General features: G+C 53.1%; 21 protein-coding genes across 46 annotated transcripts; 8 read left to right on the top strand and 13 right to left on the bottom strand.

Moving 5' to 3' along the window:
- Positions 1-1074: 1074 nt before the first annotated feature.
- Positions 1075-29445, bottom strand: PTBP1 (polypyrimidine tract binding protein 1). 5 transcript variants are annotated; one of them, XM_085212065.1, is made up of 15 exons: positions 29308-29442; positions 25925-25955; positions 16245-16320; positions 15172-15344; positions 13856-14002; positions 12370-12540; positions 11457-11567; positions 10937-11111; positions 10276-10365; positions 8849-8994; positions 6173-6206; positions 5551-5643; positions 4760-4976; positions 4426-4503; positions 1075-4040 (listed from the first exon to the last, which is right to left on the bottom strand). In XM_085212065.1, exons 1-15 carry the CDS (start codon positions 29313-29315, stop codon positions 3908-3910), a joined length of 1683 nt encoding a protein of 560 aa, XP_085068191.1. In that variant the 5' UTR covers positions 29316-29442; the 3' UTR covers positions 1075-3907. The 5 variants fall into 5 exon arrangements, with proteins under 5 accessions (XP_085068191.1, XP_010723280.2, XP_085068192.1 ...); XM_010724978.4 differs by having other exon boundaries at positions 10288-10365; positions 29308-29441; XM_085212066.1 differs by lacking the exon at positions 29308-29442 and adding an exon at positions 28947-29074.
- LOC104914691 (uncharacterized protein KIAA1958 homolog) lies at positions 29415-49949 on the top strand. 2 transcript variants are annotated; one of them, XM_010724922.4, is made up of 5 exons: positions 29415-29855; positions 38736-38838; positions 44754-44831; positions 45537-46737; positions 48466-49949. In XM_010724922.4, the coding sequence occupies exons 3-5, from the start codon at positions 44829-44831 to the stop codon at positions 49299-49301; spliced, it is 2040 nt and encodes a 679-aa protein (XP_010723224.1). In that variant the 5' UTR covers positions 29415-29855; positions 38736-38838; positions 44754-44828; the 3' UTR covers positions 49302-49949. The 2 variants fall into 2 exon arrangements, with proteins under 2 accessions (XP_010723224.1, XP_085068190.1); XM_085212064.1 differs by having other exon boundaries at positions 29415-30986.
- Positions 49950-50308: 359 nt separating this feature from the next.
- On the bottom strand, positions 50309-56756 carry MISP (mitotic spindle positioning). 3 transcript variants are annotated; one of them, XM_010724923.4, is made up of 5 exons: positions 56650-56756; positions 51577-53539; positions 51190-51380; positions 51058-51096; positions 50309-50830 (listed from the first exon to the last, which is right to left on the bottom strand). In XM_010724923.4, exons 1-5 carry the CDS (start codon positions 56707-56709, stop codon positions 50744-50746), a joined length of 2340 nt encoding a protein of 779 aa, XP_010723225.1. In that variant the 5' UTR covers positions 56710-56756; the 3' UTR covers positions 50309-50743. The 3 variants fall into 3 exon arrangements, with proteins under 3 accessions (XP_010723225.1, XP_010723226.1, XP_010723227.1); XM_010724924.4 differs by lacking the exon at positions 56650-56756 and adding an exon at positions 56128-56276; XM_010724925.4 differs by lacking the exon at positions 56650-56756 and adding an exon at positions 54863-55013.
- A 492-nt stretch (positions 56757-57248) lies between these two features.
- On the bottom strand, positions 57249-71679 carry PALM (paralemmin). Of its 4 annotated transcripts, none has more exons than XM_085211712.1 (9): positions 71547-71679; positions 64397-64445; positions 63637-63717; positions 63406-63536; positions 62303-62426; positions 62150-62171; positions 61770-61832; positions 60741-60872; positions 57249-59526 (listed from the first exon to the last, which is right to left on the bottom strand). In XM_085211712.1, exons 1-9 carry the CDS (start codon positions 71549-71551, stop codon positions 58973-58975), a joined length of 1161 nt encoding a protein of 386 aa, XP_085067838.1. In that variant the 5' UTR covers positions 71552-71679; the 3' UTR covers positions 57249-58972. The 4 variants fall into 4 exon arrangements, with proteins under 4 accessions (XP_085067838.1, XP_085067837.1, XP_010723222.1 ...); XM_085211711.1 differs by lacking the exon at positions 71547-71679 and adding an exon at positions 71113-71144; XM_010724920.3 differs by lacking the exon at positions 71547-71679 and adding an exon at positions 67469-68127.
- A 290-nt stretch (positions 71680-71969) lies between these two features.
- Positions 71970-74439, top strand: PRSS57 (serine protease 57). The gene is made up of 5 exons (XM_003213251.5): positions 71970-72810; positions 72927-73080; positions 73220-73364; positions 73648-73908; positions 73987-74439. The coding sequence occupies exons 1-5, from the start codon at positions 72756-72758 to the stop codon at positions 74272-74274; spliced, it is 903 nt and encodes a 300-aa protein (XP_003213299.1). The 5' UTR covers positions 71970-72755; the 3' UTR covers positions 74275-74439.
- A 2066-nt stretch (positions 74440-76505) lies between these two features.
- On the bottom strand, positions 76506-84643 carry FSTL3 (follistatin like 3). The gene is made up of 5 exons (XM_085211714.1): positions 84478-84643; positions 81203-81388; positions 78977-79192; positions 77593-77820; positions 76506-77489 (listed from the first exon to the last, which is right to left on the bottom strand). Exons 1-5 carry the CDS (start codon positions 84542-84544, stop codon positions 77437-77439), a joined length of 750 nt encoding a protein of 249 aa, XP_085067840.1. The 5' UTR covers positions 84545-84643; the 3' UTR covers positions 76506-77436.
- A 7346-nt stretch (positions 84644-91989) lies between these two features.
- On the top strand, positions 91990-100890 carry RNF126 (ring finger protein 126). Its single transcript, XM_085211611.1, has 9 exons — positions 91990-92132; positions 95271-95329; positions 97136-97199; positions 97648-97889; positions 98509-98577; positions 98656-98725; positions 98955-99048; positions 99721-99836; positions 100054-100890. The coding sequence occupies exons 1-9, from the start codon at positions 92058-92060 to the stop codon at positions 100201-100203; spliced, it is 939 nt and encodes a 312-aa protein (XP_085067737.1). The 5' UTR covers positions 91990-92057; the 3' UTR covers positions 100204-100890.
- A 2074-nt stretch (positions 100891-102964) lies between these two features.
- Positions 102965-107531, bottom strand: FGF22 (fibroblast growth factor 22). 4 transcript variants are annotated; one of them, XM_085211607.1, is made up of 3 exons: positions 106729-107531; positions 104217-104316; positions 102965-104095 (listed from the first exon to the last, which is right to left on the bottom strand). In XM_085211607.1, the coding sequence occupies exons 1-3, from the start codon at positions 107117-107119 to the stop codon at positions 103615-103617; spliced, it is 972 nt and encodes a 323-aa protein (XP_085067733.1). In that variant the 5' UTR covers positions 107120-107531; the 3' UTR covers positions 102965-103614. The 4 variants fall into 4 exon arrangements, with proteins under 4 accessions (XP_085067733.1, XP_085067734.1, XP_085067735.1 ...); XM_085211608.1 differs by having other exon boundaries at positions 103759-104095; positions 104213-104316; XM_085211609.1 differs by having other exon boundaries at positions 103759-104041; positions 104213-104316.
- A 38-nt stretch (positions 107532-107569) lies between these two features.
- Positions 107570-122040, top strand: POLRMT (RNA polymerase mitochondrial). Of its 2 annotated transcripts, XM_085211605.1 has the most exons (21): positions 107570-107708; positions 107899-107994; positions 108561-109219; positions 109583-109713; positions 111249-111435; positions 111597-111746; positions 111900-112067; positions 112387-112557; positions 112777-113016; positions 113257-114036; positions 114486-114608; positions 116290-116412; positions 117277-117453; positions 117827-117913; positions 118179-118292; positions 118982-119034; positions 119292-119390; positions 119502-119574; positions 120070-120152; positions 120707-120777; positions 121491-122040. In XM_085211605.1, exons 1-21 carry the CDS (start codon positions 107651-107653, stop codon positions 121538-121540), a joined length of 3693 nt encoding a protein of 1230 aa, XP_085067731.1. In that variant the 5' UTR covers positions 107570-107650; the 3' UTR covers positions 121541-122040. The 2 variants fall into 2 exon arrangements, with proteins under 2 accessions (XP_085067731.1, XP_085067732.1); XM_085211606.1 differs by lacking the exon at positions 111597-111746.
- A 478-nt stretch (positions 122041-122518) lies between these two features.
- HCN2 (hyperpolarization activated cyclic nucleotide gated potassium and sodium channel 2) lies at positions 122519-135999 on the bottom strand. The gene is made up of 8 exons (XM_085211738.1): positions 134428-135999; positions 129214-129637; positions 126647-126808; positions 125376-125594; positions 125116-125262; positions 124790-125030; positions 124518-124682; positions 122519-124305 (listed from the first exon to the last, which is right to left on the bottom strand). Exons 1-8 carry the CDS (start codon positions 135039-135041, stop codon positions 123392-123394), a joined length of 2886 nt encoding a protein of 961 aa, XP_085067864.1. The 5' UTR covers positions 135042-135999; the 3' UTR covers positions 122519-123391.
- Positions 136000-137301: 1302 nt separating this feature from the next.
- BSG (basigin (Ok blood group)) lies at positions 137302-148617 on the bottom strand. 2 transcript variants are annotated; one of them, XM_010724931.3, is made up of 9 exons: positions 148461-148557; positions 144708-145055; positions 143026-143185; positions 142046-142134; positions 141429-141556; positions 140956-141229; positions 139046-139070; positions 138676-138739; positions 137302-138234 (listed from the first exon to the last, which is right to left on the bottom strand). In XM_010724931.3, exons 1-8 carry the CDS (start codon positions 148540-148542, stop codon positions 138682-138684), a joined length of 1164 nt encoding a protein of 387 aa, XP_010723233.3. In that variant the 5' UTR covers positions 148543-148557; the 3' UTR covers positions 137302-138234; positions 138676-138681. The 2 variants fall into 2 exon arrangements, with proteins under 2 accessions (XP_010723233.3, XP_085067835.1); XM_085211709.1 differs by lacking the exon at positions 144708-145055 and having other exon boundaries at positions 148461-148617.
- Positions 148618-150785: 2168 nt separating this feature from the next.
- Positions 150786-156629, bottom strand: CDC34 (cell division cycle 34, ubiquitin conjugating enzyme). Its single transcript, XM_003213229.5, has 5 exons — positions 156287-156629; positions 153090-153176; positions 152401-152498; positions 152143-152277; positions 150786-151679 (listed from the first exon to the last, which is right to left on the bottom strand). The coding sequence occupies exons 1-5, from the start codon at positions 156461-156463 to the stop codon at positions 151469-151471; spliced, it is 708 nt and encodes a 235-aa protein (XP_003213277.1). The 5' UTR covers positions 156464-156629; the 3' UTR covers positions 150786-151468.
- Positions 156630-156897: 268 nt separating this feature from the next.
- TPGS1 (tubulin polyglutamylase complex subunit 1) lies at positions 156898-159053 on the bottom strand. Its single transcript, XM_085211471.1, has 2 exons — positions 158562-159053; positions 156898-158379 (listed from the first exon to the last, which is right to left on the bottom strand). The coding sequence occupies exons 1-2, from the start codon at positions 158915-158917 to the stop codon at positions 157848-157850; spliced, it is 888 nt and encodes a 295-aa protein (XP_085067597.1). The 5' UTR covers positions 158918-159053; the 3' UTR covers positions 156898-157847.
- A 148-nt stretch (positions 159054-159201) lies between these two features.
- MADCAM1 (mucosal vascular addressin cell adhesion molecule 1) lies at positions 159202-164905 on the bottom strand. 3 transcript variants are annotated; one of them, XM_085211470.1, is made up of 6 exons: positions 164673-164905; positions 164099-164209; positions 161605-161871; positions 161202-161510; positions 160290-160913; positions 159202-159864 (listed from the first exon to the last, which is right to left on the bottom strand). In XM_085211470.1, the coding sequence occupies exons 1-6, from the start codon at positions 164758-164760 to the stop codon at positions 159740-159742; spliced, it is 1524 nt and encodes a 507-aa protein (XP_085067596.1). In that variant the 5' UTR covers positions 164761-164905; the 3' UTR covers positions 159202-159739. The 3 variants fall into 3 exon arrangements, with proteins under 3 accessions (XP_085067596.1, XP_085067595.1, XP_010723235.1); XM_085211469.1 differs by having other exon boundaries at positions 164099-164818; XM_010724933.4 differs by lacking the exons at positions 164099-164209; positions 164673-164905 and adding an exon at positions 162356-164033.
- Positions 164906-164958: 53 nt separating this feature from the next.
- Positions 164959-176847, bottom strand: LOC100550262 (solute carrier family 71 member 1-like). Its single transcript, XM_003213228.5, has 12 exons — positions 176521-176847; positions 174166-174261; positions 173936-173998; positions 172685-172812; positions 172156-172270; positions 171369-171587; positions 170199-170312; positions 169777-169848; positions 169266-169378; positions 169018-169115; positions 168773-168939; positions 164959-168681 (listed from the first exon to the last, which is right to left on the bottom strand). The coding sequence occupies exons 1-12, from the start codon at positions 176602-176604 to the stop codon at positions 168472-168474; spliced, it is 1479 nt and encodes a 492-aa protein (XP_003213276.3). The 5' UTR covers positions 176605-176847; the 3' UTR covers positions 164959-168471.
- Positions 176848-181318: 4471 nt separating this feature from the next.
- SHC2 (SHC adaptor protein 2) lies at positions 181319-186325 on the top strand. 4 transcript variants are annotated; one of them, XM_085211739.1, is made up of 13 exons: positions 181364-181995; positions 182567-182637; positions 182934-182994; positions 183169-183288; positions 183387-183440; positions 183647-183698; positions 183855-183981; positions 184091-184256; positions 184339-184405; positions 184517-184669; positions 184765-185066; positions 185142-185279; positions 186052-186325. In XM_085211739.1, the coding sequence occupies exons 1-12, from the start codon at positions 181438-181440 to the stop codon at positions 185268-185270; spliced, it is 1860 nt and encodes a 619-aa protein (XP_085067865.1). In that variant the 5' UTR covers positions 181364-181437; the 3' UTR covers positions 185271-185279; positions 186052-186325. The 4 variants fall into 4 exon arrangements, with proteins under 4 accessions (XP_085067867.1, XP_085067866.1, XP_010723236.2 ...); XM_085211741.1 differs by having other exon boundaries at positions 181319-181995; positions 183611-183698; positions 185142-186325; XM_085211740.1 differs by having other exon boundaries at positions 181319-181995; positions 183608-183698; positions 185142-186325.
- Positions 186326-189895: 3570 nt separating this feature from the next.
- On the top strand, positions 189896-193831 carry C2CD4C (C2 calcium dependent domain containing 4C). Of its 2 annotated transcripts, none has more exons than XM_010724937.3 (2): positions 189896-190181; positions 190386-193831. In XM_010724937.3, the coding sequence occupies exon 2, from the start codon at positions 190405-190407 to the stop codon at positions 191644-191646; it is 1242 nt and encodes a 413-aa protein (XP_010723239.1). In that variant the 5' UTR covers positions 189896-190181; positions 190386-190404; the 3' UTR covers positions 191647-193831. The 2 variants fall into 2 exon arrangements, with proteins under 2 accessions (XP_010723239.1, XP_010723238.1); XM_010724936.2 differs by having other exon boundaries at positions 189897-190058.
- Positions 193832-199700: 5869 nt separating this feature from the next.
- MAP2K2 (mitogen-activated protein kinase kinase 2) lies at positions 199701-209440 on the bottom strand. Of its 2 annotated transcripts, none has more exons than XM_010724938.2 (11): positions 209281-209440; positions 208232-208442; positions 206784-206930; positions 206045-206122; positions 205540-205591; positions 205322-205446; positions 203775-203988; positions 203305-203369; positions 203015-203076; positions 202370-202415; positions 199701-201450 (listed from the first exon to the last, which is right to left on the bottom strand). In XM_010724938.2, the coding sequence occupies exons 1-11, from the start codon at positions 209364-209366 to the stop codon at positions 201340-201342; spliced, it is 1197 nt and encodes a 398-aa protein (XP_010723240.1). In that variant the 5' UTR covers positions 209367-209440; the 3' UTR covers positions 199701-201339. The 2 variants fall into 2 exon arrangements, with proteins under 2 accessions (XP_010723240.1, XP_031412990.1); XM_031557130.2 differs by having other exon boundaries at positions 208232-208496; positions 209281-209431.
- A 929-nt stretch (positions 209441-210369) lies between these two features.
- Positions 210370-214791, top strand: CREB3L3 (cAMP responsive element binding protein 3 like 3). Of its 4 annotated transcripts, none has more exons than XM_010724942.4 (10): positions 210370-210553; positions 211643-211770; positions 211876-212131; positions 212360-212475; positions 212805-212987; positions 213068-213174; positions 213267-213335; positions 213450-213534; positions 213882-213978; positions 214057-214791. In XM_010724942.4, the coding sequence occupies exons 1-10, from the start codon at positions 210409-210411 to the stop codon at positions 214401-214403; spliced, it is 1533 nt and encodes a 510-aa protein (XP_010723244.2). In that variant the 5' UTR covers positions 210370-210408; the 3' UTR covers positions 214404-214791. The 4 variants fall into 4 exon arrangements, with proteins under 4 accessions (XP_010723244.2, XP_085067730.1, XP_010723246.2 ...); XM_085211604.1 differs by having other exon boundaries at positions 210372-210553; positions 212859-212987; XM_010724944.4 differs by having other exon boundaries at positions 210373-210553; positions 212889-212987.
- A 386-nt stretch (positions 214792-215177) lies between these two features.
- SIRT6 (sirtuin 6) lies at positions 215178-221515 on the bottom strand. The gene is made up of 8 exons (XM_003213227.5): positions 221356-221515; positions 220518-220645; positions 219980-220162; positions 218375-218434; positions 217729-217824; positions 216804-216884; positions 216326-216449; positions 215178-215635 (listed from the first exon to the last, which is right to left on the bottom strand). The coding sequence occupies exons 1-8, from the start codon at positions 221419-221421 to the stop codon at positions 215300-215302; spliced, it is 1074 nt and encodes a 357-aa protein (XP_003213275.1). The 5' UTR covers positions 221422-221515; the 3' UTR covers positions 215178-215299.
- Positions 221516-223661: 2146 nt separating this feature from the next.
- ANKRD24 (ankyrin repeat domain 24) lies at positions 223662-229851 on the top strand. Its single transcript, XM_031557132.2, has 19 exons — positions 223662-223745; positions 224763-224893; positions 224992-225080; positions 225224-225288; positions 225530-225587; positions 225663-225733; positions 225970-226076; positions 226157-226344; positions 226466-226494; positions 226647-226739; positions 226846-226950; positions 227170-227214; positions 227321-227419; positions 227500-227572; positions 227690-227811; positions 227885-229030; positions 229143-229280; positions 229351-229416; positions 229549-229851. The coding sequence occupies exons 1-19, from the start codon at positions 223677-223679 to the stop codon at positions 229624-229626; spliced, it is 2772 nt and encodes a 923-aa protein (XP_031412992.2). The 5' UTR covers positions 223662-223676; the 3' UTR covers positions 229627-229851.
- The last annotated feature ends 11267 nt before the right edge of the window (positions 229852-241118 follow it).

Genomic DNA, 241118 nt, shown 5'->3' with positions numbered 1-241118 from the left:
GATTTAAGTGGGTGATGTCGATGTGAAAGCAGCCAAAGGACAGCAAACGGCTCCGCGCTTCTGTGAGCTCCCAGCAGCACGGGGCGCTCTGAGTGATGTGCAGTGAGGATGTTACACTGCAGGGCTTGGGGAAGCTGTAACAGGGCAATGCTGAGTGGGGAAAAGGGGCAGCTCCTAAGCCTGCAACCACGGGAAGGGCAGCAGAGCACGCTGCCAGCAAAGCTGCAGGGCTGGGCAGTGAGCAGGAGGCGATAGGAACGCATCCACCCCGCTCCTGGCTGCCTGCACTCACACCGGGGTTTGTCAGTGCCTCGCTACTCCTAAAAGACCTTCAGAAAGGGCTCTTAGCCAAGCCGGACATGCAGGTAGGACAACCCCCCCCCCCCCCCCCTCCCTCCAGGGCAAAAGGCTGAGCTCCTCCCGTCCCAGATGAGCTCTGTGCACCACACAGCTTCGGTGTTCGCAGAACGAGCCCTAGGAACTGAAACAACAGACATGAGAAGAGGAATGAACGTGGCTGCTGACGGTGGGGTCTGGTCTGTGGAAGCAGGCAGCCACAGAGCTGTGACACATCCAAAGCACGAAACTTCAGAGAGCATTACGTCACTGGACTGGAAAGCTGGGTTATTTCATGGATATTAGCTAGAAATATATGGAAAGTTTAGGAACATGAATTAAAAATAAAACAAAAAGAGTTGGAACGGGACAAAGGCAGAGCATCAGTTAAGGCCCTGTAACCCCACACCTCTGAGCGTTGCTTGAGCACCGCAGGGCTGGAGTGGGAGCAGCTCCAGTCCCCACCAGCCCCCATTCAGCATCCTTTGCTCCACACAGAGGTGCCCAGAGGTATGTGAGAGGTCAAAGTTAACACATGAGGCAGCTGGAATTACAACAGAAGGGAGAAAAAAAAATAAAATAAAATAATCAGAAGCAAAATAGGCACAATAAAAGAGAGAGGGAAATCAGAAGCAAAGAATACAGAAGAAATTTATTGAAAGCACAAGTACAGACTGGCCAATAACTGCTTTCTACAATCTGAGCAGTAAATAATGGAGCTACAGAAAGGTACAAAGGTTGTTATAAAATAGTTTTAATTTCTTTTTGCATTACAAACATTCTTTGAAAGAGGCAATGGAATTCTTGATGTTGTGTACGCTTACCCTCCCCACCCCACTTTCCACAATACTGAACCTGTAATAGCTGGTATCAAAATATACAATACATCTGTTCACCATAAAAAAAACTGGGTTTTGCTGCCCCCTCATGTCTTACAACAGGTATAAAAAAATTATAAATATGTACACCCTTTTGTTACTCACATTCTTTACATGCAAACACAGGGATCCAAAGGAAAAACCCACCAACGTCTGGGTTCTGGGGTTACCTCAATTCACTTGCTTGCATTTTGCAAAATACATACACAGCCTGTGGGTCGACCAAATTAACATTTCAAGGCCACCAGACAGGTTTCATTCCAATGAGCCTCTTCCCAGCATCTCGGGTGAGGTGGATTGAATGCATCTGAAAGCTACAGCACAGCTGTTCTGCTCTGGGTTGTGCGTGGATCTGTGGCTGCAGGGCAGGCAGGAGCAGAGCCGCACCAGGAACGCAGCCTCTGCTGCTCCCCTCATTTAGGAAGGGAGACGAGCAAACAGATTCCAGTCAACAGCTACCACCAAGACACCTGGATTTGCACTGCTGAATGCAAGGAAACACGGAGTTCAGAGAGGCAGATTGCCATTCCGTGAACAGGCTCGCTCAGACGGCGAGGTAACTGAAGCCGGCACTGATGGCTGCACGCTCAGCCACAAAATGAAGGCTGGGGGCAGGCAGTGCTACAGATCTCACGCCAGCAACCCAAGCTGAACCCTCACTCAGACTTCACACGCTTCTCCAGCATAATTCACATCCTCAAGAGTTCAGGGAGGAACGAAGAAAAGTTAAGACTTTTCCAAACACTCAGTGCTAGGCAAGTCAGAGCTCCCACGCTGAGCAAGGAAACCGTAACTTGCAACACTAAGACAATTAGAAAACAAAACTTTGGTCCACAATTTGCAGAAAAAAACCCTGAAAAAAAGTACAAGATTCTTGTTATTTTGCATCCAAACAGGTTGCAGGTTAGAGGGAAATGTAAGGCAACGTTGGATTACATGAAATAGAAGGCAGAATGGCCTGGGAAAGAGTTGTAAGCCAGAAAACATAAAGGTTGTTTTATCACTGGGAGAAAACGATCTGCTGCGTTCTACTTATAATGAATTCCCTTCCTATAACTTAATATCTGGGCTTATAGGTTAAAAAAAGTGGAAAAACTTGAGCCTGGTCCTTAAGTTCACAAGCTAATTCCGCTTGGTTTCTCAAACACATTGCTTTAAAAGTCTGCTTAACGTGTTTCACCCATGTCATTACGTCCTCATCCTCAGTCATGACCTCAGCCTGATAACTAAATCACTGCCCTACAGTTTCAATTATAAAACAAACAAAAAAAAGAAAGTACAGTATACAAGGGTAATATCACAAAGGAGTAAATTTAGATTACGTTTATACCATCTTACCATTCTATAAAAAGGTACTTAAACTATTTCTTTTGCATATAAAGAGATTAGAATATTTGGTCAACTGGAAATATTGCTAGGCACAGATGACAGCAACTGCATCAAAAAGTATAATACAAGAATTAAAACAAAAAGCTCAAATGCTGAAGACACGCTATAAGAATGATGGCAGAGCTACACTGGTCTTGTTAATTTCAAATCAGGGGCACAAGGTGACTTGCATGAACACCTTTCTAGATGTGGGATATCCAATAACTCTTCAAATCCTAGCCAAGTATTTAGAGATATATATATACACACACAATTTTGACAAATTCTTACTGATTTGTCTTCACAAATGTCCAGCAGTGGTTAATTTTGTATCTCGATCAATGCTCTTCTTGTGAAGGGCAGAGCCTGTTGGCTCACTACTGACAACGGAATGTGATTTGGTCTTGGGAATGTTTCCCCACCCAGACCCTTCTGCTCGGTCTGAATGTCACACCAGGGATCTTAACTCCCACTTGGAGGTTTGCAGATGGAGATAAACCACAAGCAGATTGGAAAGTGGCACAAAAAACACGTGATACTACGCCATTGAGACAAGTCACAGCAGTGGGATACAACTGCCTGAAGAGTCAAAGCCCAATATTTTCTTTATCCACTCTGCCAGCTTGATTAGTCCTTCCCTACAAGTAGATCTAGTGAGCCAGAACTCATTCATTTCCCCTCCGCTCTCCCATCCGACCTCCACAATTCAGATGTTTTCCCAAAAAGAAGGAAAAGGTTTAAGGCACAGGATAGCAGATGCACAGTTTAGGTAGGATCGATGCAACTTGGTTTTGTGCTAGTTGGGCTGGGAGCTCCTATACAACCATACATTTTGCAAAATCCTGACTCAAAAGGCGCAAAAGTGAATGTACACAGTGGTTTTAGGTCTTTCAAGGCATGGATGGGTAAAGAAAAAAAAAAAGGCATCAATGTGAAACCTGATAAACTTGTTGGGATCTGCTTTTTGGGGGAGAAGGAACAGGAAGGGAGGGGAATTTCCCAGAGCAGGTTCCAAAGTGTAAACTTCAACTTGTGATATTTTATTTGAACAGTCAAGATTGTTACCCATCACCGCAAGGTTAGCAATATGAATTAGATTTAATTTTTTCTCTTTTCTTTTTTTAAAAACCGGTAAACTGATTTCTCTTTAAAAAAATAAAATCTCTGGTCTTTTAAGGTCACTTCAGCTGCATTTTTAAAGTGGCTTTTTTTTTTTTTTTTTTCTGGAATGATGGAAGTTGAAACCCTCGTGTTCAGCCTTTTAAGGTCAAGGCTGAACTCAAGAGGTTAAGTCAAGTCCATTTTGTCTCATGCCTTCCAAAGCTTTAAATGGTGGACTTCGAGAAGGACACACGCAGGTGGTGATTCTCACCCAGGTCATGATTGTGGAGGTCAATGAGGGATTGAATGGCTTCTTCCACAGAGCCCATCTGGATCAGAGCCATTTTACGGTCCTTCCTGACAAGACAGAGATTTAAGTCACATTCAGAACCACTGCACACAGCTTAAGTCAGCAGAAGCTTTATCACCTAGTGCTCAAGGTCAAGCAGAATGTAAACTACCTGGATAAATGCAATACAATGTCTTTTTTTTAAGGGGAAAAGTACACTTATAAGATCAACGTGCTTACCCCAAAATCTCACTCAGCTACCTTAAAGTTTTATCAACCATGCTCTCCATCCAGGGTTGCTCTTGAATTCTTTCTTCCAGATGAGTTGGATTGCTATGTGACAGTGCTGCTCACTGTTCCCTCAGCTTTAGATTTTAATAAATCAGGCAATTCCACCCTTCTCAGTCCGATGTAAGGACAGGATTTAAGAGAGGAAAAAAAACAAACACTTACTGGAAGAATTTGAAGCCTTTGACCATCCCACCATTGCTTGAGAACAACATCTTGAGGTCCTCTTCAGCTATTGAAGGTCTGAAATCAATAATTTTATTTGTTTTTTGTCAAACACATGTCAGACCACAGCACTAGAACAGTTCCCCTCACGCCCTTTGCTGAGTTTCTCTACCAACACAGCACAGCTCCTTGGACTGGAAAGACTACAAAGAATGACAGGAAGACAAGCAAGCTTCTCTCCTGTCAGCAGTTAAAGTCACATTTTACCCCCACACTGAACTTGTGGACACTTCCACACTGAGCACTACAGGAGGTTCCCCACGCTGATACTCACGGAATGTTGGACAGATGAAGAGTGGCAGAAGGAGGAAAGATGTTCTGGAAGTTTTTGGAGCCCGGTTTCTTGAAACGGTGTAAAGGAGAATTGCCATAGTCCTTGGTCAGACCTTGGTCCTCCTGTCCCTCACGAGGGAGCTGCACTGTCTGATGTTTGGACAACGTTATACGGATGGGCTTCCCATGGAGCTTCTGGCCATTCAAATGGCTCATGGCTGCAATGGTGCAACACAGAGCTGAGCACAGTGGCATTTCAGTTCTGTTCAGACGCTTTTATCAAAGCTAGAACCTCATTTTAGTTCTTCCCTAGGCAGGATGCTGCATCTCCCAGGAACACAGTGACAGGCATCACCACTCTGCCTTAGAATCACAGAACCACAGAATGGCCCAGGTTGGAAGGGACCTCAAGGATCACGAAGCTCCAACCCCCTGCCACACGCAGGGCCACCAACCTGCACCTTTAATACCAGCCCAGGCTGCCCAGGGCCCCATCCAGCCTGGCTTTGAACACCTCCAGGGATGGATGGGGCATCCACAGCCTCTCTGGGCAGCTGTTCCAGCAGCTCACCACTCTCATAGGAAAGAATTTGTACTGATAATTCCATTATTTTCCCCCTAGATTATCTGGGGCAAGTTACCCATCGCTTCTTCAGAGCTGCATCAAATCAATGCTACAGATGCAGACGAGCAATTAAGTACACCAGAAGTTGTTTTTGTCTTAAAGAGCAGAAAGCTTTGACCACCCCATGCCTCTTAATGCTATCAGTTGATACATTTAAGCTTGCTTACCAAGCTGAGCCTGGTTTCCATCAGCCATCTGAACCAGGGCATTCTCTTTCTTATTAAATAAAATCTTCACCCTCTGCACATCACCATAGACTCCTTCAGAAAGTGAGGAAACAAAAACAGTCTTAGGGAGGGGTAGGAAGGAAGCCTCATACAACTTAATTTTAGCTAATCAATCCAAGAGCAAAAAACATTCACAATCAGAACTGATCTCATTCCAACCACGTTTTACTTATTCTGCTCTACTTAAGGAAAATTCTTATATAGCAGAATAATAATGGAACAATACATTAAAGAAAAGATACTGGGTTTCAGCAAAAAAAAAAAAAAAAAGCCAAAATCTAACTGCCAGAAGACTGAACAATTTAGCATGCTATCACAATTTAAAACTCTTATAAAAAAAAAGACATGCAAAGCAATAAATCATGCATAACTGAATGTAAAATAAAGGCAAACTAAATTAAATAGCAAACTAAACAACGTAAAAACGAAATTATGCATTCAAAACAAACAAAAAAAAAAGCAAACTGCAAACTGTACATTTCTGAAGTATCCAAAAAAAAAAAAAAGTAAATCTCAAATAAATGAAAAAACAAGGTAATAAAAAGTGTGAATGATAACATACCGAAAAGAATAAAGAGGCATTGGGGTGTAACTCTCTTTAGAGAACAGCAGAGCAAGGCAGCGGAGGGACAGGGAAGAGGTAAGGAATCGAAGGGGAGAGCGAGGTTGCACAAATCGTCCACAACGAGGAAGGGCAGAATCCCCGGAAATGGCGAAATTGGTTGATGGATGATGAAGTTTTCAAGATGGTTAATATTGAAGGGCAGGTTGGTTTCCGAAGAGCAGGGTTTTTTTTTTTTTTGGTTTTGTGTTTTTTTTTGTGTTTTTTTTTTTTTGAAAGGGGAATATATATGTTTTGTTTTTTTTTTTGTTTCAAGCAACAACAGGAAGCAGAAGTACCGTGCAGTCAGTTGGCAAAGAAATTCCGGATCAGGGGAAGAAAAAAAAAATATTCAGGGATGGGGGAGAAAAGAAAAAAGTAGCAAAAAACACAGGTCAGTAAATACATAAGGAAATATGTAGTGTTCCATCAGTCAGATTTATAGAATTCTACATACAATAACTTGTTTACAGAAACAGTTAATAGGTTTTACCTAGTGGAACACAATGATAAAGAAAAGGCATTTTTAACTTCAGATATACAAAGAGGTAAGAGACAGTATCGCAACAGAATGACTTCACGAGCTTTGATACTCAAATTGCAGTGATGTTCCCTAAAATGTCACTGAAACTGTCACTGATTGCTGCCATTTCAGAGGGAACACTTCTTGGATCAAATCAAACAGCTGGAACTGCTCCTCGAGGATTAACGACAAAGGGAAGCAATCTATAATTGCGTATTTAATTGTAAAAAAGTAAAAAGCCAATTCGGATACTAAGCAATGTCATCTGGATGAGCAGCTGCACCACCACCAAAAAAAGCCTGGTAGGAGTGCTGGCTAAAAAAGGAGCTTGGTAGCACTTTACAACCAAGTCTGTTCCCTTCCATCTGTCTCAGGGGGTTGGAGTTGCTGTGCAGGAACCCAGCACTGCTACTACTGATCCAGAAAGGGAAAGCATCTCTGCTCCCACTGACAACTGCATTCCAAGTGAAAGTCGATGCAAGCTGAAGACTTGAGACGGCTTCATCTTGCCATGGAAAGGAAAAAAAGATGGAGTCATTTCAATTTTCATGCTTCTGAGTCAGAAAAAAAGCCTCCCAGCTTATTGCAGAGCAGTCACTCTGGAGAAATACTGTCTCTTAACTAACTGTTTGTGGCACAGGTAAGTTTCTACAACACTGATTATACAGGCAATGGAAAAAGTTTCAGGTATCAGGTCTGTTAGTTCACAGCTTCAGTACAAGTATCAAAGTCTCTCTAGCCCAAAGATAAGCTGGATGGATAGTGAGGAGCTCATAAACACAAGGCATGAAATAACCCAGTATGTGAACAAGGCACACACCCCTCAGATGCCACTCTTGGAGAGCAGCAAACGCATGCAAAGTAAAGAGGGGCAAAAAGCACAGTCTTATCATTGCCATCCAGATAACACAAAGTCATCCCCCAAAAAACCAAGCTGGGCAGCATTACAATGGTTGAGAACAGCAAGGCCAGCTCTTAGAAGTGTTTTGTTTGAGCAAGCATGACACTGGGACTGAGATGACAGCTTCTGGAATGGCAGAAAATACACCTCATCCAAACCAGGGCTGCTTGCAGTCCTCAGCATTATTTTATGCCCTGGAGAAAACAGTACTGGCAGGTGAGGAGTAGTCTGAAATACTGCTCCAATTGGTGCCTCTCACCACAAGTTAAGTGTTTTCTCTTTGATTACTCATCACATCCAGGCTTCTCCTTTGATGCAAAAGAGGTTTTGTGGTTACTCTGCCATCACTGTTAAGTTTCATAGCTTTGCAAAGTAGGATTAAGTTGTGTGTGCAGTCCCACCAGTTAAAGTGTGCTCAGCAGACTGATCACACGCTATCACACACAACAGGAGATGCTACACTTTCAATCCAACACAGAGCCAAAAGCTGACTGGGAATAATTCAAGGTATCAAATTCTTACGATGCAATCTTCTGTTAAAGACTTTTTTGCACATAATTTCCTGCTTTGTTATTAAGGAAACCCAAGCATTTCAACTCACTAAGTCAAATAGAATTGGAAATGTAAACTGTGAGCTGTTAAGGGGTTTAGCTAAGGAAAACCTTCCCGAAATCTTGGAAAGGAAAAATGTGCAAGCACATGGCAGAGGAAATAACTGCACAAGTATGAAGTCAAGCTGGCAGGGGTCCAGACACTATACAGAGCAAAGGTCAGAATGAACTCTGTAGTTCTGAATTAATGTATTAAAAATCTAGAACATGCTAAGGGAAAGAAAGAATGGGTGTGGCTCTTCTGACCCAATGACAATACTACATGGGAATGGCAGAGAGATTCCAAACGAAGGGAGGGAGGGAACAGGTATTGTAGTCTTTGTGGGACAAGAGCAGGCAGGCAGCATCCTCAGCTTTTGACTAAAGAGCAGCAAGGTTTTAATTTGAGACATGGACTTTCTGATTTCCTTTCAGCAACTAGAGTACTGTCTGCTTTGAGATTGAGAGCTGGCAGAGCACATCTGCTTTTCTAACTTTGCCGTTTCCTTTAGGACACAGTAGGGTTTCACTTTGAATGATTTTCAGCATAATCTGCATTCAGAAAGTGAAAGTAGAGGTAACAGGAAGGAGAAAAAAAAAAGTAAAATTAGGACTCCACTAACCTCAGGATTCAGATTGCTAACCAGCAGAACAGAGTTCCCTGCCCCAGCGAGGCCGGGAATGGCAATCCGTCCTGCTGCAGCCGCTGCAGCTGCTGCTGGGATAGCCAAAGGAGCTAGAGCTCCATGAACATTTTGAACTGTCAAGCCTGGAAATTAAAGAATATTAACCAGTGAAGAAGTTAACAGCACGTACTCTAGTGTATCTGCTGCACCAGAAGGGAGAACAGCACACCTTCTGTAACATGCAAGTAACCATTCAAAACACAGTGACTATACTCTAACAGCAACAGAAGCCTCCAGTTCTGGTGCTGCAGGAAATGGTGTCATTTCTCATAGTAATTGCTCTTTGCAGTGCCTGGTGCTCAACAGATGCCTCAGCACGATCTTGTTGACTACAATATTTTGCACGTTTCACAAGAAGCGGAATCAGCACAAAGCCTCAGCTCTGGTGGGGCAGGAAAGGTCTCACAAACGGTGTAATTGGAAGGGTCTTTCCAACCAGTGCATGCCAAAAAATGCTTTGTTCTTTAACCATGCATATAAAAATTATCAGTTATCATGCCACCCTCGGCTAATCTCTTATTGAATGAAGGAACATTAAGGCTTCACTTCTAGGCTGTTCACAGAACACCTGGCCTCACCACATTAAAGCGTCGCCCTTTGGAGGGCTGAAGTTCTAGGAACAACAGTTAGCAATGAATTACATGGGATTATTTCAAGGGACGTGGTTTGCATCCCCATGAGGAAAACATACTAACAAAATATTGGCATTTGGTTTGTGATTGTTCTTTCATTTCATAAGCAAGGAAATCCCACCAAGTTACTGGGAAGTCAGCATACCAAGCTATGTTACGAGAAGTTAAGAACTGTTTATCTGACACTGACAAGTATATTTAGCATCTAAAGCTTAAGTATTTGTCTCATATTTGCATAGGCATGTAAGTAGAAATATTTTGTTATCACCAACGTGAATTTTAAGCTTCAGAACAACTGTAATAATGTAAATTCAGCTCATACTGAATACCAGCTTTACTCAGATCTTATGGGTAAGCAAAGATTCCTTGCTTCTGTTCACTTTTACAGATGTAAAGGTGAGGTTTCCCAAACTCAGCAGCCCCATGAGGAAAAGCTAAATGCAAAAACCTTAACTTACCAATAAATCTCCCAATAGAGTAATATTTAAATACTGTTTTTAGTGTTGCTCCCACTCAATTTTCTTCTTTCCACGTGAATATTGCTTAACCAGAGTAACTACAGCTCCACACTTGGTTGAGATTACATACTGAAAAAATCTTTCCCCTCCACGCCCAAGTGTCAGCATTTAGGACTTAAAGGACTCCACTCCCCCCCAACCCACCACTACTTAGCTTTAAAACATCAAGATGCTTCAGCAACAACCAGAGAACCTATATAAAATTCCAACTTACGAAGTACAGTACCTGCAGCCTGAGGAATTGCAAAGGTGGGAGGAAAGCCAGCTCCTGCATATGGAGAGGCAGGGATTATTCCTGGGGCACCTGGGAAAGAGACACACATTATACACAGATACTCAACAGCAGGAAAACTTTAGGTTTAACCTGTCTTCATCTGTCCTTCTATGTATGAATTGGAAGCTAAACCAGGTCAGAAATGTCTTTAAAGCAACACTGAGTTTCTTCAAGAAATGACAGCAGCATTCCTCGAGCCCTGCTGGGCTGACACTGCCAGCAGAAGGCAGCTGTTGACCAGAATACAAGTTACCAGCTCCCATCACTGTTTACCCATGGTACAGTTTCCAGAAGCATGGGTTACAACACCCCCAAATTACTGCTCAGTCTGTGCTGCAAACAGAACAGCAGATGGCACTCGAAGCACAGACAGCTGCTAAAATCTTTTAAATCCCCACACAAACAGCTTTCACAGCAGCGACACGCAGCCACAAACATATGCCCATGCAAGTATTCTGCACTCAGATTCAGTGATCCCAAAATTCCTCATTCACACTATACTCTAAAATTTTTCACAACCAAACACAATGAATCACATCCTCTTTTCCCCAGCTAAGAGGAGTTGTTACACCTGCCCTGCTCCCACGTTAAGAACTCTCACCAAAAGCAGCTGCCATGGTCTGATCAAGAGGAGGCTGGTTATCCCCAGAAGGTAGGTCTGGTCGTGTGTAATCTCTGCTTTTGTCATTATTATATTTTACATTGAGACTTGTGAGCTTTGAGAAATCTATGCGCAGCGTACAACAGGCATTGTAGATATTCTGTCCATCCAAAGACTGCAAGGAAATCAATCACTTTTTAAATGCAACATGAATTTATATTAAATATCACAAAGAAATCTCTGAGGAGAGAAAGTGCTGCATCACTCCAGGGAGTGCTGCATCTGAAGACAAACAAATAACCTGGGCAGAATTAACACCACTTCCACTCATCCCTTCAATAATTATCCTCGTTACACCACACTGCTCTTGGTGGTGAACTTCCCTCCCACTCACACGTGCAATCTGCCGTTTGGGTGATGCTTTCACAAAACCACATACACACATTTGTCCTAGAATAACAGCAGCAAGGTGAAAAGTTGAAACAACACAGGTATTTAGCACTGCAAGCATAGTACTCACCAGTTTGGCATGCTGAGCACTCATGGGGTCAGCATATTGTAACAGAGCCTGAAATTGGTTGTTCTTCGTGAACGTAATTATTTTCAAGACTGTACCAAATTTGGAAAAAATCTGCAAGATAATATTTGCACATTTTGTCACCTCATCACCAGAACTGAGCATCATACTCATATTTCACATTATCAGAAGCAGAAACAACAAGAACTGTCCTGTCCCCCTGTAAGCTTCCCAACTTGAAAGTAGGCTTTAAACTATGCCACAAGCACTGTTTATCCTACATCATGGCAACTGCCTAGAGAAGAAACAGGGTTAGCTCAGTGCATCTTTAATAAAGTCCTCATTTTAACATCGCTCTGATATGGGAAGATGCATACAGACGTTCACAAACTCAAACATTTTCAGGATTTCAGGGATTTTTACATGCAGTCAAGCTTGCATTTTAAACAAAGATCAAGTTGAGTGACTGCAGTGGAGAGCAAGAACAAGTTTCCAGATAAGTTTCTATTTAAGTGACATAGGTACATGTCAGTTAGTACACTGCAGTAGTTTCCCATGGAGGCTAAGCATCACTGTGGGTGGAGGAAGCAATGTATTAACACCAGACTGCTAAGACCAGTCTTGAAACTGTAACATTTGTCTGCAAATCCAGACCAGGCTGCAATCCCACTACAGCAGGCGAGCAAACCTCTGCAAATCAAGACTGACCAGATTGAAAACAAAACTGAGAGCCTCATGTAGGCATCAAGGCCTCTAGAAAGCAGAAAACTAACAGCTGTGGTCAGAGCTGCTCTTTCCAGAGCCCGCTTTACAGATATAGACATGTGCTGTTACAACTCTAACACTAACAACGTGTAATTCCCTATTTGCCTCTTCCCCTTCCTCCAGTCTTCAAGCTGTGGGGACTTTTTTTTACCTGATGCAGAACATCTAGAGTGACAGGATAGAAGAGATTCTCCACAATGATCCTCAGCACAGGGCTCTGGCCAGCCATCGCCATCCCCGCATCCACAGCTGCAGCAGGGGCTGGCAGTGCCAGGTTTCCTGACTGAACAGAGTTCACTGCTTGCAGAGCTGCTTGGGCACGCTGCAGAACCAAACATCCTGTTAGACTGACACTCCTGCTTGCAAAAATACAATTCAGCTTTTTTTTTTTTTTTTTTTTTGAGTCTCCCCATCTATGTACTACAGAACAACAAGCAGCAATTTATTGTTTCTGGAGCTGAGAATGCAGTATTTCAGCACATTTTAGACATGGGAAATACAAGGTCACCTCAGTCAATCACAGCAATGCAAAACACACTAAATAAAATGCTACTTACACTGCTGTTATCTATACTCTTGCTCAGCACCCACTAATGCTGCAAAGTTACTCCACTGCTCAGAAAAAAGGTAAAACCAGGCTCTTTTGGAATGCAACATCACCTCCAGAACAATACTGAAGCTGACAAAAAACTAACAAGTTCAATGCACAACTGCCATCAGGGTCCAGCAGTGAAAACTGACATGGCAGTTCTGTTGAGTGTCCTTTCTGCACATAACACGTGCATCAAATTGGGCTTCTGTTAGATGCACCAAGCAGTGGCACTTCATCTGCACAGTAAGAGATGCTCTGATGCTGATGAAAGTCAGGCTGAAAAGCGAGGAAGCAAATTGGACGTGTTAGGAAGCCATCCCTGATAAGGAAGTGCAGGTAACCTGAACTTCTTTCCAATGCTCCAGTCCTGAAAGATTGCCAAGAGCAGCTAAGCCAAAAATGGAACTTCCTACTAGGCTGAGCCTGTTTTACACAAACTCTAGACAGCCCAAAGCATTAAGAACCACTGTGTTCAGTGCTGCCTGTTTCAAAGCTAGCACATACCAGCAGCCCTCTCCAGCACTTACAGGTTTTGCCTCCATCAGAGCTTCATTTTACATAAACTTCTTAAACACCAGCAGCATTTTTGAAGCACTCTAAGTCTTTAGAGAGGCACTGTTAGTTTCTAATTAAAGAACGCTAGAGTGCAATTTTTTGTGATCTCACTTATTTTCTCTCCAACATTAAGGAAGTTTTAGCAGCTCATTTAACAGTCGGCTGAAGCTCTGGACAAAAATATCTTTTACCATAGATATTCTTCCATAAGCTAGAAGCTTGGGGTAGAAATCAAGTAGCAAATGGAAAAGTTGCAAGCAAAGGGAAAAAGGTGGTCAGAAGCAGCCATGCTGAAAGACAGCCCATCAGAAGCTAGATGAGAGGCATTTCTATTCAATCAAATTCTCAGGAAACACAACGTGCTCTTTTTAACACTTCCATAGACATAGTTCATCTCAAAACCCTTCCAGGCCTACACCAGCAGCAAAACCACCAGCTGGGAACCGTCTGTCCCTCCCACCTGTGTGACAATGTTAAGAAAGAAACTAACTGCTTGGTTTGGTGAGTTGTCTGTCTTAAGCTCCTTGTGGTTGGAGAACTGGATGTAGATGGGTTGGCTTCGAAGGACTGGAGTGACTGTGGTGTAGTAGTTTACCATGGTGTTGGCTGCCTCCTCTGTATTCATTTCTATGAAAGCCTACACAGAAAGTCAAATCAATCAATTCAGCACATTAGCAAAGCAGCTCACACTAGCAGACATGAATGCTTATCAGTAGCATGTGATTGATGAATTCAGAGGGAGCTTCTAGTTGAAATGAACAGCGTTTAATTTTCACAGCTGCACTCATAGGCCAGACTGACATTAATGCAACGTCCAACTCATCCTAAGATCTTTATGCTGCATATATCTGGGGGACTGGCAATGATAGAAGTGCCTGCTACAACACTGGAGTAGAGCAACAATCCAGACTCTCAACACTTACTACAATAAGCAGCTTTCCATACTTCTGCAAACCTACTCACTGTTTCAGACCTTTGTGGTCTTCTCTATTTCAGAAGAAAACCATAAGGAATTTTAGCAAGTCATCACATTAAGCACAGAGGTTGCTCTGTGCAATGCCCAATCGGAGGAACTGAATTCTACATCCCTTCGTGTCAGATGCCAGTATGTCAGACCACCCCCCTGCTGCCACGTGTAGCACAGCAACCAGATGTAAAAGAATACTGATGGGAAGGTTCAGCCTGCACTGCTATCCCACCAGCAGCTGCATGTGACATCACCAGCCAACGTAATAAACCAATAAGCATTACTTTTGGAGCAGCCCTTCCATGACATCACACTACACATCAGAGGCACGTTTTCATCACTAGGATTAAAGACACTGCAGTTGAAGCAATGATTAAAGTTGGCTTGCTTTTTAACTCCTTAATTTGTACAATTACAGTCACAAAGCTCACACACGCCTTCTGCATTATCCAGTGGTGCTTCAGCTTCACCCAGCTCATTTTTTTTTCCCTATCTGGAAAGGTATCCTTAATATGCAAGGTTACAGTGGTGGTTACTCAACAACCAAACTGGCTGCAGTGAAAAAGGCCAACTCACAGCACTGTTGGCCAAGCCATTTACCTGGCCTGTAATCTACAAGAACAAGCATGATGCTAATTATAAATGACTACCAATAATTACGGACTCAGCCTGAAAATAATATTTTCTACAGCTCATGGGACAGCCACGGAAAAGTAAAACACAGCATGCAGAGGTTATCAATCCAAATGAGTCACAGTTGTTCTGACAACTCCGAGCTGCTTTACTGATGACAAACTCAAGTCTTTGTCAATCTCTGCTGTCACTTGTGGACACGGTACCTGGTTTTTGCCTTTCAGCATCAGAAGGTTGGTGACCTTGCCAAAAGGTAAGCCCAAAGAGATGACCTCAGCCTCCGTGACGTCACTGGGGAGCTTACGGACGTGGATCACTCTGGATGGGACCCCAGCACTTCTGCTGTCCCCTTTGAATTTTTTGCTGTCGTTTCCATTAGCTGTAAATAAAACAAAACAAGCAGCTGCTCATTAGGGTGAGTTTGATGAACAAACACACAATCAGTACTTCTGATGTGCACCTTGTGCTCCCTGTCCACTTACTTCTATTACAGAGAAAATCTATTGTCTAATTTAACCTGAGTCTGAACATAGTTTTACTCCTTTTCAGACTACATGAATGTGAGTGATGGAGCTGAATGTCACTGCAATGGAACACACTCTCCAGTGGCCATTTTGCAGCACGCAGATTCCCAGACACATTTCTACTGCTTAATTCCAATCCCTTATTTCAGATGCTGCTTTATTTCTCTTCACTCCAGCACTCTTAGCAATGAAGCACATTTCATGACGTCCTTCTCAAACAATTATTATAACAATAAATACAACCCAACGTTTTAGATCTGCTGGATTACATCTGTGGCACTATCAGACAGCTGATAGGGTCTGGCAGAGCAAAACCAGGGGCTCAAAAGAGAACAGCAGCTCAAGGTAAGATAATTCAAAGCACTGATGAGCACATTAGGCAAAATTCTGTTCTGGTGGGATCGCTGACCTCTAGATGGTGTCAGACTCCTGGAATAAACAACAGCAGTTTGCTACATATGGCCAAAATAATCCTATGTGAAACACAACTGTGTTTCAAGGACACCAGTTTGCAGCAAAACTTATTTTATGACTGTAAAATCATTAGAACAAATGTTTTGAAGCAAATTTTTTCAGTTTGCAAACAAGGTGCAAGGCAGGAGTTTATTGTTCAGCAGCATCTTACAAAGACCTAGTAAGTATTAGAAATATATATTTTTTAAATGTAAAAATATATATTAAAAACCAAAATCAGACCTCCTGATAGTATCTGCAATATCCATCAATTGCTATTCTTTTCTTATAGGCAGTATTACCTGCAGAAGAGGCGTTGCTGCTCATGATAAAGGGTCCGTTAGTAACACAAGTAGAGAAAAGCTCGTCAGATCCCCGCTGGAAGAGAAAAGAAGAAAGGTAAACTGACAGCATTTCTACTGAAATCCGCTGTTTTCAGAACACCTGAATAGAACAACTGATATTAAGGTGTAGAGAAGCTGAACAGAAGCGCAAGTGAAAATATACTGACAGTCAACCTCATCACCATCAATTAAATATAAGTAAGATCCAATTTGGTAACTGAATAGCACTATCCAACGGCTCTGTTGAGGTAAACGCCAGGAATCTCAGGAGCTGAAGCATTGCTGAGTTGTCTGAAGCCAGTGTTGAGCATTGAGCACACTGATATTCACTGCTTCCTAATAAATATAACCATAGTTCTGATTGGTGTCAGACTGATTTTCATTCTTTAAGGTTAAGCTTGAGCACTGGGAGTTGATCTGAAATAGCAAAGCAGATAGCTAGCATCTATTCATTAGTACGTTTTTAATGCCATTCATTAAGATTAGACCAATTATTTTACTGTGGGCTACCAAGACTAGAGGAAGTCTTAAGCAAAAGGCAATTTGTGACTTGATGATGAGATAAAGATGCCATTCTCCAGTGAAAATGGGATGACAACGTGGAGATATTAAGAAATAGATGGAACTCTCCCCCTCTTCCTCCCCCAAGAAAAAAAAGGGAAAGAAGAAAATGAAGCTCCTTGAAGAAAGCTACTCTAAGATGTAGATAAGTAGAATCACATAGGATGATGTGTATTATCAGACCACAGGGCTGTTTTCCAGCCACAGTCCTCAGAACAGCAGCAGTATCTTCCACAGGGCAATAGCACAGCAACACCTCAGCAAACACTTCAACCAAAGGACTGAGCATTCTGATGCTGAGAAACAAGCACCACAGGTACAAGGTTTGTGACCACATCCTCCCTTGCCTCTGCCAAGACTTCCACACTGAAGTCAACACAGCTACTTGCAGAGTAGAATAGCAAAGCATCTCCCTTTGGTTTTCCAGTGCAGCATCACGTCTTACAGAGCTTATTTAACCAAAACTCCCAAAAGGGCTCCTACCAGAATCACTCTGTCCAAGCAAACTGATACTACACAACTAATAGACATGCATTTATTTATTCTAGGCCTTCTGCTACCTGCAGGCAAGGTGTAATTCCATCTATTCTCACACCTGCACTGCTCTCCCTTCATTCCCTGAGAACAACACCGAGTGGCTCTGAGAGCACTGCACACAACTTCAGCTCATTACAGCATTCCCTGTGAGCCAAATGATCTGAACTGACCAGAACTAATCTAAACTAAGAAGGTTGAAAAAAGGCACCACTATGACAAACATTACATTTCATTACTACTTAGCACAAGCTATACTTAAAATCAGTAAGAATTTCAAACAATTACGCACAGGACCTCAAAGCTCACTGTGAGCACAAGCCAAACAAGTAAATTCAGCACCCAAAAGCAGCTTTTTCTAATTTCCAAATTATTTTACATAGCAGTGTCACAGCAGAAGACCCCAGCAGCAGTAGGAAATAAAGCCCAGCCCTGCCTTCACTCCCACCCAGGCACTCCAATGGAAACTGCCAGGATGCTATTCCTCCCCCACCCAGTATCTGCTGGCACCTGCAGTAACACGACCTGCACAGCAACAGGAGCTCTGCTGGCTGCACTGGGAACAGGTCAGGAAAGTAGGTCACACACGGAGCCCAGCACACTGAATTACAGACAGGAGATTGACTTTTTTCTTCTTCAGATCCTGAATTTCTTGTCTGACTGCTCGGTGCTGCTCTTCAAAGCTGAGCTCGAGGACTTTGATGTACTGAATAGGTGAAATTGGGGCAGGTTCCAATGCCATGCTTCATGTGCTGCTGCTGGTCACCTGCACAGCACTGACCTGGTCCTGCAAAGGCAAGAAGCACCCATGGCAATGTCACCTAACAAACTCATAATGAGCAATGGCCCTTTTAACAGTCGCTGTAATTAGCACTGGGATTTCTGAGCGCAAGCAAGAGGCAAGCTGGTTGTTGCACACCCAGCCCTGGTGGCCCTGCACAGAAGTGCCAGAGAACAAGCTTAGGAGAGAACAGGCCATAGCTGGGGTGACACCAGGCAGTCGGTGCAGGGAAGTCCTCACCAGAAGGAAACCCCACCAGCTGCTGCCTTTTCCTCTGCATTTCTTCCTTCATTGGTGCTGCTGGGACTCTCCTAACTGCAAGTCTCTGTTGGCGGATGCTTTCTGGAATAACTTACTGCCTGAGGTAAACTGAAGACAGAGCTCCATCCATCCGCACTCCATGGTAGGAACATCAGTGGGACTCCCAGCAGCTGCCTTTACAGTTGCAGTGATTGCCAAGAGGTCTTTTATTCTTTAAAACTGTGTTATAAATAAACTCAAATGCCCCATACAAAGCAATGCGTTGCTCCAGACCCAGAAGAAACAAATCAAGTCTGGTTGTTTCAGAAGATGAGCTTCTTGCCAGCACCATCTCCCTTGGGGATTCTGAGCACTACTGAAAAGGCTAGTAACAAAAAGTGCAGATCCTGATCTATTTAATGTTTTTACTCCTTTCTTTCTTTGAGGGCAGAACTATTTGAGCCATAAGGAAGGAAGGAGGTGAGCACACAGCTGTGTGGGTGCTGAGCTGCTGGCCAGCACTCCTCTCTGCCTTTGTATTCCCAAGCACCTGGGAGAAGCCCAGTTGTGCCACACATCAGCCAACTCTTCACATTAAAATCAGCCACCCCACTCACAGATGTTAATTCACACTGACATTTCTGCTCAGCTCATTCTATCGCAGCTGGTATTTTTTACAGAGAGATTAACAGAAACAACACTATGCTAACACAGTAACACTGCTCTGCATAAATCCATCAGCTCAGTTAACAAACCTCTTCCTGTTTACAGGAAAAAAATACCATCTTTAAAGCTGCGTTGCCAAACCTTACCTAGTCCAGGAGAAGGCTGTTTCCAGCACCAGCAGCACCAATTAGACACACTCTGCTGACAGGTAAAGCATTGCCTGGGAGTGTTGCTATGACAGCAACCTCCTTCTGTCCTCAGCACACAGCTATGGAGGGCCTGTTGCTCAAGCTGCATTAAATTAATGCAACACTCCTGCTCCATGTGGGCTCATTATCAATATTTCAGCTCCCTTTCATGAATTAGACAAGGGAAACCTGCTGCAAGGCAGAATGCCAGCGTTCCCTATTTTTCCAGGTTACATTCTCAACCACCCCCCAAACCCTAAGCCACTTTTTGACTTTAAAAGCACATTTTAACAACTAAGTTGCAAGAATTTCAAATTAGCCTCTGCTTTCACAGCTTAAAAACCAATATTTAGCTCATAACACACTAACCACCTGCCTCACTCTCCCTAGGATTACAGCTAAACTTCACCGTGGTTGGGAAGGAAGAAAGGCACACCTAGGAACTCTACAGAAATGTCCAGCTGCCCAACGTAACCCTTTAGCCACTCCATGTCCTGTCATTCATTTCACATTACAACAAACCAACCACATTCTGCCAGTGCAAAACCTTAACATATCCACACAGTGATCAAAGCAAGAACCTAAAGATCAACAGTTGATATTTGTACGTGCTGACAGCCACCAGAAGATAAGTCTTACTGGCAGAAAGCAGCACAAAAATTACTAGAAAAGGAGACAGGGGAAGACACCCATCATGGGAAGGCCAGCACAAGCTACTAGCTGGCCAAGAAGAATATATATATATATATTCAGCATCCCTTTGAACGCCCTCTCCAGCCCTGCAAGTCTGCCCAATCAGCATCTACTTATACTACGTGCTTCCTAAAATCATGCAGATTTTGGACCCTGTAAGAGACCACCATAATAACTTTCACACACAATTACCCAAACCCTTTTTTGCTCTGCTAAAAGTACAGGAGAGTCTCAGAGCACAGAAAGAATTGGGCATCTCCAAAGTGTGTTTCAAAGGCTTCACATGAGCTCAGTCCCAAAGGAGCAGAAGAATGCACACTTTTGAGACTCTAATCTCTCTGCAAAGGAGCTGGTAACGAAAATCCAGTCCAGTGACCTCATTCACACACATTTTTAGTTACATTCCAGTGTTTTCTGCTGAGATTCAAGAGATAGGAATGGAGATAAATTTCAACTACTAGGAAGAATGGTGCAAGTTTTCCTCATCTCCCACAGGAGCCTCAGTCAAAGCAAGGCTCACTTCTACCCCCTATGCTCCTTTTTCCCCTCCTGCCTCCAGTATTCTTTACTTATTTCATGGTAGAGCAGCAAGAAAAATACCAGATTCTTATTTGTGCGTGAAAATACTTCTGGAGAACACATGATAAAAGCACATCCTCCTTCAAAGGAGGAGATTTAAGATTAGTACAGAGCAACTGAGGCCTGCAGCCTGTTTCATGGCTGTGAGGTGAGCCACGGCATTGCACCATGCAGTGGTTCTCAGCTGTAACTGCATCTCCCACAGATGGGACATCATCCAATCAGACCCAAAAACAAGAGCTGGGGGGGAATCCAGCCCACTCAGTGGCTCCTGGCTGATTTTCATGCACTGATTCAAATGCAGAAACCCCTGGAACACCTGCAAGTTAAATCCAGCCACGTGCTACGTGGGCATTAGCACACTTAGATTTCAAGCACTACTTAAAAACTCTGCTCATTTGGGGACACCAAACACCCAGCACCTTTAACTCAGAGTCTTTTAAATTGCTACAGCCCCACTTCTGTCTGGGCCACAGTCAGTGTAATAGCCATCCATAAGAGCCAGCATGCTGAACTTCCCAGTAAGCCTCACGTTGACATACTGGGTCCACACATTTCTCAGCATCCTGGAAACCAGATTTGTTGGTCGTAGCATTGCATACAACTTGGCACTCAGAAAGCCTGTTTTCCTACAGTACAAACTGTCACAACACCTGCTACAATGCCTATGGGAACTCCAATCTATACATACATATGAGACACCAGAAACTTCAGCACGACATTAAGCAACTGCTGCCACAACCCGAGGTGGGATTTGGCAACAGCATGCCTCAGCTCAGGCACACAGCAGCTTTACAAAGCCAGATCCTTCACCCCCTCATCACATCAGCCCCTCCCTGACTTTCTTTCTCAGCCTTAGCTGCTATGGAGACACTTCATGAAACAAACCTGCCCTCTGAGCAAATAAAAGGTGTGGCCATTGCAAATAGCTCTAAAATTCCTAAACGGCAAACGCTGCAGCAATGCAGTCATTCTTGCTTTGTAGGACAGCACACACCCAGGCTTTATGATCCACTGTTCCCAAGTTGAAACTTAACTAGCAGTCAGCCTTGAGCTCCTCTAATCGTTACAGCAGAGCAGACAGGTTCTCCATAAAGCTGAACACAAACACCAGCACACAAACACTGCTGGATGAATCACTTTGGAACAGATGGAAGCGATGAAGGAATATTTGGTGACCTAACCCATAAGCCAGCAAACTGAGCATGCAGGTTCAGAAAGAACCCCACACTAATTCAATCTCTTCCAAATCATTATTGTGTAACAACCAGAAACTGCTTCGGCACAGACCAAGCAATTACACTGAGATTACCACAACACACGCTGAACTAAGAGCAGAGCTTGATGAGTTTTCATGCAAAGCTTAGCAGACAGCTGTAGGAGAGCCCCACGGAGGTAGAAATTAAACTACATTCGCTCTTCCTCACCACGTTTGTCATCACCTCACTAGCAAGTGTGCATCTCCGCCCCTTCCAAGTGCACACAGCTTCAGCTTGTTTCCACATAGTGTTGTGGATGCAGAGTGAAGAACTGCTTTAGGCAGCTCTGACAGCTGATAAGCCTCTGATAACAACCTTGCTTACCACCTGCACTTCAACCCATAGCTTTAAATCCTGCTAATAAAGAATTCAGGCAGTTTCATAACCCACCATTGCTCACTGCTTGCCTCTGCACAGGACAGTCACCTACGAACTGCACACAGGTGCACAAAAGCAGACTTTGCACAGCAGATCACCCAGATGAGATGGAGCACTTCCTCCCCCCCACCGTGTGCTGCAGCCATGTGCCCTACATGTGTGATCACGCCTGTTGCAGGCAGGCCACAAGAGCCAGCTTGTTGCAGCCTCTCACTAAAGCCATAGGAGAGGACTGGAATTTCCTCACAGCATTCTTGGCTCGCTGCCTGAAGCCATAATTACTGTTCCCATGGCAAAAATCCTTGCTTGACCACAAATCACTTCTATGCAAGCAGTCTGTATCACACTCCAGCAAACCCCATTTTAAAAATTAACTTCTCAGATGCCACAAAAGTGTACTGTATTTTTTTTTCCTTGAAGTGTCAGCTTTTGAAGAGAGCTCAATTTAACAGAGAAATAAGGATTGTTCAGCATTTGCAGCAACATTTTTTAATTGAAATGCAACTTTAAAGAATGATGATATATCATAGTTCACACTCTGTCAGTCCTGCTTAGAGACAGTGCCCAGACCAGGCCCAGCACCTTCATGTCCAAGTACTGTGCCCCCATCTAAAGGAGATGCTTCCTTCCTTCCCAGATATTAAATCATGGACAGATGTGAGACTCAAGTCACGTGTTTCCAATCTACAGGACAATCCAGAAGTCCATGCATCAAGAGCCCTGTAACAGAACTGTAATGAGTTTCTAAACAAGTTGACATATTTCAGACTGAAGAGCATGAGGATTTGGAGGAATGGGAATTCCCAGGAATGGCCACAGTTATCACCTAATGGAAACAGGGGCATCAGGCAGCAAGCACTCAGGTATTCAGCCACGAGAACACCTGGGAACTTCAGTTACAGAACATAAATACAACACAGATCTCCGAGTTGTGAACACAGATGTGTGTCAGGATTCATAACACGTGAAAGATGGGAAAAAATCCTACAAAAAGTGCCCATACCCACCTCTAAAACAAGGCAGAGCAAACATACACATTTCTACAAAGCCTTCCATTTCAAAGCTGGACTGTAGTAACCCAGAACATCTTATAGCAGGGAGACAACCAAGAGGTCGTTGTTGTAAATCATTCCTGACAGTTTGCTCAGCAGTGTTTTTGGGTTACAGACACTTTCCCTACTGGTTCAAGAAGTCTCCAGCTTTGGGATATTTCAGTCACACCAAGAACATCTAAAAAGGTGCCCAGTGTTCTGTCATCAACAAAACAGAGAGCTCACAGCTTTCAAGACTCATCTCCTAACGCCTTAAGGAACTTGACAGAATGGTGTTCCTACCTTCTCTGCACATACATAGTAAAAATGAGTCAGTTTACACCCCAGGCCAAGAACACTTTTCCAGGTGAAGCACTCACATCCAGCCTAGGAGCTCAGCCAGCAAGCCTGTGAACACAGCTAGAAACGCTTTATAAAGCCAGCAGATCACTAAACTGCAGCTACACATTACGGTAAGTTATCAAGCAATTACAAGGAACATCTGCTTCTGAATGGGGGAGGAGGGGAAAAAAAAAATCAGTTAATCCTCAAAGCGATTTCAGCGATGCCCCAGGGGTCAGAAAAATGACACCAGAACAACAGAGCTCTATCAATGTCGTTATTGTAGCAGAGAAGACTGAAATGTTTCTGTGATGTTACAGAAACCTTCTGCAGTCCTTCCAACTGCTTTCTGGCAAACCAAAGGAAAGCAGATGGAAATAGAAGCACTAAAGAAGCAACAGCAGCATCACAAAGAGCTGTAGCCAATGAGGTTTAATGGTTACCACTGAGATAAGTGCTCTCAACAAGCAATTGATTACACAACTTGGTGTTGAGCTGCCTGCATCTCACTCCGTGCACACAGCACTAAGAGAAGCCCTCGCTTTGATGTTGCAGACAAGATTTTAACCCACCTACAAGCAAAATCCACAATAAGAATGAAGTGTTACAGTTTACCATTAGACAACACAACTTCTGTTACATAAGCTACACTGACATACTCAGCGACTTGTGCAAGCAATCAGATAACATGGCTGTATCAGAAAATGTTTTTAAGAACTTACCTTTATCAAGATGTTTCAACTTCCCTTTTTGCTCTGAGATCCGATTCAACCATTTCAACCCTCCCCTTCCCTGCCTTAACACACAGCTTCATTTTCAGTGCACTTCTCCACTCTCTGCCCCAGTGCCCAAACAGCACAGAGGCTGTTACAGCTCCATCCTGTGCTAGGAGTGAAAGCACGAGCTCAGGATTTCTCCCAGCCCTCACTGTAACCACCTGACTGCTCTGTGCTCCACAGACAGAACCATGAGGCATGCAATACCACATCCTGAAGCTTTTCAAGATGGACTGAGAAGACTACAATTACAGTTTCAGAAGCTTCTTAGTCACATTTAACTGCGTAGAAGCGTCGCTTAAAGCTGCAGATTAACAGATGCAACATTAATTCCAATTTAGGGGGCTTCAACCTAGATTAATCACATTACTCAGAGTGGTGGTCAAGAGACTGCTTGCTTTACTTTGTGAAGTAGCTATGAACTATTAGCCAGCTGTACTGCCCGTCCTCTAGTTTCCCCTCCTCCTCCTTCAGTGGAAGCTCAGCTCCTTGCAGCAGCTCAGTGCTGGTTGAGAACGCCATGCTGTCACTGTGATTGATTCAGATTTCAGACCATCATACTGCAAAAGTGGAACAACCTTGCCCCTACAAGCTGCTGAAGAGATCTCCTTCATGTTTCACACTCCTCAGAAACCCTGGAGCACTCACACACACACACACACACACACACCAGTGCTTACAGCACTCACATCCAGTTCTGTATTCTCAATATTACAACTATTTGCTTTCTAGGAGCAAATTCTCTCTAATACCTCTCCTCCACTTTGCACAGACCCACCAGAGCTCGCACCACACCAGCTCAGCTCCCTTCCACATCAGCCCTATCTCACACTGCATCACTCCACCAGCTATTTGAGCTGACACATATCTCTGTTCCTTATAATGAAGATAGTAACACAGCCACAAAGCTGCACGATCGTTCCTCTGAAGGCCAACATCCACATCCATGCACTACCAAATAAGAACCAGCAGGGCTGAACTGCCGTGACCCTGATCCCAGAACATTACCTACCATGTTCACTAAGGAAAATAAAAAGCCCTTAATACACCAAGGAGAGCCAATCTGTCCCACACATTCCAGTTCAGCATTTCAGAGGAATGTGCTTTATCCTGTGAACACTGCAGCTATTACCGAGCAGCACAGATAAGGAGGCTCCTGTCAGCACTTTAGTTTCAGGGCTAGGTCTGCACTTTCAAAACCTGAGACTGGAGGGTAAAGGTTATATTTACTGTACTCACAGGAGATAGAAATCAGCAGCTAAATACTCCATTTTGTGGCAGAAGGGGAATTCTAAAGAGAAAGGACCAATTTCTCCATTGAGAACCATTATCTAGCACACATAACAAGCACAGCTTGACATTTTAGCAGGGGAAAAGGGCTGTTCCTAAATGCAATAACATTCTCTTCTGACAGTTGATAATCAATGTCCAAATGCCAAGAGCTAAGTGCTGAGCTATAATAAAAGTTTTAATGCACATGAAACTAAATTACCTTCTGGACATGGTACCAGAAATAACCCCTTCAAGCTCAAGATCTACATTTGGTGAAGCTAAAATTAGGTCAAGATGCTGAGCAGTGTAAAAAGAGAGAAAAAGTGAGAAGTGCCTACCTTTGTACCAACTGTTATATCTTGGACAATGCTGTAGAAAAAAGAAAGAAAAGGATTAAAAAGTTAGATAGGTTTGCCACAAATATCCAGCATAGTTTACAGCAGTAAGAAAAAAAGCAAGTCAAAGTGCACAGTTGTCTTTGCAGGTGAGCCAAGGACAGTTCATACAAAGGAAATTATTAGATGGTGATGGTGGAGACCCGAGACCCAGCAGTCCTAGGAAAATAAAAATGCAGCTCTTCCACTGCCCAGAATGGAACGTGCCCCTTTTTAAGCATAATGCTGTGGGGCTGAAACTGAGAACCCCACGCTGCATAAGTCCTGCATTCTCCCTTCACAGGAATGCAGTGTGATGAGAACGCAGCCTTTGACTAAACCAAGGGCAGAAGTGTCAAGAGTCAGCTCCATCACCAACAGTCACCTCCACCATGCTTAAAAACCTGACACTGGATGGAGTAACCTCCCCTGTTCTTTAAAGAAACTCTCTCTTAACCTTGAAGGAGCAGTCAGCTCAGCATTGAGGACCAGCAGTGCTCAGAGCTATTGGTGCTCACAGCCCAGCTCCACCTGAGCACAGCCAGGCAGCACCCAGCCTAGCACAGTAGAAGGATAAAACAACTCTATCACAGATGCTTAAACTTTTAAGGTGAGAATTTCAGATTAACTGATCAACGTAGACAGTAACATAGCTGCACACCAAGCAACTTGGGCTAGCTCTTGTCAGCAGCACCCATCACTGCCATGAACACCCACAAAGCATCTCCCCTGCTGGAATCAGTCTGTCACACTGCACCCCAGGATCCTTCCAGAGCATCACCACACCTGGATATTATTTCCAGTGGGAGTGCTCAAGGCAGGCAGAGGATTTCAATTACACCCTCACACTGAAGATTTTTACTTATTTTTATAAATAAAATCCAACCCGTGGTAAAGCAGCAACGTAACACAACTGAGATACGAGCACCACTGCATCACCACCCATTTCAGCTCCTATCTTTCAAACAGAATCGCTGACAGAGTCCAAATGTTCAGGGCAGAGGACCCAGCACGGCTAGCTGCAGCCAGGAAGGACACACAGCACTAACAAGAAAGCAGTGCAGTCATTCTTACGACAACATGAAATCTGAAGTATTCAAGAACACCACTCAAACCTCAGCCAATAACAGCAGAAAACTTACAGACTCGTTCTTCCTTCCCTGCCCTTCTGCACCGCTTCATCTTTTAGGGAATTAAATACTGCTCCATCTTATTATTAAGCCATTCCCATCTCACCAGCTCCACAAATGAGCTGTCACGCACGCCCAGGCCAGCTCAGCTCCTCACACTTCCTCCTCCAACCCAACCTGCCATGTCATCACACAGCAGCATTTTGCAGCTGGAGCTGCAGCCTCGCAGGGGTTGGGATTCTCCAGGCTCTGCTCAGGTTCAGATGGTTCTGCTGCACTGCGAGGGCCACCACTAATAAGCTAATCACACCCACCTGTACGTGTCAGCTTCAAGAATCACCCTACAGCAACTACTACATATTCTATGAGTATACGTTCCTACAATTAAAATACATACATTGACCCACGGATTTCAATCATTAAGGTATTTCCAGCGAAGTGCATTACGAAGAAGGAATCTCTCCAGTTTCCAAAACTCTCAGCCTTACCCCCAGCAACTGCTCCTGCTTCCTGTTCCTCCTGCGGGCCTCAGGCACAGGAAATGTTTTACATAAAGTCGCCTTAGCAGGGGACAGCCTTTACAATTATCCAACAGGAAAAGCTTTTACATGCCAAGCACTACTGAGCCCAGAATTGCAACCCATGTGATAAACTACACAGAACTAGCAGCAGCAGCACTGATCTACTTTTTATTAAACACGATATTTTAATTTGTTTCTCCTGCACATTGTATCTTCAGTTGTGTTCTTATCATATAACAAGCTTCAATACGGGATTCATAGTTCACTTTCTAGAAGAGCTGGCAATACAGCCTTTAATGAAGTTACTCTTAACATAAAATGAAATGATTCCTGCGCTAACAGATAAAAGATTAAGTAGCAGGGCAAAACCTGAATCCTTTCCCAAACAGCCCTTCCATACAAACTCCCTGCATGCAGTAAGGATCAACCAGACACCAAACCAGGCATCACTTAAGGTAGGAGAAATCACAGCTCTGCTGGGGGCACACAGTGCCAGCCAGAGGAGCTGCTGAAGCTCCAACAGGGGACAGCTTTCCTGGGGTAAGCAGATCACACGGAGATCCTCCATAGGCCAGGAATAATTCAGACTCGTAACTTAAGAGCTATTACAACATATGCAGCAAAACAGCTTTCCCAACTGCATGTACTGTAAGATACAGTTTCGGGATGTGGTTTTTCTTTTTTATGAAAACAGACATTATTTCAGTGTAAAGAGCAAACCATGTCCCAAACCACATGATGCACGAGGAGCAGCGCTTTGGGCTCACTGTGCTTTAAGGCTCTGGGAGCACAAACTGCTTTTTGGGGGCTCTGGGACAAACTCGGGTCTGGGAAGAACCTGCTGAGCTCAACGCCGCGCTCAGCAAGGAACGAGAATCAGATCAGCAGGAAAACGCAGTTAGCCTTAAAGCAAACATGACTGTAACGGGGAAACCCTCGGAGCAGAACCAGCGGGGCAGAGAGTTCTGTGCCAAAGGATCTGAAAAACGAAAAGCCGAACCCGTGGCTCCGCACCCCCTCCCTCCCCATACATCTCAGAAGGGTTTCGGTTGCCTTTACTTCCACGTAGAGCGTCCCTGCGCCCCCGCATCGCCTCCACGCCCCGCAGTTGCCCACAAACACGGGAAGCCCCGCGCCTTTCCCCGCTGCGGACAATGGCAGTGAATCAGCCGCAAGCGCGCCCCCGCCGCCAGGTGCGCGCTCCCGTCGCCAGGTGCGCCCGCTCCCGCCACTCCCCCCCCCCACACACACGCGCGGGGACGCGCTCCAGCCCCTCACGCCCACGCGGCGCCGCCGGGCCCCCCGCACCCAGCGGGGCGGAGCCGCCGCCCCCACCTCCGGGCACGGAGCGGTGCGGTGCTGAGCGCGGCCTTCCCGAACCCCGCAACCGTGGCGGTGGTTTGAGGGGGGGAGGAGGGACCCTCAGTGCAGTTCTCGCCCCCCAGAGCCGCTCCTCATCCTGTGGTAAAGAACCCCCGCCTCAGCACCCCCGGCTCCGGCTCCTTCCCCTCCTCTCGCGGTCCGACCGCGCCCACGGTGCCCCCTCCCCCCCTCCTCCCGGTACCGCCCCAGCCCCCGGCGCGGTACCACAACTCGATCGCTTCCTTTCGGACCCCGGGAGGGATCACGTAACGCTCTCCGCGGTCCCTTGGAGCGGCTACCGGCGCAGCCCCGCCCGCGCCCGGCCGAGACTCACCCGTCCATTGCACACGGAGGAGACCCGCAGGGAACGGAGTGGAGACGCCGGAATAACAGGAACGAGCCCGACCGCTCCGTGTTATAGACTCACAAAATGGCGGCGCCACCCGGCCCGCCTCACCCGCGCCAGCATCCCATTGGCTACTGGAGATGTCATCTTGATGGACGGGGCGGGGATTGCCCTCCTCCGGAGGTTGGCGCCCTGGCGCTTCTCGATGCGCCTATTGGCTGCGAACGGGGCGAGGGGCGGTTCTCAGCCCCAGTGTGTGGCGCCATTGGATAGGCTCCGGGACACGGCTGGGAGGAGCCATCTTGAGAGCGGGAAGGATGCCGAAATGCCACACGCGTTCGCCATCTTGATTGGGGGCAGGGCATGAAATAACCTCATCGGGAGCCATCTTGAGTACGGGCAAGAGCGCCAACGTGCACATTGTGTTGTCATCTGCGGCGCGGCTCGGCGCCTTGCAGCCTCTTGCGTGGGGAGCGGCTGCCGCCATCTTGGCTACGGGCAGGGAAGCTGTGCGCTGCTGTCAGCCGCCATCTCGAGTAAGGGAGACTTGTTCAATTAGGTTAATTGCTAGTCTGGTGGGGGGCTGATGAAGTTAGACAACACTTAAGAGTTGTTTTTTTCCTTAAAATCTAGGGCAAAATCTGTTTGTTTATTTACGGGTTATGTCTTACTGATAAGGATTATGCAGAGAGGGAGTGCCTGAGGTAAGGCTGTGCTGCCTGAGGCGGCGTTCTCTCAGGTGCAGCTGTGGCAACGTTTGCTGACAGAAACACCTTTTTTCCAGTCAGTGATTACTTAGATAAGTGTGTTTCGTGCTGAATGTGTGTAATTGCTGCATATCTTCCAGAGGCCGAGGTAAAATCTGCACTTTTTCAAAGCTCTAAAAGCAATACCTTTGCAGGTGCTGGGCCAACTACAGCAAGTTTATATGCAATGCAAACATATGGATACATTTGGATTGGATTCTTGGCTCTTTTAAACATAACCATCCACCTCCTCTGCGTGCCAAGAGATGTGGATCCTTTAAAATCACTGAGAAAAAGGAGCAGTTGTGAGCATCCCTCTGGTTCAGGTGGTCCCAGCAGGCTGAGCAGTGCTACCCCACAGCACTCCGACCTGGCAGCCCTGGGCTGCTCCTCTGCTCCTCCTGCTCACACCATGTGGATGAAAAGCTGCGTGTTTCTGTTTAAATATAGCTAATATTTCCTCGCTGGGAATTCTACCAGCTTTATTTATTTTCTTTGCCTCGCTTGTCATAACCCTATCCTTTGACTGCAGCACAAAAATTAATTGTCCCAGGCCTCCCTATGAGTCCCTTGTGTAGCACTGAATCAAATATCTAACGTTAAGTCGACATTGATCTTGGCTTCATTAGCTGCAGCCCTGTTTTGAGTGTTTCTAGGCAACATAATACTGGTCTTGCTGCAGAAAGGATCCCTCATCCTTCATTCGCACACTCACTGCTGTCATTTTTGTGAAAACATTTGTACAGATCTGCCAATCTTGCCTCTGTTATCAGCAGTAAACAAATACATGGATGGAAGCATAGGAGCTGTAACACAGCAGTGTCTGTGGCACCTGCAAAGGTTGGGAAAAGATTTAAAAGTGCAGATGAAACATGGAGTCTTGTCCTTGGGCAGCGCTTCTGCTTAATGTAGTTCTGACAGGTACGAGCATGCCTTCTGTGTTCTCATTTCCTTCTGAACCATACACTAGACAGGTAACTATGGGAAAAAAAAAAAAAAAGAAAGAAAAACATTAAAAATGTGAAGCCAGCTGTAAGCTTTTCTTGAATACGTATTCCTGTGTTGGTTCCTATAGCCCAGAGCCCTGTTTTCTCATAGAGTGGTGGGATGCTTTGCTTGTCAGCTCACTCTTGGCATCATCTGTGACATGCAAGAGCTCCCAGCGAGCTCAGATTTTATCAAGAGCTTCGTTGGGCTCCCAGCCATTTGCCCTTTGCTGCAACAGTAAAGTTCAAAATGGAGAAGAGTTATGTTCTTCCCTATTACTACAGGCGACCAAAGGCCCCTTCTGAAATCCAAGTTATTTTGCTAGGTACTGCATATGAAAGGAGGCTTAGCTTGTGCCACTGATAAGAGATTTACAACTTAGATGAGTCAGAGAAGGGGAAAATGATGGGACTGTGTGATTTGCTTTAGAGTCGTTGAGCTGAGAGCCAGAAAGTTAACCTGATTTGATCAAAGCAGAGCAGGAATTTGATTCCCGTCTCACAAGCCATAACACACTTTCTCCAACTGTGCCTATTTTAAGCTATGTTTCACATGGAAGAGTTTCATTTCATATTATCTAACATTTAATTTTTCTGGTGGCTGTTGAAATTAGTTTATTGCAAGTGCAGATATTCCAGCTGCTTTTCAGATATCTTTGGAAAAGCAAACATGGGTGGATGCCATCAAGGATTTATTATATTTCAAAGACCTCTGGTGCAGTTGTGGCCTAGCTAAAAAAAACTGTTAAAATTTGTGCAAGCTCACTCAGATTTTGTAGCAGAAATGCTGATTATGCAACCTTTTATCATCTTACTGTAATACTTAACAGAAACTCTAGTATCTTTTTTGACACAATGGTAGCAAACTGACTAAGGATGCTATTGTGTAACGCAGCGTTTCTCTGGGCCAAACAGGAAAATGCATTTGAGAACAAGATAATACTTTATGGAAAAAAAATAAAAAAAAAAAATAAAAGAAAAATCAAACAACACCAGTATCTGGGAGAATGACCCGACTGTATCTTTTTGTTTTGAAAAAGAAGCTCACATGAAAATAGCCATGTGAGAAAAGAAAAAAAGAAAAAAAAAAGAAAGAAAAAAGGAGAAGGAAAAAAATATGAATCAACTGCTTTGGTACAATCCAGCACAAGGTCCCACCCTCCCCCAGCTCCAGTTACTCACATGGCCAGAAAGGCCTTGGAGAGACACACCCAGGTTTTTCTCTTTCTAAGCCCTTCCTGCCTACGTTATCTCTCTGAGTTCAATTTACCACGCCGGGAAAGAGAAACCTCTGAAACGAAAAGGACCTTTTTCCTGCCTTTTTTCTTTGTGTTTTTAAATAGCCCTGCAGCCTGTGCTACAGTCACAGGATGCTTTTCTGTGTAACTGTATTCCTTGGCAAACTAGAAAGCTTTTTCCCTCTTCTGCTGACTCTTCGATCCTGCCCTTCTATCAGTGAACTGAAAACAGGAACCCTCCAAAAATGTGGTCTCTGATGAGGAAAATGAACTGTCTGTAGTGTGTATCCTGGATAGTGCTTTTAATGACAAAACATTCTCTTCCTGCACCCTCCTCTCCCTTTTTATTCTCAGTACCTTGCAAACTTCTAAACCAGGAAACACTTTCATTTATAACTGCTATAGTGTAGCCCCAGTGCAATCTGGAGTGGCAGGGGATGTTTCAAATAATTTTGTTTCTTTTTGTTGCTTTTATTTCCTTTAAGCCACTTTCAATTAACACGGCTGTTTTGTTTAAAAGAGTATTTGCAGCTTTAGCAACATCTTGGGATGCCAAGAACATTCTTATGTGCATCATTCACGATGCCACATCACAGCCCTGGAAATGGTTAGGCTGGAGCTAGCAGAGGAAGAGCAATCTCACTGCTGTGTTTATCACACCAAAATAAGACCTGTGTGTCTGCTGATCAGCCAGCCTGAGGAATGGAGAGGAAGGGGAACCAGAAGCACTGCAGGGCAGGAGTTACAAGCTGCACGGGCAGAGAGCTGGGTTACTGGAGGAAGAGGGGTGAGCACACAAGCTGTGTTAACTCAGTGCTAAGGTCGTTTCCTAACTGTAGGCTTTCAGTTTTACCAGCAGCATGCATCATTAGCAAAGGAAGTATTTTTTCCACTGATCCAGAAGAGTTTGGCACTGTAGAATTATCAAAAAGTGGACCAGTTGGTAGGTGATTGATGCATTGTTTTGGAATTGAGCCTAATATATTTTCAATATTAGACAGGAAAAAAAAACGTTTCAAAGCAGCTCGAGCTGCAAAACTGAATGTTGTGTTTGCTGTGCCACACAGCAATTTGATGCTTCCCTTCCAAGGACAGAGATGGATAGCACTTTGCAAGCAATTTTATCTGCACATGAAACTTCTCATTAGTGCTGCCATTTTACAACATGCATCCACCTTTTAACAGCATTGGAACCGTCTGCCCCCTGGAATAGTTTTGTGCTGCAAGTATTTGCATCAAATTAAAATGGTAAGAATAACCAAAAAATCTGAAGTTTTGCATTTCTTCCCTCCTTCCTAATGAATGACAAAATGAGAGACTTATCTGTATGTGTTATGCTGTTGTTATCAGCTCATGTTATTTCAGAACTTCCCTGTCTTCGCTGCTCCTCGCAGATGCTTTCGGGTGACTCATTTCCTGTGAGGGATGAACCAGCCATTTCCTGGCTATTGAGTGCATTGGACTTTTTTATTTCTTCCAGTATGTGTTGGAGTGGATTCACCTCTGGTTTGGTTATACCCCCTCTAACTTACACCAGAACCGCACACAAGATGCTAGAAGCACAGATCAGTTTCCGTCCTGTTTGTGTGCCCATATCATTTCAGCTCTTTCCTCCAACCCGTGTTTCCAATTTCCTGAGCCACTATTTATTCATATTTCCCAGTGTGATTCTAACTGTTGTGGGCAGCTTGATTCAACAGCGTCACCGAGCTAAGAAGAATGTCTGATCATTGTTGTTTTAGATAGGCTGAAGTACCTCAGCTCTGTCATGCACCTTTTTACTGCTCTGTTGTTTTTTTTTTTTATAAATTATTCTTCTAATCTAATTTCCCAAGATTTCATTTGAATATTTAGATTCATTAGCCTGTCATACATTTGTAATTTGGGGGGAAAAAAACCCACACAATAGGGATACAGCCTCTTGAGTCTGAATGTAGCACATGTTGTGGGGATGATCACTGAATAATTCATACCCTTGATGATTTATTCATGCCCAGAAGCTGGATACCTCCACTGCGACTTTCCATCATCTCAAAGAGAATGCAAGTTCCTATTCAATTGTACCAAGCTTAAAAGTACGAGTAGCAGCCCTTGCATTAGCACACAAGGCATGGGATCTTGGGCAAATAGAGCAGGTGTGCATTAAAAACCTCTCCCTCATCTTTTTTCCAAAATGTTTCTGCTCAGCAACAAATGGTAAACTCCTGTCATTCCAGTGCTATGTGTGTCACACTGAGACAGGAACTGAAATACAGGTAGATGTCACTGTGAGTTCTTTAGCAGGGAAGGCTGGTGAATGAGCACTCAAAGCCCTTCTCCAGTGATACACAAACAAAATGTGATGCTGTGGCCATGATGTAGAACAGTCTGAGCGTGGAGGATGGACAAACAGGCCATGGCTGTGTGATTTGATGCAGCAGAGCTGATCCTCTTCTCCACAAGAAAATGCAGTCTTATTTCCCACTGTAACGTTATGGATTCTGAAACAGTTGGTACAGATGCAGTGAGATTGTTCCTCACCTCCTCAGGAAGCCCTGCAGGAAAGCTTGGACACATAGCAGCAGTTCAGACTGATCTCCTTCCAGTGCCATCAAAAATGCACCTTTAGTAAAACAGTGCAGATCTGAGGCTCCTGACCTAGGTGAGGATTCTGCAAGACACTCAAATTCCATTTGTCTAGAAGTAGGAAAGATGATCCCATATTTCAGCAAAGTCTCCAGAGCCACAGGCAAAAATATCCCTAGCTGGCCACTGTGAAATTTCCTAATTGTTCACCCTGTAATCCTGACTTCTTTTGTCCTTGGAATAGGCTCTACATCAGCATAATTAAAAATGTCAAACACGCTTGAGAAACTCTCCAAGTTGCTAAAAATGAATGTGAATTTCCTCTCCACAACCTCGCTTCATCTTTCCCTTACTCTGGCCTCAGCTTTACAAAGTGGTCTGTTTCCAGCCCTTCAGCATAGTTTGCATTCCACTGCCAAGAATGAACATTTATTTATACAAACAACCATCCTTACAAGCACATCTCCCTGTGCTATCCCAGGGCAGTGAGATAAACATAATTTCTGTTCTCTGCTGTGTTGCTGAAGTTCTACTTTTTTTTTTTTTCTTTATTCAGAAGCCTTTTTTTTTTTTTTTAATAAAAGATTGGTGCAGTTCAGTCACCTTCCATGCTACAAATCTGTTCAGAAAGAGACCGGAATACTCTTTTATTTCCTCACAATGATTTTATTTTATTGTGCTCTAATAATGGTGCCAGTTTCCTGATAAACCACACAGGGGGTCTTGATGGCTTGGCAAGCAGGGTTTAAAGAGATCTCACTTGTGTGGGAACTTGGAGGGCTTTGTGTAACTCAGAACTGCAAGTCCAAGTGCCTGCTTTTCTCACTGCTACTTTTAACCTGGTTCTCCCAGCTCCGTTACTGGGCTGCTGCATGGCACTGATTCTTCCATCAGCACAGGTGATGTTGTAAAAGGGATCAGTGGTAAAAGAAACAGCGGCTACCAGGTGAGCAGCGTGGTAACAGACTCCTGTGGCAGGGGAGCCTGAAGCTCATGCATTATTTCTAAAGGCTCTCCATTGCTCACCTGTCAGGCTGAGGTATTGTTCGATGAAATGCTAGCTCATCACCTCTGTCGTCAGGCTGTCTCCCATTGCATCTGCTGTATAAATGGATATAACACAGATGTTAGATGACTCCAGACAAGGGAATTTCAGAGTCTGAGTGCAGTTCATTTAAATGGAAAAGAAAAAAAAAAAAAAAAAGGAGCCCTAAAAGAGATAGAGAGGCACGCAGAGAGCATCTTGAAGATCTCCATTAGATGCATATATCTGCAAACTGTTGCTCACTTACTGTAAGCATGCCAGATTTGTCTGTGCAAGAGCCAGCTTCCCTTCTCAGTTGATGTAATTGTTTGTAACTAGGAGTAATATTTAGATTGATAATGTTTAGAATTACCTCCACCAGGGAATAAGACAGAGTAGTTTTCCAGGGAAATCTCTCATTTGCATTTTGAGGTAAGGGAGAAACAAGTGACCCCAAAAGAACATGAAATAGCCCAAGGGGAGAAATGCAGAGACACAACTCTGTTTTGGAACTGCCAAAACTGTGCTTCCTCTCCCCCTTCCCTCATATTCCTTTTGAGGTCCCAAATGCAGTTTATAGGTGCTTCAGCAGCACAGCTGAATTAAAGCACTTTTTTTCCACATCAGTTCAAGAACAAATATTTCCAAATACATCTGAAAAAGTAATGGGGCTGACATCAGACTGCTGCATGCCTGCCATGAGGCCCGCATTGTCATACAGGCTAATAAAGACATCATTTTCCCAGGGCTTCAGCTCTATTAAGCACAGAGCTCCAAATGATTTCCTACTTGGATCAAAGATGTGTTTGTTTCAGTGCCACTTAAGTTTAAAAGGCAATACTGGGAATGAATGAAATCTCCCCAGTGGCAGCTGCTGAGGTTCAATGGGTTTGTCAGTGCCATAATTATACAGCGGACGTCTTCTGTTTGCTGGCCCATATGTTCCTGGAGGATGTTATGTAATGGAAGCAGCACAGGAAAGCCTTGCTCCCAGAGCTGAGGGGTTTTGTTTTTGTGCTAGAAGGACTTGCTTATGTTTCCAATGGCAAAAAAAATGGAAAGAGATGTTCTGATTTCAAACCAGCGTGGGCCTTATTTGCTCAAAGCAGATGGAAGTGTACAAACAGAAGCAGTCACCTACATCCAGTGTCCTCAAACCAGATGATTTAGCAGGGAGACTGGCTACTAACTTATTATTTATAGCTAGCTAATGTTAGGAGTGGTCACTGTGATCAGTGGTAGAGTTTGGTATGACCCTGGATTCTAAGAATAGATGTGGCTTCTTGTCCTACTCTGCCCCACAGCACTTCTTTCTCACCTTTAGGTCTGGGTGCTGATGAGAAATGTTTGCTCATTAAGTAGCTATCTCCTAGTCTATGTCTCCTATGTCTAGTCGATTGTACACCACATTTTCTGTGTAACAGACATGAGAGTGGACTGAGATCTCCAGGGTGTTAAAACAAGCATCAAAAGAACATTGAGACATGAACCTGCAAAATGTGAAGTCGGGGAGGATCAAGAGAGCTCAAGTTCTCTGTTGCCAAAGAAACAGAGGAACACGATATCCTCTAGCATGTTTAATATTTAATTTGGTAAGATGCTCAGACGCAGGGGCAGTGAATGCAGAGTGCAATGACAACACTGTACCAGCACTGCCTCGTGTCAGCTGGTTTGCAGAACGTTATGCAGCTACCTGTGCCTTCTCTAAACATCATCTCACTGATGTGTGTTCTGTTAGAAACAGAAAAGACTTGAACAGAGGCATATTTGAGGCACTGGAGATCTGTTACTGACTTAATTCCTGCCTTTCATACACTGCAAGCAGCTGAAGTCAACTTGAATTGAGACATTCTCCCTACGGAGCCAAGTATAATTTAGAGGGACAGCTATAGGTGTTTCCTTGCATTAAGGAAGAGGCTTACAAATAAGTATCTAACTTCACTTATTGAGAAAATACTTAATTTCAGCGTGTTACTTCTGCAACAATGTGAAGACAGTTAGCAAGATTTGCCCTGCTGAGCTTTGCCTGAGCACTGAAGTACGCCTGTGGTCAGCAAAGAAGCAAAAAAGGGTATTATGCAAACACAGGAGCAGGGCTGTGGCTGTAACTCACAACCAGGCCTACATCCCCAAAAGCACAGCACAGATAGCTGTTTGAGGAGCCTATTTAGGCTTCGGGAAAGCAACAGCCTAGGTGATTTTCTAAGACATGTTAACTGATGCCTGAGTCACCTGAGAGCATACACAGGAAGATCCAGTAAGAGACAGCTGGCTTTATGGTTATGGGCTTGGAGAGATTTCCAAATTGTTTTTCAGAAGTACCTTTTGTGCACCTGGGACAATTACAGCAGAGAACTCCAGACCTGAACTCACTCATTACCTCATTTTTTTTCCCCTTGAATTTAGAGAATGGACTTAATTGTTTGCTCTTGCTCACCCTTTGGAAAGAGTGTTATCACTGCTGTAGGACAAAGGTTGGCAAGCTCTTGTGGATGCTATGCCAGAGTGTATTTCTCTTTTCCAAATTAGTGGTTGGGTGTGTCAGAGCTGGGTTTTGCTATCTCTCCAGAGGCAAGATGCCATCCATCTGTGGTATTTTTCACCTGTGAGACTCAGCTCCTGCTGAATGCAGCACTCAGGTGGGAGACAGAAACTGGGAGCTGCCGCCTGTTGGGGTGCTTCTCCAGATGATGCTGATGCCAGCTTCTGCCTCAAGATGCCACTCAAGAGTGACTGCAGACTCAGCTCTCAGGGCAGAGAACCTTCTATTTGTTTCTATTCCACACAAGGGATCTTCAAGCTGTTTTAAGATCACTTTTCTAAATAACTGATATGTTCTTTCTCTCTCTTATTCTAGGCTACCCTGTCCTCTAGGTGCTAGTGAGGTCCTTGTCTTCCCTCCCTAGATTGCAGTGCTCCGTGAGAGGCTTCCTGAAGCCACTTGAGAGACCCAGGAGGAGGTAAGGGACACAGTGACACTTCCAAAGACAACAGCAGAAAATTCTGCCAGGGCAAAAGCTCCAGTGGTGGGAAGTCTGCCTCCAGGAGCCACAGCAATTTAGTATCACATCCAAAGCAAACCTTCATAAACACCTGAGGTGTAAAAATGGGAATTAGCTCTTTGCCTGTTGCTAGCAAAACTGACTTCTGCACATACCCCCATACTGAGTCATCACAGATCTGAAGTGCTTCCAAAAAGGTGAAAATCCTCATGTCTGGAAAAGAGTTAAGGTGTCAGCAGTTAAAATCATTCCCTATTGCTACATGTATATACATTTATATATATACATAGGTTAGCGTGTCTCACTGAGAACAATTAGGTCTAATTACAAGTCACGCTTTCACCACAAATACCATTTAATAACAATTTTTCTACCACATTTCATGCAGTGTTTTATGAAGCATTACCCCCTGCTTGTGGTTAGGCAACGTGTGATGCAGAACAGATGAAAAAGTGTTTGGGTTAAGGTCAAATCAAATGCACAGGTCAGTGCTGGGAACTTTGGGTGATGCTCCTTCCAGCCAACAGCACTGCTGATTTCTCTTTAGTTCAGCAGATGTTAGGAAACGTGTCTTTATAACTTTGGCTAAAAAGACAGAAATAGATTAAACTGCAGTGAACGTTAACAACTGAATTGAAGAAGATAAGCAAGTTCCTTTTAGCAGATTGACAAATGGGATGTTAATATTTAATAATAAAAAAAAATAATCGAGGGAACAGACGCTGAAAGCACTGAAGATCCATAACAGCCTTATCGCTGATCCAAGGTCTGCACACGGGGAGGTCGCTGTGCTCAGCTGAGGCAGCACCACCAGTCAGCACTGCACAGCACTGTATTTTTAGCAGCAAGACAGCCGGCTTCCTACGAGGTCAGCACATCCAGGGCTCAGTGCAGAGAATCGTGGAGTCATTTGAGGTGGGAAAGACCTTGGAGATCATCACCTCCAACCGCCAGCCTGACCCACCGCAGCCCAGCACTGCGCCCGACCCTGAGCGCCATTGCTGTCAGCGCCCTTCTTGCCTGCGGGTCAATCAAGCAGGCGGAGCTGTGTTGGTGGGCGGGGCATGTCGATGGGATGGATAGTGTTGATTGGCGGGGCGGCGGCGGTGGGCGGGGACTCGGAGGTGGGCGGGGCGCAAAGCGCATCCCGGCGGGCGAGCGCCCTCTGGCGGGGCCGCGCTGTGAGTCCGCTCCCTGCAGAAGGGGCGGGGAGGAGCGCAGGTAATGGCTGTGTGTGTGCAGACTCCGTGAAATGGTGAGGGTTAGAATCATAGAAGTTACCATAGACGATGACGTTACCACATGACTAGAGAAGCTTGAGCTTCCTGAAAAACACCGCAAAGAGTGAGGCGAACAGCTACAAGAATGAAAAACTGGCATACAAACACCTTCTTGCCAACGGACATCCTCTCCTATTAATTAAGTGAAAGATTATTTTAACACAAACAGCTGCTGGGGAATAAAGCAATTTCCCACAGTCTGCTCCCTGCTGACACAATGAGGTACTCACCCCTAGTGCAGGTCTGGAAGGAAAAAAAAAAGAAAAAAGGAAAAATAAATCAGCCTACATATAGAATAGTTATGGAAAATAACAGCCCCCTCCCCCCTGATGGCACTAATCCTAAGTGTGAGGCTGCTCACAAATGGCAGCACTAACAGGATAAGCAACACAATTGTGATCGATGTTGTAGCATTTTCCACCCAAGTAACAGATTTGCCCAATTTCAAATTCAGCTTTTGCTTTTTTTTTTTTTTCCCCCCTATTTATAGCAGTTCATGTTTTAAAATTAATTTTTTCCTTTACTACATCTGTTTTTAGAGGCTGATTACTGCTTGTTGGAGCAGGCGAGCCACTGCCAGCTGGCTGTAGGCTTTTATTGGCTCTGTTTGAAGAAGACTTGATTTAGAGCTCACAGTTCTGTTACAAGGAGGGCAGCCATGTAATGCAGACCCTCAAGAAAAGACATAATTAGGACTCGGATGAAAAAATGTGTCCAGTTCTTTGGACTAAAATGCTCTTGTTCAAGGAATGTAGTTTACTGTATGCTAACATTTAACATTTAACTCTGAGGGCTGGTACATGCAATCAGATCCGGCCCTCTCTCACAGAGCTGGATGTTGCTTTCTATCAAAATACAGACATGCCACCCTGTAGCAAGTACTAAGCATCTTGGGAACTGCATTTCTGCAAGCAGGGAAGGAGAGGTGGAGCAGAACAGAGCAGAAGAAGTGCTGAGAAGGCTGTGGTACATTGTGGGGAGGAAAGGAACAAACGTGGCAGAGAACAGGAAGAACGATGTGCTGGGAAATGATTAATCCACCCCAAAGGCCCTTGCTAAGAAGTTGTGGGACAAGTTCAATGGTTTTTGGCAGCCACGAGCAATTTCTGCTCCACTCTCGGCCCCCTCCTTGCTCCTTTCAAGCAGACGTGCTCAAGCACAACTTCCTCTCGCTGCTGCCCCAGACGCCCTGTCCCTCCAGCAGTGTCCCTCACCCATTCTCTGCAGCTCTCTGGCAGCCCATCCCCTCCTCTATGCATGTTTTACAGCTGTCCTGTGTCCCTCCACCTCCAATAAGTGTTACTCAAGCAAGCAGGAACAAACAACCCATGCTGGGGGAGGGGGTGGGAGCCAAGTTTAAGAACTGCTGCTCTGTATCCTGTTTTTCAACCAGGATTGTTCCAGTTTCCTGCACTGTCTTATCTAGAGCTGAAAAGCCAAAGCTCTCATATTTACTTGCTTTGTGCGTGCCTCAGCTTTCTAATCTGTGAAGCAGACCTTATGAGACATAAGAGAAACACATCCAGGACTATTACAGGGTGGAGGGACAGGAACAGCGTGGTTAAAGGGCTTCCAGTGTCTATACAATTAAGCTCTTTATTTAGTTCTCCTGCTTGCATAAGCCTGCGTTCGTCACAAGGAGTTTCAGACAACCATCCACATGCTATAATGCTACTATAATGGAGTTCATGGAAATGTAAAAGGGTAAAGTATGGATATTTATGTTAGGTGATTCTGGGTAGCAACCTTGCTAAAGAACTGTTTTTAGAAAGGGCTGAATATTTTCCCCACAACACAAACTAGGCACAGGAAAGTCTTAAATAGGAAGAAGCATTTCAGTGCTTGTAGTCAGCTTTAAGGGCTCCACTGGAATGCTGCAGGCTTCTTCAAAATACCTGACCACATTTTTTTTTAAATACATAGAGAAAATAAGTATATACTGTGTTAACATCTTGAAAGCTTACCATGTGCAGGGCCGTGAGAGAGCAAAACAACTTTTTTTCCCCCCTTTTTTCTTCTGGTGAGCATGAATTCACATAACTGTAGGTTCTATTAATGCAGTGATTTCCCTATGGGTTAAAAGCAAACAAACATTCCCTGCACAGCTTTGGAATTTCCTGCTTTTCTGCACGAAGGTGTGGGTTCTACATACAAACCCCAAGCTCTGAACCCCTTCCCCATACAGAGCCTGTTGTTGTTGGAAGCAGGTAGTGCTGTAAACACATTTTTCTCTTTTTTTTTTATTTCCCCCCTTTTTGCTCAGTTCTAACAGTAAATTCAGTCTTCCTCCACTTTACAGCTTCTTTGGAGGTACTCTCAACCAATGTAAATAAGAAAGCAGGACTGGGCTGAAGAAGTACCCTCATATGATTACCAGAGTTTTTATTTGGACCTAAATCTGAAGAGAAAAAAGGCTTTTTCAGTGAGATCAGGAAAAGGAAGACGTGTGCTTGGAGATAAGGAGAGATAAAAGCATTCCAATTAAGGGCTCTCATGATAGAAATCAAGATGATCATCTGCCAAGTCAGTAACTTCATGGCCTTATGACCACACAGAGCTTCCATTTCTATTACATTTTCCCACACTTTGTAAGTGCCAAAGTGATGCATGGAAATTGTTTGTTTGCCCAAGCTGTCCTGCCCTCTGGGGAGAAGTTACACACACTGAGCTCGAAGATAAAGCTCTAACTTCAGAAAGAGCAGAACAGTTCTCCCAGAGCTTAGTTCAGCTTTCAACAGGCAGAGGAAGGCTGAGGAGCACTGCTGCCCATTCCACTACTTTAAAGCAAGCAGATTTTTGTTAGAAAACTCTTTAAAAATCCTGGCTTTGCATGTTTCACAAGCTTGCATCTGCAAACAGCACTGATAATTTTAGCCCAGAATGCTTTGCTATCAATAGGAAGCCGTAAAAAGGAACACATGGATTGATGCTCATGTAAGAGCAGAAGGGCTTTGCAGAGCTTTGCTGACATGCACCAATTTCACTCCAAGCTGCAGTGGTTCTGCTGCCTGCTGTTCATTCCTTACTGGGATGTAAAGCTGACCTGACAAGAGAGATTTGAGCTGCGCTGCTCTTGCTGAAAGGGACATTCAGTGCCATGGTCCATCACCTGAGCTTAGAGAGAACTTTTCTCTGAGGCTTGTGCTTTGCCTAATCAGGATAAAGAAAACCTATTAATTGTTCTACAGGTGTTTCTTAATGCCTGGTTCAAGAGGACTCCCTCATGCTGAGCAGTTCAGAAGTCCCACCACTTTGATGGCCTTTTGTTTTCCTTCCTCTTAGAACAATCACACTTTTGCCTGAACGCTTTGCATGCTTACTCACTTGGGCTCTGCATTCAGCAAAGCACGTTTTGCTTTGGCATCAGCAGACTGAAGCATTCATTTAAAATTCAGTGTTCCTAAGTGCTGTGCCAGCTTGAGCCGTGGAGCTGGGCTGCTGTGCGGCCCCAGAGCCTGCTGCTTTCTGCAAGTTCTGAATCGACAGAGCAAGGCTTGTGTAAACACACTTCCAGGAGCTCTTCAGCACAGGAATTTGGCCAAGCAGTGGTTTCCCAATCCCTGGGTTTTGTTTGTCAGGACACAAGGGCTGCCCCCACCACGTGGCTCCTGCGTTCCCCAGCCACACTCCTTCCTCCTGGCAGCTGGGCTGGGTGCTGGGCCTCATCCTGGCCTGCCCTGGTTGGGGGAGCACAGCATGGAGTGGGCTGGGTGCTGAGGGATGGAACCTGGATGCTGGCACACAATCGGATACCTGCAGTACAACTGTGCGCCTACAGTCTTTCTCTCAGTTCAACTAACCTGAAATAAATCCCTGCAGACAAACAGCATGTTCACAGCTTACAAAGCAGCCCTACATCTGTCAGCTGGGATGGTTTTCTTCCATCTTCTGCAGCTGGCTTGGAAGAGCAGCACACAGAGCTGGCAACCAGCCCTGGAGGCTCAAGCTCACAGCCTGTAGGGCCAGAGCTGCTCCCACAGCCAGTTCAGACAGGATTCCAGTGCACAGCGCTTTCAGTTGGGCATCTTTTGCTGCCACTTGATGTAAAACTTTTAATTAATAACAGCCTAAGACTAAGCCTGGAGTAAAGGCTGCCATTACAAACGGTGAATTCACGCAGTCTCGGTCACACAGGGCATCGTGAGGCTTCTTGGCTCTGTTGCAGAATCTGTACTGACAGTAAGGTGTGCAACCAACGACTCAGGAATTACAGCATCCTTCCAGACTATTACACAGAAATGTTTCTGCATTTCAGCTTGGAGAAGTTAAGATTACTAGCCATAAAGTGCCAGGGCTGGAAGGAACATCTCCCTTTTGAAATTCTGTCGTTTATATTTTGTTCCAGTTTTTTCTGGTACTCTGTATAGGCAAATCCTCCAAATATTTACATAAGCCAAGCTTTTACATAGAGTTCTTTTGGACTAAATGTGATTGCTTACCTTTGTGAAGATACATGTTCTATGGAAGCATTTATTTTGGGCTGAACATTGGAAAAAAACTAGCAGCATCTGCTAGCCAGATATTTTATATGTGTATGTAAAAATATATTTTCTCTCTCTAAATATACACACACACGTATGATGGTTATTTTAGGTCCTGAGAGAAAAAGAAAGGATATTCTACTGAATTCCACACGAAAGATCACCCAGTGAGATAAGAAACGCCAGCATGGTGAGTATATCTTACAGCATAAATTATACCAAAACCAATTATTTCTAGCAGAATCAGTTACAGCATTAAAATTGCAGAATTTTAGATAGGTGGATGTGAGGTCCATTTTTCAGCTTCTGGAAAGCATCCTCCCAACAACACAACTATGAGCCCCGTTGGCTGCAGGGAGGAGGGAGGCAGAGGAGCTGATTTCTGATACTTCCCCTTGTTGGCTTCCATCAGTGAGTACAGAATTGTTGATAGGTACCAAGTGGCTCAGAGCACACCTCAGACCCACTTCAGTGAGGTGCCTTCCCCTCAGCTGAGCTGCAGTACCTGCTTGGCTGACTCAGCAAGTGTGTTAATCTTAATTGTGCTGAAAATTAAGGACACATGTGAACAGCTCAGCTCAGCTGCAGTATGATAAATTCTTAAGCACAACTACTTGATCAAGGCACAAGCCCACAACTATGCATAAATTGCATTTGTATCAATTATAAACTCACCATTCCAGAACCACACCCACATTACCCTCCAGGTCTTCCAAGAGGACAATTTTTTAAATTATGATTGTTATTTTTAAAGAAAGAACGTACTGTTTTAGAAAGAATCAAGAGAAGGATCACTGATGTGGAATTATTATTCTGTCGGGATGGGGCTGAAAGCAGGACTACCACTTTATGCACGTCCTCTTTCACTTCATTACTTCCAACATGTTTTTTGCAGTTTGAGAGCATCACTGATGAAGGCTGCAGCAATGTCAGCTCGCTTTGCAAGGATCTCTCCAACCTTGTGACCTGGGCACACACACATGGGACTATATGCATTCATATCCCAACCTTGGAAACTGTGCAGAACGTGGGTCAGCCTAGCAAGGAGAATTCTGTTCTGTGGATTTGTGGAGCTGGACACGCCTATCACTGGACGTGTGAAGATTTACACTTTGGAAGCAAAGAAGGGAACGAGGCTGCAGAAAGGAGGAAGAGGCAAACATCCTTTGGGCCTCCGTCACGAGGTGCTGCTATAGGTGAAAAGAGGATCAGGATGGCCTCCTCTTTTGAAAGGGCTAGAAGAGACAGTGCTGCCACAGGATCACATGGCACACCTGCAGGGGGACCTCAGCAAAAAGACACTGTCTGCAAAATACGTAACGAACCACCAGCCAGGCCAAACCAAAGAAACTGCAAATCCATGCAACCTGGCTCTGCAGCAGAGCAGCATTTGTCAATATCCATAAGTGAAATCAGAACAGACCTCCATGAGATGAAGATAGAATACAATGAAGATCTACACATCATCTCTGATGATGAACAGTACGTACTGAATGCAGAAAACCAAGAAGAGAGGGTCAACCAGAATATTCTTTCACAGTCACCACCTGAAGATGTAACTGCTGAGGTAGGTTTGCAGATGTATCGTGATCAGAAGACAGAAATTAACAAGCAGGCAGTCACCTCTACGTCTGGCTTCACCCCCATGACGTCGCCTCCCCCAACTCTCTGCTGTATTCTAAAATCTCCTGGGAGGGATCGGAAGATCCTGGAAAGCAGCTTCTTGAGTCTGGGTCCCCTTAGTCCCACAGTGTTTGTAAGCGAAAATTCAAGAGCGAGGGATTCTGCTGGGTCAGCAACACCAAAAGAAGATTTAGAATTGATTCCTATCTCCAACACCGAAGCAAAAGCCCAGCCAGAGCCACCTGCCCCTGTGATGTTCTTTGAGCTTGAAGCCACAGTAGATGTTCAGCAGCAAATCCACCTGAGCTCTACTGAATGCAGTGTCTCAGGAACCTTGGACTTGAATGGGAATGCCACCGAGGGCCCTGCAGAGGAGAGCAGGCTGTCAGGGTCTGAGCAGGCACCTCGTCCTTCAGCCTCGCTGAGCCCACAAAGCAGGAATGCCAACCAACCTCCCGAATCTTCAAAAACCAGTAAGATGCCCTGGAGCTTTAATCACGGGAGGGTTTGTGGGCATGTTTCACTTTCCCAAGCAATTAAAGGAGGGTGACTTCTTTTAGCTGGCAAAATGTGTATTGTAGCATCGAAATAAATGCATCCTATTTAGGTCATGCCATTTCTACCAAAAGGGACTAAAAATATTCCTACACAGATAATGCCTTTTACTGAGATACCCAGATGTTGACTTGGCTGTAGCTTTAACCCACTTTGAATATCTTGGTCTTTCATTTGGTATCACCATACAGCACGTTGGCTGTACTTAAGACAGAATCCCTGTGAGAAACTGGAACCAGAGATGTGAACTCCGGTCTCACGGAAGGAAAAAAAAGAATGAGGAAGTAACTTTTAAAGCAACAAAACAGAAATTTTGGCTGAAACTCTGGCTTAGCATAGATGTGTGCTACACCGGAGCCTTAATACCAGCTACACATCATTTGATTGAATGATTAAACACCTCAAATAAAATGCAAATGCCCAGGGTTTTAAAGGCATGATAGTGAGCCACAGCATTTGCATTGATAACTATTTGCATGCCTGCAGGTGCTGTTCTGTGTCAATCCATGTAAACTGCTGGCTAGTCAGCTTCATGGTTTGGTTTTCCAGCACCTAGGTGTAAGCACTGAGGCATCCATCTCTTCCCATGGTCTGGTCAATAACAAAACAGAACAGGCAAAACACTGAGACAGCAGCACAGTAGAATCCACCTCCATTCAGTCACAGCATTTTATGATTGCTAAGCACATACAAAATAGCTCAGTGCCAGAAGAAGAATTTCTAGATGTTGGCTTTAGAACCCTTTTTAATCTACCCCTTCTTCAGCCCTGGAAAAATCACAGGTGAGCAGATGGGGCCCTACAGCAATCCAAAGAACTAATTTCTCATGCTATATGGAAGTAGTAGATGTGGTACTGCCATAGCAACTTGAGAAGGACCCCAGCTGGAATCCTGGCATCCCTTTCTTTAAAAATATTATTCATTTTTTCTTCTTCCTTACTGTTCACCCCTAACTTTTGGTCCACGTTTTTATTTCACAGTGAGAGCTTTCCTGCCCTGAAGAGATTTCAGGGCAGAGGAGCACTTTGAAATATGTCTTACATAATGAGGTACAACATTTTGAACACATGAATTGCAGGGCTCTCAGTCCCGAGGCAGATGACAGGATCCACATCCAGGCTGACTCCCATTCATTTGAACAGAGCAGACTTTGGCCCCCGGGGTCACCACGAAATACAAGCCAGAGTAGTTGCAAATTGCTGAAAGCACACCAAGTCCATTTTGGCTTGTTTGAACTTCGTGGCTAATGCTGCAGCAGCAGGAGTGGAGCTGCTGGTTATGACCTCAAAGTCAGCCAGGGCAAAATTCAGTCCCTTACCAACATAAATACAAGCCAGCAATGACAACTACAGTTCCCAATAATTCTCTCCTAATTAAACATGATTCAAAAAGAAAATACCTTACAGTTATCTAGATGGTAGCATGCAGATTCACCATTTAAGTGAGGGAGAGAAGACAGGCTGTCCTTCCACATCCAGATGAGCGCTACAGAGCGGTGTGGGCAAGGCAAAACCAAAGCTCTAAAGGAAAGGCTTTGCGACTGACTGATTTTTAAAAGGAAGGTGAACATTATTCTGCATCTCCTTCTATTTCGCTGATCTCCTTGCTGGCTGTCACTGATCACAGAGCTCTTTCTTATCTTTTAGATGTGCTGAGCAAGAGAAACCGCAATGCTGCCAACATCAAAATTTTCAGAGAGTGGTTGGATGTGCGCTGCCCTTCTGAGACACGTGAGATCCATAAGCTGCCACCCAAAGACCTCGATAATTACCTGGCCTTGTTCTACACGTCTGCAAAGAAGCAGAACGGCACGGATTTCTCCACTGGGTCTTTGCAGTTCTTTCAGAACAGCATAGACAAGTACCTCAAGGAGCACGGTTATGAGTACAGCGTGGTGAAAGGATTTGAATTCAGAGCATCTCAGGAAGCCTTGAAACAGAAGCATCAGCTTCTATCTCAAAGAGAGAGAGAGGAAAAGTGGGCTCTTTTGGAGAACCTGACAGATGAGAACGTGGATAACCTCCGTAAGAAGGGGCTGTTAAGTCAGACCAACCCACAGGGCTTTCTGCACCTGATGTTTGTAAATATCATTAGGGGGTTTGGGGCGAGCACACACAGCCGGGGCCAGAATCTGTACTGGGGACAGCTGGTGCTCAGAAGGGACGTGGCAGGGCTGGAGTACCTGGAGTGGAAGCACGACCTCAATGCAGAGGAAGCTGCAGGGCAATCGGTTCCACATCTCTTTGCCAGACCCAACAACCCCGAAAAATGCCCAGTCCAAGATTATAAGAAGTATGCAGAGAGGAGGCCGGGGGACATGCTGCACGATTACGACCCGCTGTATCTCTCCCCCAGACACATGTACTCCATGTGGGACCAGGTGTGGTACAGCAGGAAATCACTGACCAAGGCCAAAATGGGGAAGATGCTGAAAGTCATTCTCCAGCAAGTCAAAGCGTCTGAAAAGAAGCTCAGGAAATAAAGGCGTCCACTTAATTTCTGTTTGAAAGGAGCGTGTTCTGAAGTTGCATTTGAGAGGTTTTAATAGCAATATTTAGCAAAGGCTGAACGTCCATCTCTTTGGTTTCACCTTAGAACACAATGCCTGCAGGTTTGCATTGCTTTCGTTCCCAGGTGAAGTGAAAATCTGTTATTGTACAAACAGCACTGATCATTCAGTTAGTTAGAAAAGAGGATGTGAAGTTTTCGTGTTTGCAAAAACAAAGTCAGTGTTCTGCAGTGTTATTATGTGATAGAGCAGCTGGCATTAACTGAGATAGGGCTCGTTAGCTGACAACTTCCTCAGCTGTTTAATTGCTATTCGTTCAATACGTTCTCTCCCAGTCCAGGCAAGTTGTTGGATTGAATTGTTGATGCATTCAAATAAAACAGTTTTGCTTGACGTTGTTTGCCTGTTCTCAAACAGCAGAACAAAACAAGGAGATACCGATAGATCAGCCTTTCATTTCCCCTGTGCTGATCTGTTCGGTCCGCACCCCAAAGCTTGCTCATGGGAGGCTGATACCTCCCAAACCAGGTGGCACCATCCATCAGCAGAGCCCTTTCACAATCACACAGGTGTCTCTTGCTTCTCTGGGCTATGAGAAAAAACAAACAAACAAACACACAAAGCCAACAAGCTGGTGGGGGCCGGGGGTCCCTTCCCACCCCCCATGCTGCAGTTCTGTGACTGCCAGGCTTCTTCACCAAAGGAAGTGACTGCTGAAGGCTTCTGCAAAACTGCTTTCTTTTCCCTTTTTTATAGGTGGGATTTCAACACCCCCCCCCCCTCCACTGTCAGTTCTGAGACCGAAAGGGGAAGCAGCAGAAGGGAACTGTGCTGCACCCGCGAGCAAAGTCCAGCAGCACTTTCTGTAAGCTGGAGGGAAGTCCTGCAAAGCTCCTGCCCTGGGGAGCAGTATGGTGTCAATGCGGGCCCCCAGCACTGCTCCAGGTCTGCCAGCTGCCAGACACACAGACTGCACCAAGTGAGAGAGTGCCAACTTTAATAAATTAGCAATATAAACAGCATTAATAATCATCTATCACCGTGCCCCAGCAGATCAATGACTCAATCAGAAGCCTCGGTTTCTCCTCAGTGTTGCACGTCAGCCCCGGGGCTTTCCTGGGTGTTGTCTGAAAGCCTAAAACCACTCCAAAATAAAACATTTATTTTTATAAGCCAGAAACACAGCTTGCAATGAGAAGGACCTTCAATCACCGTATGATTTCTCTCCATCCAGCCGCCTCCTTGCAGAAGTAATTAAAACAGAATGATCAGCCTTTAAATAAAATGATCAACCTCCCCGCCTTTAAATAAAAACAAACTATTGCTTCACCTCAAAGGGAAAAAGGTGAAAGCAAACGCGACGTTGAACGGATCGGATCAGCTGCTGGGATCTGCACAGACCCCCCCTCCCCCATTCAGTCGCTGTCGGTGCTCAGCTGCCCGCTCTCCCAGCGCTGCCCCATAGCGCTCTGGTGCCGCACCACCCGCGTGCTCTCCACCACCTGCGGAAACAGAACACTTTTTTTAAACGAAGAAACCCTTGGTTATTATTATTATTATTATTAATTAGTTGAACAGCCGCCCCGCTTGCAACCAACGCTTCCAGCCCCGCGCTCCGCTGCCCCCCCCCGGCGGCTGCGGGACGAGCAGGGCCGGATTCAGCCCTCAGCCCCGCACCGCATCATGCGGGACAGCCCCCCCCGGACCCCCAGCACAGACAGGGCCGTACCTCCGTGTTGATTCTGTCAATGGGTTCGATGCCCGCGTACTGAGAGAAGAGAGAAACAAAAGTTCAGCGCATCCTGGGAAAAGAGGGAAGCGCGTTTCGCACCACCGGGGCGCTCCCACCCCCACGTCTCACCTTGCCCTCCTCCTTCGTTCTCCTCCTCCTCTCTTCCGACGGGCTGCACCGCAAAGAATCGGGGCCGGAGCTCTCGGAGCAGCTCAGGCGCAGCGGGGTGAAGGACGCGACCAGGCCCAGAACGCCCGACTGCTGCGGGGCCGGGAGCGGCGAGCCGGACACCGAGTAAGTGCCGCTGGTACCCGAGGCGGCTGCGGACAGAGAGGGAGAAAGAGACGCTGCGTGCGGAGCTCCGAGTAGTCCCTCCTTGGCCCTACAGCTGACGGCTCGCTGCCCGCAGCCCCGCACCCCGACGTGCCGTCCTGGCGCTGCGCGACGCGACACTGTGCGCTCCGGTCCCCAAAAGGACACCGTCGGACTCATGAACGGGGTCGGCCCTGCCCTTACCCGAGCTGTGCCTCGAACGGGAGCTCTCCCTGGAGGTGCCGTCCCCGCCGTCCCTCAACCGCCTCCTCCGCTGCTCCTGCAGCTCCTCCTCTCGCTGCAGATCGCTGCGGATCTCCTCCTCGATCAACGCCGAGCGCTGCGGTCTCCACGTGCGCAGGGTGTACTGCTCGTCCCGGCCGTGCTCACCGTCGGGGCTCCGCTCCCGTCTCGCCGCGCTCCGCGTGCCCATAGCGTCGGAGACGGAGATGCGGGGCTGCCAGAAGCTGAGGGCGAAATGCTCCTTGCGCAGGACGGGGCTCGGGGTGGAGCCGGGCAGCTTTCCTCCCGCGGAATCCTCCCTCGCCCTCGTGCCGACGGAAGCGCGCTCGTACGACCAGGGCTCATCCCGGCCCCGTTGGTGCGGAGGGGTCGCAGCGGGGCTGGAGAAGGCTTTCCCGGTGCGGGTGCCGTCGGTAAGGCCGTCTCCGGGGCTCCGAGGTCGCTCGGTCACCCGGCGGCTGGAGGACGGCTGCTGCTCTTCCTGCTCGAAAACCCTCCGGAGCTCGCCCAGCTCCTGCGACGTGCCGCGGTCGTAGAGCCCCGGCAGCCTGCCCTGCCTCCGCAGGTCTTCCTCACGTTTTGTTTCCTTTTCTATTTCCCGCTGGACGTTAAAGGATGCGCGGCCTTTGTCTTTCCCTTTCCTTCCCTGAGCCGGGGCCGCGTTCAGGGACAGCAGCGGTTTGGTCTGGATCTCCACCAGCTCGCTGCTGGACGTGAGCCTCTGCATGCCCCGCTCCTTCCATAGGCTCTCCTCCCTCTCCATTGCCCGCCGGATCTCCCTCTCGATGGGCGTCTCACCGCTGCCCTCCTCTGAGCCCCCAGCATCCTTCACATCTCCGAGGCCATTTGGGACATCACTGCCATTGCTGCTGTATCCAGCACTGTACATCTCCCCCAGCCCCGAGTCCAAGTCGTCCCTGGACGATGCTCTGGCCAGGCCAAGTGCTTTTCCCGTGGGATGTGACACGTTGGTGTTACCCTTCCCACGAGCGTAGCCCTCCTCCTTCCCCGAGGCCTGGTGCTGCACGCTGTACACCGTGTAGATGCTCTGGTCCATCCTGCCTTGTGTGGGCCCTGTGGTGTCACCACGGCCCCTCTCAGCCTTCGTGGTGGTGTCAGGGCTGTGCCACTCCTGCCTGGAGGTTCTGACCGTCACCTCCGGCCTTGGGGACGTGACGTACCCTGGGCTGAACAAAGCACCAGGGCTGCTCTTCTCCAGCATGAGGAACTGCTGCCGTGCAGCCGAAAAGTTGATCTGCTCCCTATCGATGCTCTCTGGGTCCACAGGTGTCACAGCCCGACCCGGGGAGGGTTTATCAAAGCAGATGGCAAAGGTGCCAGGGACGCCGTGGCTTTGCCCACCTGCGGTGATGGAGCTCAGTTCATCCATGGAGCTCCACTTCTCAGCCATGGTGGAGCTCTTCCGCACCACTTGGCCCCGGATCACCTCCCTCCTCTTGTCCTCCAGCTCCTTTGCTTTTTCGGGGGAGATGTTTGGGGGTTGCAGCCTATATGGGTCTGGCTCATCATCCTCGTACAGCTTGGAGGGCTTCCTCTCGCCCCTGTAAGCCCTCAGGTCATACAGGTTCCCTGACCGCACCACCTCCAGCTGGGACTCCCTGTCCGGGGATGGGCTCCACACATTCTTCTCACTCTCCAGGAAATACGAGGGTGACTTCAGCCTGCTTTTCTGCTCGTAGCCATTCTCTTTCTGGCTGCTGTAGTCAAATATATCGTCGTCTCCATCCGTGGATGCATCGTTGTGGTCATATGTGTGTGGGAACTGGAAGACCATGTGCCTGGTGACCCTGTCCATCGCCTGGCCGCTGTCAGCATCCAACACTTTGCTGAGCTCTTCCTGGTGCTGCGTGGGCTCTGCGCTCACCTGGAGGTGTCCGGAGTGCAAAGTGAGATCCTGCTGGCCCTGCGGGTGGAAGAAACATCAGGTGGGGCACAGGGAGCAGCACAGCTCCCCCTGACCCAGAACATCCTCACCCGCAGCGTCGCTGAGCAACGCCCGAAGGCAGACGCCATCACATGAAATAATGATGTTGTAAAAACTGTTTGCTCCGTTGACCCACAAACGGCAGTTTTTGGGCAGCGGTCATTTGTAAAGGGAGCTGCCAACACCCACACCCTGCCCTTAACCCATGGGCTGCCATGGGTACCACTGGGTACGTGGCCTCATGGCTGGGACAGGTGCTGACAACACCGTGCTGGGAATTTCTTGTCCGCTTATAGGAAGGAAACTCCAAATAACTGCAGTTATTGAAACAGTAAAGATAACAAAAATGGTTTCAGGGCTCATAAAAATAGGAGACTTTAACCCATGTGTCACACAAAGGAGTAAACACCTGCCCTGACCTTGGCACTGGTCCTGCTGCCACTAACTGGGCCGGGGCTGGGTGAGAAAGCAGCTGCCAGGGCAGGGCAGGGTGGCACAGATGGGTCCCAGCCCTGCAGCACGCAATGCAGCACGCAATGCAGCACACAATGCAGCACACAATGCAGCACACAGTGCAGCACGCAATGCAGCACGCAATGCAGCACACAGTGCAGCACGCAATGCAGCACACAATGCAGCACACAATGCCTGCCCAGCCCTGTGCTGGGGGACACAAACCCTGGGTGAGCAGCACCTCGTGCCCTCTGCTCTCTGCATGCCTTTGCAGTGCAGTACTCCAGGTCCTGCATTCCACCCCCCTGCCCTGCTGGGGTATTTCTGCCCCTTTTGGGAGGAGTAGAACCTGGGGATGGGCAGCACTGATGCCAACAGGAGCAGTTGGGGCATCAGAGGTGCAGCGCAAACCCAGCTCTGCTGGGAAGGGTCGCTCCTGACTGCTCTGTGCCTCGGCTGAATTCCTGTAACCTCATTAATTCCCTGCCTGTAATTCATTATTGCCGTTTTACAGCCCGTGGTGAACCAGGTAATGAAAACTCACTGCCTGCCCACACCTTATCACGTCAGGAAGGGACGAAAGTCCTCACTGAGGGTGACACAGTAGCACCCAGCTGGCCTGACCCTGGTATGCATCGTACCAACACATCCACGCATCCCAGCATATGGGCACTCCTGCTCCCAGCCCTGCTGCTGTGCTGAGACACACAGGAGCAAGCTGGGGTGCTGCAGTCAGCCCTGCACCTGCACCACACGTAGGATTGGGGTGCACACACACCTCCTGTGCCCACCCTGTGTGAGCTGCCCCTGCCCTCAGCCCTCGCTCCTGCCCCGCCGCGCTGCACTTACAGTCCTGGAGCCATTGGTGTGGGGGTCCCATGCCCTGGGCTGGCTGTGTAGGGTGCCCAGCTGGGCTGTGTGCTCTGGGGAGTGGCTCAGTGGTGCGGGTGCTGCGTGGCCCTGATAAGCTCAGCCAGCCCCGGTGGAGGAATTCCAAGAATTCAGCTGGGCTCATCGCTGGCCCGTGTTCAGCGTCCTGTTCCCAACCCCCCACGCCACCCACAGCCCTGTCCCAGAGCTCCCACGCCTGCAGAGTCGCTTGGATCACAGCACTGACAGCTGATGCACCAGTGCAGCAGTGTGCATTCGTGCACCGACCAGGCATTGCTGCGCTAATGCTCCTGCACACCTTCCTCCGGGCACCATCTGCCTTCCTGCAGCCACAAAAACCCCAACAAGAGGTGGAGTTACAACTTCTCTGCTCCAGCCATGCGCCCTGGCTCTGTGGTTGGCTCAGCCAACCTGGGGTGAATCTCGAGCTGCTCCCCTGGGGCAGGGTGGTGACGTGGGGACACGGCCGCTGTGCCACCAGCATCCCGCTGCTCTGAGCCACGCAGGGCTGGAACTGCAGCAGCCTGGCCCCCTGAGCAGCCCACAGGCTGAGCAAACACACAGGCAGCTCTCACTCTCCTGTTTACACCCCGGGGCCTCTCCCAGCTTGGTGCTCACCATGCCAGCTGCCTGATAACCCCATGTTTGCACAGGTGGGGCTGGGCAGGTGCTGGCATTGGCATGGCAGCCTCGGTGCTCCTGGTCCTGCCATCAGCCCCCCCCCCGACCCTCTTCTTTCCTGGGAACCACATCCCCTGCCAACAGGGAGCCACCCTGTGAGAATACAGGAACATGGGGCCTTCGTGTCCAAAGGCTGAGGGCAGGATTGCAGTGCAGTGGCTGTGGTGATCTCAGTGCCCTGGGGCCCGGCATAGCAGCACTGTCACCATCAGCTCTGTCCTGAGCCCAGCTCCCAGCGCCAGCACCCAGCCTTGCACCAGGCATCATGACTGACCCTGGGTAGTGCCCACTCCGTGCTCTGCTCCTCTCTTTGGGGCAGGATATCCCCATCCTCATCCTGACTGCTCCAGCCTTATTCTCACCAAACAGATCCCATCCATCCCACACAGCCCATCCCTCCCTGCCTGCTGCCCGGGGCCCAAGAGGGGCAGCGGTGCCATACCCCACTGGTCCAGGCTGTGGAACACTTGGAAATCCCATTTACCCCATACAGCCCCGTATCACCCCACAGCTCCCATGGGAGCAGCCCAGCACCCCCTTACCACACAGACGGTGTCGGTGGCACGGCGACCTGCAGCTCTGTGTTTCCGGGAGGGAAAGCAGTGCCTGTTTTACTGTGGGGCTGAGACAAAGTCCACGCCAGCGGCCGCAGAGCACCACACCCTGCAGTGGGCACAGCCGTGTGTGCACAGCCCTGGGGCAGCTCTGCCAGCGGGTTCAGCTGGGCACAGGTCCCAAAGATGCCCTGGGATCTCGGGCATGACCTGATGCCAACGCTGCTCCCTGGATGGAGTGAAATCCATGGGACCCCCACCGGTGCAGAGATGGACAGAGTGGTGTAGCCACACAGTGGTGATCCCCTGGTCCATACCCCAGCACTGTCCCCTTGGGATAACAGGTCCCCTACTGCCACATTCCCATCACTGTGCACGCAGCATCACGCCAGCATCGCTCCCCTCCCAGCATTCCACAGCCCCTCCATCCTCCTCTTCCTCCCCACTCCCCCTGGCAGCTGGCTGGGAATGGAGCAGTGCCACAAAGATGACCAGAGCGCCCACCCTCACCTGCACCCTGGGCTCCAGAGTGGCACAGAGGACCTGCCATGGTGAGGTGTACTTAAACATCTCCACTCCTCCGTGCTGCTGTGGCTCTGGGAACAGCCACCTCTGCGGCAGTGGCAGGGGATGCAGGGAGTGAAGGCTCTGTGCCCAGCTGGCAGGAGGGGAGGGAGCAAGGGGTTGTATCCTGCAGCAGCCCGGCCAACTGCAGCTTTGTCTCCACCCCAGGCAGGCTCAGCCCCTGCACTTTGGGTACATGGAGCACTTGGTGCCAGTGTGAGGACAGGTGGGGATGTCCCACAGCCCTGCTCACAGCTCTGGCCACTCAACACAGCTTCACTGTGCCTGCAGCGTGCTGAGCTGAGGGAAGTGCTGCACAGGGGGAGTGGGGAGACAGGGCCAGATGTGCTGCATAGCCTGCTGATGGATCTTCTCCGTGGCACTTTGTGGGAATGACACGTCCCATCCCCATCATCCCCATCATCACCAATCCCAGCATCCCCGCCTCCATCCCAGTTCCTTCAACCCCCCCAAGCCCAGATGCTGAGCACAGCTGGGGGTGCTCCGGTCTGCTTGCTCCCCAGTCAGAGGCAGAGACAGCGGGCTGGTTATTCACACAGTTTATTTGCTTGGTTCAGGTGTCTTACAAACAACAGGGGGGGGTGGGGGTGGGAAGGGAAACTTCAAACGGCTTCATCACAGGTAAAAAGCACGGGAGCGCAGGAAGTGCACTTCAGCTGAGCTGGGGGGGATGGTGTGGGGCTCTGCAGGCTGGGGCTGGGGCACGGCCAGGTCCTCACTGCTGCTGCCCCCCAGCCCCAGCCCTGCAGGGCCCAGTTCTGCTCCTGCCTGGAGTCAGTGCTGGGCCCAAAGGTGACCGAGGAGCAGTGGGTGCTGAGGGTGGGAGGGGGCCCTAAGTTGGGGTCAGCACCCAGGGAGGGGGTGGAAGGAGGTGACATGCAGCCCCGCTGGGGGCCTGGATCCCCAGGGATGAGTGGGGCAGATCTCCCCAGCACCCCATGCCTAAGTGCTGGAACTGCAGGGCTGTGTCCCTGCTGGTGGCTCCCACAGCAGGCAGCAGAGGCTCTGCTCTTGAGCCCTTGGGGTTCCACCTCTCCTGGAGGCTTTTGGCCAGAACTCAGGGATGTGGAGACAGCTCATAGCACAGCCTTGTGCCCGTCAATAGCTGGTGGAGCATGGGATGCAGCAAGCATCTCATCCTAGGGCCGGTAGTGGGGCTGTCCTGGGGAGCACCCACGGGTTGGACGGGGCTCAGCACCCACAGAGGCCCCCCACCCTTCCTCCTGCCCCAGCAGGTCACAGTGGGGAGGAAACGCTGGTGCTGGTAGTGAGATCCCCGCTGGCGGCTGGGGCGCAGGGCAGGGAGCAGAGCGGTTGCCACAGAGCTGTGACCCCATCCTTCACTGCACCACCGGCACAGAGACAGCACCTGGGGGCACCACAAAAAGCCCAGAGCGAGCTGGGCTGAGGATCTGACAGAGGTGCTGGAAAAATGAACTCTGCAAAGCTGCCAGGGCAGCTTCAGCCATGGCAAGAGGGCACACGGTGCTGAGCCACGTCCCACTGCTGCCGAGCACTGCAGGCAGATTCCAGCTTCCATCCCATCCCTATGGGCTGGGATCTGCAGCTGCCCCACCTCTCGCTGCCAACCCCGCGCCCCTGGGTGGGCAGTGGGCAACCAGACACAGCTGAGCATCCAACACCAGGATGGAGGAACGGCCGTGGAGCAGCGGCGGCGGTGACATCGGTACCTGGTGGTGTCTGTGTGATGGGGGCAGGGATCTTCAGGAGAGCACAGCTGGGTCCAGGCTGGTGCCAGCGCCGGGGGAGCCGTGCCCGGTCCTTGGCCCAGCGTCACAGCGCAGACAACGGCATGGAGCTGGGCTGAAGAAATGAGTGCCAGAAGTGATGAGAGCTGCCACGCAGGGCTGGGTGGGCACGGGCCCTCCTGGCTGCCGCCGTCTTCCGATGGTGGATGGGAAATAGTTGGAGGAAGGAGGGAAGGCTCCCAGGCGTCCCAGCAGGAGAGCGCCAGGGTGGGCAGGGCTGTGGGGAAGGGGCGGCAGGTTGTGGGGAAGGGGAGGGGGGGTCTCTAATAAATATCACACGCAGCACTGGAGGGGTGTGCACGGAGTGGGTGTCGGGCAGGCGGGGCGGAGCCGTGGCCTCGATGCGCTGCCGTTTGGTGAACGCTTTCCAAACACCGCGTTGGATTTCCCCAGTTCTTATGAAAAACAAGAAGGGCGCCGTGTCCGGTCAATAACCCTGTGTCCTGCGGGGAGCGGGCTGGGGGGGCTCGGCGGGGGGCTCACATCACCGTGCAGCATTTGCAGCGCTGCTTCTTCGCGTCCATGTCTGGCTCAGCCTCCTTGGCTTCCATGGTGTTGGTGCCCGGTTTCTGCCCGCTTGGCACTTCGTCCCCCTGCAGCGGGGCGGCCGCCGGCTCCAGCGCGGTGCCGTTGGGCGGTGCGTGGTCCTTGCTCGCCGGCTCCGGCTTGCTCTCGGCGTCCTCGATCACCACCAGCTCGGCTTTGATGGTACCCTCCAACCCCAGCACTTTCTTGGTCTCGTTCTCATCCTCCACGTTCTGGTAGCCCATGAAGATCATGGTGACCGGCTGCTCCCGGCTCGGCTCCGCGCCCTCTGTGGAGTTTTCCCTCGGCTTCGCCTGCAGCCCCGTGATCTCCCTCCGTGGCGTTGCCTTCTGGCTGGATGTGGCACTGCCTGGAGCCTCCCCGCTCGCTGTGGCCTCACCCAGGGTCACCTCATCCGCCTTGTGCAGGAGTTCATCCACCTCGGAGGAGCTGAGCGGCTGCGCCCCGTTCTGCAGAGCTCCATCCTCGGCACTCACCGCGTGCACCACTGCGGGGACAAGAGAAGGATGGTGAGGGGGGGATAGCAGGAGAGGGGCTTGGGGCTTCCCCCCACCACCCCCAGCCCTGGCCCGACGCCTCAGCACTGCCTGAGGAGCTGCTCCCAGCCCTCAGTACCTGTGCAGCTTCAAAACCCAGTGGTGCTGCAGTGTAAGGGATGTGGCAGCGCTCTGCAGCACATCACCACCACCACTGCCAACCCCAGCTGAGCACCCGGCTGCAGTGCATCCCAGTGCCCATGGGAGGACAGAGTCCTGTGCTGCTGGGTGCTCACAGCACTACGAGGCCACGGTGAGGGATGCACCCAGCCCATCACGTTTTCCACTTGACCTGGAGCATCATGTGATGAGCAGTGCAACAGCTGCAGAACCCACTCGGTGGAGCAGTAGATAATAACCAGGAGGATGTGGCACGGCTGGGGTTGCCCTCCGAGGCTGCTCAATGCTGAGTTGATCCCTGGGATTGGGGGGTGCCAGGACCCCAGGCAGTGCAGGGTCTCACTTTGCTGATACAGGTGATGAAGGTGACGGAGGTGATGGAGGTGATGGAGGTGCATCAAGCACTGCGGAGCAGGACTGGCTGTGGTGCTCTGCCACTCGCTTGGGGATGCACTCAGTCCATGGATCACAGGGTTTGCACAGCACCTGGACACGTTCCTCAGCTCTGACGTTGGTCCTCACTGCTGACACAGCTGCCCCTTGGTTCCACCAGCCCCATCTGAGCAGGTTCCCCAGAGCAGGCACCGCTCCCTAATGCTGTGTTTTCTTCCCTAAAGCTGTGTCTTCTCCTCACCCTGGGGACAGGTTCCCTGATGCTAACCTGAGCACTGTGGGGCCACATGGTGCCCCAACAGCTCGGCCCTGTCCCCTTCCCCAGACAGAGGTGCCCATGACAGCAGGATAACACAGTGCTGATGCCCCTTCCCTTGCTGCTGGAATGCACTCCTGGGCCTTCAGATGCGATGAATCCTCTGCTCTCCAGCAGCACAGACTGATGTGCTGCCCCTGGGATGGTGCACGCCATCAGATGGCTCCACACCATGTGGGATGGGGCACAGGACCTTGCCCTACAGAGCCAGCAAGGACAGCAGGAGCTGCTCCAGCCCTTCCTCACCCTGCTGCCCATTGGGATGCTTGGCAGCTGGTCCCTCATCCCCTTCCCTCTGCTCCTGAATCCTGCTGGAGGTGCAGGATGGGGCCGTACCTTTTAGCTCATCCTCGTATACTTTGATCCCTTGCACACAGTGGTTCTGGGGGAGAAGCGTGGTGCTGGACAGGACCTTGGTCTCCCCAGTCACTCTGTCCTTCTCCACCGTGATCTCCACTGAGTACATGGCTGGGACACAAAGAGCACAGTGAGCATTACAGCCCCAGAGCTCCCGAGCAGCAGCGGGTGGGCGCAGCGGTGCGGTGCAGTGCTCAGCGGAGGTAGCAAGGCAGCAGGCTGCAGCGAGGAGGAGTGAAGGCAGAGGCAGATGTGACATCCCAGGTATGGCCCTCCTATGGGGACCCACGAGGCCATCACTGTCCAGGAGCTGCTGGCATCCCCTTACCTCCACAGGTGCTGCCTTCCCCAGGCTGGCACCCACCTTTGCTCCAGGGGGCATTAAGGCAGGTGACCACCATATCCGTCTGTCTGTCCGGCCTGAGTGTGGAGCCAGGCTCGTGCTGGTGGGATGCAGCACTGAAGGTGAGCACTGCGTTTCATGGGACGGCCGTTCCTGGGCATCACTCCTTCAGCTCCCTGCCTGTCCCCATTGTCACCTCGTCCCGGTGATGCTTTGCTCCAAAGATCCAAAGCTGAATTATTTCTCGTCTGAGCCATCGACAGATCTGAGCGAACCCCTCCAGGAGCAGAGCTGGCTGCAGCCCTGTGGCCCCAACTGCTCCCTTTGCCAAGCTCAGGCAGCCCCCCCAGCCCTGGCCCCACATCGCTCTGCTCCCTCGCACCAAGAAGCAGCAAACAGAGCAGGAGGAAAGGATTAAACCAGAGCAGAGACATGGAACAGAGGGAGAAGAGTGGGGACCCCGAACAGCGAACCAGCCGCAGGCTTCCAGCAAAAATGAACCATCTGATGGCAAATAAATGACATTCTCTGCCCCAGGCTCGGAAACTCATCGAGCGGTGGGGATCGTTGGTGGCAGAGGGTGGGCTGTGCATGGAAGGCAGAGAGCTGAGAGGTGCTGCAGGGCGTGAGGAGGGAGCAGTCCTCACGTGGAAGTGGGCACGTACCTGCTTTCATCATATCAGTGCCCTGCACCGCCTTCATGGGGCTGCTGGAGACCTTCTTCTCAGCTGGGAATGGAGAGGAGAAGTGGCAGACTTAGGTGAAATGATGCCCAGCTATCCGTGTGCTCCATGCACCCTGGGATGGATGGGGCCTCTTCCATGTCTACCACCTGGATGGGGTCCCCCAGCCGCAAGACATCATGGGGAGATGGAGATGTGGGGATGGGGATGTGGAGATGGGGATGGATTGAGATGGGGATGTGGGGATGAGGCCGCCCTGCTCCCCTGCCCAGTCCTGCTGGTGCCCACTCCCAACCCAGCACGAGGGTCCTGCTGCCCCAGGAGAGGAAAAAACCACCAATTCAGCATCCAGGGTCGCCTACCTATGGCTGTGCCCAGGGGACTCTGCAAAAGAGAAGAGAGATGACACGAGCTGTGGATACACCACGCATTCACTGTTCTGCACACCCAGCCCCAACCCCTGCCCTGCTTCACCCCCTCCCATCCAGATCCTGCAGGGGAGCAGCTGTGCCCACCTTCTGCACACTGGGGATGTTCTCTGCCTTCTCCTCCTTTGCTGGTGCCACCACCTCAGCCAGGTTCTCCTTGGTGGACGTAGCAGAGCTGCTGTTCTCCAGTGACTCCAACTCCCTCTCCAGCCTGGAGGAAAACCAGGGGATGTGAGGCTGTGCTGGGATCACAGCTGCAGTCCTCAGCTCTGGGGTTGTGTTACTGAGAACACACAGAGCCTCGGAACAGCTCAGCACAGTGCTGTCAGGATGAGGATTCCAGCTCCATCTCCCACCCTGGGCTCTGAACCTCATGGGATTCACCCCTCTCACCAACTTGTGCCAAAACAACCAGACCTGCTGCCACCTTGAAAACGAAACCAAACCCAGCCAAGTGTCCGTCCTGCTGTGACAGTGTGAACATAAACCCTCCATCTGCTGCAGCCCTGCAAGCGTGGCCATGCAGGAGCTCTGCAGGGAGACCAGTCCTGCCCAGCTCCAAACTGGGGACCAGAATCAATGCTGGCAGCGATTGTAGGGAAGGCACAAAATAACCCTCTGCCCCATCAGGCTCTCTGCTTTCTCTCTCCATGTCCCTGTTTCCATGTAAGCAATGCAGCCCTTCAGCTGGACACATCTCCATCACAGCCTTCAGCATCTCTTTCCAGGGGCAAAGCGTGCGCTTGTTGGAACAGCTCTGGACCAGACCTGCATCTGTAGGACCTGACTTTGCTGCGGCCAATCCCACGTAGTGACAAAGCCCAACCCATCACACACAGTGCCAACAACTGGTGGCATGGAGTAGTGCTACTTCACTCAGGTTTTGTGCCCAGATTCGTTAACCCTGTGCAAATTTCCCAGGAAAAACAAGAGTCCATTCCTGACCATCGAGCCCAACCAAGAACCACATTGCTCCCCAGGGACACAGCAGGGACTCTGCAGCTTGGAGCCCATGTGAATCAGTGCACCTCTGTCCACACTGTCCCCTCCCTTTGCTTCACATCACCTCACAAAATGCTCTTTTCCCTCCGAGCCCACAGGAATGCGCTGCACCATTACACCAAAACAAAGGCCCCTTCGTGCCTGAGCCAGCCCTGCAGCGCTGCCGGGCAGTGCAAAGCCTGTTTTACCTCTGGATGGTTTCCTCCAGCTCCTTGGTCTTCACCTCATCCTCCTGCATCTGCTTCTTCATCGCCTCATCCTCCTCAGAGGCAGAGGACGGGGCTCCCTCCAGCAGCCATCTCTCCCGCAGAGCCTTGGACTGGGGGAGCACAGAGGGTCACAGTCTCACCACCCTCCTTGCTGGGGGTCCCGACGCATCCCTGGAACACACCGGGGGTCCCTGGGGGGGTCATCCTCACCTTGAGATGCTGCAGCTGCCGCCGGTCATCCTCCAGCTGCCTCCTTTTGTTCTCAATCTCTGTCTGACGTTTTCGCTTCTCCTGGATGGACACAGAGTCGGGGTCAGTGCAGGGTTGGGGCAGCACTGGAAACTGCTGGGGGGAAACCTCCATCCCAGCACCTCTGGGAGCAGAGAGGGTGCAGAGCATGGGCTGTTCCCTGCCTCTAAATGTCACCTTCCCCCAGACCGGCCCTGCTAAGTGTGAGCCGGGCAGCGAGGGGAAAACAGCCCTAGGCAGTCCCTTTCCTGACCCCCCTCTGCTGCACATCCTGGGTTCGGTCCAGATTGCTTTAGCAAAGTCTGTCCCAGTCCAGGGAAGCGTCACCCGCTCTTTTTCTCTTCTGGCCCAGAACAATTTGCCCTTTGTGAGGCACAGATCGGCCGATAGCGTGTGGGGTTGGGAGCTGGCAGCAGGGGAACTGCTATAGAGAGCAGGGGAGTTGCTATGGGGCAGCAGGGGAGCTGCTATGGGGCACCCATCCCCTGCAGAGCTGCATCACGCACAGCACTCAGCCCTTAGGAGAGGGCACGGGAGACCCTCACGCTCATTTCCTTCCTGCTCAGGGCTCATTAAGGCACCGCTTCATTAATTAACCCGGCTGCCAGTTGTGCCCTCGGTCCCCGAGTGCAGGACCGAGCCCTGGAGGAGCCGCCACTGGGCCGAGGGCATCGCAGGCGTCGCTGTGTTGGTGCCACCCTCTCACCCAGAGGGGACTCACCGCGATGGCCTGCAGCCTCTCCTGCTGCAGCGTGTTGGCCTCCACAGCCCTGCAAGAGAGCAGAGAGAAGATGTGAAGAGCAGTCGCCCACACAGAGAGATGTGGGGAGTGCAGCCGCGTGAATGGGGACATTGTGGAGCCAGACAGCGTGCACAGACAAAGGCCAGGCTCTTCCCTTCTGCTTCCTCTCCTTCCCTCTGCTGCATTGAAGCCGAGCGCTGCCCCAGCACATCTCCTCCTGGCACCTCGATCCTCTTTATGCTCCTTTTTCCTCTGGGGCCACGCACTGCTGACAGCCCACGACAGAAGGGTTGGAGAGGAGCACTACTCCTGGCTGCTTCCACTATTCTGGCTCACACTTTCCATTTCAAGCCTATTCCTTGGCTGCTGACACCTTTCCTGCACAGTGACCTTTCCAGGCTGTGCGCACAGACGTTTGCACAGACAGACACACGGATCACACACACGCGTGGCCCAGCTGTGCTGCCCAGCACCAGCTGCAGCTGCAGGAACCTGCCTGGGGGGACCTGGGGAGGTTTTGATGGGAAGGGAGCAGGCTGGCTGAGTGCCAGATGATGCTAACGAAGCAATTAGCTGTGGTGGTAATTGGGGCAGGAGGCTCAGAGGTGTTGTAAGGCGATGGCTGGTTGTCATTCGTTTCCCAGAGGCTGGGAAGGGGCGGGTGCTTGGAATGGGGTTTGGAGAAAGCAGGGTGAGCTCTGGGGTCCCTGAGCACATGGAGAGTTGCAGAGGCTGCACAACCTAGCAAGGAACTCCAGCCCCGACCCCTGAAGCTGCTCCAGCAGATGATGCTGAGCAGAAGGAGGTGGCAGGGAGAGCTCTTTGGTTTAATTTCCACCGGCGGTGATAAAGTGCGGATCCGTTTTCACACCTCCCAGGAATTTCTGCCCTGGCTGAGAGCGTTGGAGCCAGGTGACCGAGGCTGGGAGGACAGCAGGACACACTGCCTGCAGGTCCTGTCCTGTACACACCCAGCTGGGCCCAAGGGCTTTGCAATGCTCAGTTGAAGGCAGAGCAGACAACCCTGCCCTGTAGCGGTTGCAGCTCAGGGCTGCCGGCTTTGGTGGCCTGAAGCATTCCCAGTTCAACTGGGGTAAATGGGGACAGGGAGGGATGGCAGTGCTGTATCTACAGCATGCAGCAGGGAAAGCCATTGGTGAGGAGCCAGTGCCAGCAGCTCAGGCTGTGAGCTCAGAGCGGACCAGCACAGCACCCAGAGCTCAGGGCCAAGGCACCCCAAGGTGCATTAATGCATCCCACTCCAACCCCCCCTCGGGCGGTGCCGTGCTGAGGCTGTTTCCCTCCTTCCCACCCCAAGCAAAACATTTTCAGGGCGTGCAAATGATTGCCACTTTCCAGAAAGCCCCACAAAAACAACAGGGATGTTTCCTGATGGAAAAGTGGGAAGCGTGATGCCCCACGGTGACCTCCACCCACCACCACCACCTCTATGCTCATGGCTCAGCTCCAGCCCAGCACCACGTGTGCTGTGCATGCAGAGTTCTTGGCAGAGAATGAAACTGAAAGCAAACAAACACGATGGGAAAGGTGCTGCATTAATAGCAGTTATTTTGGGACAGTTTGAGGTGAGGCTGTGATGCTTTGAGCACACGTGCCATCAGCAGCCCCATTGCCATCCCAGTGCTGCACCCACTGGAACATCTGTGAGCCCCCATCCGTGCTCCGTGTGCTGCTCCTCACTCAGGCTGCACTGGTTCTGCCCTGCACCTGCACCAAGCCATCAGGACAACAGCATTGGTTTCAAATTGCAAAACTTGGAGATGGAGTTGTGACAAATTGATGACAAAACAAGACGCCCTGAGCAGGGAGATGTCGGGGCTGCGGAGCAGGCAGGCAGCAGCAATCCCCAGGCCCTGTAACACCCACGTCACGGCTCTAACCCTGCCACAGGCAGCAGCCCAGGAGGTGAAACATTCCCCTTCCCCCTCCAAGACTGAGATCCAGGACTTCAAGTAACCCCTGGGCTCAGGCAGGGGTTGGCTCCGTGCAGACGCTGCGCACAGAGGTTGCAGGGAGGAACTTGCTGGCTCCCCATCGCCCTTCCCCACACTACGGGGGCTGTGGGACCACACTGGCAGCAGCCCATGGCCTCAGGGTGTCCCATGCCAGGGCATCCACCTGTTCCAGGGCCAGGGGTGCCCTCTGAGCCCAGCTTTTCACATCCCAGACTCAGAGGGCTTTGGAATGAAGCCTCTTTCTCTCCTGGATCTCGCACTATTCAACTGATCCAAGCTTTTTCAGCGTTCCTGAAACGTTCTGTTCTGCTTTTCTTCCTCCATCCTCTTTATTTTCCATTATTTGCTAAAGTTTCTGCATTCCCGGGGTGAAAGCCAGAAATCTTCCTGGCCCAGGGAAAGACACAAAACAGGCTGGATGCCCCTCACTGCACCGTATCAGCACCAGACCCCACGCACCCAACCCGGGGCACCTCTCCATCACCCTGAGAGACAGAAAAGGGGCAGAGCCTGAGCCTGGTGCACATGGGGATGGGGTGAAGAGATGGGAGGATGGAAGGGATCCTACAGCCATCACGCTCCGATGGGGGCTGGGGGCTGATCAGAGCCTTAGGGCGGGTTTCGAGGTGGGAACCCACACTCGGATTAAGCCCGAGCAGCTCGGAGTGGCCGCACCTCCCTCCGTTCCCTTCCCGCAGCTCACGGCCGGGCCGGCGGATGCACGGAGCCGGGAGGCGGCTGCCCTGGCAACGTCACCATGGCAACGTTACCATGGCAACGGCGCCATGGCAACGCGGGCGAGACGGCACCCGGCCGGGGGATGCGCGATGCGCTGCGCTGCGCTCCGACCGCCACGACCACGGGACGGAGCCGGGCCGGGATTCGGAACCTGTAAAGCTCCCGGGAGACAGCAGCCACGCCGGTGTGAGCTCCACGTTACGCCGGGATACTACGAAGGGTTGGAAAGGTGACCCCAGTGGCACCGGGTGCACGGTTACCATCCTCCTCGTGAATTACAAAGGCAGAAAAGACACCAAAAAAGATCCCCCCCTCCTCCCCCTCCACTTAATTTCACCAGGTCTCGTGAGCTCCTGCAAATAGATTCATGTTTTTCTGCCCGGTGCGTTCAGGTCTCAGCTCCGCCGATCCCAGGGCAGCTCCTCAAGCTGTTGATGCACTGCGTGGCTGTGGCACGAGAGATGAGGTCGATGGGATGCAGGAGGGACCGAGCCCCAGGAACTCACACCTGCAGCAGCAGCAGCAGCCCTTGGATGAAGCTGCACACCCACATGTAAGCACACACGCACCCCATGCACGCCCCGTGCTCCCTCCCTGGGCTCTCCAGCTCTTTCCAGCCCTGCTGATGCCGCTGTTTCCTCCCATCACAAGGGAAGCCCATGACCTTTTGTCTCCTCCCCGCCTGACATGAAACAATAATGTTTATTTGCCTTCCTCTGTTTTTTTCCCATTAGCTCATCCAAATGTGTGAAGAGCCGTTTCAAGCTGCTCCTCCACCCCCCGACCTCTGCTCCATTCCCACCAGCTCAGCTCGGAGACAGAAGAGAAGGAAGGGAGAGGGCTCATCCCAAGCCAAACTCCATCCTGCAGCCCTGAGAAGATGGGCCCTGGTATAGCTGGTGGCAGCACGGGTGGCAATAGAGGGAGCAGCACTGATTTACACCGCTGTTCCTGTGCCACAAGCCACACCCCAGAGAAATTGGGTCCACAGTGCTGCTGCTGCTGCAGGGAAACTACAACCCCTGCTGATGTGCTGCTGCTCACAGCAGGGTGCAGATCAGAGGGACAGCCCAAGTCCAGCAATGAATGACAGTAGAGGCAAATCCCTCCCAGCAGGCTCAGGAAGGAATGGATAAAGCTTTGCTTGGGAGCAAGCAGCAGAAAGGGGATGTCAGGTCCCCCAGCTGCTTGCTTTGAGCCACACCAGCTCCACTGCCTGCACAGCCCCATCCTGAGTGGCTGCTCTGGGGGGAGATGAGGTGGGAGGAGGAGATGGCAGCCCCAGGCTCCCGAAAAAATGCAGGATGCATTAGAACAAGCAGAGCTGCCTGATTGATTCTTCAGGCTGAGACGTGGGCTGGAAGTGCCAGGAGAAAATGGATCCTCTGAATATTTGATGAACAGAGGCTCAAGGAGGGAGTTTGATTGGAAAATTACAGATCTTTCAAACAATGGTTCAAGTGCCCTCCAAACACTTTGGTTTCCAGCTCCCTTCCAGTTAGAGGAGCAAGGCTCCACGAGGAAACACCCACACGATTTATGAATGAAGCAGAGCTCCCCACACCTGGCAGCACTCAACCCACTGAAGCCGGCAGCCCGGCAGCTCCAGCACCAGCCCAAGGATGTGGAATTCAGGTCCTGCCATCACTGGGGTCACTGTGGCTGCTTCCTCGGTCCTACAAGGCACCCACACTGCCATGAACACCAGGGCACACGAGGCTCTATGGGATACATGGCGACGTGGTTCACGTGCAGAGTTCCTGTCTGGACACCCAGCCCAGAGCTCTGCTCCTGTTCCCAGCCTCCATCCAGCTCCTCTGCACCAGGAAACACCTGCCAAAGCACAGCCAGCACTGCTCCCCACCCCGACAGCAGCTCCAGGGCTGCTGAGGACTCATCCTCATCCCCTGAGACCGGCTTCTGTCTGGGGCCCGAGGGGTTTGCTGCCTCACAGATGGGTGCAAGCAGTAAATACAGACTCAGCTCAGGCTTCCTGAATCCGCCTCTGCCTCCAGCCCTGAGCTTTCCGCCCTCCATCAGACCCCATCCCTCGTGCACGTCCTTTCCCCTGCATGGGGGCAAGTGGCTATTTCTGGCCAGGAACAAGGAATGCCAGCAGCAGTTTCCCAAGGAAACCCACTCTTGCTTCAGTTCCTTCCTCACCTCGTGCACTCCTGGGCTGAACTCTGAGCTCCTGCTCCCCAGGTGCCATTGTGCGGCTGTCTGCAGCCAGGCTTTATGGCTTCCTCCGGGACATTGGGAACAGGGCTTCACTGGGTTTTGCATCTCAACGGAGGTGCGTGGAGGGGAGTGTAGGACCCCGAGTCCCACCCCAAAGGGAGTGCCCCAGGTTACCCTAAGGGCAGAAATATCCCTTCTCCCTCTTTATGAGGCTCCTGTTCAGAGCTGGAGTGATGGAGAGCAGCTGGCTCCCAAGGAGAACAGAAACAGCAAGATGCAAAGATATCAGAAGGAGCTATCAGCAGCCAGAAGTGGAGATGCTAAACCTCCAGCTACTCAACAGCATCACTAGCAGGAGGAGCAGAAGAGACAAGAGCAGCCCTGATGGGACCAGCAGAGCCTTTTGTAAGAACCAGAAGCTTTTAGCCAAACCTCCTTTGGCAGCAGCAGCTCTTGGTGTCCAGCACCCTCCTCCAGATGCTGCCAAAGCCAAGGGAAAGCAAGAGCCAACCCCAGGAACACATTTCCCAGCACACATCAACAACCACAGAGCCAGGCCTATGTCTGGGGAGCCTTTGCCCATGGGACTCCACCGATCCCAGGACTTTCCTAAGTCCCCATCTCAATGACAAGGGTGTGAATTTCGCAGAGCACACCCGACCCTTGGTGAAACCCTGTGCAGGAGCACTGGGGCTGCAGGTCTGTCCATACACCCAGGGAAAAACACGTCAGCATTTCAACCACCACCAACTTTTGCACGTGTATTCCAGCCCAAAATCTCAAGATTCATCTCCATAAAAGCCAAAACCTGAACGACCAGAAGGGGCTGCACCAAAGCTGCCCAAACAGAAACTGTGCATACACTGGCTCTGCTTTGCTGCTCAGCCCCACACTCTCACCTTCAGGGCACATTTCCTTAGCAGGGTCTGTAGTCACGAGAAGGAACAATCTGGTATTTCCAGCACACAAACAAAAGCCCCAACACAGCTCTGAAGGACTCCTTGTCCCCTGCTGACAACCAGCCAGTAGGGTCGATCCTACAGCCTCCAAGTGACAGAGGGGCTCAGCACAGAGGAGCAGAGCTGTCACCTATGCTGTCACCTGGCTGGGAGCTGACCCCCACCCCATTTCCACCCCCCAGGCCCCTATCTGAGCATAGTAAACCAGAGCCCAGCCTTGACAGGAGCAAACAAGCACCCCAAGCCCTCCAACACCCCTATGGGGCTCCCCCAAAGTGGGGCTAAATGGCAGATGGTCTGAGCCTGTTGAGTACTCAGTGCTTCGTTAGCAGGCAGCTGGTTAATCAGCACAGGGCTAGATGCCCACGAGGAGCAGACAGTCGCTGACCCCTGGGTTGGGTTGGATGGGTTCCCCTGGAAAGACCTCAGTGCCAAACCCAGAAGATGCTGGAGGGAAGCAAAGGGAAGCAAAGGGAAACAAAAAGGGCTGCAGAGCCCCGTCCTCAGCTCCGATCTTGCAGGTTCCAACCGTGCAGGGCAGGGCCCCACCGCAGCACACAAAGAAGGTCAGGGAGCATTCCTCAGCTCCCGAGGGTCTCTCCCCAGCACGATGAGGGTTGCAACCCCCGCTCCAAGCCGGGCCCTTCGGCACCGCGTTCAGAGGGAGGGGTCCGCGGGCTCCCAGCCACCCACTCACCCCCAGCTCTACGCGCAGCAGCAACAACAGGTTCAAAACAGAAAAATAAACGCCCTTCCCACCCCATCCCCCCTTCCTCCCCCCCCCCCCCCACCGCCTCCCGCACCGCTGTCGGCAGACGCTCGAGCCCCGCAGCTCTCCTACCCGCTCGGGGCCTCCATCCACGCACCACGGGTGGTTGTTTCGGCGCCCCGCAGTAGGGCAGGAACGGAGGGGGGTTGGGGGGGGGGGTCTAGGAGCTCTATGGGGATCTGAGCAATCGCCATCGGGGGTTCCGCAGCCCCTCGGTGCGGGTTCCAAGCCCGCTGTGCGGGGACGCGCCGTGATTCAGGGCCCCGACCCGCAGCATGGGGGGATGCGAGCCGCACGAGTGGGGTGCGGGATCCCCGCGCCGAGGGGCGATGCGAATCGATGCGAGCGACTCCTCGAACCCCCGTCTACGGGTCCCCGCAGCCCAACCGGGGGGGTCCCGAACCTCGGCACCCGAGGGCCGCCCCCACCTCGGCACTGCGGTGCGCAGCACGGGGAACCCCGAGGCCCGGTGCGGGGGTCCCGCGGGGAACGGCTTCGGTACTCACTCCATTTTCCAGGCTGGTTCCGCTGGGTCGTGCCTGGCGAGGCGTGGCGGAGCGTGGCCGGCAGCCGCCGGCGTCCCGGCGCTCAGGGCCCGGCGGGCGGCGGCATCCCCGGCGGGGCTGCGGGATGCGCAGGGATGTCGGGGCCGCGCCGGTGCTCCCGCCTCCCGCACAGCTCCGTCTGCCGGGCGCGGTCCGCCACTGCCACCGCCCCTCACCCGGCCTCGGGGCGCGGCGCTCCCCGCCCGTCTCTTCTCGTTGCCGCCGCCGCGCCCGTGCGGCCCCGAGGGTGCTTAAAGGGGTGCGGGGGTCCCGATCGGGGGGAGCGCAATGGAGGGGCCGCGGGTGCTGCCCGAACCCCCCCGGGGATGGAGGGCGGAGGCAGGAGGGGTGCCGAAAGCTTTGCTCCCGACATCCGCACCCTGAAGCCGTGAGGGTGCCGACGGCACTCCTCCCCCCCAGCAGGGGGATGCCCGGGTTATTTGCTCCCACTGTCGGCTCCTCCATTTCCCGATGACGGTTGCATTGGGTAAACTCTGGCAAACTGACACAGGAAGCCCAGGACAAGTCACAAACCACGGTGGCATTAAGAAATCTGCCCACCAGTGGCACGAGAGCTCCTTAAATCCAGCTCTGCAGCAGGGGCACCCCGGCTCTCCGACCCCCATCCCTTCAAGCTGGTACCCATGGGGATGCAGAGCAGGGGCAGCAGCTGGTGGGGATGAAAGGCAGCACAGCACGCAGCACCAGGCTGCCGTCAGCCCTGGGGACATCCTGGGAGGTGTCTCTGGGCCACGGCAGGCTCTGTTCTCACTTGCACTCTCTGTGTGATGGGGGATTTCATCCCAGTTAGCTCGAGGCATAAGAGCAACCAGGCACTGGCTGGGAAGCTGCTCTGCTTTCTCTCTTCCTTCTTTCCTAGCAAGCAACGTCTCCTCCACCCCAGGGAAAGCTGCTGGGCAGTGCCACAGGCCAAGCTGCCCCCACAGCTCTGTGACAGCAAAACCAACCCCCCCATCACCCCTTAGCATTGCATATCTCCATCCAAAATGATTGCACAAGGCAGCAATACTGAGAGGAGGAAGCAGAGGGGTACCCGCCGGTGCCCGTACAGCGGCTGTGCCCACAGCACCACCCTGCAGGGTTATTTAACCCCCTCCCCCAGCCTCAGGTGGCCTCACAGGAGGTGGTGGTGGCCCACGCTGCACCAGCATGCTCGCTGCTCTGCTCATCCTCAGCCTGGGGGTCTCTGCGCTGAGTCCAGCAGGTGACGGGAAAGCTGCAGCTGGGGGGGTTGGGAGCAATGCTGGGGACTTTGCGCTCACGGGCAGTGCTGGGTGCCAAAGCCCCCTCCCCCGGTTGGTGACCGCCTGCACCCACCAGGTGCTCACAGCAGTTGGGTCATCGGGGGAAAGGCGGTGGTGCCACACTCGCGACCCTTCATCGCCTCCATCCAGATGGACGGGCAGCACTTCTGTGGGGGCTTCCTGGTGTGGCCCAAGTGGGTGATGACAGCCGCCCACTGCCCCGTTCCCAGGTGAGCGGTTTCCCCTGGGTCCCATTCACATGGATATCCTCACCCTGGAGCAAACCCCCGTTGCTCAGCTCTCTCCCCAAGCTCCCCATCCCCTCTCCCTCTCCGAGGTCTCCCATCCCTCCTCACAGCTCCCCCGTAGGCGCAACCCCTCTGTTCGGGTGGTGCTGGGAGCACACAGCCTGGAGCAGCCCGAGGAGTCCCAGCAGGAGTTCGGTGTCGAGGAATCCATCGCGCATCCCCTCTACAACCATCGGACGGTGGACAACGACATCCGACTGCTCAAGGTGAGCCCCGCGTCCGGTGCCACGGGCCGGGCTGGGGACCGACACTAGGTGTCAGTGTACTCCGGAGAAGCGCTGCACCCGGGATGGATGATGCCCGCACTCCGGGCACCCCCGGCCTCCGGTGCGCACTGGTTCCATTCGGAAAGGCCGGGACATGGGAGCACGCTGGGGGCTTAGTGGGGCAGTGGGAACCGGGCTAGGGGCCCAGGAGTAGCGGGGAGGGGCTCTTCCTTGGGGTCTGTGTGGAAGAGGAAGGGAGCCGTGCCCCCCACTCCGTGCCCAGCTGAACCACACGGCCACGTTGAACGCATTCGTGAAGCGCATCCGCCTGCCCCGGCCACGCATCGACCTGAAACCCGGCACCCTCTGCTCCGTGGTGGGTTGGGGGGACATCTCCAACTACGGTGAGCGGCCCATCCAGCTGATGGAAGCCAACACCACCATCGTCAAGAGGAGCCTGTGTCGGACTCTATGGAAGGGCCGTGTCTCAGGCAACATGCTGTGCGGGGCCAGCCGCAATGCCACGCTGCAGGGCGTCTGTGCGGTGAGTGCCACGCACCCACCCCAACCTTCCCAGCCTTCCTGGCCTGTAAGGATGCTGTTAATCCACTCTCCATCACAGGGTGATTCTGGGGGACCCCTGGTCTTCAAGGGGAAGGTTTATGGTGTCGTCTCGTTCTCTGGGGAGAGATGTGGGGACCGCCGGTACCCCGACATTTACACCAGGATCTCCAACTACATCGACTGGGTGCACCACGTTGTGCTCAGCCACCGCCAGCCCCACGGGCAGAAGAAGCATAAACCGGGCCCAGAGGAGGCAGGGGGGGACCAAGGAGCAGCGGGGTGGGGAAGGCCAGGCCTCCCACGTCCCTCTCCAGCTCCAAGGGCTTTGATGTTCAATGGGAACTGACACCAGGGCTCATCACTCCTGCCTCAGTTTCCCTATGTGCTCCAAGGCGATGCAGGAGGCTGATGGTAGTGAGGAGCTCAGCATCCCCCCGGCTGCACAGAGAACCCCAGTGCCTCACTTCCCCCCTTGCTGCATCACCACTTTCCTTCCTAAATAAAACCTCATTCCCAGACCTCTGTCTGTTTGCTCTCTCTCTACCCATCTCACTTCCACCTCTGATGGGGCCCCGGCCCAGCTCTGGTGTAGGAGAAAACCCACAGACCCTCATCCCCTCTCCACCCCAGCATAAGCTCACCCTGATCCTGCCACAGACTGCAGGAACCCTGCAGGGACAGATTGAGGGACAGACTGAGGGACAGCCTCACCTACTCACAGCGTGCAGAACCCAACCCCAGCTCCCTGCCCCCTATAATCCCACCCTTGGGTGGCTGATCCCAGAAGTGCTGTTTGGGGCCACCCTTGATCCTGCCCTGCCCAAGGCAGCTGCTGCCCACCTCCTGCCTTTTCCAGCTGTCCCTTCTCCTGTCCTGCCCCTGCTGCATGCTGTTGGTGCTGGGAGGATGGACAGTGCCCTCTTGGGATCGTGGGCTTGGTGCTACCCCACAGCCCAGCTTGCCTCATGGGGTTCCATGAATGGAAATGCAGAGAGGAGAGCAGGAGCAGACACTGCTCAGGACCAGGCACTACTGTGAGCCAGGATCTGCACACAGGCACTGCCACCCATGGAGCATCTCAGCAGCCCTCTGACTGGGGCAAACTCCTTATCCTGCCCCATCCCATCCCACGCCTCCCCTTCCCCATCACACCATGGGATCTCCACGTTATGTGAACAGCCACATCCCAAAGCCATCAGCTCCCAGCATACCTGCTCCCACCAGTATAGGCAGATGGGATTGGGATGCTGCTGTAGGGCTCTGACTTTGCACACCTCCCCGGGGATGGGGCCAAGCACTGACCCCAGGGACCCAGGAACGTGTGTGAGCAGCAGTGTGACCTCTGCCAACACACACACAGCCCAGGGCTCTCTCTCAGCTCTGCAGCCACCCTTGGGGACAGCTCAGCCATTCCCTGCTCCCAGCTGTTTGTTTTAGCTGCCAATTGCTGGCACTCTGCAAAGCGTGGCGTGGCACAGGGCATCCCTCAGACAGCGGCGGAGGGCACAAATAGCAGGGCATGGCCAGCATGCTGAGCTGATCCCAGAGAGCAGCCTGCAGCCCTCATGGTCTCCGCAGCAGGAAGCCCAGCAGCGGCTTCGCGGATGCTCAGCAGAGGATGGATGCTGCCAGGCTGCCAGACCCAGGGAACCTCACATACCTGTGGGTCCCTTGGGAGGATGATGCCAGAGCAGGGCTGCCAGCCCCAGGATGTGCACGATGCTGGTGTGTTTGTCCCAGCTCACCCCAGACCACCCAAACATTGTGGGGAGGAGACGACTGACTCACAGAGCCGTTCAGGAAGCTGAAATCTCTTGCTCACTGGTATTGCTGATGTCATTGCTGCAGCCCATGCCTGCTGCACGGCGTGGGTCAGCACCAGAGCTACGAGCTCAGTACTTTGGAGCTGTGAGATGCAGCCACCCCAGCTCCTGCAGACCTGGGCTGCACGGCACCGAGTGCTGCAGAGCCCCATTGAGCACCACGGCTGCTCCCCAACACCCATCCCACAAGCAGGGGCGCAGTGCAGCCGTGCTATCCCTCATCCCCACATACAAGGACACACTGGGGACACAGCAGCACTGCCCTGGGAGCCACCGAAGCCACACTGCAGGCTGCAGCCCAGCTCCCGCGCCTCCGCTTTGCACATCAGGATTCAATTAATGGCAGGAATTGTTTTGTGAAATACCAAACCCTTACGGCACACACTGATATTAGGAACACATTTGATTTGCATTGCTCTTTTTTTTTTTTCTTTCTTTTTTGCCTCTCTCTCCCTTTTCCTTTTTCGCTGCTGCTGCTCACAGACTTGGCTGGGGTGGAAAAACCACGACATAAAGCTGAAACAGATGTGGTGGTGGCCCAGGCGGGTGCAGCCACAGAGCAGGAGCTGAGCTGAGGCTTCACCTGCTACCCTACCAGGCTGAGGCTGCCCTAATTGAGGTTATAAACCCAATTTATTGCAGATCCCTCCAGCCAGCTTCCATTGCAGGTAACAGAGGGGAAAGTGCTCCTCCAATGCAGGGCTGCAGCAGCCTCCTGGGCCACAGAGCAGTGCAACAAAAGCAGAACCACAGCAGCTTTTATTTTCTTTTAATCATAATCCGAATTGTAACACAGTCATAAAATGCTCCTAAATGATACGGAATAGGAAATGTATACGTTCCTATAACGCCTGCCTCAGCAATCAGAACACAATCATACAAAAATAGAAAATAGGGTATTTATATATATTATATATACGGCATTTATATAAAGGCGAGGTGTCAGAGATGAGATGGTATGTACACAGATCACAACGCACACACAAAAATAAGAGAGAGAGGAAGTTAAAATAAATACAGAGGGCATTGAGAGGGAGAGGGGATGCGGGGCTGGGTGTCCCAGCAGCCCTGCAGCCCTTTGCCTTCCATGTGGGTTTGGTCACGGATGGGTAAAGGAGGACAAGCAGCAGCAGTGCTGGGAGTGGGGACAGGAGCACCTCGGGGCGGCTCCAGCGTTGCCTCCAGAAGAGCTGGAAGCTGGGTCTTGGTGGGCTGGGGAGAACCTAAATGCAATCAGTTGCTATAAACCGCAGGAGAAAAACGACATAGAAAAATAGAGATCTATCCATCTCAATTGTGGCGCAGCTCCGCGCTCCGTTCCATGCTGCTGGCAGCTGGGGCTGAGCCCCTCCGGGGAAAGATAAAGAGCAGATTCCCACTCGACCCCGAGGTCCTGGCCAGAAACGTCAGCAGAGTACCAAGAATTCAATCCAAAAATAAATAGGCCCGGGGCGGCCGTCCAAGGACACGTTATGGGGGGGTGCGGCAGTGCAGGCGCTCCCCTGATGCCCGGAGCAGCACAGGGGATGTGAGCAGGCACGGCCAGGAGCCGTCCCTCTGCATCTGCGTAGCATACAGATATAAATAAGGACCTTTTAATCTTAATAAATATCAGGTATATGCTTTGTACAGTATACACATAATGCCCCTGTCTGCCGGCCGCAGCCTCGCGGCGGAGGAAGGATTCACACGTAGTTCTCCTCCGCGTTATCCGTCTCCAGGGAGAACCTGGCCGAGGCTGGAGAAGGGAGGGGAGAAAAGAAGAAAAGGAGTGAATGGGTGTAAAAAAGGGTACGGATCTGCAAAGCCCCATCGATGGCCGCACTCCTGGTCCGGCTCACCTGAGCAGCTCCCGTAGTGCCGCACGCCGATGGAGCGCCCCAGGTGGCACGTGGCCCTGCGCAGGTGGCACGCCGATGGGTAGGTGATGTTGTTGTTGCCACAGAGAGCGTGGTCCAAGCTGGTGGGTTCTGGACATGGAGCGGTCCGGCACATCACACAGTGAGCGCTGCCCGTTTGGTCCACCACGCAGGTGTGGGTGCCGGGACACACCACGCTGGAACAGGATTCTAAAGGGAAGCACGTGAGTCTGCAGCTCAGCGTCTCAGGCGGAGCGAGTTGTGAAGCTCAGCATCCCACTCCCACGGTCACTGCACCCAAGAAGCAATGAGGAAGCAGGGAATCACGCATGCCATGGAGAGCTGACATCCTCACTGCAGTGCCCAAGCTGGCTTGGCTACCAGCACCTGGCCAGGATGAGTGGCCCTATGCCTTAAAGAGGGAGCAGGGCAGACCAGGACCTGGGTTGGGCTCTGAGCCCCATAGGAGAGCAGGGAGCTCATGCACCCCGACCTGTGGGCTCTGCACACCAGCAGTCCTGGGGCACAGCAGACCCCCGGATGCTGTAAACGCAGCTCGAAGCCTTCCCTTCTCCTCCCTCTATTTTCCTGCTGGATTGGAAGGAGACTTGGCATCTGCAACTCCCAGCTTGCAACTCACATTTCTTGCCCCAAATTTTACTGTGCAGTCCAGAGCTTGACAGGCAAAGCATTTCAGAGAGGAGGGCTGGCGAAAATAATCATAATAATTCTGACAGTTCTTGGCAGGGCAGAGGAGGATTACTGCTCTCTTTAACAAAACAACAAAAAAGGGGCTCGATGTTTGGAAGTGACATTTTACGGACTGCTATTCCCCAGCTGCAGCGAAGCTGAATCCCCCATCGTACTGATGAGCTGCTCCAGCATCCCAGGCAGCTCCTTGGCCGCCCAGTTTGAGCTGCCACGGTGCCAGCTCTGCTGCTCCACCCTGCAGTGAGGGCGATGCGGGGCCAGAGAGCTCAGCCGTGAGTTAACCCCAGGCAGGGAGATGCAGGTGGGGGCTGCATTTGGCCCCCGTGCAGAGCAAACCCAGCCTGCAGATCTGTTCCCGTGGGAGAGGAGCAAACTGCAAAGGCGGCTCTGTCTGCACGGCACAGGGCAGGAGCAGCTCCCCAGTGGCTAGGCTAACAGAGAGATCTGGCTGTGCAGGGCAGGAGAGGTGGGGACGGTGACCTGACGTGCTGGCACAACATGACAGAGCAGCGCAGCTTCTCATCATCGCTGCCAAGCTGTGTAATTTGGGGAGCTCATCGCTGTTCGTCCCTTTTTCCCTCCTAGACGCAGCTTGGAAGCAGCGAGAGCCACAGGGCAGGGGATGGGAGCAAAGCAGGGACGCGACAGAACCTACTTTTGCATTTGCCCTGGTACATCACTTCCAGGTCGGGGTGGTCTCTGCACTTGGCTGTCAGCAGGTCGCACTCATCGCGGTAGGTGTAGCCATCAGAGCCGCAGACCTGCAGCTTGCGGGGCAGACTGGAGCAATCAGGGGCACAGGCACACTGGGGCCTCCCGTGCTTCATCTTGCACACCTTGTCGGGGCCGCACACCACCCCCTCACAGCTCTCTGGGGACAGAGGGGAGCACAGGAGCATTACTCACAGCGGCACCCATGTAGCGTTACCTGGAGCTGCCCCTGGGCCCCAGCAGCACGAAGCGCTGCTCGCAGCAGCATCTGGATCTGCTCAGCACTGTGGAGGAGCAGGTCGTTGGCTGCAGCGCAGAGCCATCATCCAACACTTAACCCAGCCAGAGAGCTGGCCCTCAGATCAGCACCAGCTAATTCATTTCTACGGATTTATTTTTTTGGAAGGAAACATTTCTTTTTCTTATGCAATGGAAAAAATCTATCTCTGTAAGGCCCCAGATCCTCCAGAAGGAACTGGGCTTTGCGAGTTGTCTGGGCAATCAAGAGCTCCGCTTTAATCAGACAATACCCAGCCCTGTTTTGCTCCAGGCCTCCGTGACTTGAACACAAGAGCAGGTCACAGCAGAGAGCGGCAGATCCCCCCCATCCCATCCGCTTCCCAGAGAGACAGATGGAAGCATTGTCCCCTGGGTGCCTCCCTGCAGGGACAGCACTGGGCTCAAAGGGACCCTGCAGCCACTGCATCCCTGAGGGCAAAGGACAGGCAGATGACAGCCTGTGGGGGGGGGGTCAGGGTTGGGAGCCCCTCATCTCTGCTTCCAGATGGCCGCAGATGCCACCTGGGGTTAAGGGACCAGGACCCAGCTCCGTCGCACCCAGCAGGAGGGAAGGAAGCCCTCCCCAGCCCGAGCTTCACCCCAGAGCAGGAGGGATTCCTGCAGACAGGGTGTGTGCTGAGAAGATGTCAGCAGGGAGATAAAGAAGGGGGATTTCCCTGCAGCAACCGGGTCACTTCGGGAGACAGCGAGGGGAGGAGGGGAAAGGGGAAATCCCCTGTCTGCTTGGCCCATGTTCCCAGGAGAAATTCCCCGGTGGGAGACGGGCAGTTTCCTGCTTTGCTCTCTGATTTCCATAGCTGGAGCCCGCCCTGAATGGCGCTGAGGGGGGCACAGCATGGCTGGTGCACACTGCAGTGGGGTCCATCTGACCCGTTGCAGGAGCATCCATCCGTGACGGCCCCAGCCCTGGCACCAGGGGGGTTGGAGAGCCATGAATTTCACCTCCCAGCAGAGCCACAGAGCAGCTTCCAGCACCCAGCTGCGGTTTTCCTGGACCAACCACCCCCAGCACCCAACCCTCAGCCTGGGGAGCCCACCCAGGTCCAGACCAACCAGCACAGCTTTCCCATTTTCCTCATGGCCACTTTGTGCTGAGGTCCTGGGCAGCCACAACGCCCATCTGTGGGCTGCTCTGCATACCCCCATCCCTGCTGAGCACCTGCTATGTGTCTCACAGGGCACAGAATCCAACCTCAAGCACTGGGGCTGCATGGGGCTGCAGTGGGACCTCGGAGGCACTGGAAAGAGTTGTTTTCTTAAGAGCTTTTCTCCCCACCCCTCTTTAAGCAAATAACTCAGTGACCTTCCAAAGACCTGCTCCTGATTCCTGTGGTCAGCAGGTCCTCAGTGGGTTCTCACACGACCACGCAAGTGCTGCGAGGGGATCCGTGCCTGTGGCATGTGCCAAAACATCTGGAGGGCCTGGAACTCACAGCTGGAGGGTTTCCATTTTTGGAACTGTCTGTTATATAAAGCCATCTCACACATATGGGAGGGAGGAGGAAGGGGGAGCAAATGGGGAAGAAATGCATCTTCCCGTGAAAAAAAATAATATATATATATATAAAAATAAAAGAAGTTTCCCTCTGATCAGAGCTGGAGAGGGCAGCGGGGTCAGGCAGCCCCAATCATCTGTTGGCTGAACTCAGCCCTGCTACTCATGGCCACAACCACGGCACACAACCCCACTCTGTTACAGCAGAGCTACCTGGGGGCAGGGGCTGCCCCACAAGCCATGCCCCACGGAACACATTTGGGGATGCAGAGAGGCACCGGGAACTGCTGCACTGCCTGCAGCTGTGGGTTCAGTGCCACCCCCAGCACGGACCTCAGCCCCACTCCCGTCCCCATCCCACAGCCCCACACTCACCTTTGCATGGATGGCAGGTCACCAGCCCCAGGAAGCCCAGCAGGCTGATCTTATTGCCTGGGTAGGTGTAATTAGACCAGGCCACGTCCACGTTGCCGTTGGCGCAGCACTCTTCCCATGTCACGCCTGTCTTCAGGATCATGGTGCACTTGGCCTCCTTCCCCTGCTGCAGCCAGCAGATCCCACCTGCAAGGAGGGCAGAGGATGGGGTAGCAGTGCGTGATGCCTGGCAGCAGGCAGACAACATCTCCTTGCAGCTTTTCAGGACCCCCTGCCCAGCACCATCAGCTCCACGGAGGCACCATCCCTGCAGCACACAGCCCCACACACTCTGCCTTTGTGAGCAGGGCACTTGACACAGCCCTTGGGACACAGCCAGCCCAGCGGCATCTGATCCCACTGAGTCAAAAGCCTGTTTGTTCCTTAACCTCATGAGCAAATCATTTATACTATTTTTTTTTTATTTTTTTTTTTTTGTGAGTGATTCCTTTGCAATTTCCGCCTCTGCAAAGCAGCCTCTTCTGACGCTTATTTGGGTTTATGTTCTCATTAGTTACGTTTGAGGTCTGTTAAACGGCTAAAGATGTGCTCAGGGTTGGGGGAAGGGCTGGATCCCACTGCCAGACACCAGCATGGGGTTGGAAGTGCTCTCCTCCAAAGCAAAGGCTCATCCACGGGGCATCAGCACCCCCCACACCACCTCCCCCAGCCCTATTTCGCTTTGGAATTCCACAAGGGAATGCTGGTGTGCTGGTAGCATCTCCCTGCAAGGACCCGAGCCCATCAGGGTGGGCATGGATGGAGCAAACCCCACTGGCCCTGAGCTGTGGGCATCCAGCAGCTCACATCTGGGCACCACGGAGCGCAGCACGATGTCAGCGTGGCCCTGCACCCTCCAGGAATTTGTCCAACGGTTCTTTGAAGCCCAATTTTCCTCCACGATATCCTGCCATCCCAATTCCCCCTACATCACCCAGCTCCCCAGAAGCAGCCACACACCTGCAGCACCTGGAGCTGCAGCAATGCCAACACTGCTGGATGTGGGGTGCTGGCACACAGAGCCGTGTTTGCTGCTATGGGCACCCGCACCAACATCCTCTGCATCCCAGCACCAGCGTGTGGACCCTGCATAAAGTTTGCTGGTTTTTTTTTTTTTTTACTCCTTATGGACTGTGAGAGAAGCAACCTGAACACTGCAAATGGTGCTGCTGTAGGGGAAGCTGGAGGCCAGGCATGGCCTGAGCAGGAGGCAGAGTAGAATGCAGCCCCAGGTCAGGCTCACTCTACTACTGGGTCCGCTCCCACTGTCAGCAGCAGGCAGGAGCTGGGGTGTGCTCATGCCAACAGCACCTGCCCACATGCACACTGCAAGCCTAGAGCTTCCCAAAGCTCTCCTTGGTTTTTCCATGGCTCATGGGTGCCTGACGCCCACGGGGAGAGACCTCCAGGGAAGAGCCGGCACGGAGCCAGGAGCTGCACTGAAACAGCCCAGGAAATTCCCATCACGCGATGCATGCTGCGCCAGGAAAGTGGGAGCGTGGTAGCAAAGCCAGACCCTGCCTGGTCCCATGGTCCCCAGTGAAACCCAGCAGCCTCCTGGTGCCTCCAGAGCCCAGGAGATAGTATGAAGTCTGATAGCATCCCAGCAGGGATCTTTGGCCACTTCAGTTGCAGAATCATTGCCAACAGAAAGTGAGCTGGCTGCTCGTATGCTTTTAAGAAAAACCAACAAAATATGAAAATGTGAAGCCTCCCTTGGATGCCATGCACTGGAACCTCCTGCCTTCACCCCAGCACTGTGGCTCCAATATTCCCTCATTGCATGGCAGCCGCATGGTGCCCCAGCAACAATAGGCAGGAGGGCTCCAGGCTGTGCTGTGAACACATCTGGGAGCACACAGCTATGCAGCAGGGGTTGGCTCAGGACCTGGCACTCCAGTGCTCACAGGGAACCGCAGGGAGGCTGAGCAAGAGGACAGCTGTGACACGTGCAAGCAGGAGCTGCTTTCACACTTCCACAGGGCTGGGTCCCACTGACACAGGAGCATCTTCCCCAGACCCTGCAGCTCCCAGCTTCTGCTCCATCCCCATGCACGTACCCACATACTCAAAGCAGCAGACAGAAGTGGGACGTGCCCCACGATGTGTGGGGGCTCTCCAGTCACCCCATCCTCTGGGTTTCCCTGGCACCTTGGCTGTATCACTTGCCATGCTCTTACCTGCAGCAGTCTGCAGGACATGGGCTCAAGCCAGAGGTAGCACAGAGCGCTCACACCTGGGGCTTCTCAGTGTTTGAATGGGACCTTGTGAAGCAGGGAGAGAAAATCCCACGCTGTGGGGCAATGCTGCCCGTGATTCTGAGGGCTGCAGCACCCCTGGGCATCTCATAAGAGCCCCTCTGTCTTCTGGGGCACCTCAGCGCAGTGCTGTCCGGGGAGTGCTGCTCCCTGCCCATGCTGGCAGTGTGTGATGGAGACAAACGTGATCGTGCGGAGGAGAAGATGGAAACTCCAGCAGTGCTGCAGAAGCGGTGCTGGCAGGCAGCAGCCTCTGCTGAGCACAGCAGGGCTGAGAAGGGCTGGGAAGGATGACTGGAGCCCAGGGGTCTCAACTAACCCGGGCACTCTGTGGTTTCCCCACATGGCTACGGCCACCAAGCTGCCTGGATGCCAACGAGTGCCCGTACACGCTGCCAGCACAGTCATCTGAACAGGGAGGGGTTGGAGCTGGAAACTCCACACCCAACCCATGAACTGGCCGTGGCTCTCAGTCCTTCTCAACTTAGCGGAGCGGTTTGCACAGCTCGATGCACCACGAGCAGTGAGATCCTCTGCGGGACCCTCTGCAGGACGGGCAGCTCCAGCGGCTGCATTCACCTCCAGCACCGTGCTGGAACCAGGAAAGCGGGTCGATGCACGGTACCACCCCGGTACAGCTGTGTCAGCGGGGTCACGCTGCCCAGCCGGGCACTCACTGCCCGCTGTTGTGCCCCACAACCGACGCTGACAGAGGCGAACAGGACGGAGAGGATCCGAACCGACAGCAGAGCCCCGCTCCCGGTCCAAGTTCAGCACCAGCCCTCAGCCGGCACCGGCGAGCTCGGGACGGACCGGAGCAAAGCGGAGGACAAGCCGGTAACGGCGCCGGGACTCGAGGCCGTCCCTGCCCCCGCCCCAGGCACCTGCCGGCAGGACGGGACGGGACGGGACGGGGCGCGGCTCGTCAGCTCCCGTCGGGCGCGGCTGCCCCGTTCCCCCCGCCCCGAGCTCTCTTACCGTGAGCGGCGTCGCCGCCGGCGAGGCTGCAGAGGACGAGCAGGCAAAGAGCCAGCCGGAGCGGCATGGCCGGGCCGGGCCGGGCCGGGCGGCGGCGGGACGGGACGCGACCGGGACGCTCCGGGACCTGTTGGCTGTGAGGCGGCGGCGGGGGCCGGCGGCGTTATAAAGCGACGGGGCGGCGTGAATCACCGGGCGGGGCGGCGGGCGGGACGGGGGGGGACGGGGCGGCGGGGAGGGAGCGGGGAAAGGGGGGGAGCGGGGAGTACGGGGTGAGGGGTGATGGCGTGATGGCGTGGGGGGAACGGGTCCGTGTGTCCCTGTGTCTGTGTGTCCCTGTGTCCACGGCTGGACCGCCCCGGCTGGAGATGCAGAGGGAGCAGTGGCACAGCCAGCTTTTGGGGTACCCCCGGGGACAGGGAGCTGAGGAGCATACAAGAGGCAGAAGGAGAGAGTTTTGCATGGGGAGATCCCGATGAATTGGTTGCTGCTGGGGGAGGGGGGGTACCCACTTGCCTGACCCTGTACCCCTGCAGCCAGAGTGAGCCCCTTGATCCCATCTGGACCCTCAGAACCCTGCTGGGTCTGTGCTACGTGGCTCCTTTCAGCTTTCCTTCCCAAGCAGCTGTGCACTCCACAGCCTGGCATCACCCACGCTGCGCCATTAGGGAAACTGAGGCATTGTCAGGTCCCTCTTCCTCTGGCAGCAGCAGCACTTGTCAGAACAAACTGCACAGTGTGGAAGCAAAGGAGAAGGTCTGGGGCGGTTGTACCCCCATAACACACACTTTCACTGAGGGTGGGGGTCCTTACCAACATCATGGTCTCCTGCCCGGTGCCATCATGCCAACAACATGTTGGGGTACAGCCAGAGTCCTCAACCATCAGCCCAGAGCAGAGAGCCAGGCCATGGGGTCCCTCCTGTCTCACTCCTTCTCGTTGCTGCTCCAGGGGCCTTTTCCAGCCTGTGAACCTCCCTGTCCCTCCACACTGTGCAGCTGAGGGGAACACGTTACCCTTTGCACTGGCCTCAGCTGAGGTCATGTTTTCAACAGATCTGGCCTGGCTCTTTCAAGAGAAGGGGCCCCATACGGATGGCCCTGGGGAGCTCGCACCACCCCTCTGCTCCGGCAGCGGCCGCCTCGCTCCGAGCTGATGCCAGCACAGCATGAGAAGATCACTCTGGTGCAGGATCTGGCTGGATGCAGTTTGGGTCCAGCAAGACACAGAACAGCAGTGGCCACATGGCCAGAGAGGGGTGTGATGCCAGCAGGACCACAGGCAGGGCGATTGTGTCTGCTGCCACTACCCTGTCCCTCCCTGCCAGGGAATGGGAATGGGGAGCTGCCAGCTCTCCACCGAGGTCAGTCTCCTCTCTCTTCTCCCTCTGCACCCCCAGGGAGTGCAGAATTGGGTTTGGCTTTGGTATAAGCTGTAGAGCATCGCTGAAGAAGCCCTTGGGGCCTGAAGTGCCACGTTGCCTGTGAGCAGAGTGTGTGCTGTGGGGCACGGCAAGGCGCCTGCTGTCCCAGAGGAGGATGGAGGGGCCTGGGAGCCCAGGGAGCACAGGTTTGCAGCATGGTGCCGGCCTCAGGCTGAGCAGCTGTCCCTGCCTCGATCCCATCTGTGTGCTCCCAGCATGTGCCATCCGCTGCAAGCAATTGCCCATGTAAGGACAGAGGGCCAGGGAGCCAAATCCCTGAGCTGGATTCGATAAGAGCGGGCAGTGATGCACTTGCTCACATGTTCATGGATGTCAGAGAAGCTTCACAGAGGCCAAGAAGGGATTTTCCCTGGCTGAGAGCAGCATTGCACAACCGGAGTGTCTGGCAGGGATGGGGTCGTACCTCTCTCCAAGCCGCCACATCTGGATGGAGCAGCACAGCTGGGCTCTGCACTCTGGCTGTGGACAGAAGGAGCTGGAGGCCAGGAGGGGAGCAATTCAGGCCCCTTCCTCCTTCACTGAGTGACAAAGGGCAGCACTGTGCCAAGGGCTCAGGATCCCCCCGTGCTCTGCTATCCAGGAAGCACTGCTGGTTGTAAGGAGACGGTCTTGGGGAGGGGGCCAGAGCTGGTTCTCAAGCAGCACCGGGAGCAGAACCCACCTGAGCAGTCTGCTGCAAGCTGGGGGGGTCCCACTGCATCCCCTGCTGCACCCACCAGTGGGGCAGGTGGCAGTTGTGAGCCAGCAGGTCGGCACTGGAATGGCAAAGGGAGAGAAAGGAAGGCTGGGAACCATGGGAGAAAGCTGCCCTGCTGCAGCACTGGGGCAGGTTTAGGGCTCCGCTGCTCTCCTGGAGCTCAGCTCCTTGTAGATTGGGAGCCAAAGCCATCGGCCCACACGTGGGGCTCGGGGGCGGCGGGCAGAGCTGGGACAAAGGAGCTCTTTGCAGCCGCAGTGAATGGCAGCCTCGTATCTGACCTTTTCTGTCTGGGTGTTGGTATTGTTCTGGGTCAGGAGGTTCCCGTTACGCTTTGGTCTGCAGTGAGATTTCAGGCTGAGGTTCAAGAGGCAGCTATGGCTCTGTTCTCTTGAACTGCCGGGATCCTTTAAGGAGGGAATCTCGCCTCTCTCATCAGTTCAGGCTAATTAAACTCTGCTAAACCGATTAGAGCTGCAATTTACAAGCAGACAGTCAGTTGAGAAGTGTTTCTTCCAGAGCCCAGGGTCAGGGCACAGAGGTTTCATATTGACCCTGTGGGTGTAGCTGGGCGGTTTTGGACAAGTCCAGCGGGGTTCCAGATGCTGATTCCCCCATGAAGCATAGCAGGAGGCCCCAGCAGCCCACTGCCCTCCCTGCTGCAGCAGCACTTGTGCAAGCAGCACCACCCGTGTGTACCCTCAGGATAGGGTTGTTGGGGTGCTGGGGCTGACTGGCTGCCTGCTGAGCACCGGATTGCAGCAGGGCCAGGGCAAAGCTTGACCCCAGCCTCAGTTTCCCTCCCTGCAAAGCCAGATGAGTTGCTGGGTGCTGCCCCAGGGGGCTGGATTTTCTCTGCTGTGTCTGCATAGCCAGGCAAACCAGGGAGTTATGTATTGCTCACAGCTGCATCACCGGCGCTGGGGAGAGAGCACAGGGCTGAATGCTCTGTGCTTCGATGCCTGGTTGGCACACTCCACCCCCAGCTCTGACATGCAGCTTCGCCCTGTGCCCGGGGCAGCAGCGTCACCTCTCCAAGCCTCAGTTTCCCCATCTGCTGCGGCAAGATAATGTTCCTCTGCTTGATCCTGCACTATCTCACAGGAAGGTTGCATTAGCAGTTAGCTAATGGCTACAAGGAGCTTTGAAGATGAAAAGCCGTGAACAAATGCCAAGAAGTGCTGAGCTGGATGCTCCTCACCTCAGTAATCGTTTCATGTTACTGGGACACTTCCACTTCTGCAAAATGAGAGGGAAGGGTGGGAGCCTGCGTGCGGGGAGGGGCGCGGGGTGCCTGGCTTCCCAAGACCTGCCCCTGCAGATCTGATCACCGCTCGTATTCTCATCACATGCAGATCGTCCTGCCCTTCCGCCAGCCTGACCTGCTGCTCCCAGCTCTGCTCCCTGCTGCAGCATCCTTGGTGTGCTGCACAGAGCCCTGCGTGCTGCTCCCAAGCACCTCACCACCCAGCCTCGTCTCGCAGCCCCCAGCCCGCCTTGCTGCTCTTTGCCACCGCCTCACACTGGTCTTTGGTGTGTCATAAAAGCACTCCTATCACAGGCAATTTGATTTAATTATTCGGGTAAGAATTCACAAGGCACTGTGTCAAATGTTTAATTAAAACCTCAATCTATGCTGCTGCCTGCACCCCACAGTGCGCGCTGGCAGCGATGCGCTCGGCACACTCTCTGGCTGCAGTTGGATGTGAGCTGTCTGCTCCAGCTTTGTAACCCCAGGAGCTCTGCCCTGGCTTGGAATGCCAAGAGATGGACCCATTCTGCTTTCTCATTGTGCCCAGCGTTGCTCCGAAGCACAGCAGAGCTGCTGGGAGCATCCTGCAGGGCAGCACCCACAGCTCTGCACCCACAGTTGGTGCCTCGGTGCTCTTCACGGCTTTGTCCTGATGCCTCTTTTCTTCCAGCAGGGGAAGAAAAGGAGCAGGGTTGGAACTGAATTGGCTTTAGGGCCTCTTCCAGCACCAGCTATTCTGTGATTCTGTGGGAGGTGGAAGAGGGAGCGTGGGGGGAGCAGGCAGAGGGGAGGCAGTTGGGGCGTCCCGGGGCCCCACACAGCCAACGAGAAGGGGCTGTGTGCGACGGAGTGCGTTTCCCTCTGAGTGAAAGAACAGATGTCTCTTGTCTATGGCTTGCAGTTGGCTCTGGTTTTCATCTCCCCTGTCTATGCACACGCAGATTTATAGCTGCCTTAATTAGTTCCTTACAAAACAATCTAGTTGCCCCGCATGTCTGTCTGAGCCCCGGGAGGTGCAGCGGGCAGGAGGCCAGGGCAACGTGGGGTGGCACAGCCGTTCAGCAGCCCTGGCTGCGTGCATGAGCTCAGGTCACCTGCTGGGGCCAGGGGATGCTCCTGACACAGCCCTGCACGGCCCCATGAGCACAAAGGGCTTCACCTCCTGCTGCATGCAGGGGATGCCTCTGTGATGAAGCAGGGCAGGCGAACACTCAGCTGCATGCACGCACAAAGCCACCTGTGCACATGTGCAGCTTACACGCTTTGCTCTCTCCATGCCTTAACCTGCACAGCCTGGCCGTGCTGTCCCCAGGTCCCCATGCATGGAGCTGCACGGTGATGCTTCTCTGAGCACCTTTCACGGGCACGCCGTGTAAACAAGCCATGACTCAGCTGCCCGTGTGGTTTCCCCAGTGGAAATGCTTCGTCCGCCGCTGTGGAAAGAGCAAAGATTGCCTGCAGGGAAGAGCCGACAGCTCCATAAAACGTCACGGAGCCGTGCGGGTCTGAATGGGGTGCAGGGGAGATGGTTGGGGTGAACGCTTCCCAGCCCTGAAGCTGAAACTGAGAGGTGTGCGTGCATTGCAGGCAGCTGAGGGCAGAGCCACTGCGGGTCCCACACCTCCCGCAGAGCCCCATCCACCCCACAGCTCCCTTCAGACAAAAAAACTGACTGCTTACATAGCCCAGGCTCGCAGTTAGTAGAAAAACATGTTTTTCGCATTAAAATTTCCCTTGAAAAACAATGGTTTAAATTAAGCATAGGAGAAGAAAAGCAAAGAATCAAAAAAAGGGGGTGGGGGTGAGGGAGGCAAAAAATATTTTTAAAAAGGGAAATTTGAGGTGGAGCTCAGAAGCAGTCCCCTGGGAGCTGCAGCTTTCCCCCATCCCAAGGAGCTCCTGGAAGCAGGTGGGGTCCCCAGTGTGCAGCACTGAATGTGGTTGGAGGAGATGCTGGAGGCTGCGGTGCAGAGCTCAGCCCCAGACGGGCCAGAAAGGGTGAGGTGAGGGGATGCAAATCGTCTGATCTGTCTGTGAGGGAATTCAAAAGGAGGCCGATTCAAATCCGTCGTGACACGAATGGGTTGGGGCTGGCAGACGATCCCTGTGGTGGTTGTTAACAAATCTCGCCGCTTTCCTTTGAGTGGCCTCCAATATATTAATTAAAATAAGCAATTATACACCATCTGGGTGGAGAGGAGCAGGGAGACCAGCTGCACCAGTTCTTCTCCCTTGGCAGGAAGGGTGCAGGAAGGCATTGAGGCTTTGGGGAGATCTATGAGAGCACGGCCGGGCTGTGCACACAGCTGCCTGCAGGTCTCCAGACTGACACAGCTGGGTGAGGAGAGCTGGGCAGCAGGGATCGCCTTCCAGCAACCACTTTGTATAAGAAGACAGGGGCCCAGAGGCTACGTCCTTATAGAAAATGACCTGCCCATGTCACGGGAGAGGTGGGAGTAGAGAGGGAAACCGAGCGCAAAGCAGCCCAGGATCTGCTGGTTTGTGCTGCTTGCCCTTTCCAAAAGGTCCACATCCATCCCCAGTGATGGGGAATGCTGTGAGCAGGAGACCCTCCTCCCCCCCACCCCCCAAACAACAGGAGATGGGGCAGGCAGAGAGGGAGTGCCAGGGGAAACACGTCTGCTCGGTGCAACGTCTGTGCAGAACAACAGCCACATGTCTGGGCTTTATCTCAGCGCAGCACATCTCGTGTCAGCAAATCCCTCAGTCACAGGGTTTTATCCACGGCCTGCAGTTTGTTAATTAGAAAAGTTCCTGCCTGCAGGGCACGCTCATGCCCAGAGAGACCCTGGTGCTGGGGATCCTCACCCTTCTGACACCTTCAGTGCGACGGGCACAGGACCCAGCACCACGCACACATGGATGCATACACAGACACACACATAAGCACGCACATGTGTGCACACACACAGAGCCCAAGGCAGCCCCCCAGCAGCCCCTGGCACGCTGGCACCGCTGGAATTAAGTAATGTCTCAGGAGGTGAGCTCATCACCAACACCCACAGCTGGGCACTGTGAGTGGCAGCAGAGGTGGCCGCAGGCCCTGCCCAGCCCCACCAGGTACCCTGGGAACGTGGCACCACATCTGTGCTGGCTGAGGAACGCGCCCTGCCCTGAGGCCTGCTCCCATGTGAAACCCAGCCTTCCTCCTCTTCTTCCTCCTGACAGTGGCATCACGTTCTTTGCATCTGCTGCAAAGGCTCCTGTCAGACTTGTGGAGTGGCTGCCAGCTCCGTGCCATTTGTCCCCACTCCTGAACCCTGCAGGTCTTAATGTGAGGCTGATGCACTCCCAGGTGCCTGGGAATCCAGATCCCTATTTTGGGGTCACAGAGGGACACTCATCCCCACCACCACTGTGCCCCATCCCATCCCATCCCATCCCATCCCATCCCATCCCATCCCATCCCATGCAGCCCATCCATCCCAACCCACCCACCCCCACCCCACCCCACCCCACCCACCCCATCCCATCCCACCCCATCCCATCCCATCTCACCCCACCCCACCCCACTCCATTCCACCCCAACCCAACCCATCCCACCCCACCTATTCCTCCCATCTCCCCTCATTCCCCCCCCAGCAGCACTCTGCTCTGCTGATGCAGACTCTGGAGGTGCCACCTCCTCCCTCATCACTGCTCTGCAGCACCGTGAGAAAGCCGCCCCACCGCTGCCTTTGGGGTGACTCAAATCCTCTCTGAGCAGACCCAGCTCCCTCCAGGCGATGGGGTGGGGGTAGGGCCGATATTTAAAAGAATATGCTTTTTTTTTTTTTTTTTTTCCACGGGAAAACCGCTTTGCTCTCTTTTTGATGGGCTCAGTCTCTCCCCAGGTCTTTTTTTTTTTTTTTTAATAAGGAAATTATTCGGCTTTTGAGTAATTGTTAGTCTTTATTAAAGTAATTATTAGGCTTTATTACCGAGATGAAAAGCACAGATCTGGAATGGGAACGGGGACGGAAGCGCGCCTACGGCTCCGCGTGCCGCACAGCGCCACTGGCCCCGCCTCCCCGTAAGCCACGCCCCTCAAAAAAGCCACGCCCCTCCTCCTCAGCACCGCCCACTTCGTGCGTTTCTGCCGCCGTCTCTTTTTGTCCCTTCTCGGCCACCTTCCCCTCCTCCGTACGTCGCCGGGCGGGGCGGGGCGGCGCGGGGGGGGTGGGAAGATGGCGGAGGCTTCCCCGCAGCCGGGCCGCTTCTTCTGCCACTGCTGTTCGGCCGAAATCGCTCCCCGCCTGCCCGTGAGTGTGAGGAGGCGCGGGTGCCGCCGTGACGGGGTCGGGAGAACCGTGGGACGACGCTGGGGCGGGCAGAAACCCCGCGGGGCGGACACGTGGGGATGAGGCCTGGGGGGGCCGGGCCGGGGCCGAAGGGGCGGTGGGGGCTGCGGCGATTGGGGGCCGCTGAGCGGGAGGGGAAGAGGGAGGGGGAGGCCGCGGAGCCGGGCGGGCCTGAGGAGCACCGCCGCCTTCCCGCGTTCCTTCCTCTTCCTCCTCGCTTCGTCCCTAAAGGCCCGGCCGCCCCCCGCCGTCCTTCGGCTCTGCGTTGGGCCCGCTGAGCTGAGCGAGGCTTCGGGTTGTGCCGCTTCGCTCGGAGCCTCTCGGGGCTCTGCCGGGTTTCTAGCGGAGACACGGGCCGGTCAGTGCCGTGACGCTGAGGCGGGGGCGGCGGGAGGCCGGGGCGGGCGGGAGCTGAGCTGTGCACGGAGCCCGGCGCTGCTGCCGGCGTGGAACCGCTTCACAAAGCGGGCTGCTCGGCTGCCAGATATTGGCTTTGATTCGAAGATCCTTCTGGCTTTGATTCTGGGTCTTACCGAATATATTCTGAACCATTCCGTAGCGTCTCGTCAGAATAAGGCGTCGCTTTTTGTTTTTTTTTTTTTAATCATTCACTGCGTTCTAAAAGTCGCCGCCCTCGTGCTTGCATGCATTTATTTACCGTGGCTGCTTCGACTGGGTGAGTTTGGGTTGGAAAAGTGCTGTGTCTTTTGCTCTCTCTTAGTGCTTAGGTGACGGTGGGCCTTGGTGGCAATTGAGCAAAATGTGTTTGAGTCTGAAGACAAAGCTGCTGATAACGCTCCTGCTGAGCAAACAGCCCAGCTGGAGAGAAAGTGGCTCAGGAGCTGAAAGGCTGTAATCCAGGAGCAGGAGTCGCTTCTTTGTGTTCCAGTCGTCTGTGTTGGTTTTGGGCCAGCAGAGTGCATCTAGTAGCGAGCATCAGGCTGTGGCAGGGAGCTGACAGCTTCTTTCATTGATGCAGATCTTATGATGGGTCAACAGGCTTGTTTCAGGATCAGAGTTTGCTGGTTTTACTTCCCGATTGCAGACCTCGCTGCTGAAGGTAGCATAGCATGAAGTGGGGAAGGATTCATTCAAACAACCTGAGAAACAATGAGCTGTGACATTTGTGCTGTTCCAGCTGCAAAGGAATTTGCTGATCTCTACATTCGGAGTCTGTAAACAAAGAGAAAACAAACCCATGCAACTCCCTTATATGGGAGAGGTGAGAGCATTGCATGGCTGACTTCTTAAGTGTGTCGAGTGTAATAATTTATCCTGATGATGTATGGGTGAAACGTAAACCAGAATGAGGTTATTGCAGGCATAATTGATGTGTTTTCCTGTAGAGTGTGCAGGAGTTCCTGTATGCTGGTGATCTGATGCAGAAATGCTCTTGAAATCAAACATTGTGCAAATTCTCTAGATGGAGTTATTTCACAATTGTCTGCCCGGAGGGGGGAGCAGCAGCTTCTCTGTCTTGGAACTGGAAGATGTCTGCTGCTTCCTTATCTTGCTAAGCAGACAGAAACAGGGCTGAGTGGATCTCTGGCCCTGCTGCATTTTGCTTGGGTTTTATCTTTTTTTCTCTCTTCTGTCTCTGATGCCTTGAGGAGCAAAGCCCACACAGCTGTCAGCCTCTCCTCCTCCTGGGAATCTTTGTGCCTTGGGTCAGTTCGGATGCAGCAGTGGCAAAGGTGTGAAGTTTCTACATGAGGCACTGTGTCTCCCAGGTCCTGTGCCATGGCAGCCCTGATCCAGGCTCAGTTTGGGGCTGGGTGCAGCATCTGTCACTTCCTCTTGTGACTCAGTGGTGTTCTGTGGTGTCACTTCTTCTCATGTGGCTGCCTTGTGCTGAACAGCCCAATGATTCCTTTAGTGAGCTGAAGTGCTCTGGGCTCCTTTTGGCTGCAAGTGTGCTCACAAAGTATAAATGAGTATAAATTCCTTGCACCGAGAATTGAGAGGGGGAGGGGGGGGAAAAGTGACTGTAGCAAACTCTTGAAGAATCTTGCTCTGAATACACAGGCTGTTTATTCTGTCACATTCAGTCTTCAGTATTAAAAGCCACAAGGGTGGCAGTAGTTCTCTGTAATGAGCGTGGGAGTGTGACATTCTGGTATTGTGTGCTGCAGAATGACCCACTTGTGTCTCCTCGAGCTCTGAGTGCTGGGAACCCCAGACAACATCAGCCATAGCTTTCCATTAAGCTCTTCCTAAGTGAGAAGGATGCTGTAATTAGCCTGATTCCCTCATCTCATTCATTAGGATGCTTTAACCTTCTGGGGGTGGTGGGGGGAAGCCCCACAAACACACAGATAATTAAAGGGCAGTGTTTTAGTGCTGACCTTCTGGGAAAGCTGGTGGGTTGGCTTTCACTTCGCTCTGAACTGCATCACATGTTACCTCATGTTTTGTCTGTACTGGGGATCAATTAGTATTATCCACATCTTATATAAATCCAAGTTCAAAGCAGGTTCAGGCTTCACAGTTTCCCTTCCTGTTGGTGTGATGGGTGGTTTGGGGGTCCTTCTGGCTCTGCATTCTCTGCTTGCCATCTGTGCCAAGTCACAGTGCTAGTGGATGCACTTCTTAATATAGTTTTCAGAGTAGCTCTGTTCTATCTGTATTGGCCAAACTGTTTTTTTACCCTTAAAATAAAATTAAATGGGATTTAAAACTGGGTTACAGAAGTGCTCAAGCCAGGTGGTGAGAGGAGTTCTTCTGTCTATGCCCAATTACTCGGTCAAGTGTCTTAATTTGGGCAAAATTCCATTCCTAACAAGTACAGGGTAGGCTGTTTGGGTTTTTTAACATTCTGCTGTAAGACTGGTGTGATCTAGGAGAATTTCAGACTGACTGCCTCTCTGATCTGGTTATTTCTGCAGTAAAAGTGAGCTGTGGTGTCACCACAGGGCAGACATACAACATATTGCATCTAATCCACAAAATAAAGCTGCCACTTTAAAATGCTGCAGGATGGCTTTCCTGAGGAGATGTGGTGGGCTCCTGGGGGCTGTCATGCCAGATGATGTTCTCTGTATCACAGTATTGGTTTTGCCAACTGCTTGCTTTTCTCATTCACTGTTTCTTCTCCTGTAGGACTACATTTGCCCACGGTGTGAATCTGGTTTTATTGAAGAACTTCCTGAAGAGCCAAGGTAATGTGCTGCTCTCAGAGGCTGTTATTAGGGTGCATTCAATCTACTCTGCTCTTTTTCTAGGTAAAAGATCCTACACAGGTTTTAGTTCTTCTGGCCAATGTTTGGCCTATCTTTCTTTACTATGGTTATATAGTGCTTAATATGCATAGCCTGCATCTGCAGGTAAATGAGCAGTGGTGAAGGGCAGCAGGAGGAATGTGTTGATTCAAAACAAACAGGAAAAGGTGTCAGAGTCTTTCCTCATGGCATGTGATAGCTCTTAACTGCTTTGAGTCATCAGGGCAGAGATAACATGAAAAGGATATTAAGATGCTTGAATGCATCCAGAGGAGGGTGGTGAAGGGCTGGCAGGCATGTGCTGTGAGGAGAGGCTGAGCATGCCTGGGTTGTCAAGCCTGGAGGAAAAAAGGCTGAGAAGCAACCTGACATCTCTCTGCAGCTGGGGAAGTGCTGAGGGAGGCCTGTTCCCTGCTCACCAACAGTGGGATGCACGGGAGCAGCACAGAGATGTGCTGGGGAAGTTCAGATGGAGCATCAGACAAAATTTCTTTGCTGAATTGGGTTTCCTAGAGGTGTTGCTGGTGCCCTGTGCCTGTCAGTGTTTAAGAGGCACCTGGTCAGTGCATTCAATAGTGGGCCCTAACTTTAGGTTAGCCCTGAAGAGGTCTGGCAGCTGGACTTGATGATCTTTGTAGGCCCTTTGCAATTGTATTCCAGCTGTCCAAGAAGAAGAATCTGCAAAATGGGGACTGTATGTAACGTGGTTTGAAGTGCTAGTAGCACTACGCCTTGACTGAGGCTTTGGACTCTGCACTGAAGCAGCTCAGATCTGTATTCACATGTCTTACTGATGACTGAGTAGTGGCACTGCTCTCTGGCAGTGTCAGAATAGGCAAGAGTAAAAGTGTTTGAATGTTTCAGATGCATTTACCAGTTGTCAGACTGAACAGCACAGAGTCAGGCTGGCACACAGACAGACACACAGACAGCTTGGGATGCGTCTTAGATGCATTCTTAGAGATGGCAGGGGGGTGGTCTTCACAGACTGAGGTTTTTGTACTGAGAAGGTGATATTTTGTCTCACTGCACCAACCCAGAGGTGGAAAATCAACCCTGGGTAATCCTTCCTATGTTGGTGACTGGCTGTGGCCTTGGAGAGTCTCTTAATTGCTGAACCTTTTGGGTTTTGTTAACTGTAATGTTGAAGCATAGGCCTGGATACTGAGTAGTAAACCTTCTTGCAGCAATCCAAAAGCAGAAGCCTGGTGGCATTAAGAGTTTTTCCCATTTGGTCACATGGTTCTGCAATAGAGAAGTTCCTTTGATTCAGGATTAGACTTAAGCACATCTGGGTCATAGTGGTCAGGGTTTGTACCTTAAATCTTCTCCTCTTGTTACCCCAGGGAACCAGCTGACTTGTTGGAGGTGGATTGTGCAGGGAATCTTTGCTTGGTGGATCAGTCACTTTTCCATAACTTCATCAAACTGGAATCTAAAAGGGTGGGGAAAGATGGATAATGATGTGAGTGATGAGGGTTGCAGAGAGTGAAAAATGAGAATTCTTAGGGAAAAGGAGAAAATGAGCATCTGAGGGCAGACTGATTTCTGTAGGTCCAGAGCAGAAGGGCGGCTGAGTTGACCTCTGTGGCTCCTTTCAGCTCTGACTAACTTCCTGTGTGCTGCTATGAGCAGCTTTGCTGTTTGCTCATCGTGTCAAATTCATGTCCCTCGATTCCCTCTGCTGGGAAAATCTTTTCACAGCACCCTTATGATACTTACCAATGCTTTTTTTTTCCTCCTCAGGAACACCGAGAATGAAACTAGTTCCTCTGCATCAACCAGTGATCAGAATAGGCATCCTTTTGAGGTAAGTCCTCTCTCTCTCTTCAGAGGTTTTCTTTCTTGCTATTGAATCCGTGTGTCTTTCCATTAGTGTATTGTTTAAATGTTCCCTAGATTTTGACTAAATATGGGGGAGGAAGTATTAATGGCATCGACATGCTGCTCCTGAAATCTCTGCACATAATATTTTTGATAGGACCATCACCTGTAGCTTGTTGTTGTTGAGAGGGGGGTTAAGCTGGGGTTTAGAGAGCTGGCTGGGTGTGTTGCTGTGCAGTAACGTGCAGCAGCTACAGAGAAACCAGGGAAGTCTGAGTTTCTGTGCTCCCTCAACTACTTCTGAGCGTGCACTGAGCACCTGTATCAACCGAGGGCTCTAAAAACAAATCATTTTTGAGAGGCTGGGTGAAGACCACAAAGTTGATCTATTCCTGTTCTCATCGCAATCTGCTCTCGAATTCTCTCCCTTCCAGAACGTGGATCAGCACTTGTTCACTTTGCCTCAGGGCTATGGCCAGTTTGCCTTTGGGATTTTCGATGATGGCTTTGAGATTCCATTTGGGTCCAATGTGCAGTCAGAAGATAACAGAGACTCTGAGAACAGGAGGGAAAGAGAGCATCAGTCCCGGCACCGGTACGGTGCGAGGCAGCCCCGGGCTCGTCTCGCCACACGGCGTGCTGCTGGCAGGCACGAGGGTGTTCCCACACTGGAGGGGTAAGAACAGCTGTTGGGGTTCTTGTGCAGAAAACCTTGGTTGTTTTTCACTGATGAGTTCACCACAAATCATCCTTTGTCTCTTCTTCTTCTGTTTAAGTGTAAGGCTGCTCATAGGTACAGCTGTGTGGTGAGTGTCCTGCGTGCCTGCCCAGCTCTGTCCTCTGTGAGCTCATGCTTTTGGATTGTCAGGCTTCTGCTCAGCCTGCAGCGCTCTTGCCTTGAGTTTTAGGGGCTTTTCTAACTGAGCACAGCAGCCTAAGCTGCAGTGAGGCTGGGAGGTTTGACCCTTCAGCACACATTGAGAAAGCATTTCCTGGTCATCTCTGGGTATTGTGAAAACATCTTATTCATTGTGAGGAAAAATGAGACTCCAGAGAACGAGACTGCAGTTTCTTTAAAAGTATCCTGGAAAGACTTTTCCTGTCTTTGTCAGAAATCATTCCATCTGGATAAAGCATTCAGTCTTTTCTTTGTCAATGAATAACCAGTTTATTATTTTCCTCTCATTCTCTCTGGTGATGTGACAGCATTTAGCCACTCCTTCCATGTCAGACTTCTGAACTAGGAGCTAGCAGATACAGATTCTTGTTTAATCCTGATTTTTCTTGTCTTTCAGAATCATTCAGCAGCTGGTCAATGGTATTATTGCACCTACAACAATACCAAACTTAGGACTCGGTCCTTGGTGAGTTGAAGTTCAGCTGATCCTTCTGAGGTTGCTCATACTTCTGCCTGAATTTAATTCTTGTTCTTATTCTTAAAGGGGAGTCTTGCATTCAAATCCAATGGACTATGCCTGGGGTGCTAACGGCCTGGATGCAATTATTACACAGGTAAAATGAGCACTATAATGAAGCCTCAGGTCCTCTTGGGTAGTGCTTGCTAAATTGTCAGCACCCATTGTGCTGCAGCAGGAACAAACCACTGAAGGTGTAGAAATGGGAGATGAGGTCCATAGTGCAGGGGATGCTGGATTCAGGTGCCCTAGTTTGGTAAATGAACAGATCCCGTGTGCTGCTGAGTTCACATCTTTCTGCCTTCTGTGGCCTATTGTTTTTTCAGTTACTAAATCAGTTTGAAAACACTGGACCACCGCCAGCAGACAAAGAAAAGATCCAGGCCCTCCCCACGGTACAGATCACACAGGAACACGTAGGTGTGTATATCTCCTCCAGCGAACTGTTCACAAAGAGGTCTGTGAAAATTCTGTTTAAACGCTTTCTTGTGATTTTAATTTTGTCTGCTAGTACCTTCGAGGCCTAAAACATCCCAGAATGGGGAGAAAGCTGAATTATTGCACTCTGCTATACTCGTGCAATGGAAAGGGCAGAGTAGACTGGTTGAATTTGCCCTGGGGAGGCAAACTGTCTGTTCCAAAGAATTCAGTGTGAATAGAGTTGAAAAAGCACATGCACAGTGATGGGCAGGGCTGCAGCTCCGTGCTGGGATGTGCTGACAGCTCAGCCAGGCTTTACTGTAAGCTGGGTTGAGAATTTGTTGGTTGGAGAGATGCAAATCAAACACTGGATGCTTTGTTACAGGTACGTGTAGATGCATCTGTTCATTGAACATGTTTTGTACAGTAGTACTGTGAGGAAGGGAACAGTGATGCAAACCCAGGACAGTGGAAAGGGGAGTGATGGTGGTAGGGACTGCTGAGCAGCAAGCTTTCCCCTTGCAGAGGTGAAGCAGGGAAGGGGACAGAAGCCACGAGAGCTGTTGGGAAGGGAAAAGGGAGAAGGCGATGGGATCACCTTTTGAGGGTGATCAGGTACTTTGTTTTCTGCTTTATTCTTCAGCTGTGTTTTGCTTTCCATTTACAATACAGATTCTGGCTTAGAGTGCCCTGTGTGTAAAGAAGACTATACAGTTGGGGAAAATGTCCGACAGCTACCTTGCAATCACCTATTCCATAACAGCTGTATAGTCCCTTGGCTGGAGCAGGTTAGTGCCTTCTGTGTGGGTCTCTTGGGTTTTGTAGCACTTGGATGTTTTCTGGTGGTACTGTTCTGCTCTGAAAATGTTTTTTACACCCTCATGATGAAGCCTGAACATGAACAGGAATGTAATCTTAGCCTTTTCCTTGAGAATTGCTCTTGTATTGTTTATAATCCAGCTTTCCTTATTTTTTGTTGTTGTTTTTTTTGTCTGCTCTCCATAGCATGACACATGTCCTGTGTGCCGGAAGAGCCTAAGTGGACAAAACACTGCTACAAACCCCCCTGGACTCACAGGGATGAACTTCTCATCATCATCCTCCTCCTCTTCTTCCAGCTCACCAAGTAACGAAAACTCATCGAACAACTCATGAATCTTAATCCAACCCTCTGTCCCTGGGGCCCTGTCCATTCTCTTTCTTCCCTCCCCGGCCAACATAAGCAGCAAAAGGGGCTTCCAGAGCAGAGCAAGGGGAGGGTAGCAAGGGGGAAGCAGCACCCCCAGAATTCCCTTTTGAGTTCTGAAGACGCGGAGACTCTGGATCCTTCAGAGATGAGAAGCCTCAAGTTCTGTCATGGGGAAAGAGCTCTGTCTGTTAATAAAATTCATCCCTTTGCCACGTGGACTTTTAACAATTGCAGTGAAGGGCTGCAGTGCTCCACAGATGGGAAACCTAAGGCACTGAGCTAGTGGTTGCAATTCTGAATGGAAAGGTTGTTCATAAGGTTTTGAATTTGAGATTTTTTTTTTAATTGCTTTTCCTCCTCCTCCTCCTCCCCTTAGATACTATCTCTTCTGCTTTGGAGATTGAAATCTTAAAAATGAAAGCATAATGATACTGCCTCCCTCCCAGGATCTTCATCTGGGGAGGGCAAATAGTTGTCACTGAGCAAATGAACTCTTGAAACAGACCCCATTATCCTTCCCTTCCCCCCCCCCCCATCTCGAGTCCCATTTATTTTTCTTTACAACCTTACCCTTCTGATACTCAACACTGAAAGGGGGTTTTTATAATTTTAAATTATTACTGCTGTTTAAATAAATGGACGTTTCAGCTCAATGAGACGTTATGCATGATTTGAGGAAAACTACAGGGTAAGGTCTCCAGAGACTGCTGTGCTGAGCAGCCTGGTTTCATCCAAGGGCAGGCTGGGCTTGTCCGAGCCCTCCTGGCATGCTGAGTGCAGGTATGCTGGGAGCTCCAGGCTTCAACGTGGCCAACACCCCTCCGTGCATTGCCAGCCTGTGGGTTGTTGAGGGGCTGGCTGCAGGATTGCAACTTAAAAAGCATACTTGCCTGGTCCTTTTTGTATTTTTTACATCTCCCTGTTGCAGTTCTGAACAGACTTTTCCACTGTTAACATCAGGACTGGGCGTGCGTCAGTGCAAGGACCAGCCACATCTCATTGTGATCAAATAATATACAGGAAAAACAAGATTTTGGAGAGAGAGAGAGAGAGAGAGAAAAAAAATGTATTTCAAAGTTACTTAAAATACAGCTGATTAAAAAAGGAGAGAGAGACAAAATACCTGGGTGTGTTTGACAGTTTGTGCATTGGAGAATGAGAAGAATGTGACTGGAGGTGGCAGTGACCTTCCTGGGCTGAGGTGGGGACAAATCAGGCTCCTTGCTGCATGTCACCTTGCAGTGCTGGCAGGAGAAAGGAAGCAGTGAGCAGCACTGGGCTGCATGAGGTGTGAGCTGCTGCCTCTTCTGTTGCAGGGATTTGAGGCAGACAGTGGATCTTCCTCACCCTGGTGTTGATGGAGGTGTTGTGCACACCACTCCGTGCATCAGGTGATGTGTGGTCTTGTTTTCCACACCCATGCTATTCTGGGATAGATGCATATCCATAGGACTGGGTCTCCTGGTGGCTGTGGGCTGTCTCCTGGGGAGGCTGCAGCCTTCATCACCTTGTAGGATTGCTCAGGTGAGGCTATGGCAGCATCACAGACCACCTGTGGGAAGCAGCCCTGCAATGAGAGTGGGATGCGTGCGTGGGAGGGTTTGTACATCCACAGCTGGTCGTGTGCTCCTGGCAAATGCAAGGCAAAGTGCATTAGGGTAAAGCTTATTGGTGGTCTCTGATGCTTTTAGGGGTGCGTCCTGGGCTGGGTGAGTATCCGTGGTCTCTGAGGCCAGGAGGCAGCATAGGGGGCTCAGGGGTCTGACCTAAATGCAGTCCTGGACTTCCACTCTCCTGCTGGGTCCAGATGGCACTGAGCATAGCAAGAGCTGGGCCAGCTTTGCCAAGGGCAGCCCAGCCCTGTGCAGTGCCAGCTGCAGGCAGCTCCCCCTGCCCCACGCAGCTGTCTGCTGGTGACCCAGCTGTCCCAACGCCTACCTGAAGCTCTTACACTTGTTTGTCTCTTTGATGACTCAAAAGAAGAAGCTCAGATGTGGCTGATGGGAGCACAGCAGGAAAAGGCTGGGGCTGAGACGTGGAGGAGCTGCTGACCCTGCAGGGACAGCCGGACTCTGCCCTGCTGGTGTCACAGAATGGGCACACGGTGGCAGAACCGTGGAGCAAATCAGTGAGGATCCAGCACTGAGTGGAAGCTTCCTAAGAAGGGCTGTATCTCCCTATGGGAGGGGGAAGGTGTTGTGTGACGTTTCTTGAAGCGTTTCAGAATAAAAAGGAAGGTTTGTTGGAGGAAACATCAGTACCATTTGCCAAAGCTGTTGGGGGCTGGCAGTGAGGAGGCACGGCAGGCACTGAGCCATTGCCCTGGAATGTTTCTGTCATTGGCTCTGCCAGCTCAACCAGGCTGCAGCTGCTTTGATCTCGCAGGCGGATGCCTCTGGGACAAGGGTTTATCTCAGGACTGGTATATCAGGGTAAGAGCTCATCCTGTGCCAGAGGTCGAGCCAGGAGCTTCTGCTGCTGGAATCCCAGGCTCAGGAGCAGGTGGTGACAGAGGGATCCCAGAGGCAGGGAGGGAAGGGTCCTGATGCAGTTTGTGCCCACGTGTGAGGTGTTCGAGGTGGGCTTCGAATGGGTGAAGTGAAGCATATGGGTGCTGCAGCTCCTGGGCTTGGGGTCTGGTGCCCACTGCAGTCCCAGCAGTTGCTGCAGTGGTTGCTCCCTCCTGCCTGGGAGCTGGTTTGGTAAGAAATGGAACGAGTTTGGTGGTTGTCTGATGTGACACGGTGACCACGCTGCGGTGCCTCTCACAGTGAGGCTCAGCAGGCACTGCAGGAACGTGCTGGGAGGAACAGGCGCTATTTCTGGCCATGGTGATGCTCTTATAGTCACCTCCCAGTACCCAGCTCCATCCCCATCTGCTGGGAGGGAGCAGAGTGGGGCCACAGCCTCAGAACCACAGGGGATGCTCATCTGGGATGCAGCTGTGCCATTCCCTTATTTCACCTCGTGCACCTTCACCCCGCAGCAGCCTGACATCCAGGGTTCTCCCCTCCCACAGCCATTTCCTCCCATTCCATCCCTGAAACAGCACTTTTGTCCTACGGTTAGACTGGGGGCTGAGCAACGTCCTTGCCCACACACTGTGTGTGGGCTGGGAAGAGAAGGGAGGATGCCAAGGTCTGTATCTCCCAGGGCAGCACCTCGAGGCTGAAGGAGCCCACGAGCACCAGCATCGCACTGCCACGACTTGCTGCCCCTTGCCACGAACACAGCTTTAATTTCCACGAGTGCTCAGACACCAATCAAACACAGCCCCAGCATCTCCCAGCCCTGCAGCCACTCTCCCCTCGTAGAGATGCTGTCAGCAGGGCAGGAAGCCAGGATAGCATCGGCTCCATCCATGGTGGGTGAGTGCCTCAGGTTGGACACGTGGAGGGACACCGAGCAGAGCCCCAGCATGGCTCTGCACGCTGAGTCTGGACCTTTTGCCATCCACATCCATCCTCCACAATGCAGTTCAAAAACAAAACAATAAATAGCAACATATATATATAGATATGTACATATATAAAATAGCCTTTTTTTTTTTTTCTTTTTCTCCCCATTTTTTCTTTTCCTACGGAGTGTCCAGGAGCCACACTGCAGGGCTCAGTTGACGAGCATGGGGAGGAAGTGGGTGGAGAGGTGCTGCCGGCGCGTCTTGCCCCCTCGCCGTGGCCTCCCTTTGCTATTGAGAGAGAGGAACATGGGGCGGCCCCGGTGCCGCCAGCGCAGCGAGGCGTAGGTGTTGTAGCCATTCTCCTCAATGCGTTCCGTGAACTTGCAGTTGGGGCTGAACTCCTTCTGGCAGAGGAGGGAAGGGGGTGAGCAGGGTGAGGGCTCCGCGGGTGCCGTCCCCTATGGGGAGTAGGGGGAGCAAGCATGGGTACCAGCCCCGGTGGGGTGCAGGATCTCCCCGTTCTGGCTCTGCCCCGCATCTCCAATGGCAGCCATGGGATGCAGAGCCTGACCTACCGACCCGTAGAGCTTCCCCTGTTTGTTCATGGCCAGGTAGAAGCCGGTGTGCACCGCCCGGATGGCCACAACGCCGACGCGCACAGACCGGATCTCGACGATGCCTGCGGGGCGGGGAAGTGCTGCTGTGAGATAGGCCACCTCCTGGAAGGACCCTTCCCCCGCTGCCCACAAAGTGTCACCATGGAGGGACAGCACCATCGAGCCCACAAAGTGCCACCGTGGAACCTCACCCGGTGCAGGAGCCGGGCAGATGGACAGCTGGATGGATGGATGGATGGATGGATGCTGTCCCAATGGAGGGATGGTGGGGAGCAAGGATTGCATGTTAGAGGAGAACCCTATCTTCCAGGAGGGTTTGCCCTTTATTCCCATCCTCCCTTGTGCCCAGCTGCCCCTGGGAGCAGAGCTCTGCTGGAATAAGGCCAAGCTGCAGCTCCGCGTGCCTGGAACCAACTGTCAGCCTTTGCCCCCTGCTCACTTCATGGTTGTTCTCCCTGAATCAGCAGCTGATCCTCTGCCCAACACACGCTGTGAAGCCCCAGGGATCCAGCCCAGCTCCTAGACCACTCATCCCATTGCTGGGGGTGCTGCCCGTGCTCACTAGTGCTGCTTGCCTGGTTGGGACCAGCGTGGATATGGGGACCTGGGTGGGGATTGCAGGATGCAGCAGCCCTGGGCTTGGCCCCACAGCAAGGACTCGACTAAAGGTGCGTGTACCCAGCCCGTGGATCTCGGTCAGAGCCGCTAATGGGAAAGGCATGTGGTCAGACCAGGTGGATTTTAGCATGGAAACACCCAGAGCAGTGCCAGGAACTCTCTGGATTCTTCCTCCCTCTCTTCCTCTGCACCAGCCTTCAGCCTGACCCCATCCCTGTTGTATGTGGGGAGCCCTACAGAGGCTCTGGGTGGCTCACAGCACAGCCTCTGGGTAGGGTCTTCTGCAAGATCTCACCCACCCACTGCAGGCTGAGGCATCCATTGGGCCACTGTGATGCTGTTGGGAGAGGATGGGGCTGGATATGGCACGAGGACAAGCTGAGTGCTGTGCAGAGCTCAGTGCTGAGTGCTACAGGATGATACCGAGGGGGGATGTTCAGCCCAGCCACCAGTACACGTGCTGTGGTCCAGCATGTCCCAGCACAGCAAAGCCATTAACAGGCAGCTGTGGGGAAAGGTTGAGAAAATGCCTGCAAATCCATCTCAGTTTATCGCTGTCTGGAGCTGCTGCTATTTATACCAAAGGACTTTTGCTTCTCTAAAAATAACCCTACTTTGCTATTCCTCAGTGCTCAGTAGAGCAGAGCCACGCTTTGCTGATGGGTACCCAGAGAAATGCTCAGCTCCATGCAGGCTGTGATGGGGCCATCAGGAAGCAGCCCTCAGCCCCTCATAGGGTTCCAGGCCAGCCCTGGACTGGGTGTGGGGCACAAAGAGAGAAAGCCCTATTCCAGCCCCTTGTAGGGCTGGGCTGGTGGCTGCCAGGAGAGCTGGGGAGCAGAACCCAAGCCCAACCCAGGCACAGGTTATCTGCAGCTCCAATAACCAGAGTGAGCCTGATGTGACAGCCTGGAGCCTGCCAGGCCCTATTGCCACACGGCCAAGGGAAGGCGTGGGGGAGCTGGCAGCATGCCTGGTTGGGCTCCCAGCAGCTCTTGGTACCACAACAGGGCTCTCCATGAGCAGCTGTCCCAGTTGGGCCGGGCTCCTTCCCACTGTAGGTGGGTGACATCCTCTCTGATGTGAGACAGAGGTGGGCTGTGCTTTTGGGTCACACGTCATCACTGGTGTTATCCCAACTGAATCTCTATTTGCAGGGCTTGGACTGTATTAGGCTGAGCACCACCGTGCAGACCCCAGGCACCTCACAGGGACCTGCACTGCTCCTAAACTGCCTCCAGCAATTCTGACTGCAAGAAATCATGGGATACTCTGTGGTTTCCTCCACTTATGTACCCTGGGAGAGCATCACCCCTGAGTCCCCTCCAGCCCTCCTCCTCCTCAGCCCTTCTCCTTCCCAAGACACTGATGGGAATGATGGGGATGGATCCCCCAGGTCCACTCTGGATGAGGATGACCTCAAATGCAGATAGTTATCTGCTGATGGTAACAAATGGGGAGATGAGCGACCCCCAGGTCTCCACTGACGCTGGGCACTGTTGGCAAAGTGACACCGTGTCCCTTGAGGTCAGTGGTGTCAGTTCACCTGCTGACTCTGGGCTGAAAGGGAACCAGCAGCCGTTCCAGCTTGAGCCCCCGGAGCAGCGTGGTCCGGTAGCTTTGGACAGGGCTGTCCCCCAACCAACTCCAGGCCGCGGGATCCATGGCACTGCCCACAGAGGATACAGGGCAGCCCCTGACCCCGCTCTAACGCGGCGAGGTTGGAAAACAGCGGTAGAACGGGACCCAGCTCTCCCCGATCCGCCGCGCCGTCGGGGCTCGGCTCCGGGACCCATTGAGAAGAGGGCGGTCCCGGTCCCGGTCCCGGCACGCGTCCCGGCCCCGACCCCACTCACTGCCCGGCCGCTCCCTGCAGCGCGTCCCCTCCACTCCGCCGCCGCCGTCGATGCTCAGGAAGAAGCGGGTGGCGGAGAAGAGCCGCCGGCAGCGCACATCGCCTTCCAGATGCCCGTAGCTGCGGGGGGGCCGCCGGCCGCCCCAAACGGAGCTGTCCGGTCCCGGCCCCGCCAGCACGGCGAGCGCCCCAGCGAGGCAGGCGGCGAGAGCGGCGGGACCCCCGCGTCTCATGGCGGCGGCCGCCGGGCGGGCGGTGGGGCACAGCGAGTGGCTGCGAGGCTCCGGGCCATGGCCGCGGCCACCGGCGAGCGGCACCGACGGCGCGGGCGGCAGCAGCGGCGGTGAATGGGCGGGGCGAGGCGGGGCAGAGAGGCGGGGTCTCTCATTCATAAATCCGTGCGAGTGGGGAGGGAACCCGACGGCTGTCTCTGCGTCTGCTTCGCTTTCGATCCCCTTCTGGGAAGCTCCCGAAGGGTTTCGGTGCTCTCCGCCCTGCTGTCCTCATCCTCCGGTCCCGCTTCAGGGCTCGGTTTCCCCGTGGGTGCGAACAGCACCGCAGAGCAGCCCTGCCTCCCAGCACAGCCCGAGGTCTCCTCCATGCTCCCCGAGCAGCATCATGGGCTCAGGAACGCTCCGTGTGCGAACCGAGCCGGGCTCACCCCGTTCCGTGCCCGTCCCGCGCTGTGCCGTGTCCCCGCTCCGCTCCCGCCCCGTCGGTTCGCACCGCCCAGCCGGCGGCCGCCAGGGGGTGCGAGGCGGGGGGAACGGGGAGGAACGGGGGAGGGAGGAAAGGGAAAAAGGCACTGCCGCGGTGCGTTGTGGGAGTTGTAGTGCGGAATGGAACTACCGCTCCCGGCAGGCTGCGCGCCGCGCCTGCGCAGTGAGGGCAGGCGGCGCGGCATGGCGGCGTAGTGGGGCAGCATGGCGCTGCTGAGGCTGCGGGCGGCGCTGCTGGGCCCGGCCCGGCTGAGGGGCGGCGGTGAGAGGCCGGGAATGGGGTTGGGGGGAGAGGGGCGGGGCGGGTGGGTGCAGCCGCGGCAGATCGGGATTTGAGGATGCTGGTGGGGCTGCTTAAGGCCGGGTCGGGGCCTAGGCTGGTGGTACTGAGGGAGCCCCGCTGTCCTGTGGGGGTGATGGGAGCCTCCTCTCAACGTCCTGTTCTGTTGTAGGGATCCCATGGAGCGTCCTCAGGTGTTACACCTCGGCCAGCGCCAAGGAGAAGGCGAGGAGAAACGCCATCTGTGAGAGGACGGAGCTGCTGGAAGGTGAGCAGGGTTTCCTAAAAGAGCTGCAGGGCTTTCCTTCATTCGGTGTCCTGGGGTTGGGGGGGGGGGTTGGAAATGCTTGTGACCTGCTGGAGGATGTGAGGCAGAGTTGTTGACCTCCCTGAGCAAGGCCTGTCCTGTCCCAAGGCCTTCAGAGAGCATTGAGCTGCCATACAAATGGAGGATGGTCTTAAGGGATTGTAGAAAAGTCGTTCCCAGGACATAGGAGGGCCCTACAGACTGACCCAGAGTGAGCTCTGGCTCGATGAAGGTATGAGCTGGTGGTTTTTCCCTTGCAGAGATGTTATTCAGTTTCCCTGGATGCTGGGGCAAACCACAGTTCATAGGTGGTTCCCAGAAAGGTGTGGTCAGAGCAGCTGATTGCTGGGAGCTGCTGGAGTGGGTGGGTTGGTTGAGAAGGGAGAAAGTCTTTGTGTGACCTTCTTCATAACCTCATTCCTGAGCATCTTTCTGCCAGAAGTGAGCTGTTAGGGTAGGACCTAATCTTTTGCTGCGTCTCACATCTCTTCATCTCTGTCCCACTGCGTTTCCTGGTTTCCTGGCAGTGCTGAAAGCTCGAGTGAAGCAACTGCAAACCAGTAACATCCCAGAGGTGACGATCAATAAAGTGGAACTGGCACCGCTGCAGAGCAACAGGCAGCAGGACCTGCTGCAGAAAGCAGTGGATGCAAGCACAGCAGTGGAGCACCTGGTCCCCAGGCAGTCCAGCAGATGGACAGAAAAGCTGAAGAAGGAAATGTACATTCGGCAGCTGAAGGTGGAGAAGAAGCTGTCTATTGCAGCCTCCCAGATGACTCTAGAGGGCCAGCCTAAGGTCAAAACAAAAGTCAAGCTGAAGACAAAGGTGAAAAAAAAGGCAAAGACCAAAGCCAAAAAGAGCCAGAAGAGTCCAAAGGCTACAGCAAGTGCTTCCAGAAACCAGAGTCATGCTGGTCCCAGCAGTGCCAACACCTGCCATAAGCCCAGGGTGGAAGAAATGAAGCAAGATGTGAAAGCACAGAAGCCTCAACGTGTGCATGAGGATAGGAGCAGCCAGCGCAAGATCATGCAGCAGACCATCCAGTCTAATCTTGAGTGCCTCCTGTACTTACAGAAGCCAGAGGAGGCTGAGAAGTTGCTCCTGCTGTATCACAGCAACCCCATGAAAAAGAAACTTTTGAATGTTGATGCATACAATGTCGTGATGCGTGGCTGGGCAAGAAAGGTATGGAGCTCTGGGGGCCTTCTGCTGCCCTTGTCTTGGTTGATCTTGGCCCTTTGGTGCCAGGCTTTCTAAGAGGCAAGGCCAGAGGTGTGCTGGCTGAGGTGGAAGAGCCCCACACTTGTAGAATCAGTAGTTGCAGTATGATTTCTCTGTTTGTCATATTTGCCTTCAGCGATTTTTGCTGAGATAGAGAGAGCTGGGCTGAGGATCAGCCCACTGATCCCTGTGAGCTGGCTTTGAGGAGAGGAAAGGGGTGGGATAGTATGGATGTGACTCAAGTGGAGAAGGAGCAGAGGGGTGTGAAGCTGTGATTTGGTGCTGCTGGTATCTATTTCCACATCCTCCATCCCTTCTCATCCACAGGGCTGCTTGCACCGTGTCATCCATCTGCTATCCATGCTGGAGTCCGTCAGCCTGCGGCCCAACCTGGACTCCTACGCAGTACTGCTGGAGTGCATGACACAGAGCCAGTCATCCACCAAAGCCATCTGGAGGTAATGCACTTCACTTCCCCCAGGCAGCCTCCTGCTCTGGGCAACATCTCTGCAGCTCCACTGTGCCACGAGGGCACGAACTGGGGACAGGAGGCACTGGCTCAGGGTAGGGAAAGCCTGCCTTGCTGTGTGCATGTCTGGGTGCTGTGGCATGGTTCTCATGGCCAGATTAAGGGGTTGGTTAGGGCTAACTCTTTGAACTGTTTTCACCACCCCAGCTTAAGGATTTGTCCAAGATCTTGTGGAGAAGGGAGATGTAGATGAAAACAGCCTGACTTCTGGACAAAGCTGTTTTCATCTTTGTCCCTTCTGGACAAAGGGGCCAGCAGCCCCTCTCCAATCAGGTGCTCCTTGGTCCAGCACCCGTTCTGGTGGGAATGTTTGTCCTGTTTGGCTCTCCATCAATGTCCAGTAGGGATAATTCCTCCATCCAGTCTGATGGAGTCAGCATTTCCTGGTAGGATGAGCCAGATAGCAGATTTTTGTAGGCTCCCATTTCTTTGCAGGAGTGTGACCAGGAGATTCAGATGGGTTTCGTGGACCCAAACTGAAAGACTGAAGGTAGCCAGTGAAATCCCAGCTTCTGAGTGAATGACTTTCAGGTCAACTGATCTAGAAGAGACTTGCATTGCTTTTTCTGCTTAGGTGTGCGAGTGTTGCATAAGTACAGCAGTAAACGTGTAGGATTGTCAGGAGGCAAATATTTATAGCACATCTGCAGAGATTTGCCAGCTCCAAGCTTCATCAAGGTGTGTGTGTCTTCACACAACTTCTGTTTGCTGGTGCTGTGTTTGTGAATCCTCACATATGCTCTCCCAATTTGAAGTCAGGATGGGCCAGTCTGCCCATGGCAGCAGTTGTTCACTGCCCCTTTGTTCAAGCTGTGACCATTACCTTGCATTCCCTTGTGCTGGACCAGGCTAGTGGGGACAGGAGGAGCATTTAAGGATGGAGGAGGCAGCATCTTTTTTTTTTTTTTTTTTTTAATCTCACAAAGGCAGTAGAGATCAGCCTCCCCATCCATGTGTGAAGGTGAAAGCTGCCTGTTCAGCAGCACTGTGGGCTGGAGGAGGTGGATGACTGATGGCTGTAACCTGAGGCTGGTGACCTTGTCAAGGACAGGCTGTACTCTGGAGGCAGCTCCCACCCCAGCAGCTCCTGCAGCCTGGAGATCTGTTTCTGGTGTCTGGCTGCGTGTGGCAGGCAGGGAGAGCTGATGTGCTGCAGGTTTCCCATTACTCCCATTGCTGCAGCACTCTCCCTCCTATCTGGTTCCGGGCAGGCATCAGCTCAAATGAGGTTCAAGTTGCTACAAGACTTGTCCTGTGCTGTGTCTCACGTTGTCCCAAGTGACATTGTTTAGGGCAAAACTGAGGAAGGAAAAGTCTGATACAGACAAGGCCCTTGGATCCTGAAGAGGGAACATCAACATGTTTTCTCCACGCTTAGTCTTCTGTTTGTGAACTGCTCCTTGCCTCACTGTATGCTGGTTTCTATCGATGTGCACACGTCCTGTCTCATCTGCCTCTCCTCAGGTGTGTGCAACACCTGAAGAAAGATGGCTTCCACGTGGATGAGCTCTTCCAAAAGTGCCTGTTTGAGGGAGATGAGAAGGAGAAGGTGCTGAAGGCCATCAGGATTATCCAGCCTGACTATCAGCTGCCTCCTCCACCCAAACCTGAGATCTGCAAGGCTGCTCTGCTCAAGAACTTCTACTCTGAGGTAAGCCACTGAACTCACAGGTATTTCTGCTGCGTGGGGAGTTGTTGGAGCTGGCCAGATGTATTCACAGATGTCTTCAGGATGCATTCAGGTCCAGCACAGGACTGTAATATCTTCCTTTCCTCTGGCTTTTGGTACTTACTGCCTCACTCTTCCTGCAGAAGAAGATGGTGTCATATCCCAAGCTGGATTTCTCTGTGCAGGAGCTGCGGGAGCACTTCCAGCAGCAGCTGGAGATGGAGCTGAACAGCACCATAACCATCGAGTCAGTGGAGTCAGCCAAACCTCTGACTCCACAAGCCATCAAAGCAGTAAATATCAGGGTGTCTGAAGGGGATGGAGGACACTTCAGTCCACAGGGGTCTGTGGGGAAAACCTGCAGGGTTATACCCTTAAAGTGGGAGGGTTTCCTGGTGATGCACTCTCACCACAATGTGACTGTTTTGCTTCCATTTCTTGTGTAGCGCGAGCAGTTGGCCAGCTTTCGTGCTCAGTGGCGTGGTGCCATTCTCCAGGCCCTGCAGAAGTCAAAGCACAACATGTCCCAGGTCAAGACAGTGTCAGGGCACAGCGTTCTCTACCCCTACCTGTGTCTGCTGCCTGATAAGGAGTATGTGGATATCATGATGCAGGTAAGGACCCTGCCCTGACCCCAGTGAGATTTAGGAACGGGGCTTCCTGGGCAACCTTAGGGCCACCACAGTGCAGAAACAGCGTGAATATCAAGGTCTACCCAAGTTATTAGGTACAGGCCCTGTCTGCACCCTGTGCTGAGCAGACAGAGAAGCTCTCCTGTGTTCTGGCCACGTTTCCTTCCTCATCTGCTCAGCATCATGGGAATCAGCATCTTTCTGTGTTCCCCATACAGGAACTTTAACTCCTACTTTGTCTTTCTGCTCCATTTTTCTCTTCCTCTCTCCTTAAGTCCCTCTTTGCCTTCCCCTTTCTCAGACTCTCAACAGCCTTTCTCCACAAGGAGAATCCCTGGCTGTCTTAGCCAGGGAGCTGGGCTCCAAAGTCTACAACAAATACCTCACCCAGAGGAAGCTGCACAGTGGCCAGTTCGAGAAGGTGCAGGAGATCTATGAGAACTACATCCACCTGCTGGCAAAGGATACCCAGGTAGGCTCTCCTTGGAGAGTGGTTCTCTTGGAGCCCATGGGTTTCAGAGTGGAGGTGGGGTTTGGATGGTCTGTGCATCCTCACATGCTCGAAGTCCAGATTCTGCTGCTGCAGAGGCCATAAGAACTATCAAGCAGGGATGCACAGAGGCAAGAGGGTCCTTCTCAGAGCCATGCTCCAGGTACAGAGATCAATCTGACCTGATTCTTCCTCTCCCAGCCTAGTGAGTACTTGCCACGTGAGTACTGGGAGAAGCTGGTGGCAGAAGCAGGCTATGGGCCTTCCCTGAACTTAAAGGACTGCAGCTGGCCATATGTGCTCCTGATGCGCCTGGGAATGTACTTGCTGGAGATCCTGGTGCATGCTGTCAAGGTGCCCCGGAACACCCTTAACCCTCGCCTGCCATCCAAGCTTATCCCTGTCCTCTACCACATCTACTCCTTCCGCAGCAGCTGGCAGGTAAGCCTCATCCCTGGGGGCTTTGGGGCATTGCAGATCACCTCTTCATGCTAACTGAGTCATTGCAGGACCCTTTTCCCTTCCCTGTGCCTTTCTTTCTCAGAGATCTTAAAGAACACCTGGTTCTGTACAAACAGGGTGATTAGTTACACAGTTAGGGACTCGACTATGTGTTCTTCCACGCTTCCCCAGGCTGACTCTTCTACTGCTGACCTTCACTTCTCTGATTCTCCCCTCCAGGTTGGGCTGATAAAGCCCCATCCCATTTTCTCCCAGATTGTGTCGGACGCTGCAGAGGCCATGCTGACCTTTAACTCCTCTGCCATACCCATGCTGTGCCCTCCTGTCCCCTGGACCTCCCCACACTTTGGTGCCTTTGTCCTGGGTGACACCAAACTGATGCGTTACGTGGATGGGGCCATCCAGCACCAGCAGCTCCTGGACCAGTGTCCCCAGGTGAACCTCCACCCTGTGCTGGATGCCTTGAACCAGCTGGGCAACTGTGCGTGGAAGATTAACCAGCCAGTGTTGGATATAATCATTTCCATCTTCAACGACAAAGGCAATGAGAAGCTGGACATCCCACCACCTGTCTCTGAGGCTCCCAAACCTCCTGTTTCTCCCAGCAGTTCTTCTGCCTTGCACAAATCCCAGAAGCATGAGTTGTTGCTGTGCAAGAAGAAGGCAGCTGAGATGCACAGTTTGCGCATGGATGCGCTCTATAAGCTCTCCATTGCCAACTATGTCAGGGACAAAGTGTTTTGGTTTCCTCACAACATGGATTTCCGTGGCAGGACTTACCCTTGCCCACCTTATTTCAATCACTTGGGTAACGATGTCACTCGTGCCATCCTGCTCTTTGCAGAGGGAAGGCCTCTGGGGCCAAAGGGCCTCGACTGGCTGAAGATCCACCTCATTAACCTCACAGGGCTGAAGAAGAAGAATGCCTTGCAGGAGCGGTTGGATTATGCCAATGAAATCATGGAGGAGATCCTGGACTCTGCTGACCACCCGCTCACGGTGCGTGGGACTCAGAGTCACCAGGGAGAAGCTTGAGCTGCAGCCAACCCTGAGCAGACTGGGAGTCTCCCAGCTGAACTGATTAACAAAAAAACAGGGAAGTTCAACCCTGTTTGAGCTCAAGTAGGAATTGATCCAAACAGCCAAGAGGCATCAACGTTTTCTTTAATTTCAAAGGAGGCTTTAAGCATTCCTCTTCTTTAGCATAGCTTCTAGGGAGTAAAATATAATGGAAATCTGGTTAGCTTTAAATAAGCAACATCCTGAAAGATAGTGCTTTAAGGGGAATAAGCAAAGCAAAAGCATTGCAGAGTTTCCTGAGTACCAAATTTCTGTCTGAAAGCACGATGAAGTGTTGGGGAGGTGGAGGCATGGTGAGAGGAGGTTCCTAAGAGCCCAGGAGCTCACCTGCTGCCTCCTCCTCCTACTGTGTGCTTTGCTGTTCCCAGGGCAGGAAGTGGTGGATGAACACCGACGAACCCTGGCAAGTCTTGGCATGCTGCATGGAAATTGCCAAAGCCTCGAGGTCACCAAATCCAGCAGCCTTCGTCTCTCATTTCCCAGTTCACCAGGTAGGTGCCTGGCAGATGTGCACAGCCTGGATGGCTGAGCAAGGAGGAGAGTGGACAGGGCAGGGAGCTCAGGGCAGAGCAGAAGCGTACAGCTGTGTTATTTATTATGCAGCGTGGCCAGGCTTTCCTAAGAAGCACAGCCTACAGGTATTTCAATTTGAAAACTCAGTGACTGGCTGCTACATGCAGCCTTTAATGAACCAGTGCAGTTCAGTGCTGCTTTGCTTGCCTTTAGCCAAACGGCCTGTCTGGGAGACAAATGCCTGCAGAGTGGGAATCAGGCCAGTCTTGTCTTATCCAGCTGTGGGATGGGGATTGGGAGTCTTTTGGGATATGGCTGGAGACAGGCTGCTCTGCAGGAGCAAAAGATGGGAGGTGTGGACCTCTGAGGATAAGTATGAGGACGGGTAGCAGCCTCCTGCATCTGGTGCCCTGATAAATCCCCCTGTTACATGGGAGACAGAGATTAATTCTTCTTCTGATGAGAGGGGTTTACATGTTTATCTCGTTAGAAGATCTGATGGCCCTCATGAAGTGTGTGGGGGGAGAATGAGGATGTATTCTGCCAGGAGCAGTGGTCTGTAATATACGTGAGACTGTCTCAGCTGAAGGGCTCTGATGATATTGTTATGACAACAGAAGATCAAGAGAGCAGCTGGGGGGTGTGTGGAGGGTGCAGTTAATAGAATTCAAGCATTGACTTTTTCTGGAGGGCACAGGAGTCTGTTTCCACCTGAGTCATCAGTGCTTGGCTAATAGAGGCAGCTCTTCTGCAGTAGCAGGGCTGCCCAAGCACTGTCACTTCTCCAGCACGCTGCACTGCAGTGTGGGGAAGGAGGAGGAGGAGGGATGAGAGCTGATCCTACCGGCAGCTGCAGGCTGCCTTTGGTCAGGCAGAGCCTGAGAACAGGGGATGCAGGGGCAGTCTTAAGCAGCAGCGTGGCTTCTGTGAGAAGTGTTTCTGCTGGTGCTGCCTGAGGGCAGCAGGACGTTCCTGTGCTGTCATTCAGGTCCTGTTTGTCTCATCCTGGCTGGTCTTGGACCCAGGTGGGCTGTCAGGCCAGCTGCTTTGACAGATTGATCTGTGTGTCTGACTGCAGCTTTAGGAAGGTCTGGGTGGGAGCTGGATTTCTCTCCTGTCAAAAGGATGTAGAGACAGCATGGCTGGAGCTTCGGAGTCAGCTGAGGGCTTGCAGAGGGTTCTTCAGCTTGTCTGTGCCTGACTCCAGTCCTGTTCCTGGATTTTCCAAGGTCTATTTTGACTGTCAGCTTGTGGGGCCACTTTTAGCGTCCCAGACACATTTGGTTTTCTTCAAATTTTCTGTTTTTTAGTGTTTCCATGGTGCTCTCTCTTAGAAAATGTATGGGTGGGGAGGCAGCGTGTTGTGAGTTTCTGTGGTTTTTCTAAAACTTCGTAGACAACAGTAGAAAATGATGAGACCCAGACAGGAAAACCGTTTAGAAGTGAAATGGAAGCTGTTACAGACCTGGCCACTGCTTGGAGATCAGCTGCAAACTTGCCCAAAGAGTTGAGAAAAAAATGGCAGTAGCCCTTTGGAGCCAGATGTCATACTTTTATGGTTTTTCATTGGTACGTGGGCAAGGTGTATCTGTGCTGACGAGCAGGACTCTATCCCTATGTTAACACCTTGCTTCCACCCTGCTCTCTTCCCACACACAGGATGGCTCTTGCAATGGTCTGCAGCACTACGCAGCGCTTGGCCGGGACCTTATAGGTGCAATCTCTGTCAATCTGATGCCTTGCAGTGTCCCTCAGGATGTCTACAGTGCGGTGGCCCAGCAGGTGAGGTGTGATGGGGAGATGGGAAAATGTCCTTTTGGACCCTGCTCATTGCATAGAATCCTGAGGAAAAAGTTTGTGATGAGACCAGCATACAGAAGGCTGGGAGAATGTGGGCTGATTGGAGGCAGGGTCTCCTCAGCCCCAAATGGGGATCATTGGCTCAGCTGGAATGGGATCTGGCTGGAGATCTGTCCTGAGAAGTCCTGTGGGATTTCTGCTCCTGTCAGTTCTGACTTAAATCGAGTGTAGAGTGTTTCTCATCTCTTGTTAGCAGCTGTCTGGCCTGCAGGTTATATGGTTTTCTTCATTTGAGCTGGGTAGGAGGGAGCAGGGAGGGATTCAGCCCTTGGCACTGATGCCAAGATGTCAGTTTTCTTGGCAAGACATGATGAGAAATGAGCTTGCTGGGAAGTGTGCTGAGCCCAGCCAGACTCAGCTGGCTCTCCCTTCTGGAAATCTACGTGTTTCACAGGGCAGCAGCACACCAGTGGCCAAGAGGGGCGTGCATAGGGTGAGTGATTTCTCTCAGGGTGGCAGGGGCAGGAGAACCTAAGTACTGTGCTTCAATGGCAGCACCATGTCCTTGTGATGCCTGGCACCACCCAGCAGTGGAAGGCTCTGGTTCCTGTGAGCACAGTGGGCTGTGAGATCCAGGTGCCTCTTTGTTCTTTCTGTAGGTGATCTGTTACTCAGGGCAGGTGAAGGTGGGCCGTAGAGGTTGTGATGGGAGTTCAGGCAAGGCAGCAAGCAGCTTGGAGGGGAGAGAGGGGGTCTCACACGGTCCTTCAAACATCTCAAGCCACACAGGGGACTTGGACCAGCACACTGGTGTGGCTCTGATTCCCACTGCACTCTGTTCCTAAGGTGGAGGAGTTTCGGAAGAAGGATGCTGAGGAAGGGTTGAGAATTGCCCAGGTGCTGGAAGGGTTCATTGGCCGCAAGGTGGTGAAGCAGACGGTGATGACGGTGGTTTACGGCGTCACACGCTATGGTGGGAGGCTGCAGATGGAGAAACGTCTGAAGGAGATTGAGTTCCCTGAGGTAAGAGACATGCCACAGCCTCCCAGCAGTGTTTTCCTCGACTCTGTCCCTGCTGGGAGAGGCTGGACTGCCCAATGAGCTTGGTGCTCTCCTTCCTTGCCCTCTCCTTACTTTCCTAAATTTGAGCTGGCAAAGGATGTGCAGAACTGAACCTCCTATTCCTGCAGGAGGGACTCAGGGGGAGAGCTGTCTGCCAATGCTTATAGAAGTGGGCCTCTTGTCTCTAGCAGAGCTCTTGGAGACCTGCTACCATTTCTTGTAGCCACTGAGACAGGGGAATTGCTCTCTTAGCCTACCCTAACTCTTATTATTTTGCTTTGCATCTTTTGCTGCCCCTTTGCCTCCCCCCTTATTCTGCCTCTGGTCTATGCAGGAATACATATGGGAGGCATCTCACTACCTCGTAAAGCAGGTGTTTAATGGCATCAAGGAGATGTTCTCAGCGACTCGAGATATCCAGGTAAGGTACCTTCTCTCTTTCCCCCTTCTTCCCTTGTCCACCCATACAAAGACAAGAGAAGGAAGGAGCTCTATGGGGTCCTGACCCAAAGAGAATCCTATCCCAGCCCAGAGGTGTGGGGATGTGCCTAGTGATGGACCAGGCTCCCCTGTAAGAGCTACACTTAGTCTGGCAGGAATTTGGACTTGTGCTGGGAGGGAATGAGATCTGTCCAGCTGTGTGTACTAACTTCAGCTACTTTCTTCCCTGCTTCCCGTTGCCCAAGAACTGGCTGACGGAGAGCGCCAAGCTCATTGCACAGTCGGGACGGACAGTGGAGTGGGTCACCCCACTGGGTCTCCCCATCGTGCAGCCCTACTATCGGATCAGGCCCACTGTGGTGAGTGTCTGGTGGTGGGAGGAAGTTATTTATCCACCCAGGAATGAGGAGCAGGGAAAGTACAGCAGACCTCGAGGCTGTCAGCACAAGGCCAGCCAGTTTGCATCGCCTGCAGGTGAACTTGCAGAGAAGATAGGATTCGTGTGTGCAGGCACATCCTCCAGCCTCATCACAGAGACTGGAGAGTGTGGGCGTGCTGCTGAGGAATCTGCTGCTCCCATCCCACTCAGGCAGCTGGGGCACAGACCCATTTTCTCTGCATTGAGCAGCCCTCCTCGGGGCTCGCGTGATTCAGTCTCGCTGCTCTCGCCTCCCACACACTGCTGCACTGACTCACGGCTCCCCATCCTGTTTCATCCCATCCTCACAGCCACTCTCTTGCAACCTCACATTGGCCATGTAGGGATGGAGCAGGCAGGTGCCTCCCACCTCCAGGAACTCTCTTCTCAGCCCCTGCAGGAGTGAATCAGCATCTCCCTAGGAAGGGGTGAAGGATGTTTGCCAGCATCCTTTGGAGGGGAAGCAGGCAAAGTGCCACTGGGAAATGGCAGCTGCCACAGTGACTGGAATGCCTTGCCAACATCCCCATCCAGGAAAGATGTTTCCTGCAGAGCGTGGAATACCTTGTTAGCGTGATCCCCTTCCCAGAATTAAGCAGCAGTGCTGATCATCTTTCTCTCCCCCTACAGTTGACTTGCAACATGCAGAACTTGAGTGTGAAAAACTCCAGCAACAACAACCAGTAAGTATGAATCCATGGTTTTCACTGAGCCTCTGCTGCCTCAGTCTGTGCTCTGGGGATAAAACCTTCCCATCAGTGGAACCTGCCATACTGTTCCAAAGTTCCTGATATTCCTTTGAGCCATGGAAAGTCAGCTGGAGGGGCTGGGGCCCATGAGGGCTGCCCCATCACCCCAAATCTTGGCTGGCTCTGCCCTGGCTCGCATCTTGAGCCCTGAGCATGCCCCAGCTCCTCCCCTGTCCCATTCTGTGCTGCAGGAAGCCTGATACAGTGAAGCAGAAAAATGCCTTCCCACCCAACTTCATCCATTCCCTGGACTCAACCCACATGATGCTCACAGCTCTGCATTGCTTCAGGTAGGGGGCAGGGTTCTTGCCTGGGCTGTGCTGAGAGATCATCAGCAGGGCATCACTGCAGAGAACTGGAGCTCTCAGCACTACTTCATGACCCTTTCTGCTGCCTCTCAGGCAGGGTCTGACCTTTGTCTCAGTCCATGATTGCTACTGGACTCATGCACTCACTGTGGACATCATGAACAAGGTAAAAGTCTCCCCCCAAATCCTTTGTGAGCAGTGATCTTGCTGATCTGTCCTCTGGGCACTTGCCAGCCTTTGCCTCCCCTGGGCTTTGCTCCATAGTCTGTTTTATTTACCCAAGCATAGTGAACCTGGGATGCTTACTGGTGGTTTGCAGATGACTTCCTGGTGCCACAGGCCCCCCCCCTCCTCACACCCTTCAGCTGGGTGCAGGGCAGATTCAGCTCTAAACTTCATGAAACAGAGTCAGTGCCTCTCTCTTGCCCTGGGCTCTTTCGAAGTGCTGCAGGGCTGTTGTGCAATGGACTGATAAATGGGGGTCAGCCTCTGCTTCCCTCCCAATTCCTTTCAGATTTGTCTGATAGTTTTCCCCCCCCTTCTCACTCTTGCCCACTGCTTTCCCTCCTCTTCCCTCTGACTTGTCTTGGCTGAGAAGCACTGAGGGAAAGGAGGGTAAAATGCCTGTTAACCTGCAACTCACCATTGCTCCCTGGATCAGATCTGTCGGCAGCAGTTCGTGGCTCTGCACAGCCAGAAGATCCTGGAGGATCTGTCCAAGTTCATGCTGAAGCATTACTGCAGGTATTGCTTGCATCCAGCCCTCACTCTCCTACCCGTGCTGGTTCCCCACCCCAAGGCTGCTGTGCCTGCTGCTCCCAAGTCATGTCATCTGCCTGGGGATTGTTCTCAAGGGAAGTTCTGCTTCCTTCTCAACTGACACCTGAATTGTCTTAAATCTCAGCATCCTTTTGTGCTGGGATGGCACACAAGGTATATCTGCATCCTTTTGCTGCAGAACTGAAGTAGAATTCAGTGCTTGTAACTTTCTGTGGGCCTGGGGTGGGCCATGATGTATGTGCTTTGGTTTCCACACTGAAAAAGGCAATGAGTGGTGATGATGAACACTGCTTTGGCCCAGTGTGCAAACCTCATTTATCACCACCAGAGCCAAATGAGAGCAGACATCCTCAGATCTGAAGTGCCTGTATTTGGGGCTGGGCTCCTGCTGCCATGGGGTGTGCAGTGTTTTGGAAGAGCTGAATCCTGTTGTCAAGATACCACGCTGGGGAGTGGAGGAGGGAGAACCTTCTCCCAGACCTCCCCTTGCTGACTGGCTTTCCATCTGGTTCATGCAGCCCTGACAGAGAGAGCAGAGCCCTTTGGCAGAAGAAGCTGATGGAGCAGCTGTCAAATGTTCCCAAAACAGGTAGGAGCACAGGATGGGAACTGCAAAGCTCAGAGGAAGTTTAGAAATGAGAGAGGGGTAGGGAATTGTCCCCGAAATCTCTGAGCTCATGTAGACAGCTCCTGAACTGTGACTTCCCTGCAAATGGCCCCTGCCTTCCCCAGAGCTTTGCCCCTGAGATTTCCCCTAGATTGACCCAGCTCATGCTGTCCCCTGTCTTGCTGCTCTTTGCCCATCTGTTTCCAACCACGAAACATTTGCCTGGAGCTGGGACTGAGACTCTCAGTATCGTAATTACCAGGATCTAGATGATATACATGCAATGGGATTAAGGCAGTTAGTTAGCTTGACTCCTCCTAATCTCTTGGCTATGCCTCTGCCAGACCATCTGGCTAACCTTTGTTCTGCCTTTGCAAAATAAAGCAGCCCAGCTAAGTGCTGGCCTTTGCCACTGAGCAGCTGTCGCGGTCTGTCCCAGAGGCAGTGGTGGTTTGTACTGGAGCCATGCCGTCTCCTCTTCCTTCCCTGCTGCTGTTATCTGTCTCACTGTTCCTACCACTGCCCCAGATATCCCAGATAGATCTGCATGGATATCAGTCCCTGAAAGACCTCTGAGACCCCTGCAGTAGGGCCTGAGCCCAAGTACTTCTGTGCAGGAAGCAAAAGCTGGGCTTAGGTGAATCTCATCTCCACCAGGCTCTGCTCTGACCTCTAGTCTATCTTGCTTCTCACAGGGGAATTCAACCTGAACAAAGTAATAGACTCTACTTATTTCTTCAGCTGAGCCCCAGCAGCCCGTGGAGCCCTGGACCACCTCTGGACTTCGGCTGCCTAGAGGTGATGGTAGGCACTGGCCCACAAACCTCTGCTGTCCTGCAGCTCATGGGGGAACAGTGGTCAGCCCAGCAAAACACACATGCACAAAATGGAGATGCTGGGGGCAAAGCAGGACTGCTGGAGGGGTGCAGGAGCAGCTGTGGGGGGCTGCTGGAGTTAGGGGTGAGTCTGTGCTATTTGCTGCTACTGCCTGTGTCCCAGCCAAGAGCTGGAGAGGGCTGCAGTGTGGGGTCAGGGATTAGGTGGGGTTGGCTTTCTGCAATCCTCACCCTGACGTAAGATGTCTGTGCTACTGCTGCCAGCTCCAGAGCTGGCTTGGCTGTCACCTGTGTCCCTTGCCAGGAATGTGTTTAAATTCTGCTTGCTGGGTCTCAGGCAGAGGAAGAAATCACTAGCTCAGGGGTGGAGATGTACAGTACTGTAAATAAAATGTTTTTTGAAATATGAGGTGGGAAGTTCATCCTTCTCAGCATCTTTGCCAGGGGGTGCCTGGGCTCTTCCATCGTGGGACTGATATCTCCCCAGGCTGCCACTGTTTGCTGACAGGTTGGGGTTCAGTTATTCACAGGGCTATCCCAGCAGAATTGGAGACAAAGCTGTCCTGCCCTGTTTGTTGTCTACATGGAGGGGCTGCTGGGCAACTGCTGGGCTCTTACATTTTTAGCCAGGAGCCTCCTAGGGCCACTTCTGCAGGGGTCTGTTTGTTTCCATCTCCTGCAGTAACTGATGCTCGGGGCCTCCATGTACACTGTGCCTCTCATTCCCCATTACTGCTCAACTGCTGCTGGCAAGGAAGCATCTCTTTAAAGGGCAGACTTCCCTCCTGCAGCCCAGCCTGAAGTCCAGGTTGTGGCCACTGGTAGAGTTGGAGGGCTGGAGCTGCAGAGGAGAGGGATGGTAGCAAAGGAGAAGCAGAGACGGAGTTGTGTGTAGCTCTGTCAGTTGCTGACATTTATTGCACAGGATGGGCTGGATGGAAAGGTGACGCTTGGAGTGTGGCCCTGGACCCCTGGCCCTGCAGCTGCAGGAAGGCAGGTGGGCATGGGGCTCCTTGCTCATGGATTGCTGCATACATTCAACGTGGAAGGCTCCAGTGTGCCAGGCAGGGGCATACGTGCATGCATACATCCATGCACACTCCATCCATCTGTGTATATATACACACACACACAGGCACACTTATTTCACGCACACTCTGTGCCTTCCCCAGCCTGCAAGCCAGCAGAGCCCAGTGCTGCTCCATGCAGTGGCAGCCCTGGTGCTCAGCACCCTGGGCTCCAGCAGCAGGGCTGCCTGGCTGAGGTCACCCCAGCCTCAAAGTCTGCCTGGCATGGGGGCTGCTGAGTCTCCTGGGGCTTGCTGTACTTCAGACCCCATAACTTACCTCCACTCCTCGGCTGTCACCCCTCGCCATGGGTCTGTGGGAGGGGAGGCAGGGGCACGTGCCAGTGCTGGCCCACATGCCTAAGACCCCAGGGAGGTGTCCTGCGGATGCACACATATAGATTTGTATTCAGGTCATATATATCATATACAGCGTTGATCACTGGGGATGATGCATCTGTGGCTTCTATGGGGCAGTGGGATTTTCTCGCAAGGAGCGGAAAATGGGGCCAAACTTTGGTCGGAGGCAAACAGCCCCCCTTGTGCCCACCCATGGGTCCCTGGCAGGGGGACGAAGCCAGGGAGCAGGGGTGGAGGTGGCCGAGGGGCACGGGCTCCTCGGTGGGGATGGAGCAGAGGGGATGGGGCTGGCTGCCCTGGCACCCCAGCACCCCTATCCCCACGCCTGTGGAGGTCACAAGTTGGAAGACAGCCTGGATTTGGCCGGGTCCGTGTCGGGCATGCTGCCCACCGAATCCTTGCGGGCTGCCGCCGAGTCCTGCTGCAGAGTGGGTGCAGGGTGAGACAGGGGGCCCCTGGAGGACACCGCACCTCGCAGCCCAGCTGGGGGACCCGAGCCCGGCGAGACGGCGGTGGCAGCTGGGCCTCCACCGATGGAAGCAGAGGATTCGTGCACCGAAGCCGGGGGGCTCTGGGTGCTGCCAGCCGTCAGCCCGTGGGGCAGGGAGGGCTGCGAAGCCGATAGAGGCCGTGAATCCTGGCTGAAGCTGCTGGTGGGCAGCGCCTGTGTGCTTTTGTGAACTGCCAACCGTGGGGGCGAACCGGGCGTCTGCTGCTGGCTCAGCGAGAGCTGGGAGCCCAGCTGCCCTTTGGCTCCTCCGTAGGCAAACGTCCGGCTGGCCAAGGGGCTTTGGGACGGCGGGCTGGCGACTGCGAAGGCGCTGGTGGAGGCGGGCTGTGCCTGGTCCTGCGAGGGCGATGGGTTGGCGTGGGGCACGGGGGGCTGCGGCTGCTGCGGGGGGCTTTGCTGCAGCAGCACTGGGGAGACGGCGAAGGGGCTGGGCACGGCCTGGGTGTATTGCAAGCGACGCATCATGCGGGGAGAGCCCAGCGCCATGGAGCCCACCAGAGGGCTGGCCATCTGTGGGCAGAAGCTCATGGCGACGGCTTGCTGCAGGGTGGCAATGGCGGAGGTGACCTGGGGCTGCACCGGGCTGTACATGGCCGTGTGCTGCTGCAGCTCCGCCTGCTGCACCATCTCTCGGTCATACTTGACAATCTCCTGGATGATTTCGTTCTCCTGGTTGTTGAAGACGCCCGAGTTGAGGTCGTGCTGCACTTTGTGAAGAAGGATCGAGTTCTTTTTCCCTGCAAGAAAAGAAATGGGGAGAGTAATAAGGCTCGGCACTCAAGGCCTCTCACTCAAGATGCCTAACAGGCACCTCCACATGCTGCTGCCGCTTTCCCAAGCACCCAGCAGGGCCCAGGTACCCCTCTGGCTGTTCACCCATCAGTAGGACACAAGGAGAGGCATCGTGAGAGGTGCCTGCAGGGCAGCCCTGCAGCCCTTAAAGCCTTACCGATGCGATCGAGGCGGTCGATGGCCACGGTCTCGAAGGCTCTCCGCATCATGGGGTACTCCTCCAGCACCTCATTGAAGTTGTCCACTGATAGTGAGTAGAGGCGGCAGTAGGTGTCCGCCCGGACGCTGGCTGTGCGCCGACCACGGGTCAGCAGGCAGATTTCTGAGGAGGTGATAAGAAGGGAGAAAGAAGAGATACAGTGGTGCCAAAGGTCTTGATGGAGAGAACTGGAAACGGAGAGCCGCGCTCAGGGACCCGTAGGTGCTCACCCCCAAAGTAGGAGCCATCAGAGAGCTTCATCTCCTTGTTGCCCTTGGTGAGGATGCTGACCACGCCGTGCTGGATGAAGTACATCTTCTTGCCAATGGTTCCCTCGCGGATGATGTAGTCTCCGGGTTGGAACACCTCAAACTTCAGCTTGGTGAGCATCGCCGTCACAAAGTTGGGATCCGCGTTGGCGAACAGCGGCATGGAGGCCACCAGTTTGCGACAGTTGAAGTTCACGATTTCCTATAGGGGAAGGAAGGCAGGGAGCAGTGATGGGGTGTAACACAGCAGATCCCCTCCTGCCATCCTCAGCTCCCGAGCCCCCCACCTCACGCAAGGGCTCATTGAGCTCCCCCAGGATGCTGTCCTCATCAAACATCTTGCCCTGGTAGCGGTGCTCGTAGTAATCGTGGATCTTCTGTCGGAAGTCAGCGGGCAGCTTGTGGAAGGACATGTACTGCTCCACCTGCTTGTACTGTGGGGAGAAACGACCACACCGGGCTGGGACCTGTGCTGGGAGATCCCCACCTCCCCAAACACAGCGGGCAAAGCTGCACAACCACAGCCCCAATCTCCTCCCAGCCCCACCTTCTCCTGGTACTGGCGTCGGGAGGAGTCCAACGACTGGATGAGGGCGGTGGCGTGGCCGATGAACATGGCATAGCAGGTGGCTCCCACTATCATGCTCAGCATCGTCAGCCAGATGTCCGTCATGCTCTCAGGTGCCTGCTTGCCGTAGCCGATGCACAGCATGTGGCTCATGGACTTAAAGAGGGCGAAGGAGTACAGCTCGCTCCAGGAGTCGTTCTGCAGCCACAAGGAATGCAGCCATCAGCCCCAGGGGTACAAAGCAGTTCCCAGTTCAGTGCAATCTACTCGTGTCTCCCAGCAGCACTGAGAACTGTGAGTTTTCTGTTTGTTTCTTTGCTTTCCTGACAGCCTCACCATGCAGGTGAGAGCCAAACAAACCCAACTGCTGAGCACCAACTGGGCTGGCAGAGCTCTCACAGTGCTCTGCTCCCATCACAGCACTCAGTGGCCCCGCAGCTTTCTGCTCTGTGCTCTCTCTCCTGGCTTCCCTTTCACTCTTCAGGCATGCTGCACTTTTTAACTGAGCTACAGCTACACACAGAGCTGCTGTGAAGGGACTGAGCTGCTTGCCTGGCAGCAGCAGCATTCTTCAACTGCTGTGCTTGGGTAGGGGTGTGATGATTTTGGGCACTGGGACCCCCCAGGGTCCATGCACAAAGCCTCAAGGAGGTTTCCCCTTGATGAGAGAGATGGTGAGGGAGTGGGGAGCAGAGGAGGGGCAGGAAAGCAGACAGAGAGGAAAATAACGCAGGAAGAGGAGAATGGAAGAGCTGGGTGGAGCAGGGAGATGATCAGGATGCAGGGCTGAGAGGGAGCAATTAGAAATACGTCCCATTATTTATTAATAGCAGCTTTCTTGCTAATGAGAAGGGGAAGGAGGCAGGGGACGAGGGCAGAGCTGCATCAGCATTCTTCCTGATGGAGACCAATTTGCTCCTTATGTCCTGTGAGCCCTGAAGCCACAGCCCCAACCCCACAGCAACCACAAGCCTCCAGTGTCTGCAGACCCTGCCCTGCCCTGGGGTCGGTGGCATCGCCTGTGTGGAACAAACTGGAGGGGTAAAGCAGGGACACACAGCACTCAGAAACCAACCAGGCTGCACAGGCACAGGATGCAGGCACGAATGGGCCATAACTGGGATGAAATTGCCATAAGGCACAAGCTGAATGGCAGGGATGTCCTCACTGGGTTGGCTGTGCCCTCAGTGCTGCATGGAGCGGAGTCTGGCAGTGGGGAGCAGCAGGAGAAGGGCCAGGGCAGCACTCACCACCATCCCATTGATGGAGACCCAGCAATTCTTGGGGAAATCCTGCAGCATGGGCACGAGGAACTGGAGGCAGCCGTCCCAGTGGCACAGCAGCAGCATCATGCCAATGAGGTTAATGATCCTCATCACAGCGCTGGCCAGGTCGTAGGTCATGTGGAAGATCTGCAGGGCAGAGGTAAGAAGGCAACATCATGAGCGTGGCCACACATCATCCCACCCAGCCCTGTGCTGGGGGCTTTGGGAGTAGGGTGGGTGAGACCCCTGCATCCTCCATCCTGCAGCCTGCCCAGCAGCACCAAAATCCCTGTAGATATCCCCAGCTTTGAACCACCAGATGCAGCTCCAGCCCTGCAGCACTGCTATCCAAGTGCAAGGTGCACGGTGGTCCCTGCAGCACAGCCCCTGTCTGCACGTGGTGCCGATGGGGTCGGGTGCTCAGCAAGAGCTGGGAAGCAGCACCAACCCCCCTCAGCCCTGCGTGGTGCAGCACTGGGTTCAACCTGCACAGCCGTGGCCAAAAGAGTCATTAGCAGCCCCAGGTGCCCGTGCTTCTCCTATTTATAGCCAGCAGGGTGCCTGCAAGCTTGGATCAGGACAAGGCAGAGCCACGTGCTCCTGCGTCCCCCCACAGTCACAGCCCTGTTAGTCCCCAGTGCCTCTCACCAAGGGCACCAGCACAATGCAGGGCTGAAGAGATGTGAGCCATAGGTGAAAGAGAAAAAGCTTTAGGGCTCATTCCTTCTCCTTCAAACTTTCTTTTTCTCCAAAAAAAAAAAAAAAAAAAAAAAAAAAAAGTTGAATTGGAGAAGAAAAAGAAAAGATTGCCACCTCTCCACCTTTCCCAGGCATGGCAAGGGTACAGCAAAGTCACCACATCCCCTGCATTCAGCCCTGGGCTCTAAGGGCTCCAGGGTCCATTTGGGCACACAGGGAGGGCAGGAGGATCCATCCTCGAGTATCACAGCCCTGCTGGAGCCATTGATGGGGCACAATGATAGTCATGGGACTGCAGTGCCAGCACATGCTCTGCTTTGCTCCACACTGCAAAAGGCTGCACACCCCAAGGCACGCCAGGTCTGGCTGCCCTCCCCTTCCATCCCTTTGTAAGCAGATGTGATTATCAGGATAATCTGCCAAGCCACACGCCGGCTCAGCTCATCTGCAGGGTTCTCTGTGGTGATTCCCCTTGGAAAGTGAAAAGGGTAAAGAGTTGGACCATGGCAGGGGCAGACAGGAGGGGTTGGTGGTGGGGACCTTCGGGGACGTGGGGCTTGCTGGAGGAAGGTGCAGGAGGAGGCTGCAGGCAACTGGGATGCAGCACCTGGGAAAAAATGAAGCACAGGAGGGTGAAAAGGCTCCCAGCACCTCCCAGGATTGTGTGCAGAGACAGCTCCACGCTGCAGCATGAGCATGCACCTGCACGGCCACATCAGTCAGTGCTGTCAGGAGCTGCAGCCCACGCAGCAGAGCTGAGCACGCCTCAGCCACGCACCCAGCGCAGCCCCTGCAGCCCCCGCTGCACCCTGAGGGGCCAGCAGCTCCTGCAGCTCCCCAGGGCTGTGCAAGCCCCAGCACCTCAGCATGCACGCACAAATGCAAACCTGGATGCACACACATGGGCACAGCTCAGTTGCAGCACTCAGCAGCCCTGAGGAGTCATCAGAAGCAGCTTTGTCAGCGTTCCCACAGACCACAGACACTGGGGACGCAGAAGGACGCTGCCAGCCCTAGAAGCACGCTCCTCAAGTCCCCTTTTGGGGCCGTTCCTCCATCCCAGAGGAGCTGGTGCTGTTTGGAGCATCCATAGAATTACAGAATCGTTTGGGTTGGGAGGGACCTCAAGGATCACGAAGCTGCAAACCCTCTGCTGCAGGCAGGGCCACCAACCTCCACATTTAACACCAGCCCAGGCTGCCCAGAGCCTCATCCAACCTGGCCTTGAACACCTCCAGGGATGGACGGGGCATCCACAGCCTCTCTGGGCAGCTGTTCCAGCACCTCACCACTCTCTCTGTAAAGAATTTCCCCCTAAATCTTCCCTCCCTTAACTTCAAACCATTTCCCCTTGTCCTGCTGTTATCTACCCTTTCCAAGAGTTGATTCCCCTCCTGTCTGTAGGCTCCCTTTAGGTACTGAAGGCTGCAATGAGGTCACCCCGCAGCCTTTTCTTCTCCATGCTGAACAAGCCCAGCTCCCTCAGTCTGTATTCCTAGGGGAGCTGCTCCAGCCCTCTGCTCATCTCTGTGGCTCCTCTGGACCCTTCCCAACAAGCTCCATGTCTTTCTTGCGTTGGGGGCCCCAGATCTGGATGCAGTGCTGCAGATGGGGCCCAAAAGGGCAAAGTAGAGAGGGACAATCCCTGCTGGCCAGCCCTCTTCTGATGGAGCCCATGATACCATTTGCTCTCTGATCTGCAAGAGCACACTGCCAGCTCATGTTAAGTTCCTCATCCAATGGGACCCGCAGGTCCTTCTCTGCAGGGCTACTCTCAAGGGCTGCTCCTAGCAGTCTGTATGCACGCCTGGGATTCCTCTGGCCCCAAATGCCCTCTGCCCAGCAGCCCTTACCTCCTCCCACTGATGGATGTAACGGATGAGGCGGGAGAGGCGCAGCAGGCGCAGCAGGCTGAGGATCTTGGTGAAGCGGACGATGCGAAGAGCGCGGGCTGTCTTATAGACCTCCGAGTCGATGCCCTTTTCCACGATGAGGAAGACGTAGTCCACGGGGATGGAGGAGACAAAGTCCACCACAAACCACGTCTTGAGGTACTTCTTCTTGATCCTTTCAGGGTCCAGGATGATCTCCGTGTTGTCCTCGATGACGATCCCCGTGCGGAAGTTCAGCACCAGGTCCATCAGGAAGAAGGTGTCGGAGACCACGTTGAACACGATCCAGGGGGCTGTGGTTTCCTCCTTGAAGAAGGTGATGCCCACAGGAATGATGATCAGGTTGCCCACCATGAAGAGCAGCATCGTGAAGTCCCAGTAAAACCTGCAGGAACACAGAGGAGGGGGTCACTGCACTCCTCGCTGGCACTGCCATGTCCTGATGAATGGTGGCAGGAGCTTTCACAGTGCAAGTCTCCAAGGGATGAAGTGAGGTCGTGCCACCTCCAGGCCCAGAAGCACTTTGCTGTCACTGTAGGGCAGCATCAGGCTCAGAGGGGGCTGTACAGGGCAATGGGTGCAGCGTGGGTCCTCAGGGCTGTGTGCTGTGGGGTCTGACTGAGTCAGCACCAAAACCCAGGCAAGTGCTGAAGCGAGGGGGGGAGACCCTGAGAATGGGGAGGTATCGTGGCTGAGGAACCCCACCACCAGCACTGTGTGGGCAGCATCCCTGCCAGCACCCAATGGGGGACCCTGCAGGGGACAGCGAGTGTCGGGGGGGGGACAGCAGATGGTCACGTCCAGCTGCAGCTGGAGCAAGGAGGGAGAACAAGGAGGGAATGAGCAGAATGCCTCCCCCTCTCCTCTGCACCGCTGCTGCCTCAGCCCCCCACTTCTCCTGGCTCCCATCCTTCCGCCCATGTCCTTCCTGCATGCACCAAGGTCACAGCAGGACACGCAGCCCCGTTGTCAGGGCTGCAGCTCCATGCATTCCCCCAGCATTTGCAGCTTGGTGTAGGGCTGGAAGGAGCTGAGCATCCCAGCTCGTGACCTTTCTCCAATGACACCTTCCCCATGTGAGACATCGCCATGGCAACCACAAGTGATGTCACTGCTGCACAACGATGACTTCACACCCAGGGCCCCTCCACAAGCTGGCAGCCAGAAAGGGACAGGCTGTGCTCTTCCCTTCACAGCCAGCCCCAAGGACCAGTTCTGGTTGCTGGAACAGCACAGCCCTTGGTGACAGCGGGGGAGGATGATGGTGGGTGGGGGGCACTGAAGCTCTACTGCGATGCTGAGGCTGCAGGACCCCATAGAGGGGATCGAGGGCCTCCCCCCAGCTCCACGAGCTGCCCCCAGTGCACTGAGTCCCACTGGGGCATCAGCCAAACTGAGCAGGGAAGAGCAAAGATGAAAGCACGGTGCCAGCCAGGTAGCATGCAGTGCTGGCTCTGATCCCTTTGCAATCTGCTGGGCTGGGGCAGTCTGCTGGGAAAGAGCAACTGGTCCTGAGCACCTTTACACAGACCTCAGAGGAGGCCCTGCTGCCACACCAATGCTTTCTTCCCTGGAGGGCAGCGTGCGCATAAAAGAAAAGATTCAGTCCAGGCTGCTAAAAATATCTCCAAACAAATTAATTAGGATCCTTGCCCCCCCATCTCCCTTACTTCTGACCTAATTGAACCACAGGAATGGCAGCGGGAGATGCTGGCAGACACTGAGGGTGGGGATGGTGTCTGTCCTCTCTCCATCAGCCCCCCCAGTGCATCAACAGCATCAGCCGAGGGAGCCCAGGGCTCCATCCCCAATGGGAGGAGAGGGCAGGGGATGTGTGCATGCAGCACACCGGGGATGTCCCCATTCACCTCCACTGCCCCAGCACAGAATGCAACCACTACAGGGACCGTGCAGCCACCACAGCTTGCACAGTGGGAGCAGCGATTCGCAAACTTGTCATAAATACAAAGTTCCTTAAAAATGAGGGCACGTGGAAAAGTGGGTTACGAAGCCACTGCCAGGAGCTGGGCCTGAGCAGAGGCAGAGCAGTGGGTGCAGCACCAAACGGACCCGAAAGACACAGCTGGGATCGGTGCACGGTGCTGCTCTGTGCAGGAACAGCCCCTGGGATGGGGCAGGGATGGCTGCCTTGGTCTTTGCCAAATGCTCAAAGGCACCAACCTGTAAAGTCACCCCCAGGCAGACAGTCACAGCCTTTTTTCCTGATGAGTAAGCGGTGGCTTTCAGCCATCCATCAGGTCTGCGTGCTCACATTCATCCTGTTCCCAGCCGCTGTTACTGGGGATAACGGCGGGATCAGCAGCAGTGGCATTTCCATTGTCCCCAGCAGGACTCAGAACAAGCACAGGTCACCCTGCAGGGCACACAGCTGCCAGCCAGCAGCGGAGCAGCAAGAGCCATTTTGCCCTGGGATGAAGGAGGTGGCAGCAGTCAGTGCCAGCCCTGCACGTGCCATGGGCACAGGGAGCAGAAAGCCAGTGGCAGCTGGCAGAGTGATGCTCAGGGCACTGGGGAAAGGGGGTCTGTCGTGATTTATTGAACCACCCCTGCATGCAGCTCACATTGCTAATGGGCTGAACATTCCCTTCCGGGCTCATGCACGTCTCCAATGGGAAGGGACCCCCAGCACACTGACCATGCTGCAAAAAACCACTGCGCTCCTCCAATCCCACATCCTTTCCCCATTGCTTCACAACACACACAGCACTGCCTGCCCCCTCGCTCAGGATGCAAATACAGCACCTCATTCAGCAGCACCTCCAAAGTCACTGCAAAGCTTGGCCCACAGCTGACCCTGACTCCCAACCCTGCTCCAATACCAGCTGCACTGACACAAAACTCGTGCCAACGTCTCTGTCTGCTCTTTATTTCCTCCATCACTATAGACCAGAAGAAAAAAAAACAACTGATCACAGCACCCAGGAATGAGGTGGCTTTGCTCAACGTTGCCTACTGTATGATGGACAAGGTTTCTTTGATTAAATTTGCAGCTCATGATCTCAAACAGCCACCCATGCTGCTTCCTAATAATTCAGTATTTATGTAAACAGCGACTTTTGTTCCTGGAGCAAATCTGCCCCTGAATTCTGCATGAATAATCACCGTGCTGCGTCCATGAGGAGACAGATCTCCAAATGCCTCTGATTATGAAATGATGTCACATATGCAGATGGGCAATGATTTTATCTTAAGATGGGAAAATGGGCTTTGCAGGGCAAACACGGATGTGTCCATGTTCCATTATCATTATCAGATTATATGTATATATATATATATATATATATATATATATATATTTTTTTAAGGTGGGAATAATCTGAAATACACAGACATACATGCTGAGCATGTATGAGTGGAGTGAGCTCCTCACTGCTGGGCTCCCAGCCCCACACTGAGCCAATCTTGTTTATTTTGCACATTTGTAGGTTGGGATAACGCATTGGTTCTCCTCGTGGCTCCTCCCCACCAAGCAGGGAATTCTTATATGCCACATGCAGCATCACAGCACACGCAGGAGCTCTGCCCCAGTGGTTTTGGTGGCAGAGGTTCTGGGAGGGGACAGTCCCAGGGTGACACCCCCAAGGTCGCCTGCAGAGAGGCTCCAGCTCTGCCAGCACTGAGTGCTGCCAGCTTGCTGTCACCCCAGCACGGTCAGCATGGGGACAGTGAAGCCACATGGTCACCCCACTCCCGAGAGCCCCATGGTGAGAACCAAAATCAGCTCCCCAGGTACCCCCATGGCTGATGGGGAGCCCACATGGCTTGGAAATGACAGTGGTCACAGCAGGACGGCGCAGCTCCCATGAAAACACCCTCGTGACCAGCTGAGCCACGCAGCATTCACACCCTTGCTCTGCAGCACTGCTGCTCCCTGAGCAGCAAAGCAAGGAGGGGCAACACCCGCAGTGGGATCCAGGCAAGAATATCAGCCCCGTGGCTGCACGACTGTGCGTACGAGGAAAGCAAGCTGGAGGCTCCAGCTGCCCCTCCGTGCACCTCAGAGGATGCAGAGCAGCTCAGGAGCCAACATGAGGCCAGGACCCAGGAGGTGCAGGCATTGGTCCCTGCCACGATCCTGTCTGCTCATTCCACAGCCTCTTGCACTGCCCTGAGGACCTCTGCATGCACTGGGGATTCAACATAACCCCAACAGCTGCTCACTCGCCCTGGAGTGCAGCTCTCCAAGCACTAGAACAGTGCAGAGGGACTCAGTGCTGAACCACTTGCTGGCCCACAACTTTGGCCAACAGCCCCCAGCCCCTTTATACAGTCACTGGACCAGGAGTTCCCAGCAACCTCGCTTGCCACAGATGTCAGCAGGATCTCAGCCACCCATCCCCAAAAGGGCTACACATCCCTATTGGAGCCTCCACGCAACCCAGGAAGTGTTCCCCGCTGATCTTTCCCCACTGGGGAGATGGGCAGGAGCTGGTGCTGCACAACCTTTCTTCCAGGGTTTGCCATTCCTCAGCTGGAAGCTGGAAAGGTTGCATCTCGGGGATACTATTCCTGCTGGGAACTAAACGAATCTCTCCTCAAATTCCTTGAATCTTAGGGATGGGATTGGGCCTCCTTGGGGGAAGGAAACCCTTCCTGAAGCTGTGCATGGCCGTGGAGGGTGCAGCAGGGCTTAAGGATCCCAGGGATGAGCACGACCCTGTTCCTCCCCCCCCCAGCAATGACAGCCACAGGGGCAGAGCCCGATCCCCGCGGGATCTCCAGCGGCTCCTCGCTGTGCTGAGCCGTTCCGAGGGGCCCTGGGAAGGACGAGAAGATGCCCTTGTGCGGGCACCCACCGGGCAAGCAGGGACCTCCTGGCATCCCCGGATGGACGGCGGTTCTTGGAGAGGTGGATGCCCATCGCCAGCCCCTCCCTGCACACATGCGGCCGCATCCCCCACTTCCACCTCCAGCACGGCTCAAGGTGCCCTCTCCAGGGCACGGCACGGCCTCCTTCTCCTCCTCCTCCCAACCCGAAGCGGGAGGAAGCTCCGGTCGGCCTCTCCATCCACCGCGGCCTCCGGGGATGCTCGAGCCCGGCCCCGCCGCAGCGATGCCCGCAATTCCTCCGCGCTCCCGGAGCTGCGGGAGGATGCACGGAAGGGAAAGGGGTTGGTGGGGGGGGGATGCGGGGGGAACCGGCGGGACGCGCACCTGAAATCGCTGTAGGGATGGATGATCCAGGCCCCCGCTGACTTGACGCGTTCCTGCTCCCGTTCCACCGCCTTCTGAGAACCGAACATCCGCAGCGAGAACTTGTTGACGCCGGGCTGGAGCATGGCACCGAACTGCCTCTGCATGAAGCTGGCCTGGCTCCCGCGAGTCTCCTCGCCCGCATCGTCGCCTTCCTCGGCCGCTTTGGCCCCGCCTGGGGATGCACCGCCGCCGACACCGCCGCCGCCGCCGCCGCCGCCGCAGGAGAAAGAGACCTTGGGCTCTCGGGGCTGCTCCGCGCTGGGGCTGCGCGGCGTTTCCCCCCGGCGGCACTCCCCGTTCGGGGATCCCTTCCCACCGCGGCTCCGCGCTCTCCCCGCGGCCGCCCCTCCGCTTCGTTTGGCCCCTTCGGCCGCCTCCTCCTCGGCCGCCGCCTCCCCGCCCGATCGCATCGTGCTCTGTCTCCGAGGCCACCGGCGGGTACCCGAGCGGTACCCGAACGGTACCCGCCGCCGCGCCGTGGGGCGGGCCGGGGGCGGACCGGAGGCGGGCCGGGCGACGGGACCGCAGCGGCTCCGCAGCTCCCCCCGCTGGCGCAGCCCCCGCCTGCGCATCCCCGGCGATGCCTCCCTCCGTTCCCATCCGTAGCAATTCAAGCCGTGCCCTCCGCGCAGCCCCGCGGCCAACGAACGGCCTCAGGGGAGGAGACGCCCCGAGGGTTCGAAGGATGGAGAGCCCAGGATCAGCACCGAGCGGGGCGGCTCCTGAGAGGCCAAACATAACGAGCGCGGAGCGGCAGCTGCCGTCGGAACCTGCAATGGGGATCGCCCCTTCGAGCGCACTGCTGCGGGGTGAGAAGCTGAACGACGGCTGGATCCACGCGGAGGACGCGATTCTGGCGCTACGTGCTGCCCGTCGAGCTGAAACCGGGACCGGGAGAATCGGCTCTGTCACTTTGCTTCTCGTTAACTTCCTTTGCTTCTCATTAACAGCAGCAAATTTCTCCCAAACACCTCCAAGCCTTCAGGACGAGAGGAGGGCTGGGAGAGGTGCAGGTTGGATACTTGGAAAGAAATTCAACTCAGAAAGCGGCAATGGATAGGGACAGGCTGCCCAGGGAAAAATTGGAGTCATCGTCTCTGGAGGCGTTTAAAAACGAAGATGCAGTGTTGAGGGATGTGGTTAGCAGGTAGGGTGGGGATGCTTTGGGATGTGGTGATCTCAGAAGTCCTTTCCAACCTTAATGATTCTATGATTCAATTCCCCTGCTGCCCCTAGCTGATCCAAGCCCCCCCCATCCCAGCAGAGTCACATAGAGCACTGCATCCTGACGTGAGCAAGTGGCATAGGGACAAATGGGGTGCGATATTCAGGGCAAGGAGCAGCTGAGCAAAGCAGGACAGACACACAGACACAGGACGGCAGCCCAGCAGAGCGCAGCACGGAGCCACGCATCCCCTCTCCCAGGCTGTTTCTCACCCATTGCCAGTCCCGTGGAACAAAGGGCACAAACAGAGCTTTGTGCTGCAGCCCAAGCCCCACAATCCTCAACAGGGAAATTAAGTCACACATTGATTTTTTTCTCTTCCCCTCCCCCCCCCAGCTCTCTCAGGATAGCACCCATAAGCACAAAGCTGGCTGTGCCAGGGCTTGCATAATGCATTGACGTGCTGCACAGCCACACTGCATGGTCAGCCCAGGGCACACAAGCTGGTGACACTGGGACAGCAGCAACATTCTGGGGAAGGTCCTGGGCTGCCAGACCTACAGGCAACACAGCACTAAGAGCAAAGCCCTGCTGTAATTATCCCTGCCCAGGACAGGGTTTGGTTTCATAGTGAGGATGGAGATCATGCAGAGTGAAAGGCCAAGCAGCACTTTGCAGCTGGGAACATCGAGCACCAGCCTCAGTGCAGAGCTGCACACAGCAAGAAGAGCCCCCAGCATGTGCAGGCAGAGGCCTTTCACCTTCCCTCTCCTCTGCAAGAAGGAAAATGATTTATGAGGGAACCATGTGATACCACAGCAAAGGCAGCAGCTGGGAGTCAAGCAGCCAGCCATGCTTTATTGCTTTCACCAGCACTTATCCAGCCTGTCCTCACCTGTCTTTCATTGCAGGCACTGACCAGTCCCAGCAGCTCCCTAATAATGCACAGCTCCTCCCAGAACCACGGGCATCAGTGGTTTTCCCTACATGTATTCATGTGGTTGTTGCTGAGTCCATCACCCTTAGGTATGCTGATTCCCAGCCTAAAGGCACTGGAAACACACAGATGAAAATTAAGAGCCCTTCCAGGCTCCTGAGCCTTTTTGCTGGTGCTTTTTGCACAACAGATGCTAAGGAACAAACTATAACTCAGCGCCCCTACCTGCTGTAGCCCATTTGCTCATCCAGCCCTGCTTGGACAGGAAGATGAACACCCAGGCAACTGAGATCCCAAGATCAGAATCTCCAGGAATTCACAGTCCAGCTTCCACAGGGCAAAAAGCCAGAGCTTGCCTGGAAAGGCAGCCACAGTGCTCATAGCCCATACCCAAGAGGTTGGTGTGCACTTCCCTTTGGCTTGCCTCCATATCTGCATACTGCACACAGTGCCCATCAGCTCCAGCTGCTGCTTGGAGCCACAAGTAACCACACAACAGGGCAAGACCATGAAAGCAGATGTGCAGCAGTGGCCAGTGCTCCTGAAAAAGCATCACTTTTCTTTTTGGAAGGGTTTGAACACATCTAGTGTAAGCACTGTGATTAGAGAGAGCTGGGAGCCAAAACCTGTGTGTGCTCCACAAAGAGCTGCCAGGCAGGGGTCAGAGCAGGCCAGCAAACCCAGGGGGCCCAACCAGGAGAGAAGAGAGAGACCAGAATCCAAACCAAGATGGAAAAAAAAGAGAGGGATCATCTTTATTTGTGAAGTACGTTAACAGATGGATCAGCTCAGTGCTACTCAGCAAGAAAGAATCCTCTGAGCATTATCTGCTCTCAGTCTCCTTTGTCACCTAAACGTGAACACAATGCAAACCCCCTCCACCAGCACCACAGCCCCAGCATCTGCTTAATCCAGTGTAGCAACTTGAGATACCAGCAGCCCCCCTTTAAATGAATTATTGCCACTCATGCTCAGCCAATGCCCAGCTCTAACGCTGCCTCCTGGTTGCCTGCTTGACTGTAAGCACCCAGAGCATCCCTGGGGGAGCTGGCCAGGAAGCCTGGCAATTACAAGACATGCAGGCTGCTCCCAAGCCACAAAGATGCAGCTGTGCTCTTTGCACTGGAAAAGACCCAGAATTACCTTTCTAAGTCCATTGGGAGATCAGGTCATCTCCACAGATTGCTACAGCAGTTTCTTCCTGACCTGCCCCCAGGACAGACCTGCAGCACACAGGGAGCTGTGACGTTGCTGCTCCCCACGCACAGAGGCATTTCAAAGTAATCCCACCCAACACACACACGCAGCTCTCCCCAAAGGTGAGAAAGAAAGCATCACCCCACCTACCCCCTCCGTATCAACACGTAGAAATACACCTATGACAGTGACCCAAACTACCAGAAAAAAAAAAAAAAAAAAAAAAGGGATTTACACTTACAGGTAGGAAAAAAACCCTCCCACAGCTCTCTTTTATTCTTTTCTTTTTCAAAAAAAAAAAAAAGTGTGTTTTAGATTCTACAACTTAATTTCCTGTAGAAAGTGAAGTAACTGAATCGCAAGGACACGCTAAGTATTTCCTGGAGCTATTTTACCAAAAAAAAAAAAAAAAAAAAAAAATTTAGAAGAAAACAATGTCCAGACAAGTTCTTCAGCTACACGTCACCTGGCACAAGAGAAAGAAAAGGCAATTAGAGAACCCAACGAGGCTGTGCTGGGGGGTGATGAAGCAGAAAGGACGACAGCTGCCTTAAGCAAAGCTGTGAGCTCAACCCATCCCATGCTGGAGCAATCAGACAGCCCTGACCCTCCCATGCTCTACAGCCCAATGCTTTCTTCCATGTCTCTCCCACCGTTCCAGAAGCTTTGGCAGTTTCTTATCAGACTCCTGCTGGCCTGTGCCTGAACTTAACAGCAATGCCTCCTTCCCCTTCCCCCCAAACACTGCACTGCAGCGTGGGCAAAAGCTCTTCTTGATGAAGGACCCCAGCTGGACAATCTCCTATAGCCAGTAGGATGAGCCCATGGCTGCAGGGAGGGGACAGCTGACCCAGCAGGTCCCCAGGGTGCCCTGACCCAGCAGGTGACACTCAGGTGCAGCACTGACCTCTGCTCAGTTAGCATTTCTCTGGCGGACGTTCTTGTCCTTGTGGTTTGTGGCATTGCTTTTCCTGCAAAGAGAAAAGGGGAGATGAAGAAAGCAGCACCAAAGCCCACCCTCACCCCACTGCTGTGATTCGTGCCCAAAGAGTTGGGTAAGATAGAGCAAGATGAGGTTAGCTTCCAGAACAATCAGTTTTGGAGACATTTGTGCTGTTCTGCTTATACGGAGGCCACATTAAAAAAACATGGAGCAAACATCTCCCAGGAAGCAGCCAGCTTTCACGTTCAGCTAGCTCTTATGTTCAGAGCAGATTCCCCACATGAACTGCAATCTAGCAACACAAACTGACTCAACAGAAAAGCAAGGCACTTACAGTGGTGCAGAGCCTCCATCATCATCTTCACGTCCAGGACAGCACAGGAAAAAAAGAAAGAATTGTGTCAGGGAAGAACAAACATGAAATCACCTCTGGCTCTTCCACTCCTTTGAACCCCACAGGGCTGAGCAACCCAGGTGGGTTACAGGATACACTGGGTATCACAGAAAGAACCCACAGAAAGAACCCACACCAGGGCCTGGGAGAGCAGGGAGGGCTTATCAGAACACCACACCCTTGTATGAGCTTTAAGCTGCTTCTTGCCTGAGCTTGGACAAGGAGCAAGCTTAGACATAAGCTCCTGTTATACAGGAGGCTTCAGGAACAAGGCTTTAAGCATCAGTAAGCCCTCGTTCTCCCCACACACACTGTGAAATCAAAACAAATACACTGCACAGCACATCGTTGCTACGTGGAGAAACTCAGCTAAGAAGACACCGAGTCCTTTCACCAGCTCCTTGCAATCTGCCGCTTCCCCTGCAGGCTCCATCATTTCTGCAGCAGAACAGCACTGCTCTGAGCTCTGGGGCTGCCTTGGTCCCAAGATATGCACACAGCTGGTGAGAGGATGATGCAGGAGCACAGCTGGAGCCATCTCCCAGTTCTTACCAGTCAAGTTAGCATCCAGCAGCAGAGGAGGAAAGAGTGGAAAGATAACACCAGCAAGGTTGTGCCATATACAAGTTAGACTCTTCCCACCCTAGCTGATAGGGAATTGCCAGCCCACAACCACGTGCCTGGGGAACAGCATTTGTCTGAGCTGGCCCAGCACTCCCTTCCTGCCAGCTCCTCTCAAGAGGGTCAAATCTACAAAGATTTTGGGAGAACACAGCTTTACGTCGCCCTGTTGTCACATACAGAGCTGTTTCCTCGCCCACAAACTCAGGTTCTCAAGTGCTGAAGATCTCTGGCTGATGAGCCAGAGGGTGGGAAGGGTATCAGGACCTTTCAGCATCACATGTTCTGTCTTGAGCTGTTAAAGGATCCCCTACAGCTCTGACTGAACAGGACCTGGACCCAGCTGACATCAGCAGAAGCCAAATCACTCTGTGAACCAGTTATAGCTTTTTTTTTCCCCCCCTAAGAGACACAGCTACACATGAGACATCTGCCTTCCAACCAGGGCTGTCAGAGGGAACGGATTCACTCATAAAACTGCCATGAGTAGAATTGCTGAAGCCCTACAGTCAGAGGAGGAACATTTAGTTCTAGTCCCTCTGCTTCCCCTTCATAGCACTCAGTGCACCTGATGTGTGCTGCTCCCCAGCAAAGGGCTGAAGCGACTGACCTAGCAAGCAGGAAGGATACCAAGCATCTATACTTCATTGTTAATGGGATCAGATAAGGAAGGAAAAGCTGGTTAACACAATGAAGATTCCTACTGATAAGGAAAGGGAGGAACCGTGTTTTCTGAACAGATTAAAGATAACACGATGCTTGGAGGAAGTCCCCAGGAGTCAGGATGTGCGAATCTGAGAGCCCAAAACAGATTCATGAACTGCAGTTCAGCTAAGCCTGGTATTAATAGAACCACTGACACAGCCTGCTGTTTACTAATTGGTTTCTCCAGAATGTTAATGGTCAGAGAAAGCCCTGTCCTCGAGACACCCACGTGAAGCAGCTGAACAAAGCGCAGAGGAATTGGTGAGACAAGGGGTCAGTGCAACCTGCACCCACTTTTCTCTCACTCCTGAGCCAAAGCACAGCTTGCTGAAGGACTGTCACTACAGTGCAATTACTTGAGACTAAAATAACTGGGTAAAGGCTACCGTGCTTAGACAAGAAGCATTCCTGAAAGGCAGCCTGACACTGAATGCCTATCTGACAAAGCACAGTCAGAGCTCTCCATGAGAACGACTTGCCTCAAGCTACTTCCCCAGGAAGATTCCACCTCAGCCACCTCTTACCATCAAGAACCTCATCTGGCTTCCTCCTCTTCTCGTAGATGAAGATGATGGTGACGAGAACCAGAACTTCTGCCACGATACCCAGGAAGGGCCAAAGAGCTGCCAGGCGGCTGCGCACGCGCAGATTCACCATAGCACTTCCAGGGCCCTCCGCGTTGGAAGCATTGCAGTAGTAGTCACCTGTATCTTGCTCAATGCTCAGCTTGAGGATGCGTAGCTCTGTCTTGTTGTCACCGTTCTTGATGATGTAGCGATCAGTACCATTGACAATACGCTAGGAGGGAGGAAAAGAGAGCATCAGGGCTGGGACAAGGGGAGCTGCTCGCTCACCGTGCAGTGCTATCACTACAGAAATCCTCCTTGCCACAGCACTGAGCATAAAGGATACTCTGATATAGCTAATTCTGACCCTCCGCCTCCTTATTGGTGAGCAGAAGGGGGCTGGGGAGGGGGCAACAAACCACAGCACTTACGGTTTGATCACTTCTGTACCAGTCCCAGGATTGGACAGGGGGGTAGGAGAGACTCTTGCAGGTCAGCACACCTGTGTCCCCTTCGTTCCCATGCTCAGACTTCTTGTATGCTACAACTTGGGGTTTAACTGCAGCGAGACAAAAAGAAATGAGACACCTCCCTGCAAACGACTTGTACTCCTTGCAGTCCACCTAGCCAGCATCAAAGTCTGATCACTCATAAGGATTCCCTTCAGTTTAAGAAGCTCATTGCTGGGTCATGATCCCATCGTTCGCCCAACATCTGACATTTTCATGAGGAAAGCACATCAAGCTGCTTCAGGAAAGGCTCGGATAGAAGGGATGGCACCTACTGGTCCAACCTATCACTGTTGTGGGAACACAGACACTGGTTACAGCAAAGGCTTCAGGCTGACCCTACAGATGCTTCAAGTGCTTCATGAAACGGAGATGTGCTATAGGGCATCTGATAATTCACAAGTAGACACTGAAGCCTTACTGGTAAAGACCAGAAGCTGTTTTTTATGAAGCTGAAAAGCTACCAAAACGAAGATGTTCAGGAGAGCACAGCTTCCCCACTCCCCTCCTCAGCCACAGAAGCAAACTGACCACACTACCTTTTATAAGCACGTTTCCTTTTGCCACTGGGTTTGTTTCATAGATGCATTCATAGACACCAGAGTGTTCTTCGACCTTCCCCTCGATCCTATCAAAAAAATAAAAAAGCAAGACCCAAACAGTTCATCCTATGAGCCATCACTCTGTTGGTGAACAAATCAGCAGAGCAATTTCAGATGGACAGAAGCAGACCCCTGCAGGACACCTGAACAGCACCCTCCTCTATAGGCAGTTCCTCCCATCCCAGCTGCATCTTTTATGCAGCATCGTGCACCCACTCCAGCCCTGCTCTCTGCCCTTCCCTCCCTGCACATTAAAGATCTTTTGCAAAACTGCTGCTGTGAGATTTAGTGGATTATGCTGACTGCAACAAACCCCTCATTCTGCAGCTCCCTAATACCCAGCACTCCAGGGAAAGAGCCAGCAAAGTTTCAGTCCACGGCTGCAACGGGACAACGGACTGTTTGTTAGCTCTGCTGCACACCGAGCTTCCCAATTCCAAAAACCACTCAGCTAAGGAATTGAGGTCACACGAGGGAGGCTGGGTTATAAATACTTTAATCCTTGTTCAGCTCCCTGTTGCTATGGGGAGACAGGCACGTCGGCACTGCCATACAAAAGGACATGATGCCTCTACAGCTGCTGGGTCAGTGCCAGCCAGGCCTGACTGTAATCAGAAAGGAAAGCTCACTGCTCTGCCACAATAAGGCCACTATTCCCACATCTGCTCAGCCACAACCTGCAAACGCTTTCCTATCAGGCAGCTCCCTTGCTCTGCAAGACAGGGCGATGCACATCAAAGCACCACGCACAGAACACTAGAGTGTGCTGTTCCACGTGGCCTTAGAGTCTAAAAGACCACTTCTTTTCCAAGGCTGCAAGCCTTAGCAAAAAGACTTAGGTCTGGGTTAGGGAATATCCAGCTTAAAATACAACTGTTGTGCAGAGATTCTTATCTGCCCTTGCTCCTGACACTTACGTGTAAGTGATGAAAGAGTCTGAATTGCCTTCTTCTGCTTTGAGCGTCTTGTCTCCCAGCATCCATTTGTGACCCTTGATGGCGACGTGAGGTGCACTCATGTTACAGCTGAGGATCACCTTGCCAGCAGAGCTGGTGTATTGCCCTGTGATCACCGGACCTATTTGTGAACAAATCCAGAGAAGTCAACATCTGCTATTTGTGAGGTCAAGCACCTGCCCAAGAAACTCGAATGTAAATAAGAACGCAGCTCCTTGCCTCCATCACTTACCTGTGCATCAGTTTCTCACTAGACCTGATGGATGTTTTCAACACAGGAGACTTACAGACCAACAGGACTGTAGCAACACCAAGGTGCTGAGCTATAGCTGCTCCCAGCGGGGCAGAGCTGCTGCTGTGCACTCCAGGCTGTTGGGAACCTCCTGCTCAATGGGTGCAGCTCCCAGAGAGCTCCAAGAGGGTTGGAAAAAGCCCTGCTGGGAACAGCAGCACAGCTTTCCGCTTTCAGAGGCTGCCTGCTGAGTGCCAGCACCTCCCACAGCCTGAGCAGATCTATATGCCTGCAGGCAGCGTAACCTATGGCAGCCAAAGCCCTCTTTGGGAGGAGGTAATAAAGAAGCCCTTACGCAAGCTGTGCGTGCATCGGCTGATGCAACCCAAAAAGTTGCAGTGAGATTTCCCTCGAGGGAAAAAAAACACACAGAACCACGACTCCAAAAGTTCCTGGAGCCCCATGTGCCAAGAAGCAGTAAATTATGCAATACAAGATGACTCAGACATTGCTACTCAAAGGAGGCACTTCAACAGCTGCCATTAGCAGAACCATTACACAGCCTCTATGGCACTGTGTTTCCTACCCTTGCACCCAGCCTTATCTCCAAGAAAGATGGATTTCTGCACAGGGCTAACAGGCATTTTGGTTTTCTGTCTCCTCACATTCCCCTAAAAGAAGGTTCTGCTGGAGTTTTCCATCACTTATGCCGGAGAGAACACTATTTTGTTTTGTGATAAAACCACAGCAGGAACGTTAGATCCTCTCTTAGGTTTCTGTTAGTCAGAAATCAGCAGCCTGTTGGCTCTGGAAGCAGAGGGAACCGCTCACATCCAGAGCACAAGCAGCTTCCCCACACTCAGCGTCGCACACAGACACGGCCATTTCAAAAACGGTTGCACCACCAGCAACTAAAAGCAGATTTTTGGTCCCCACAGCTTGAATCACTAAGCAGGAAAGCGAGCTTAAAGCAAGGCTGTTGAGAGGAGCAGAGGCTGCACGAGGTGCAGGGAAGGGCTGGTTTGTCAGTGGTGGTTAGGGCAGACTCTACCAACAGAACTAAGGCTCTGCAAGCCAGCACTGGGGCACAGAGGCACTCGGGGATAAGCAGAACAGTCCAGGTCTTTGGCTCCACAAAAAGACACAGGATGGTGTTTTTGGTTGGGAAGTCACAACCCTTTTTGAGCAGGGCCAGTTGAGGTCAAGCCAGAGGTGGTGGAGGAGATGACACAAGGGGAGGGGGGCGAGGGGATTTTGGGGGGGAGGGGAGGAAAAAAAGTCTCTCGGTTCTACAGCCGGGGTGAGAAGGTGAGGGGGACTTTTGGGAGCCACGGGTGCAAGGGTGAGCATGGCAGGAGACTCAAGACACCGGTGTCCGAGCAAGTGTCAAGGCCTCAGGATGGCCACTCACGTTCGATGACCAGAACGTTGGCCTGTGAACGGATCCACTTGACTTTAGGGCTCTTCGACAAGTGATTGCGATCAGGGTCGTTGCTTGCCCTGCACTCGTAAGTGCCCGAGTCGTCGTTGGTGAGGTTTGCGATGTAGATGGTGCTGGTTGAATGCAGGTTGTAGGTGGCGTTGATTTTGACCCGGTCCTGCCACGCGCCATCCCAAAGCTGAGCAGAAGTCTCATTAGGCTCGTTACCCTCAAACCACCACTGGATTTCAGGGATGGGATTGCCAACGGCCTCGCAGTGCAACTCGACGCTGTCCTGAGTCAGTCTCCTTTGAGACAGTGGTGACTTTATAAAACCAGCTACGAGTTGAAGAGGTATTAGTGCAAAGTGTTAGTGCAAAGCAAGAATCCACCTGCCACAAGCAAAAACTCAGCCGTTGAGATGAGGCTGCAAACAATCCTCAGGTCAGCACCTGCCTTCTCTCCCTCCCCTTAATCGATGGCTCTCAGTTTGAGCTGTTCCACCACCAGCCAGATTTCCTATTGCAAAACCACAGCTTGCAGGAGAGCGTGCAGTATTCCCAGCTACGCAAACAGGAATGCTTTCTGCAAGGGAATTGTCTGCATCTCATTGCAGTGAGGTGCCCTCCAGGCTTGGGAGAGCAATGAGGCCATGCATACTGCATGCATAGAGCCAGCCCTGCCTCCCAGGCAGCACAAAAAGCACTTCCCTGCACACATCTCTATGGGTACACTGAGCATCTGAGCACGGCTCCTTGCTGTAACAACACCAATAGGGGTATCTGAAGTATTTCTCCCACCTTACAAGTCCTGCTCCAACCTCCCCAAGCTGAGATTATGAGCCGTGCTGATTTCACACTGTGCAGAGGCATTTCTCACCCTTCGTATCCACTGGCAGACAGCAAGATGAGACTTTTCGCCCCAGGCAAGCCAACTTTGCAGAGGTAAATCAGTAATAAACAGGCTAAAACCAATCACCTAGAAATATACAGTGTGTTTATTGACTCCAGGGGTCCATGTCTGAGAGCAGACGGTCCAAAGGTTGCAGCTAAAGCAACGCAGGGCTCTGACAGCTCAGCTGCCAAACACCTCCAGCAGCTATCAGCCACATCCAGCAGCCCCAAACTGCCCAAATCATCACAGCACAGGGGAGGGAGAAGAGGCCCTGGGGGTGGCAGGAAGGGTGGCTTGGCCACCATCACTCCAGGAAAAGTCATTGTGGAGTCAGTGCTACTTACGTGACAGCCCCAGTGAGGTTCCAGGGGAACTGGGGAGGTTTGCAACACGTATTTCCTGCAGCTGACTGCAGGCTGTTCTTCCCAGAACTGCCAGCAGCAGACGTGCAGAACAACAGCATCCCCAGGAAATCAGTTTGCTGGTATTAAGCACTTCGATGTCATGGTTATACAGACGGCTCCACGTGGGTTTTGTAACACACAGGCATGAGGGAGATGGGTTTGAGGCTATTTTTTTTTTTGTTTTTACATGCCTTAGGACGTTTCAATGTGCCATCTCATGGCTGGTTTTGGGAGCATAGAAACAAGTTGGCATTATGAAACCAAGTTTCCCCAAGACAAATACAAAGGAGCCTGCAAGGTACATCAAAGGGAGATTTAGCTTTCTATACTGAAACTTCAGAGGTTTGCAGGGATAGATGAGCCTGGAGAAGCGAGGAGAGCTCTGACCTCATAGGATACAAGGCAGCTTTAGCAGACAGTTGATATTTAAAACCAAGGCACCTTAAAACAGAGGTCAGAGCTGGGAGGCTGCTGCTATTTTGTGTCAACAACAGCACTGCAGTTCACTTCTAAAAATGCACCTTTCAGAAACACCTCTGCAAGCAGCTTTACTTTCCAAGCCATGAAAGGACTACAAAAACATACCAGGGACACCAGAACGATGATCCTGAATTGCTTTGTTTTTAAGCAAGAGATGTAGGAGGTGCCTGAAGCTGCAGGGTTGGTTTTGTGCATCACACTGCTGGGCTTAAACGCTCCCAACCACCTCATTGCAAAGAGCCACGGCATCAACACCAGCACATGTAGAAGCCTGTCCCTATTAACTACAGCCTGACTCAAAACAGGGGCTAATAAGCAGCAGTGGGTTTGCATTTTGTTTTATTTCGGGGCGTGTGTGTGTTTTACAGTTACAAGGTGATTACAGCAGGCTGATAAAACAAGCTGCTGCAAGGTTACGCGCTATGAGTTAAAGGGCACTCAGAGCAGATCCTGCACCAAAAAGTGCTGAACATGGAGGAGAGGTGAACTCTCCCCCTCCATAACCCCTCCAGTTGGTTGATTTGAAGAGTAATTTCTGCTGAACTCCGGTCAGGAAAGGGGCTTCATTAAGCACATCCTTTACAATGCAGATCTAACAGCAGCTGCCTGCAGGGCAGGTCCTCCCACCCAGGTTTGCAGGGCTGGAAACAGCTTCTCCACGCTTGCTCTGCATCATGCACTAAATTCTTTGTCAAAAGCAAAGGAGGAAAACAAGGTGCCGCCTTCTAAAGGCTTACATCCCAAACAGACCCCATCAACACCCAAAAATCAGCATATGCATATGCAACAGAGTTAAACAGCCACAAAGGGACCCAAATTTCTATCCACTCGTATTTCCTAAAGGCAGCAACTCGACACGTTGGACCAAACTTCATTATCTGAAGGGTTTCCTCAGAGAAGAGGGGAAAAACCACAAGGTGAGGGCAGAAAGTTTCCTCTTAAGCCCTGCCTGAGGGCACACACAGACAGGAGGCATTCAGTGCCAGTTCCCATCCATCCAGCTGTGCACAGAGGGGATTGCTGGCTGCAGCCCCGGGCTCTGGGAATAAAGCATTTCTCCATTCTATCTCCTGCTCCCCCCAAGGGTTACAGTTATTACAGGGGAATTCAAACATCTTTGCAGTAGGGAAATGCTGACATTTCTGCCCTCAGGCTGCAGCGTTTGGATCCCACTGCAGCAACTTTGTAGCCTGAGCGCAGCATCAATGTTTCAGCATCGCCACAAGCAACAGTCAGCCCCAACCTCCGATCTGCATCAGGGGCTGAGTCAGAATCCTCCGGGGAAAAAACCTCGAACCCTGAGGCCTCAAAACGAACCCCGGCCACGTTTTTATGCCATGAGATAAAGAAGTGAGAAATGGCAGCGCGGGCACAGCTGAGAACGGGCGGATACGGAGCGATCCGACGGCACCGGGCACGGCACCGACCCTCCTGCGACGGAGGATTATAGCAACTTAAGCTCCATGTGAACATCCTTAAGGGTTTAACGCCCTCAGAGCCGCTATTCCTCCATAAACCCAAGCAGAAGGAGGAGCGGTTGAGTTATCCCGTTGTTTATTGCGGGCAATTCGCAGTTCGGATCAGCACCGCTCCATTCCCCGCCGCTCTCGGGGGCTCCGCGCGGTCGGAACGGAGGCGGAGCGGCGGTATCGGACCTGGGGCAGCTCCCCCCACCCCCGGCATGGCCCGGGCAGCTCCGCCCCGCAGCGAACGTGCCTCGCCGCAGGGAGACCGAGCCGCCCGCCCGGCCCCAACCCCACGAGGAGCCAACAGACCCCCCCATACAACCCACCCCCACGGCTGCCTCGCCCCGAGCTGCTCCTAGGAGCGGTTTTCCCATCCCGGAGCTGATGACCCCCGGACCGGAGGTATGGGAGCATCTCACCCCCTATAAAGCTCACGTCCAACCCCATCCCGCCTCACCGCCACGCATCCAGCCCTCCCGCCCCATCTCCCGGTGCCGCACCTGTAGCATCGCCGCCGGTCGCCAACAAGCCGAGCACGAGCAGCGCCAGAACCGCGCACCGCACGTCCGCGCCCGCCGCCATCTCCGCCCGCACTCCGCACCGCCCCGCACCGCCCACTATAAGAGCCGCGCCGGGTCACGAGGGAGGGAAGGACAGAGCTGCGGGACCGCGCCCACATCGGCGCACCCCTCTACCAATAGCTCCGCCGCTCAGGAGCTTTGTCCCGCCCCCTCAGCTAGATCTGACCAATCAGAGAGAAGGGCTCAGAGAGCGCCCTTCTGCCTCGCATTCCCTGCGGGGAGAGCCGGTTCGGGCCGGTCCAGTCGAGGCTCCGCCCTCCGCGCGGCACGCAGCCAATGGGAGGGCCCCAAGGTGGGGGGGGGGGGGGCAGTGCGCGCCCCGCGGAGCCGAACGAGGCGCGCTCCCGTGCCGCCATCCGCGGGCGGTGGGAAAGGGCAGAACCGAGGGGGAGGAAAACAGCACGGAACGCGGTCGGAGGGAGCTTGGCCGGGGAGAACGGCCGAGTAGCGGCGGCTGCCCTTTGCTCTGTGCTGTTTGCGGAGCGCGGCTTGCCCTGGAGTGGGCAAACTCCAGCTGACCCCAACCCGTACCGAACATAGCGGGGATGGGGACGGGGTGTCCGTAGGGCCGGGCTGGAGGAATCCATTCAAACCTCCCAGCTGACCTCGGAGCGGAGCAGCACTGGGGACGGATGAAGGAGCCCAGAATTCACCCTACAGAGCTGTTATCTGCCCTTGAACCTGTGTTAATCCTTAATATTTGTGGTCCGGGGGTCTCCTCCATGCAAGGGGACCTGCGGGGTCCCACGGGTTGTGCCTGTGCTCAGGGAATGGCAGATGGAGGCGGTGACCACCGCCACCCGACCACCGTAGGGTCCCCAGTTGGAACCGGGTGTCCCCACGGCCACACTGGAGGCACTGGGGTGAGCCGGGGCCACGGCTGAGCACATGGGAAGGGAATCAGGCAGCACTTCCCCAGCCCAGGGGGTGAAGCTGAGACAAAGGAGGCCTGAGAACAACAGCAGGGTCCCTGCCAAGGCAAACTGGCTGCCCAGCATGCTGGGACCTGGCTGGTAGCAGTGGGCCCCCAGCACACAGCTCTCAGCTCAGACAGCATCTTCCATTTGCTCTGGGTTATGCTGGGGCTCAGAGTCCCCATTTCCAGCCCAGCTGAAGCTCCCCGATAAGCACCAGGCACTGGGGCAGGCGATAACACAGCACAGGCAGGTGCTTCGGCTCCAATCAGCAGAGCAGGGGGCCTCCACAGGGCAGCAGCTCTGTCCCTGAATCCCCTTCCCCCACCCTGGGCAGTGACTCTCAGCTGAACCAACCCTGGAGCTCACACCTAACAGAGGGCAGAGGTTGCAGGAGAAGGGGGGAGGCAGGAAATACTCAAACAATGCACGCTCTGACGCCGTTCCCCACAGTTCTCCCCGTGGGGAGATGCCTGTTCTTGTAAACTCTTTAATCTTCCTGGAGTTCCTCTTCCCTCCAAAGCTCTGCTTCCATCCACCACCATGTCCTGCCTGGCTGCCCCTCCCCCCCCCCCCTCCTATTTGTTTGCTTTCCTCTCCTGCACTGTGGGAGCCCACAGACACAGCTCCAAGCGGCTGCCTCTATGTAGGATACACACCTGCAATGCACAGAGCAACCCCCTAGGGTAAGGAAGGGGTTTGGTTGATCTGGAAGCTGCAGCTCAGGCTGGTGCTGCCCTGTGCTAGCCCCACTAAAGTGATAATAATCCTATCCACCTTTTAACCTGATTTCCTAAGGCAGCAATGCACGTGCATTGACCATGTGCAGGCACAGCAGTCAGTCAAATCCTTATCCGGTTTGCACAGTGTCAGGCAAGGGGAAGTTTTGCTCATTACTGATTTGAGGCGGGGGACACAGAGGCCCCAGCCCCAAGAAATGAGCAGCAGTGCTTTTCCTCCCCCCCCAGCCCAGCCCGATGAGGCACAGGTCCGAGCACGGCAGAAGCCAACACAGCCCCAGCAAGGCACACAGCCCAGCTGTTCCTGGCCTGCAGGCTTGGGGTGCTGCCCAGCTGCACCCACATCAGAGAAACCAGCAAAAGACCGGGCAGCAAGAGGGCACAGCTCCAAGTTTAGGCAGATGGGTGCTGCCTGGGCAGATCTGGGGCACATAGAGTTGCCTGAGCCCAGCAAACGCTCAGTAAAGCCTACCTGCTCTGCAGAGGAAAGCAGGGATGAGGGTTACTGCAGGAACCCCCCCAGCCCCATATGTAGCCTTTGACACAGCCCTGAACTCACCCAAAGTTGGCCTCAGGCACCCACACAGCTGTTCCCTTAAAGTACTTTATTAAATAGTTTCCAAAAAAGAGAAAAAAAACAAAACAAACAGAAGCAGAAAGACTCCAAATTATCCCATCCCCTTAACTAGTTAAAAGCTACAAACAGCCCAAGCCTGTGCCCTAGCAGTGTGGGAAGGGCAGAAAAAGGGTCCCACAAGGGATAGTCCTGAGCAGGCAGGACAGCCTTGCCCCAGGGAAGGGGCAGCTGTACCCACCCTGCAGCCCTTCCCATTCGGACAGCTTAATGGCTGTAGAAAGCCACACCAAATCTTACATGCTTCCTACCAAAGCAACCACTCACCAGCTTCACAGCCTCCACAAAAAGAGCTGATGTCCAAACAAGGGGCAGTCAACTCCAGCCTCCCAGTAACTCCTCAACCCAGCCAGAGGCACAAGCTCCCTGGTTTCTGTGCATTTGCAAATGCCCCCAACACGACTTTCCCATTCCCCACCCACCCCCACTCAGTGAGTTTATAAAATAGGGTTTGTTTCTGTTTTTTGCATTTTTTTTTCCCTACAAAGACAGCGGTGGGGTTTCCTTTACAACAGCAGAACAGTCTCCCTGTGAGGTAGAGTTAATTTCAGGGCTGACAGATCCTAAATTCAAACCAGTTCGTCCTAGTTGAGGTAAAATTCAGTAGTTTACAGCACTTTTTGCAGTGCCAGAGGGCCATCAAGATTCCTCATTGCCAGAATCATCTTCATCACCATAGCAGCTGTCTGCTTCCTCTTCCATCTCGTCATCCTCGTAATAGTCATCATAAAAAAGGTCTGAGCCCTCATCTGGGGCTGGAGTCTTGGTCTTCACGCAGTACTCTGCCAGTGTGGTGGGGACCTTCACGCCATCCCGCTCAGCATCCACCTTTGTTCCCAGGACTTGTTTTCTGGAGGGGAAGAAGCAGGTGGGGTGAGGACAGAGGCTGTGCACAGCACAGCTTGGGGATGCAGCTGACAGAACTCTTTCCCTCTTGTGCACCAGCTCACGCTCACCACACAGGAGTGGGAGTGTTCCATGTTCTGAGGGCCCCTCTTGCCATGCCAAGGCTGGCCAGTCCCAAACCACAGACCTGGCAGCAATGCAGTGCTGCATACCCACACCCTCAGCTTTAGAGCTGAAAAGAGCCAGGGCTCACATCAGCAACAAAGCTGAGCACTTAACACAGCCAAACTGCTCCTCCAGAGCCACACTCAGAGCCAGAATCCTTCTACCCAACCAGCCTGCAGATAAGACCGAACAGGCTGTGCCCTCAGGATCTCACTATCCCACATACTACACAACCACAGCTCAGTAAACCCCTCTCAAGACTACAGGAGTGCTGTTGGGTCTCAGCCCAGCTCCCCACACACCTGATGATGTCTGTGTACTCCCGATCCTTCCCTTTGCTCTCCTTCCACTTGCGGTACATCACGGAGGCATCCACATTGGCTGGAGAAAACGTGTTGGGTTCATTCAGCAGTGAGATCACGCTCAGAAGAATGGTCCTGGCAGCCAAGAGACATGGGCAAATAAGAACCAAGGCAGATCAGCAGCTGCCTGCAACCCAATGGATGCCAGCAGCCTCCCATGGGTCCCCATTCACTCACTCTCCCCAGCCCTGCCCGTACCGCACATTCTGTGTGGGGTTCCACCTCTCGGATGGCAGCTCCCCACTCTGTGGATCATCCACTGGTGGGTGCAGGATGGAGATGCAGACATCACCGGTCTGAAAGTACACAGAAAAATAGCATCTGGAGGGGCTGCTGCCCCAAAAGCAGCTCGTCCTGTGTCCCAACATCCTGACTGCTCTTCCCTTTGGCTCAAGCCATGTGAGGAAGCCCCAGTCTGTGCTTTTGTTACTTTGGATGGGATATTGAAAGGGGCTGTCCCTACCACACGCTGTCTGCACTCTCAGGCATTGGATTAGCACCCTGAGACTGCTGGTATGATACAGATGGGGCTGCTAAGCCACCAGCTGACACTGAAAACGTGGCGCAGCTTTCCTGGTGTTCCTCGATGGCTTCAGACAGCAGCTGCACTGCTGTGGGGTCCAGCAAGCCACTGCTCTGCATCAACCCTTCTCTCAAGCACCATGTCCCTGCTGCATAAGCATGGAGCCCTCAAGCCTGACTAACCTTGAACCAGTTCCAGGATAGGGGACAAGCAATCCTAAAAGCCTCAGTCAGATGTGTTTCCAATACCAGACACTAAATTCTACAGGTGCAGAGTTTCCAGTGCTGTGCTCATGACAAGGGCTTGAAAGACACATCTTTCTCTGTCTGTACAAGAAGCTCTCAGACTGTTCCAGGCTACCTACCTCATAGATGTTGGGGTGCCACATTTTGGTCAAGAACCTGAACGCAGGGGGAGAATAGGGGTAGTCGATGGGAAATCGGAGACGAGCCTGCATGGAAATGATAAAAAGTCATCACTGTCAGTTTCTGAAAAGGAAGGGAAAGAAGCCACATAACTCCTACTACCACCAAGGTAAAAAAGCCTCTGTCAACCCCCCTGCACTGCAGATACAGTCTGTGCTGGCTGGCGGCCACTAGGAGGTGAATTACTCTCCTTGTGCCACTAGTGGGTGATTAGGGCCCAGCCACCCCACTTCTCAGGCCTGGCCTAACCCCAAAGGCCCACGTGTTTGCAGTCAGCAAGCCTCCTTTCTTTACATCACATCAAGGAGGAGAAGCAGGCTGACAGGTGAGAGCAGAGGCATGAGCAGTCAGCAAACTGCAGCAGAGTCCAGAGGCTGCTGGCACGACAATCACACTGATTCTGCTAAGAGTGGAATGCTGCTGCTTGGCTACAGCAGGAAGAAAACAGTGCTGAGAAGAGGGGAGGCAGCCATCAAGGTGGGCAGGCTCATCTCAAAGGCAAAACAAGGCCTGGAACGAGTTTGCAGACTGGAGGGGACAGAGAAGCTGCCGAGCACTGGTCACATGTTCCAAGCAGAAATAGCAACCAAGCTGCTTGGCAAACAAACAGACACCACAGGCAACTCCCCGGATGTTTTTCTCACCTAACCCCTTGAGAAACAAATTCCACCCTCTGCTAGCATTCCCCATCCTCCCTACTTTTGCAACCGGTGCACTGATGTGTAGGTCTGTCCCACCTGGTTCATCCATGGTGGGCAACAACACGGCTTCCAGGTGATCAACAGCAGTGATGCAAGGGCTGGATGTTTGCAGGAGGGTAAATGGGACTTGAGGCAAAACATCCAAACAAAACCAGCACTATGAACCCCAGGCTGTCCCCCTGTTCCTGACACAAAGGGCACAGCTACAACTGAGCAATGAGGAAGAAGAGTGTTTACCCTTCAGAGCTTAACAGGGAAGAGGCATCGGGTGTTTGGTGCTCTGAGTAACACACTGAACCTCTAAAAATAGCTCATCGACACTGAAAAAAGAGACCAAGTCTAAACCAGCCATACTGCATAGATAAGGCACTAAAAATAAGTGTGGATGAAGATCACGCAGCGGCCCACGTCCATTGCCAGCAGAAACAACAGAACACTAAACAGGCTCTCTTGCAGGCAGTGGCCTGCTTGAATGAACTGATCAAAGCAGGCCAAGAGAACAGACTCACTGCTGGCCTTTGAGGAAGCCTATACTGTGCATGGTGGCATCTTCATCCTCCCTGGAATGGGCTAACAGCCACATTTTGGGCATTTCCAGGCTCTGAAAGCAAACTTCCTGAATGAGGTTTAGTCACTGTTACAAAAAAAGTCAACAATCAGAAACAATAACAAAAACAACATGAAATTCAGCTTGAAGACACAAGAACTCCGAATATTAGTCGTAAATGAAAATTTGGGAGTTAGATACATTAAGCAACAGTGCCACTGAAATGGCTCTGCTCAGCAAAAATTCAATGGTAACTGGGGATCACTGCTCTCACCCTCTCTAGAAAAACACCTACGAACCCAATGCAGGCCCTGTTCAGAGCAGTCGTTGCAAAAGACACTTTGGCTGTTTCTGGAATTACAGCCTTATGAATGCACAGCACTGCCAAACTCCACTGCCAGCTAACAGCCACTAAAGGATCAGCATAGAGGGACATCTGGTCGCATCCCAGCAACCCAGTCCCACATCTGGCCCTGTGTCCATCTGCTGCCACTCTCCATGGCACTTCACAGGGGATGGTGGGTCCTCTGCCACAGGCTGAACTCAGTGCAGGTCATAGGAGCCTCATTAAGCTCATTTCCTCCAGCCCTTCATCTGCCTGCTCTATGCAACGCAGAAGGGTGGAAAGAAGCAGCGAGAATGGAAGCTGGGGTTAACTACATTTTGTGTGCACACAAAGCTCCACGTGGCCCACGGCAGCACAAACAACACCAGGGCCTGCGCTGCACTGGGGCCAAACAGCTGAACTTGGCAGAATAATCCCCTTTGTTGACCGAGGACAAGAACAAAACCATCCACAGGCAAAGCCCTCCCCGAGGGGGCTCTGGATGAAGCTGTGCTTTGCTATACGTGAACGTGCAGATGCTGTCACTGCCCTCTCTCTCACGTAGTTCTCCTCTATCACCACTTAACAGAACTGAGCCTGGGAACACTCCAGCACAAAACAGGAGCGTGAGCTGCTGAAATGTGAGAGTTCAGAGCCTCAGGTAAAGGCTACAGGGAAATGTGTCAGTGAAGAGAGGATACCTCACTCTGGAGGATCAGACTTGATGACCCCCATGGTGACTCATCTGGGCACACCCCCACCCTGCCAGCAGAGCAAGAGACAAATCAGCCTGAGCAGAGGAGGCAGGAAGAAAACAGCTACATGGGTTGCACAACAACTGGGAAGAACATGTACACACATTCCTTTTACAGGAACTGCACACAGTCATGCCAGGCACTCAAAACCCCCAAAAGAAACACAACATTTGCCCTACACCAAAGCTGCCTGAGCCACGCATCCCACACAGCACGGAGTCCTTTGTCCCTTCCCTCCTGGTTTGTTGGTGATGCCTGCGATCCCTTGGTAGAGGGAACACACAATCCCAAGTTCTCCCACACCCACATGGAGAAGTCAAGGGGGGGAAGAAGGGAGCAGCCTCTGAGGGTGCCAAAAGCCCCTTTCCACTACAAGAATCCCCATGCAGTTTGGCAGCAAACACCAGCACTTTAGCTCCCTTCTCCCGTGCTGGCAGCTCCTCCTGTCAGGCCCCCCAAAGCAGCCCAACTCCATAAGCCACAGTGTCCAAAGGCTCCAGCGACAAGCCTGGCCAGTTCCCTGGTCCTCAGCACCCCTCACGCTCCTTGGCACCTACCCTGAGCCACCCCCAACTGCTCCCTCACACCACAACCCACGCCTAGCCCTCCCCACTCCCCTCAGGTCTCTCCCGTCGACTCTCCCGCACCTGCATCCCTCCAACAGAACACACTTATTTTACTCTCTTCTAACCCCCATCTCCTCAGTTCAAACCCAGACACCGAGCATTCCGTGCCACCACGGCATCTCCCACACAGGACGCCGGTTCACCCGACACTGCAGGCTGCCCTGTGCTTCCCAGCCGCTCACCTTGAAATACCCGCCCTCGTAGTAGGTGTTGGGGGGGCCAAAGATGGCCACCTCCCAGTTGTATAGGTCCCCCTCGTCCACCAAATTGACCCGAAACCCTTCCACGGGCTCCTCCTGCAGCCCTTTGAGCTCCAGTAGCAGCGCCTTCTGTGAGCTGGGCACGACAGACCGCGCCATCCCGACGAGCCGGGTAGGCCGCAATTGAAGCCGGGGGCTTGCGTAGGCTCAAAAGCGGCCGCAGGAAAGCGCGAGGGGGGCGAAGAGAGGGAGGACACAGCGGCAGCTCCGCGCGCCGGTCCAAGCGCAGCCGCGCAATGCATCGCGGGAGCTGTAGTTCGTTCAGAGGAGGTGAGGCCTAATCAGGCTCCGCCCCTCTGCGACGTCAACCTATCAAAATGCTGTCAGGAGAAGGGTCGGGGAATAGAGCGGGCTCCGCCCCCACGACGTCGTCTGCCTATGGGGGCGCGGGGCTGCGGGCCATTTCCCGGCAGCCTCCGCGCTGAGGTACCACGTGAGAGCAGCGCTGGGTTAACGTGCCACGTGCGCCTTTAACAAACCCTCCGTTGTGGATGGTGCTGCCATTGACACCAAGCAGTACAGAAACTGGAAACTAAAATTAAGAAAAAGCTTTAATGTTTGACTGTAAATCAATCATTGCACAGCATAATTAAAAGAGATAAATTCAAATAAATACTCGTACGGCTCAACACAACTCAAAAGCAAAGCGGCCTCTAAAGGAATGAAGTTTGTTTTTGTCTTTTGGTGCTATAAGTCCCACATCAGCAGCACTCCACAGTTTTCCTTGCGAAAATTGCCATTCAAGTATGAACTTTCATCTCCAGCATCTGGATTGCAGAGCTGGAGGCGGTTTGGTAAACACAGAACAAGGCAAGAGAGCAGCTGCTTGCCAACAGCTTTCCATCACCAGCAAGCAGCTCCTCCCAGCCTCTTATCTTCTCTGCATTTAAAACATTTTGTCTGTCAAGTAATGCTTTATTTCATGCTTCACATCAACCCTGTGTTTGCCTCCGAGTCCTCACAATAGGCTGCAAGGTAGATACGCATTATTTCATACTTCAGAGGTAGGGATGAAAACAACCCAAACGTAAAGGCAAAGCTCCCCACTGAGGCTGCACAAACACAGCATCATCAGGGCTAGAATGGCACCACAGTATAGCTGGAGATCCAGACCCATAGTTAATTAACTCTGCATTGTTTTTAATTACTAAAACTGCCCTAAAGTTTACAGTTCCCACTTAATGCCTAAAAAAAGGCTTACTGATGCCAGCTGGAAATAGAGGAGCTACATTCAGGAGAGGCACACTAGGACATGGGAACATCAAGCTCTAGAGGTGAGTGGGCACTGATACTGCTCAGAGCAAGAAATGGAGCATGGAAATCAGCAGTCTCTCATCAAGCAGACTCAGGGCTCACCTGAGTTGCTCACCCAAGCCTCGCTGCCCAGCCAGTTTCAGGGAGTAGAGCCTTCTCCTCAACACAAAGTGCTGTTTGAACCATGTAGGGAATCCAGCAAATGTTGTTCCCACATTGTTCCTGGACATTACTCAACAGGTTTCACTTTTGCAACAAATAAGGCTGTAGCTTTCTTCAGGAATTCCTCTCTGCTCATAGTGGTGCTGAGCTTCCTCTCCTGCAGTGCCCGGTCCATGGCCAAGGCCAAGCAGTCTGGCCCCAACCTGGAGCCTGCCTCCAGATAACGGACAGGCACAGAGAGGCTACTGGCTCCCAGTGCCTCCTCCAATGTACACAGGACAGCTTGGCAGACACTCTTGTCTGCCACACCGGTACCGTTATCCAGGACATCATACAGCATCCGTGCCTTGGTCACAAACTCCAGCAGCACAAAGCAGGTGAGGACGCCGTACCGGAAGACATCGAAGGGCACAGCCTCGTGGTCCCGGCACTGCACCCTCTGCAGCAATGCAGCAGCCACCTCCTGGGGTGTGTCCCCATGTTGACAGATGCGCCGCAGCAGCTCGCTGTACAGCCGCCCATCCACACCCAGTCTCCGCCGCCGCCCGCCGGCCCCCAGCACCTCATAGGCCGTGCTGATGTTGTTGTTGAACGCCGTCCTGCCGCAACACGGGATAAAACACAGCCTCAACACCGCAGCCGCCTTACGGCCCCCCTCTCCCGGGACTACAACTCCCAGAGTGCCCCGCGCGCCCGGCAGGAGACGAGTAAGGCGCCGCTGCCGCGGGGCACGCCGGGAGCCGTAGTCCGCCGCCCGCTCCCCTTTGCCTCTGGTCCGCACCTGTGGGAGTGGTGAGCCAAGCGCACGTACCACAGCGCCCGGGACAAGCGCTGCATCGGCCCCGACAGCTCTGCGGCCGCCTCGCCCGCTGCGCCGGAGCTGCCCAACACCAACCGCTCGAAGTAATCGGCCAAAAAGGAGACGGGCTCCTCGGGCCGCGCCTCCAGCACCTTCAGCAGCGCCTCCCGCACCATGGCGGTGACGTCAGCTTGCAGCAGGAACTCCTCCTCGTCCCCCAGCCCGCTGCCCGCCGCCGCGGTCGGGGTGGCCTCCGCCGCCGCCCGCCGCTTCTCGTACGTCGCCATCTTAGCTGCAGGCGGCGAAGGCGGGTCACAGCCATCTTGGTGCGCCGCCATTCCGCTGAAGCGGGAAGCACCTATGCCGCCATCTTGAATACTGGCAGCCAATCCGTGGGCGAGGAGGCCGTCGGGTCTACCACCATTATTGCCCGGCGCATCCAATCAGCGGGCGGGAAGCGGTTGCCATGGTGCCGAGAGCCGCCATTGAGCGAGGCCGCAGGCCGTCATCTTGAGTATGGGCAAGGAGCCGCCGCTCTGTGAGCTGCAGCAAATGCGGGGCTCCTTAGCGGGCAACGCGCCCCGCAGCAGTGCTAGGGAACCAGAGCCGTGTGGGGACCGAGTCAGAGCACAAACACAAATAAAGCACTTTTATTGAAAGTCATGCTGCTGTTACGCACACCCACCCAGAACCATGCATGCATCCCCACCTCCTGCTCCTACAGCCTGAGGGCTGCACCAAGTGTCTGCTGTGCTCTGGGATTCACTGTGGGCTGCAGGCCCAGGCCAGCACAGCCCCAACCATCCCAGCCCTGCCCATCCCTCACAGCCTCATTCACTGGTCAGGCAGCAGCAGCCTCAGCCACGGGTCAAACTGCCCTTTCCCCGCTCTGCTTACACACACCACAACACACACGGAACTCTCAGTGCCCACCCAATGTGAAGGAGTGCAGCAGCAGCTCGGCCAGCTCCATGCTTACAGCCCCTGGGCTGGAGCTGCTCCTTTTGGGGTTTGGCAGGGAGCAACTCGCACCCTGCTGGCTCCGATGGTCCTATGCCGAAGCTGGGCTGCCTGGCTCATAGGTGCTCAGCTTCCTGCATGAAAGAAGGATGGCAGGAGCTGATGGGGAGGAATGGAGCAGCTGTAGGCAGCCTCCACTCTTAGGACAGATTGTAGTGTGATTTAAATCGTTTCCATAGGTGACGAGATACGATACCAGTCACTATCAGTCCCAGGAGTGAGAACGATGTGCCCATGGCTATGGGAAGGATGGAGCTGGATGTATCTGCAAAGACACAAGAAGGACGTGGGCTTGCAGGCCCAACTACCACACCTGAAGCTTCCCAGCTTTGAGCATATCAGACAATGGTAGGGTTGGAAGAGCCCTCACAGCCCCCACAGCCCCTCTGCCATAGGCTGGGTGCCCCCCACCAGCTCATGGTGCCCAGGGCCTCATCCATGGCTTTGAGCACCTCCAGGTTCTCACCACCTCTTGGTAAAGCACATCTCACCTAAAATTCCTCTCTTCTGATTTGAAGCCATCCTCCCTTGTCCTATCACTACCTTCCCCTGTATAAAGTCACTCTCTTGTTTATCAGCTCCCCTTATGTACTGGAGAGCTGCAGTGAGTCTAACATCCAGCATGGCTGCAGCAGATCCCAAGGGATGCATGCAGGGGGAACAGATGGGGGCTGCAGACCCCCGACTCACCATCAGAGACCATCAGCTGCATGCTGACTGCTTGTGCATGGCGGCCCAACAGGATGCATTGATAGTGGCCTTGGTGATGGGGCTCAGCCCGGTCCAACCATAGCGTGGAACCACTGCCCACTGCCTCCTCCCGGTACTGGGACAGAGCCACGGGGGTGTGCAGCCAACGGACGGAAGCATTTTGGGTACACTGTGCCTGGCACTCAATGCGCAGAGCTTTGCCTCGTATCCCATTGGGAGGCAGCGACCAGATCTGCAGGCTGCAGGTAGGTGTTGTTATGTGGGAGCCTGGGCTGCTATCATCCACAGCTGCTCCCTGTGTGGCTGCAGGGCTCACAGTGCCCATGCTGGGGGCTGCAGTGCTGTCCAGATGCAGCGATGCTGTGCCTACTGCAGGGTCCTGATGATGCTCCTCCGGTAGGGTGGGTTTGGATGCAGCAACCCACTCTGTGGGGGTCTCAGGTCTCTGTGACACAGCATTCAGGGCTGTGCTGGGCTCGTGTGGTTCTGGGGATGGCACTGTGATGGCTGCAGGCTCAGTGATGCTGTGGATTACCGTTGTGGTCATTGTGGTGTGGGGGCTCTCTGTGGTTGTGGCCATGGCTGTTGGCTGCTCCGTAACAGCTGTGAAAACAGAGCATCATAAGTTGCCTCAGAGGCAGATGGTGCCACTGTGGCATGTTGTCCCCAGGGGGTGATAACCATCTCTGCCCATCCTACACAAGCACTGCAGCTCCAGAGCAGGGAGCAGCACCAGTCAGCATGGCAGCAGGGACAGGAGGTTCACAGCACAGCACAAGAAAGGAAAGCTGTTACCCTTCCTGTTTCAAGCAATGCCAGACAGTGGAGGAGGGCTCCAGCAGTGGGAGCATTGTAAGAACCCAGCTCTCCAGCTCCATCCCTCATACTCACCCCTACTGCTCACAGGAATGGATACTACACGGATGAAGATCTTTGATCCAATTCTCAACGTCAGCTCACACCTGAACACCACTCCTTCTGTCACGTCCTCCCCTGACACCCGCACTGTGGTCACAACATCAAATAGTCCCTCATCGGTCTCTGTTTCTTCAAATTCATCCATCAACAATTTGTCCTCCCGGTACCAGGCAAGCTGCAGCCCTGTGATGGGGTACACGTGCAAGGCTGAGCAGTGCAGGGTGGATGGCTGCCCCGGTATCAGTGCTTGGTCCACATTGAGCTGCAGCACCTCTGGGAGAGCTGCAAGAGAAACAGCCGTGGGAAGGTGTGAATCTCCAGGGAATGGCAGGACTTTGCAGGGGGAGCCCCCAAGAGAAGGGGTGGAGATGCTTACAATAGACCTTCAGGATGGCAGTGTTCTGGTAGCTGCTGTCACCGCAGGTGCCCTGGCAGATCTTGACGCCCTCTGTGGCCAGTTTGACGTTGCTGATCTTCAGGATGCTGTGGGTGAGGAAGGTGTCGATGCTGCCCAGGTTGGTGTCCAGCCCCTTCCACTGCACGGTGCCGCCTGGGCAGGGCAGTGAGCAGTTCAGCTGCACTGCGTCTCCATATTGCACCACTGGCTCCTTTGGCACCACCACCAGTTTGTTGGTCGGCCGCCCTGTGTGAAGGAGAAGGGACTGTGGGAGTCAGAGGAGGGGATGAACACCAACAAACAAAGCAAACGGGATTTTGATTTAGTCACACCCAGCTCTTTTCTCACCACCATGAGGGGCACAGATTAATAGTGATGGTTCATTCGAGCCAGTGTTTCCCTGGCAAAATCCAGCCAGGGTCTGCCAAATAGCAAGCATCACCTCCTGATTGTACTCCTTACCACCAAGACTTTCCAGCTATTTTGTTGGAAATGACCCCACAAACACCTTTTTCCCTGCAGTTTTCACTGTTCACCAGTGCTGCTGCTCACCTGGCAGCAGGACGGTGCAGTGGAGCAGGGATGTATAGCATCACTCACACACCAGCCATAGGCTCCACCACAATGGGCACAGAGCTGAGAAGCAAGGAGAAGGAGCCCCTAAAGCAGCACACAGAGCAAAAGCACGGGGATCTCAGCACACAGCCTGGGTGAGGGATCAGGCACTCACCACTACAGCCCCACAGCAAGCTGATGAAGAGGAGAGGAGCCAATTCCATCACCCACAGAGCTGGCCGCAGGGCAGAACAGCAGCAAACGGTGGTTTTCCTTCCTTCCCTCTTGCTTGGAGTGAGTGCTGCTGACTGGAGCTTTCCTTCTGATTGCCTGCCCCGTTCTCAGCCCTTTTTAACACCCTCTAAGATCCGCCCCGTCTGCAACATCCGGGGGCCCCACACCCTTCCCATCAGTGGGGGTATTTCCAGAAAGGGTTTCCCATTTGACTTTGTGTTCAGTGCTTGCCCAGTTACACGGCTCTGTTCCTATGGGTTCCCCTGACCCCAAGCCTCCCCAAATGGCTGCGGGGCTCCCATTGCCTCTAATTACCCTCTGACAGCCCCACTCAGGTCAGGACTTGGTCCCATCCCAGCTCCCTCTGCACTCCACCTGGCCTGGGCGAGCAAGGCTGCCTGGATACCACATCTTCCAGAAAGCAAGAATATCCCTAAATGACAGGGATTTGAATCCTTCTGTCAAGAGATTGAAAGCAATAGGAGGGCAGGCTGCCTCCTCTGCCTCTTTATCTCTTACCAGCTCATCAAGGGATACTTCCCAGGGCACCTCCCCATCACTCCCCCACCAAATGCGCACTGTGGAGCACTCTGCCCTCTCTCCAAGGCAAACTGTCTCTTTCTGTGCTGAGCACAAAGGCTGAAACTAACAGCTGCAGAGAGCATTTTCAGGGATAAAAGCAGGTATCCCCTGATAGGACTGTCTACCCCACATCATGCTGCCACAAGGCATGGCCACAGAGCCACTCCTCACGTCTGGCATTACCACCTTATCCTCACACCCAGCTCTTTGGAAATAGCTGGGCTCATTCAGGCTCATCATACCCCATCATTGTACTCGGGTTGAGGAAGGAACCAAAGGGTTGAGGGAAGGGATGTGTGATTCCCCACACCACCCATCAGGAGCTGTTTCCCATACGGGAACACTCCTGAGAAGCAGCTCCGGGTACGGGGCGTGCTGCTTCATTTGGGATACCAGGTAATTAACTGTCAGACAGGGCAGGGGAAGAGCTCTGTAAACAACTGCCACCCGAATGTGCACATTCAGCTGAAATCAGAGTGATTAATGGCTGCAGGGTTTTGTTCTGTCCATCCTGTGTTAACAGAGCTGCTTCCCGGAGTTTCCAGCAGCCACTGCAGTCCATCCGTGGGGCCCTGACCCAGCCCTGGTGCGGAAATGCCCAGGTCTCCTCCATGGGATAAGGCTGTGTATGGGCCAAGTTCTTCCCAGCAGTGAGCTCAGGGTCTCCTCCTCATTCCCACCCTCGCAGCTCAGACCTCAAAGCACCTCCGTGCCCTAAATCCATCTCCCCTTGGCTACCTGTGACAGCTCTCAGACCTTCATCCCCGAGCATCCCATCATCCCACAGTTTGTTCAGTCTTTCTCTTTAACGGATTTTATACTTATAAACTGGAAGAGCGCACAGGTGATGCTTTTATTCTATTCCACTACTTGATCCAGTGGTCGGCAGCCCTGCCTACAGCAGGGGTTTGGAACTTCAACCTCGAGGTCCCTTCCAACCCAAGCCATTCTATGACTATGAAAAACCACACTTGGGGCAGCTGGCAAAGCCCAAAGTCCTTCTGAAGTTTACTGTTAAGCATCAGACTGAGAGTCTAAATTGTCTTTAAACTCTTTCAGAAAGGGAAAAAAACAGAACATGCTACCAAAAACCAAAACCTACAAATGCAGTGCTGGAGTACATCACCAGTCCAACTTTGAACATAATTTCCTTTTCCCTCCTGCTCACTGATGCCGAGACAAGCTGAGGGTCTTATTTTTTTTCTACTGTTATCTGAAGGGAAAAAAAAAACAAACACAATAAGCTCAAAAGTCCAGAGGAAATAAATACAAAAAGCAACATCATTTATAATAGAGGGCTCGTATTTCCAGCTCATTACAGAGTATTGGCCATCCATCAAAGGACCTGATTTGGATTTGTTTATACTACTTGTGATTACATTGTTCACGTTAGTATGATCCTGAAAACCCCACTTAAATGGGTAAGATAAGATCTAAATGAAGCCTGCCTGGAAATGAGGGCAGCAGCATACTACAGCCCCCATGGTCCCATGGGGATGCTGGTGCACAGAGATGGCTGTTGTGCGTGGAGCTGAACTGCAGACAGCCACCCCAGCTTTCACAACCCCCAAATTACACCTGGTACCATAAATGTTACCCTGGATATACAGCCTGGAGGTCTCTTTCTTGTTGGATGAGTAAGGCAAGCAGCAGAGGCTCAGCTCAGTGTGTTTTACCTTCAGGCACCAAAGCAGTGAGAGCTATGAAGCTGTTCCAATGCTCCCATGAAAATCCAGGTAGATGTTCCAGAATCAGGTTGAACATGAATTGGTTTCATGTACTTTTCATTCTAGAACACAAGTTTGGAAGAAATTGGTGAAAACCAACAACCAGATGGATTTGTGCCCTGTACAGAACCTCACATGTGGACTCCAGCCCCAACCAGTCATCAGAGACCATCCAGAAATACAAACAGACTCCAAAAGCCCCAAATCCAGCTTGTAACAGATCAGAAGAAAGAGCTTCAACGCAACAGGAATGCAGCAGTTTAATAAATAATCCATCAGAGGAAAGATTAGCCAGTGCTAAACACAACTTGAACTGAAATAAATACATTTCAATGTTAACTTAAAAAAAAAAAGAGATACAGAAATGCACACCATAGTAAACTTAGAGCCGTTCTCCAATGAACGTGGGCTTGCTGTGTGCCCACACTTGAAAGATGACCAAAGATGTTAGCAGCAATTCAAGTGCAAATGGAAGAATAAAAACAAAGTTCAAAGTGATTCCTTTGCAAAGGTAACGACAAAAGGGCAAGCGGTGGTTTTAATGCATTCAGTTTCTCTAATGCAACAAGATCAGCTTTATAAACTCACTCGAACTGCTGCTGTTAACATTGGAGCTGCAGAGGAAGGGCAGCTGAGCTCATTCTTTTGCTGTATGTTTGGGGCATTGCTGTTAACCAACCTGAAGTGTAACTCACTGCAGAACGCCGATGCTGACTGGCCAGGCTCAGGCATCACATAGCAAATCAATGGGATTGACAGAAAAGGCTCTTTTACAAAAAGTTGCATTTCCATAGAAAATAACAAAACTTGGCAACGCTAACTCAATGCTTTCTACAAGTTTTCCAGCCTCCACCACCGACGCTGCAGAATTACCAGCCCTTCAGAATTAGGCACATTCTTCATTCAGGTCCAGTAATCTCAGCTCCGCCACCGCTGGGCTCGAGGCAGTGTCTCTCACATAAAGGCAGAATGGTGGATCACATCCCTACGCCCAACAGGGAGAGAGGGGTTACAGCAGGGCCGAGAGACCCCCAACCAACTGAGGGAACTCCAGAAACGTGAGAACAAATCCCTATCTGCTTCCAATGCCCATAACAACAAGCAGCATCTGCAGGGAAGGCAAGCAGGCTTGCTGCCCTCCAGGGAACATCTGCACCTTCAGCACTGTGGGATTGGGAGCAACTCACACCCATCCCCATTGTGCCACCTCTGCCTGCATTGCAGACCCTGGCAGGTTGGGAAGAGACCTCGGTGGAATAAATTACCATATATAGGAAAGGACTTTGAAAAAAATATATATATCTATATATTTTATATAATATAAATTATGCTCGTCTTGGTTTTGTAACGTTCTGTTCTATTTTAACCTGTGAAGCTTTGAGTGTGAATGAGGTAACTATTCAGTGTTTAATTTCAATTCATTTGCATGTGAGGGATGGAACTACTTGAGTTCATTTTCGTACAGTGCAAACAAATGAAGCACCAGATTTACCTGGTGAAGCTCCAATCGAATAAAAGCTATTTCTGTAAGCAATACAGAGATGGAATTGCTGCCTAGAAGTTAAAGTGAGGGGATTCTCTTCAGGAAAGGTGTGTGCTGTGCATCCACAGTGCAACCTATCCCAAAAAGGTCTGGAAACATGGGGCAGAGAGAAAACTGGAGCCTCCACATGTTGCTGATACCTTCTCCAGTCCCACAAATTAGAGCTGCATAAGCAAACCCTCAGTGTCTGAGACAGCTGCTCTCTGCATGGGCAATCAGCTGCTCTCACAGTTCTTATTACAGGATTTAAATACCAGCCAAAATTATTGGTAAACAAAAGCTGAATTACTTCACTTAAATGCCCACCTCCACTAACTAACTGGTCCAGAAAATTGGTAAACCGACATGATGCTCTTCGTTCAAGGCAAGCAGTGATTCTATACTGTTAGGCTCTTAAGGGATGCACACGAAGATGCAGAGCTCCATCTGTTCAGTCACCACGAACCAGCTCTCCCACTGACAAGCTCATAGAAGAGGTCAGAAGCTATGAAGCCTCATATTCCCTTCACAACCCTCAAGCAGGCATCCTGAGTGAAGCAAAGTCCCACAGGAGTGCCTGCTGTGCTCCAGAGCACTGAGATCTTCGGGGCTGTCTGGCTGATATAAATACGGAGACAAACAGCATTTTGGTCACTGCTGCACAGGAACAGCACCAAATACAATTACCCATCTGTAAAGAACCAAGACATGAAGTGACAGTGATCCCTTTTGGTCTTTCTCCCTTAAATTACTGTCTTGAACCCACAGAGAAGTGATCCCCATGAAGCTGTATGCACACCCCATGCTGAGATGGAACTACTTTTTGGCCACTGTATCCACAATGCCCTTAGCAACAAATTCCTTAATTGCCCCCAGTTTGGTCTTTGCTTCCCCAGTGTCATTATTTCTGCTCTCACTCATTGTTTCCTGCTCACTTCACTATCTCTATGCATCTATAAACAACCAAACGTTCCCCATATCTACCTCAGCTTCTTTCACAGCACTCAGAGTTTCTGTTTCTTCTTCTAAGCAGAGCTGAACCCTGCAGAAAAGGTTGCAGTTTCATTCTTCAGCAAAACGAAAGCCTTCAGAGAGGGGCTCAGAAATACTACCTGGAATACAGACTTGCAGATTCAAAGCAATTGCAACCCTCATCAGGCTCCTTTGGACCGAGAAAAACAAATCACGCCTCGTTATCTGGTTTTAATATCAAGATGAGAAGAGTCTGTGGAAAAATCAACATGTTTCATAGAAGTGCTCAACAGCTATTTCTCTGACCTCACTCTCAGGAAGCCACGCTTTAACAAAGTGCTTAGCAGAGTTTACTTCTTTCTCCTGCCTCTTAAGAAGCTATTTTCTAATCAACTTCTCCACTTCCAGAAAAAAAATCCCCCCCCTCCCAAATCCTTTTACCTGCTTCCTATGGAGGTAGTGACAGACAGAAGTGTTACATCAGTGTAACAACAACAAAAAAAGCCAACACAAAAGCAACAGAAACCCCCATGAAAAATACTAACGTTGACCACCTAAGCATCTGTAATTCATATAATTAACTTCCATCTGCCCATTCTCTCTTGTGAGCTCAGAACAGCATCAATTTCTTGTCTGAGTAAGCATCACCTGGGCCAAAATGGACAAATTCACCAGATCCTCAAGATGGTGACTATGCTATCTGTTCTTCAACCATGCACACTTTTTACTTGCTGTATTATTACAGTATAGGCTGCACAGTGCAGCCTCTCGGCCTCCCCCAGGCTGAGGTCAGCCAACTCAGCTGCAACGGGATCAGCATCAAGTACCAATTATGTAAGGGGATGGGGGAATGTAACAGATGCCTTGTTTTATTCTGGCTGGCACACGAGTTAGTTCACATTAGAACACAGACAATGCTAGCTCCTCAATTTTTCACTGACGAGTTGAGTATTTGGCAGGTCACACCATGAAGTTCAGTGTTCACAACAAGGGCAGGTTTGCTTTAAAGAAATATCCCTTCATGCAGAGCGGTTCTGTATCTCCCCTTTCCATCAGCACCAGACCATACAATTCAATTTTTGCACCAGCTGAGTATATTTGGCTTGAAGGGAAACCACTTCCCTTCTCGTGAGCTGCTCGTGGTACAGTCTTTCATCTCGCTCCTTCTCGCCTCCCACCCTCTCTCCCCAAACCCCAACTAAGTCCATCTTTGATCTGGAGTTGAGACACAAGCCAGGTCCTTCTCTCCCAACCTCATACACTGCTGTCCTCAAGCAGGGGCTCCTTGCCATCCGAAGCTCCAGCCTGCGGGCTGTGGGTGTGGGTCTGGGCTCCGTTACTGTGTTTTTTGTGGCTGCCTGATCTCAGAGTAAGGTTGTGTTCTGGAATGAACAAGGCCACCAGGAGCGACAGCAAGACAGAGCAAGCTCCAAACAGGAAAGGAGGCCCTGGGATAATGCTGCTCTGTAGGAAAAAAAACAAAGGAATGATTAATGCTGAAGGCAACGTCAGAAGAAGCACCGCAAAAACTGAATGATAAAACTGAGCAGATTACCTCATCTGTTGGGTTGGCCATGTTGGGTTTGGAGGCCTTACCCAAAGTTTCCACCTCAGCCATTTCATTCAATTCCACATGGAAGAGATAGAAGACGAAGCCATAGAGAGCTGGTCCCAGGCCATTACACAGACCCCGAATTCCAGTGATCATCCCCTGCACTACACCTGGGGACAGAGAATATTTGTGACCTGAGTGCTGCTAGGGTGAACTTGCCCATGAAACAAGTAAGCAATTGAACTTACCCTGCTGGTCAGGGTCTGCGTTCCTAGACACCATGGCACTGATGGCCGGGAAGGTGATGCTAGACATGGCAGCCACAGCCCCTGCTGCCCACATCATCCTTGGAGAGAAAGAGGGAGCAGTCAGGAGGGAGGCTCCCAAGGAATTGCTATATACCAGCACTGCGTGTGGAGCAGCATCTCCCTCTGCTGGGGACAGAGACCTGTCACAGAGCCACGGAGGGAGAAGCCAAAGATGGGCAAACTCTTACCAAGGCTGTGATCCGAAGCCATACCAGGCCAGCTGCAGGATCTGGAAGCCTAGTCCCAGCAGGATAGTGTTTTTATTTCCTATTGAACGCATGAGAATTCCCAAGACTACTGTCTGGAAGTGAAAGAAAAACAAAGTAAGTGAAGAGAGACGACAACACACTGAAGAATAAGAGAATAGGAATCAGAGGGAACTCTTGCTGCCATTAGATTGCTCTACCACGCACAGGCACTCCTCCATTCTGATCACATTCTCATAGAAACCAGCATGTCCCCTTTTAGAGCAATCAGAGCATAATCTATGATGTTTTACAGAGCAACCACTCCACAGTTTGTTCTTTCCTGACAACAGCTACACCCAGAAGAAAAGACAAGAGATCACAGGTAGCTGTAAGTGGTACTGATGGTATCTGAGTAGCCACAGGGATTCTGACAAGTCATTAATCCAAATTATCAGAAGTTTAGCATATTCCCATAACCTGACTCAGATCATAGGCAGAAATCAGTTCTCACCTGAGCCAGTATAGAGAGAATTCCAACAACACCAATAAACGCTGCCACAGTCTCTGAGGAAAAACCAATGACCTGTGAAAACACCAAGAAGGGATTCTTCAGGCAAGAGATGTGCACCATACAACAAAAATCACTCCATCAACGTTACTAACATTTATTGACACTGCTTATCAGCTCCTTAAACACTAATCAACTTACATTCTGCTACCTTACTGGAATAAAACACAAAGTGATCAAGAGGCTCCCACATCTATTTTTTATTATTTTTATTTTTAGGAAAGCTGGAACATGTCACTATTTCTTATGGTTTCAGCTTCATTAAGCCATCGGCCAACATTAGTTTCCTATGGACATGCAGCTTAGAGAACATTTCTAGGCTGGGTTTGTGCATTCAGAGCCTTCCTTGCTCACAGTACACTGACCTGTCGCAGGTACAGGAAAAAACTGGAGTACTGGCCAGCTTCAGGAAGATAGGAGAGAAAGACAGTGATACAGATGAGCAGCACTGTAGAATCCTGACCCACTTTCCTCAAAGACTGTAGAAAAGAGGAGGGAAAAAAAAATGTTAAAACCTATTGCATGCTGTTCAGGTAAACAAAAGTGTTTAAGTTACCATCTCACATGCAAAAAGGGAATGCTTGGATAAGTCTACACTTGTTTACTCAAAACAGCCCTCTGTAAATGCCTCCTGTTCATAAACAGCAAATACCCAGCATTCCAGATGAAGATGTGAACACTGTCACAGAGCAACCAGACAAGACACAAAATTACATCAATTTACACCTTAGAATGAGGAATTTTTGCTTTTCAGTTTCTTACATTTACGGCCAACTGCTTTTAATCCCAATTTTTATTCCCTCAGATTACCAACATAATCCTCCAAGCAAGCAGAGGAGGTGAAACTCTGCAAAGCTCACTACCATTAGCAAGTCCCTAAAAAGCCAGGGGCACACAAGACTTCTCCTGACACAATCCTACTGCTAAAGTAACTCATACTGCAGCAGCAGGTAGAAACCATGGTGCACTTGGAAAGCTATGCTGTTATTGCTTATTGTGGTGGGATGATTCACAGAAGTGGAATACCACCAGTGAGGGCTACAGTGTGATCCAAGAGACTCCTGGATCCACAATAACTTTCTGGTTCAGGTACTGGATTGACTCACATGGTGATGCCACCCAGAGAGAACTTGAAAAGCTCTAAAGGTGGAACATAATGAGGTTCAACAAAGAAAAGTGTAAGGTTTTGCACTTGGGTTGGGGTAATCCCAGGTATGTAAACTGTGAGAAGAACTTCCTGAGAGTAGCCCTTCCAACCCAAGTCATTCTATGATTCTCTGATATTTCAAACATCTGGCACATTTCCTCCAAGAGATGTTCTTCCTTTAGACTTTACATATGTAGCTACTCAGGTAAGACAGAAGCTGTGACTTTTATATACATGCAGCCTGCTATTAGTTAAACACTATATCTTTGCCAGCATTCACCTTGACCTTCTGTGGAATGCATCTTTCTTTTGAGAGAAAACAACAGAACAGAACTACAGCACCTACAAATATCACAGAGTGCAGAAAACCAGCAGCAAGATTACTTACAGCAAATGGGTCTGCTTGTTCCCAAGAGATTGGAGCTCCCCAGGAGACAGGGCGCATCTCTTCTGGCAGAGATTCTGGCACAGCCAGCAGGATGAAACCAATATCCAGCAAAGCAACACCTGAAGCTAGCACAACTACAAGTGTATCACCATAGGCTTGGGAAAGGTATGCACCAATTGCTGGGCTTGTGACCAGACTAGCAGCAAACGTGGCTGACACCTAGAAGCATAAAAGATGAATAATACAGCTTCTTCTGACCAGAGCTTATTTTCTCCTCCACAGTAACTGAAGGATATTATATTGCCATCTTGAAAGGAGACAATCCATGTGGACAGGGATTCTTGTACACAAGGATATGGCATGTTTGCTTGGTGCCATCCAGGCTGAATTCTAGCAAAAGGCAATTAAAGCTATCCTAATAGCTCATATTGGTTATGGTGCTTCCAGTAACTCCATAGGAAGGGCACAACCACAGGCTGCTTGTATGCACACCAGCATCATGGTCTGATCTCTTTAATTGTGCAAAGAAGCTGACAGACCAGGCTGACTTAAAGGCCAAGCAACAATACAGCTGGAGTTCAGATAACACAGAGTTTACTTGCTCTCTCAGTGGTCAAAGAAAAGCAAGAATGTGGAGACTAACATTAGCAAAGCTCTTATCATCTTGTCACAGATACTGCCCTCAAGCTTGATGTCTGTAAGCCTCCCACCCTAATTTTACACCTGTCCTAACAGTCAGACCCCAAGTATTTCCTTCAATAGACGAACCTGTTATTAAGCTCCTTACCAGGCCATATGCTGTGCTGCGTTCATGCTCCTGTGTGATATCAGCAACGTAGGCAAAAATCACAGAAAAGGTGACAGCAAAGACTCCAGACATGGAAATGACAGCAAAATACCACCTGGAACAGATGTTACCAAAGGCAGAGTTAGAGACCTGGCAGAAGTTGAGTTACTACCCCTACCATATTCCTCCTCCAGTCCATCTTATTTCACTGCATCATAAAGCACTCAGTAACACTGAGCTGCAGGCTTGTAGCCTATGAAGTTTTATGACTTATTTTCCCCTTATGTTATGGCTTATGTTTTACCAGGTGAAGCAATAAAGCTTTTCTTCCTGAAACTGAACCCTCTGGCAGAACTGGATAAGTAAATCAGTCTCTGGACTGAGGAAAGGCCACATGCCCAGGCTCCTTCTCTACTGGACAGACACTTCCACCTCATCTCCAAATGCAATACCAGCAAATCCTTCACTGTTGAGCTTCACACTCGCTCTTCTTCTCAGAACCACTCAGTTTGAACAAGAACAAACTCACCACGGACTGATCTTCATAAGGGGAATTGGTGCACATGTGAAGAAGACAGTGAGGAGGAGGAAGGATTTCCTGCCCCAGACATCAGAGAGAGCACCAATCAATGGGGCACTTAGAAAAGAAAGCAGACCCTAAGAAAAGACAGAAAAGATGACAGAGTTTGTCTGAGGGGTTTCTTTCTAATTATCAACAGCAAGGGCTTTTGGAGGCAACATCTGAAGATAAAGAACCCACTCCTATTTCCTACAAGCAGGCGACGTTACCAAAACGCAGCAGTTCATTAAGTTGCTCACATTTTCAGTGAGGAAAACAAAATCCTTGAGCAGCTAGATGCTGCTAAATAACCCAACCACTTCCCATTCTCTGCAGCTGCTCAGCCTGCAGCTGTGGTCTTCCCAGGCACCCTTGTGCAGCAGGGAGCTGCCCTGCCACTACCTAAAAAGCTACTGACACAGCTCCGTCACATTAACATCGCTATAGATCTAAGGAAAGCTTTCTCTTTTAGATGGAGAGGAGTCAGACCTGATGAGAAACCAAAACCATTAAGCACAAATAAAATGGTTCAGTGCCTTTCAGTGTCTTTCAAAGCACAGATAAGCAGGGAAAGTCCTTAAGCATACCAGGGAGAGCCCGACACACAATGAAGGGAACCACTTTGATGCTATTTCTTGAGATCTTTTTTCCAGAACAGTGGCCTAGCAACACATCTTGTCTCACATCTGAGATAGAACACCTGGCTATTGCTTTTTCACTGTTTTTGCCTCAAATTCTGCTCTGGGGACTCTGGTCTAGTCACTGAGTCCATTTACCACACCGCAGCACACTCTTTACTTTCTCTGATGAGAACCCATTAAGGCCAGTCCAATTTCAGTTTTTGCTTACTGATAAGTTCAGATGTCATTGCTTTCTTTTCTCCTCAATTTGGTTCCACGGCTGATATCATAAAGATTTAGAATGCTTTCAGATGAAACATATTTGTTACAGCTCCAAACAGATGCTAACAAGCAGCACATTGTTAATTCTTCTCAGTAAGGTTAACTACACAAACTACCCAATTTTATGTCCTATCAATCCTTCATTTTCTATTAGGTTTCTAGTGAGCAACCCAACATTAAATATGAACATCAAATACTGGCTGATATCAGCAAATGTCATAGTTTGCCACTTCTTGCTTTGAACTCAGACTAAAAGAAAGCGAGGTACTGGTTAGATTTCATTACAAGCACCCATGAGAGCAGAAGGAATAGCCCTTACCTTGACTCCGTGAATCAGACCATTCATCAAGAATGTGTGCTGAGGAAAAGTCTGGTGTAACACCTACAGGAGGAGAAATAAAAATAAAGCATGCTAGCAACTTGTACAGGGTTTCCATTCCTGCAGGCAACTGGTGGCTACAGATGGCTCTAAGAACACAATACAAGGAAAATGGGAAAGAAATCAGCAGCTCAAGGCAAACCCTCAGCTACAAGAGGATGATCACTCACCGTCAGCATTGGAGTGGTCAATAAACCCCAGGCAAAGAACTCCAGGAAAATCACCACCACTGCGTGGTACACGCTGGGCTCTCCAATCCCCTGTCGCTGCAAAACAAAGTTCCTAATTAAAGATAAGCACATCCTGGTCTGGGATAAATACATTTGGTTAGGAGCTGAAATGTCAGCTCTGACTGAAGCTGTACCCCCACCCCAGGGTGACTCCGTCCAGGTCTATCAATCCTTACCTGTCCTACAAAGCCCATTGGTTTCTTTCTTTTCTTCCCTTTCAAAGAGCATCTTTGATACCATTAAGCCTTCCCTAAAGACAACTGAACATATCACCCTTCCAACCCTCACCTTAAAGAGCTTTGACATGGACCCCAATGCCTATTTTGACAGCAGTAGATGCGACAGCTCAGAAAAGGCTCCAGAATTTTGGAAAGGCGAGTTTAGCCCTCAATGCTGACTCTGTTCAGTGTGATGGAAAAGGCAAAGATCAGCTTAAAAAGAAGCCTTGAAGAGTTTGCTTATCTTACTTTTATTTAAGATCTCTCCCAGCACTTCTAAGGGAGCATTTGTTCAGCTGCCTGCCCAGAAGGTTATCTCCTGTCACACAGGACACACTTACAAAGTCATGAGCTCACAAGTAAAACAAATCACGAGGAACAAGGAGAAAACCTCAGCTGAATTACATCAAAGAACTGCACAGACCAAACATTCAGTAACACAACGCGCTCCCTTCCACAAGAGCTCATTTCTCCCGTTAGCAACAGAATGATTTCAACTCGACAAAAAGTCTCCTTAAAAGAAGAAATCAAGTCACCAGCACAGAGCCAAGAGGCACCCAACCCTGCCCTAGGGAAACTCACAGCAGTCAGTGTTACTGCACACAAGTGAGATGGCTGTTTGTAGCAGAGAGAGAAGGCCCAGGTGGCACAAACCCACCTCGTTCCACTCACCTAATCTCTCACCTCTGCAGAAGACAGCAGCCCTCTCTTGCTTTCATCTTCCCTCTTTGTGTTCTCTCAATCACTTCTAACACAACTGAAACAAAACTAACAGCCCATTTCTTCACGCAGCAGATGCAGAAATCCACGTGGGACCTGTTCAGTTTCCACCCATCAATCACCTCATTGCATTACACTCACAGAATCACAGAATGGCCTGGGTTGAAAAGGACCACAATGATCATTCAATTCCAACCCCCTGCTATGTGCAGGTCGCCAACCACCAGCCCAGGCTGCCCAGAGCCACATCCAGCCTGGCCTTGAATGCCTCCAGAGATGGGGCATCCACAGCCTCCTTGGGCAACCTATTCCTCTCCTTAAATAATAGAGAAAAAACTCATCTTTGGAGTCACCCCACAAGACCACTCCTCTTGAATGCGCAGCTATAAAATACAAAGAGATCACCAGGAGCCTGCTGCATAGATTGATGACCAGGAGCACAGGAAGGGCTCACTGCCACCTTATGCCCCTTATGAGACAGGTGTGCCTATCTCTGAGCTGCCATTTACCAGACACGCTGCTGAAATTTCCATTCCAGGTACAGAGAATCGATGCCAGGAGCTCCTCACACAACCCTCCAAACAAGCACACATTTCACCCAGACTCCAAGGCGAGTTTACCATACGATGACACCACAAACAGAATCACAGAATCGCAGGGGTTGGAAGGATCCTCCAGAGATCATCGAGTCCAATCTCCCTGTGAAAGGAGGCTCCCTACACCAGGAAACACCCCCAAGTTCCCACGCATGCCCACGGGAACAGAACTCCCATAGGATCATCCCCTATAAAGACAGGCTGAAGGAGCTGGGCTTGTTCAGCCTGGAGAAAAGAAGGCTGCGGGGTGACCTCAGTGCAGCCTTTCAGTACCTAAAGGGAGCCTACATAGGGGAGGGGAATCAACTCTTTGAAAGGGTTGATAACTGCAGGATGAGGGGAAATGGTTTGAAGTTGAGGGAGGGGAGATTTAGGTTGGACATCAAGGGGAAATTCATTACAGAGAGTGGTGAGGTGGAACAGCTGCCAGAGAGGCTGTGGATGCCCCGTCCATCCCTGGAGGTGTTCAAGGCCAGGTTGGATGGGGCCCTGGGCAGCCTGGGCTGGTATTAAACGTGGAGGTTGGTGGCCCTGCATGTGGCGGGGGGTTGGAGATTCATGATCCTTGAGGTCCCTTCCAACTCTGGCCATTCTGTGATTCTGTGATCAGAGGAACAGCCGCGTCCAGAGAAGGCTCAGAAAGGCAGAGCCGCTCATCCCACCCGAGACCCGGCCTGCGGGAGCAGCAGCTGCCGGTACGCTTGACATCCAGCAGGGCCGAGCCTCCCCGCCGCCCCGACCCCCCCCCCAAAGCCACTCACGCCGGCCCCGTCCCGTATGACGATCTTCTTGGCCAGCAGGACGCTGCGGTTGAGCCGCTTCTTTTTCTTCTTCTCGCCGGTCATTGCGCCGTCAGGCCGCTGCCGTTCTCCTGCCTCCTCGGCTGCCCCATCCTCCCAGCGGTGGGTCGCGCCGAGCCCGGCTCGGACCCGCGCCCAACGGGTGGGGTCAGAGCGCGGAACCCGGTGCGAGGAGGCGGGAAAAGGCGGCGGATGGAACGGGGGAAGGCGGGCGGCCAGGCCCGGCCATGAGGCCCCTCCCGCCCCGCGGCCGCGCCCCCGTCGCCCGGACGATGGCGTTAACGGTCACTTCCGGCGCCCCGACATCGCGCGCTGAATCCTCGCGTCCCATTGGCTGTTCCGCCCGCCGCCTGTCGTCTCATTGGTTGGAAGGAGTCGAGGGGGCGGTGTTTCGCGTGAAGGTTTGTGAGGGGCGGTGCTGTGACGTCAGACAGCTGCCGGGGGGTGGCGCAAAGCACGATGGGAAGCGGTGGGTCGTTGTAGCGTGCAATTAACCCCGCGCTAATTAACGTTGGGCCTCGCGCTGCGCCCTTAATGGGCTGGTGTGCCGTAGGAGACACTTGGTGCCTTAGCAACTCGAGTACTGAGTGGGGGTTCAATGCTTCCTGGAAGTTCCTGGGCTGTCCCAAATGAGAACCGCAGCATGGTTGGGTTGGAAGGGACCGCAGCCCCACCATGGGCTCAGTGCCCCTTCACCTCCAGCTCTGGGTGCCCAGGGCTCCCCCGTTGGTTTGGGAGCTGCAGGGATGGGGCCTCACCGCCTCAGGGTGAAGGGTTTCTCCCTCACATCCAACCTAAAGCTCTCATCTTTTAGCTTGAAGCCATTCCCTCTTGCTCTATTGCTATCAAATAATCATTCTGCTGTGTGCCAACATCCCCTGGGCCTCCAAGACCACCACATGGGTCCCTTCTGGCTCAGGATTCTGCGGTTTTGTGTTCCAGGGGCAGCCTGGGTTCTGCCTTGGTTTGCTCAGGGGGTTGGAGAAAGGAGTTTGAGCTCTGTTGCAGCCCCTATGAGAGATGAGTGCTGTTCCCAGCCCCCCCATCCTCACATTAAAGGTGCCAGATGGGCTGAAACCAAAGGGTTTGCCCTGGGGAGGCAGAGGGCAGCCCTGTCCAACCCGGGGACACTGCAGTTGGCTTCAGCTGAGTGCTCAGCCCTGCCCCAGTGCTGCTGCAGCCCCGCACACCCGCAGCCCTGACCAGCTCTCCTATTTCACCACGCTTGCTTTAATGTGTCCTGATGTGTCAGCACTTGGGGGGATTCATGTTTCAGGGAGGGCTTCTCTCTGCTGGCGCAGCTTCAAAGCAAAGTGTCTTTTTGAAACGTCTTCTGCCGCTTCTTTTGGTAGAGCCAAAGGGAGAACTTGCATCCTTTCTTAGGTGGGGGAAGCAGGGTAATAGCAGCCAGGTATCTTCCCAGCATGGTCCCAGCCCCCTCACCCCAAACCCACCACCAAACAGGGACATTGTGACAGCTGTGGCCATGGGCTCAGCACTGACAGACCTGTGCTTGCTTCAGCAACACTGCTTGTACGCCTGTGTTCCCTCTCCTAATTAATGCTTCATGGATTGGAGAGTCCTTGATGCTTATTCCCTTCATGCAGTGCCAGAGGTGCAAGGAGGTTCATTAGGCAGAATTTAGAAAAGGTGTTGCTGCTGGGAAGCAGCAGGGCAGGAGGCCAACATTGCTTGCCCTCCCTTCTCCTCCCACTCCTCTCCATATCCATCCCTGCCCCTGTGATGCTGGAACCACATGTGTCAAGGGCCACAGGAGCCTCTTGCATCATCTCAGCTAGAAATATGAAGGGCTGGAACCTGAAGAGAGATGGAAGTCAGCCTGGTCTGTTCTGAGGCTGTTCTGTGGCAGGATGGCCTGGGGGGTCCCACAGTAGGGCAAGACCCTTGCCATGGGGGGGGGGGGGGTGATATAGGCTGCTTTGTTTAGCAATAGGGATCAGCGCATTAGTTTAAGGACCAATATATTCTTTTAGCAAAAGGAATCAGTGAGTGCTAATTCTAAAGTGTTCCATTTCAACTTTGCTTGGTGGGTGAACAGCCTTGTTTTCTCTTAATTCTGTTTCACAAGAAACACTGGGTTCCTAATAGATTGCTTACATTTCAGCAGGTGCAAGGAGGTTTTCCTTGGATTTTCACATACATTGTTTTGGAAGTTGCTCATTATGGCCTAAGAAGCAATGGAAAAACAGCTGAAGGTTGGCCAAAAGTCTCAGTGCTGGAACTGATAGAAAAATAAGGGGAAAGTAAGTGGGCATACAACCATTCTAAATGCTACAGCGTATGCCCAGAGGGACATTAACATATATTAATGAGGTCTTGGAAAAGAATGAATATGTATCCCAATGTGCTGCATATGCATGTCTTAACTGTTTAAATGTAGAACCTGAACTCTAAGAACGTGCATTGGTTTGTCAAGTTGCCTGGTGTGTATTGAGGGATAAAGGAATGGCACTTTTTAACACTGCACTGGGGTTAGAGAGTTTTCTTCCTGGATTTTGGATTGCAGTGGTGTGACAGGATGCTGCATCGAGCCAACAGAGGCTGTGATCTTTATCTCTGGAAACTTTTCTTTGACTAATGATTAAAAGCAGATGAGGGAGGGGGGGAGCAGGGCAGGGAAGCCCTTGCTGCAAAGCTAGCTCTCCAGAGCCTGAAACCAGCTGCTAATGAGATGAAAATGATCCATCAGGGACATGTGCAGGACTGGGGAGCAGCCTGTGGGAGCTGGCAGTCATGCAGAAGAAGTGTGGGGGTCATGGAGAGATCGCTGTGGGGAGGATGGGCAACCAAAGGCTGTAAGACAGACATCTGCAGGCAGATCTGCACAAGAAGACACGCAATTATTTGGCTGGTGTCTGAAGGGGAGATACTGGGCTTGTGGGTTCTGCTTGCTTGGAGGAATAAAAGAGGGATGGACTTTGCCAACTACCCATGTGAAGAATGTGAATGTCGCAGCATGGAGGGGGAATTGGTGCTGGGAATGAGGAGACACCAGAGCTTGTTTTTTTTCTTACAACAGGCACTTCTGCTTGCAGAATGCTCACTGCTGCAATAACAAAATAAAACACCGCTTGCTGAGATCCTTGCCTGGGCTGAAGTTATTGGCTTTGTGAGTGTTTCTCACATGTGAGATAAAATGATGGGGACAAAAAGCTGCCTGCATCAGGCAGGGTCTGCAGGGATCAACCTCCCCCCCTCTGAGCCTGGGCTGGAGTTGCCCCATGGAGCTTGCAGGAGCCCAGCATGTTCCAGCACTTTGCAGCAGTTTAAAAACCAAAACAAGAAGGGCAGAAAGAGGCTAAGAGAAGCGGTTCCTAATATGGCAACAGCAAATGTATGTAATTCTATTACCCTGATTTATCGATTGCACTTAGAGCGATTACTGGCTTTCACCCCCATCATCTGCCAGGGAGAAGGAGACAGTGAAAAGAAGGCGAGATAAAGGCAGCTGTGCATTGTCCAGGGCACTGCGGGCCCCCAGGGAGGCTCTGGTTCTGTTTGTGGGGCAGAGACCTGACCCCTCTGCAGCAGAGCATCCCTCTCGGTCCTCATCCTTCGAAAGATGCTCAGTTGAAAGTGGAAAGGCAGAAATAAACCGCACCCAAGGGAGGATTCGAGGTGAGGAGGAGGTGGCTCTGGGCTTGCTCCCCAGTGTGTGAATCATGCTGGGAGCCCCCACACTGGGTGCGATGCCTCATGAAGGCTGGTTTGGCCTGCTGCCCCTCCGCTCAGATGCTGTGGGCGGATGCCAGGCTGGACGGGAGGTCTGACTCCTTTGAATCCCTGAAAAAAAAACCAAAAAGCAGCAGCCCGAGGGCTGGAGGAGGGGAGTATTACATGATTGTTTGAGGTCAGAAAGTCCCTTTAAGCGTGTCTGTCCATCCTCCCCCCCTCCCTCCAGCTTGCTGCAGATACTGGCAAAGAAGCAAGAAAATGATTGTGCTTTTTACTGCCTGAGCCCTCCAGGCAGATATAAACAAGTGGGAGCCAGACAAAATCAGAGTGGACAAGACCACTGGGTTGGGAGGCATGGAAATAAGCCAGCCCCATTGTACAGCAAAGCCCCCCTGCAATCCAGCACCTCCCAAGCAGCCCCAGGCACCCTGCAAATGCTTCTATTAATGGAGTGGTAGAAAAATGGAGAAAACGTCCCCGTTGCAGGTGAAAGCAGAAGCAAGATGCTGCTGGCCCCTTCCAGAAGCTGCCTGCTGGCCACTGGGGGCATCCCAGGTGTGGGAGGGGGGCCAAGCCGTGCCTCTGTCAGCACGGGCAGCCCGTGTTGTTCAGGAAAGAGCTCATCCCACCTCATCCTCAGGTGTCCCCGGTTCGGGGCAGGGAACATAGCTGGCTCTTTTGGGGCTCCCATCGTTGGCAGCAGGCCAGAGGGGAGCACAGCCGGGGTGGTTGAGAGCTAGGTGATGCTGGGGGGTGCCGGTGGGGTTCAGGGTTGGGTGATGCTGGGTGATCTCTGAGTGGGGTGTTGTCGGTGGGTGCCGGGGGGGGCAAGGGGTTTGGTGATGCCGGGTGATCTCGGGTTTGGGTGATGCTGGAGGGTGCCGGGGGGGCTCGGAGCTGGGTGATGCTGGGGGGTGCCAGGGGAGCTCGGGGTGCTGGCGAAGCCGTGCTGCCGATGCAGGCGGGGGCTGCAAGGACGGACGGCGGGGCCGGAGAGGGCGAGAGGCGGGGATGCTCAGACAGCCGGGAGGGGCCGGGGCGGGCGGCGGAGCGCTCTCACCATGACATCAGCGCGGCGCGGCCCCGGGGGAGCGGGTGGGGGGCGGGAGCCGGCGCGGTAGCGGTGCGGGGCGCGGAGCGGCGCCGGAACGGGAACGTTCGGCTCGACCGGGGCGGCGGGGCATGATCCCCGAGCCCAAGTATGACCGATTTCGCGACGAGCCGCTGAGGGCCGCGGCCCGGCCGCGCCATCCTCCGGCCGCCCCTATGCCGGCCCCGGCACCAGCGCATCCCGGTGCGGCCCCGGGGTTGGCACAGCCGTGTCCCGCGGCGGGCGAGGAGCCGGAGGCGGGTACCACGTTCTGCATGCTGCTGCCTCGGATGCCTCAATGGAAGTTTCCCGGTCCCGGCGGTTTTCTCAGCCGTAGCCCTTCGAGTTCCAGCAAAGAGCTCTCCTCGCCGGCCAAAACGGGAGGAGCCGTGGAGCCCGGAGGGGCCACGTCCAGCCTGGCCGCCGTGCTGGGAGCCTGCGAGCCGGGCTGCTCGGCTCCGTGCTCGCTGCAGGTGATGAGCCGGCTGCGCGGCGGGGCCGGGGCCGCCAGGAAAGCGGCGAGGGTGGAGGGAGCCCGACCGGCCGGGGATGAGTGGAACCGCAAAGGCAGCTTCATCAACAAGCCGGCCCAGGGTTGGCTGCATCCCGACGAGCGGGTGCTGGGTCCCGGCGTCTCCTACATCGTCAGGGTAAGTAAGTGCTGCCGGCCCCGCTCGTCTCTGCTTGGTGTGGGAAGGCGTGAAGCCACAGGCACGCGGGGCTCAGGGCAGCTGGAAGCTCCCTTTGCTCACTCCTTCCTGTGATACAGTCCCAGACTCCTGAAAGACTGGGCATGACTCCTCTGTCCTGGGATGGGCATAGTAGGGAGCCCCTGTGAGAGCCGAGCAGTGCTGTGCTCTCATGGCATGCATCCCAGGGCCTGGATGCTGCATGGTGGGAGCCCATTGCCCAGCATCACCTGGGTCTCCATCCTCAGTGCAAGGGCAGCAGAAATGGTCAGTGGGCCCAGAGGCCTGTGGCCTTGTTCTGGACCAACCCAGCCCTGCTTGGGGCTGAAGCCTCAGTTTTCCCCATCCACATGCTCATCTCGGTGGGTATGGGGTGCTGGCAGCCATCCACTGCTACACAAAGAAGAGGGGAGCAGCTCTGGAGCTGGTGCCAAAAGGGGCCCTTGTCCCTGATACCTGGTTCCTCTCCATCACCTGCATGGAGCTGGTGATAATCCTTGAGGTTTCTCTGACTTCCCATCCCATCCTGCAGTACATGGGGTGCATCGAGGTGCTGCGCTCCATGAGATCCCTCGACTTCAACACACGGACACAGGTCACCAGGTAGGATATGCAGAGATGGGGGGTCAGGGCTGAGGCTGGGAGGACCCCCTGTCCTGTAGGGGCCACCCCACATGCTGAGACTGAGGCAGCAATGCAAGCATTGGATCAATAGGTGGAAAGAGGAGAAGGGAGGTGGCCCCAGTGGGGATGACGTACCACCAGCCCTGTGACACTGGGGGAGGCTGGGGGACGTTGTGGCTGCTCAGGGATGATACTCCCAGAGCTATGGGAAGGGGAAGCAGCCAGGAAATGGCTGGAATCTGCAGTGATAATGCTGTGGGACTTGGGGCTTGCAGAGAAGCCATCAACAGACTGTACGAGGCAGTGCCGGGTGTGAAGGGCATCTGGAAGAAGAAGGTGAGTTTCCACCTGAGCCCATCCCTCTCTGCTTTCTTAGGGACTGGGTTACAGGCAGGGTGCTATGGCTGATCCCAGTGCAGAACCTGGGGTGCTGGGCACTCTATGTCTTCCCCACCCCATAAAGGCTCTCTTGAAGGGCAACGTCACCCCTGTGCTCCTGTCCCCCATCAGGCTCCCAGCAAAGCCCTTTTTTCCATCCTGGGGAAGAGCAACCTCCGCTTCGCAGGCATGAGCATCGCTGTCAATATCTCCATTGATGGCCTGAACCTCATGATCCCTACTACACGCCAGGTGAGAGCCAGGCATCCCGGCCCTCTGCCTCCAACCTCAGCTTTGAGCCGGGTGTTGGTGGCCTCCAAATGTAACCCCACTGTGGTCGTGCCCTGCAGATCATCGCCAACCACCACATGCAGTCCATCTCCTTTGCCTCCGGTGGGGACATGGTGAGGCTCTCATGTCCCGGCCCCACACTCAAGGAGCGGGGACATGGGGCTGCCCATCCCATGGTGGGGCCAGGCTGAGCCAAAATTCAGGGACAGCCCAGTCCTTGGGGCTGGGGCAGTCAGGGCTGAGTCTGGTACTGGCAGCCTCAGCCCCGCTCTCCGCACAGCAGCAGGACATGAGCCCCAAACACCCTCTGTGTCCCCAGGACACCACGGACTACGTCGCCTACGTCGCCAAGGACCCCATCAACCAGAGAGGTGATGCTGATCCCTAGGGCACAGAGAAGGGATGAGCTGGGCTGGAGGAGGGCACCTCTCAGTGGGGTGTGAGGGGCAGCTGGGGGCTTTTTGAGGAGCTGCTGCGAGCCTGAGGGAAGGCTAAAGCCATCTGTCCATTCGCCTGTCTGTTTGCAGCCTGCCACATCCTGGAGTGCTGCGATGGGCTGGCACAGAGTGTCATCAACACGGTGGGACAAGCCTTTGAGCTGCGCTTCAAGCAGTACCTGCACAGCCCACCCAAGGCAGTTGTACCCCCAGACAGGTAGGACTGGAGCCCTTCCATTCCTTTCCATGCCACCCGTGCCTTGTCCTTGCTAGGAGCGGGGCTGGGCAGTGTGTTCCCAGCTGCCCCTGCTTGCGTTCTGCACAAGGGTGCTGGGGATGGAGGAGTCAGCATGGGGGGAGGACGATGAGGCGGCCGAGCATGATTACTACAACAGCATCCCTGGCAAGGAGCCACCTCTGGGGGGGCTGATCGACTCCCGCCTGCAGCACAGTGCATTCCCCGGCCGCATCCGCGTTCAGCCTTCTCACCAGGTGAGCCCTGGAGCCACTGCTAGCCTCACAGTGAAGGCTCAGGGTCAGTCCCCCCAGTAACATTGCTGTCTCCTGTTCCCAGGGTGGGTTAGCACTCAGACGAGAGCTATCGAACCAACCAGGACAGCCCTGGGACCCAGAGAACCAGGGTGGGTACCACTGAGGGAAATATTGGTGCTGGTGGCATTGAGGTCCCCAGAAGGGCTGTGGAGGGGACTCTGCTCCCAGCTTATGCAGGTGGTGATGCCCAATCCCTGCAGGCCAGTCCTGCGATGGGTATCTGCAGGCAGATGGGCACCCCCTGGTGCCACGGGACTATGAGGAGCACATGTATGTGAACACACAGAGCCTGGAATCGGATGCCACTCATGCAGTGCCAGAGGAGAGCCCCAAAAAGGACCTTTTTGACATGAGTAAGGTGATGGGCTGGGGTCGTGGGGTATGCTGTGCTCTGGTCTGCCCAGCCCCATGCTCCAGAGCAGTGATGTTCCCCATCTGGTCCCTATAGGGCCTTTTGAAGATGCCCTGAAGCTCCACAAGTGCATTGCTGGGAGCAACGTCAGTCCACCCATCGAGGACCAGTGGCCGAGTCCCCCCACGAGGAAGGCTCCCATTGCCCCCACAGAGGAGCAGTTGAGACGGGAGCCATGGTACCACGGGAAGATGAGCCGACGGGATGCTGAGAAGCTCCTGCAGATGGATGGGGACTTCTTGGTGAGGGACAGTATCACCAACCCAGGGCAGTACGTTCTGACGGGCATGCATAGTGGGCAGCCCAAGCACCTGCTGCTGGTGGATCCCGAGGGAGTGGTAAGGGCAGGGTGAGGGGGTTGGGGGGCCTGGATAGCTGCCGGGAGCTTCAGGGATGCTATACCCATACCCCAGGTGAGGACCAAGGATGTGCTCTTTGAGAGCATCAGTCACCTCATCAGCCACCACCGGCAGAACGAGCAGCCCATCGTGGCCGCCGAGAGTGAGCTGCACCTCCGCCAGGTTGTCCAGAGGAAGCAGTGATGCCAGGGGGTACGTGAGCCCCCACCCCGCTCCCCTGGCACCGATCTTGCCCTAGCCTTAGGCAAAGCCAGGGCTCCTCTGCACTCCCCTCCTCTGTTAGTGCCTGTCTTCTGGAGACAGTCAAAGGCCCTCAGGGTCAGCATCCCTGCCCCAGACCCCAGCAGGACCTCATGGTCCCCATCCCTAAGGGGCTGTGCTGTCCCTCTGTTGTCCTCCCCCCACACTGCCTTCTCTCCATTATCCACATGGGACCCCTTGCCCAGAAGGACACACAGATGTTTATTCCATGTGCATTGGCAAAATGCTGCCTGGGATGAGGGATATCTGGAGGCAACGTAGGAATGTGCTGGGGTTGAAGCATCCTGTGCTGCCAACGGGGCTGCCCTGTGCCCTCTGCCCTGGACGTTGCTGTTCCCATACCCAGTGCTGCTGCTGCATCCCAGCACAAAAGACATGGAGCCAAGGGGAGGGGGCAGTGGCAGGAGCATCATCCCAGGGCTCATGGGCTGGGATAGGTCGTGCAGTGTACATGTGTACACGTGTGTGTGCATGTGCAGGTATGTGAGGGGCTGCTGGAACTCCAGCCCCCACCCACTGAGCTGTGCCTCTCAGCCAGCACTGCTGCTCAGGACCCAATTCTTGCCTCAGTCCCCGCTCTCTACAAGGACATTGGGGGCCCTGCCATCTGTGGGGACTGCATCTCTGCTGGGGCTTTGCCTGGCAGGGCTCGGCACAAGCATCTCTCAGAGCTGGTGCTGCTGGGTTTTCCCATTGGTTCCAGATTTCCAGCTGTCTTCTCTCCATGAGCTCACATTGCCCCTGGAGCCCCGCGTGGCCCTGACGAGGGGGCCAGGATGGAATCTCCGTGGGGATGGCACGGGGCAGCAGTGAGCCTGCAAGGCTGGGGCTGGCAGGGGGAAAAGCATCCCCAGTCCTGAGCCCCTACCTGGCTGGAGCATTGGAAGGTTTTTATGACATTCACCATCCCGTCTCTCGTCACTCGGCACGGGTTCATTGTTTCGATTACATTTCTAATTAAACCTGGAAATGAGTAAGTTCCATGCTGTTCATGCTGCCCCAGGCACGGTGCTAGCAGGGGAGAGGGCTGGAGGCTGCCAGCTTCTGTGTTCAGTAGTGCCAGCACAGAGAAAGGGATGAAGATGGGGACACAGAGGGTGCCAGGTCGACTTCTGCATCACCATCAGCTCCTGACTGGTCCCACATTTGTGGCTGCACTCTGCAATCAGGCATCTCCTGCAGGCACACATCACCTCTGAGCTCCAGCATCTCCTCCTGGGGCCAGGCTGGCTGGATACTGTCAAGGTGTCTGCTGCAGCCTTGTCTCACGCTACGGCCAGGCTGGCATCAGAACAGAGCCGTCGTTCATCACCTGCTAATGACCACTGACAAGTGGCTGGGAGCGGGAGCTGAGCCCGTGCCTGACTGTAGCTCCTGGCTGTGCTGCGTGGCCAGGTGATAAAAAGACATTTGCTGGAATTGCTATAGGCAGGAAAATCCCTGCCTGAGCTCGGAAGCTGCCAGATCCTGAGCATGTAAGGCTGTCAGAGCTAGCAGCAGGGCCAGGCAGCCAGGGGGTTTGTTCCCCACGGCAGTGTGTGCTCAGCCCCAGCGGGCTCTGGTGCAAAGCATGGGCTGGGTATGGTGCAGTAGCAGTGAGCTCCAGGCAGGCTTTGAGACCACTTCCAGCACTGACACCTGGGGGGGTCCCCATTAGGCACCTTTTGCCTGCTGTGCCAGTGCTGGGCCTGGAGGAGTAGGATCACTGGTGTGGTCCCTCTGGGAAGGGTCAGCACTTCGTAGGGCAAGGCTTATCTGGATGACTCAATGAATATCATCATTGCCAAATAAAGCCCAGTAATGAATGTGTAATTTTCCATTGATAGTCAAATACCTACAGGGATGTAGCGCTTCTATCTCAGCTGCTATTTTTTGTCATGTAGTAATGTGTCTGCAAAGATAATTGCACCGTTCCCTCAGTAGCAGAGGCAGGAAAAGGCAGAGAGAGCCCCTGCTTTCTTCACTGTTGGAGGACCAGCCTGTGCCTCACATCAGCTGCTGCCTGAGATGCTGTGAGCCTGGTGGGGCTGGCACATCATGTTTGAGGGGGTTTAGGCTCTTTGCATCTCTTGTCCATACTGATTGCTGCACCAGAAGCAGAGCATACCCTCCTCCCCCCCTCACCCCAAGCCTCCCAGCCCCAGCACGCAGTCAGGGCTTTGTGGTGTGGGGAGATGAGCTGAGAGCTGCGCAGCTCTTGAAAACAGAAAACAATTAAATCTGAGCCCTTTACCGAGTTAACTACGGACATGAATAATGCAATCAGAGCGTCAGTTCCCCAGGAGTGCTCGGATCTGAAATTGAATTTCTGCCGGGCGGTGGGGAAGGAAGGTTCGCTGCCGTGAGCATCTGCCCCGGTGTGAGGAAAGGGGGGGAGGTGAGTTCTGCTTCCCATCCTCCAGCAGGTGGTAGCACGCTGCCGGCTCCGCATCCCCAGCTCTGCCGTGTCCCAACGCTGTCGCCGTCCCCGGCTCCTCCGTGGCTCCAACCAGAGCTGCTGCGTTGTGCCCGTGCATTGCCGGATGCTGCGCCCTCCAGCCTGGCACGGAAACCGACCCTTATCCATCTCTGTGTCACCTGTGTCACGCTGCCTGGGGAAGGCATGGAGCCCTGAGAGCTGTTATCCCAACCCCATGATGATGCAGGGGGGAGACAGGAAGGGCAAAGCATCTCTTCCAGCTCTGCAGCGCTGTGTGTGATGGTCTGGAAACACTGGAAACCTCTTTTTCTCCCAACCCTGCAAGCATTTATTCCCTGCCCGTCTCTATCTGTGGTCTGGCACCTCCCTCTCCATGCAGTGTCTGTGGCAACGCAGCGCTGGGGGTGAGAGCTGGTCCTGAGCCCAGCAGAGCTGGCTGGCAGTGAGGGCAGCCCAGGCACAGCCTGCATCCCCGATGTGTGACCCTGCACCGTGAGCACGAGATCCCCGCTGCTTTCCCTTTGCTGCAAACCGGGAGATCCGTGAGCTCTCTGTGGTTTTGCCCATCGTTGCAGCCCCGCTTCTACCCCAGCACCGCAGAGCTGCTCCCCTTTTTATTTGCTGCAGGGACTGCTGGTCCCAAGCGGAGCATGCGGGCAGGGCTGGCCCCGCTCCAGCTTTCTTTGTTATCTCCGAGGAACTCAACCATTTCTGCGCCTTGTTTACCTCTCGTTGTACATGGGTGGAGGAAAGGTAAACACCAGCCTTTTGTTCACCAGCTCTTTTTCCTTGAGCCTCTTCCTCCTCTCCCTGTCTCCATTCACTTCCCCTCTCCCAATGCTGAGCCCTAAGAACATCCACAGTGCTGCCATTCCCCCTCTCCAATGCTGCCCCAGCCCAGACTGCTCCGTTGGAGGACCCTTCATGCTCCGTTTGCTTGGCCCAGTTGCTTCTCCCAGATCTGCCCCTGCAGTGGGTAATGGACTGCTGTTCTGAGCAACCCATTCCCGGGTGAAAACCTGCAGTTTGTCAGAGCTCCCCACTGGGCAGAGTGAAAATCAAAGTGTCTGCCCTGTCAGGGAGCACTCACATGGCAGAGGGGCACATTGGGGAAGCCAGGCCGTGTACAGAAAGTGCAGGGCAAAAAGCTTTCTGAGAAGGAACTGTTGCCCTCCCGGATCCCAAGCAACATCTCCCTCACTATGTTTATCAGAGATGGATGCTGGCCCTTGGTCTGTCCTCTCTTCTCAGCTCACAGTGTGGATGCAGAGGGAGTTGAGAACTCTCACCCTTTTCATGGTGCTTGGCTGCCACGATCCACATGCAATGAGCTCACCAGGCCAGGCTTTCACTTCTGATGATTATACCCACCCCTGTGCTGCTGCTGTGGGCTGTTTACAGGGGAGAAAGGAGCCCTCCTTCCTCCTAGCAGCATCCCTGGGCAGGAGGAGCCACTGCTGGCCCCAACCATGCCCCACCCTGCTTGGAATAGCTCTGTCCCCAAGGCTGTCAGTCCATGTGGCACTTGTCTGGAGCTCATCCTCCCGCTCTGAAGATCTCCTGCCCTCCCCCTATTGGCTGCAGCAATGCTCGCTGGGTTCTGCTGATGATTTTGCCCTGGTGTCCCCAGCACTACCTGGGCCGTATCCCACCCAGGCACTAGAGAAACGTGTGACAAGTGGCATTGCCTTCCTCCACTCCTTCCAGCCACGATATTAAACCACCTTGAGCTCTGAGCCGCCTTGGAGTGCTGTTGGCTTTGTTCAGCGCCTTGATGAACTCGAGAGCTTGGAGGGGGGGAAAGCACCGGGCTGACAGCGGGCTCCACTCCGTGCTCTTGAGGTTCTCCGGGTGGGAGGGAACCGGGGGCACCACGGGGCTGCTGTGTCCGGTCCCACTCCACTCACGGTCCCACTCATGGCTACACGGCGGAGTGTCCCGGGACCGGCGGGCATGCCGGGTCATGAGGGGCAGAGTTAGGTCCCGACCCGACTCGTCCCGGTGCTCAAGGCTTCCCTGCGGCTCCCGGCAGCATCACTCGGGGTGCCCGGTGCGGTGCTGGAAATGTAGGGGCGCAGCGCTCGGAGGATTACGGCGGCGGCGCGGCGGGGAGCGGCGGGGCCGTATAAAAGCGCGTCCTCTCCCGCCCGGGTCTGCGGCGGCGGCTCCGGTCCAGGTGCGGCAGCGGCTTCAGCAGCGGAAACGGCAGCTGCCCGGTGGGCGGCACGGCCCGGCTCGGCACAGCTCTCCGTGCGTCACGGCCGCCCCGTCCCATCGCTCCCAGCTCTCGGGTCCGGTAGCTCCGCCGTGCGCCGCGGGGTCCCGGGGCGGCGGGTTTCGGTGACCGTCGGTGCAGGCTGTTCCTTCCCGATCCCCGTCTCGAGGCTGGCGTGTCTCGGTCGCGACGCCCCGCGGTGCGGTCCGATCCTTCCCCGTCCGTTATCCCCGGGGCCGGAGGGTCCCGGTGCCCCGCAGCGCGGTCGAGTCCTTCCTCCCCTCCCCTTGGTGTCGGTCTCCCTCGGCGCGCCCCTTCCCTTCCCCATCCCCGTTCCCATCACCCGCGATGCTTGCGGCTCCCGGTTCCCGGTGACAGCGTTTCCGATCGTTATCTCTTCCAGCTCTGCACCCGGCGGCAACATGTGGCTCCTGGAGCGGCTGCGCGGCATGGCGGAGAGCAGCAGCGCACGGGGCTCGGGGCCGGACGATTCCCCGCGGGGCTCCCGCTATAGCAACGTTCTCACCCCCGATAAGATCCCCGACTTCTTCATCCCGCCCAAGCTGAGCGCTGCACCCGCTGAACCCGAAGGTACCGAACCCACCGCGCCTCCCATCCTGGGTCCGTCTGTCTCGGAGCAGGACCTGACGGACCGCAAGACCCCACGCAGCCCCCGGCCTCCCAGCCGACCCCGTGCGAAGGCATCCGGCCGGCACATCATTCAGATCGAGAGCGCCGAGGACTGGACAGCTGAGGGAGGCTTCGGCACCAACGTGGACCCGCAGGCGCAGACAGCCATGTCTCTGCCCTATGTGCCCAAAGCGCAGACCTCCTACGGTTTCGCCACGCTGGTGGAGAGTCCCCACACCCGACGTAAGGAATCGCTCTTCCATAGCGAACACAGCAGCCTCTGCCCTTCGCCGGCCACCTCGCCCAGTGCCCAGCGCAGGGCAAAGCTCAACGGTGAGAGCAGAGCTCAGGCTCCTGCCGACCTGGGGGCGGCCCTCATGCACCCCGGGCGCTATTTCAGCGGTGGTGAAAGCGACACGTGCTCTTCAGCCGAGTCCTCACCCTTCGGCTCACCCCTCCTCTCCCGCTCCGTCTCTCTGCTGAAGATCTTCAGCCAGGAGAGCCAATCCAAGGTCATCAAGCTGAAGCACTCGGTGGCTCGCAACAGCTCGCTTTCAACCGATGACAGCTCAGCCGACACCAGTCCCAGCGCCCAGCGTCGCTCCAGGAGCGCTCCGGCCGGGGGACAACCGGCAGCGGGCACGGAGCTGCCGCAGGGTCGGCCCCGTGAGCACAGCCTGCGGCTCAGCCGGGGCGGCCGCCTCCGTCTGACTGCTGATTATGACCCTTCCAACGCCCGGCTTCGCGTTCAGCTCATCTGCGCTGAGGATCTCTACGACGCTCTGGTCGATGTGCGTGGTATCCACTGCTGCGTTTCGCTGTGCCTCAACCCGGGGAAGCTACAGAAGCAGCGCAGCACCATCATCAAGAACAGCCGCAACCCCGTCTTCAATGAGGACTTCTTCTTCGATGGGCTGGGCCCCAGCCACGTCAGGAAGCTGTCCCTCAAGCTGAAGGTGGTCAACAAAGGCAGCAGCCTGAAGCGGGACACGCTGCTGGGGGAGAAGGAGCTCCCGCTCAGCGCCCTGCTGTAGGCGCAGCAGCCCTGCAGGGAGCGTGCCCGTGGGGCTGGGGCACGGGAGGGCTTGGGCCAGCCCTGGCCCCTCTGAAATAGGGCTTGGAAGGGCCCCCAGAGGAGGGCCAGGGCTGTGGCAGAGCTCAGGGATGAAGGGCCGGGTCCCAGGAGCGGAGCTGCCAGATGCAGCCCTTCTGTGCCAGCCTCTCCCTTCTGTTCCAGCTCCCTGCCCGGGGCTGCGGCTTCTGGAGCACAGCAGGAGCCACCTGCCCTGTCCTTTTTCAGATGGATGGATGTCACCTGCTGGGCTCTTCCCTTTCTGGTTCCCATGGTCTCCAGCTGGCCAGCACGAAGGTTGGAAGTGGGTAGAGCTCTGCAACATGCTTATTGCCATCTCTCTCCAAGCCTTAGCTCCTGGAGTCAGATGATGGCATCGACCTTAGCTTTCATTTAAAAGTCAAGCTTTGTAGTCTTGGAAACTGCAGAGAAAATGCTGCAGAGGTGACCCAGGAACTGGTTGGGGTCCCTGGGAGGTGGCCCCGTAGCTGACTCACACCTGTGGTCTTTCTGAGTCCCTTCCTGGGACCACATAGAGTGTGCAGGTCAGCTCTGCCTGACACCCTGCAGCCCCTGAGATGCCCTCCTGTCCTGGTCCCTCAGATACTGACCCCTCTCTCCCCATGGATAACAGCTGCAGGAACTTCGGAGGCATTTGGATTTATCCAAACCCAGATGGGATGCTGATAGGGGCTGTCACTGCTGCTGGGGGGCACATGGCCATGGGGGTGAGCATGCATGCTGGGGTAACATCCCAGCAGACCCTAAGCAACAAGAGCAGCACCTGCTGCCTTCCCAAGTGCTTGTCGCTGTGTACCTGCATGGCACTGGGGATGGGTGGCACCAGAGCAGGTGGCAGGCTGGGATCTGGGCTGCCCTCCCCAGTTCTGCCCTCTCTGAGCACTCATGGCTGAGGGGCTTGAAAGCTTCTGCACCCGCCCCCCCCAACCACCCACCCACCCACAGGGAGATGCATGGCCCTGGGGTCACAAAGCCCCCACACCTGGTGGGACCCAGTACCCAAATAGGGCTGTGTTGGCACATTGACTCCCAGCACTGCCCAGAGACACCAGAATGGGGGAAATCCAGGCTGGGGTATCTGCAGGTGGCTGAAACAGCCACTTTATTGTTGTTTGGTGTGGTGTTACCTGCATGTTTTTGTGAAAAGGAGCAGAAATAGCATCGCTCCTCTCTGCCCCCTTCCAACACGTGTGGACACACGCACATGTGTCCCTCTGTGTCAACCTCTGTTGGTGGCGGTTGATGTTCCTTCCTTGTCCTTTGCAGCAGATGGCAGATTTCAGTGTTGGCTATTTATATCCGAGGCTGATCTTTCCCAGCGTGTTTTACTTCTGTCTGTAAATATGTTTCAGGTATACGAGGCATGGTTCTGGTGCTGTTTGCATGTTGGGGAGGGGTGGAAGGGGGGGGGGGGGGAGGGGGGCGGCTTGGGATGATCGTGGCTGTTTGTTGAGCTTGTGGCTGAAAACAAACCGTGCAGGACGTGAGGAACAGACACATCCCTTTGCCACAGGGGATTTCCAACCTGCTGCTCCCCATTGTTCTCCCCAGGAACAACCAAGGGCTGCCCATCCCTGTTCTTCCTCCATCCCTTGCTATGGGGGAGAGAGGGGGAAGTGGGAAGGGGGTGAGCTCAGCTCCAAGCAGACCTTGGGGATAGGGGACACCCAGCTGGTGGCCAGGAGCTGAGGGAGGACCAGTGCAAAGGTTTCAGTGCTCACGAAGGGCTGGGGATGCCACAGCCCCTCCATGGTAGGGCTGTGCTGTGTGTCTTTGTGTTCTGGGGGTGGGATGGGAGGCTGAGAGCAAGGCTGGGGGCTGCTCTTTAGCTCCATAGGGGGGGATTGAGGGTTAGGAGTTTGTGCCATCCCCTCCCTCACCTGTCCCAGGTCTGCTGAGCTCTGGGATTTGCTGCTGTGATGGATGGGAGGGTGGATGCGGAGTCCTGCAGGGATCCTTCCTCCCTGTAGCCCTTTTCTAACGTTCCTGCTTTATGATATTTCTGTGGCTGGATTTAACAACGCATTTTTGTTTTGGAGTTAATATATACATATATATTCATTAATGGAATGTTTGTTTACAGATGACTTCCCCTTTTTAGTGCAATAAAGTCTTTCTAAAACAGATGCAAATGGTACCCAGCTCCTGATGCTCCTTCGCTTTCTATTATCCCATGTGCTGCTGACCCCCTGTGATGGGAAGCAGTGGGGACAGCCTTTCCCCCCTTTCCCCCCCCAGCTGTTCCAGGCCAGCAGCTTATTCTGCTTTCTTCTTTTCTTTCCCTGCCTTCCATCTCTCAACCCACTTCTAACAAGCAGCTGCTGAAGCAGAGAGGGAGGTTTGCCCGCAGCCTAAATGCCATTTTTCTCATTTCCACCATACTAATAATTTGTCATTTTTAGTAGAAATAAAGGATAGGAACACTAAACAGATCCGCCCTCCTTCCTCCCAGCCCCACAGGGCACAGAAAGCAGCGTGGTGAGAACTTGGCAGGTGCCAGGAAATTAGTTTTTTTTCTTTTAGAGGTGTAAAAGCCACACCAGTTAGCAATAAAATGAGCCTGATTAAGTTAGTTTGAAATAGAGTGGATGGGGTCAGCCTGAAAACACTAAAAATCCCTCAAGGGCTCAATATGCAAAGCATGGGAAACAGTCAGAGGGGCGGCTGGTGGGAGAAGATTTAGCTCTGAATTCCTAATTGAGTTTTTAGAGGAGAGATATGCAGCTTCCAGAGCCTGGGGTTAAACCCTGAGCTGAGGCTGGGCTGCAATGAGCACTGCAAGCTGTGGGATGGTCAGGGTGGGGGTCCAACCAGGACCCAGTGATTACCTGGGGTAATTGGGGTCCTGGTGGTTACCTTCCCTTGCAGATATTTGGGTGCTGTTGGGGTTAGCCTCACAACACCCCCTGCTCTGACAAAGCTGCTGATTTACCGTTTCGGTTAAAAAAAAAAAAAGAAAAAAGAAAAAAAAAAAAGAGCTTCTTTCTGTTGCTTGGCAACATCTTGGCTGCCTGGTCCGGTTGCGGGGGCTGCAGGGCTCTGTGGGGCTGCCCCAGCTGCAGTCTGATCCCGAGCATCACTCCCAGGCTCTGAGCAGCTGGTGTGGGAGCAGTGCTGCCTTGGTGGGCGCGGGGCAAAATGCACCCACCTTGCAGCTGTGTGTGAGTATCGGCCTCCCTCCGGCTTGCACAAGCTCCTCATCTTTATTGCAAGCATTTGTCTTCCGTGGCAGCATGTCTGTTTTAAAGCAGGGAGAGAGACTCCCACTGTTAGCGGGAGGAAAACAGGAGTTAATTGAATCCTACAGTTCCTCATAGTCACATCAGGTGAAAGAGAAAAGCCAGAGGCAAACGTTTTGGCTCTGCTGGCTGCTGACTGTGGGGTCTGGGTACCTCAAGCCATGAGGACATCAGGCTGTGAGCACCTCAAGCCATGGGGGACACCAAGCCCTGGGGGGGTCCTACTGGCAATAGGGATAACCTGAAGCTCTTTTCCAGCCCTGTGGCATTTGCAGGTTTGATGAGAGCCAGCACAGAAGCAGCAGCTTGCAAGCTTTCCCCAGGGCTGGCTGTGCTGCTGTCACTGCAGCCCCAGAGCTCAGGCTCAGGTTGTTTTGCTTTTCCACATGAGCTTTGCTCTCATGTTTTGAAGCTGACACGCTGACATGGACCTGGAGCCATGGGACGGATCCTAACTCAGCCTTTCCCATCTCCTCTGGAGGAATTTGGCAGAGGAAATTAACACATCTCAAAGCCCAAGTGTGGCTTGGTTGCATCACACGCAGCTGCAGGACTGGCAAAACCCCCCCAGAATCTGTGCTGGGAATGAGTGTGGTTATAGGGATGGATGAGGGAGGTGGCTGAGGATGTACTGTAGTGTAAAGCTTCTCTCCCAGCCTTTCCCCTCTGGACCAGTTCATTTCCAGCTCCCTGCTGGAGTTTTCAATGCTGCCTCTGACAGGTTTGCAAAATGCCCAACGTATCAAGCAGGCCCAGGTGGGAGGGGAAACAAATGGCAAAAACAAAGCAGACAGGAGAACTCATTCAACGCTGCTGGCCAACGTTTTAATATCAGTTCAGACAGGCATCAATCGATACAGCAATTTGGGGCTGCTGGCTGAGCTCTGTGCTTTGCCCATGGGCTGAGAGTTGTGTTACAGCTCTGGGTGTTGGGTACAGATTGGGGGGAGTCCTTGCTGGGTGCCACAGGGGGATCAGACCTTGAGTTCTGGGTTTCTTGAAAGGCAGCGGCTCTGACCCACATTGAAGCATGATGAGGACGTGGGGCTGCATCCACCATCACAGCTGGATCTGCCCCCCAGCATGGGCAGCGTCTGGGGATTGCACTGGACACGCCACAAAGAGCATCAGCCTGGCTCCATCGCCATGGCAATGCAGATAATGGAGCCTGCTGGCAAGAGGGGAGGGCTGGGAGCCCTGGGCTGTGCTCACCCCATGGATGTGCCATGGCCACATTCAGTAACAGCCCTCTCAGCCCCTCCCTGAGTGCTTGGGGCTGCCCGAAGCTGTTCTTGGAGCAGAGGCAGCCACAGTTCTCACCGTACTGAAGCTCCTTGCTCCAGGACAAAGCCAGAGGTAGCACAGGGCAACATGTAAATATACAGAAACACGTCTATTCAAACCCTCAAATCTCACTGCTGCCAGGTTATAATTAATTCCTATTTGCAGCTCAGTCCAATTTCCTTCACGCAGCCTCCCAATTCAATCCAATTGCCGTATGAGATTTCTGTAATCACTAATCTTATCATGTCCATCAGCGTGAAGTGAGAACGCTGCAATTAGCAGCACTGGTAGCAGAGCCGTGTGGAGCAGCAGGTGATGTGCTGCTCCATGAGTATTTACTTCACCTGTGCCAGGGAAAAGATGGTGCTTGGCCAGGGCTGCGCTGGGGCTGTCCCTTTTGCTATTTCCACCCTGGCTCTGGCTGCAGGAGCTCGTGCAGCAGTGAAATGAAGAAATGATGCTGGCCTGGGAAATGGGCTCAGCTCCCCAGCATCAGGGCTGCTCCTGCCTCACTCCTCCCCGTAGCTGAGCCTTCCCCTGCCAGCTCCCAAAGGGGAACCTGAGGTTCAGCGGAGATGCAGCAATGCAAGGAAGCGCTGAGATGTGTCCCCCCAAACCCAGGTCTCTCCATATTCCCCTCTATCCCAGGACTGCCCCCCCCACCCCCTGTAGGCAGGAGCCAGCAGGGCTGCCCTCTTGAAATGCAACGCCTGGATGCCGATGCTGAGCCAAGAAACGTGACGTTGATGCCGGCGAAGTGTCCTTAAACAGAACCATCTGCGCCACTCTTTGTCACAACAGTAGGAGTTATAGATGAAGTGTCAGCCTGCGTGCTGGATTTCCTGGCTCTGCTCACCACCACTCCCTTTCACAGCCCAACTCGAGCTCTGCTCGCTCCGTTCCCGAGCAGACGGAGGCTCAGTCTTCAGGGGCAGCAGGAAGCTGCTCGCATCCCGCCTGCCCTCCCACGGAGTGCTGCCAGCCTTTTGCCAGTTGTGCACAGAGAGAGAGGCTGCTCGTGCTGCTGTGACACCCCAGGAGGGCTGAGTTGGGCTAAATATGAACACACCCACCCTGCTGTGAGCACGGGGACACCCAGCTCCCCGTCCCCTCTGAGCTAGCCCCATCTCCAGGGTGCAGTTCGCGGGGGATCCCGCTCTGCATAATGCCTGTTTTGTGGACAATCTGTTCTCCTCCCACCAATGCTGGCTGCCTGCCTGCTGCTTGCTCCCGGCAGAGGCGTCGTGAGATGGGATCAGAGCTGCTCCTGCAGGTGCCTTGAAGCCATGGGGTCCCTTTCTGAGCCTGACTGGATTTGGGGAGCAGCCGCTTGCCTTGGCACTGGGGCAGGAGATGCCTGTCTAGGTTGGTGGGGCTCACACAGGTCTGATTTTAGGGCATGTTCAGGAGCACCCTAAGGTGCTTCAGGGTACACCGAGTGGCTCACTGAGGCTTCTGAGGTTACCTACAAAGAAGCTCAGTTGCCCCAGGTTGCCCTGGGGGATCCAAGAGGATGACAGGCTGACACTTCATCTATAACTCCTACTGTTGTGACAAAGGGTGGCACAGATGGTTCTGTTTAAGGACACTTCACCAGCATCAACATCACATTTCTTGGCTCACTGTTGCCATCCAGATGCTGAGTTTCCAGAGGGCAGCCCTGCTGACCCCTGACTGTCTATGGGGGGGTGTGAGTAGTCCTGGAATAGAAGGGGTAGCGGGAGAACTGGGTTATGGAGGACACATCTCAGCGCTTCCTTGCATTGCTGCAACTCCGCTGAGCCTCAGGTTCCTCTCTGGGAGCTGGTGGGGGAAGGCTCAGCTGGGGTGAGAAGCAGGAGCAGCCCTGATGCTGGGGAGCTGAGCCCGTTTCCCAGGCCAGCATCATTTCACTGCTGCACGAGCTCCCGCAGCCAGAACTCAGTGGGAAGGCTCTAAAGCACACCGAGGAGCTCTGCGAGCACTCCATGCTACCACCGCGCAGCGGCTGCGCGCATTGCTGCCTTTACCTTTACAACAGGGCAGCGTTACGCGCACGGGGTGCGCGGCTCCCGCTACGTTGGGACTGAGGAGCCGGACAGCACCACCTGCTGGCAGCGCCGAAGCACTGCAGGCGTCGGCACCTCCCGCTCGTGCGCATGCGCAACGCCACGTGGAGCGCCCGTCCCCGCGGGTACCGGCAGCGCGGAGAGGTTCCGCTGTGGGCAACGGGAATGAGGACGGGGTGGAGCGGAGAGTCAATCAGATACAGAGCAGAACGCGAAATGGCCGCCGGGAGAGGCACAGCGGTACGTTCCCGGGGCTCGGTGGGTAAAGGGGAGGTGAAGGATTGGGAAATCAATGGGGAAAAGCACTGGGAATTGCAAGGCGGTAGGAGAGCTGCTCAGCTTGGCAGGGGATGGGGATGTGGGCAGGGCTTCAGGGGGTGCTGGGGTCACACTGCCTCTTTGCCGTCTTGTTTTTGCTAAGGTAGCATTGTAGCAGCGTGCATTTGTACTTTACAGGATGGATTGGCTGCAGGTGGTGCTGGTAGAGGGACTGGTGAGGTTGGGGGGCTGTCAGCATTTGGCATCACAGCACTGTGAACATGGAAACAAAGAGCTGTGGGACAGTTGGGGGGTGGGTATCGGGGGTGGTGAGACCAGGCTGGAAGGCACAGCAGAGCGGTTGCTGCTTCCACAAACAGCTCACAAGAAGGAGGAATGCCTATGGGGTAAGGTGTGCCAAATTGAAGTGACAGAGTGGGACAGGAGGGGGTTGCTCACCAACTCATACACCACAGCATCATCCTGAGAAGAAGCACAGAATGAGGAGACCAGCCACGGTTGCCTAGGGGGAAATGAGCAGTATGAGGCCATGAGAGTGCCTGCATTTGAATTCACACCAAGATGCTCTGAGCGTTTGATAGAATGCACTGCATAGCACATAGGGTACCTCAGAGGCAGTGGGATGCACCAAGATGCCTCTAAGGCACACTGGGGAGCCTCTACAGCACCCAAAGAATGCTGAGATAGGCTGGGGGTACACTAGGATGCCCTAAAGCCAGTCCTCAGAGCCCCCAAATCTCTCCCGAAGATGGGAGCAAACCAGTGCCACCCACAAGAGGTGCCAGACACCATGCCCAGCCATAGAGGTCCCCCAAACCCCACAGCTCCACCCTGATGGGGTTTCTGCAGAGGTTGAGGGGTTGCAGGGTTCTGAGAAAATGTTATTTTTATGTATACCCCAAGGCTGGATGAGCCCAGGGCTCCCAGCTAAGCTCAGCCTCATCCTATAATGAATACACTCAACATCCAGCAACGCCAGAGCAGGATTTATGGCAGAATGCTTTCCTTAGAGCTCACATCCATCCTGCTGGGACAGGGCAGCCTGGTGCCAGGATAACTGGGGGATCTGTTCCATGAGGAGCTGCTGGAGCCTGGGCACGCAGGAGTTAAAGCTGAGCAGGAGAAATCAGAATAGGATAGGCCTGTAAATGTAAAGTGCCATTTATTATTATTTTTCCACGATGAAAATATTTAGTTTAAAAAAAAAAAAAACAAAACAACCCAACAAAACGCTGAATATGATTTTCCCTTTCAACCCAACACCAAAGTGAAACAAGCCACAAACAACCCCAACGCTTCATGAATCATCCATCTCCCCACTTTGCACCTAAGGGGCAAAAAACAACAGCAACTGCCTGGTGCGTTTTGGTGCCAGCCTCCTGCCCCAGCTGGGCAATGGGGAAGGGGCTGTGGTTGGGGTTAAGAATGCAATACACTTCCTGAAGAGTGAGTACCAGGCCCCCCCAGGGAGGCATCCATCAATCACTTGGCAAACTGCAAAGGGAAAACCTTTGAAAAAGGTTTGAAAAAAAGAAATCCATAAGCAAGGAGGCTCACCCCCTCAGGAGGAGATGGGACTGTAAGGCATAATCAGTCCTGAAGGGATGGAGGTGAAGGCATGGTGGTGGCTGAGCCCTGACATCAGGAGAGCCCTCACCCTTCCTGAGGCAAGAGGGCATGCAGCAGCCCAGGTGTGGGGCAGAGAGTGAGTGTGGAGGGCACAAAGCAGCCTTTGGAAAACTATGAAGCCTTGGAACAGCATGAGAGGACTGAACCCCCCCCCCCTTCCCAAGCAAGATCCAGGCCTGGCCCAGCCCCTCCATGGGGCAGCTGCCACCAAACCCACACTGCCAGAGCCCAGGCCTTGGCTTGGGAAAGTAGGGGGACAGCTGGAGGCCAGAGGGGCTTCTAGGACTGCTCTGCTCGAGGCACAGCAAACCCAGGGATGGATCCTTCCTGAGGCACCAAACCTGCTGCCTGCAGTGCAAGGAGATGAATAGGGGGGATGTGGAGCTCTCTGTGCACTCAGGCCTGTCTGCAGGAGGGTCAGCAGAGCCCACCAGCTGCCCTGCACACCTTTCCCATCTGAGCCAGGAGCTCAGCCTGCACTCAGCAGATCAAGACAATTCATCAGAATGGGCTGTAAAGCAACCCAATTAGCACCAACAGAAGTAAAACCACGTGTGCCTCCCTCTACCCACAGGCCAGCTGGGCCAGGGAGAGTTCAGCACACAGCTCAGCTCTAAGTGATGCCACAGCTTTGTGGCACAGCACCTGCCGTGGTTGGACATCCTCTGAGGTTTCTCCCCTTCTGGCAGCACTAATTTTGTTCAGCTTCTAGTCCAGAAGCAGGCAATGCCCCCTCCCCACAGCCATATGCCCATCTACAGCCATATGCCCAGCCCTTGCCACCATCTCACACACACATACACCAGTGCACACACTTGTTTTTTTTTTAAACCCAAGTGAACATGTTTCCAAAAAAAAAAAAAAAAAAAGAAAAAAAAAGAGAAAAAAATTAACATAAGCAGCACATTTCCCAATTGTCAAGAGCTCCAAGTTGGAGCAGAGGCCCAGGACACCCCCAGAACAACAGAAACCAAGCCCACATTTGCTTGGGGTGGGGGGCAGCTGATTAACATTTCCAAGTGATGGTGCTTTGCCAGTGGGATGCGAGGTGAGAAGGGGCTGGGGAGAAGGAAGAAGGGCAGTTCTGTTGTGTACTGAAGGACAGGGAATGGTGACAGAGGCAGATGTACTGACACCAGGCGGTCGGCTCGGCCATCACACGGCAGCACGGGTGGGTGTGCTGGGCTGGTTTAACCTCAATGTTTTGCAGAGCCAGCCGGCGAAATCCACCTCCTCTACTTCAGAACGCTTGATGAAGGTGTGATTCTGCAAGGGAAGCAAAGCAAGGTCAGGGAGGCACACTGTTAGCATGCAGCCAGGAGCACCCCGTAGTAGGGGTTTCCACTTCCAGCAGAACACCACAATCCCTGGCTCCTTCTCAGAGCTCTGGGGAGGCTTACACTGTTGGTTGGACTCCAGCAAGGCCAATGGATCCAAGGCCATAGCTTGGGCTGCTTTCAGGCCCAGACAGTGGATCTGGAGAGTAGTTCCTAAATGTTTGCTACTTACAGCCCTATGGCTGAGTTTTAAAGTCAGTGCATCTTGTGCCTGGCCATGAAACTCTCAGGACACGCAGAAGAGCTGAGGTGCAAAGCCTGTGTGCTGCATCCCCAGAGCAAACCTAAATGCTATGGTGGTGACAGGACAAGCCTGGTGTAGGTTCAGAGCTACACATCTTGAGCTCAGCCTGGTACCAGTTTGCTCCCAGAGAGCAAAACTTAATCCCCCAGGGTGACCACAAAACAAGGACAAGGAACAGGGATATAAGGATGTGGGCTGCTGCTTTTGCAAGGGGCAGTGGGGGTCAGCCAGCTGTGGCTCAGCACTGGGCTGAGGAAGAAAAGCGAGGTTGACAGGGATAAACTGAGCTCTTCTACCCTGCTCAAGAGGCAAAGGTTTGTCCCAGGCACCTTCGCAGACATGGAGAGGTGCTGGAGCCATCAGGTTCCCATCCTGAGCTTTACTGGGGGAGGGGCTGCAAGGCTCTCAGGGGTTAGATGACATCACTGCCTTTGAGACAAAGGCAAGTGAGTCACACAGTCTCCCAGGCTGGACTTGGTTCTCAGGCTCAGCCAGGGGACTTTCCAGCCTTTAGAGCAAGGATGGCTGGAAGGGATGGGATGAGGCAGCAGCTTGCAGATCTGGTGCCACCCAGTGTAGAAAGAAGACTGCTCTTCCCATTTACCATCAGCATCTTCAAATCTGCCCGTTCCGCTGGATTCTTAATTAAGCTGAAATGAAAAGAACAAGAGAGCAAAAACAGCAATGAGACATTTCTTGTAAGAAGCTGCTTATCTGTCTGGAGGGGTCTCCAGCTTCACTAAAACCACACTGCCTGCTGTCTGCCTTCTGCAGACCAGCAGTATGGACGATGCTCAGATAGTGGTGTCTGCAGTTCCAGCACCCTGGACTCTAGGCAGAGCTGCAAGATCCACCATTTCTGGACTGCATGGATAAAATGTGTAACCATTTGCAGAGATTAATGGTTTTGTAACATCCAGTCTCTGTTTTAGCGGGGACAGCAGCTGCATCCCCACCATGTCCCCAGGGTCAGGAGGTCTTGAAGTCAGTGTTGTTTGCAGAGTGCCTGCAAGGTTGTGGTGCAAGCTGCAGAGAATAACTACAAAGAAACCACTTTTATTCCAGCCCTTCCCAAGGCAGAATTTCCCAGCACAGTGCAGGACCTTGCTGCAGCCAAGCCAGAGCAGGGAGATTACCAACAGAGAACAGACAGTCCTCATGCTGAACATTTTGAGTGGGAAGGCAGCCTGCTGAGCTGCCAGTGAGCACATACAGGCCTCCACGTTCGGTCACAAACAGAAATCCTTACCATTTATTTACAAACTCCTGGAAATCTTGCGTAAAAACTCCATTTGGCAACTTGGGAGGTGGCTGCAGAGAGAGGAAAAAGGGTTAATGAGTCAAAACCTAAATGCCTTAGAACACAGCTTTCAGTTGCTTCCTTCCCATTGTATCAGTGGCCAAGAGGACTTTGGAGCAGTTTGAGGGGCTCTATCGATAAGCCCCTGTCAAGCAAAGGTTTTTGAGCCTATTTTGACCTTTCAGAGTGGACACAACATCAACCCAGGGGAGCAGAGCCTACAGTAGTGCAATACTCACCTCATTAACTATATAGTCCAGCAGTTCAAAAATGGCCATTGCAGGTCGGTTGTCCATTCCATGGCCTGCGTGGTTAAGATGAAAGAAATACTGGTGAGAAGCTGTTCAGACACCAAAGGGCTTCATTTCACACACAGAAAACCCACACTGGGACTTTTGCTGGGAGAAGCAGAGAGCACCAACTTGGGAATTAACCCATTGTTAAAAAAAAGAAATCCCCCAAATCACCTCCTAAGCTCCCCATACAAGACCAGAACCCCACAGGCTCTCAGGATTAGAAACCTCCACAAAAGAGCTGGATTCTCCTACAGCTCAGACATAGCTCTGTCTGCAGGAAAGAGTGAGATGAGAACCCTCCCTCCCCACAACCTCATTCACAACAGCTTTGGCTGAGCCAGCCACACCGACAGAACCCATCCCCTTGCCCCCATGCCTGCGTGTTGCATCTCATGCAACATGGCAGCCCCTACCACTGATGGGGCGTCCTGGGGGTCTGGCCCGCGGCGAGACGCTGTGAGATTCTCCCTCTGCCCCATCCACCATAGGACGGCCAAATATTGCTTCCAGTTCCTTGGAGTCTGGTGGGGGTATTGGATACCTTCCAATAGAAAGCTCCACCAGTGACAGACCCATGCTCCAGATGTCGGACTGGACTGAGTAATGAGTGCCCTGCAACCGCTCAGGCTGGAAGGAAAAAAAACACAGACAAAGTGATAAGAAACCTGAAGCATCCTCTCTATGAGCAGGTGTCCTTCAGCACTCCTGATGCCTGCCAGAAGCACTAATGTCTGCAGAAAAAGCATTTCTGGGGGGTGGGGGAACTCCCAAGTCACAGCAAATACAAAGCACTTGCACACATCTAACCAACAGATAAGCAACTGCAAAGGCTGCTCAGCTGTATACTCTGGACTTTGAGTATAAAGTATTTCTCAGTGAGCTGAGATCTCAATTTTGTTGTCAAAGTTTTTTATTCTTGTGTTTATTCTTATTAATATCTGAGAGCAATCTGAGGAGCAGAAAGTCCTACTGAGATGAAAAGGCTAAAAAATAATAAACCAATGCAAGCCTTCTATTCTGGTAGCTTTGTGTGAGCTGTGCAGACCCAACTGAGTGCAGAAGGAACACCACCCTTAAATACACCATCTTACTGTCACTCTACTTAAATAACCATCCCCAAAATACAAGAGGAGCTCAGACCTAAGTACAAAAACACCAGCAGCTTTGCTTACTGCCTGCTTACAGCTGCAGCCACATGGTGTGGACAGCAGACATGCATCTTCTTTGCTATCCAGACAGAGGACCAGAGTCAGCCTGGAGGAAGTTTCACGGTTACAGCAGCCTGTTATCAAGACACAGGGCAGAGGAATCTGCATGATGCCTCTTGCTGCACTGTGTCACTGCCACTACACCAGGCTGGACAAAAATCATTAGCCAAAGCGTGTCACAATCTGTGGTTCAGCACATCTGCAGCCCAGGGCCCACAGATTATGACTTTCGTTTTGAGGCATAATCTGCTCTTTTTTTGCAGTTTTCCTCCAGTTTGGCTCTGTTTTCCATCAGTCTCCACCAACCCCACCTGCATTAGACTGGTTAACACCCCTGCCAACAACTGCATGTGGTAGAAGCATGGTTGAAGGAGGGAGGGTGTCAGCACGGGTCCCCTCTCCACAGTTTCTTGGACAAGCTTTGCATACAGAAAGAAGTTTTTGAACCCACAAACAGTAGTTGAAACAGAATGAAAGCATCCATAGGATGTGGACATCTTCCTTTGCACATCTTGTACTTGTTCCTATTGCATGGAACACTACGTGCTCCCCAGTCCAACCTTCAACATGGAAAAGCAATAAGCACATGTGATCAGACAGTGTCCAGAGAGACCACAGTCCCAGAGAGGGCAGGAATGCAGAGGAAAACTGTAAACAGCTTGGACAGGACACCGATTCTATACGAGTAGTTAACCCCACCTCCATCCGAGCTGAACCCAAATTGTAAAAATCCACTAAAAAGTTGAACTTACAGACATGTAGGACCGAGTTCCCACAAAAGAGTTTGCCATGGAGTCAATGAGCTGACCACTGACCCCAAAATCACACAGCTTAATCTCTCCTCGAGAGTTAACCAGGATGTTGGAAGGCTTCACATCTGACAACAGTGAGAGAGAAGAGTGTAAACATGGCTCTGGGTAAAACAGGGCTCCTCCAGCACAGGCAGCTATTGTTAGGTTCCTCCTCTCACCTCTGTGCATGATTTGGTGCTTCTCTCTCAGATAGGCCAAACCTCTCAGAACCTAGAAGGAAGCCAAAGACAGGATAAGAACTCAGAAGCAAAGTGTTTTGCATTCAGTTAAGACACGTTGCATAAACTTCAGTGCTGCCACATCGCAGCTCTGTGAGGAAAGCCTCTCTGTGGTGACTAAGCACTTCAAGTTTTGCAACTGATTCGCTGTGGATGGCAGTGAGCAATGGCATCTGTATAGATTCAGTCACAGAGCAAAACCCAACCCCTACTGTGACAATCACAAGTCTTGGGTTTATTGCCCAAGGAAGTTTCTCCCTGTCTGGCGACCACCAAATAGTGCAACACCAGGGGTGGGAGTTATGGAAAGTGCTTGGGAATCTGCTTCCCTGCTCCCATCTCACACACCACCCCTTCCTGCCCAACTTCAGGATGGGAAAGCACATATGCAGAAACAAAGAAAGCTTCCTGGGGTTGTACAAGCATTTTCTCACCCACAACTCACCGCTATACTGACTTTCCCCAGTATTTCTTCAGGAATTCTTTTGGCTTCTTTCAACACTTGATCCAGGGAGCCACCATCCTGAAAGTAAGAAAACCACTGAGGTTATCAGCACACCAACAGCAGGAGAGCAGTTGGCCATACAGACAAATGCATCCATATTGCACCAGAGCTGTGAGAGTGGTACACAGCATCCCAGCTCAGTAGACTGCAGTACATCAATAGCAAGCACACTCCTACAGCAGAAAAAGATCTCTGGTGATCACAGCTCAAGCCTCTCACTGAGAACTACTTTAATCCTATCAGCTCTGTTTCTTGCTGTTAGTTTTTAAAGCTTCTTTTCCCGCAGCAGTAAAAACAAAAATGAGGCTGCCAGCATCACTGTGGAGGAATGACAACACTTCTGACAGGGACAAGAAAAGATGCACGTTGCATTTGACAGCAAGCTCTGTAGAGTGATAGGTTACAATATTTCTGTTTGGCCACCCCCTAAACTTCTGCTTCCTAAAAAAAAGTTGATGCCTGTCATTTAGATGCCTAAGTAGAAGCATGGAGATTCTAACCCCAGCTTAGCAGCCTTGCTGAACACTAGGCAGTCAGAGCAAGGAGCCACTGCACTGCCAGCAATGAGTGCCAGCACAATAACCCACTTCATCTGGATGTCATTCTCATAAAGATCCAGTTGGGAACACAGTACTGGGAGCATCAGTTTGGAGGAGGAGGGGGGGGGACATAGACTCACCATGTGCTCCATGCAGATGGAAATCTCTCCATCGCTGTAGAAGGCTCCATAGAAACCCACAATATATGGGGAATTACACTCATGCAGCACCTGCAGCTCTCGGATGATCTGATTCCTGATGGCTGGTTTGATTTCTAGATGAATCAGCTGACAAGATTAAAAAAAAAAAAAGGTATAGTGCCTAAAGAAATCAAAAAACAACCTTACAGGAACCTCGTGAACAAGCAAGCGTGAGCATTGGAAAGAAAGGAAAATGTTTTCAAAATTAAGGATAAAGGGTCAAGTGGAGTGCTGTGCAGCCTGCTAGCAAGTACAGCAACTGCCAGCCTGTGTAACACACTGAGATCACACAGGACACAGAATGGAAAGGCAAGGCAGAAGCAGATCTGAGTTGGCAACGTGAACGTTTTCACAAGCTTTGTAGGTGTTGTAAGAACAGGTGCTCTCATATCAAGGAAACTACATGAAGTAAGAAAACAAAAAACAAACATTCACATGCTTATGCATGTGAAAGAGTAAATGCCTTATTCCTTGGGCTCCACATAGTCAGCTAACACAGCTGTGGGAAGGAAAGCCATGAAGTCCAGCAAACGTCATGGCAGGTTAGAAAGCAGCTGCTGTTACTGTAAGCTCTAGGACAACCAGGCCCTGGTTTCTGCAAGGAACACAGCAGTGCTGCCCAATGCTGCAGCTTGCCTCGGCTCCAGTTTCTAAACACAGCATTCCCAACAATCTCAAAACCACCTAATTACATCTAACATACCCAAAGTAATGCCACAGTGGAAGATTCACAGAGCTCCACTCCAAGCAAAGCCACCTGGGAAACCTATTAGTTCATGATACCCACTAGGTATCATGATACCCATCCCCACAGGTGAGAACAGAGCCTTCCAAGGAAGCTGTCCTATATATTGGCAATTGTACTGCTCTCACTGAGCACTGCCTTTTCTAATAGGCAGACAAAGCACCTCCTATTTCTCTATTACAAGACAATAAAAGACATCTCCCATAAGCCAACCTCAGAGAGGAACAGCTGTCAAGACAGGTTCACAAGGCTGCTTGGAACTATTAAGTGGATGGCAAGGGATGTGTGCATGCCAAATTCTGGTGTGTGCAGGGCCAGCCATCTTTCCATCTGCCACACTGAGCCCTCGTTAGCCATCACCCTCAGAAAACCCATTTCCTGGTAAAAGAACAAACTCATGTTCTCACACCAGGCGTTGCAAAATCCTGTGACCTGTTTAATGCAGACTTCCCCTCTCAGGAGATGACCCACAGCCAGGCAGAGCAGCCAGAAAGCTTACAGAAGTTAGGGGGAAAGAGGCTCTGTGCAGAGCCTAGCTTTGTGCATCGGTACCAACTCAGACAGGTGCTTTGCATGCAGGTGGAGCAGTGCAGACAGCCTGCTTGGACCCTGCTCCCCAGCAAGACATCTCCTGCCTCCTTACCTTCCGTGCCATAATGAGCCCTGAGGGTTTGTGTTGCACTTTGGTGACCACACCACCATTGCCAGCCCCCAGCTCAGAGATCCGCTCAAAGTCATCATCCTTCAGCTCTCCCACTTTGGCTTTCTGAGTGAGGAAAGCTTCCAAACGCTTCTTTTGCTGCTCATCCAGCTCCAGCTCCTCGAGCTTCTTCTGAAGGTCCACCAGGTTAGCCCTGCAGGAGATGATGGGGGCATCAGTCTGTGAGGGTCCAGAGAAAGTCTGTCCTCTGTTGGCGGGGCAAAACGTGGCTCATAAGGGTTAGACAGCGAGGCACAGGGAAAAGAACCTCAATGTTTTTTGTTTTTTTTTTATGGTAACTGTGGAGAAGCAGAGGGAATAACAGAAGTCCCAACCCACATATACTCAGCCCAAACCCCTGTACAAGTTCAAGGACAACCTTTCCTAACACGGAAAGCCACGCTTGGCCTTCTCTGTGAAGCACAATGCCACTCCACATATCCACCAGCCCCCTGCTACCCCAGACCCACAGCCGAGCACAAAGGGGATGCTGTGTTCCCCAACACCTGCTACGCGCACACAGACAGACACACAGACACTCCAGCCACCCTCTGCCATTTGCTGCCCCACCCCCCACCCGGGGCAGGGGATCAGGAAGGGCTCCCAGCAGCCCCAAAACCACCTCCTTCTCCCACTCCCCCAAATCCCTATGGGTTCTGCTCCTCCTCGCCCCACTGACCACCCCCAACTCCTCGCCTTCCCCCCCCCTCAGCCCTTCCCCACCTCATCCCAGCCAAGCTATGAACAAGGCCGCTCTGTGCCCGGCCCCATCGCTTCCTCCCCGATCCCACAGCCCTGCCCTCAGCAGCCCCCGGTTCCCACACAGACCCCATCCGGGCACAGCTCATCCCAGCCCCCCATTCGCTCCCCAAGCCCCGTTCCCGTCCCTCTCCGGTTCCCGGTTCAGTTCCCAGGCCCGGCACGCAGCCAACCCCAGCACCGACGCTCCCGAAGCGGCGAGGACCGGTCAGACCCCACCGCCACTCACTCACTCTGCGGAACCGCCGGGTCCGGGTCCCTCGACGGGGCTGGGAGTGATGGTGAGGGCCGGCAGCACCGGCTTCCTCTTGGCCGGCATGGCCGGGCCGCGCCGCGCCTGCGGACCGAGCGGGGCGGGGCATGGAGCGAAAGTGGGCGGAGCCAAGAGGGGGAGGAACCGAAAGGGGCGGGGCGTGGGGAAACGGCCGCGTGGAGGACGCCTCGCGGAGTCTCGCGAGAGCGGGCTGAGGAAGACGGTTTCGAGGCTCGAGGGGAAGCTGAAAGAGGAGGGGCTTGCGGGGCTGCAGCGCCCTCTGCTGGTGTCCGCCGTGCCCCACGCGGCGGAGCGCTCAGCAGGCTTTGGCGGCCCGGCGGGGTCGCGTGGTGCCAGGGCGGTGGCAGGGCGGAGGCCGGCAGAGCGGATGGCCTTTGCCCGGAGCAAGGAGTTCCCGTCTCCACTGCGGGGCCATAAAATACGGCGTGAAGGCGGTGCCCTCCCTCTTGCCGGTCCCTCCTGGACAGAGGGCGTTGTGCAGGAGATAAGCACGACGTTGCAGCCTTGTACCCCATGGCACAGCGTGGTCACAAGCTGCCTTGCTCATCGGGCACGAGGGAAAGGGGCGGGCTGAGCTCTGCACTGCACGAAGGGGATCCGCTGGGTGGGTTCTGCTGGAATGTGAGATATCCAACATCATCACCAAAGGGTGAGGGATGTAGCAGGCTGTGAGCCCCAGCCTTCATGCTTTTGGTCCATGCTTTTGGCACAGAGGTGGCAGCTGGGCCAACCCTGGGCGTGAGGATCATCATGAACATCAGTTGGGATCAACGTGTGTTATAGAGAAGGAGCAAGTGGTAGAATTCAACGTCTTCCCCAGACGTTCTCAACACTTATAGGATGTGATTAATGCTGATGTGCTCATCTGACAAAAAAAAAAAGAAAGAAATTACCCCCAAACTGGGGGAAAGTTCATGGGCAGTTGCAGAGCCTGGACTTCGCCCATCAGCCCAGGCCCCTCCTGCCCCGCTCGGCAGAGGAGGACAAAAACATTTGGCTAATAAGTTACGGAGCACCGTGGGCCTTCCCTTTGCCATCACCGGCCCCTATCAGGACACAGGCAATTTTGCAATCTTGGACACTATTTATGTGCTGTTGGAGTTTAAACTTTGCCACTCGGGTCAGGGCATCGCAGAGGAGGAGGTGGCCAGGCTCTGTGTCCCGCACACCGAAGGAGTTCAGAGGCCAGGACGGATCTGAGGGCTTCCCACTGGAGCTGGGATCTCACGCAGGTACGTCCTGGATCCTCAACAAAGCCATGCTGTCAGCAATGGGGCTGCTGATGTCACTGGAAGGACCACGGGGAGAGAATAGGGTGTAATTTCCCCCTTTTCCCAAGGCTAGCTGTCAAATGTGACATTAATGACAGCCAACCTCAAACCCAGCTTGAAAAAGCCTTGAGTCAGTGCTCCTCAGAGTGGGATATTGGTTGGGTGGTGGGCTGGGTGGGTTGGGTAGGAGGTTAGGTGAGTGGTCAGTTGGTCAGTGGGTTGGTACTTTGGTCAATCAGTTTGTCAGTTGGCCAACAGCTTGGCTGTTTGATCTGTTTTTTTGGTCACTTCCTTGATTTTGCTGGTCAGTTGGCCGATTATTGTTTTTTTTGGAGTCCAGATTTTGGGATTGGAGTAGCACTGGGGCCCCTTTTTGGGGCTGGCCAGTGGCAGCAGCCTCCTTTCCTCCATTTGGCACACTAAATGATTAACCTGATCTTCCCAGCGCTCACATATGCCAGACAGGACCAGACAGGAGAAATGAGCTGAGGCTCAGGTCTAGGTGCTCCTCCTGGTAGGGTTGGGATGGCTGGGTGCCCGTGGGGAGCCCCTGCTGCTGGGGGAAAATGGAGGATTTAGGAGTTACAGCTGCTGGAAGCGAGCAGAGGGTGGGACACTGCCATGTTCCTGACTCTGTGTGTGTGTGTGTGTGCAGACCATATGTGTGCTCTCCCTCCTGCATGCAGGCACGTAGGGCTTGGCCAGGTGTATTGCAGCATGTGAGCACACCTCTGTGCGTGTTCATACCCACGTCTCACACGTGGGTGCACGTGTGCACATACAGATTGCATGGTCATATCCCTGCACACACGTGTCAGCATGGCCACGCATCCACCCACCTATGCGTGCATCTACATGATCGCACACGCGTTTGCACACATGCACACACGTGTGTAGATGCACATCCTTGTGGTGCCACACACGTCTCTGTGCTCCTTGCTCCCTCTCACCAAGCTGCCCAGTGCTTCAGGGTGTCCCCAGAGCTATGAAACTTGGGGGAGAGGCACAGGGACAATCGTTGGGATGGGGTCTGACCTCGTCTCCTTGCAGCCATGGCCTCCACTGTGGGTGGCCTCGACAGCATCGACCTGCTGGATCTCCTCTTTGATCGCCAGGATGGAATCCTCCGTGGTGTGGAGCTGGGGACGACATCTCCAGGCACCTGGCACGAGGATGGGGTGAGCCCCGCTTTACATGAACACCATGCAGTGCTGTCCTGTGGCACAGGCAGCTCCTACAGGAGCCCAGCACCGATGGTGACAGGCATCCGTATATCCCCACAGCGTGCCCAGGATGGCGAGGACTTCCTTAGCTCCATTCTGGGCTCTGGAGACTCGATATCAGACTCGCCCAGCTGGTCCCCAGGTGTCAGTGACAGTGGAGGCTCTGAGGACCCCCCCTCTGATCAACTTGACAGCCCCCCCGGGTGCTGTGACGGAGGGCTCAGCGAGGCCCCATACGCCTTTACCAACTCCTGCCAGGTTCTGACACACCCTGGGGGCACTGGAGGCCCCCACCCTGACGTCTCCATTGACCTGGGTGAGCCATGGGGACAAACTGGGTGGAGGACAAGGCTGGGAGCTCTGGGAGGATGAGGAGACACTGGGGAGCTGATGGGTGGTGTGGGAAGTTAAGGGAGCTAGGTGGGATGGGAGGTTTGGGTATACAGGAAGAATGGAGAGGTATGGGGCACAGAGGGGAAGCTGTGGGATGTCAGGGGGCCAAGGACACGACGCAGCTGACAGCCCTCACCCGGCCCTCATCCAGATATGTGGAATCCTGGCTTCTTCCTGGAGGAGGGCCGGGGTCTGTCGACAGTCCCTGCGCCTGCATCCTGTACCCTCACTGTCAAGGATCTGCTGCTCTCAGGCAGCTCTGATGCTGTGAGTCCTCACTACCATGTTCCCCAGCCCTCCTTGTGCCCAGTCCTGTCCAATCCTAGATGCCATCCTCATTCCTCAAGCACGGTCTCATCCCCATCCCTGTACTTTTTCTCATCCTTTCTTGTCCCTATCCTTTTTTCTTTCCTTGGACCTTTGTCCCTTCCCTCCCTCCTTATCCCTACCACTTCCTGGACCATTCCTGCCCTCATCCCTCCGTCTCTCCCCCACTTATTCCCCTTCCTGAACCACACGCAGTCTTGTTCCCGTCCCTTTCTGGATGTCATCCTCAACCTCGAACCATTGTCCCTACCTGTGGTCCTTTGGGGCAGGCATGGGGTGAGCCTGCAGCCCAGGACCATCACCCATCCACGGTCCCACAGCAGCCACAGGTGCCCAACTCCCTACTGACGCAGGGCCAGGGGCAGTTCCAGGAGCTCGTGCTGACAGAGGATGAGAAGAAACTGCTGGCAAAGGAGGGGGTGTCCCTGCCCACGCAGCTGCCCCTCACCAAGGTAAGTCCTGTGGTACCTGAGATGGAACAAGTGGACACTGTGCTTGGGGTCCTGGCTGCCCTAACCCCCCAGTTCTGCAGTATGAGGAGCGAGTGCTGAAGAAGATCCGGAGGAAGATCAGAAACAAGCAGTCAGCTCAAGAGAGTCGCAAGAAGAAGAAGGAATATATCGACGGGCTGGAGAGTCGGTATGGCCACTGAGCTCCTGCCTCAGGCTGGTTGGTGATAGGCACATTGCTTGGCTCCCCTCAGACCTCACATCTCTCTCTCTGATCCCCAGGATGTCAGCATGCACGGCTCAAAACCAGGAGCTGCAGAGGAAAGTCCTGCACCTAGAGAAGCAGAACTCGTAGGTGTCTCCAGAACAGACCAGGCACAAAGGGGCAGGTGAAGGGGTGGTTGAGACTCTGCTGGGAGGTGGATCCCAGACCTTGGGGTTCTCATGCACTCTTTCTATCCCCAGGTCTCTCCTGGAGCAGCTGAAGAAGCTGCAGGCCCTGGTGGTGCAGTCGAGCAACAAAGCAGCACAGACAGGAACCTGCATTGCGGTGCGTGGAGCCCCCTGCTCCTTGTCCCCATTCTCTGCCCCAAATCTCCTCCAGGGCTCCTTGCTTCAAGGGAGTGAGAAATCAATGGAGATGTGCTGGAAAGGGTGGCTGGAGGGATGGGTGTGCTGATGTGGAGGAATAGATGCTCCAGGGTTGGATGGATGGTAGAAGGGATGGACGTATGTTAAAAAGAATGGATGGATGGTGTCCTGCCAAGGGTACGTGAGCAGGGAGAAATGGAGGGACGCAGCCCTGGTTCTGCCACCAGCCCCCTCGCTGGGAACCATATTGCAGAGCATAGTCTTCCTCAAGCACCACACACAGTAACACCACCCCTGTGTCCCCAGGTCCTGCTGCTCTCCTTCGCACTCATTGTCTTCCCCTCCATCAGCCCTTTTGCCCATAGCAAGGCTGAGACAGGTGGTGACTTCGGACCAGTGCGAGGTAAGGAGGGTTGGGGGGGGCCACACCAGGGCTGTAGAGAGGGCACTGCTGCCAGCCCTGACTCTCCTTCGTGCTCAGTTTTCTCCAGGTCCCTGCATAACATAGCTGCCTCCCGTGTGGCTTATGCACAGCCCCGAGCTGGGGATGAGAAGCCCCCAGAGCCACTGTGGTCAAAGCACCAGGGTGAAACCGAGACACTGCACAAAGCCTTTGGTAGCAGCTCCTTCACTCCACACCTCGATAAAGCTTCCACCCAGAACAGCACACCACCAATTGCCTCAGAGGGGCTGAGCCAGAGCGATGGGGACCAATCTGGCACTGCACTGGGGGACAGCACTGCACTGCACCAAAGCCTGACGTCACTCGCTTGGACAGAAACTGACCACAGCAGGCCCACAGTGCTGGAGCCAGCTGAGGAGCTTTAAGCAGCACCGAAGAACTGCAGGGGACACAGTAGGGTTCAGCACCCCAACACCTATAGGACAGACCCATGGGGTCCCTCTCCAGGCATGGACGGATGCTAGAGACCAACTTGGCTTTGCTTCTATCTGCGAACTGGGAAGAGGAGACTAGTTCCTATTGGCCTTACCAGGAGGAAAGGAAGGGGCTGCCCCTGCCTGCTGGATACAGCAGGAGCTGGGGAAGAGGCATGGGTTTGGTCAAGAAGGGAATGGGGGTACCAGAGGAGGCCTGGTCTGGCTGGATGTTGACATTGCAGCTTGGTGGTTTTGTTCTCTTTTTTTAAAAAAAACAAACAGGCTTCATTTTCATCTCTAAATAAAAAGTATTTTGGAAAAAAGAAAAAAAAAAGAATCAACTGCCTTAGTTTAATACAGGGTAATCCATAGGGTTTCAAAGACACCTTGGCTGTTGGGTTCAAGGCTCACAATGTAACAGCAGAGCTGGGGCACTTGACCAGATCCTGCTCAGGGCTGCCCAAGGAGATACAGGCACAGCAGAGGGACCAGCATCCCACCACCACCCAGCCCTGCTCTATCTGAGACAGCAACAGCTGCCTGATCCTGTTGTGTCACTCCCCCAGCATTACATTACCCACCTAACACTGAGCACTCTTATCCCTGAGCCCTCTGAAGTCTGCGAAGCACAGCTGGGCTCTGCAACCCTCTCTTTACAGATAAGGAACTGTATGGAGCAGGGGGCATTCTTCCCACCCTGGTAGGTACAGCTGCCCAGACATACACGATTCAAGTGTATTTAATACTTACATAAAAAAGAGACAAAGCTTAAGGAGGTAAAAAATAAAAAGTCGGTAGGAAAAGTGGCACAGACAAGTGTCTAGTCAGACAGGGAACAGTCTGGGTCAGGTGAGGAGAGGCTCTACCTTCATCTTCTTTGTCAATGGTGGTCCTGTGTCCAGACTTGGACACTCCTGCTTCAGACTATCATGGTGCTCCACCAGCGTGGTCCCAAGGTCGGGGCACTGCCCAGCTGTTCCATTGTGCTGGGAAAAGGGCTCTTCCTTGAGCAACCCGTGAACCTCAGGCTTAAATGTGTAGAGCTGTTCAGGCTTGGCAGAGTCAGCACTTTCCACCACCACTGGCCCTGTCCACTCTGGGACTTCCAGTCCCAGGTGCTTCATCAGTTTTGTCATGACATCATCGACGTAAGCATGAATGCGCAGGTCGGCCTGTCTGTCCTGGGGTAAGCAAGGACAAATGTGACATTAGAGGGACAAACATGATGTACAGGAACAAATGTCTGATCTCAGGGAGTGCCTGGGGACAGGAACTGGGCAATGGCTCAGCTGCACGCAGACTCCAAGTCTCCTGCCCCTGGGACATCTTCTATAAAGGAACACATACCGAGACTGTGACCCAACCTGACACTGCTCCCTGGCTATGCTGCAGGCTCCTGGGATTGTATCCAGGTGTGAGCAGGCAGTCTGCACCTTTAAATACAGCCCAGCAAAGCAGACATGGATGCAAAGCCCAGGTCAGAATGGGACAGGAACAACAAAGCTCTAGCAAATCTCAGAATATACCCATCTCTGATTATTCAAAAGATGCCTGATAATTAGGGCACCAAAACCAAGGCTAAACATGAACCAAACTCCCTTGTGCCACGGCACAGGTTGTGTGTGTGCAGTTACTTAATTGGACATAATTCATCAGAGCATAACTGGGCTGTGTGCTTGGTTTTTATCATGCTCTTAATACATACTTCCATTTCTAGGTGTTTATTGGAGTTGCAAGTTTAAATGCTCCAATAATATAAGCCACTTCTATATGGCTGCTTAGGAGGGAACAATGTGCAGGGAAGAAGTAATGGGGCTGAAACAAGTGAAGGGAAAAGAGCAGGGTAGAGCAGCAAGGATGCTCTCACTCACATGCTTGGTTGCTTGCAGGTTGACTATGACCAGCTTCCCTCCTCTCTTCTTTGTGATCAGTGGGAGGTTGCCACTGGGTTTGATCTGCAGAGAGGTCCCCAGTGTAACAGAGAGATCAGCTTTCCTGCAGGGAAGAGATAAAATATCCAAGACAGAAAATAAAAAAAATAAAACCACGATCACTTGCAGACTGCTCCAGCCTGGACTCTAGCAGCTTCCAAGCTGGGAAGCAAAGCTGTGGCCAGAATTTGCAGTACTTTTCCTTGGCCACTTCCTGGGAAAGAACTAGGCACTGTTGTCCTATGGACACTGCCTGAGGTCTGCAAAGTGCTTATGCACGAACAAACTCATGCAGGGTCAGCCCAAGGGCTGCTTGCTGTGGTACTGGCAGAATGCAGAGGGCACAGGCACCCTCCTGGGTCACTGCAAGCTGCAGCAATCAGCAGTCATGATGGCTTGAAAATTCCAAATATGGTACCTGCAGGCTTCATCTGCTAGTGTGAGGTCACGGTCAGGCAGGGAATCTTCCCAGTCCAGAATAGTGTCTCTTAACTTCCCTCTAGAAGACACATAGGGACCATGGTTACCCTGCCAGGAATGATCAGCAGAGATGGCTAGGAGAGAAGCAACAGCTCCATCACCCAGACTCCCTGCCACACCTCCTCAGCCCAGTGCTGAGGTACAGGAGAGAGCCCAGAGCAGCTGTGGGGACTCACTGGTAGGCAAGGGAAGAGACATAATTCACATAATGCACGAGACATTTGTGGATGGTGCTGTGATGCCATCAAAGCTGCTCTCTTGCTGTTTCTGTTCATTGCTGGTGTGCATCTTTACCTCCACAACTTCAGAGATGCATCAGCACAGTTCTGTCCCATGTCTTGGAGCTCCCCTACTCTCCAGCTCAAACTCTGCTGTACACAGAGTGTGTCTGGATGTCACATAGCATCAGTGCCCCTCCAGCTACAGAGCTGAAGAGCTGAGGATGGTGCCCACACTTCCCTACAGGAGATCTACAGCATCAAGTGCAAGGGCTGCATCCTGTTGGAGGGGAAGGGCCACCTCTAAAGCTGCAGCCCTATAGAAGGGCACTCTCCAACACTAGGACATGTTCAAATGATCAGCATGGGAAGACACCCAAGAGTAGGCTGCTTGGCTAGGACCTCCTCAGAGGCTGGGGCACTGGCCTCCTCTCTGTGCATTTAAAGATGTCCTGTGCAGCCACTGCTGCTTATTTATTCACTTGAACCTGAGGGACTGCTGGCTCAGCCCTGCAAGACAAAATCTGAACATCAAACTCATTCACTCCTACCTCCCAGGTACTCGGCTGTCCCCTCTCCATTGCACAGCAGCCTGGGAGGCCCCATCCAGCACCTTTACTCCCACAGCTGCCCCAGCAGACGTACCTGCAGGCTCGTAGCCCTCGTGCTTTGGTGACGCTGCACAGCCTGCCTGTTGGCTTCAGCCCCATGCTGCCCACAACAGCATCCCGCACGTACTGCCTGCACACACAAGAGATGGTGCTATTCAGAGCCCAGTGTGACTCACAGCAGCCACACGTAGGGAGGTGGCACAGCTGTGAGATGTCCCCACAACACAGCACATTTCACATCACAGACACCTGGGAGTGAAGGAAGCAGGTGATGGCTCAGAGCCACGTGCAATGAGCTGAGCACCTCAGTCCTTCATCAGTTTCAAACCACATCTCTACCCAGGTATTGCTTACAGCTATTTCTCTTTTAGGGAGCTTTGAACATCAGCTCCAGGGCCACTAAAGTCTGCTACCACCCAGGATGCAAAGCCCAGTATGCGATCTGTTACCTCTCTTGCAGGCAGCCCCACTTGCCACAATGAGCAGAGGATTTCCCAGGCAACGGAGGTTTCTCAAAATGTTTATTTCCCCACAGTATGACAGGGCTTATTCAGATGGGACAGATCTGATCATGATTCCATGCACTCTGCACCCGTCTGACAGGCAGCCCCAGGTCTGCTCAGGCCCTCCACTGTTCCCCAGGACAACAACAAAGCCCCCATGTGCTGCTACCCACGTACTTGCCACATTTCATGCACTCCTCCACAAACATGTTCCCGTGGAGCTCAGCCAACTTGTCCCTGTGGGAGAAATGGCAGAGATGAATGGAGACTCCCTGAACTAAGAGGAGCCATTGCATGCAGGGCATATGGAGACCTCCTTTTGCATTTAACATAAGAAACGTTGTTCCAGGGTGGTTTGGGAAGAGCTGTCCCTCTTGTGGGGCAGGGGAGACCCAAAGGACACATGTTCAGACCTTGCAGAGGCCTTCTGCACCCATTCCACTTTCACCATGAGAGCATTATGCTATGCTTGCCACAACTGGGACCAAGGAGAAGGAGAGCACATCCTGGCTTGATTTTAAATGCTTCCCTCTACAGCACCAGTTCTTTTTCTATTCTGACCCAGTCTCAAATCTTTCTTGTGCCTAACAACAACCTGGATCTTTGCTTTTCTCAGCACTCAGTGTTTTTCTCTTTGTCCTTGCAGAGTCCCAGCCCTTTGCCAGGCCTTTTGTTCAAAACTCCCCTCAAGTTCAACACCAAACTCAAAGTGCAGAAGCTAGTGGAAAGCAAAACCACACTCTTCCCACGTTCCTATGAGCCTCACAGTGACTGGAAATCTCCTCCAGGACTGACTCGATCCACAACACTGAACAGCTTTGGCCCCAGCTGAGCAGCACTTTTTAAAGCACATGCTCCACTTGAGTGGAAGAGAAATGCTGAAGAAGAATGTGAGCCAGTTGCACCAGGCTGAAGGGAGCACTGATGAGCCATGATGATTAATTCCTATTCCTTTTTCCAAGATTCTTTAGTTTGAAAAGGCATACGCAGTGCCAGGAGCATGAACCAGGACTCAGGGCTTTTAATAATAGGAAATACCCTCTTGAGGCAGCTCTCTGCTCAGACCATAAAGGCTGAAGCCATTTGAGAAATGCATCTTCTCCCAGTTCCCAGTCAGGCTCCTCATTCTAACTTCCTTCACTCTATTTTCTTACTTGAATTCAGCTGCTCTCTCTTTCTCTTCCAGGCAGCTCCAAACAGTTTGGATTATGAGATAATTACCTGCTGGTCTTAACTATTAGAAATGGATTCTTATCACAGGCTGAAGTTTGTTGAAGGAGAAGAGCATGTCGCCACAAGTGCTCATAGAAAGGCAGGTTCTTTTGAGGACAACTTGGAAATAGCTACCACACTGCTAAACACACTTCAGACTCCACCCAAGCAGAGAGGGGAGATCCCTTACCCTTGGGTTCCACATGTCACAACTCCTCACAGAGGGAACACCTCTACATAGGAGCCCTGATCCCACTGCAGCTGGCAAAAAAAACAGAGACTGCAGCCAGTAAGTTAGATCAGTTCCTATTCCTACTGCAGCATTCCCTCTGCCTTGATACTATGGCAGTTTCATAAATTTATCCACATCCACGTCAGTGGGCAGACAGCTTCTAAGTTATCTCTGAAACTCAATCCCCAACGTAAAGAGAGAACTGGCTGGTGTACTTTGTCAGGGATGTTTGCAGATGTTTGCACACGAGGCCATGCTAATCAGGCAGGGAGAACAGCCATGCTTTGGCATCTAGGAGAGACAAAAAGAACCTGGAGGCAGGTCGGGAGAAGAAGTACCGTGGGAATCCTGAGCGCACATGAAGGCCATCCACGTTCTGGCTGACCAGGAATTTCAGGATGCCAACTCTCTGCAGCCCCAGAAGTGCCATGTGAGTTTTGGAGGGCTTGGCGTTCTCAAAGGTGGTGTCAAATTTTGGGGAAAGCCCCTTCTCTTCCATAGTCCAGACACCATTAGGCCCCCTGCAGCAAAGGGATAGAAGAAACAATAACTGAGATCTCAGGCTCTGTTACGATGCTTGTAAATGCATCTCAAGCCCTATCAGTGCAAGCAAGGCACTGCTAAACAAGGGCCACATATTACTGGATATTTTTGTTCAAAATGCACGTAGGGCTTCTAGGTTTAACATCAAACCAATGTGCAAGATGGAAAGGGTAGTTTCAGCTGGATACAGGAAAAGACAAGAGTGGAAAGGACATGACAGGATGATCCCTGCAGGAAGGATGACTGGCAGGAAGCCCAGTTTAGATGGAAGATAGACTTGGATGAGGTGCTGTTCACCCCCTACCCCCTTTGTCTGCTGCCTACTGCCTTTACCTGAAGTCAGGAATCCCCGAGGCGGTGCTGATGCCAGCTCCTGTGTGGAACACCACATTGGAAGAACTCCTTATCAAGTCTGCCAGCTCACACACCTTCCTCTCCAGCTCTTCTGGTGGATCAAAAATCTGAGTGGAAGAGACAAATCCCCATGTGAATGGAGATATGCAGAGATGGGTCCTACGTGCCTCCTGGCAGGCACAAAGAGCCAGCAAACCACACTTCTGTCTTATCCACAACGGAAAGTCCATGTGGGAAAGGAGATTTCACATAGCTTAATGACAAATACACGTAATGAGGGAAACAGCACTATATATACCACCCCCACACAAATTAAGGGTTAAAACGAGCAGGATGGGGGACAGTGGTGGATGGGGTCATGGGCCCATTCTGATTTTTGGCACAGCATAAATTCATTTCCATAGGATGGTTCTTTGGCCCAGCCTTCTAGGGACAGGGGTTCCAGCCCAAAGCTTTTCTTAAGTTTCATGAGCATGGATGGGGGGAGAGCAGAGGGATGGGGTCACTCCAGGAGGAACTCAGCGGTGCCCACCTCGCTCCCTTCAAAACAAATGGTCTGCTGGGCGATGGGGGGGAGGGGGGAGGGGGGAGGGGAGGGTCCTGCCAGGGTAAAGGGCCGGCCCTGAGGAACACAAAGGGAAGAACAGGACACAAAGCAGGAGGAAGAAGGGAATGGAGGCGGCGAGCTCCGAGGCCGGGACCGGAGCACCCAAAGACCCCGCGGTGCCGGGGGTCCCCAGGGGGCACAAAGCCCCGTTGCTATGGAAACCTCGCAGGATTCAGGCCATACCAGGCGACCCCGCCGCGCCGTGCTCACCTCGGGGAGGCCGCACTTGCCCTTATCCGAGTAGGGCGAGAGCCCGGCCGCGTAATTCACCGCCATGGCCCGGCCCGGCCACCGGAGCGCTCATTGTTATCGGTCCGCGAACGGGCGGAAGCGGGCGGGGAGGCCGCTGCATCAGGGCGCATGCGCAGACCCCTGCCTACACTAGGCCTCAGCACTAGGGCGCATGTGCAAACTCCTGCCTAGCGTAGGCCGCAGCCCAGTACGCATGCGCAGACTTCTGCTTAGTGAAGTCCTCGCCGCCATCTTTGTATTTGGCAATAGGGACGTCTGCCCTCACCCTGCCAATATATCCGCTATAAAACACAGCCCTTGGAAGGGAGGAGTGCTGGCAAGGAGGTGCCAGGCAAGGGTGTATAATGCCAAGTGATGCCATGCAAAGAGCTGCCATGCAAGTGGGTGTACCACAAAGGCAGGGGGTGTCAGCTCTGCTGGTCTCAGCCACGTCCTACACTGCCTGCAGCCTAATAGGGCCGGGGGGGGGGCAGGTCATAGAATAATAGAATGGCTTAGGTTTGGAGAGGACCTTAAAGATAATCAAGTTCCACCCCTCTTCACTGGGCAGGGTTGCCAACCGCTGGGTCAGACTGCCCAGGATCCTGCCCAGCCTAGCCCTGAGTGCCTCCAGAGATGGGGCATCCCCAATTTCTGGTGTTCCAGCACCTCACTGCCCTCTGAGTAAAGTATTTCTCCTTAACATCTAACCTGAAATGTCGTGGTGATTCCAAACCCTCCTTTCCTTCCCCTGAGGCTTGCCCAGTCCTGCCATGACACCTTCTCCAATGCAAGCTGCCCTATGCCTGGGTGCAGGGGTTTGTAGGGTGCCAGTGCTGCCTGCTCTGCCTGGTGCTGGGCCCTCCCATGTCCCCCCCGCCTGTAACCGCGGAGGTAATCCAATACCTTCATGTGCCCCCCCGTCGTGCTGTGGGCCAGAAGCAGTGAGACAAGGGACAGGCAGGGCTGGTGGTGAGCTGGACCCGTAGCAGCAGCCGAAAAGCCCTCAAAGCTGCCACTGCCCTCTGCAACAGTCACATCCCCACAGCCTGACCACAGCAAGCAGACGAGGTTTTCAGACACAGGCATCAGGTGTCCAAGTGCCACGGAACTGCAGTTACCATGAAGAGCTTGAAGGCCAAGTTCCGGAAAGCAGATGTAAGTGCTGTCCTCAGGGACATGGGGACGTGTCCAGGGTTGCCAGTGCCCCGGGGTGTCAGTGGGTTTCACAGGGGTATGAGGACAGAAGGACGTGGCCCAGGATGTCCTATGTTTCACATGGGTATGGGGACATGGGGACCTGTCCCGAGTGGCCAATAACCATGGCTGCCACTGGGATCATCGATGGGAGCAGGGCAGAGCAAAGGAAGGAAAAGCAGCACTGAGGAGAGGTGAGTGTGTCCCAGGTCCTGTGCCCATTTCTGTCCCGTGGGATGCAGGGATGGCTGCCAGCTTTCCAGCTGCCACAGCCAGATTGGGTTCCCACCTTGGAGCCAGCAAGTCAATGCTCCTTAATTATTCAGCACCAGACTGGCATAATGCTGCATATTCCTGCTGTTTCCCAGGCTGGGAAGAGGGTGACAGCACTGTCCCCACTGCCTATAGAAGCACCAGGAGGACATGTAGGTGGAGGAGCCTGCACTACCTGTTGTGCTCAGGGTGCTCTGTGCCTCAGTTTCCCTACACTGCTGCACTGCTGTGAGAGGGGAGGGCTGAGGGTCTCCATTCGGTCCCCTAGGGCTCTTCTGGGACAGATATTTAGGAATCCTCTGCATTTTGGGGTTCTCTCCTTGCAGGAGGTCACTGGTCCTTTAAGATTCAGGCAGGGGGTCATGCATGTCCCTCTTGGCCCCAGAGTGATGGGAGATCAGTTTGTGTCCCCCAGGGCAGGGTTCAGGTCCTACATCCTTCTTCCTCGAGGAGCTGGTTGCAGGCAGTGGGAGGATGTTTGTCCCCATAGATTGGAGATGCATCTTTTCCTCCTCTTGGACACGGGGTGTCCAAGAGCTACTCCTCCCCCCCCCCCCCACCCTCCCATCGCCTCCCACTCTGGGACCAGTTGGTGCTCGGTGGAACCTCAGTACCTGCTCCGAGATAGGGATGCAGGGATGCTGGAGCTCTGGGCTCCGAGGAGGGAGGGAAGGAAGGAGGGACGAAGGGGTGGCAGGAGGCGGATCCCGGCTGTCACTGCGGCAGGACTCGGTCCCCGCCCGGGCGGCGGTACCGGACCGACCCGTGGTCTGGGGTCCGTAACCAGGAGCCCCGGCCAGCCCACGCTCAGGCAGAGAGGCAAGGGATGCATGGCTGCCCGCCGTCTCCTCCTCAACACCATGAAGCAGATCTGCCTCTGTGCCGCTGCCTCCTTTGCGGTACGTCCCTGCCCTCCATCCCCGCTCCCCTTCAGTCCTGCACACGGGGTAAGCTGTCACCCCCAACCCCCGCCCGGATCCCCTCTATTCCCAATCCTGTCCCCGGGGCTCCGCTGCGTCCTCTCCGAGCTGCTTTGTCCTTGCAAGACAAAGGGGCGGGGGTGAGCACCACGCTCCCAGTTTGCCCAGTAACCCTGGGAGTCTGGTTTATTCCACGCCCCGTGCCTGGGTCCCCCGGCCCCATAGGACCGGCGCCGTGGCACAGGACCCCTGCCTAGCGCTGGGCATCAGCTGGTGAGGGGTAGGATGTGAGCAGCTCCCAGAGGTGACGTCCATTTCCCAGCCGCAGCCAACCTCTGGTTTGTTGTCTCAGGCTGTGGGGTGAGCCCCAGGTCCTGCTCTGCTGTGGGTCATTCCCTGAGGAGGGGATTTGTGAGGCCACTGGGTCAGCAAACTCTCACCTAGCCCCAGTCCTGCTTGGGAGCAGGGACAGCATCGTGCCCAGCACATCCTGGGCTGCAGTCATCCCCAGGGACATGAGCTCACTGTCAGCCCTGCTTGCCCTGACTTGACCCCTTCCTTAGAAAGGAGAAAAACAAGGCTGAGAATGGAGAGACCCAGGCAGGAATAGGGCTCAGACACCCCTTGGGTGCTGGCTGTGGATAGTATCAGGGTCACTGGGGTGGCAGGAACAAATCTTGGGGCAGGGGCAATCAGAGAGCATCCTAAATCTCGGAACATTCAGAGTTAAACTGGGGCAGTTCTGCTAATTCCCCTGTCTGTGAACTGCAAACTGGTTGGGGTGTGAAGGGGAACCTCATTCCCATCAGCTCTCCCAGCTAAACCTTTCACACCAGACACTGCAGCAGCTGGGAAACTGCACCCAAGGGATGGAGTTGGGGGTGGGTGGGAGATAGCAGGTGAGGGGGTGAGGATTAGCATCCATGCCTAGCTCAGCATCCTACCTGCCCCTGATGATTGCACAGAGATCACAACCTCGCGTTGGCTTCATTGCAGAGTCAGGACTGGACCAAGAATGATGAGAAGCTCCTGCAAGCTGTGGAATACAACGATGCTGGAAAGGTGGCATCCCTCCTTGTCCGCAAGGGTCTGGTCCCCACCAAGCTGGATTCTGAAGGCAAATCTGCGTAAGTGCTGACGTGTGTCTCCAAGTCACCAAGAATGCAGGGCTGTGATGGGGCTTAGGTGAGAGATGTGGGTCTGACAGCTCTGGGTCTCGCTGCAGATTTCATCTGGCTGCCACACGGGGGAATGCGGACTGCCTTGAAGCCATGCTAGCTCACGGCGTGGATGCCATGACCAAAGACAGCTCGGGTGAGGGCATGGCAACCTTTCTAATGCTGTGGTAGCCCAGCTCAGCCCAGCTGAGTGCTTACCCATCTGTCCCCCAGCTGATCCAACCAGCACTATCAACCCACTGTCCGTCCTCTGACCTGTTTGTCTGTCCCTCTCCCCAGGTTACACTGCCCTGCACCTGGCATCCAAGCATGGCCACCCACAATGTGTCAGCAAGCTGCTGCAGGTACTGGGGCTGAGAGGGAGGGTGCTGTGTCACACCACAAAGAGCCCAGCACCTTAAGGGCAGCCCCAGCCTGGTGCCCTCTGTCTCTGAGCTCCCTTCCCTCAGTGGTGGTGCTGGTTGGCATGGTGGTTTCCTGGCTCTATGTGGCACTGTATGATTTGGGGCAGCCCTGCTCAACCCTACAACTATGCTAAGTAGCCACATGCTTGCAAATCCATCTGTCCCCCATCTCTCCCTTCAGGCCTCCTGCCCTGTGGATGTAGCTGACAGCAGTGGCCAGACGGCGCTGCACCATGCAGGTGAGTGAGGACAGTGCCAAACCTATCCTGCTCACATCCCCACATCAGGCAGTGCTCAGCCTCTGTCCTCCACAGCAATCAGTGGCTGCATACCGTGCTCAGAGATCCTCTGCGATTACAAAGCTCCCCTGAACATTAAGGATAAGGTGAGATCCCTCTGCTTCTCACCCCGTGATACTTTACAGAGCAGCAAAGATCCAGGCTGCCTCTGAAATGCAGCTGCTTCTGGGGTGGAACACAGCAGCTGGCAGTGCCTGTGGTCTCCAGAGCACTGCTGTGAAAACACCCTGCAAGCAGGATGTGGAAATCAAGCAGCAGGGTGCCCCAAGATGGAGGATCCAAGCAGCATCCCCAGAACCTCACCTGATTTCTCTCTGCCCAGAATGGCTGCACGCCGTTGATCCTTGCTGCCAAGATGAGCCACTCAGAGCTCTGCCAGTACCTGCTGCACCGTGGAGCAGCCATCAACAGCCGGGACCTGCAGGGGAAGTGAGCCTTTGCTGGTGGGGACTGGGGGCACACGGGGAGACAGATGGTCTTCTCACCTCTGCTCCCACCCCTGTGCTCAGGACAGCCCTGATGCTGGCCTGTGAGAATGGCAGCGTGGAGACCGTGGAGGTGCTCATCAATGCTGGTGCACGGGTGGCTTTGGTGGACTCGATGGATCACGATGCTGCACACTACAGCCTCTCCATGGGCAATGCTCTCATCCAGCACTTCCTGCAAGAGGCTGCACAGCGCCAGTCCTGGGCCAGTGGTAAGGCAGCTGTGTGTTCTCCGTGAGTCCACGACACTGTGAACACCCCCAGTATGGCTCCACCTGCCATGCCCACCTCCGTGATCCCCCAAACCTCCTTGATTTCTCTTTCTCCCCACAGAAGAGGAGTCATCTGAGCAGACGTCCCAGGTGAGGGTTGCCAGGCCTGACTCTTAGCAGGATTAGCCTGGATCCTGCCCTCAGCCCCTGGGTGGGGGTCGTTGGGAGTCCTCAGGCTCTTCAAGACAGTGATGGTCCAGGAAGGGGGAAGGCCACTTGGCATGTGATGTCCCTCCCTGCAGACATCTTCACCCAGCCAGTCAGCAGGCAGAGAGAAAAGCAACACTCCGAGGAAGAGGAAAGCTCCCCTGCCTCCCCCAGGTACTCCAGGCCAGGTAAGAGACAGGATCCTTCTTGGTACGGGCTTAGCTCCATATCTGCAGTCAGCATGGTAGGTACAAGGCAGCTGAACCCATTCAGAACTCCTCCATCTGCCTGCAGGAGGACCAGGATGCTTACGAGGAGATTGTGCGGCTGCGGCAGGAGAGGGCACAGTTCTTGCAGAAAATCCGGGGCTTGGAGCAGCAGGAGAAGGAGAGACGAGAGGTACTGATGAGGCACAGTTTCATGGGGAAGATTCCACCCCATCACCAGGGATAGGAGGGATGAGGACAGCATTTATCTTTCCCTGTTTCCCTGTGGATTTGGTGTTGAGGGACATGGTTTAGTGAGTACTATTGGTGATAGGTGGTTGGACTGGATGATCTTGAAGGTCTTTTCCAACCTTGGTGATTCTGTGAATCTGTTGTCTCTGTGTCTTGCCAGCAGGCAGAGCTGGATAAGGGCTCCCTACGCTCCATGGAGAAGCAGGTGAGGCCAGCGTGGGGAGGTCATAGGCAGCCTTGGCTGTCTGAGGGGTCCTGGTTCTGGGGGTGTCATTGGGGAGCACGGGGGACCCCTGTGTCATGCTCTGCAGATCCAAGGGCTGGAGGAGCGGCTGGCAGCACGGGAAAGAGAGAAGGAACGGCTGGGGAAGGAGGTGGAGGCTCTGCAGAGCCGCCTGTCCTCGCTGGAGGTGGGCACAGGCAGTGGCTGGCAGCACCAGAGGCCAGGCAGGGTGTGCAGCATCTGACATGTACTGCTCTGCACTCCTAGAATGAGAAGGAAAACACGAGCTACGACATCGAGACACTGCAGGATGAGGAGGGAGAGCTGCTCGAGTTCCCAGGTAGGGCCCTGCTGGCCTCCAATGGCCACCATGGGGCTGTGCATCACTCACAGACAGCTTTCCTGGCGGTGTGGAGCGGCCACACAGGCACGGCACCAGCATCTGTGTGCTGCACAGGGGCAGAGCTGCTGCTCTCCAAGAAGACTCTGAGCCCTTCGGCTGAGGAGCTGCTGGCCACGCTGCAGGGCCAGGTGCAGTCCCTCACCATGCAGAACAAGGAGCTGAGGGAGAAGATACAGGCAAGTCACCATCTGTCTGCCCATCCCTCCCTTGGTTCCCTGCCCGCCGGCAGCCTCACCATCCCCTCAGCAGGTCCTGGAGAACTTCGAGCGGGATGAGAGTGACCCATCTTCCCCTGGGGACTTTGTGCCTGCCAGCCTCTATAACTCCCTCAAGCGTGAGCTGGAGAGGCTGCAGGCTCAGGGTGCTGAGCGTGGGAGGCAGAGCCCTGCAACAGAGCCAGGTGGAAAGGGCAGCAAGGAGCAGCGGTGCACTGAGCAACAGGTCCAGAGCCGCTGTGAGTTGCAGGTGCCACTCCAGCAGTCTCCCTCCAGCCCTGAGAAGGAGCGTGGCACTGAGCTGGCCGAGGCTCGGATGGCCCTGAAGCAGGTGCAGGCAGCACTGGAGGAGCGAGAGCAGCAGGTGAGGGAGCTGCAGGGCCGCTTGGAGGCTGGTGGTGCCCAAGAGGAGGCACTGCGGGAGAAGGCGGCCCTGCTGGAGCGCTGCAGCCGAGCAGAAGCAGTGGTGGAAGCGATGAGATGTGAGATGGAAGCCAAGACACAGAGCTGGCGGGCAGGCAATGCACCCGAGCTGGAGCCAGGAGTGCCAGAGCAGCGCATGGCCGAGCTGGCAAGGCAGCACGGGGAGCTGACGACCCAGCTGGGGCAGCTGCAAGAGGTGCTGGGCCGCAGGGAGGCCGAGCTGGAGACCCTGCGAGAGCAGCTGGCAGCCCGGCCAGTGGGACGGAAGGAGCACGAGGAGGTGCTGGCCCGGCTGCAGCAGGCACAGAGGGAAGCCAAGGGCCAGGTGTCAGCGGAGGAACACGCGAAGGCCACAGCGGTGCTGCAGGAGCAGCTGCAGAAGCTGCAGCAGCGGGCAGATCGGCTGCAAGCTGTGGCAGAAGCCAAAGGACGCGAGGCTGCGAGGCTGCAGGCTGAGCTGGCGACGGCGGTGCCGCGTGGGGAGCACGAGGCCGTGCAGGAGGGGCTGAGGGCCGAGGCGGCGGCGTTGAGCCAGAGGTTGAATGAGCTGTCGCGACGGCACGAGAAGACGTCCGAGGAGGTGTTCAGGGTGCAAAGGCAGGCGCTGTTCATGAAGAGTGAGAGGCAGGCGGCCGAGGAGCGGCTGGCCGCGGTGCAGCAGCAGCTGGCCGAAGCACGAGATGAAACACGGCGCTTGCAGGACCTCCACGGCCACGCAGAGGATTCAGCTCGCTTGGTCAGGGACAGGGATAGGAAGGTAGGGGATGGGGAGGTGATGGAAGGGTGGCAGTGGGGTCACAGCAATGGGGAGACCGCTAGCGAGATGGGGCTGAGTGACCCCTGGTTCCCCATAACTGTGCGCTGCGCAGATCACTGAGCTCTCCAAGGAGGTCTTCAGGCTGAAGGAGGCCCTGAATGCTCTCCCAGAGTCCAAGGGAGTGCTGCAGACACCCCCTGACACTGCTGCCATGCAGTCCAAGATCCAGGCACTAGAGGAGAAGCTGGCGGTGGGTATCAGGGTACCTGGTGGGTTCCCAGGATCCCACCCCGAGCTCAAGCCTGCTTGCTTTCTTTCAGGAGACAGAGCTGCAGCACAGCAAGGTGGTCAAGTTGTACCGGAGCCACCTGCTCTACGCAGTGCAAGTGAGCTGGGACATGGCAGTGGGGACAATGCCATAGGGGATTATTGCACCATGTGCCCTGTACACAGGGGTGGCAGCAAGAGATCCGCAGACTGCCAACTCACTGAGCTCCTGAATGTCCCTTCTGCCCCAGGGCCACATGGATGAGGACGTGCAGAGGCTGCTGTGCCAGATCCTGAAGATGCAGAGGCTGCAGGAGCAGGGCAGATGAATCCCCACCAGCAAGGCAGTACCACAGGGACCATGGGCACAGCCAGCAACCTGGCCGGGGGGAGGTCAGGCCCGTGTTCACACCCTCACTGCCCCTCTGCTTCTCTGAGCAGCACCCTGGTACTGGCACACACATCTCCATCACTCACTTGGCACTGGGGGTGCTGTGCTAAGCCCCCACACTGCTGCACGCACCCCAGCACAGTAGCAATAAAGTATTTCTATTCACAGCAACAGGATGGTTTGTCTCTGGGGGAATGAAGATGGGAACATGGGTGATGTAGAATGCAGTGCTGGAAATGAAGATGCTGGGGACTTAATGCCATAATCTCCTTCGGCCTCAGTGCCCCCAGAGGGGAGCATGTGACCACAAATGAAGCAGTGGGATGGGAAGGGATAAAATCCTTTTAGACAGAGACAAAAAACTGCTTCCCTGGGGCCAGGTGCAGTGATAAGCAGTGATCTCTGTGAGGTTAAACTGGCCTGCAGGTCTCCACTTTCTGTGTCAACACCTCCATCCCAAAGGCTGCCAGCTTCCAAGGTGTGACCACACCTCACTGAGCATGAACTCAGAATTCTTTTGCCTATACCTATAAAAGCAAAGGGAGGCGATTTTACTCCAATGACAACAAAAATATGATGAGAGTCACTCAAGCTCTAGCTGAAAGCAAGAAAATAGTATAAAAATGGCATCAGAGAGAAGGAATTTATGGAAGGTGGCATTGCAGACACGCTGGGAGTTCATTGCTGACTTCTGGGATCGGTCAATGGGCTGAACCGCTCCCCTCCATAGGAACGTGGCTAAACGCTGCTCCCCCCTGCTGGAGAAACAGCGGTACTGCAAGCACAGCACGGAGCAAAGAGCTCACAGCTGCCGCCTGCTGTCAACGCTCAATAATGCAGAAGTTGTTTTGCGCATGCGCAGTACTACAGAGACGCTCTGCACTTCCGTGATGCCTATCTTTATGGTAGCAGGTCCTCCCGAGCTTGCTGCGCATGTGCGGAAGTGGAGTCGCTTCGTTTTAACCGCTCTGCGCCGCCAGTCCACCAATCTCTATGTTCTTTGGTCCTCCAGGCAGCGCAACGCCCGCCCCCGAAACCGTAAAAGCGACATCTATTTCTTGTAACTATTTGAGGAGTAGATGAACAGTCCACTCGCGGACATTCCTCAATCCATTCCGCGATGTCTCTTGTTTGTTTTCACGTTTTCACCACAGGGAATGGCCCGCTTTGTCACCCAGCTGTCCCTCAGAGCGTCGCGGCACCCGATTGGCTCATCGCGTCACCTGACTGTCACCCGCCCCAGCATTGCGCATGAGCACGAACCCTGCGCCACTCGCTGCTGCCACCTAGCGACCAAAATGCGGTACTGCAGGAGTGCTCCACGCACGTGCGGTGGCGCAGAGGCTGCCGTGCGATGCGTGGGTAACAACCACGCCGTGGGTACTTCGGGCTGCGTGGAAAAAGAGCACTTTCTTTACACTTTGCTAGGAATTATTCGTGTTCTGGGCAGGATAAGCTTGGTCTGAGGCACAGTGAACAGAGCCAAAACATCCAGCGTACAGCTGGACACTTTGAGTCCCTTCGTGCATGATCCAGTTGGTTGAAGAGTCAGGCTCAAAGTTTTGTAGCACGCAAGGAAACACATCAGGTGAAAATCTGCATTCCTAAGGGTTCAATTTTGAGTCTGAACACTGGAACTCAGCACACACTAAATCATTGTGCTGACAGGGAAACATTGAGAGGAGCCCCCTGGCATTCAGCAAACATTTGCACGAGGCTCTTAGATGTATGGGTTAATGCTGAGGTTGCCAAGCACAGAGCCAGGCACTGGGCTTGATCCTTGTGGGCCCTTTCCAACTCAGGAGAATTAACAATTCTGGGATATTTGTCCATTTGTGCCACCTGCTGTGAAGCAGACCTGGGACCGCTACAGATCCACCGTGGAGTCTCCTAGGAGCTGCTGAACACGCGGATTTCTTAACTGTCTCCTACAGCCAAGCATCGTGGTATCGCAGTGCTTCGCGACCCCGGGCACGTCGCTAAATCTGCCGGGAAGCAGTCACGTGCGCAGCGCGCCGCCATATTGCCCTGAGAAAGGAGCACTGTGCATGCTCGCCACAGGGGCGCTACCGCGCATGCGCGGGGCTCTGCTCGCAGTACTGCGTCGAGTCCAGCAAGGGGCAGCAGAGAGCCGCAACGCTCGGGAGGTGCGAGAACCGCTGGAAAAAGAATCGAGAAGAGAGCAGAAGACAGCATCATTTTAAAGTGATACGGGAAAAACAACAGCTGATCACCTGCTGATCCTTGTCCAGATGCTGCTCAGCAACAGAAAGCTAGCAATGCACCCAAGCCATCTTCAGGGTGCCTACTTTTCCCCCGGAGACTAGCCTGGTCTGAGCACTTCTCTGTCATTTTGCTTCCTTAATGAGTTGAATTGCTCCTGCAGTGACAACTTGAGCTGTAACATCAACCACAATCCCATTTTTCTCTGTGAAGAGAATCTGTTTTGGTGTCAGAGCGGTCCAGCCCTGCGTGGAGCTGCAGGTAACTCCTGTACGTATGGGCTGTAGCTTCTGGAAAGCTGTAGCTGGGAGGGGCTCAGCCCAAGGCTGACCTGCTCAGGGAAAGGCAAAGCCTTTGTGGGGCCCTACAGCATGGAAGCAGATTGCATTGGTAGGGTCTGACTGGCTGTGAGAGCCTTCATTTTAACCTAGAGTCCTAACCCAAATAGGAGCCCTAATAGGAGCTCTAAAGAAACCGCATCAACCCCCAGTATAGCTCTAAACCTGACCCTTAACCTGCTGCTAAAAGCATCTCTTTATGTAGCAATACAAATAATGCTAAAAGTTTACAATAAAATAGCTTGAATTGTAATGCAAAAAACAGTTGTTGAAATAACCACAATCTTAACCCTAAAATAACATTAATCATAACCCCAATCACCCTAACAGTAATTGTCACAGCCCTAAAAATCCACTAAAAACAAGCCAGGAAAGTCAGCATAAGAGTAACACCAACAGTAATTTCAACCCTAAAGATAACTCTAACAGAATGCTAATCATAATCGCCATTAGTCTAAAAATTACTGTATTAACCTAATAATAGCCCAAACCTCTAATAATCCTGACCACGCTGCCACTGTAAGTAATGCAAGACCTGCAAGGGCACTTTTGTGGCTCCTCATGAAAGCAGCAAGAAACAGAAAGCTGCATTTCCTGGGATGCTCTGGCATCAGCTTTGCTGACTGGCTGCTAATTGCTCAAATAGATAAGGGCAATATACACACTCAGATGTAATCTCATTACACAGCGTGGCGTGCTCTGTTTTTTTCCCAGAGCTCGTTGCTGTGTTTTATGGCATCCTGTTGGCTTTGTGTTGGTTTTCTCTTGCTTTCCTTCGGTGTTTTCCTTGCTTTCCCCATATCTTTCCCCTTGTCTTCCCTGTGTTGCATTTTAGGGTTCATTGCCCATGATGAAAGTGCCATCATTCTACAAGAGACTTACCAAGTTGGGTTGTATTGCATCACTTTATGCCTTGGATCTCTCTATGGGGCACCAGAGCCTTGAAGCAGATCGTTTGTGGGGTCTGATTATGGAGGAGGTTGACCTTGATGGGGTCTGAATAGTGAGGCAGGAGCCCTAATCCTGACCCCAACCGTCATCCTAATAACCCTGACCCCAACCCTGACCCCAAACCTCATCCTAATAACCCTGACCCTAACCCAAGTGGGACCCCAACCCCCAAAATAATACTGATATATGCCTAACAACCCTAAAGAGAGCTGTAATAACCTGAGACGTGGGCTGCTTCTGGGATGGGCTCAAGGATTTGTCTCCTATGGGTTTGTTCAGTATTCTGGGGTGGATGTAGGGGTTTGGGAGCCCCATAGCAGGACCTGGTGGGAGACGGGGTTTGAGAACTGTGGTTAGAGATGAGGTTTGATGTGGGGACTGCATGAGGGTTATCCCATTCTGGCTGCCCATTGCCTTCCCCAGCCCCCCTGTGCTGCATGGCACTGCCCCCAAGCAGCTCTATGGAGCCGTGCAGCCATTGCCAATCAGCTGGGGATGAAAGCTGGGGCTGCATAAAGGCACAAAAATTAAATGAGAGAAGCGGCAGCATCAGGACCAAGCAGGCTGCCCGGCTCTGCCTTTCCTCCTCCCCAGCACCGTGTTGTTGTGATGTTTGGGAGCACCCTGTGAGCCCCACGTGGATTTCCTACCCCCCACCATTCGCCTGTGAGCGCCCACCTCCTCCTGCCTGAGCCACGGGTGGCACAAACCGCCTCTCTCCCCCATAAAGCCCCGATTGTCACCATCCACGTGCTGGGTTTGGAACTCCGTCAGGGCTGCTGGCTCACTACAGCCTCTTCCCAGCAGCCAACGTTTGGCATTCCCCATCCAATCCCCTCCGCGCAGCTGCGCTCGGTCACAATGGTCCCTTCTTGCACTGGAGCTGCCATCCCCCCCATGCCAGGAGGAGCAACTTTCCCTGGTTGGAATGAGGCAGAAAAATTCACATTTGTATGTGGACCAAAGATCTGGAGGGGAGCAGCCAGCAGTCTGAGCTCGAGCTCACTATGAGCTGATTCTGCTGCAGAGGGACTGCAACCCAACTGGGAGAGACCTGGGATGGCGCTGGGGTGATGTGGGGAGAGAAACTGGGGGGACCCCAAGGGAAATCCCATTGGACCCTGAGGTGTGGATGTTTTGGTGCCCGGCTCCTGCAGGATGGAGACGTGCTGGAGGCTCTGGTTTGCTTGAGTGCTCTTCGATCCCTCCCAGCATTGCGTGCTCTGTTACAGGGCACTGCAGTGCAGACCCTAATGAAAGACTGTAGATCTTATCCGTGTTATTAAAGCCCTCTGGGGATGGAAGCAAAGCAGCAAATGCTGATGGGGAGGAGGCAGACCTGGCCCTGAGCAACCAGAAGCTCCCCTTGGGTGCAATGCAGCACTCAACCAGCCCCAGGTGCCCCAGTGACACTGCTGTCACCTGCTGACCCTCTCCCCCCATCCCCCAGGCCACCCAATGGGGTGATGGAATGGCAGCATGCAGTCCCCAGGAGCTGCTAATTGGAAGCAGCAGTGGGAAGTTTTGTTGTTAACACCTGGGACTGATAATTGCTGCGTTGCTGTGGCTGTGCCCTGGGAGCTGCCAGAACGCCAGTCCCCAGGCTCCACAAACACCCCAGCCAAAATCACAGCAATTCCCATCTTTCCATGTGCAAAGAGCAGCAGATGCATCTCTGGGGTTGGAGCTGTGCATCACAGGGGGAGGTGCAGCCCTCTGGGATTGGGGTAAGGAGTGGGGCACCCCAAACCCGTTGAACCAGAGACGTGATGCTGGGATGTGATGCTCACCCACTAGAGCTGGGAGCATATTTGTGGTGGCAAATGAAAGCCAGCAAGGCATGAAAGGTGCTGAGCTGATGGGTGTCCCTGGGGGTGGCACTCCGGCTGTATGAGCTGCACCCCAACATCACCGCCTTGTCAGCACGGGGACGCACTATGGGGCAGTTCCCAATGGCCTTAGTGCTGGGAAACCCCTTTTACAGCTGTGCCCCAAAGCAGAGGGGCTGTGCAGGTCCCCAGGGCTGCGTCTCCATGCAGTGCTGTCCCCCATCACCCAGCCTGGCTCTCCCCCTTGCTGCACATCTGTCCCCGTGCTGCAGATGGAGCGGGTGCCTTCTGCCTTTGTTTGTTTGTTCACAGTACAGCAGCTCTGAATCATTAGATAATTAACGCTCCGGAGAAGCTGCTGTCAGGAAGTGCTGTTCCTCCAGAGGCACGTGCTGTCCTCCTGGGTGCTTTCAGGTGGGAGACAGCCAGAGAGGTTGCACGGACCCCATCCTCCATCCCGGGCTCAGAGGGGCAAGACGGAGCCACGCTGGGAGCATCTCCTGCATGGCCTCCAAAAATCCAAGTGCTGGAGGCTGAACCCATCCACCCATCACCCCTGGGCTGCCCAGGAGAAATGGGAGCTGCCCAGTGCCTGTGACACAGCACTGCCTCTGTGCAGTGAGCGTGACCCATTTACCTGGGCTCGTTAGCATGGTGAGAGGCTGTTTAATTTGAGGCTGAGAGCTCAGCACGTGCTGAGCACAGTGCCCTGGGCACGCTCTGGATGGGACAAAAGGGAATGTGGGTTAAACACAAAGCATTGCTCGGCTGCATACCGAGGATGGAGCATGTGCCCACCCTGATATCCTGCTGCAATTAGCTAATTGCTCTGTATTCCCGTGGTGGGGGGGAGATGCTCATGTTGTACCCTGCGCTCATCTGCTGCAAAGCTGCTTCTAGGGGTGCCCACCCTGTGATTCTCCATGGTGCCACACAGCAGTGGCAGCAACCAGGGGAGGCTTGGAGTGGAAGGAGCTCTGTCCTGAACCTGAATGATGCCATGTGCTGAGGATCAGCCTCAAATTTTGGGGATGTGCTGCTGCACCCCAACCTTCAGCATCATTCATGCCCTGATTGTGCATTGCAGGGGGGGTCTGGGCAGCCTGGGGGCTGCGCTGGGGTGGGGTGAGGTGGTGATCGCTGTATCTGTGGGTGCAGTGTGTGATGTCATCATCAGCCAGTGTGACAAATGATGTCATCAGATGGAGAAAGCCCTTCTTATGGCATCTTGCCTTTCGGGTGATGGTGCTGCGGGGCACTGGGTGCTGGGTTACCCCCATGCAACGTGTGACAAAAGGGAAAGTGTGGGGAGGGGGGGTGTGGGGTGCAGGGCTGGGATGGCACAGGGGTGTCTGGGTGGGAAGAGGGAAGAGGAGGAGGAGGAGGAGGAGGAAGGGGAGGAAGATGGCAGCCTCATGTTGGCACAGAGCAGTGCCACCAGCTCGTGGACACAGGTCCTGTCCTTGTGCTGGTGACATATTGACTGACAATTCTTAATCAAGTGGATTATTAATTAGCAGAAGAAGCCGGCTGCTTAATCCTCCCCATCCTTGGCCGGGCTCAGAGCCGGGATTTTATGCTAATCGTGGCTGTTATCGCGGCGATGTCAGCAGCTGAGGCCAAGGCTGACAGGAGAGCGCGGCGGCAGCGAGATCCGTAATTGCAGATTTAATCAGCTGTAATGTTTTCTGAAGCCACCACGCGCCCTCGTGCACGGTGCAGCCTCCTCCGTGCTCTGCATCTCTCCCCTGTGCTGCCCGTGGTGACAGTGTCATGTGCACGGCCACCTCCCCGTTGTCCCCAGCCCCGATGGTGGGTCTGCATCTGTGCCAAACTGGGTTGTGTGGATGGGGTTGGGGATCACCTCCTCCGTTCCCATTTCATGCTGCATTTCGGAGCAGTGTTGGTCCTCATCATTGTCAGCACAAGGCTCGCTTAACATCGTGTCTGTCGGAGGAAATCTCGCATCCCTAATTAAAGCTCAGCGCATGCAGAGTTGATTCCCTGGAGATGCTTCCCTCGCCTTCCTATTTCCCGTCAAGATCAAGGGGATAAACCCATGTTACCGTTAAAGTTAACAGCAGCAGCAACAAAGGGAAGTGCTGACAGCCCCGTGCTGGCAGCGGGTGCTTCTCTGGAGGCTGTGCTGTATTGGGGATGTTGGTGGAACAGCAACACCGGGGGCTGCCAGTGACCCAGGACTGATGGTAATAATAGGACAAAGAGGGGATGATTGATGTAGGTCAGATGTGAGGAGGAAATTCTTCGCTGAGGGTGGTGCGGGTGCCCCATCCCTGGTGATGCCCGATGTCACAGATGGTTCCTGGGCAGCTTGAGATGCTGGGAGGCACCCGGTAATGGCAGGATGGGGCTGGGGAGGCTTTGGGATTCCTTCTATCCCAGCCTTTCTATGAGGTGATGCTGCTGGGTGCAGGGTGAGGTGTGCTCAGCACTCAGCTCCTCAAGGGACTCGGGAGCTTCTGCCCTCCCATGGGGGATGTGAGAGGGGCACGTCCCAGCTCCATTCCCAATAGGGCTGGGGAAGCTCTGAGCCCCATCCTTGGCAGCTTTGTATGAGCCTCCCTCCTCGCTGCTCCCCATAACGAACCTCCCTTGGCTAAAAGGCTTTGGACATCTCATGCTCTGACCCCTCTGATGCACGGGGCTGCGGGGGGCCGAGTGGCACACGGCTGGGTGAGCAGCACAGCGTTGCCTTCCCTGCAGGCAGCCAACGGTGGGAGGGGGTTGGGGGGAGGAGGGAGGGCTGGTGCTGCTGCTGCTGCTTCACGTGCCAAGCGATCGCATCCCGGGCATCTGCGTCGCTCCTTGGCTGCCAGCACGCCGCTCACAGGGCTGGGGGAAGATCTGGCAACTGATAACGATCAGCAGTGCCCACATCTCACACCCTGCTGCAGCCAGCCGTGCCCCGGCCACCGTGCCAGGGAGGTTTCCAGCCCTGCAGGGAGGATTGCACACAGGCGGGTGCTCCCTGCTGTCTCGCATGGCTGCTGCCTGCTTAATTGCGCTGAAAGCACAACAGATGGCAGAATGGCTTCAAGATGTTCTTTTGCAACATTGAGGTGCTGCCGGGCTCCCTCGTTTGCTTTCCTTTAGCACCGAACAACTTAATAACGTGCAAAGGAGGGAGAATGGGGAGAACCGGACCGTGCCTGAGCTGTAGTGTGACTCTGCTCATTGGTGACCTCAATGCACCACGGCACTGCTGCTCCTCGTGCCCAGCAGCCGGGCTGTGGGCAGCTGCGAGGGGAATTAAAACATTTGCTGCCCCAACAGTGCCGTGCTTTCTTTCTCTGGTAATCTCTGGGCTGTGCTGCCCTTCTTTCCTCCACCTCCATCACCTGCCCCGTCCCCGTGCCACACAACTGCCTTGGATGCAGCACCTGGTGCTGGGCCACGTGCCGACAGCAACTGGGGACAGGCCATGAGGTGGGAGGGTCCATCTGGGCATGGGGCCGACCTGGTTGGGTGTCACTGCCTTTGATTGTCCCCGAGAAGCACTGTAGTGCTCCCAGCTCAGCTTTGTCACCCAGCACCAGCACCCATAGGCCACCAGTTCAGCCCCAGCATCCAGCTGAGCTGTGCTGCTCCCTCACCTTGCCTCCCCCTCGGTCTCTCCATCCCCAGCACACCGGGACGATGCGTATTAACACACGTGTCGGATGCATTATTCATAAGGCAGGTGACCTCATTCATTCAGATTGATTTTCCTCCGTGTCACTCCAATTTATGTCATGCTCCTGGAATGGGCGGGCAGATGGAACACCGGGTACAGCACTGGGGCAGAGGGTCCCACCCTTGGGACAGGACAGGGATTGCTCTGCACCTGGCATGACCGAAAGGTCCTTTGCCTGCTCATTAAGGGCTTTTTCCTTTCTTTTAATTGCTGGATCTCAGGTGTGTCTGTAAGCATCCTCATCCTGGGGGAGGCAACGGCTTTGTGCTGGCATCCCAGCTCCGTGCCATTGCAGGATGCTCCCCCAGGACTGCCCAGCCCCACGGCCCCATCGCCCTCCCCCAGCCCCCAGCATTCCTCCCGTGCTGGCTCTGGCTGATGCCCACTGCCCTTAATTGACACCCCAGGTAGCCCCGTGCTGCAGAGCCTAACGAAGCCACACGCAGAGCAGAGCAGCAGGACGGCTGCCCATCACTATTGTCACTGACAATGGGAACTGCCCGGCCCTGCTCACCGAGAGCACCATTAGCCCAAATATTTGCTTCCCGTCTCCAGGGTGACGGGGTTGCCAGCGCTCACCCACATGCCTCCTTTGATCATTTTCCTCTTGATCTTCTGCACACCAGTTCCCTGCGCTCCTCTCCATCTCCCGCTCCTCGTGGGGAGGCGGGAGCTGGTACAGCATCCTCCAGCAAGGGACTGCAGGCAGGCAGCTTCCCTTTGCTGTGCATTCATTTTTTTTCTCTCTTTTTGGTCCCTTTTTATCGTACCTCACCTATGGAGATGGTAAAATGGGAGGTGAGGGCTGCTGTATCCCAAAGGAGCTCAAGCATCCAAAGCAAACCCCGTGGCTGCCACCATCATCTCCCCATGGCCACAGCCATCATCTCACCACAACCACCAACATCTCCCCGTGGCCACAACCATGGCATCTACCCATGGCTACCATCATCTTCCCACAGTCAACCACCATCATCTCCTCATCACCACCACCACCATTTCCCCATCATCACAACCATGGCATCTCCCCATGGCCACCATCATCTCCCCATGGCCACCATTACCATCTCCTCATCACCAACACCATCCTCACTCCATTGCCATCACCAATCCCAAGACAGACCCCTGGGGGACATCATTAATCACCAGACCCTACCTGGACACGGAGCTGTTGACAAATGATGCCACGAAGGAACCAAATGAAGCCACCAGGCTGGATTTGGTTTCTTCTTTCTCAAAATCCAGCTGACACAGCGAGGGTCCCAATAAGGGACCATCCATCAGGGTAGAGATGGTGCCAGGCCATTTGGTCTCCCTGTACTGAGCCAATGCTGTTGGAGAATCTTCTCCTTGACATAAGGGTGGAGAGGAGCAGGAGGAGCCCCAAACTCCTAAACAGGGTTTTGGTGGTAGCCAGCGATGCAGTGCTGAGGAGGGAGCGAGGAGCTGAGCAATTTCTAAGTGTTGTTTTAAAAACAAAGTGGAACACTTTGCCAGAAAAATGTCATTTCAATAGCGTTAGGAAACAAAGGTCATTTCCAAGCAGTGCTTTTTGTTCTGAAGTTGACCAAAAAATAAGGGAGGAGTGCGAAGCAGAAAAAAGGGAGCAGGTTGGAGCTGAAATGATCTGTAGGAAAACACCTTTTTGTTTTGGATCAGATGAATCTTTGCAACTTGGATTTCAATCGAGGGAGCTCAGTTACCATCACCGCAGGCTGACAGCACCCTGAGTCCTCCTGGAGCGCCGTGCTCCCAAAGTGTCATTCTGCAGAATCACTTCATTCAGCACAATGAGCAATAACACGAGCCCAGGGGTCAGGCTATGCTCTCATTAAGCTGTGGGCTCATTAATTATTGCCAGAGATGGCCCCAGGCCCTGTCCTATCCTCCCCATTGGGTGGAAAACCCACAGGACTGATGCAAACATCTCCACCCCACTGGAGGCCCATCAGTACCATAGGGATGCTCCCAGCCTTGGTGCTGGTGATGGCCAGCATTGGTGTTCCTGTGGCACAGCTTGCAGCCATCCACACACACAACAGCCACAATGATGGAGAAAATTCCTCCCTTTTCCCTCAGCTTTTTCTTTCTTTCTTTCTTTTTTTTTTTTTTTTTCCCTTTCCTTTTGTTGCCTCCAATCAATTTCATTTTGATTTAATGGTCAGGGGAGCTGCTTTTTAAATTGTAATCACCGCAGAAAAATTGAACTCCGGCAGAGCTGGGCTACCCAGTGAACTGTGATGGAAGAGATGGGTTCTGAAGAGCCCAGTGCAGCACTGGGACTGTTGTCCCCTGTACTCTTGTGTCTAGGGACAGCATGGGGAGTCTTGGGGTGACTGGGTCCCCAGCACCCAGCATGTGCCCATCACTGTCGTGTTGGTGTAAGGGAAGGGGA

Source organism: Meleagris gallopavo, chromosome 30, assembly GCF_905368555.1.
Source record: "Meleagris gallopavo chromosome 30, MGAL_WU_HG_1.1, whole genome shotgun sequence".
Classification (NCBI taxonomy): Eukaryota; Metazoa; Chordata; class Aves; order Galliformes; family Phasianidae; genus Meleagris; species Meleagris gallopavo.
Note: the sequence above shows the minus strand (reverse complement) of the source record. Positions and strands in the feature narration are given on the sequence as shown.

Bases quoted from the DNA above. Each gene is read 5' to 3' on its own strand.
- PTBP1 (XM_085212065.1), bottom strand. The intron at 11,568-12,369 runs GTAAAAAAAAGT...ATTATCTTGCAG, and splicing joins CTCTAGATGTTCTGCATCAG to ATTTTTTCCAAATTTGGTAC. The intron at 11,112-11,456 runs GTGAGTACTATG...ATTTCCTTGCAG, and splicing joins GTGCTCAGCATGCCAAACTG to TCTTTGGATGGACAGAATAT.
- LOC104914691 (XM_010724922.4), top strand. The intron at 46,738-48,465 runs GTAAGATGCCCT...CTTATCTTTTAG, and splicing joins TCCCGAATCTTCAAAAACCA to ATGTGCTGAGCAAGAGAAAC.
- MISP (XM_010724923.4), bottom strand. From the start codon at position 56,709: ATGTTTAAGTACACCTCACCATGGCAGGTCCTCTGTGCCACTCTGGAG. The intron at 51,381-51,576 runs GTAAGGGCAGGG...CTCTGTCCGCAG, and splicing joins CCGTTCGAGGCACAGCTCGG to CCGCCTCGGGTACCAGCGGC. The intron at 50,831-51,057 runs GTACGGCCCTGT...CTGTTTCCGCAG, and splicing joins TTGACAGAATCAACACGGAG to GTGGTGGAGAGCACGCGGGT.
- PALM (XM_010724920.3), bottom strand. From the start codon at position 67,500: ATGAATCTATTTGCAGGAGCTCACGAGACCTG. The intron at 64,446-67,468 runs GTGAAATTAAGT...GCTCTCTTGCAG, and splicing joins GCAGGAGCTCACGAGACCTG to GGCTGTGGAGGCCAACACGC. The intron at 62,427-63,405 runs GTAAAACAGGCT...GTTTTCCTCCAG, and splicing joins CTGGAGGAAACCATCCAGAG to GCTGGAGAGGGAGTTGGAGT.
- PRSS57 (XM_003213251.5), top strand. From the start codon at position 72,756: ATGCTCGCTGCTCTGCTCATCCTCAGCCTGGGGGTCTCTGCGCTGAGT. The intron at 73,081-73,219 runs GTGAGCGGTTTC...GCTCCCCCGTAG, and splicing joins GCCCACTGCCCCGTTCCCAG to GCGCAACCCCTCTGTTCGGG. The intron at 73,365-73,647 runs GTGAGCCCCGCG...CTCCGTGCCCAG, and splicing joins ACGACATCCGACTGCTCAAG to CTGAACCACACGGCCACGTT.
- FSTL3 (XM_085211714.1), bottom strand. From the start codon at position 84,544: ATGCCGCTCCGGCTGGCTCTTTGCCTGCTCGTCCTCTGCAGCCTCGCC. The intron at 77,821-78,976 runs GTAGGTTCTGTC...GCTTCCCTTTAG, and splicing joins GTACCAGGGCAAATGCAAAA to AATCCTGTTCCAGCGTGGTG. The intron at 77,490-77,592 runs GTGAGCCGGACC...TCCCTTCTCCAG, and splicing joins GCACTACGGGAGCTGCTCAG to CCTCGGCCAGGTTCTCCCTG.
- RNF126 (XM_085211611.1), top strand. From the start codon at position 92,058: ATGGCGGAGGCTTCCCCGCAGCCGGGCCGCTTCTTCTGCCACTGCTGT. The intron at 97,200-97,647 runs GTAAGTCCTCTC...TCTCCCTTCCAG, and splicing joins AGAATAGGCATCCTTTTGAG to AACGTGGATCAGCACTTGTT. The intron at 99,837-100,053 runs GTTAGTGCCTTC...TGCTCTCCATAG, and splicing joins TAGTCCCTTGGCTGGAGCAG to CATGACACATGTCCTGTGTG.
- FGF22 (XM_085211607.1), bottom strand. From the start codon at position 107,119: ATGAATGAGAGACCCCGCCTCTCTGCCCCGCCTCGCCCCGCCCATTCA. The intron at 104,317-106,728 runs GTGAGTGGGGTC...CCCGCCCCGCAG, and splicing joins CTGCAGGGAGCGGCCGGGCA to GCATCGTCGAGATCCGGTCT. The intron at 104,096-104,216 runs GTCGGTAGGTCA...TACTCCCCATAG, and splicing joins AAACAGGGGAAGCTCTACGG to GGGACGGCACCCGCGGAGCC.
- POLRMT (XM_085211605.1), top strand. From the start codon at position 107,651: ATGGCGCTGCTGAGGCTGCGGGCGGCGCTGCTGGGCCCGGCCCGGCTG. The intron at 109,220-109,582 runs GTATGGAGCTCT...TCTCATCCACAG, and splicing joins TGCGTGGCTGGGCAAGAAAG to GGCTGCTTGCACCGTGTCAT. The intron at 120,153-120,706 runs GTATTGCTTGCA...TGGTTCATGCAG, and splicing joins ATGCTGAAGCATTACTGCAG to CCCTGACAGAGAGAGCAGAG.
- HCN2 (XM_085211738.1), bottom strand. From the start codon at position 135,041: ATGCGCAGGCGGGGGCTGCGCCAGCGGGGGGAGCTGCGGAGCCGCTGC. The intron at 125,263-125,375 runs GTGGGGCTGGGA...TTCTCCCCACAG, and splicing joins GACGCCAGTACCAGGAGAAG to TACAAGCAGGTGGAGCAGTA. The intron at 125,031-125,115 runs GTGGGGGGCTCG...CTTCCCCTATAG, and splicing joins TCAATGAGCCCTTGCGTGAG to GAAATCGTGAACTTCAACTG.
- BSG (XM_010724931.3), bottom strand. From the start codon at position 148,542: ATGGCGGCGGGCGCGGACGTGCGGTGCGCGGTTCTGGCGCTGCTCGTG. The intron at 141,230-141,428 runs GTAAGTGCTGTG...CCTCCCTCCTAG, and splicing joins GGTACAGAAGTGATCAAACC to CGTATTGTCAATGGTACTGA. The intron at 138,740-139,045 runs GTAAGTGCCTTG...TTCTCTTTGCAG, and splicing joins GATGGAGGCTCTGCACCACT to GAAAAGCAATGCCACAAACC.
- CDC34 (XM_003213229.5), bottom strand. From the start codon at position 156,463: ATGGCGCGGTCTGTCGTGCCCAGCTCACAGAAGGCGCTGCTACTGGAG. The intron at 152,278-152,400 runs GTACGGGCAGGG...CTTGGCTGCCAG, and splicing joins AACCCCACACAGAATGTGCG to GACCATTCTTCTGAGCGTGA. The intron at 151,680-152,142 runs GTGTGTGGGGAG...CTTCCCCTCCAG, and splicing joins GAGTACACAGACATCATCAG to AAAACAAGTCCTGGGAACAA.
- TPGS1 (XM_085211471.1), bottom strand. From the start codon at position 158,917: ATGGCGGCGCACCAAGATGGCTGTGACCCGCCTTCGCCGCCTGCAGCT. The intron at 158,380-158,561 runs GTGCGGACCAGA...GTGTTGCGGCAG, and splicing joins TTGGCTCACCACTCCCACAG to GACGGCGTTCAACAACAACA.
- MADCAM1 (XM_085211469.1), bottom strand. From the start codon at position 164,333: ATGGATGGCCAATACTCTGTAATGAGCTGGAAATACGAGCCCTCTATT. The intron at 161,872-164,098 runs GTAGGTTTTGGT...TCCTTCACACAG, and splicing joins TGTACTCCAGCACTGCATTT to GGCGGCCGACCAACAAACTG. The intron at 161,511-161,604 runs GTAAGCATCTCC...TTTCTCTTGCAG, and splicing joins TGCCATCCTGAAGGTCTATT to CTCTCCCAGAGGTGCTGCAG.
- LOC100550262 (XM_003213228.5), bottom strand. From the start codon at position 176,604: ATGACCGGCGAGAAGAAGAAAAAGAAGCGGCTCAACCGCAGCGTCCTG. The intron at 169,849-170,198 runs GTCAGTGTACTG...GTGTTTTCACAG, and splicing joins TTTTCCTGTACCTGCGACAG to GTCATTGGTTTTTCCTCAGA. The intron at 169,379-169,776 runs GTGAGAACTGAT...TTTCACTTCCAG, and splicing joins TTCTCTCTATACTGGCTCAG to ACAGTAGTCTTGGGAATTCT.
- SHC2 (XM_085211740.1), top strand. From the start codon at position 181,438: ATGATCCCCGAGCCCAAGTATGACCGATTTCGCGACGAGCCGCTGAGG. The intron at 181,996-182,566 runs GTAAGTAAGTGC...CCCATCCTGCAG, and splicing joins GCGTCTCCTACATCGTCAGG to TACATGGGGTGCATCGAGGT. The intron at 185,067-185,141 runs GTAAGGGCAGGG...CCCATACCCCAG, and splicing joins TGGTGGATCCCGAGGGAGTG to GTGAGGACCAAGGATGTGCT.
- C2CD4C (XM_010724937.3), top strand. From the start codon at position 190,405: ATGTGGCTCCTGGAGCGGCTGCGCGGCATGGCGGAGAGCAGCAGCGCA.
- MAP2K2 (XM_031557130.2), bottom strand. From the start codon at position 209,366: ATGCCGGCCAAGAGGAAGCCGGTGCTGCCGGCCCTCACCATCACTCCC. The intron at 206,123-206,783 runs GTGAGTCTATGT...TCTTACTTTCAG, and splicing joins CCATCTGCATGGAGCACATG to GATGGTGGCTCCCTGGATCA. The intron at 205,592-206,044 runs GTGAGTTGTGGG...GCTTCCTTCTAG, and splicing joins TGGGGAAAGTCAGTATAGCG to GTTCTGAGAGGTTTGGCCTA.
- CREB3L3 (XM_010724942.4), top strand. From the start codon at position 210,409: ATGTGCTGTTGGAGTTTAAACTTTGCCACTCGGGTCAGGGCATCGCAG. The intron at 212,132-212,359 runs GTGAGCCATGGG...GCCCTCATCCAG, and splicing joins TGACGTCTCCATTGACCTGG to ATATGTGGAATCCTGGCTTC. The intron at 213,535-213,881 runs GTGCGTGGAGCC...CTGTGTCCCCAG, and splicing joins AGACAGGAACCTGCATTGCG to GTCCTGCTGCTCTCCTTCGC.
- SIRT6 (XM_003213227.5), bottom strand. From the start codon at position 221,421: ATGGCGGTGAATTACGCGGCCGGGCTCTCGCCCTACTCGGATAAGGGC. The intron at 220,163-220,517 runs GTAAAGGCAGTA...CCTTTGCTGCAG, and splicing joins TCGGGGATTCCTGACTTCAG to GGGGCCTAATGGTGTCTGGA. The intron at 218,435-219,979 runs GTACTTCTTCTC...TTTCTCCCACAG, and splicing joins GTGCGCTCAGGATTCCCACG to GGACAAGTTGGCTGAGCTCC.
- ANKRD24 (XM_031557132.2), top strand. From the start codon at position 223,677: ATGGCTGCCCGCCGTCTCCTCCTCAACACCATGAAGCAGATCTGCCTC. The intron at 224,894-224,991 runs GTAAGTGCTGAC...GTCTCGCTGCAG, and splicing joins GATTCTGAAGGCAAATCTGC to ATTTCATCTGGCTGCCACAC. The intron at 225,734-225,969 runs GTGAGATCCCTC...CTCTCTGCCCAG, and splicing joins CCCTGAACATTAAGGATAAG to AATGGCTGCACGCCGTTGAT.